Source organism: Zalophus californianus, chromosome 3, assembly GCF_009762305.2.
Source record: "Zalophus californianus isolate mZalCal1 chromosome 3, mZalCal1.pri.v2, whole genome shotgun sequence".
Classification (NCBI taxonomy): domain Eukaryota; kingdom Metazoa; phylum Chordata; class Mammalia; order Carnivora; family Otariidae; genus Zalophus; species Zalophus californianus.
In genome coordinates this window covers 74,414,515-74,681,355 of record NC_045597.1, presented here as the reverse complement: position 1 = coordinate 74,681,355, position 266,841 = coordinate 74,414,515, and the positions used below count along the sequence as shown (strand labels likewise).

General features: G+C 42.2%; 2 protein-coding genes and 1 non-coding gene across 4 annotated transcripts; 2 read left to right on the top strand and 1 right to left on the bottom strand.

The window, feature by feature from the left end:
- Positions 1-24,113: 24,113 nt before the first annotated feature.
- Positions 24,114-157,370, top strand: WASF3 (WASP family member 3). 2 transcript variants are annotated; one of them, XM_027590820.2, is made up of 10 exons: positions 24,114-24,251; positions 81,042-81,135; positions 108,524-108,666; positions 135,221-135,355; positions 137,469-137,622; positions 140,616-140,733; positions 148,363-148,529; positions 149,388-149,654; positions 151,245-151,612; positions 154,074-157,370. In XM_027590820.2, the coding sequence occupies exons 3-10, from the start codon at positions 108,534-108,536 to the stop codon at positions 154,229-154,231; spliced, it is 1,500 nt and encodes a 499-aa protein (XP_027446621.1). In that variant the 5' UTR covers positions 24,114-24,251; positions 81,042-81,135; positions 108,524-108,533; the 3' UTR covers positions 154,232-157,370. The 2 variants fall into 2 exon arrangements, with proteins under 2 accessions (XP_027446621.1, XP_027446620.1); XM_027590819.2 differs by lacking the exon at positions 148,363-148,529 and adding an exon at positions 145,080-145,255.
- A 23,197-nt stretch (positions 157,371-180,567) lies between these two features.
- LOC113921144 lies at positions 180,568-180,673 on the top strand. The gene has a single exon (XR_003519545.1). It is a non-coding gene; the product is annotated as a U6 spliceosomal RNA (small nuclear RNA).
- A 31,226-nt stretch (positions 180,674-211,899) lies between these two features.
- On the bottom strand, positions 211,900-215,955 carry GPR12 (G protein-coupled receptor 12). Its single transcript, XM_027588065.2, has 2 exons — positions 215,911-215,955; positions 211,900-215,196 (listed from the first exon to the last, which is right to left on the bottom strand). The coding sequence occupies exon 2, from the start codon at positions 215,179-215,181 to the stop codon at positions 214,177-214,179; it is 1,005 nt and encodes a 334-aa protein (XP_027443866.1). The 5' UTR covers positions 215,182-215,196; positions 215,911-215,955; the 3' UTR covers positions 211,900-214,176.
- Positions 215,956-266,841: the final 50,886 nt, after the last annotated feature.

The window sequence follows — 266,841 nt, the reverse complement described above, 5'->3', positions numbered from 1 at the left end:
GGAAATACTGAATCTGGTCTGGAAGGCAGATGCAGAATTTGGAACCGAACGGGGAAGCCTGGGTGACTCAGTCGATTAAGCATCTGCCTTCGGCTCAGGTCATGATCCCGGGGTCCTGGGATCGAGCCCCACATCTGCTGCTCCCCCTGCTTGTGCTCTCTCTCTCTCTCTCTCTGACAAATAAATAAATAAAATCTTAAAAAAAAAAAAGAATCGGAACTGTAGCCAAGGTTGATTTCTGAGCATTGCGGCGAGGAAGCGGGACTTAGGTGGGCAGGAGTGGTGGGCTGGTAAGTAGGGGCGGAGGTGGTGCGGGAGAGTGATGGGGGCAAGATTAGCAGACTCAAATTCTGGAACTGCGCAAAAGTGAGACAGCAGGAACCAGAGACCTAAGGAGGGTATGGAGAAATGAATTTAATCCTGGAAATAGCTTTTCACTAACAGCTTTTATTTTATTTTTTATTTTTTGTTAAGCAGGCTGGGCACCCAACATGAGGCTTGAGCTCATGACCCCAAGATCAACAGTCACATGCTCTACCTAGGGAGCCAGGCAGGCACTCCCTGATGACTGCATTTAAAAGATTAGGTATACCACCCAGCTATGTTTTGAGGGAATTTCCTTTCTTTAGGACTTGCGATTCCCAGTTAAAACTCTCATGGTATTTTAAAAATATCTTCCTGTCTGAGTTAAATCAGAGTCTCTGAAGCCAGGCCTTTAGGCATTCAATAATAAAAAAGAAAAAAACAGCAATTTCCTGGGTGATTTTAAAGAAGCCAGAAAGAACAACTGCTTTAGCCTCTCCCCATGTACACCTATCCCCCATACTACTTCCAGATAAATCTTTCAAAGTCTGATGCTTTGGAACCCTTCAGTGGCTCTCCATTTACTTCTGAATTTGATCAGTTCTTTGGCCTGTCTTTGGAGACACTTTGTGTCATGGGGCAGCCCATGTCAGGATTAGCACTGTGGCTCACCTGCATTCTTCTTACACCTCACTGCCTGGTTAACTCCTGTAGCACAGGGGCCCTGGGAGGGACAGGCCCGGGTACAGGTGTAGGAGGGAAATCCCATCTGGCAGGCAGAATGGGGTATCTGAGGGGCATGCACGCAAACATGAGGGAAGCCCACTGCAGGGACTGGAGGGGTCGCATGAGGCTGCGTAGTAATATTCCGAGGCTCAAGCAGACAGGAAGATCACAGACCAAAGCAGGCTCCCAGCCATGGATTTGTGGTCCTAGAGCCCTAGAAGGAATGCTTATCAAGCCTAGCTGGGCAATGAGAATAAGATAGAATGTCAATCCCAGGCCCAGTGCAGCTCTGTCCAACTGTTCACAATAAGGATCCAGAAATCTGTCGTCCCTGCCCCTTCTCCAAGGCAACGGCATCTGCCCAGGGAGTGTAGTACCAGCCTTGGCCCCCTAATCAGCAGGGTGGGCACAGTCCTTGGCTGGGGGACCCTGGCGGCCCAGAGCCCAGAAGACCAGCGGGAAGACCAACCCACCCATCTGGGCATGCTCTCCTGCCTCATTCTTGACAGCCACAATTCCTGGGCTCAGTCTGCCTCCTGCTTTCCCCACACCTCCATGGCCTGGACCCCTGGGCTCTGACCTGGCTCTGTATCTGCCCCTCCCACAGGCTCTGCTCTGCTCTTCTGAAGTCTCTGCTTAGTGGTAAGGCCTTGCAGAGCCCCTCGGGGCTCCTGTACCGGCTGGGAAACAGGTTGAATGTGTCATGCGCCCGCTGCCCCACCTGAGCTAGGTTTATCATTGTGATCCTGTTCCAAAGCTACCGCCTCTGCTCCTACCTCAGCCTGCATTCAGCCAGTTCCACCGCCTTCTTCCTTGGTTCAGACCCCAAATGGCCCCTCCCCCACCTGCATGCTTTGCATCCAACTCCCTATCAGAGGGTAATGCTTAGAGGGAACAATGTAAAATCATGCTACAAATAAATATTTATCGATGTTGGTGTTGGTGCTAAGTGAAAAAAAAAAAGCAGACTGCAAAGCAGTGTGTATTTTTTGTGTTCAGCCCAGGTATGGGGTGTAGACCATGTACAGAAATGGTCTACAAGGGTATTCAGCAATATGTTAAGAGTAGTTGGCTTTGGGAGGTGGAATTATGGAAGTCTTTCAGTTGTCTCCTTTTTGTTTATCTCTATCATCTAATTATTCTACAGGAAATAGGAATTGGTTTTTATTTTTATGTTAATCACCATACATTACATCATTAGTTTTTGATGCAGTGTTCCATGATTCATTGTTTGTGCATAACACCCAGTGCTCCATGCAGAATGTGCCCTCTTTAATACCCATCACCAGGCTAACACATCCCCCCACCCCCTTCCCCTCTAGAACCCTCAGTTTGTTTTTCAAAGTCCATCGTCTCTCATGGTTCGTCTCCCCCTCCGATTTCCCCCCCTTCATTCTTCCCCTCCTGCTATCTTCTTTTTTTTTCTTAACATATATTGCATTATTTGTTTCAGAGGTACAGATCTGTGATTCAACAGTCTTGCACAATTCACAGTGCTCACCATAGCACATACCCTCCCCAATGTCTATCACCCAGCCACCCCATCCCTCCCACCCCCCACCACTCCAGCAACCCTCAGTTTGTTTCCTGAGATTAAGAATTCCTCATATCAGTGAGGTCATCTGATACATGTCTTTCTCTGATTGACTTATTTCACTCAGCATAACACCCTCCAGTTCCAACCACGTCGTTGCAAATGGCAAGATCTCATTCCTTTTGATGGCTGCATAATATTCCATTGTGTATATATACCACATCTTCTTTATCCATTCATCTGTCGTTGGACATCTTGGCTCTTTCCAGTTTGGCTATTGTGGACATTGCTGCCGTAAACATCGGGGTGCACATACCCCTTCGGATCCCTACATTTGTATCTTTGGGGTAAATACCCAGTAGCGCAATTGCTAGATCGTATGGTAGCTCTATTTTCAACTGTTTGAGGAACCTCCATACTGTTTTCCAGAGTGGTTGCACCAGCTTGTATTCCCACCAATAGTGTAGGAGGGTTCCCCTTTCTCCGCATCCCCGCCAACATCTGTCAAACTCAATACCCAAAGAACAAATAATCCAATCAAGAAATGGGCAGAAGACATGAACAGACATTTTTCCAAAGAAGACATCCCAATGGCCAACAGACACATGAAAAGTGCTTAACATCGCTCGGCATCAGGGAAATCCAAATCAAAACCTCAATGAGATACCACCTCACACCAGTCAGAATGGCTAAAATTAACAAGTCAGGAATTGTTTTTTAATAAGGAGAACAATATTTTTTTTTTTTACAAATAAAAAACACAAGGTACTTCAGGGATCCTGGTTTTCAGAAACAAGACAGAGGTCCACTGGTGAGCACTGGCCCAAAAGCAGAGTTCAGTTAAGAACTAGAGGTTGCAGCCAAGTGCCAGAGTGTGGGGCCCAAGCTTCCGAGGGCAGATGCTTAAGACTGCAACTATTCAGGGCGCCTGGGTGGCTCAGTTGGTTAAGTGACTGCCTTCGGCTCAGGTCATGATCCTGGAGTCCCGGGATCGAGTCCCACATCGGGCTCCTTGCTCGGCAGGGAGTCTGCTTCTCCCTCTTACCCTCCTCCCTCTCATGCTCTCTGTCTCTCATTCTCTCTCTCTCAAATAAATAAATAAAATCTTTAAAAAATTTTTAAAAAAGACTGCAACTATTAGTAGATTGCTTGGGTTTGCATTCCAGTTTGCTACCTGATAACTGTGCAACTCTAGCTAGGCAAATTGCTTAACCTCTCTGTGCCTTGTTTTTCTGATAAGAAAAATGAGATAAGATTATTTCATGGACAAGCTTATAGGAATATTTTGGAGCTGAAATGGATCATATCATGTCAGAGGTACTTCAAAAGGTGCCTGCTACACAGTAAGTGCACAATCAAAGTTAGCTATTACAGGAAAGCAGGCAGGGAGGATGGGGGGGGGTGAAAACCCACCTGGCCTTCTAACACTCTCTGGGTTCCTCCTACTTATATCCCTGAAATCCCTCCTATTCTTTAAGCTCCATCTCAAATGCCACATCCTTCACTCAAGCCTTCCTTTTTTCAGCCTCTGACCAGGAGTGGCTTCACTTTCCTCTGCACCTGCGGGTCACTCTGTACTGCATCCCCAGCCCTGAACGCACCCTGCCTTCTCTGCTAGTTATGTGTGTACTTGCTTCATTCCCTTTTAGAATCAGACACCAAGAACTCGTGTCATGTCTTGCACACTGTAGCACACATTCACTATTTGAGTCGAACTGCACGTTTTGAAGACAATCCATTTGTCCTACCAAAATGCTAACTGAAATCTCCCCCCGGGCACCTGTGAAGTGCTGAGATTTACTGCTTCGGTGGAATACTTGTTGCTTAACACATAGAAGGAAGAGTAACTGCACACTTAAAATCATGAACTTTGGTGACACGGAAAGGTTGAACGTATCAAAGAGTAGAACCATTCCCATCTTTGTTATTTGCAAAGTAGGTTACAAATAAGATTGCAGGTTGTTGGAGTAAACCAATATCTGGCCACAAAGTTGCAAATGTCTGCGATGGCATCCAAATGCTGAACAGGGATGGCATCTTGTTCCTGGCCAATTTTAACGTGAGGGACTGTGCAAGGCTGTGCAGTTGGCCTGTAGTCAGCAACATTCTATTTGGAGAAGAAAAATGCTAAATTTGCAAGAGTTTTGTTTTATATTTACCTCCTACATGTCTTGGCAAATAAACTATACATGTTTGTTATTCTCCATCTAGACCATACTTTTTTTTCAAATGTTTTTGTATTACATTTGCGAGGGAGCCACAGAATCTTAATTCTAGTGCTGCATCAATATCTGTCAGTGGGAAGTGGTTAGAGGGTTGAGCACCTATTCCCACAAAGCTATATGTTAGCCACATACACTGTAGCGACATATCTGAAAATGAGAGTTCAATGTCATAACACATTTTATCTGGGTTAAACAGCACGCCGCACCCCCTCCCACTCAAAGCCCACTGAAAATTGATTAGCAAGTCCTGTTGTTGCCCTGGATATAGAATAGGCTCTCAATAAATGCTTATCAATGGATTGCCTCGCAACATTTATTTATTGCCAATTTTTGAAAGACAATGAGTCAAGCGTACAGGAATAGTGTCTGCACATAAGGAGCCTACCGTTTTCACGGAACAAAGAATTTCTGAATTGGGCAGGGGAGGTGGGAAAATACAAAGTACGTAAAGACAATTAAAAGGTGATGGTGTGTAGTGCAGGGCTTTGGGACATTGTGTCCGCCGATGTCCTGCCTTGAAAGGTTGAGACCTACCTCCTTAAGAGGTTTCTGAGCCGCAGGATGTTGGGGTGAGGGGGATGTGGTGGGAATGTAATCTGCCCCAGCTTTGACCCCAGGGTCTTTGTTTACCCAGAAGCATTCCTGCGTTTCTCCTTGGCTCTTGGGACTTCTTCTGCATGTGTGGGAGGGAGTTAAGCATAAATGGATAGATGGATGTCTACTGAGTTTGAAAATAAGCCTTTAGATCTGGGACATAATGTAGGCCAAAATGGGCCAAGTTATTGGGAGGGGGAAGTGTATTATTTATTGATTCAGAAAGACTTTAGCTTTCATTTATAATTTTCAAAATACAGCAGGGATCATTTTTAAAGAGACTATGACTTCATATAGAATCATTTGAAGAGAACTACTACTATTACTAGTAGGGGACAAGGTGGGGAGAGTAACAGATTAATGCTTTCTCATTTCAGACCTTAAGATCCAATGCTAAGAAAAGGAAGAGAGGAAGACACATGGGCACACAGAGGGGAGACGGACGATGCTAAAAAAGCATAACTGCCCAGGGCCCAGAGCCCGCACTGCCTTCACAGTGCATGGAGAACATATCTATTGTGCGTCTCCCTATCTGTAGCCCTAAGCTTCATGGCACCGCCCTGAAGGTTTTTTATCTTTCAAAAAACTGGAATTACAGAAAGATTGTGGGGCACTGTTAGTTTCCCTAGCCTCGCTGAGCTTGACCTCTTCTGGTTTCCACTGGCAATCGAGTGGGAAACCGCTTTTAGCAAGGCTTCACTGCAATAATCTATAAGTCATTAACTGTAGCTATATTTAAACCGACAAGAATCAATCTCTAAGATCCCAGCAATTGTTATTGGCGTAAAGACTGTTTCTCAAAAAATCCTTTAAAAACAATGATTTCAGATCTGGGGGCGGGGATTTGCACTACCCCATCTTCCAATCATCTTCGATTTGTTCCCCAGGGCAGGGAGGCACTCTTCCATCACATTCTTAAGAGTACCTGTCACTAGGGGAAGGGGGGGGTGTCTCACAAGCAAGACTGTGATGTATCATTTTACATGTATTGGGGCAGAGGCAAAGTTTGAAACCACTGTATAAATTTAAGTCGAAGCCAGTGTTTTCCAGGTAGACTTTATTAATGATGCTGTTATGTGTTGAATTGTGCTCCTCCATTCATATGTTGAAGTACCAAACCCCAGAACCTCAAAATGTATCTATGTGGGGAGATGAGGTCTTTAAAGAGACGATTAAGTCAAAATGAGGCTATTCGGGTGGGCCCTAATCCAGTATGACTGGTGTCCTGAAAAGAAGAGGATGAGACACCAGCGGGTGCATGTCCAGAAGGAACACCAGTGAAGACACAGCCAGAGGGTGGTCATCTATGAGCCAAGGAAAGAGCCCTCAGGAGAGACCAACCCTGCTGTCACCTTGACCTTGGACCTGCAGCCTCCTGAACTGTGAGAAATGAATTTAAGCCCACCAGCCCATGGCACTTTGTTACGGCAGCTCTAGCAAACTCATACAAAGGCTAAATCACTTCTGGGCATGTTTATAGCTAAGTATTAAACAGACATCACTTCATGATATTTCTTTTGGTGGGGGAACAGATCAGGAAGTGTTTCAGATATGGTCCTGTTAGACACTCCAAGGGTGTCCCTGAAGAGTTTAAGGAAGGGATGATTTCCCGAGGTGTGGGCACGGCGGAGGGGACTGAGAGGGATGGGGCAAACCAGGGACTGGCAGAAGTGGGGCACCATTAGCTCACCTGACATGAGGGACAAGGGGAGGGAAGTGTCGCTGGAGCCCCTGGGTGAGCTGGAGCCATGGAAGAGAGGCAGCTGGACAGAAACAGTGGCCATAGAGTGGCAGGGGTTGGTGGGTGTGGGGGGAAGATAAATAAGCTGCCCTCTCTCTCCCTCTGCTCTCTTAACCTCTGCCAATGCCTCCCATTGCCTGAACTGTGCAGTGATGCAACTCTTCAAGGTCAGGCAAAGAAGGGCAGAGAACAGACAAGAGTGGGCACAGAGAATGGTTATTCATCTCTCGCAAGATCCCCTCCAGAGAACCTGCAGCATTTAGAAGGATGCCCCCTCACCCTGTGTTTCTTTGCTTTCTCCTTCTTCTCTCACTTTTGGCATTTTTCTTACTTGCAGTTTCTTCATTTTTTTAAAAGATTTTATTTATTTTTTGACACAGAGAGAGGCAGTGAGAGAGGGAACACAAGCAGGGGGAGTGGGAGAGGGAGAAGCAGGCTTCCCACCGAGCAGAGAACCCGATGTGGGGCTCGATCCCAGGATCCTGGGATCGTGACCTGAGCCAAAGACAGATGCTTAATGACTGAGCCACCCAGGTGCCCCCCAGTTTCCTCATTTTTAAAAGTGGGAGGCATAAATATCTTCTTCATGGAATTGTCATGAGTGAAACATCCTATCAACCTGTTGAAAGCCCCTGGCACGGAGGAGGTCTTCTATTAATCTCATTTGTTCTCGTTCACTCCTAACTAGCCCCCTTCCCCACCTGTATATTCTCCATGCTCTTCTTTAAGCCTTCGTTAGGTCCATTCTAGACTCCCCTGCGGTGGCTTTGTCAGCAGGTGAGTGTACTCTACAAAAATGGGACAGGAATAGGAAAGGAATAAGTAAGAAAACAGTTTTGTGTAGTGGCCAGAATAGAGATAAATAAATGTCCCTTAAAGAATGGAGGAAGAAGAAAAAAATGCAGAAGATCAATCACAGAAGAAACAGGTGCTCTCTGGCTCCTTTTCTTTCCAAGGTCTGAAATCTCACTCCTGTCGAGGGAGAGGGGGAAGGAGGGTTGGGTGGATGGCTGAGTGGATGGGTGTTTGGAAGGATAGATGGGTGGATGGATGGGTAGATAGATGGATGGTTGGATGGATGGTTGGAAGGATAGATGGGTGGATGGTTGGATGGATGGATGGTTGTTGGATAGATAGACAGATGCATGGGTGAATAGATGAATGGGTGGATGGATGGATGGATGGATGGAATGATAGATGGAGGCTTGGGTACCTGCGTACCTATACATAACTGCTCTATTCCAGTAACAACATTATGATTTGAGAGGCACAGAAAGAAGTGCTAAAGATCCTAAGCCAGGGTTAGGAAGGAAATTTTTACAGGGGCATCTGTGAACTGTTTTGCCAGGTAATCTAGTTGTCAAGAGTGGAAGGGAGGGTGAGAGAAAAGGGTGATAATATTAAAAATAGATACAAAAATACAAGGTGAATTTTATCTCTTGGTTTTATTTTTGAAATGAGAACCATGAATAGCCATAGCCTAAGGGAAACATCATGCTGGATCTTACCCATTCTTCATCTATCTTGGCTTTTCATAGGGAACTCTTACCTAAGCACCTAAGATGCATAGTCAGATCTAACCCTCAAATACATTTTATACCAAGAATTAGGAAAACTTTTTAAAGTATTATTGATGGACCTGCAAGAGTGCTTCTCATCCAGCATGATGTTTCCCTTAGGCTATGGGGGCAGTTCCTGTCCAGGAGAATGGAGCCCCAAGAGTGGGTGTTCCTTGGTATCACCAAGAGAGTTAAGTGAATCTCCGTTCTCAATAAAAACGCCAAAATGTGACTACTAATAAGAGACATTAAGCTAAGATCTCATTAGTTTTAGTATATCTAAGGTAATGTCATAACACAAGTTGTTTTTTCCTAAGAATCTGCCATTGTTAGTCTGTGTTATATTGCTCGGAGCAAACAAGTATAACTATGTCCATTTGGTAGAGTATGCTACCACGGGGACTGCCGGTCGCTTGGTGATGTGAGCCCACGCATGAGGTCTCCTGTCTGTCAAGAGGAATACCAGACTCTGGACCAGAGGCGTCTCAGCACACAGTGAGTGTCCAGTGAAGCTATGCTTCCTCTGCTTGTTCTTCTGCTCGTTTCCATTTCTTAAGGGCAACCCTCGCTATGCACAAATTCTACCCAGTTTGGACTAAGTAGTGTGTTCTCCACTGACAAGTGTAAATAACTGAAGGATGTTTTCTGAGATTGAGTTGGGCACCCCGTTGGTGCTTGAGTTAAAGAGGCAAACCACCCCTGATTTCAGATAGCACCCGAGCAGAGTCGTGACTGTCAGGGAGAGGAGATCTTGTTTGGGAAGTAACAAGCATGGCCTTGCTTCATCTTTTATACTTTCTACTGTTGCATTTTAATTTTTTGCTTTTCTAGATTTTTAAACCTAAATTACATTTACCCAATCTCTATTTCATTATTTACACCTTTTTGACTTTCAGTCTTGATGTGGCTTAATTAATTCTCTTACTTAAAATGTTTAATTGATGTTTTAAAGTACCATGAATTAATCTTAACTGATTAGATTTATTCTCCTCTCAAACGACTACCTTCCCTTGTATTCTTTCCTTTCTTTTCTCTGATATTTTAAATACTTTGTGATTTCATTTTAGGAATCATACATAGTTCAGAATTTGATTTGGGGGATCACAGGACCAGACAGGAAACAGGAATATGTGACTTAGGCCAGATAGAAGACAAGAGGCAGGCAGATGGCACGGGTCCCTGGAGAGAGCACTTCCTGCCTAGAAGATCCAAATGAAGAAAAGCAACATTGATTCAAGTATCTAGGATGAAAAGCAGCAGTTAATGGTGCTAATTCTTGAGCAGGATTATAGTTTGTTTGTTTTTCTTTTTGTTTGTCTATATTTTCAACATCTTACAAATGTCCATTACAATGCTTCTGTAATCATGGGAGGAGAGTGAAAACAAAAGCAAAAGACAACATAACAGAAACACTATTCCAGCCAGACAAATGCGTCTGCCGGCTGTATATGGCCTGCAGGATCCAGTGTGTGACCTTGATTTATTTTCTTAATGGCAGGACAGAAGCTCACATTGCAAAGAGGGGAGGCTGGAGGCCCTGCTTCTCACTGCAGCTACCCTCCTGCCCTTCTCCTCAGGCTCCATGCCTCTCAAGGAGAGTTCTCCCCAAATCTTTACTTGTCGGGTCTCCAAAGCTCCTATCAGTAAAATTTCTTACCAGTGAAACTTAAGGAGCACTTTGTACATTCCAAGTGCTCCTGTTTCTTCTGAGTAACTAAATTCTTTTTATTTAATAGCTACTGCGCATCATGTTTCTTTCTTTGGGTTGGCAGCTAGCTCAGAACCAAATAGAATAGTTGCTGTTCATGATTTTAGTATTATCTCACAAATGTCCAACCCTCATATGTTTGTTCTTTGATTTCCTCATTAATTTGTAATCCTGTTTTTGTTGAATATATACTGTCAGATACCGTAAATCTTCTTTGTAATAATATAGTGTGTACATAAAGTAATTAACTAAATGAATATGACCTGCCTCAGTTTACTTCCTCAGTCTCATGTCTGTAAAATTCTTTCCACACTGCTCTTCTATACACACACACACACACACACACACACACACACACACACACACACCATAAGCATCAGTTTCCCAGGGCTATCCAGAATTAACAGAGATACTTGCCTGAATGCACCCTATATCCTTTCTGCTTTGCATTTGGTATCACCTCTGCCCAGAGTTGGCCCTTTGTCTACCTTACTGATTCCTACTCATTCTTTCAGAGTTTGAATCTCCTGCTCAAGTAGCCTCCTTTGGTTTCCCTCTTCTGCCTTTCCACTTAAGATACTTCTCACAACACTCAAGAACCCTCTAGAATAGTGTGTATCCTAACTGTAATAGTCTGTTTGCTTCTCTTGATCTTCTCCACTAAACTGGGAATTCCTTGGTGGCTGGGACTTTTACTTTTTTGAACATTCCCATTAAGTGCAAGTAAAATGTTCTCCTGACACGTGCCAACATTGAAATGAGTGACAAAACATAAAATAGAAATCGGTGAGAACACTTCCAAAGGTATGGGCCTTTATTTGGGTGGATTCATCTATTCTACATAGATTTAATCTAGTCATTTCATCATGCATCAATGTCAATGGATGATGACATTACCTTAAATCACTTGGATCCCCCTGGAGAGCAAGGTTTCACTCACTCTATTAATATCTGTCATGATAGATCATTTGGTTTGCTACACACTGACCTTGCATTCAGTTGGGTAGAGAGATGGTTCAGGTTTTCAGATTCTAAATCTTCACACAAATAGTGTTTGTGCATTTCTATCTCTTCATTTATACAATACCCAGTACATTTCCTTAGCATTCACCATACAACTCCAGATGTTTTCTTTCAAACCTACTCTTTCTCCGGTCTCCCCGGTCTGTAAAATCATCCTTCTGCTCCTCCCCCAGAAGGCTGAAACCTTGAAATAGGCTCTGACATTTTAAACCTCTCCGCTGCCAGTGCATGGCCAAACCCCGCGGATCATGCTCTAGAACATGTCCCCGTGTGCTCTTGCTCTTCCTCTCAGTTGGCACCTTCATTGCCTGTCACGTACTATGAGGACTTTATCTCAACTCTCTTCTGTGATCCACTGCACCTGGGTGAGAAGACTCTTCAGAAGGCCCACTCGCTCTCCCTTGCACTTTGTCCACAGTGCTGGGCCCCACCTCCGGGCTCACACACCTTGTTGAACAAACTGTCCTCAGCGATGCCTCACCGTCCTTGTCTGAATTCCTTACAAGACATTAGTGACCCTACAGAGTTACATCCTAATCTCCTCTTCCACCTTCTTTGCAACTTTCTCGGCATTTCCCAGTTCTGCAGCTTCTCCCAGCTCTGCCATTTCATACCCCGGGAGGGGTCCTTGCCCAGACAACTCTGCTTCTTCAAGTGACATCTGCCTCTCAAGCTCAACTTGGTTGGTACCTCTTCTATGCTTCCACGTGGATGGATTCATTTTCCCTCTCCCTGATATTCCAGTGGGATTTAGTTTAAAATTTACTTCTCTCCTAGAACCTACTACATTTTTTTTTCTTGACTTACATTTGTTTGTTGGTTTTTGCATTTGAAAACATGCCTGAATTTCCCTTTCCATGCTGGAGGGATTCTCCTTGATGGCAGGAAAAACCATTATACTTGGCTTGGCACCCTCCAGAACATCTTGCAACCTATGTCTCCTTTTAGGAATGCTTACTGATATAATTAGTCCTTTGTATGTAGTAACTAAGAAAACCTGATTATCTCTTAAGGGTAGTGAAGGCTACAGGATGGGACATGTGGATCACAAAGAGGAATTAACCCCCCCACCCTCCCACCGAATGACTCCAGCTGGGAACTAAGGTAATCAGTAAATCTGGGATTTGTTAAAATAAAAATCCTCTGAGACCCCAGGCAAGTCATTTAACTTCCTTGTATCTTAGATAACTCATCTATCAAATATCGCATCTTCAAGGGCTTTTCTAAGGACAAACAAACTTTTAAAAAATGCCCCAAACCTGTTAAGACCTTTATATTTTATAGGAAAAGCCTTTGCATAAATAACCTCCATATAAATGGGTTTGGAATGGTTAACCAGCAAAACTCCCAGGCCCAGCTGGTCAAGGGGAACCACTGATAATGAAGGCAGGTTCTTCAGGTAGCATCAATCTGGGAGTTCTTTCCTTCCTGTCAAAGCCCTGGTGGCTTATAGAACTCTACCTTACCACAGCACAGAGATAAAAGCCATCCTGGGCAATTGCAGCAGGTAATTCTGCAGACTATGCGTTGCAAGAGAGTGTTGTATGTTTGTTTCAGGAGCAAATTAGGAACAGTAATAATCCAAGCAATAAAATGAAGACTCTGTATTCTAATAACTGAACTTGGAGAAATTGCTCTTCAATTTTTGTAATAATATGAAGGTAAGGTACATGTGGGTCTTAAAGTAGCAGAGGTCTCAGACAGGGAGGAGCCAATTGGAGGAGGGTCTCTATGGGACCAGCACAGGGTCGTTCCCCCGACAATATCAGGCTACAGGGTTTGTTTTAAAAATTTTCCTATTGCAGTAGATAGGTATATCCTATACCCTATTTACCATTTGTTTAAATGTGTAGAGTGAACTTCAGCTCACTTCATATACTTCGGTTTAGTTATTTCCAGGTAAACCTTCTGCATTGTTTGTAAAATACTGATTTAAAACAGATTTCCTTCAGGTGGTGAAGGAAATGGATCTAATCCATCAATAAGTGCAGTCTGGAGAGGGAGCGGGTTGAAAAAGAGGAATCATTAATGTTCTCTGAACACTGGCATTTGTACAACTACTTTTAGGCTCATTTTATATGAGGGAAACGGATGGGGGCTCAGAGACGTTAACTTCCCTTCCTAAGTAAATAGTGGATGTAGAGCGTGAAGCCTCAGTGGTTTCATTCAAGAGCTCATGCTCTTTGCATCCCATCCCTGTGCCTCCTAAGGTTCTGGGGTCCAGATTAAGCAATGAATGGCGTCTACTTATGGCCTGTGCACATCTTGCTGTAACACCCTCTGCAGCCAGGTAACTTCGGATCCCGGTGTTCTTCCTCCCCTCTCCCCCGAGCAAGGTCAGGACTGTGTGTCTATTGGATGAGGGGCAAGGAAAACGGACAAGTGTCACCTGGGGCTGGGGCGTGTGGAAACAGGCAGCATACACAGGCCATGGTGTTTTGACCTACGCCCGCTGCCAGGCCCACCATCACCGGGGCACCTTTGTTCGTCCTGATGCTGTTGTCATCAGCTTCATGACAAAAGGAAGCCTGTGGAAATTTCTGAGTCTGACGCCTTGGAGCCCTCTGTCTTTAAGTGCTTTTTGGATTGCTTGCATATTAGTTTTCCCTATGATATCATGAAAATCCATTCAACAAATATTAATTATGTGCCTAGCATGTGTTAGGAACTAGGGGTTCAAGATGAATAAGAGAGAGTCTCTGCCCTCTAGGAATTGCCTGCCTGGTGGGGGAAAATGAGACGTGGTAGGAGAGACAGGTGAAGGAGTGTAAGGAGAGTCCAGGTGCGGGTGTGAAGACCTACACGAAGGCTCTGGAAAAGGTGGCATATGAACTGCGTTGTGCAAAGCGAGCTTCCTGGGTGAAGAAAGGCAGGAAAGGTATTCAGACAGAAAATGTCCAGGCACACAGGAAGAGTGGTAGGGGTGCGGGAGGCTTTGGGAAAACTAGTTGGAGCTGGGAATTATTGAGGGTTTTATTTAACTTACCTTGTAGACCCATAGGAGCCTCTGAGAGTTTTGAACAGGGGAGAGATACAATTAGATCTGTGTTTTAAAAATCACCCATGAGATGGCAATCCTTATATCAGACAAACTAGATTTTAAAACAAAGACTGTAATAAGAGATGAGGAAGGACACTATATCCTACTTAAAGGGTCTATCCGACAAGAAGATCTAACAATTGTAAATATCTATGCCCCGAACATGGGAGCAGCCAATTATATAAGGCAATTAATAACAAAAGCAAAGAAACACATTGACAACAATACAATAATAGTGGGGGACTTTAACACCCCCCTGACTGAAATGGACAGGTCATCTAAGCAAAAGATCAACAAGGAAATAAAGACTTTAAGTGACACACTGGACCAAATGGACTTCACAGACATATTCAGAACATTCCATCCCAAAGCAACGGAATACACATTCTTCTCTAGTGCCCATGGAACATTCTCCAGAATTGATCACATCCTAGGTCACAAATCAGGTCTCAACCAGTACCAAAAGATTGGGATCATTCCCTGCATATATTCAGACCACAATGCTTGGAAAGTAGAACTCAATCACAAGAGGAAAGTCGGAAAGAACTCAAATACATGGAGGCTAAAGAGCATCCTACTGAAGAATGAATGGGTCAACCAGGAAATTAAAGAAGAATTAAAAAAATTTATGGAAACCAATGAAAATGGAAACACAACTGTTCAAAATCTTTGGGATACAGCAAAGGCAGTCCTGAGAGGAAAGTATATAGCAATACAAGCCTTTCTCAAGAAACAAGAAAGGTCTCAAATACACAACCTAACCCTACACCTAAAGGAGCTGGAGAAAGAACAGCAAATAAAGCCTAAACCCAGCAGGAGAAGAGAAATAATAAAGATCAGAGCAGAAATCAATGAACTAGAAACCAAAAGAACAGTAGAACAGATCAACGAAACTAGGAGCTGGTTCTTTGAAAGAATTAACAAGATTGATAAACCCCTGGCCAGACTGATCAAAAAGAAAAGAGAAATGACCCAAATCAACAAAATCATGAATGAAAGAGGAGAGATCACAAGCAACACCAAAGAAATACAAACAATTATAAGAACATATTATGAGCAACTCTATGCCAGCAAATTAGATAACCTGGAAGAAATGGGTGCATTCCTAGAGATGTATCAACTACCAAAACTGAACCAGGAAGAAACAGAAAACCTGAACAGACCTATAACCACTAAGGAAATTGAAGCAGTCATCAAAAATCTCCCAAGAAACAAAAGCCCAGGGCCAGATGGCTTCCCAGGGGAATTCTATCAGACATTTCAAGAAGAATTAATACCTATTCTCCTGAAACTGTTCCAAAAAACAGAAATGGAAGGAAAACTTCCGAACTCATTTTATGAGGCCAGCATTACCTTGATCCCAAAACCAGACAAAGACCCCATCAAAAAGGAGAATTACAGACCAATATCCTTGATGAACATGGATGAAAAATTCTCACCAAAATACTAGCCAATAGGATCCAACAGTACATTAAAAGGATTATTCACCACGACCAAGTGGGATTTATCCCTTGGCGGCAAGGCTGGTTCAACATCCGCAAATCAATCAACGTGATACAATACATTAACAAAAGAAAGAACAAGAATCATATGATCCTCTCAATAGATGCAGAAAAAGCATTTGACAAAGTACAGCATCCTTTCTTGATCAAAACTCTTCAGAGTATAGGGATAGAGGGTACATACCTCAATATCATAAAAGCCATCTATGAAAAACCTACAGCGAATATCATTCTCAATGGGGAAAGGCTGAGAGCTTTTCCCCTAAGGTCAGGAACGCAGCAGGGATGTCCACTCTCACCACTGCTATTCAACATAGTATTAGAAGTCCTAGCCACAGCAATCAGACAACAAAAAGAAATCAAAGGCATCCAAATCGGCAAAGAGGAAGTCAAACTCTCACTCTTTGCAGATGATATGATACTGTATGTGGAAAACCCAAAAGACTCCACCCCAAAACTGCTAGAACTCATACAGGAATTCAGTAAAGTAGCAGGATATAAAATCAATGCACAGAAATCAGTGGCATTCCTATACACCAACAACAAGACAGAAGAGAGACAAATCAAGGAGTCGATCCCATTTACAATTGCACCCAAAACCATAAGATACCTAGGAATAAATTTAACCAAAGAGGCAAAGGATCTGTACTCAGAAAACTATAAAATACTCATGAAAGAAATTGAAGAAGACACAAAGAAATGGAAAAACGTTCCATGCTCATGGATCGGGAGAACCAACATTATGAAGATGTCAATGCTACCTAGAGCAATCTACACATTCAATGCAATCCCCATCAAAATACCATCCACTTTTTTCAAAGAAATGGAACAAATAATCCTAAAATTTGTATGGAACCAAAGGAGACCCCGAATAGCCAGAGGGATATTGAAAAAGAAAAGCAAAGCTGGCGGCATCACAATTCCGGACTTCCAGCTCTATTACAAAGCTGTCATCATCAAGACAGTATGGTACTCGCACAAAAACAGACACATAGATCAATGGAACAGAATCGAGAGCCCAGAAATGGACCCTCAACTCTATGGTCAACTAATCTTTGACAAAGCAGGAAAGAATGTCCAATGGAAAAAAGACAGTCTCTTCAACAAATGGTGTTGGGAAAATTGGACAGCCACATGCAGAAGAATGAAACTGGACCATTTCCTTACACCACACACAAAAATAGACTCCAAATGGTTGAAAGACCTAAACGTGAGACAGGAGTCCATCAAAATCCTAAAGGAGAACACAGGTAGCAACCTCTCCGACCTCAGCCGCAGCAACTTCTTCCTAGAAACATCACCAAAGGCAAGGGAAACAAGGGTAAAAATGAACTATTGGGATTTAATCAAGATAAAAAGCTTTTGCACAGCAAAAGAAACAGTCCACAAAACCAAAAGACAACCGACAGAATGGGAGAAAATATTTGCAAATGACATATCAGATAAAGGGCTAGTATCCAAAATCTATAAAGAACTTATCAAACTCAACACCCAAAGAACAAATAATCCAATCAAGAAATGGGCAGAAGACATGAACAGACATTTTTCCAAAGAAGACATCCAAATGGCCAACAGGCACATGAAAAAGTGCTCAACATCGCTCGGCATCAGGGAAATCCAAATCAAAACCTCAATGAGATACCACCTCACACCCGTCAGAATGGCTAAAATTAACAAGTCAGGGAATGACAGATGTTGGCGGGGATGTGGAGAAAGGGGAACCCTCCTACACTGTTGGTGGGAATGCAAGCTGGTGCAACCACTCTGGAAAACAGTATGGAGGTTCCTCAAACAGTTGAAATTAGAGCTACCATTTGATCCAGCAATTGCACTACTGGGTATTTACCCCAAAGATACAAATGTAGGGACCCGAAGGGGTATGTGCACCCCAATGTTTATAGCAGCAATGTCCACAATAGCCAAACTATGGAAAGAGCCAAGATGTCCATCGACACATGAATGGATAAAGAAGAGGTGGTATATATACACAATGGAATATTATGCAGCCATCAAAAGGAATGAGATCTTGCCATTTGCAACGACGGGGATGGAACTGGAGGGTGTTATGCTTAGTGAAATAAGTCAATCAGAGAAAGACATGTATCATATGACCTCACTGATATGAGGAATTCTTAATCTCAGGAAACAAACTGAGTGTTACTGGAGTGGTTGGGGGTGGGAGGGATGGGGTGGCTGGGTGATAGACATTGGGGAGGGTATGTGCTATGGTGAGCGCTGTGAATTGTGCAAGACTGTTGAATCACAGATCTGTACTTTTGAAACAAATAACGCAACATATTTTAAGAAAAAAGGAAAAGAAGATAACAGGAGAGGAAGAAGGAAGGGGAGTAAGTCAGAGGGGGAGACGAACCATGAGAGATGATGGACTCTGAAAAACAAACTGAGGTTTCTAGAGGGGAGGAGGGTAGGGGGATGGGTTAGCCTGGTGATGGGTATTAAAGAGGGCACATTCTGCATGGAGCACTGGGTGTTATGCACAAACAATGAATCATGGAACACTACATCAAAAACTAATGATGTAATATATGGTGATTAACATAACAATAAAACAATTTTTAAAAAATCACCCATGAGAGAGGCCTGGGTGGCTCAGTGCGTTAAGTGTCTGCCTTCGGCTCAGGTCATTATCCCAATATCCTGAGATCAAGTCCCGCATCGGGCTCCTTGCTTGGCAGGAAGCCTACTTCTCCATCTCCCTCTGCCTGCTGCTCCCCTTGCTTGTGCTCTCTCTCTCTTTCTCTCTGACAAATAAATAAAGTTAAAAAAAAAATCACCCATGATATAATGCAAAGACAGACCAGAGGGGAATGAAGCCATGGGAAATGTGTTAGGAATACTTTTCCAGCACAGAAGGTGATGGCAGCACCCTCAACCTGAGTGGCGGCCACCGGAAAGGAGTGGGGGGACCGACTTGACGGAAGTCGCGGCTGTGAGGTCAGAATGGTATGGACCCATCGTTCCACTGTCTCAGTTAGCGATTTTCAGGGCTGTCCTGCCCACTGGAGAAACAGCTTTCCCGGGAAAGTACCACTTGAGTAACCCTGGTAAATAATAAACTTTCTCTGTGCCTTATCTATAAAATGGGCATAACACCATATATCCCACAGATATTATATTAATATAACAAGTATAACCATATGGCAAGTAGTGAATTCTCAGTTCATGTTCATTATATTCACCTTCCCATTTTTTTTCCTCGCTGAAAAATAAAGTTAATACCAATAGACTGCCCTGCTCTCATGAGATAATTGGGTTAATATTCCAAGTTAAGATAAAGTTCCTCATTTTTCCCAGGAAGATTTTATTCTTGGGAGATGTGGGTATGTAGATGTGTGTATTTATTTCACTCTAGTGTCAAGATAAAAATAGACACTCTCCTTCAAAAGGAAGCTAGACTAAGTGAAGCATGTTTATAAAGATTTATGTATGGAGCTAAATTAATTCTTGAAAACTGAGGTATTTGTAGTCAGCATTTCACTTCATTCTGAGAACAAGTACAAATGAACATGTCGAAAGTGATGACAGTTATTATGCTTTTAATTTGATTTCTTACATATTCTAATTAGCTTCCCCAAAGTGAGACTGAACTCAGTTCCTAATGCAAAACAGTTTGTAATTTTTATGTAATATGACACGCTATTAAGTAAAAAGAACAATTGTTTTTTCACAAAAGACTTAGTAATGACAAAGGAGAACTTAAGCTAATCACTGAGCAGGTATCTAATTTATAGAGCATCTTGAAAAAGACACTGCATCATCACTACCCGAGTCATCTGATTAAAGTAAAGATGACACTAGAACTACATTTTAACTTTGGGCATTTATCCAAGAGCTTGACCAGGCAAGGGTAAAGAGGAACAAAAATGACACATTTCAAGAGGTTTTAAAAATATTGTTGGGGAGATCTTCTTAGGAATATGCTTGAGAGCTTGTTCGGTTTTCATAATAACACTAGACTGCAGGCATTCAGCTCGCTGGTAGGTCCAGAACCATCTGCACCCTGTGCTTCATGCACATTGTTTCACAAAAACGTGAATGATGGCTCACTCACCTTGCATCACCAGAATTCTCCTTAGCATGCTGCCATACCACCAGCCTCCCTTGCCCCCAAGTTTGATTTCACTAGCTTGGCACGATACCAGTTCATGGGGATAAGGACATTCTATGTCAGACTGGACAGTTACTTATAGAAAACAGAAAGGGAAACAATGCATCTTGAGTAGTTAGACATACCTCGTCTCTGTGGTCCCATTTCATATGCTCTGCTTGTCTATTTTTATATACTAGAACAATCAAGACATTTTTGCTCTTGGAGATACATGCTGAAGTATTTAAAGTGTCCTGGTGTCTGCAATTTGCCTTCAGTCGTTGAATGATAAAAAAGTCATGTACACAGAGAGAGATTCTGATGAAGAATGAAGCAGCATATATGGCGGTGCATAGACATTTGGTGAATCAGGGTAAAAGGTAGATAGGAATTCATTGTACCATTCCTTCAGTGTTTCTTTACATTTGAAAATTGTTAAATATAAAAATTGAGGGAAACCCCTAAATTGAAAAAAAAGTATATGTGATAAACTTTTTAAGATTTGCAATAGTTGAAGGGCAATAGAATTTGTCTGTAAATGCATTAAAGGCCCATAAATAAAATGAAGGTGGCTTCTCAAAAAAAAACTTATTTCCTTTTTATTATGTTAACATCATTATGTTAACTATGGTTCCCTTTTCCTAATGATCAACAGACTTTATTTTTTAGTATAGCTTTAGATTTATAGCATAACTGAACAGATAGTACATAGTACATAGACCCCTCGCACAGTTTCTTCTATTATTAAGGTCTTGCATTAGTGTGGTTATAATTAATGAACCAATATTAACACATTTTTATTAACTAAAGTCCGTAGTTTACCTTAAGGTTCACTTTTGTGTTGTACATGCTATGAATTTGACAAATATATAATGCCATGTATTCACCATTATAGTATCATACAGAATAGTTCCCTTGCCCTAAAAATCCTCTGTGCTCTGACTGTCCATCACTCCCTCCCCTAACCCCTGGCAACCACTGGTCTTTTTAGTCTTCACAGCTTTGCCTCTTCCAGAATCTCATAATTGGAATCTAAAGAATGTAGCCTTTTCAGATTGGCTTCTTTCACTTAGTAATATACATTTAAGATTCCTCTGTGTCTTTTCATGGCCTGATAGCTCATTCTTTTTATCACTGAATGATGTTCTATCGTCTGGATGACCACAGTTTTGTTTATCCATTCACCTACTGAAGGATTGGTTGCTTCCAGTGTTTGGTGATTATGAGTACACATTTGTGTGCAAGCTTTTGTGTGGACATAAGTTTTCAACTCATGTGGGTAAATACCAAGGAGTGAGATTGCTAGACTGTATGGTAAAACTATGAAAAACTGCCTCATTGTGTTCCAAAGTGGCTATACCATTTTGCATTCCCATCAGCAGTGAATGAGCGTTCCTATTGCTCCACATCCTTGCCAGAATTGGATATTATTAGTTTTTTGAATTTTAGCTATTCTAGAAGATGTGTTGTGGTATTTCACTGTTGCTTTAATTTGTAATTCTTTGACATATGCCATTGAGCATATCCTTATTTGCCATCTGTATATTGCCATCTCTACCTCAGGGAGATGTTTGTTCAGATCTTTTGCTCATTTTTAAACTGGGTTGTTTGTTTTCTTATTGAAATTTGAATGCCCCTTTTTTTTTAAGCGGGTCATCTCATGAACAGAGTGAGGGTCCAATCACATATTCATTTATTCCACAACTATGGCAGAAACTGCATTCCCCTTCTCCTTTACGAACAGAAACCTGACATTGTTGCAGACAAGGTCCCTGGTCTTAAATACTTAGTATTTCAGACTCCTTTGCATTGAGTGGAGGTCGGGGGCAGGGGGTGGGGAAATGGTCAGTGTGACACAGTGTGGCCAATAAGTGCTGATTGGGGCTTCCCAGAAAAATTGTTAAAAAGGAAAACTCAGTGTTAAAAAGGAAAACTCATGCACCTCTTTGATCTTTTGCCCTTCACCCATACCCCTGACATTTTCCAGAATGTGATACAGTGCCCAGAAGGGGAGCAATCATCTTGTGAGGAGGCAAAGTCACTAGACAAGGACAGTAGAGCCAACGGATAGAAGGAATCTGAGGTACAATGACACCTTGGAGAAGTTGCAGAAGCCCAGGGCTGTCTCTAGACTTCCTGTTATGTGATGAGAAGCACCCTCTATTTGGTAAGAATTTAGTCAAGTTTCTGTAATTCACTCCCTGATATTTTTTAAGCAATGTTAAGTGTGAGACGCTCCCTAACAAGACTATTCTGAGCATTTTTTATTTAAAGGACTGGTTCACAGAAGTACTACATTTGAAAAAATTTCTGTATATTATAGACACAATGCTAAGGATGGAGTTATACTTAACATGTTCAGCACTGCATTAGACATTATGGGGAGAGGAAGCAAGAGTATAAAATAAGGACCTTACCCTCATGGAACTTACCATCTAATTAGAGATAAGACTGACCTATATGAATCAATCCTGAACACTTCAGGACAGTAAGATTAAGGACTAATAGTGGAAGTAAACTAAGTGTAGCTGCAGTTTACATAAGGTGGGCTCACTGAGGAGGAGAGGAGCAAAGGAAATGGGAATAGCAACTCTGAAAACACACTTTGTGTATCCTACAGTTTCATATTTTTGAGCTTTAAATCAATGGTCTAAATATAGACATGGAAGCTATTGCCTGGGTAAGTGAAGACAAAATGAAATGAAGGAAAGTCATTTTAATTTGTATACCAACTCAGCTTTGAATTCAGAGAAAATTTATCACTCTAGTATCAATATTTCAAATACAGAACACTAATAATTCACTGAAATTCTATTTACCTTATTAATTGCCAGTATATTTCATGTTGACACGAAATGGAAACTAAGTATATGTTACCTTAAAATAGAGCTTTTGAAATCCTTCCCTTTGGAAGTAAGGTGGGTTAATTGATTAACACAAGAGGGGCCGGGTGATTTTTCTTCTGCATCTCCGGTGTTGCAAACATTGCTGATATTGTTAGCAACTGCTATTCATTTTTCCTAGCTTGTAGTTGCTGTAACTAGATGTAACAGATGTGGACAGTTATCACACGTCTGTACAGACAAGAGCAAGACAACCTGTATTAGTTTTTCCTGGACTCTTCATTGGGATTTGAACTTTTTTTTCTTAAGTTTTTCAATATAGTGATCTTACTTGTAAATCAAAAAGAATAAAGGCACGCAAACCAAAATATAGATAATATTTCTAGCTAATGTTTTTAAACTCCTTTCCTTCAGGACCTAGGAGAACATACTTGGCTTTTCTTTCTTTTCTTCTCTCCCTTCCCCTTCCCCTTCCCTTCCCTCCCTTCCCTCCCTTCCCTTCCCTTACCTTCCCTCTTCCACTCTTAACGTTTACGCCTGAGTCATCAAGTACCACCTGGCTGTGTTCGATTGCCACGGGGCTTAGTTTCAGTGTTATGTCATGTTTATAGGCATTGTGAATTTTCTCACATGTGGGGTGGAGGGAGACTGGATATAGGGTGATTAAAAAGGAAAGAAGTGGAAGGATATGAGAATAGGCAGAATGCTAACGGATTTGAGAAGGGCATAAACCAACAGATGATGATGGGTATAATCTCTCAAGGTTGCCCGAACCCTTAACCTGGCAGGACCTCTGACTACCTACAGGTAGATGGACGTTTTTGCAGGGGCCCTCAAAACCCAGGTAAGGTTAGGGTACGGGTGGAAACTCAAAGGGACTGCAGTGGGTACATCGTCAGCAAAGGTGATGGAAGGGCCCCTTACGATAAACTCGGCCCAAAGTATCTCCACCTCTCCACTCTACAGGCACTTGGGCCGAAGCCTCATCCGGAGTCGGGGGCGGAGGACCGATCGTGAGAGCCACCTCCTCCGCAATCCCCCGCCCCTCGGCGCCGACGCTCCGCGCTTCTTCCGTTTCCCCATTGGCTGAGGCGCTCGCCAATCCTGGCGAAGCGGCTTGGTGAGAGGCCTCTGGTTGGTGGAGCCGGCGCTGAGCCCCCCTCTTGCTCCGGCCGGGCCCCCAGCCGGGAGGGGGCGTGGCCGCGGCCGTGGCCGGGCTGGAGGCGGCGTCGCTGGCGCCGCTGCGTGCGGTGTGGTGCTGGGTGGGGGCGCCAGGCGACCGCGGCTCGGCGGGACCATGGAGCTCGGAGCGCAGCCCAGGCGCCGGCGGCGGAATCGCGGACCGGTGAGTGCGGGCTGCGGAAGGCCGGACTCTTCGGTCCTGGCCCCCTTGCTGCTTGGCTACGGGCCGAGCGGCTGCCCCGGGGGAGGGGCGGGCGCGGGCCGGGCCCCCGCAGCCCCGTAGCCAAGTGAAGTTGCTGCATCGCGCCGGGCGCGCTCGGGCGGGCAGCGGGGCCCACTGCGGGCCGCGGCGCCGCCCCGCGCCCTGCCCTGCAGCCTAGCCGCATCCTCCGCGCCGGCTCCCGGGCCGGCTGGGGCTTCCCGCCGTCACGGCCCGACCCCGCGGCCGCTCTCGCCCGCGCAGTCCTCCGGCCCTCGGCCCCGGAGCTGCCCGGCGCGCGCTCCCCGGGCTGCGGGGCAGGCGCCCGCCATCCCGGCCGCAGGTGGCGCCCGGGCCTCCACTCGCGTCCCACGCACGGTGCCTAGGACTGCTCCGCGTCCGGGACTTTCACATCCCTCGGTTCCGCGCGCCCTGTCCTCATGTGGCCCAGTCCCCGCATGTCCGCCGCCCCGGGTCGGGCCCTCTCCACGGCTTTGCCCTCCCCGCGCCTCTGCGCCGGGTGCCCCCCTCCCCCGGGGCTGCGGGCCCGCGGGGCTCCCAGCCTCCGCAGCCAGGCTCGGCTCTCCGAGCTCAGGACAGGGGTAGTGTAGCCGGCGAGGAGCGCGCTGCAGGGCGAGGGGAGAAGGCTGCGCACCCGGGAGCCGCTTCGCCCGCATGGATCATACCCGGGAGACTTTCCCTGCGCGGCGGGCGGGGGCCGCGGCGCCTGGCCTCTAGCCCTCCTCCGCGCGGGAGCTCCAGCGAGTGGAAAACCTTCCCCTCTCCGTCTGTGGTACTTAAAGGCAATGGCGATTTCTTCTTGGTTTAGCCTCTCTGCAAGGGATAGTTCCGTGGCGGAGAGTAGAGTTCTTAATTATTAAGAAGCTAAGCGATGGGCTTATACGGATGAATGGGAGCATCTCATTTTCTTAACCGCTATTGGGCGTATTAGGAATTCTTTTCTCATTTGGGAATCAGTTTTATTCGCACTTCTACCAGCAATAATTTTTGAGTTTTTAAAACACCGAAATTTGAAAGGTCCGTTTTTGCTTTGTGACTGTCCAAATCAAATGCATGCTGGGGCATGAAATTTTTAAGATCCAGAGTCCACGTTTTATGAGGGGAGGGGCTAAGCATTTGAAATACTTCTCATTTTAAAAATTAGTTTTGTCTAAACCTTAAAATGTCTCCGTCTCTCTCAAAACTTAAGTTCAAAGTGTTATAATTGACTTATTTTTCTTTTGCCTCTAGGGCAAATTCTGTTGAACCTCGGTTGCTTCTTTTTTGCATATGCTTTACTCAACTTTCCTTTTCTAGCAGTGAAACAATGCAGTGATTCTTGAAAGCTGCTTCCTTTATCTACTTGAGAGATTAAACAAAGGAAAGCGGGGGTTGACCTTTCCCATAGGCAGTTCTTACTGTGTCTGGTCTCCTTTCTAATAGCGTCCGCATAGTGCTCATTTTTCTTCATTTTTGAAGATCTTAATTTGTATTCACTAAAGTTGTGTCCTTTTGGATGTTTAAAGCTCACTAGGTTAGGAAGTTTGACTTTATGTATTTACAGTCTGACCTGTATTCCCTGTTGTCTTCAAACAGTGAAAAGAAGCTTGTTCTGGAACTATCTACATAGAAAAAGCGTTCTTGTTACTTCCAGTTGCTGACATGAAGTTGCTTTATAGCATTGTTTTATCTGTTCTCTTAAAATTTATGACCTAATAGTCAATGATGTGCTACACTATTTTTAAAAATTCTGAAAATAAAGGTGGAATGCACTTTGCTAAGTGGTCATGCCAATGCTGTAGCCTCTTGTCAATTCTCAGCGTGTCTTTGTAGATCTGCTTTACACTTCCCAGAGTAACCTGCATGTGGCAAGTCACCTTTTGGTTTTTGGAATGTTTCCACCATTAAAACAGTTGCTTATTTTAAGTATTAAAAGAATTGTATGTACTAGCCGACCAGTACAAGTTGTCTCCGTTTAGAATTCCCAGAACTTTCTCTGAAGAATAATCACAGACTGTATTTTCCTCTTGTATGCTCTTGTCATTTCTTATATTTTCTTGGGATGGCCTCCACATTGCTGTACAGACTTAGATGCTCACCTTCTCAGTCCTTTTTTCTTAGAAGCCAGTTTTCCTCTTTAAGGTCAAGTTTTCTTAGGACCTGCGCTTGAGCATTTGGAGCCCAATGCTGCTTGCAGTCCATGTGTTCTTCAGGGCTGGTTCTTTACACAGGATACACTTTATGCTGGTACTGCAGGAATACTGTATACCAGTCATACCTAAACAAGGCATATTATAAAATAAACGGAGTATCACTATGGAGGTACATGGAGTAACAAGTCCCAGTTCTCTTTTTCTGCTCTTATTGGTGCCCTGCCCTGGTTCTTTCTCCAGAGGTAACACACCTAATACGGTGGGGTGTGGCCTTCCAGAATTTTTTCTTCAGAAGCCATTTAGTGGATGCTTGCTAAGTACCTGTACTATTTTGATACTGGGATTGCAGAAATAAGAGATAAAAGCTCTCAAGATGTTGAGAGTCTGCTGAGACAATTTCAGCACAGTGCAATCAGTGCTGTGATGGAGTTAGTAAGCAGAGAAGGATGTGAAGCATCACATGAATGACCTAGTCCGTTCATTCGCTTGCTTTATTCATTCGCTGTGCTTCAGAGTTTATCCTATGTGCTGGGGATGCAAAGATAAACAAGACAGATGCCTCTTTCAGCGCCTGTTCAGCTGGGTTCTTGGATAGTTTTAACCATCGGTTTACAGTGCAGTGTATGGTACGTGCTCTGAAAGGGGTCAGCTAGAGGAGCTCACAGGATGACTGCAAACCCAAGCTTAGGGACTATTCAGAGAGATGAGAAAAGCCTCCCAGAGAAATACGTGAGAAGGAATTGGTCAGAGTCGGGGTCGTGGAGAGGCTCGTTAAAGGCTGTCAGAGAGATGGTGCATTGGAGCAACTGAAAATGAATGGTGGTGCGGCCACATGCAGAAGGGCGGGGAAGCAGCAAGAAACGAGACAGGAGAAGTGACTAGGGGCCAGGCCATCGAGGGTCCTGTGATTCTTGTTGTAAGGAGTTAGGACTCCTCTACAGGCAAAAGGAGACCGTTGCAGAATTCTGAAGCAAAAGGGCATGATCAGATTTGCCCTTTGGAGAATGGATGGAAGGGAGCAAGTGTGGAAGGTGAGAAAGTCGAGGAGGTGGGGTTGCTGGGCCATGGTTGTTGGCTGGGGGTTGTATGTGCGTTGGGGGAGTTAGAGGGAGGAGTTCAGGGCAGTCCCGAGTCCTAGCTGGCGATGGTGCCTTTCTTAGGGAGCTGTAGCCATTTGGAGAATAAAAAGGCAGGTGCACTTGGCCTTGTTAAGTTTCTGGTGGCCGTGGGACATAGTGTTTAGTTGACTACACTAGGGATCTGGCTGTCGGGGGATGTGTGGACTGGAGACAGCCATCCAAGGGTCCTTAGCACTGTAGTTCCCAAACTGTGTGCTGACGTGATGTAGTGAACTCACAGGGAGACTGCAAGATATTGAATTGGAGAAGGAAGCTCAGCAGTACATAACATCTGTCCAACCCTGTGGGAAATACTAGCTCCAAGTAGTCAACAGTTTCTACTGTCCGTTGTGCTGCCTTCCTTTTGATGGTATGTTTGTAGGGCGAGGTGTTCAGTGGTTGCGTTCCATGTGAAAATCAGTGTGGAACAGGAAATGAGTGAGGTGATATCCAGTCCAACTCCAATGTTTCAGAAACTGTACCTGTGCTTTATTTAATGACATAAAGATACTCATTTTCTCTCATTTGAAGTGTGCTTTTAAAAAATGGGTAATAAGTTGTTAGGGCAAAAAAGTACTTAAGGTATTTGAACTTATCCAATGATTCAGTTACTCAGGCATTTCTTTTGGCCTGAGACACTAAGGGTGCAGTGAACAGAGAAGTTCTGGAACCTCTGCCTTTGCCTCTATTTGTTAATGGAGGCTGTTGGAGTGGACGAAGTTATTCAAGAAGCATGTACAGAGTGAGAAAAGGAGTGGTGTAGAATGTGATCTGAGGAACTTTTGTGTTCAAAAGATACGCAGGGGAGAACAGGCTCCCACAGTGAGACTGAGGAGGACAGTTGTGTGTGGCGGGGAGAGGGGCATGAATGGTGTCTTAGAAGCCATGGTCCAAGACAACATCAACAAAGAGGGATGCTAACAGCCAAGAAGTTACTAGTACTATAGGTGGTGGCAGTGGTGATGCAGTGAGGGGGACATGAGCGGGATGGCCAGAGGGTTTAATAGTGGGAGCCAGGAAGCGGTGCCTGTGTGTAGACAACTCTTAAGAAGGGTGGTGGTGGTGAAGGGTGGCTCCAGGAGGCTGGGTAAAAGCGGGGGGGGGGTACTTTTTTTTTTTTTTGAATGGAAGGATTTGAGCATGTTAAGGAACCAAGAGGGAGGGGTGCTAGCTAGCCAGAGATCCAGATAGTGGTTCCAAAGTTTCCATTGGATTTAGCCCTAGGATCTAATTACTGGTTTTCATAACAGGAGCCTTACTTCTGTGGACTAAGGACTGAATGGCACTCAGGTGAGGAAGCTAGTCAGGGTGTGCAGTGCTTTCTAAAACTTGGTTATCAGGAGGAAAGAAGGGCATTCACTAGAGAGGGACATCTGGTACAGGGTGAATTTTTTTTTTTTAACAGTGACTTTATTAACTTTTTTTTAAAAGAATGCTTTTTTTTTCTTCTCCTTAAGACATGCTTTCCCTAGGACTCATGGGTCCTTCTCAGGGAGGGTGCTCTGGGCAAAGCCGTGCCTTTTGCCAGGTCCTGGTCCCCCCTGAAGGTCATGTTGTCTGTGGTTGTGCTACCCTGTTTTCCTTTCCGAGTGCCCGCCTTCTACTGTCAGTGTTTGGTGCTTACCTCAAAGTCAGTTTTGTTTGTTTTGCGCAAGAGCTCATCCTCCTATCTTAGCAGATGTCCTTAGATTAGGATAATTTTTCCATACTCAGATTTCGCCCTTAATCTTTGGAGCCACCCTGCTTTGTTTCTTCTCCTTGGATCTGCGCCTCCCCTCTTCTCTTCTCTTCGAGGTTAGCTCCTTTCGTCTGTTGACTTTTTTTTTCTTTTAACTTAAACATCTTGAATATCCCAGGGTAATTTCTCCTCTTTCAGGTCTACTAGGAGCTTCTGGATCTCAGCTCTGAGCTCAGTATATGGGATCATTTCTCAGAGACTTTCTGCTTATAGAGTTTTCCCTTGGGCCTGTTCTTAAGGTGCCCTCTGACCTCTCGGAGCAATGGTCTTGAAATTGATCTAAAGATGTCTTCTGCTGTATTGTATATTCTTGCACTTTTTCAGAGTTTCATTTATTTTAATATTTTTCTTTTAGTTTTTGCCTTATGGTTCTTTGCTGTCGGTCCACGCATGTTTGAATGCCTACTACGGATCATTCTAGTTACTGGTGATAACAGTGTTGATAGGACCAAGCTCCTGTTCTCAAAACCTAGAGAGGGAAAGCAGAGGTAAATTGTCTTGCTAACTATAAACTCCTTGTGGGCAGGCACCAGACAGCATGGTGCCTTGTATACAGCCAGCACTTAGTAGATGTGTTCCAGCTTTGTTAAGTAACCTCTTAGACATGGTGGTCACGTGCACACTGTTATTTGGGTCATAACCGTAGGGGCCAGTGATAACACTCAGTGCCTCCTTCCCTCCAACTGGCCATTTTCCCATAGCCTTTGTGATCTCTGGTCCTTGAGTACTTCCTTTTATTAGTGATTGGAAGCCGTATTGGATTTTTAAAGTTGTGCTCCAGTGCATGCTGAAGATTTTATTACCATGCTGCTGCGGTTCCATTTTAGCTCATCTGGCTCCTTTCATTGAGTGCTGTTATTCATTTCGTGCACACGAGCAGTTCAGTGAAATTATATTGCAATATAAAAGTATGGATGTGATTGAATGAACTAAGAATCCATGTGGCCATATTTTATCAGCTAAATGGAAGAAATGGTGTATTCTTTGCACATAGTAGATACTCAACAAATATCTTTTCATTGCCTAATTGTCCCGTGTTTTGATTCAGGACCATAGAATAAGCAGAACGCTGTCACTACTATGTAATTTTAAAAACCTGGGCTGAGTCATTTTGCCCTACTAATGTCACACTTTTGTTTTCAGCCCCTCAAAATAGGTACATTTTGTAATGGAGTCCTGTGTTAGAATTATTACCTAGGCACAGTTCAGCTCTGAATTGACTTTGTAACTCTTGGCGGGGCCATATTCTATGCTGTTTAGAATGAACACTTATGGAGAGGTTCATAGATTTAAATTGCTCCCTGTGGTACATGGAAGGAACAGTGTCCAAACACTTAGGGGGTGAGGTATCTAGTCCAGGAGAGGGATGACTTTAACCTGAAGAGTGGCAAGAAAGAGAGGGAGCAGCTTATGTTATATGTGTATCATTCTGACATTCTGAGAGAGGCTTTTCACAGCTTAAAATGAGGAGGAACAAACAGAAGTGCCTTCCCTTTCTTCAAAAGTAAGGTATTAATTTTGGGGGGAAGGATGGTAGTTTTTCAGGGTAGGATACATGCTCATTTTCAATAGAAAGAGAAAAACAGATTTTGTTTATAAGCAAACCTATAGAATTTAAAACCTATCTTGGTTCTTGGTTTTCCATAGTATTTATCTCCTGTTCTGTACATCTTTTAGAGTTAATTATCCTGGTTTTTGATTTAAAAACCAGAAATGCCCAGAAACCCGTAAATTCCCCAGTCACCTGTTTTCAGATTTTAATTACACACTGCAAACAACATTGTTTCGAAAGGCTTTACTAAAATGTGAATTGTCCTTTGAGATATCCCAGGGAGGAAGATTATTAAAACATTACCCCCCCCACCTTTTTTTTTTTTTAAAGTAGGCTCTGTGCCCAGCATGGAGCCCAACACAGGGGCTTGAACTCACAACCCTGAGATCAAGATCTGAGTTGAGATAAAGAGAAGGACGTTTAACCGACTGAGCCACCCAGGTTCCCCAAAACATTACTCCTTTTTAAAAGCTGGCGTTATAATATTGAATGATTGCAAGGCTTGTCAATGATAATGAAATTCATACCTGAGTTATAGTTAAAATTTTCATAACTCATACACTGTTTGTCTTTTACATTACATAGACTAAAAAGTTCTTCCATTTCTGACATGTCTAGTTTTTTCCATAATATTCAAAAATGCAAAAAAAAACAAAGCCTCATAGCATCACTTGATAGAATTATGTAGGGATTAGGTATTTACAGGGGTTAGAACAATTTTTCTCTTAAGTTACATTTATGGTTACTTATTCTTCCTAGATAGGAGTTTAGAAATGTGTGGTTTCATTTCTTAGGCTATTTGGTTTCTAATGATTGTCAGATTCCATTTGAGACAAAATATATTGCCCTGCATTTTAGTATTTGCCGGGCATTCTTTCTTTCTGGACCCTGATACAGTTTATTCGACTGTGTAAGTTAAAGTTACAAATAGGGTTTTGTTTGAATGTTTATATTTATCCAAATACATGTTTATCCAAAATGTTTATTGAGATTTTTGTTGCTTGAGATGCTTACTGTTTTACTGAACACAAACAGTGGAGGCTTGTCCCTTGTCCCCTATTACATAAAGATTTGAATTAGCTAACAAGAAATATGCATAATAATGGAGCTGAATATAAGTAATGAGAATTAAAGCTATATGAAGATCATGAATGAAAACAATAAAACCTATTCTTTGAACAAGGTTCCAGCCTCCCAGGTCAGTGTTTTAGTTGTAGAGAGCTAAGTGCTTTACTCATGCAAGGTTTCAGTGACTGAGCACACAAAAACATCTGTTGCTTATCCATGTGAAGCTTAGTGTTGGGGTCCTCATGGGGTGGTCTTCCACAGGGCCATTGTGGTAGTCAAGCTTTTTCCACTTGTGACTCAGCCTCCAATAGAAAGTGGGAACTTCCTCCTGCTCAGTTCAGCAGGTGGGTAGGGAGAGAGCCAAGTCCTGTGGGAGGCTTTATTGGCCAGCACACATCACTTCTCATCCCACTGGCTGTACTCAAACGTAGGCTGGCTCTGAACCCCTGAGAAGAGAAGACGTAGATACTGGTGACGTAACCAGTCTGCAGACTAGAACTTGGTTGAGTGCCCTGATGGCCAAAAAAAGGGGAAACATCTTCAGCTCTATGCTGTAGTTTTGTCATCCATAGAAAACATACCAGTTTCCTTTCCTTAATATGGTCCCTGAACTCACACCCGGGGTTTTGTATTGGTTACATGGAAAGCTGTAGTGAGTGATGTGCAGCACATGGAACGTGGTTTTTATTTTTTGTTTTTTTGTTTTAAGTAGGCTCCATGCCTAGCATGGGGCCCATCGCAGGGCTTGAACTCACGACCCTGAGATCAAGACCTGAGCTGAGATCAAGAGTTGGACACTTGGTGCGCCTGGGTAGCTCATTTGGTTAAGCAACTGCTTTGGGCTCGGGTCATGATCCCAAGGTCCTAGGATCGAGTCCCATGTCGTGCTCCTTGTTCAGCGGGGAATCTGCTTCTCCTCCCTCTGCTCGTGCTCTCTCTCTCTCACTCACTCTCCCTTTCAAATAAATAAATAAAATCTTAAAAAAAAAAAGAGTTGGACACTTAACTGACTGAGACACCCAGGCACGCCTAGATCGTGGTTTTTATGAGGCTGATTCTTTTCTGATTTAACATGAAGTTAAAACACAACTTAATTAAAACATTTCTGCAGATGGTCAAACTAACATGGTTTATGTACTTTCTAGGGGTAAGAATGAACACATTGCATATCTGTCAAAGTAGCTATTCAGGAATATTATTAGCTTTAAATAGATTTTTTGATAAAAGGTTTATAGAAGTTGGTTTGGAGTTATCTTCTCTGATGAAGTTGGAATGCTGGTATTTTATGTTGTCAATTAAAGGTAGCCTTAGAGACCAAGAATGGAGAAATGATTGATTAATTCAAAGTCAATGTACTGCATGCGAAGTTTGTTCTAGAACAGGGGTTGGTAAACAGTAGCCTTTGGGCCAAACCTGGCCTTTTGCCTGATTTTGTAAAGAAAACTTTATTGGAGCACAGGCTTGCCGACTCATTTATGTATTGTCTGTGGCTGCTTTTGTGCTGAGTAGTTGCAACAGGGACTGTCTAAACTGCAAAGTACAAAATATTCACCATCTCTTCAGAGCAAAAAATCCCAACCCCTGTTCTAGAGGGTGAGGTTCTGCCTTTTCTGACAGAGATCACATTCTAGTGCAGGGGAAAAAGATAATAAGTAAACGACATAAATATATGTAGTGATACGGGCTGTAGAGAAAATAAAGAAGCAAGAGGAGAGAGTATCAGGGACTGCCATTTGTCATAGTGTGGTCAGGGAAGGTATCAGGTGACAGTTGACAGAGGTGTGATGAGGTGAAGGAGTGTGCCAGTCAGGCAAATATTTTGGCAAAGAGCCTTATGGAAGGAGGAACAGCAAGTGCAAAGGCCCTTGAGGTGGTAAGAGGGTAGTATGAGTAAGTGGTGTGTGTGTGTGTGTGGTTCAGAGATAATAAAGGGCCAGATCGTGTAGGGTCCAGGAGACTATGGTGGCACTTTGGATTTTATCCTGAGTGAGTTGGAAAACCATTGCAAGTTTTTGAGCAGGGACATGATACCATTTGACTTAGATTTTAAAAGGATCACTAGGAGTGCAGTGTAGAGAATAGATTGTAGGGGACAAAAAAGAGAGTATAAAGAGAGTATGTCTGCCTGCTAGGCGTTGCTAGATGCTGAGGATATCAAGATGAATCAAATGATTCCTTTCCTTGAGGGGCTGATAGTGTAACAGCTGACAAAAACATGTAGAAATATCACCGTGGCGTACAGCTATAGATGGGGAAGCAAAAGGTGCCCCAGGATTGCATAGGAGGGGTGCTTGATCCAAGTGGGAGATGACACCCCGACCTCCCAAGAAAATAGGAGGACACTGATGAAGACTGATTGGAATGGGTGCCCATTCTGTACCCCAGCTCTGAGATTCTTGGAAGGACTGCACAGACAGATCGCCAGAGATTCTGCCCTCAGGCAGAGGTGGCAGTGGGTTTCCGATTGGAACAATTGCTGTCTGGAGCACTGTGGGAGAGTGATCCTAAGATTGCCTTGGGCCTCGATGGGATACAATGCAGTGGGTGCTGAAGGGGCAGGGGTGATCTTTGCCATCTCTGTCAGAGAGCAGGTCCAAAATTGGTCCAGAAAAACTGTAGAAAAGTCATAGTAATTTATCTATGGAATGTACTGTGGAGCATTGCTAACCTTTCCCAGGAGCCCAGCAGCATGCATTAGTTGCAAAATATACCTCTGAGTAATTAAACAAATTGATCTGCTGTCTGGAGTTATTAGATCTGACCCAGTGAAACCTTGGAGGATGTCTATAACAATGATTTTTATTTTTCAGATAGGTGGTATGAACCCATTTTAAAAAATAATTGGCTGAAAAAGTTGCTGCCATTTTTACTGGTGCTGAGAAGGTTATTCACCTTTCTGTTCTCTTTCGTAGAGTGTCTAGATCATCTGAAGAGAATTTTAGTGATTATAATACAGGCTTTAAGAGAAATAGGGAGATGAAAGAGATACAGGCACAGTCATAGAGGGAGTTATTATCTTTTTACACTACCCTTGTATCAGAGTGAACAAACTTTAGTAAGGATGTAGAAGATTTGAACGGCACAATTAATAAACTTGCCTTGCATGGCTAGATATTGCCCCTAACAACTGCAGAATACACACTATTTATGGTGAATGTGTGTGGACATTCACCCAGGCTGTCAGCTTGTGGGATAAAAGCAAGTTTCAGGATATTTCAAAGGACTGGAGTCAAACAGAACAGTATTCTCTAAGTTAAAGTAAAATCAACAACAAAAAATTGTTTCTAAATAATCCATAGTCATAGAAGATACATTAATTACAATGGGAATTTTAAAATATTGACAGAATAAAATTATCAGAATTAATATAAAAATACTGCATATCGAAATTTGTGGGGTGCAGCTAAAGTTGTACTAGGGGGAAGTTTATAGCTGTAAATGTGTTTTAGGAAAGAGGAAAGACTGAAAAAAAGTCAGTGATCCGTGCATGCATCTCAAGAATTTAAGAAAAGAACAGCAGACTAAACCCAGAGGAAGTACAGTTGACCCTTAACATGGGGGTTAGGGGTGCTGACCCCTGGGCAGTCGAAAAATCACATATAACTTTTGGGCATGGATTTTAAGTCAAGGTCAGAAAACCTTTCCTTACACCAATGATTTGAGAACTTGGGTAGCTTTCATTTTTTACGTTTAGATTTCTGCTGTAGTTGGAGTTTATTCTGGTCTGTGATATTAGGAATGGCTTTAATTTTATCTTCTTCCAAATGGCTGTTCAGTTGTCCCAACATTTATGAAATCCATCTTTGCTCAAGTCATTTGAGGTGCCATCATTGTTATATATTAGATTTCTATATGTAGGTTGGGTCTATTTTTGGATTTTCTGTAACATTTCTTTGGTCTGTCTGCCTATTCAGGTGCTACTACCACAGTTTTAATCATGGAGCTTTATTCTTATATTTGGTGGGGCTAGTTCTCCTTCGCTAGCTCCTCCTATTCGATGTTAACTGAGTGTCAACTTGTGTAGCTCCATAAAGAAGCTTCTGAGTAATTTTTGTTAGAATTGCATTATATTTATAAATTAATTTAGGGAGAACTGACAACCTGATAAAGTTGTGATGTCTCAACCAAGAATGGTGGATCCTGAAGTCTCACGTTGTGTGCCTTTTAGGAATGTGTGAATCTGTAGATTTCTTCATGTAAGTTTTGAACATTTCTTGTTAAATTTGTATTCTTTTCTGTTGCTGTTTTAAATGGAGTTTTCTCTTCCATTACACATTCTAACCAGTTATTATTTGTGTATATGAAGGCTATTTTTTTTGGTTTGTTAATTTTATATACTGCTGCCTTCCTGAATTCTCTTTCTTGAGTTATTTTCACCATTAATTTTTTTGGTTTTCCAGGTTTACTGTCATGTCATCAGCTAGTAGAGAATTTTATTTCTCCTTTTCCATTGTTTGTGTCTTTTGTTTCCTCTGGTCTGACTATATTGGTGAATGCCTCCAGAACAGTGTTAAATTGTAGAAGAGGTGGTGGGCATCCTTTCTTGGTTGTTGGCCTTAGTGGACTGCCTCTGGTTTTGACCCAGTAGGATGTTGGTGCTCCTGCTCTCCCATACTCTCTCTCTCTCTCTCTCTCTCTCTCTCTCTCTCTCTCTCTCACTCTCAGTAAAGTCATGTTAAGGAGTATTCCTCCATTCCTATTTATTCAAGAGATGTTTTTTCAAAATTAGGAATGAATGTTGAATTTTGTCAAGGGCTTCTTCAGCCTTTTTGGAGGTAATTATGTATTTTCATCTCCCCATACCAAAATTCTGGACCAACTGAATACTCACCATCTTCCCTTCCCCCAGTTCCTGGCAGCCGCCATTCTCCTTTTTATCTATGAATTTGACTATTCTAGGTACTTTTTTAAAAAAGATTTTATTTTTTTATTTGAGAGAGAGAGAGAGCGCGTGCGCGCGCGCGCGCGCGCGCGCACACACACACACACACACACACACACACACACACACACACACACACGTGGGGGAGGGGCAGAGACAGAGGGAGAAGCAGACTCCCCGCTGAGCAGGGAGCCGGAAGTGGGGCTCAATCCCAGCACCCTGGGATCATGACCTGAGCCAAAGGCAGATGCTTAACCGACTGAGCCACCCAGGTGCCCCACGATCATTTACTTTTAGTCCTTACTTATTTTTCTTCCCTTGACCTGTTTTGTGTACTGAGTGGTGTCTGTCTCTTATTTATAGAGGGTTTCTATTTCTTTCTTCTTGGATTCATTATAGTTTCTGTTATTTCTTTTACAGATGTTAATTGCATTTTTTTCATTGTGAAATAATAGCTTTTAGCATTTATCCATTTGAATACTTTTTGTCTTAAATTTTATTTTGTCTGGTATGATTGCAACCTAATTGCTTCCATTTGCCTGATAAGTTTTTGTGCGTCCCTTTATTTTTAGCCTTTTTGAATCATTGCCTTTTAAATATGTCTTCTCATATGTACAGCATAGAGTTGGCCTTTGCTCTCTAAGCAAGTTTGAAGATTTTTTAAGTAGGCAAGTTAAGCTCATTCACATTTATTGTAATACCTGATATATTTGTTTTTAACTGTTATTATCTATGATATAATTATTGTCTGTATCATACTGTGTTCACTCATTATTAGGTGTATTTTCCTTGAGTTTAATAAAAAAAACTTATTTTCGTATCTAGAAAGGACTAAGTTTTGTTCTAGTGGTTATTTCTCAGGTATATACATTTGTAGTACCTTTAATCCCCTTCCCACTTTTTAATCTGTCCTTTTACTATCTTCTGTGTCACCTTTAAATGGCATCTTTTGATTCTCACCTGTTACCTATATAATAGTGATTTTTTCTGTTTTTTTTTTCTTTCTCTTTTATCTTCCCATTATTTCAGTTGCAATATTCTACTTTGTCATAATATAGGTTTATATACCATTCTTCTGCCCATGACCCCAGTCTTGTTTTTAGTTTTAGTTCTACAGTTGAATACATAAACTGTTCCCTTCTTCATCAGTCCTTTTGTGTAAATTTCTTCAGTCATTTTGTTACCCGTGGGAGAGTCTGCTTTGTGTGAATGGAGGTCTCAGTTCTTAGATTCCCCATGAGAGATTTACCGTGAGGATATGCACTCATACTTGAATAAAGACAGTCAGAAGGAAAGTAGCAAGCACAAAGCAGTTTATTAAGGATAATGTACTCTCAAGATGGGAGAGTGGGCAGGCTCAGAAGTGGCAACTGCAGTGGGGTTAGTGGTGTTTTTTTCATGTTTGCAAAGGTTATGGGTCATAGCAAGGGACTGAGGTTGTTTCCAATCATCTAAGGGACTCCTCCTACTGGTTAGGAGGGGGAGTTTTTGACCCTACAAGGTTTTTGCTGGAACTGTCATGGCCATCTTCCCCCATGGGGGTTGAAACCACAATGTAAATACATTATAATGAAGCTCTAGATTTACCCTCCTGCAGAGGTTGAAGAAGAGAGCACATGTTCTGCACCCGCAGCTCATGGTCCATCAGCCCCGGGTGTTGGAACCCATAAGGCCAGGGTCTCGAAAGCCCCAAAGTCGAGATGTTGTGTGTTCAAGTTTCTAATGTGTCACTTGTTTATCACCACCTTTGCCTCCAGCCCCAGTCTAACTAACTGCCTTTTTTATTAGATGGAGTTCAAGCCATAATGCATCTATTGAACGTAACAGAGTGACTTCTTTCCTGGCGTCTAGAAGTGTATTAGTTGTGTAACTTTGCAAAAACTGAGAAAATAGTCTCTCAAGTCGTTCCGGAGTGTCTGTGATGCAGGTGATGATCCTGAGTTGAGAAGGGTGATCAGGACGGGTGCACCTGTAAGTATTTTGTGAGTTCTTGCTTGTTCGAGTATTTTTCAAGGCCTTGATAGTTAAAGGACAGCTTGGTTGGACATAAAAACCTTGTTTTTGCTTTTTTCCCTTAAGTTTCTTAAAAATGATTTGCTACTTTTGTGTACGTCTGACTTCCTGATATTGTAAGTTATCTTTTTTGTATTTTTTGTATCTTAAAGTCTTCCAGTTTTATTAGGGTACATTTTAGAGTTTCTTGTTCTTGGTCAGTTTTCCCCAGTTGGCTCTTTCAGTGTATAGCTTCAAGTCTTTTTTTATTTCCAGAAAATTGTCTTGGATTATTGTTTTAAATATTCTCTTTCAATATGTTAAATATCTTTTCCCAGAGTCTAGAGTATATGTACATTGGAATATGTGTATCTTCAGTTACATGATGTTTGACTTTCTTTGCCTGTTTTTTGTTTCGTTCGCTTCCTTTCTGCCTACTCATTTCTTTATCTTTTTCTTTTGGTGGTTTTCTCATTTTTTCTCAATGCCTTTCATTAAATTTTCATTTGAATTTATTCTCCTTTTGGCACCTTTTAATTCAATCTCTTGTAGTATGATTTTTTTAAATTTCTAAATAAGTTCAGTTTGCTTTTGTTTCACTTCTTTTTCACACCATTTCTGTTCCCAGTTTCTGTATTAGATTCGTATGTGCTTGTTGGAGGATATTTAGTTCAGTTTTGAGTGTTGTGTTACAGATTTCTTTGGTTTCATGGCTGCTTTGGTGGGGGGAGAAGTTTTATTAGTGAAATGCTTTGATTTACATTTTGTTTTCCTATAGCGGTTTTGTGTGGGTATGGGCTTTATTTTTTTGAATCCCTGTTTATTTTGTGAGTAGGTTTTTTGGCTGGAGAGCATTCTTTCCAGTTGTTTCTTCCCCGAAGTTCCTTTTGAATGATGTTAGTTTTGTTGGGTGGATGACTTGTCTTACTTTGCTTTCATTTCTGCAGTTCCTTAGTTTTTCTTTTCTTTCTTTCTTTCCCTTTTCTGCCATGTCTCCAAGAAGTGCCACTCTCTCTAGATAATGACCCTCCCTCACAAGCATTGCTTCTCCAAGGCTGCAACTTCTGGTTCTGATCACTTTCAAGCCCCTTTCCTGTAGCCAGCCAGTTCTGTGAACTAAGTCTTGATCTGTGTTCAGTGACTCAACACTTTTTTTTTTTTCTTCAGAGGGTTGGGGGTCATTTAAATCTTCCACATATCTCTACTCTATTTTACAGAACATTTAATCTCCCCAGCCCTGTTCTCTCCACCCATAGGCTTGCCATGCTGTATGGTGGAAGCTCTGTTGGAATGCAGTTTATTTCTCTACTTCCAGGTTATTTGAAGGCTATTGTACTCTGCCTCCTATTAATGTGTGAAGGCATGGGTCATGTGTGGATTTTTTTGCTCTCCTTATAGATGTTTTGGAGGGAGGATGTATAGGTGAGATTTGAAATCAGGTGGCCAAAGTCTTCTAAGACTGGAAGTCTTGCTAGGCAAACATAATCTTAGTATCAAATGTTGTCAAGGATGTTACAAGAAAAAAACTTACAGGGTAGTGTCATTCATGAACATTAAAAAATCCCTAAAAATGACAATTAGATCTATCAGTATTAAAGGGTATAATATGAGCATTTTGCATTTATTCTAGAATAAATATTTAATATTCAAAATCAAATAGATCTCACCATATTAATGAAGGAGAAAAACTATACCATCATCATTAGATGCAGAAAACACTCATTTAACATCTGTTCATGATGAAAAACTCTTAAGCAAACTAGGAAAGAATAATCTTAGGAAGAGTATCTGCAAGGACAGCAAATATATTAATGGTGTTAAATGATGAAATGCTTATCTTCTGAAATTGGGAGTGAAATAAGGATGCTTCTTATTTATTCACCATTATGCTAGGTTCTAGGTTCTAGCCATTGCAGTAAGATAAGAGAAATAAAGGTTTAAGAATTAGAAGAAAAGAAAACAATTCAATATATGTAAGTAGTCCTATTGTGTATATAGAAACATCCAAAGTCATTGGACTTTAGAAGTGTGTTTAGCATGGTTGCTCAATTCTCTATAGCAATTGGAAAATGAAATTACAAAGATCCCAGTATGTAGGACTAGAACTAGCAAGAAATTTATAATACCTTTATGTAGGAAACTATAAAATATTTAAAGAATTTAAGGAAAAGGTGAATAAAGGGAGACTATATCATGTTCATGAAATGAAAGACAATATTATGGCAGTGTCGGTTCTCTCTAAATCAGTACATAGACTCTGTCCAATCCTAGACCATAGCCTGAAAATTTTGGTGGGAGGCAGTGGAAATGGACTGTTTCTAAAATTTATATGGAAAAATATAGGGCCAAGAGTATCCATAGCCTGAAAATTTTGGTGGGAAGCAGTGGAAATGGACTGTTTCTAAAATTTATATGGAAAAATATAGGGCCAAGAGTATCAAGACACTCTTGAAGAATGACAAATACCTGGCCTTATCCAATATGAAGAGTTATTATAAAGCTATAGTATTTAAGCAGTGTGGTATTAACATGTATAAGTGTAGGCAAACATGATTAATGAAACTGAGTAGAAAGCCCTGAAGGATGCCCACACACATATAGATGTTTGATTATGTTAAGTGCAAAACAGTCTGGAAAGGATGGTCTTTTTGATAATTGGTGTGTGATTGTTAAGATGGATATCCATAAATTACATGTGACCCCTACCTTATATCATACGCAAAAATCAATTCCAGATAGACTATAGGTCTAAAGGTGAAAGGTAAAAAATAATATAGAAAAGCCTCAGGGCCTAAGAGTAGGAGAACCTTTCTTAAACAGGACACAGACTATAAGTGAATAGATGCTAAGTTGAACTAAGTTAATATTAAGCATTTTTGTTTATTACAATATACCATTAAGATTATAAAAGTAATCCATGGGCTGGGAAAGAATGTTTGAATCACATGTGAACTGACATGTCTCCTACCTAGAAAATTTAAAGAACTGGCAGAAATCAATAAGAAAGCCAGATAATCTAATGGAAAAATGGGTAAGAGACTTGAACTTGCACTTTTGAAGAAGATGTACAAATAGCCAATGAAGGTACGAAAAGAAGCTTAAACTCAGTAATCAGGCAGTGCGGATTAAATAGTAATGAGATAGCACCGCAGTCTTCAGGTCGGCTAAAACTGAAAAGACCGGTGGCCCGTAGTGTGGAGAATGTGGAGCAGCTGAAACGCAGTCCTTACAGGGAGTGTACATCGGGACAGACGTGGCGAAGAACTGGTGGGGCTTGTGCTGAAGTTGAAGATACCTTATGAACCAGAATTGGTCTTCTGCGCATACACTCAACAGCTGTGCGTGCACCACTGTGCCAGGATGCGTGTGTGCTGGTGTGCACAGTAGCATTTGTAATAGCCCCAGCTAGATATAGCCCAAGTGTTCATCAGCAGTGGAATGATTATGGAAGTTGTGGTGTGTTCGTACGTTATTCAGTGGTAGAAATGAAAAAAACGGAAGCTGCATGCAACAGCAGTAATAATCTCACAGACTTCATGTTGAGTAGAAGATGCTAGACATAGCAGAATCCAGACCGTACAATTTTGCTTAAATAAAATTTTAAAGGGGCATCAGGAACAAGGAAAGTGATTATTTTGCGGGGAGAAGAAGGGATTCATAACTGAGAAGGGGCATGAAGGGCACTTCCTGGGGTGCTGGCAGTGCCCTATTTCATGACCTCGATGGTGGTTCTCTGGATTGGTCCGCTTTGTGATAATCCTTCAAGCTGGAATTTCTTTGAAAAGCTGGATTTATTTTATATATCCCATGTGTACTGTACTGGTGTTTGGATATAGTTTCCCTTTTCAGCTAGCATCTAGTTTTTATCCAGTTCACTTTTAAGTGTTAATCTTTTCTGTGAAAATCAACGTGGTCTTTGAGCCCGCTCTTCCCCTCTCCCCCCCGTCTGATTTTTCTAGTGGAAGTCCTGCCTTTCTGTAAAGTCTCTGACAGCGGCAGACCTCATTACTCCTCCTTTCTTTTATACTTTATACCCGCAGTTCTCTAAGTATAGTATGGTGACTCCTGGGGGTTTCCAGGACCTTTTAAGGGGTCGTCGAGGTCATGTTTATTTTCATAATCATATTAAAAGATTACCTGCCCTTTTTACTCTCATTATTTCAGAGCATACAATGGGTTTTTCAGAGGGTATGTGACAGAGCCACACTTACCTGAAAAGACTATTAAACACTCCTCTTTCCAAGTAGGTATCTGGGTAAGAATGAATTGTCTTCATACACAGCAGTCAAAACAGTGTATCACAGTGGAATGAATTCAGAAAGCAGATATGAAAATCCAGCTTCCTCCTTTTAAGCCAGACATTAAAGGAACTTATAAAAAATATAATGGTGCCAGTAGTTTTTTGTCTTGAGAAAAAGGGTTATTTCCTTGAAGATACGTTTGTTAGCACATAATGAATTTATTTTGTCCTTTTCAGTGATTTAATAAATATTTAAAACGTTTCTCTCAATTTCTAGTATTTGGTGAATATGGGATAAATAGAACTCATGAGCAATTGCAGTTTGGGGTTTTTTTTTTTTGTTAAGATTTATTTATTTATTTATTTGACAGAGAGATACAGCGAGAGAGGGAACACAAGCAGGGGGAGTGGGAGAGGGAGAATCAGGCTTCCTGCCAAGCAGGGAGCCCGATGCGGGGCTCGATCCCAGGACCCTGGGACCATGACCTGAGCTGGAGGCAGTTGCTTAACCAACTGAGCCACCCAGGTGCCCCGCAGTTTGGGGTTTTAGATGGTAAGTCGTCATGAACAAAAATTAGAGAATTATTGCTTCATACAGCAGTGGTTCACCCAGGGAGTTTTAAAGATACTAATGCCTAAGTCCTTGTCCCAGAAATTGTGATTTCATTAGGTCTGGGATGTTGCATAGGCTTTGAAATTTCTAAATGACCTCTAGATGATTCTGATGTGTACACAAGCTTGGGAATTTTACCAGTTTATAGTTTGGAATAGTTGTATATCATATGCTTATGTAACTTCTGTTCTTGAGATCTTGAAGAAAAAATATAAGATGGTGGGCCACAAATGTGTACAAAAGAATCATCTTGGGGATCTTAATTTCATCTTTGTTGCTCTTGTGTAGAAAAGGTTTATTTTTTAATAACTTTTTATTTTGAAACAGTTGTAGACTTGGGAATTTGTAGCACAGAAAGGTCCTGTGTGCTCTTCACCCGGATTTACCCCCATGGTGAGACATTTTGTGTAACTACAGTATACTATTAAAACCAGAACTTCTGTAGACCTTATTCAGATTTAACCACTTTTTACATGCACTCATTTGTGTGTTCTGTACAATCACATGTATAGATTCGTGTAACCACCACCTCAAGGCACATGACTGGTTCCTCACTATAATTATGCTTCTCTCTCTCTCTCTTTTTTTGTTTTTGTTTTTGTTTTCTAGGGAGAGAGCCTGTGCATGTGCACAAGCCAGGCATTGGGGGAGTGGGTGGCAAAGGAGAGAGAGAGAGAGTCTCAAGCAGGCTCCATGCCCAGTGTGGAGCCAGATGCAGGGCTGCATCTCATGACCCTGAGATCATGACCTGAGCTAAAATCAAGAGTCGCACACTTGACTGAGCCACCCAGGCGCACCCCCTCATGCTTCCTCTTTGTGGTCATGGTGGTTGATTTTGGTATATTGATTTATATCATGTGACCTTGCTGAGCTTGTGTTTTAGTTCTAGTTTTATTGTGGATTCCTTAGGATTTTCTGCATATAGGATCATGACATGTTCTAGTGATGAAATTGATTAGCCAGACAGTTTTACTTCCTTTCTGATCTGGATGGTCTCCCTTCCTCACTTTCTTTTTTGCTTTGTTGCCTTGGGTGGAACCTCCATTATAGTATTAAATAGAAGTGGTAAGAGTGGGCATTCTAGCCTTGTTCCTGATTTTAGGGGAAAAAGCATTCAATCCTTTACCATTAAGTATAATGATAGTTATTTTTTTGTTGATCACCTTTGTCAGGTTGAGGAAGTTTGTTCCGAGTTTTTAATCACAAATGAGTGTTGGATTTTATGAAATATTTTTTCTGCATCTATTGAGATGGTCATTTAGTTTTGTCCTTTATTAATATTTTATATTTTGCTAATTGAATTTTGGAGGTTAAACCAACTTTACATTCCCAGGGTAAGTCCCATTTGCTCATGGTATATAATCCTTTTTATAGGCTCCTAGATTTGGTGTGTTAATCTTTCGTTGCGGATTTTTGCATCTGTATTCATGAGTGAATCTGATCTGTAGGGTTTTTTTTGTAATGTTTTTATCTTGGTCAGTCTGAAGGTTTGCCAGTTTTGTTGATCTGCTTCCCTCTAGGTAGGATTTAACCTCAGAATTGTTTAAAAAATGGTAATTATCTGATGTCTGTGATGGTGTTGTAGACTATGGAATTTTAGGATGATTGGGACTGTCTTTTGAATGTGAAATGGATATTTAGTCCCTGAAAAAACAAGAGAGAAACTAGATTAAAATACAAAAGCAAATAAAATACCCAAGTTAGAGAAAGGGGAAGGATACTGATGATTCATTTTAAGTAAATTAATTATAATAATTTTTTTGCTTCCCTTTTATTGAGAAATTTCAGATGGCAGACAAATGAAATTCAAATATTTTAATGTTCCATGGATTATATAGGTGAGCAGTCTGGGTTTAGACAAATGTTGAAATGTCAAGGGTAGGAAATAAGGTTGAAAACAGTATTTCTCCTTTACTGAGGAGACCTCTATATTTTGTGTTTTGCACAAACAACAAAATCTCACATACATTGTCTCCTTGCCTATTTTACCATTGTTTCTTTTTGTGTATGTCTGAATTCCTGAAAGAAAAAAAAGAAAGAAAAAAACATGACTGTCTTGCACCTCACCCCTCTGTGATTTATAGACCTGATATATACCCTTGCAATGACCCTTTTCTACCAGGAGGTGACATTCCTCATGGTTAGTGTGAACACCGATTATGCACGGTCATCAGAAATGAATGAACTGACAATGAAAAGAAATGAATGAGTCCAGAAAAAAATGAAACCAAATCATGGTGAAAAACAGATAATTTCTAGATTGACTGCATTTCTGAAACCTTAGATGCTGAAAATTGTAGATGTCTGCATTTCCAGTAATTTCTTGCTGTGTATTTTTGGCTTTCCGGTATATAAGACTTTGTGTAAAAAAAAAAAAAGCCTCTTAAACTTTTTCTTTTAGAAGAGTATTGGGATAGATTCATTAATATGAATGTGTCTAGAAGTGGGCTCAGAGGTGCTGTAGCATAATGTGGGTTAAAAAATATGTTCAGTTTCCATTTCTGTCAGGAACATCTGAAGGAATCTCAGTGAATGGCATTATACACTCAAAGGGCTTTGTATAAAACTGGCCAAGCATTAGATTTCATATTCTTTTGTAGGTCTAATTAGCATTCAATTATTATTTCTAAAGTGTCGGATTTCATATACTTTAGTGCTTCTTGATATTATCCCCCCTAATTTTCTAGTGTTAGCCTCAAGTTATTTCTAGTAATTTTGGAATTATTTTTCTTAAGGATTGCATTTGTTTTTACAGGCATTGATTGTTAATGAAATGAGGAACCTTTCCTTATCTGGGAGGAATGGAATGTGATTTCTCTTCCTAAATTGAGTAGAATTTGATTTATTCTAGTCTTCTCACTGAAGTGCTAAAATAAATGATAAGATTTAGCAAATTAAATGTAAATTTAAGTTCCCAGAATTTTTGAAGTGATCCGGATATGGTCTGGATATGAACTTAGGTAAAGCAAATTTTTGAAAAGTTGAAGGAATAGAATTTTGCCTAGGGTGGCTTGAGTTGACCTGAGCATTTTGATCTGTTTCCTTTCCCTCACCCCCAGATGCAGAAATGATAATTACTACATCTTAAGGTTTTATTTTAAAGCTTTCTTTCTGGTTATAGAGTACTGAAGTTAATTTAGCGTAGTTCTGGTAACTTTTTTTGAGCCACTAGTATTTTCTTGCTGCTGTTTATAGGTTGCTTCAGTTAGCTTTGGTTTTCTTAATTTGCAGTTTTTCCTTTCTAGTGAGATTTCCTGTATGTATTTGTTTAAGAGCTTTATTATCCAGAGTTTTACTTTCACTGATAATTGTTCCTTTAGGAAGGAAAGTAAGGGGCAAACTTGACAAATTCATCTTACGGTAGAAGAAAGCAGTAGGAGATGGGTTAGCTCTGAATGTCAGAGAAGGACAGGGAATAGTGACGAGAGCCTTATCCAGTTTTGGACCATTTAGGTTAGAGAAATCAGTTGGAACCCTTCCACTCTCATTCCCTTTGTAGCTGCTTGGCATTCTCATGAAAAGTTACTGTTAGCCTAAAAGAATGAAAACAGCCAATTATTTTACCCCCAAAATGGGTTTATTCGGGGATAGCAGAGAATTGCCATTTGGGACATGCAGCCTGTGGCAAGCAAGTCCCACAAAGGAAGGAGAGAAATGTTAGTTTATGGAGGAGGAGGAGGAAGTTGGGAGGGGTTGTTTGGAACCAAAGTCCCTTGGAGTGAAGCAAGAGTTCAGGGTGATGATGGTTTCTCTTTGGCTGAGTTGCAGGGCTGGCTGATTCCTTGTAGGAGATGCAATGTCCATCTTTTCTTTTGGGGCCTGTAATAGGCAGTTCTTCCTGTAATTGATGTTGAGTGGGCCAGGCTCCCCTTTCTGGCCTCCCTGCTCCATTTTAGTGAGGTTTCCCCTTACTCATTTTCACATTACAGAACCACTGCTTTTGTGGGTAAAAGGGTCACAAGTTATGTTGTCAGTGGGAGAGAATCAGAACTTCCTGGCTTTTTGTTTTTAAGTGCCTCTTACTAGAGATTCTTTGACAACCATTTGCTACAAACCAGGCTTTGGTATCAGAAGAACAGAAAGGGCTGTTTGGGATATTGAGGAGGAAGGAATATGTAGTGGTGCTTTGGGATAGAATGTTAGCAGGTGTGGACCAAAATCTGCTTTTGGGACTTAGAATCCGAAGTAAAGGCATTTTCTTTGAGTATTTGGTAGGTTTGTGTCTGATAGACATGGAATTCTGTAGTACTTCAGATTCCCCTTTACAAGTTCTTCAACCAACTTTGTGTTTCACCTGTAGTGGATGTGTAGGATTTAAGGGATGCCTCTTGCACTTGTCTCATTTCTTGCTCACTTAGTGCTTCTAGACTTTTTTTTTTAACTGACTTCCAACAAATGAATGCTGTCTTTTTGGAACAGTGAGTGGGATGTACATAAATGCAGTCATATGTAGATGGTTCCTGACTAGACCTGCTTCTTTGTTGGCTTCAGGCTCAGGGCTAGATGATCGATTGCTTCTAAGACTGGATGAGACAGAATTGCAGCCCAGTCAAGAGCAGGGGCTCTGGGGCCAGACTGATTGGAGTTCAGGTCTTGGCTTTGCCATTTATTAGCAGTGTAGTTTGGGGGGCATTTGTCAACTTCGGTGAGCCTTGCTCTTCTCATCTATAAAACAGTACCGACCGCACAGAGTTGTAAGGAGTAAAGGAGAGCATGTAAACAATAAGTAAAGGGTTGAGAGTAATGTACCAAGAATTGAAAATTGCCCAGTAGCCAGCAGACAAAGGACAACAAGAGTAAGAATTCTTGAGAAAGTTTCAGATCTGTGTGTGTAACTTTGACCATACCTTTGAAGAGAGGGACAAAACAGCCTACGTGTCTTTTTTAGCCATTAGAAGTAATAGGGTAGAATTCTGAGGGCATAAATTGTCAACAAGAGGATGACAGGCACCTCTGTGGATGTTTAAAACAGGGCAGAAAGAAATTAATGCTGAGTTAGCATTTTGGGGTCTAAGGGTAAAGAGAGTGACAACTCTGTTGTTGTGGTTTGGGCAGAGTTAGTGTGGATAATTTGTATTAGTTTTCATAAGACTGCCTGCTTGCGTAATGATTTATGGTGTCAGGAGTTTTAGTGATATGATTGAATTTGATGTTTACAGCAGCTCAGAAGCCAGCTTATTATTCAGTTGATTCTGGTTTGCATAGGGGCAAGTTCCAGAGGCAATGGGGGGGAGGAAGCAAAGATGAGAAGTACAATTATTTTCCTGAAATGAGTGAGACACAGAAAGGTTCACATCGTCATGCAGTAAGTAAGTGCATCAGGCTGGTAGAGGATTGCTGATTGTAGTGCAGGGCTCTTTCTTCTAGAGCTTGTGTTGTTATTCTGCCGGTCCCCAGCATGGGAGTGCTGAAGGATGAGTAGTTCATGGAGTGGGCGAGGTTGAAGCAGGACCCCAGGGGTCCTTAAACCCAAGTGGGAATTCTTTTCTGCCAGGTCGTATTTTCATAGAAAATACCTTATTCTATTAAAAAATGTTTATTTTTTAAAATATGGATTTGGTTATATTCCTTGTTTTTGTGGTTTCTTTAGACAGCTTTTCAGAAAAGTGGCCCTGAACATGCTTGTTCTGTGGGGTTTGGACTATCTTTTTTTTTTTTTCCATTTATTCTATTTATTTTTTTAAATTCTTTAATTTTTGAGTGAGTCCCATGTTTTCATTTTTCTTTTTCTTTCATGTGTTTTTTTTTTTTTTAAAGATTTTATTTGTTTATTTGACAGAGAGAGAGAGATAGCGAGAGCAGGAACACAAGCAGGGGGAGTGGGAGAGGGAGAAGCAGACCTCCCGCCGAGCAGGGAGCCCGATGCGGGGCTCGATCCCGGACCCTGGGATCACGACCTGAACCGAAGGCAGACACTCAACGACTGAGCCACCCAGGCACCCCATGTGTTTGTTCTTATACTTTATTTCTTTTCCATAATGATAAGTGTACTCCTTAATCCTCATCCCTTATTTCCTCCATTCTCCCACTCCCTCCTCCCTTCTGGTAACTATCAGTTTGTTGTCTATAGTTAAGAATCTGTTTCTTGGTTTGTCTGTCTCTTTTTTTCCTTTGCTTGTTTTATTTTGTTTTTTAAATTCCACATATAAATGAGGTCATATGGTATTTGTCTTTCTCTGACTTATTTTGCTTAGCATTATACTCTCTAGATCCATCCCATTGTTGTTGCAAATGGCAAGATTTCCTTCTTTTTTTATGGCTGAGTAATATTCCTCTGTGTGTGTGTGTGTGTGTGTGTGTGTGTGTGTGTGTGTGTGTGTGTGTACACCACTTCTTTATCCATTCATCTATCGAAGGACACTTGGGCTGCTTCCATAGCTTGGCAATTGTAAATAATGCTGCATTAAACATGCAGGTGCATGTTTCCCTTAGAATTAGTGTTTTTATATTTTTGAGGTAAATACCCAGTAGTGCAATTACTGGATTGTAGGGTAGTTCTACTTTTTAACTTTTTGAGGAACCTCTATACTGTTTTCTCCAGTGGCTGCACCAGTTTGCATTCCCACCAACAGTGCAAGAGGATTCCCCTTTCTCGACATTCTCGCCAACACCTATTGTTTCTTGCATTTTTGATTTTAGCCATTCTGACAGGTGTGAGATGATATCTCATTGTAGTTTTGATTTGCATTCCTCTGCCGATAAGTGACGTGTCTGTTGGCCGTCTGTAAATCTTTGGAGAAAAGTCTGTTCATATCTTCTGTCCATTTTTAATTGGATTATTTGTTTTTTGAGGGTATTGAGTTGTATCAGTTCTTTATATATTTGGGGGGAATTAACCCTCTATTGGATATGTCATTTGCAAATATCTTTTCCCATTCAGTAGATTGCCTTTTAGTTTTGTTGATTGGTTCTTTCGCTGTGCAGGAGCTTTTTATTTTGATGTAGTCCCAGTAGTTTATTTTTGCTTTTATTTTCCTTGACCCAGGAGACATTGTGAGAAAATGTTGCTATGGCCAATGTCAGAGAAATTACTGTTTGTGCTCTCTTCAAGGGTTTTTATGGTTTCATGTCTCACATTTAGGTCTTTAATCCATTTTGAGTTTTTGTGTGTGGTGTAAGAAAGTGGTCCAGTTTCATTCTTTTCCATGTGACTGTCCAGTTTTCCTAACACCATTTGTTGTAGAGATTTTTTTTCCCATTGTATATTCATTCCTCTTTTGTAGAAGATTGACCATATAATTGTGGTTTTATTTCTAGGTTTTCTGTTTTATTTCATTGATCTATGTGTCTGTTTTTATGTCAGTACCATACTGTTTTAATTAAGACTGCTTTGTAATATAACTTGAAATCCAGAATTGTGATATCTCCAGTTTTGTTTTTCTTTTTCAGGATTGCTTTGGCTATTTGAGGTCTTTTGTGGTTCCATACAAATTTTAGGATTGTTTGTTCTGGTTCTGTGAAAAATGCTGTTGGTGTTTTGACAGGAATTGCATCAAATGTGTAGATTGCTTTGGGTAGTATAGACATTTTAACAAGAGTTGTTCTTCCAACAGTTTGGACTGTCTTTAAGTTACATTTCCGTATTACATTTATACACAAGTATCCCCTTTCCTCTTCTTAAAGCCTTGGCAGTCTTTTGAAGCCACTCTGGCTTTATTGTAATTTGCTTTTGGGATTAGGAGGGTGCATAAAAAGCAGTCCTGTCTGTTCAAATAGCCAGATAGTTTAATAGGAGTTACCACTTAGGTAATCTGGAAAGGTTTGGAGTGCAGAATCCAGAAGGCTTACAGAGATTTGATGTGCTCAAAAAGGTCCTTGAAAACTCAATTCAGTAAAGTACATTTTGGGCTCAGTGCATTGAATCTGTGACCACCTGTAAGATACTGCCATTTTTGCTTAATGTTTACTTAAACCTCTAACTTTTAAGAGGTACCCCTGGTGCTCTCCTGCCATCTCCATTTCCTCCCCAAAAGACACTTGGTTTGGCAGGATTATGGAGATCCAGCCAACAGTATAGCAAAGGCACTTCTAGGTGCCTCTTTCTCTGGCATAATAGATTAGTTACTTAGTTGTAAGGGACCAATAAATTAGAATGCTGGTGTTTTGTTTTGTTTTGTTTTCTATTAGTTTTTCTCGAGGGCTAATGGTTTCTGCTGGAATGCAAATGACACATCTCAGAATTTTACAGATGTATACTATGAAAAATCCCTGACTGGCAAATGAGAATGCTTTATGAATTCCTGGGAAATACTTGCTAAGAGTACTTCTCTAGAGTGCTTATTTGTAGAGTAAAAATGTGACTTTAATTTCCATTACTATGCAGTGAACATAATTTTTATGAAGCAGTAGTAGGTTCTGGAATTAACACTATATGGCCTCTGTTCACCGAATCTGTATTTGATACATTTAATGCAGTTTATTGAGAGTTCTGGTTGTTAACCAGTGGAATTATTCATTACAGCAATTTATTAAGGACACCTCATTGGAGTTGACTTATAATTTGGTTCGTTTTTTTCATAATTAACCAGGTAAAAGGATGACTTATTTGAGTTCAATAATTTTTTTTTAAAGATTTTATTTATTTATTAGAGAGAGAGACAAATTGAAAGCAAGCATGAGCAGGGGGAGCAGTAGACAAGGGGAGAAGCGGGCTCCCTGCCGAGCAGGGAACCCGATGTGTGACTCGATCCCAGGACCCCGGGATCATGACCTGAGCCAAAGGCATCCGCCTAACGACTGAGTCACCCAGGCGCCCAGTTCAATCTTTTTTTTTTTAATTAAAATAAGGAACTTGTAAAATTTTCTTCAGTTTTATGTTCAGTTATGCAGAGCACATTCACGGGCAGCAAAGAAATGGGATAATTAATTCAGGAATTTCAGTTGCTAGTATTTGTGCGTTGAAGGTACGTAGGGGAATAAGTTTTGTAATCTCTTTGTGAAGTCGGTATTGCCGGGTAGACTGACCTTACAGAAAGTCGTAACTGTTTCAGAGTCTTTTTTTTTCTTTTTTTCCCCAGAGTCTTTTAAGTGACAAAAATGCAGACTGTTAATACTCCTTTGGTAGTTGTGATAGCTCATGCTAAATGGCCAAGGGAATGGAGGAATGCCACCATTCCATACTCCCGGTAAGGATTGTAGTGTGGTGGCAAACTCCCTCCAAATTGGAGCCTCCATCGTAAATATAATTCTCCCAAGCAATAGTTTGGGAAGCAAAAAAGGAAGAAAAGCTTTCAAACAAATGGACTGAAGTGAGCTAGTGCATACTTATAATAAATACTATGTCTAGGTCAAAAAGGAAGAATGAATTGTTAAGAACTTGGAGAAATACAAGATATGGATAAAGGGGGGACAGTGAATGGAAATAAAAATAACATGGTTTCTGGATCAAGGTGATACGTTAACTAATCTGAATTTTTTAATTTTTTTTGAGAGTAAGCATGCGGGGGGGTTTGCGGAGGGAGAGAGAGAGAATCTTTTTTTTTTTTTTTTTTTTAAGATTCTGTGTATTTAGGGGCACCTGGGTGGCTCAGTGGGTTAAGTGTCTGCCTTTGGCTCAGGTCATGATCCCAGGGTCCTGGGATCAAGCCATGCATCAGGCTCCCTGCTCCTCGGGGAGCCTGCTTCTCCTTCTCCCACTCCCCCTGCTTGTGTTCCCTCTCTCGCTGTGTCTCTCTCTGTCAAATAAATAAAATCTTTAATAAATACATAAAATCTTTTTTTTTTTTTTTTTTTTTTAGAGAGAGAGAGGGAGAACAAGTAGGGGAAGTGGCAGGCAGAGGGAGAAGCAGGCTCCCATTGTGCAAGGAGTCCCACCTGGGGCTTGATCCCAGGACCTTGGGATCATGACCTGAGCCAAAGGCAGACACTTAACCGACTGAGCCACCCGGGCGTTCCGAGAAAGAGAGAATCTTAAGTAGGCTCCAGGCTCAGTGCGTAGCTGGACTTGGAGCTTGATCTCACGACCCTGAGATCATGACCTGAGCTGAAATCAAGAGCCAGACACTTAACTGACTGAGCCACCCAGGTGCCCTTAATGATCTGAATTTAAATAGCAGCTGTTTACACACCCCTGCAGGTGGACTACCTCACTTAGCTGATAGGCTTTACAGTAGTGTCAGGTTTTGAGCTGAGTCACTTAAGGTATACATATAACTAGTTTTAAAAAAATCACATGGTTAGTTATGACTTGCTTATAGTAATAAGTTAGATAAGTGTAATTTTGCTTCACTCAGGCAGTCATGTGGGGAGATTTGTGATTGAAGCATAACATATGTTATTGCTATTGGTAAGCAGATACCCTTTCCTCATCATTTGTTTGACGAATAAGCTAGTTTCTGGAAGGCAGAAGACTGGTTCTTTATCATCTTGGAGTTTGGCATAATACCTCACATACAGTAGGAGCTCAGTAATCTCTGTTGATGCAATAAATTTGGTAAGCATTCACTGCTGAACCTGCATGTTGCCAGTCTGGCCATATACCCCAGAGCAAGTTTATTCTGGGGAAACTATTAACCTCTTAATTGCTTTACTATGTGTATGTTTTGTTGAAATTAAACTGTGGTCCCAAAATGCATAATAAAAGACATCGCCTTCTTGCATGTCTGATAGTTTCTAACATGAGTGGAGATAATAGCTGTGGGTGGTGCTGTAGAAGCCTCATGTCATGCGCCTAGGCAACGTTTGAGTTGTTACCATGCATTCTGTAGGATTTGATTTTTTTGTTGTTTTAAAACTTCCTAGTGATTTGGGGTTGTATGAAATACGGAAATAGTGCTGTACTTGCATGGCATAGAGCCTGGGTTGTATGCTCGTTGGAATTGTAGTGCTTGGAGGGGACTTTGTTTAATGCCTCATCTTGACTTTGTTGATGGAATTTTCTGTAATGAAGTAATACTTTATGTTTTTAAGTAGTTTCATGTTTGGCTTCTATTTTTTTTTAGTTGTGCTTTGAAACACCTTGTCCACTACAAGCTTATTAGAAAAACATCCTTCTGTGTTTCTTCCAGTTCTTTAGTGGTTTCATTTTGTATATTTTTGCTCCATTTAGAACTTCACGTGGTATAAGGTGTGAGGTAAGGACTCAATCTGGGATTTTTTTTTCTCCCCTGACAGGGTACTCAGTTGTTGATACAATAGCATTTAATGAATTACTTCTTACCCCAGTGATTTGAAATGCTGCATCTCTTTTATACCGAGTTCCTCAATATGCTTTAGTTAGTTCTTGCACTTTCTAATCTGTTCAGTTTTATAGGTTTATTTCCTCAGAGGTCAGCACCACCCTGTTTTAACTATTGTAGCTTTATAATGTTTCAGTATTTGATAGGGATGCTCCCTACTCTTTAGTCTTCTTTTTCAGAATTGCCTTTTCTGTCTTTGCTTCGTTTTCCATAAGAACTTTAAAATCAATTTGTCTAGTCCTTAAAGGAATTATTGGGGTGCCTAAAAGTAAACCTTCCTCTGTGATGAATGACCCTGGATTCTTAGAGCCCCATCTGTTTTGTAAGTCTGGAGACTTGGTTTTAGACCTAGTTCTGACATTAACAGGCTCTGTAATAAAAAATTAGGTTTATGTTTTACAGTTCTGCAGATGTTTGCAGGTGCTTTTTAAAGAATTATGGTGTACTTGCAGTTTTTTTTCCCTTTACATTCTCAATCAGTAGATACAACTATTATAAGAATCCTCAAATTTTTTTCGCATTACAAAGGAGTCCCTTCTTTCAAAAGTTGGAAACAACTGATTGAGAGTTCTCTAAGCTCTTTTCTGTTCTAAAATTCAGTTCTAAATAATAAAAGGTGGTACATCATCAATCCAATCAAGGATTGAATTTTAATCTTTGTAGCCACTGAAAGGGCTACTCTACCAAGAGAAGCTGCAGAAATGTTTCTTGGCAAGATCATTTGTCTGTTTCTTTCTTTTCCTCTGTAAGCAGTTGGTGTTTTGAAAGGAAGCATATTGTCTAGATTTTCAAAGTTCTCTAAAAACAGGATGGAGGAGTGCGTTATTTTCAAAGCCTGTAACACAATTGCATTTTAAGCAGAATTAAGTGCTTTGAAATCTTGAATTTGTGTTGTCATAGTTGAGCATTACCATTGAAATAACTGTGTGTGTGTATCTCTTCTCTTTCTGAGTGTTCTTTGCTCTGTCCTGCAGGAGCCTCTGGTCAGAATGATTAGTTTATGGGAGAAGACAGTTCTTAAAAGTGATAATTCTTAAAAGTCAAACCTCACGTTTTGAAGGACAAGTCAGATCTATAATTTGTATAATTCTATAACAGATTGGAAAATAATGGAACAAATGATGAGAGAAAATTGACCTTCATCTGTTGGTGAATGGCAGTCACCACTAAAAGTGAGTTTTTAAAATGAAAGATGACCATTTTTTAAAAAGATTTATTATTTGAGAATGAGAGAGAGCGTGCATGTGCGTTTGGGGTAGAGGGTGGGGAAGAGGGGGAGGGGCAGAGAGAGCGGAAAGCTCAAGCAGACTCCCTGCTGAGCACGGGACCCTATATGTGGCCTGATTTCAAGACCTGAGATCATGACCTGAGCGGAAATCAAGAGTCGAATGCTTAACCAGCTGAGACACCTAGGCACCCCAAGAGATGACAATTTTTGGGGCTCTTTTTGGAAAATTACTTATAGGATTTGTTGACTTAAACTTGCTAGTTAAAAACAAAACAAAACCTAAAAAGATTTACCAGAAATCCTGTAATTCTATAAAGAATAATATTCTGAAGTAGAGGGTGAGGTTTGGGATATGTTGAGTCTAGTTATACTAGACTCTAGTTATACTAGACTCAGTCTATTTAAGAAATGGGTAAATAATGTCCCTAAGAAGGAATGAATATGATAATTAGATAAGCCGATATACATTGCCAGTATTGAAATTAGAAAGGTTGGTGGGGAGTTTAGGAAAACAAAAATATAAGCAGAAAATAATCTTAAGAGTGAAAGTCAGTTTATTGAATCCTCAAATGTTGTTTGTGTGCTAAATAGGAAGAGAGTATCCCAGGAATGTGAGACTTTTTCAGATAAAGATCTTGAGTTTACATTTCCTTTCTTGAAGGGTGCATGTGACTAGAATAAACCAGAACAGAGACCCAATTCCACATTTCCTGGGAGGGAAGTCGAGGGCTTCACAGAGTCATTAACCCCTCATGTTTCTACTAAAGCCAAACAGTACCTTAAAACTGACTTCCAATTCAGTTGTCATTGCAGATTGCATTTTGGGAAATACGTATTTTCTTCCTTGCAATCTAGTGTGATCTTTTGGATTCTTTGCAGTCCTAAAAAGCTTAATTTATAGTTTATACTTCCACCAGTAGAGTGTTAAGAGTGCTCCTCTCTCTCCATCCTGGCAAACACTGGGGTTTTTCCTATTAATCTTTGCTAATCTAATAAGTGACAATGGTGTACTCTGTGGCTTTAATTTGCACTTCTTCTGTATCATGTAAGGCTGGGCATTTTTTCATGTCTGCTTTTCCATCAACTATTGGGTGGACAGTTACTTAGTTCCCCAGTTTTTGTTCAACCAGATTGGTGGGCTGCGGGGAGGAGTCTTTACTTGTAGAGTATTACTTTGGAAGAAGTTTCAGCTTGTTCTGTCAGGCGTCAAATGAGCACTACAAATGGTTCATCTCAGGACTGGCTTAGGTGGAGTGGAGTGGGCAGGTGTCAGCAGAGCATTAAAGGGAAGTGATCACAGAGCGGGGTGTCATGGTGCGAACCGTCGCGTTTGGTAGACAGCAAACCGTTCCTGCAAATTGAGCTCAGCGGGGATCAAGGACCATATGGTTAGAAAGGTACTTATGTAAGCAAGCGGTGACATCCTATGAAGGCTTTGAGATTGGGCCTGGTGCGACATTCTCAATAGATGCATTTGTATGAGGGGTCTTGCTGTTTAACAGTAGTTGAATGTTTACAATAAAATTGGTACCATGATACTACTTTCAGAGTGATTTTGCATATACCTAGTATTTAAACCTTTCCTTGTGTTATTTCTTCAAAGTGCAACATAGCAGGGCAGATTGATAGGTGTAGTTCTCTTGAAATCAAATGAAAAACCATTGTATTAGTGTAGGTTGGTTGGGGTGTAGGGTGTCCTGTATTTCTGAGAGACTGTTCGATCTCATGCTTTGGATTGTCTTGAACACAGATGAATCTACTCCCTTTGGCTGGATGTTTCTTTAGATTTTAATATTCATGAGCACTGTCATCATGCTTCTTACATTGAATTAAAGCCAAGGTAGGATTGTTGAAGGCATTTTCGCATTTCTTGTGCATTACTTCCTTGACTGGCCCCTCTCCGTTCCTGGGTTTCTGCCAATGCAGATGATGGTTTGCTTCATTAACTCTCAGTGTACAGGAGTGAATGGAAAATGTAAACATGCTTCTGTTCTCATATGTCTAACTTTCCCCTTCCCCTTTGCAACCAATTCTTTTGGGAAAGCTGAAACTGAAGACCTGTGTCTGAATAGCATTTTAACAGTATTTCTCATTAATATGCTTTGTCAGTCCTCAATTTGCAAGAAAGGCACTGTCAGGATGTTCTTAATTTGAAGCCTGGATGCTTTGATTTCCATCATGTTAATTTCTTATCGGTGACCCTCTGCTGAGAAGTGCCCTCCCCTCCCCCCATGTAGTCACACCCAGAAGAAAAGGTAAAACTTCTGATACCTTTTTTGAATCGTTATGTATTAATAAGATTGCCACCTCATCCTCTCTGTATAAAGATGTAATATGGTATTTACTTTTGCTTCAGTAATTTTTTTGAATTTTGACCTTTTTTATTTGAGGAAAAAAAAACTAAAGGAAGGCATAAAGTGGAAAATTGTTGATTATTCTCTTTAAACGTTTTTACTCCTACAGATATCATCTTTAAGAGTAGGTTTTAAACCAGAAATATCTCCTAGAAATTTACTCAGGGAAAGCATTCTGCATGAGCTTTAAGTTCTCTGCAGATCTACATGAGATCACTGGGTGAGGTCACCAAGGATGATGCCTGTAGCTCTTGGTTACTCCATGCCATACTACTTCTCTACCTGGTTGATGCCTGTAGCTCTTGGTTACTCCATGCCATACTACTTCTCTACCTAGTTCACTGTTACATTTTAATCCCAGGGTACTCAGCTGTTACTTCAGAATGGACGTCTGGCTGGAGGACATATTAGGTAGTAGTTCTCAAGGACCTAGGAGGAGAGAGGGAGTTGTTTTACTGTTTTGCTTTCCACATCAGACTGATTCTAGATTGTTCTGGGTTTTGCCTGATCTTTCTACTGGTAAGCTTTGCTGTATTACGGTTTTAATGGAGTTTCTGATGTCACCAAACCTCTGCAAAGTGTTTTATTTAACCAGTCTCTAATGAGATAATATCTCATTCTGACAATTGACTTTTTGTAAAAGCAAGTAGTTAATATTAATTTAAATCACATTTACTTTTCAGAATACTAGGAATATTTTTGTGGGTTTTTCTTTTTTTTGGAGTGAATCTCAGCAGTTTCTTCATGGAATTACAGAATTTTTACTATACAATGCTTTCTCATTTTTCTGTCTCTAATACGAAGACATTCTTATCAGTTACCTGCTGAAGGGTAATTTGATGAGGATAAATGTTCAGCTGTGTGTGTGTGTGTGTGTTTTAGATACAGAGAAAATATTTTCACAGGCTGTTTCTGTAATATGTTGTACAACTGTGTCAGTATTTTCAGGGCTTTTCTTCAGTTTAGTCTTTTCACAGATTGATTACAACAGTCTGATGCTTGCATTACAGGAAGCGATCCTTAAGTTTCAATAGCATCTTCAGCCCTGTTTCTAGGGCCAGTGTGATTTAAGTGAGTCCCTACCATGCTGCCATGTAATACTGGTTCAGTGAGTGAATGAATTCTCTTAGGTGAACGTGTGTGTGTCTGTGGGGGTGGAGGGTTGTACTATAAAGAAGATGGAAAATGGAAAAAATACTGTCTTAGCTTATAGATGGAAGGTTCACATGTGAGATTTTTCTACCTTCCGCATTACAGAGGCGTTCATTTTGGCCCAGAGGAGCTCAGCAAAAGCACAGGCTCCCTTACGCATGTTGCTTTGCTGTATTTCCTGAGTTTCCTGGTTTCAAGAGTGGGAAAGTGAGAGTTTTTGTGGAAGTTCTGCCTCCTGATGATGATGAAGGAGAAACCATTGAGGGCCCAAGCACTTCCTGTTTATAATTACACCTTCATTTTTCTAGACCATTTACTAAGCCACCTGAAATTTGCTTTGTTTAAAATTTTTATTTTACATTATTTTTACTATTAATCTTGAGGCTTCTTTTAAGTCAGTTCCAGATATTTTTATATAATTGATCATATTCTCTTATATCAGCTGTTATGTTTGTCTTTTTAGCATTTACTTCATTTGAGATTCCCTTGCAAGTTTTTTTATTTACCCTTTCTGGGTCACCTTCCAGTAGAATCGAAGTTTCACAAACACAAGAAATTGTCTTTTACTATGTTTTATGCCTAGTACCTGAGTAGTAGTACATAATAGGTATTCAGGAAATAGTCTTGTATCAATAAATACTTTAGACACTACTTTGTATGCTTTTTTGTTGAATGTCATAAGAATTTTATCCCATAATTAAAAAGTCTTCTGAAATGCTACCCAGGTAGTTGCATAATAATTTATTTTATAGATCTAGCCTAATTTGCTTTAAATTAATTCTCTTGTTTGGCATACTTAATTTCTTCTCTGTTTTATTATTGGAAATAACATTGGAGGAAGAATATCTTTATAGATCTTTGCCCACATTTGTGTTTATTCCTTTAAGATATATTACTGACAGAATTATAGTTGAAGTAATCTAAGTCTGAACATGTACTGACAACAGAAGTATAACAGTGTACACCCCCACTCTTTTAAAAGAGCTTCTAGGATTTGATCTGTAATGCTGTTTCTTTCTCATTTTGTACTTATTCCCTTCGGCAGTCTTGTCTGTTGCTGCTTCTACAGCCAGAGCTGGTGAGTGTGGCCTCTTACCCCAGGCTCTAACTCTGTATGTACTAGATACTGGAGATGCCCCTGTACCTCAGCTTCACATTCCCCAACAGTGTAATGATTATCTTTCCATCAAAATCTGCTCTCTACTGCTCTGTTCCCTTTTGAGATCAATGAAAGTAACATCTTGTCTGCACCCAAGTTGGAAATGTGGGCATGATTCTCAGTCCTTCCCATTTCCTCTTTATCCTTAGCTAGTTGGTGCATGCCCCTTCATTTCCATGCTCTTTGCTCCTGTTTCAGTTTAAGCTTATTACCACCTCTTCCCTGGACTATTAGATTATTGTTCTAACCTCCTATGTCACTTTTCTCTAATGTATCATCCTTACTGCTCAAGCTGTCTTCTTGAAAGGCCCATCTTCTATTGCTGTCCTAAATAAATTCCTTCAAACTCTCCTGGTTGCTTACAGAGTGAAGTTTGAACTTCAGCAGAGATTGTGTGCTCTGCTTGCCCTCCTTGCAGTCTGCCCTTCATCATTTCCTGTAATGAGGGGTTTTCCTCTGCCTTATTCTCCAGGTGTGTTGAACCGTTGGAGTTCCACATTTGTGTCTTAACTCTTCTATCCTTCGGTGGCTGGATGGACTCGGCCTAGGATACTGTCCGTCACTTGTTCACTTAACATTCATTTGTAAATTCAGCTCCAAGAAGGCTTTCTTACTGTTTTGTCGTGACAACTTCCTCTTCAGAAGACTGTATGACTACAGGCAGCGTTTAAGCACTTCGATTGACAGAATCTTTAATGTCAGTGTTGGTAATACTCATTTATAGGTTTGTAAGCTAGGCTGTGTGATTGAGTATTATTTGTCCTTGATTTCATGGCACTGACCATAGAAACTATTGTAGAAAAGATATTTAACAAATACTAGTTGAATTAATGAAAATCTTTGCGCCGATGTCTTTTTGGTGTTGTTCCTTTCTGCTTCTGTCTGGTCCGGTTAGTATCATTTTCATTCAGTCTGGAGAACTGCTAAAGTTCTTTCGTAGTACGGATCTGTTTAGCTTTGGTTTATTGGAAGATGTCTTTAGTTTGCTTTCTTTTTATTTTTAAATAATTATAGTCTCACAGGAGATTTCACAAAATTTACAGTCCCATGTATCCTCTACCAAGCTTTCCCAAATGGGGACATCTGGTATACCTGCTACTACAGTATCAAACCAGGGAATTGTTATTAGTATATTACTATTAACTAGGCTACAAACCTTATTCACTGTTCACTATATTTTCAGTTACATTGTGTGTAGGTATAGTTCTGTACAATTTTATTATGTGTAGATTTGTGTCACCGTTGCCACAATCAAAAGATTGTGGTATTCTTTCATCACTGTACAAGATCTTCCTTGTGCTTTTTCTTTGTAATCTCATCTACCCTACCCCCGGTCCCTATTTCTTGTTCTCCCTCTCTGTAGTTGTGTTATTTTGAGAATATTACATACATTGAATTATACTGTATGTAACTTTTTGAGACTAATCTTTTTCGTTAAGCAAAATGCCCTTAGTAAAAAAATGGGCAGAGGACCTGAATACACATTTTCGCAAAGAAGACATACAGATGGCCAACAGACACATGAAAGGAAGCTCAGGGTCACTAACCATTAGGGAAATGCAAATCAGAACCACAGTGAAATATCACCTCATACCTGTCAGAATACTATAGTTAGAAGGACAAGAAATAACAAGTGTTAGTGAGGATATGGGGAAAAGGGAACTCTCATGTGCTATTGGTGGGAATGTGAATTGGTGCAGCCACTATGGAAAACAGTATGGGGGCCACTCAAAAAAAATTGAAAATAGAATTACCATATAATGCAGCAGTTTTGCTTCTGGGTATTTATCTGAAAAAAGCGAAAACACTAATTCAAAAAGATATATGCACCCCTATGTACATTGCAGCATTATTTACAATGGGAACAACCTAAGTGTCTATCAGTAGATTAATGGATAAAGAAGAGTGCTCCCTATATATAAGATTGTTACTCAGCCATTTGCAACAACATGGATGGACCTAGAAGGTATTATGCTAAGTGAAATAAGGCAAAGAATGACAAATACCTTGTGATTTCACTTGTCTGTGGGATCTAAAAAATAAAACAAACAAAACAAATAGACTCATAAATACAGAGAACAAATTGGTGGTTGCCAGAGAGGGAGGGGAATTAAGAGGTACAGATGTACATTTATAAAATAAGTAAGTCACAGAGATGAAAAGTACAGCATAGGGAATATAGCCAATGATATTGTGATAATTTTAGTGACAAGAGTATACTTTGCCTGGTGATCATTTCATAATGTATATAAATGTTGGATCACTATGTTGTACACCTGAAACTAATATAACAGTGTATGTCAGCTATACCTCAATTAAAAAAAAAAGGTTTCACCAAACCCAAGATAATAAGCTAATTAAAACTGACTATATGGGTATGGCACTTTTTCTTTAGAAGACTTGATAAACAATTCTGTCTTCACTGGAAATCATGTTCTGCAGCTGTGTTCGAAGATAGGAATAAGAGGTGGAGCAGATCATCATGTTCAGGGTGTCTGAGTAATATCATTTTGCAAGATGGGCTCCATTTTAATTTACAAAAACAATTTTGAGTAAAGTCAAGTGAATTAAAAATTTCAAAAAGTGAATTAAAAATAAACTGCAGGAGTGAACACATTCCCAGTTCAAGAAATACTAACAACTGAAAGTGACATCATTTTTCTTGATTCACTGTACAATCCATAAATATTTGGGGAAGTTAAAATAGTAGTGTTAATATTTGTTATATTCCTAAATATCCAAAATAGTACTTATGCCCACCTAATAAAAAAATGAGCCAGAAATATACTCAGAATGTGCTTCTGGGAGCATGTTTGTGAGCCATTTATTATACAGTGTATCTCATGTCCTGCATCATAGTAACACTTTATTATAAAAACAGTCCAAAATGCCCTTACGGCCCATTCAGATGGTTGTATGTATCAACAGTTCTTCCTTTTTATTGCTGAGTAGTAAACCATCCTATGGATGCAGGTTTGTTCAGCCATCCACCCAAATAACACTTGCGCTGTTTCTGGTATTTTTGTATCATGAATAAAGCTGCTATGTTTTAATTTCTCTGGAATAAATACCCATGAATGTGATTACAGGGTCCAATGACAAGAGCATGTTTAGTTTTGTAAGAACTTGTCTGAGTGTTTTCCAGAGTAGTTGTACCCATTTACCTCCCTACCAGCAGTGTATGAGTAATCTAGTTTCTCTGGATCCTCATCAGAACTTGGTATTATTACTATTTTTTTTTTTTATTTTAACTGTTCCAATATTTGTATAGTGATATCTCTTTGTGGTTTTAATTTGCCTTTGCCTAGTGGCTAATCATGTTGACTGTTGATGTTGGCTATTAATAAAGATTGTCATCAATGTCTCCTCTTTGATGTTTCTTTATGTCCTTTGCTCATTCTATACTTGGATTGTTCGTTTTATTTTTTTAACTGCTATCGTATTTCCTTATATATTCTAGATAGGAGGCCTCTGTTGCATATTCAGTTTCCAAATATTTTCTTCCTGTGTGTAGCTTGTTTTCATCCTCTTAACAGAGTCTTTGCAGCTCAGGAGTTTTAAGTTTTGATGCATTTGTTTTTGAAAGTATTTTTTCTGGATAAAAATTCTGTGTGACTGTTTTTTCCTCTTAGCATTCTAAAAATGTCACTTCATTGCATTCTGATTTTCATTATTTTTGATAGAAATACATGTCTTACTGCTGTTCCCAATATTCAGTGTGGCTTTTTTCCTCTGGTGGCTTTGGATATTTTCTCTATATCTTTGGTTTTCAGCAATTTGCCTAGGTGTGGTTTTCTTTGTATTTATCCTCCTTGAAATTAAGTAAGTTTCTTGGATCTGTAGGTTGATTTCCTTCATCACAATCTAGAAAGTTCTCAGATGTTTTTCCTCAGATATTTCTTTGTCCCATTCTCTCTTTTCTCACCTTCCAGGACTCCCAGTTACACCTGTAGTTGAGCCATTTGATATTGTGACACAGATCTTGGGAAGTTTTATTGTTTGTTTGTTTTTAAATTATTGGTTCCACCCCGCCTTCAGATTTGCAGAACCTTCTGCTGTTTCTAGTTTGCTGTTAAGCTCATTGTAGTAGTTATTTTGGAAGTTGTAATTTTCATTTCCAGCTTTTCTGTTTAGCTGTTTAGTTTCTGTTTTATTCTGCTGAAATCCTTCCCTGTTCATGTTCATCTGTTCATCTTTCCCACATGATTCTTTAGTACATTTAACATGGTTATGTCTGCTCATTGCAACATCAGGGTCATATATGGGTTTATGGAGATATAAACTATATGACTCTTTTTTCTCTTTTTTATGAATCATGTTCTCCTCCTCTTATTCCATAATTTTTTATTGTGTACTGGTCATTGTGTGTAACAAACAGTAAAGACTGGTGAATATCTACCCCCCAGGAAAGGGCTTGTCCCTTTTTTGGTTGTGCTGCTAATGTGGAGGATTGAGCTGGGCCTGGACTTTGCTGTAGCAAGAGTTAGATTGATTTCATCATTACCTTCAAATATTTTGAGAGTGGGATCAGGGCTTTGTTTTCAGCAGAGCTTCAGAATGATCCCAGTAAGACGTTGGAGATCTCTGTGTTTTAGACCTAGGCTGCCAACTTTCTGAACAATGAGGGACTCTCTTAGTTTTATAGCTTGGCTGCTAGTTTTGGGGACACTAATGAGTTTTCTTTGCTTTCCAGTCTTGTGGCTTTTTTCTCCTCAGGAGATCTCTCTTTGCCCTACTGTTTTTTTAACTTTTTTTTTTTAAATAGAGAGCGAGTGAGAGATAACAGAGGGACAGGGAGAGAGAGAATCCAAAGCAGGCTCCATGCCCAGTATGGAGCCTCATACGGGGTTTGATCTTACGACCCTGAGATCATGACCTGAGCTGAAACCAAGAGTCAGACACTTAACCAACTGAGCCACCCAGGCACCCCTGTCCTGTTTTTTAGAGGAACTTTTTCAGCTCTCTTTTCTTCCAGCTGCTCTGCATCCAGGGAGATAAGGAGTCTGTGATAGGGAGTCTCTCAACTCTTGTCTTCTATCTCTATGTGCACTGTCTATATGTATTTGGTAAAGACCCAAGTGAGAGAGTTGGCAGGTGAGTGTGGACTTGCCATGTGTTTTGGGCTCCTTGAGATTCTAACCCAACACTCTGGCTCACGGGTAGACATTAAAAGTTGGTTAACGAGCACCTGGGTGGCCCAGTCAGTTAAGCCTCTGCCTTTGGCTCCGGTCATGATCCCAGGGTGCTGAGATAGAGCCCTATGTAGGGCTCTCTGCTCAGTGGGGAATCTGCTTCTCCCTCTCCCTCTGTCCCTCCCCTCCACTCGTGCGCTTGTGCGCGCGCTCTCTCTCTCTCTCTCTCAAATATAAAAAAAAAAAATGTTGGTTAACAGTTCAGCTGGTGGGCGCCTGGGTGGCTCGGTTAAGTGACTGCCTTCGGCTCAGGTCATGATCCTCGAGTCCCGGGATCGAGTCCCGCATCGGGCTCCCTGCTCAGCGGGGAGTCTGCTTCTCCCTCCAACCCTCCCCCCTCTCATGTGCTCTCTCTCTCTCTCTCATTCTCACTTTCAAATAAATAAATAAAAATCTTTAAAAAAACAAAAACAGTTCAGCTGGTATTTTCTTACCCTTATTTATGGCAGATTCTTCTTGTAACTCTACTAGGGATGAAAACAGTTGTGGATCACCAGTCTCCTTGGAAGGCCTTGTGAATATCTGGTATTTACTTTGATTCATTTTCTTTCTGTTCAGAGCTTTTTTTTTTAATGGGTTTCTTTTTTTTTTCTTTTCTTTTGAAAATTGTGGTTTTATAGCTTTTTTCAGCTTATGCTCATTGTTATGGAAATTGTTTTACTAATTTTTTTCTTAGCTATAGGTATGTTTAACATTTTACTAATGAAGCATCAATAGCTTCTTTATTAATTTCTGATTCTTAGGCATTTTGTTTCCTTAAGCAGTGGTCTTAAAAACCTTTTGATTATATATTTCATAATAAGAAAATGAGCACAAAAGCCCAATATATGTACATCTTACAAATTACAGACATATACCACTTTATTGAACTTTTTTTCACATTTTAAGACCTTAAACATTATAAGATTCTTGAAATTTTTAAAATTTTGTATTCACCTGATACTGTTGATAGTGGATATACGTGTATTTCAGTTCATTGCTTTGATGACTGAAAAAAATTTAATTTCTTGTAGATCTGTTTAGATTATGATTGTATTTAACTCATCTAGCTGACAGGAGGACAAATATCAACTTTGCCATTTTCTTGTTAGTTTATTCTTGATTATCAAGATTTAATCCTTTTGTTGTTCCAGGAATCTCTTTTTTTTAACACTCCTCTTCCATTTTGTGAGAATTAGTTTCATTGAAACTGGTTAAAATGGTTTGTAATTCCACTTGCCTAGACCCCCGTAGACTGACACCCTGCAGAACATCAAGCCTGGGGCACCTGGGTGGCTCAGAGGGTTAAGCGTCTGCCTTCTGCTCCGATCGTGATCCCACGGTCCTGGGATCCAGTCCTGCATTGGGCTCCCTGTTCCTCTGGGAGCCTGCTTCTCCCTCTGCCTCTCTCTGTCTCTCTCTGTCTTTCTGTCTCTCTCTCTGTCTCTCATGAATAAATAAATAAGATCTAAAAAAAAATCAAATCCAATAGCATACAGAAGGGGAATCCACACAGACAAGAAATTGCAAAGACAGTGAGGCAATGTGAAGCTTATATGAGCTAAGGAGAGGGGTAGCGCCTGAGGATACAAAGGGGAGGAAGGCTATTAGCAGGAAGGTGAGAGGAGATGTTTGGAAAAACAAAGGTTTCCCTATTATGCAGGTCAATTTCTTAGGTAAAGGGGAGTCTCTGTTAGTAGCTCTCTTCCTGGTACAGGCTCTCCTTTCCAAAGTAAATTTAGGCAGTTGAGGGGGAGGCAGAGAGCTCCCCCCCCCATCTGCTAGGTTTTCATTAGTCAAAATAATGTTGATGCCAAAGTGGCCCATCCTGGGGCAGCCTTCCCTTGGCCCCTGTAATACCTGGTATGACACCTGACTGCTGACCTGTTGTCCACAGGAAGACCTGATGTCTTACATATGTTAACTATGAGTAAAGCTTCATTTCCTTTCTCTCTCCCTATTCAGTCATTTTGTGTCTCCATTCCCCCCCCCCCCCATCCATTGGTGCCCTGCACTTTGTGGATCATTGCCCTAGAGAACTAGAGCCAGTTATGTATTTGGGGGGCAGCTCCTTCCACATTCTCAGAGCTCCCATTGCCTTTGTTCAGACAACTCTCCTGTTGCTCCTGTTAGAGTAGCTGTTTCCCCCTGGGCCCCTGGCAGGCACCATCTAAAGCCCAGCAGGATCCTTCAGGAAGGATGCTTCCTTGGTAAGTCCTGGGGTGAGCCATCTCTGTAATTTTATGGAATGGAAGTTACAGTTATCCCACGGGATTCAATTCATTTAGACCAAAGAAGGCATCATCTACTATAAATGGCCTGGGAGTTCAACCTTGCCTTTGCCACTTAGAAGCTTGTGGTAATGTTCAGTTTTACCTACTCTCTGAAAGGTACTCATTTGTTAAGTGAGGTGTATAATACCTATCTCTGCCCTTCTCTTCAGACTTTAAGGATTAAGTGATGTACTGAATGTAGAAGTCCATAGTAGACTTCCCAGAGCTTGAATGGCTTACGTAGGATTGCTGGAGAGAGAGATTTTGAAATTTACCTTTAATAGTGGAATGCACAGTAAGGTGAGTGGGATAGAAATTTGATAGCTTTTCATTTCCTGAGTTTTCTTTACAGTGACATTCTTAATTTCAAATGAAAGGAGGTGGACAGTGGTTAAAAGGCATCATCTCTGGAAGCAGAGACTTTTTAGGTTGGAATCTCAACCGCACTATGTATTGTGTGACCGTGGGCCAATCTCTCTCTTGCCTAGTTTCCTCATCTGTAAAATGGGGATCATGCTAGCACCTTCCTCAGGGGGTTGTTACGAGGATCAAGTGAAAGACGTAAGCACGTAGAGCACTTGAGCAGCGTGCCTGGCTTGGCCTTGCAGGCTCAGTAAATGTCAGCTAGCATGCTTCTCATCTTTTCCTTTCTAAATGCCCTTGTGTGATACAGTCCTCGTTAACATTTCAGCCCAGCAGAGAATTCATAATACAAGTCCTGACTAAAAAAGGTATTTAAAATAAGAAATCACACAGTGTTTACTGGAGCTGGGATATTCTTTGTTTTGTTGGGGGTTAGTATTGGAGGCCAGATGTTTTCAGTGCTTTTTTGCATGAATTTAATCTCCTTGTGTTCAAGTCATCAGCAGAAAAGGAGTGGAGCACCCGCTCTGCATTACTTCCGACCTCTGAGGAAGAAGTGGGCCACCCAGCGAATCTTGTCAGTTTCTCCTCTGCAAGTCTCTTCCCACCTCCCCACTTCTGTCTTCCTTCCTTTCCTTAATTGTTGCAGGAAGGTGCTGTGTAGTGGTGGTGATGGCTTTTTTGGTGGCAGGATAGAGACTATCAATATGCAGTTCTTTTAGGTTGAAAATTCTTGAGGTTGTGTGTTATGTAGTAAGGGAGGGCCATGATATATTTGAAATGGCATGATTTTGTTAGTTTAGGTTTTTAGGTTTGGTAACTCATTACCTTGCCTTCAGTGGATTTTGGCCACTTTATTAGGAAGATTTAAGGGTCATTTATTTTAAGCATTGAGATTGATAAAAAATAGTATTTAATCTCATTGTATTTGTGACACAGGAAAATAGATCCATTATACATCTTTGGTATCTGAATTATGTAGTATTTATTTTAGTAAATTTCCATGGAATTTCATTTATCTCCGTGGTTGTGAAGGGAGAAGATAAAATTGGATATGAAACTTGCTGGAGTGCATTTTGATTTCAAGTCAGCTGACAATCCCTGAATAGGTTTTTGCCACTTGAATTCTCTCAGTTTACTGTATATGTGGAGTCAGTCACTTAATCAGGACCCCTGTGCTTGAAAGGCTCTTTAGACTTGAGGTCTGTCTTTGGGAGAGTGGGCTTTTCTCGATTTGGAGAGAAGGGTGATGTCAACTATTTGGGATTATAGTGGGTGGTGGAAAGAACAGAACAGAATCTGGATCTTGGCATCTTCATGACTTCAGGGTTGACAGATTCAGCTAGCATTTCAGGCAGAATTCAAACTTAACCCCAAACTACAAAAGTAAAGGAGCTTTTGTTAAGTGAAATAAACATCGGGATTTCAAATATCAAAATACCTCCTGTTTGGAATATCCACATTTCCATGCCCTTTCTTTCAGTAGGTAAATTGGCCCATTGTCTCTACCTGCCCCAAACAAGAGCTGGGTGGGGCACGTTCTCTATGTTGGCCACTTGCCACAAGCATCCGCTTTGTCCTTTGCAGACAGGTGGGTTAACTACAGTCACGTGAGGAGAATGAGAAAGGTCCTCTGCATTCACAAGTCCCGTGGTGTTTCCATTTCCCCTTTGCCATAGCAGCCTAAGTCACACTGCCCAGTTGTGACAGTAGTGCGTGACAGGTGCCCAACAAGTGTGAGTTTAGCTTTCTGTAGTAGCTGCCGTTAATTAAACATCTTTGCCTCCTTGCTGTGTTCTTTGACAACATGACTCATCCTGCCCTCATGTTTACACTCTAAAGGGGGGGGGGGGCGTTTCTGTTGGCCTTATTTTACAGATGGGGAAACTGAGGCCCAGACAGTAATAACCTCCCCAGAGTCCACGGCTTCTGGTGGTAGATCCAGGCATGGAGTCCCAGTCTCCAATGCTCACATCTCTCTTCTCTCCCCTTTATCATGCAGCCGTTGGTCCTCAGAAAACATTTTCTCCAAGATCATATTGGATGCCACTAATTAAATGATTACTACTTTAATTAAGAGCAGACAGAACTTAATGCTAGAAATATTTTCTTTGGCAATAAGTTACTTTCTAGGTGACTGAAGTTTTATATTCATTTCTGGGTGGTGATGGTTTTTTCCCCTTGTGTTTGTCTTCTGTCACAAGCTGTGTGGTATTCTTGTAGTCTGGTAGTGAGCCATTCAGCTCCCTGATTACTTTAGATATAGTGAACATTAGGGTTTGACTAGAGGCTCAAGGGGATTGAGTGTAGATGCGCCATAAAATGTTACTGCTGTGTTAGTCAGTCTTCTTTGAACACACAGGATCCCCTGGGGGTGGAAGTTTATGGACCCGTTTGTTATACTGGCTGGTACTATAATTTATCCTCAAGGGGGAAAACAAGTAACTGAAGGTACTTGTTGAAAGGCACATGAAATCTTTATGTCAGGTTTAGTATTACATAGCTAGCTTTGAAATAGATTTTGATTTTGGAATATGTAAAAATTGTCATGGTAATGAAAAAAAAAAGAGGCCTCTGCAATGCAGCACTTACATCTGCTGTTTCCATCTGATAACGCACAGATTTCCTAAGTACTTCTGTGCGTTTTTGTAACAATTCTCTTTGTCCAGATTTAAGGTTCAGCATATTTCATGAAACCGAACGGTAACCCTGATTTGGTTTTGATGTGTTTGGTTTCCAACAGGATGTTGATTGCTGACTGTAAGATATTAAGTTGTCCTAATGTCTCGTGTGCGTTTGAAGCGGAAGGATACAGAGTCATGGGGCGCCCAGAGCAGCTGACACTGGTACCTGCGGTACATTTGTCTTCCTCTTGAAATCGCTATGGAAATGCAGAACTCCAGGGAGAAGCTAAAGATTAAAAATAAGGCACTCTCCCTCTCTTGACCACTCACGGCAGGCCAGCGGGTCCCTGGGTAGGGGCCTGGGTGGGGTCTGTGGTAGCATTGGACTGTGGTTGATGTGAGGATGGGTGAGAAAGGCAGGGTCAGCAGAGCTGGAAGTTAACGGTGTGAGGCCTGGCACGGACAGAAAGCAGGTGAATATCGGAATGAAGGAAATAAAAACACAGGTGACGAGTGAGTCAGGTTCACAGGTGCTCACAAACCAACATGCAGTTAGAAACCAGGGACAGTTTATAGGTACAGGAGAACAGGAGAGACTCAGACCAAAGAGTAAAGCAACTTTAATCATTGTTAAGAAAACCTCTTTTTTAAAAAAATTTATTTATGATGGCCCAGGAATGGCTTCCAGGAATTTCTTAGTTGCAGCTGGGAAGGTGGAGCCAAAGGGAAGAGCAAGGCCATTGTTGAAAAGTTAGGAAAAGAGAGACATTTGTCTACTTGACGGTTCCTTGATAGGTGGCATCATAAAAAAGAATTCAGTGTGTCCCTGTTATGTACATGATTCTAGACATTAAGAAATAGGTGATTCAGGGGTGCCTGGGTGGCTCAGTTGTTAAGCGTCTGCCTTTGGCTCAGGTCATGATCCCTGGGTCCTGGGATCGAGCCCCGCATCGGGCTCCCCGCTCCGCGGGAAGCCTGCTTCTCCCTCCCCCACTCCCCCTGCTTGTGTTCCCTCTCTCACTGTGTCTCTCTCTGTCAAATAAATAAAATCTTAAAAAAAAAAAAAAGAAAGAAATAGGAGATTCAGTTTTTACCCTCACGGGGCTTCTAATTGAGTTGAGAAGACAGAGCATGGGCATCCCAAGGCAAACCACAATGGGAAGCAGATGTGAGCTCTGTTGGAGTTGGGGGGAAGGGGTGAATCTGGGCTTGGGGCGGTGGGGGGGGGAGCGTCCGGGAAACCCGGTGGAGGCCACAGAGCATGTCTTTGAAGGAGCTGAGTTTGGAATCCAAGGTGGGACTGAAGGTGAGGTGGATCCAAGGAGGATGGAGGTGAGTGTCTCCCCCACCTTCATGGGCTGGTTCAGTCTTTGCGCTAGCTTCCTAATTTGTAAGATAATTAAAACATTCCTGCCTTTCCTGTTTGTATCAGGATGGTTGCGGAGATTAAATGAGATGATTCATTTGAGAAAGCCCTTTGTAAATGGCACAGTGGGTTCAAATTGCCATGTGCTGTGGAGAGCCTGTGGGATAACAGGCTTTGTTTTACTTCATTTCTCACATGTAAATGAGATTGCACTCATCAGTCAGAGGTGTTTCATGAAGGTCATGATTATAGGGAAAGGGTCAAGGAACTGTTTTTTAAGCAAGGTTAGTATATGTCTGAGATTTCACTTATAAATTTATAAAGCATAATTAGTATTGAAAATTAATGTTTAATGTGTATCTGAAGTGTTTTACATTTTTGGTTAATAAAAAGAGGAAATCTATTTCAAGAGTAAGTTACTGAGCTATGAAAAAAATAGAAGTCCATTTAGTAGCAAAGTTACATGATGCTTCTCATTCTACATTCTGAAACAGACTATTTTTAGCATCTCTTTGAATCAGTGATGAATTCCAATTACAGGATTCAGTAATTAAAGCAGAGAAAAATATAACGTCGTTTAGGCAAAAAATCTTTCCCTTGAATTGGATCTCTTTCAACTTTTAAGCTATTATGTTCAGGGCCCTCCCCACAGTCATTGGTTTGTCATCTTTGTGGGGTCACAAGCAACAGGAAAAGTGCCAGAACATCAGCCAAGGACACAGTGTCCCACTTTTAAGAAAGGAAGTTTGAAAAATTCTGGGATTCTGGGATGTCTTAATGGGCGAGTGTTGCATCTCTTGTTGTCTGCAAAATTCTGGAACAGATCTTCAGGGACCCCTTGGCCTCCCCGTTTTCCCACCTTTCCTGTTGGTCAGCTCACTCCCCCACTGAGACCCCTTGTCCCCTCTGTCTCCTGCATCTGTCCTGCCTGCTCCTTTCTTTCCTGCACTCTCAGGCTGTCTCTGAGTGTCTTGAAAGAAACTGCCTGATGGTGCCAATTGGTACCACTCCACATTTGTATTTAATGGTTGTAGATTGTTCCATAATGTTGCTAAACAGCATTTAAAACACTTTGTCGTAGTCAGCAGTCTTTCCTCAAGCTGGAAGCCTTATTTTATCTTGAGCAAGTTATTTATCTCTTTATGCCCCTTGCACAGAAGCTCATTAACCATTTGGCTGAATTGAAACGAGTGCTCTGTTGACCCAAATTCTCCTGCTCTTTGCTTGGGTGAAGCCCAGCACTTAAAGTGGTGACCCATGGGGCCAATACAAGGTCACTGGACACAAGGCAAGTCCAACTTTCTGGGTTGAAGGAGGTCAGGAAGAGGCATTGTGATTTTTTTTTTTTTTTTAACCTAAGCATTCAAGAAAATTCACTTATTTGGCAGATGTTTTTTGAGTGTGGACTGTGTGCCAAGCACTGAGCTGGGTTCTAGGAATTTAAAAATGAAAATGAAAAAAATTTTCATAATGAAGAGTGGAGGTAGGGGTCAAAAGTGTTAGGGCTCACAGGTGGCTGGCTGCCCAGGGCCAGACCTCTCTGCCATGAACAGTAAAAACATCAAACAAAAAACCTCAAGACTTGCAGTAGGCAGAAGCACCATACAACTAGATAATCCATTTTTCCTCTGAAAATGGATTCTGTTTACTGTGAATTTCTGAACATCTCAACCTCTAAATTATTTGATCTCTTAGCAGCTCAGTGCATTGTTGTGATAATGAATAACTAGGCAAATTTAAGAATAGAACTAAATCTGAACGTCTTCGATCATCTTGGTTTTAGGTTCTTGTGTGCTCATGTATCCGCTCACTCTTTGTTTTCTTCTGGACCAAACATTGCTCAAGAGGATGTTGTGAACCTGATTCTCTGCGAAGTCCTGGGGGTATAAAGATGCACGTCCTGGTGGACGTGACCATGTGGAGGAGAACAGGTTGTAATTAATGGTGGTGGGGGGGAAGTAGTAAGTAGTAACAGCAGTGATTGGTCCTCTTTGTTGCTTATCACGTGCAAGGCCTGGAGTGTCTCACGTAACTCCCACAGTCTTATTTTTTGTAGTTTAGGAAATGTAGGCTTAACTAACCTGCCTGGAATGTTGGAGTGTGTAAGTAAGTGGGGGGATGTTGTCGGTGGGAGCTCAATTCGGGCTTGAGAGCCTACTGCACTGTGGCATTCAGTACTGCCCCTTTGGTTGGTGGGCACGGAGAAGGGGAAAGTGGATGCTACGAGGAAGCTGAACAAATGCTTTGTAGTGGAAGTGACCTGAGTCTGCTCACTGGGAGGGCCAATGAGCAGGGAGAGGCAGGTGCAGAGAAACTCAGGAGTGGAGGGCTCAGGGCATGATTGCAGCTTGGGAGAAACGGTGGAGGCTGCCCTGCAGAAGGGCAGCCTGGGGATCCTATTCCAGAGTGGCGGGGCAGAGAGGAGTTTTCCTAAGGAGGAGTGTGCCCAGCGTGGCGGCAGCGTCCAGAAGAGAGAACCAGTAAAACAAACTGGCAGGCTGGTGGCGTCGATGGGCAGGGCGTGCTGCTTCCCTCAGGCCACATCTGGTATGTGTCGTTCTGAGCACTGCACCTCCTGAAGGACAGGCCAGAGAGCACCTGGGAAAGACTGGAGAGACAGGAACATTGAACTCTGCCTTCAGATACTTGGATGTTTGCAGAGCTGAGGGTGTGGTAGATTCTGCTTGGTTTCAGTGGGCAGAACAGAGCGTTGGTTTGCAGTTATAAAGATGTAGGCTTTAGGGGCGCCTGGGTGGCTCGGTCGTTAAGCGTCTGCCTTCAGCTCGGGTCATGATCCCAGTGCAGGATCGACACTGGCACTGGGCTCTCTGCTCAGCAGGAAGCCTGCTTCTCCCTCTCCCACTCCCCCTGCTTGTGTTCCCTCTCTCACTGTGTCTCTCTGTCAAATAAATAAATAAATAAATAATCCTTTAAAAAAAAAAGATGTAGGCTTTAACTGAATATAAAGAAAGCCTTATTTCAAATAGTGTTTCTTAACGAGTGGGGTTCCAAACTCAAGGCTTCCCTCTCTCTGAACAGTGTTCAGGCAGGTGGGTACAGGGAGGGGGAGGGTGGAGGAGAGCTCTGTGCTGCCTGGGGGCGATGGATCTCGACCCCTTCTAACGCTTGCCCATGAGTTTCCCGTAGCTTCCCTGGAGACAGGTAGGCAGATACATGCGTTTCATTTTATGAGCAAGTTCTGGATCTACTGCTCCTGATCCTGACTCCCCCATGATGTCCTAATATTTAAGTGATGATACAGCATTTATCTTTATATTAACTTTGTATACTCTGTGCATCTCAGAAGATAGGAATCAGTCTCTTGGTGTCACTTTGAGCCCCATGCAGATTTGAAGTCTTTTCCTGTTTATTGCAGGTGCTACTAACCTTTTCTCTCACCGCATGTTGCCCGTATCTCTAGCCACTTAGCACTTTTGAACTTGCGGTGAGGTGTCTTTCCATATATAGGCTCACCTTTGTCTGACTCATGGTTGTATTTCTTATGCGTAGTGAGATAGTAAGTGTTTGAATGGATTGATGAGTGGTTGACAGGACCCAGATCTTTATCTGGGCTATTCGATTCTTTGACCATTATTAGCCCAGAGGTGTGGACCAGCTGTGGATCTCTGCAAAAGTCATATCAGGAATTGATCGTTCATTCCTTGTATTTTACTAGGTAGTTACACTGTTCGTTAAGTTAAGGGGAAGAAAATACTGTTTTATGACCCTTGTATTAAGGTCTGGAATAAGTACTTTTTAATGAACAGATTACTCAAAACGGGGAGAATTTTTCATTTGTACTCATAATTAATGTGGTTTTAGTAATTACTAAATACATGAAAATGAACCTGGCTGAGACTGTGATACACCTAGGTGACCAGTGAATGTCAGCTGGCTGCAATTATTTCTCTTACTCATAGCAATATCCCTTCTCAGACTTGTTTCATATTTTTTGTGTTTATTTACTCTTTCCCACCAGATAAAGCTTGCTGGAGGCCAAGACCTTGTCTTAGTACTTACTGTTTTTGTTTTTACCTTCTACAAAAGAACTCACTCATACATTGAATTGAATTGTGGGGCCAACTGAGTGTGTCCCTACCGGCTCTGATTTCAAAGACGTAGGACTGTTCCAGCATTGGGAATTGGAGCACAGGTATCCAACCTGAGAGGCCAACGAGGGGAGACACAGGACTGCTGTTTTACCGTGTTGTCAGACGATTCTAGCTAAAGACATTCATATTAGACATTCTGATGAGATCTGTTCCTCTGAAGCTAATGGCGGCTACAGGTTCTAAAATGCCTAACAATCTTGTAAATAGAACTTTATATGTGAATAGTTAAGAACTCTTACTGATGACATGATCTCCTGGGGAGGGAGGAATTTAGAATTTGAGTCTGGTTAACGGGGTAGCCCTGGAAAGCGCGGCAGGGCAACAGCTCTCTGGAACAGCTTCTCCTTTCTGGAAAACTAGAATTGGGAAGCTGTAGGGGGATGGCAAGGACCAAAATAGTAAAGCCTAGTACAATCAGATTAGGATAACATTGGCAGATTAACAGTGAGTCATTTGGACACAACCTGTTCTCAGGTTAAACGTTTTCATGTCGCGGAGTTATTTATCTCATATTGACTTGGATTGTTGTGGATAATTAAGATAGAAGGGCATATTACTGGGGACAGCTTTATTATCATTGACCTTTTAAAATGCTCTGTAGAACAAAATTAGGTGTTTCGTGAGATTAAATTCAGTCATTTCTCTCAGCACAGTATAGAGGAATGTAAATTGAACATCAGCTGAACTGCTTAGGAGGTGAATGGTCTGTAATATATTTGTAATGACCAGAGCTCATCATAAAGCTGTTGGATCCTCATCCATAAATGTGTTTGGACACATTTTACTAGGTAGTTACTTACCCTGGCTTGATTATCCTTGGTCTGTGATCATTCCTTGCAAAAATTCCATTTTTTTTCTTTTCTTGTTTTTTACACTGAATAGCATAAGGAGTTTTAACTTAGCAGTATTTTAAGAATTAGACTGAGGTCTGATGCCATCATATTGAAAGCAGTATTCAAAACCCGAAGGAGCAGGGGTAAGTACCTCTTTGAATGGAATTTTATTTTATTTTTTTAAGATTTTATTTATTTGAGAGGGAGAGCGCGAGAGCATGAGCAGGGCAGAGGGAGAGGGAGAAGCAGACTCCCCACTGAGCAGGGAGCCCAGTGCTGGGCTAAATCCCAGGACCCTGGATCATGACCTGAGCCAAGGGCACATGCTTAACTGACTGAGCCACTCAGGCATCCCCTGAATGAAATTTTAAAGGGAGGAGTCCTTAAGGATCATCCAGTTTGTTTCTCTGTTCATTGGCTTGTTCATTCATCTAATCAACAAATATTTGAGTGTTCATATACCCTTCTCTTGGTTATTCCTTTCCCCTACTGGTAATAACCCCTCAATTTAGTATCTCAAACCTGAACTGTTAAGAGCTGCACGGTTCAGTACAGTAGCTGCTAGCCCTGTGTTGCTATTTAAATTAACATTCATTAAAATGAAATAAAATTAAAAATTCAGTTCCTCAGCCACACTAGCCACATTTCAAGTGCTCAGTCAAGTGCTCTGTGCGTCTGGAGGCTGCCATTTTGGATGGTGTTCATCCACAAAACACATCCATCATTCCTGGACAGAGCTGCCTTAGTGGTTCTGGCTCTGTCTTCCGAGAGACATCCTAGCATCCCTTCCACTTCATCACCCAACATCTATGTCTGTCAGGTTTGTTCCCTTTAAAAAATTCTCCTGTCTTATTTTAGGTCATCATCATCTGTAATATATTTGTAATATATACAAATATATGTTGTTACCGGGGCTATGATGTCCTTCCTGCCACCCCCTTCCCTCGGTGGCTCCACTCCCTCCCTTGTGCTCTCTTAATACCATGTATACACCTTTATCACACTGAATACTAGTTCCTTGTTTGTACAGTTTTCTTCTGGTGGACCAAGAGGTTGTTGGGGTTGAAGGACTGGGCCTTGATCTTCCAGGGTGAGGACACACGCAGTGCCTGACACATTACTACAATAAATGTTTGTTCAGCAGCTAGAGAGCTGAATGGATGGGGGGAGGGGGCTGTACTAGGTTGCATTCTGAAAGCTAGGTACAGTTGGGATGCGCGGAAGCGAGAAGAAGGCGTTCATGCTGGGGGAGCATCATGGATGCAGGCCTGTGGTAGGAAATGACAGGGCAATTGTGCTCTTAGACCACGGCCACGGAGAAGCATTTTCAGCACCACCCAGAGCTTAACCATGGGACATAAATAGAATTTCCGTTCTGGTGTTGCATTTAAATGTGTTTCCCTGACACCTCTAAGTAGAAGTGCTGGGTTTCACACTTAATAGCCTTAAACTGTAGCTTCCAAGGAGTTAAAGATATGCTCTACCTTGTAAAATTAAGCAACACATTCACAAAGTCTAGTTGATTCTTCAAGACTTTGATGGTTCCTGACTTAAGTAAGACATGGTAGCGGCAGAGCAGGAAAGAAAAATGCGTGTGTACGTGTCCACAAGGAGGCTGTCTAATACCGCTGTTCAGAAGAGTGACTGCAGCCAGACCCACCGGTCCTGACCCTGCTTCTTACAAGCTGTGTCATCCTGGACATGTCACCTTCTGGGCCTCGGTTTCCTCATTTTTTGATGGAGACAGATATTACCTGCATTGTGCGGATTAAGTTAAATGTATGTGACATGTGAGCACTGTGCTTAATCCTGAGTAAAGCATTCACCAAGTGATAGCTATTAACAGATTAACAGTACGTAGCATTTCAGGCAAATGGGAAAACTCATAGTTGTATTTCCCAAAGGAAGAATTAACACATGATTGCTAAACACAAACGGTCATCCAGAAAACACACGTCAGACCCTTTCCTTCACAGTTAGCTAGACAGAACCATCTCTAACGTGAAATGTAGAGTGCTAGGTACTTTCAGAATCATGCAAATAAGGTGATCTGATAGAGGTAAAATTTGACCTGGATAATCAAAAACCTAGGGCTAATTCTCTGTGTTTGGAAATAAGGTGATCACTAATGCAAATTACTTAGGAAAAACTCATTTTGCTTTTACTCTGCATAATCAAGAGCTTGCTGTACAGCTACTCCTAAGGAAGGGGAAGAAAATTATGTGCTGCTTTTAATTTTAAATAAGCAAACTAGTGGGATGTGTATAAATTAGAGGATCATTGAATGATCTGTTTTTTTCCCTGCTTTCCAAATGGTAGTGACAGTCTTAACTGTGTAGGTTCTCATCTACCGGCCTACATATAATTCATGCATATGCAGAGAATCCTCTTTAATAGACTCAAAGTTGCTTTCCCATTTGGAAATTGCACAGTCCTCCTTTCCCGTGCCTGCACGGCCTTTGCCTGGCCTCACTCCTCCCTACTCCTTGTCCTCTGAGACTGTTGGATATATCCCATTCCACCGCCTCGCTCTTGCTCTCATACAGCTACCTTATTGTATTGTAATTATTGGCAGGCATTGGTCACCATCACAGGACTGTGAGTTCTCTGATGAGCAGGCATTTTCTTATTCATTTTTGTGTCTGCATTGTTGCCTTACAGTGGGGAGACTTATTCATACAAGATGCTTGGTAAACTTTTGCTGAATTAGTGAATGATATTCACCAAATTTTTCTTCTGCGTATTCTTCCTAAATAAACCATAACTCTGTTTGGGTAGGAAATTCTATACTTTCTGGTACTGCTTAGCTCCAGAGCATTGATAAACAATATCAGATTGCTCTACAGTCTTGCCGTTCTGAATATCAGTTATTCTGGAAACGCTTTCTAGGGTAGATTCAGCAAGTATTAAATCTTTGTTACTGTTTTATCCACATATGTTCTATTAAAGTATTTATAAAGGGATCACCAAGATTTTTATTGAATTTAAATAGATTTTTAAAAAGATTTATTTGTTTATTGGGGGGGTGTAGGATAGGAGGAGAGGGAAAGAGTCTTAAGCAGACTCTGAGTGGAGCTCAAGACCCTGAGATCATGACCTGAGCTGAAACCAAGAGTCCACGCTCAACTGACTGCACCACCTGTATTTAAATTCAGGTGCCGCTGAATTTATTATTTTTGTGTGAAAAATTGATACAGAAGCTCTTGTCTGATAGCGTTCTTGTGTGAATCATCAATGTTCAGTTCATTGTGGGCAGTAATAAAACCTTAAATGTATGTGTGTTGAATCTATGAACTGAGCAGTTCAGTTGAATATACCTGTAATATACTTGGCTTTTTGTTTTTCTGCCCTTTAGCTATTTACTGTGATTTCTTGATGTTAATTTCAGAGCTTATTCCAGGATAGGGAGTTGGAATTATACAGGAATTCACATACCTTATTAGCTTTCTTGCTTAAACTAATTAAGAAAACTAGTTCTGGGATTGGAACTCCCTCAATGAAATTGTTGAAATGTGAAATTTGAATTTAAGACTTTCTTGAAGACTTGAATGCACTTTACTTACTGTTATTGAAATTTTTTTTTCAGTTTTAATTTTGACTGCTGTACTATTGATATCTGAGCCAAAGTGGTGATGCTACCTGAGGGGAATTTCTGCAGCCCGTAAGTCAACAGTTATACGGTAAGAATGTGTGCCTCTTACCTTTAAAGCCATTTAATTTCTGTAACATTATAGTTCAGAATTCTAATTTGAAATAGAATACTATAAAATATTCTAATATTTCAAAATATTACATATTAATATATTTTAATATGTAAATATTAACAGCAGATAATATTTTAGAGCTTTAGATCCTAATCAACAGTTCAAGAATTTGAAAGAGAAAAAATATAACTTGATATATTCATTTCATATTAATTTTTGTGTGAAAAACAAATATGGCTATATAGTTTATGACTTATTAAACTGGGGTCTAATTTTTCCTTCCTACATATTTTGCCCATTTACTTTTTATTTCTTGGGGTTTAACTGGTTCTTTATTATCTGATTTTTGTTAATAATGAATGGATATGAACAGTCAAGATGATAAAACTTAAGCCTAGGTGGATTTTACTACAGCTTACTCTGAACTGAGGTGATGTTGATTCCAACAGTGGCTGAAATGAGGTTTTGAATTATTTAGAGATTTAAATTATGTATATTGCTTTATCTTCAAGGAATTAATTCAAGAGTAATGAGACATGGCCAAACCAGTAAGGCAGGTTACTCCTTTGAGCTTCATTTTCCTTGTACAAAATGTCTATCATTTGTTTTATAGAGTTGTAAAAATCAAATGAGATGCTCTTTGTGAAATTGTCTTTTTCTTCCTTTTATTTATTTTTTTGGAAGAGTAGAAGGGAAAATGACAAGTCTCTTGATTTTGAGGTGGGTTTTAGAGAGAACATAATGCTCTTAATATCCTTTAGAGGAAAGGATGCTGGATGACTTAATCTTTAGTTCTGTCTCTCCTTGGCTGTGGGCAAATCATTTCATTAATTTACTATCAGAAAATTGAATTTGATTTTCATACTTGCACTTTACAGGTAATTTTTCAGGAATATGTCTGTATTTTTTGACTATAATGAAACTAAGCTAGAAATCATTATCAGATTATCTGTGAAATCTCCAGATATTTTGAAATTAAATACCACATTCTAAAAGTCCCATGGGTCAAAGAGGAAGTCACAAGGGAAATTAGAAAATATTTTGAATTGAATGAAAATGAAAATACAACATATCCAAATTTAAGAGATGCACCTAAAGCTGTACTTCCGGGGGAAATTTATAATGTTAAATGATTATAATAGGAAATAGAAGTTTTGAAACAATAATCTAAACCTTCACCTTAAGAAATTAGAGGGCAAAGAGCAAATTAAGCCCAGAACAAGCAGAGAAGCAGTTACCAAAGATAGGAGCAGAAATCATTGAAATAGAAAACAGAAAAACTGTAGGAAAAAAAATCAGTGAAACCAAAAGCTGAGTTTCTTTAATGAGATCAATAAAATTGATCTACCTGTAGTTGCCCTAATCAGGAAAAAAAGGAGAAGGCAACAATTTCTAGTATCAGAAAAGAGAGACCATCAGTATAGATTCTACAAAAGGAAGTTAAAGGGAATATTATGATAACTTAGATAAATGGACAGATTTCATCAAATTCACAAGGCATTTAATTTGATTTCCATGCTTTCACTTTACAGGTATTTTTTCAGGAATATGTCTGTTTTTTGACTATAACGAAAATAAGCTAGAAATCAGTATCAGATTATATGTGAAATCTACAAATATTTTGAAATTAAACATCACATTCTAAAAATCCTTTTAGAAGGAGTGGATAACATGCATAGCTCTTTATTCAAGAAATTGAATTTGTAGTTAAACACCCCCTCCCCCCAGAAACCTCTAAGCCCAAATGGACTCACTGGTGAATTCTACCAACTTACTAAGAAAGAAATAAAACCAATTATATACAAAAATCTTCAGAAAATAGAAGGAAGAGAACACTGATTTATTTTAGGAGGCCATTATTACTCTGATATAAAAAAACAAAGGTATTTCTCAACAGAATACTAGCAACTTGAATAAAGTTTATATAAAAAGTATAATACATCATGCTAAAGTGCCATTTATTCCAGAAATGCAGGATTGTTTCTTCATTTGAAGATGAGTTGTATAATTCACAATATCAACAAACTACACAGAATTCTTCAAACCTGTATGATCATCTCAGTAGGCTTATTAGAAAGAGCATTTAACAATATTCATCATTTATTCACGATAAAAACTCAGAAAAGTAGGAGCTTTCTCAACTTGATAAGAGGTATCTATGAAAGACCTCCAGCTAGTAATTATAATAATTGGTGGAAGACTTAATGTTTTTGCCTAGCATTGGGAATAAGGAAGGATGGTCACTCACTGTTCTTACTCAGAATTATCCTAGTCAGCACAGTAAAGCAAAAAAGGAAACACAAGGCATATAGATACAGAAGGAAGAAAAATTAAAGTCCCATGGCAAGGGACCTGAGAAATGAGCTTTTTAGCCTTCTAGTCTCTGATATAGGGAAGGAGACAGTGGAGGTGGGAATAAATGTTGAATGCCTGTAGACAGTATCTACTACATTTGGATTTCTGTGGTTATGATCTGAAAATCATGAGAGCAAGGCCACGTGTATATGACTTGTGGGTTTCAGTTACTGTTTTCTCTAAAGTTAAAAGTTAGCAAAATCTCTTGGGAGAGTCTTAGTTCAGCATTTCTTCTTTGTGCTAACATAACCAGAAAGCTTTGTGTAGTACTTAAAAGTTATGCATTGGTTTAAACTTCACTAAATAGCTCTTGTTTTTTGATTTAAAGAAAAAGGCTATTTGAAACAATGCTAAGATGTCCTTTTAAATTCTAAGAGGGCATACAAAATTACTTGTTAAATCTGTTAAAACTATCATATATCTTTGGATGAGATAACATTTTTTCATATGCTTGTTGTCTATATCTTGGAATGCATTGACATGTTTTGTATAATAATGTAAGCCACATATTATGCCTGTTGATTTCTGCTAAATAATTTCCATACACATATTTTTATGATGTCTGGTGGGTAAGAATTGAGGAAACCCTGAGTCCTTGTCCCAGTTGCCTGGGACAGTTGTATGGCAAGCTAGTGTTTCTCCGGATGGTGTGACTGGAATCATACCTAAGTCTCTTGCAATCAAATAGTTTCTCAGCCTCAGTGGAATGCTTACAAATGTAAACAGATACATAGTTTAATAGTTGTGTGCATTTCCGTATTAATTGTATTTGACCCGTGAACAGTGCAGCGGTTAGGAGCTCTGACCCCCACACAGTCAAAGCCACTTACAACATTTGACTCCCCCAAACTTAACTACTGATAGCCTTGACTAGAAGCCTTACCAATAACACAAACAGTCGATTAACACATAGTTTGTATATTATATGTAATGTATACTGTATTCTTATAGTAAATTAGAGAAACGAAGATGTTACTAAGAAAATCATAAGGAAGAGAAAATACCTTTACAATACTGTACTGTACTAATGGAAAAAAATCCACTTATAAGTGGACCTGTGCGGTTTGAACCCATGTTGTTCCAGGGTTAGCTGTACATGTTACTGACCATATCAGTTGATGCTAGATACTAGGTATGGCAGAGTAGTGGTATAGTAGAGGGAATGTAAGTTTAGTAGTTAACAGAAAATCTTGAGTTCAAATGCTAAAAACATACAGGCTTAAGCTTTTGAGCAAAATCACTTAAATCCTTGATCCTCATTTCCCTCATCTCCAAAAGGAGGATAATCTTGACGAACTGCTGAAAACATTAAAAATAATACTCAGAGCTTCTAGCAGACAGTGGTGATGCTAGCAGCCCAAATGGTGATGCTAATAGAGGATCTTAGTTGCAGAAATGTTATAACACTCTGGTATCTGACAGAGCTGGTTTTGAATTGGGTTGGAAGAATTAATATTTTTAAAATATCTATACTACACAAAGCAATCTACAGATTCAGGGCAAACCCTGTCAAGATTCCAATGGTATTTTTTACAGAAATAGAACCTAATTTTAAAATTTGTATGGAACCACAAAAGATCCTGTCTGGATAGCCAAAGCAGTCTTGAGAAAGAACAAAGCCAGAGGCATCATGCCCTCTGATTTCAAACTATATTACAAAGCAATAGTAACTAAAACATCATGGTCTTAGTGTAAAAGCAGACACATAGATCAGTGGAATAGAATAGAGAGCCCAGAAATAAATCCATGCATATACAGTTTATGACAGAGCAGCTAAGAATATACAATGAGACAGTCTCTTCAATAAATGGTGTTGGGAAAACTGGACAGCTACATACAAAAGAATGAAACTGGACCACTACCTCTACAGCATACACGAAAATTAACTCAAAATGGATTAAAGACTTGAATATAAGACCTGAATCCATAAAAGTTCTACAAGAAAGTATAGGTGGTCTGGGCGATGATGTTTTGGATCTGAATTCCAAAAGCAAGGGCAACAAAAGCAAAAATAAGTGGGACTACATCAGAGTTTTAAAAAGCTTCTGCACAGCAAAGGAAATCATCAGCAAAATGAAAAGGCAAACTACCGAAGGGGAGAAAATATTTGCAACTCATATCTCTGATAAGGGGTTAATATCCAAGATATATAAAAAACTCATACAACTCAGTAGCAAGAAAAATCTGATTAAAAAGGGGCAGAAAATCTGAATAGATGTTTTTTCAAAGAAGACATTGGAAGGGCAGCAGGTACATAAAAAGATGCTCAATATCACTGATTATCAGGGAAATTTAAATCAAAACCACAATGAGATATCCCTTCACACCTATTAGAATGGCTATTATCGAAAAGACAGTAAGTGTTGGTGACAATATAGAAAAGGTGCACTGTTGGTGGGAGTGTAAATTGGGGCAACCACTGTGGAAAACAGTATGGAGTTCCTCAAAAAGTTACAAGTAGAACTGCCATATGATTCAGCAGTTCCACTTCTGGGTATTTATCCAAGGAAAACAAAAACACTAAATTGAAAAATTATCTGTACCTCCATGTTCATTGCAGCATTATTTTCAATAGACAAGATATACAAACAGCTTAAGTGTCCATCAGTGGATAAATGGATAAAGAAGATATATGGTATATGGAAACCATAATGGAATACTATTCAACCATAAAAAAGAATAAAATCTTGCCATTTGAGGGAACATGGATGGACTTTGAGGACATTATGCTAAGTGAAATAAATCAAAGAAAGACAAATGCTGTGATTTCACTTATATGAAGAATTAAAACAAACAAACCAAGGTTATAGATACATAGAACCGATTGATGGGTGCCAGAGGTGGAGAGTGGAAGGTGGGAGAAATGGGTGAAGGGTTTAGAAGATACAGACTTTCAAATACAAAATAAAGAAGTCCTGGGGATGTAATGTACAACATGGTGACTCTAGTTAATAATATTGTATTGCATATTTGGAAATTGTTAAAACAGAGTATATCTTAAAAGTCCTCGTTACAAGAAAAAAAATTGTTGTAACTATATATGGCAATGAATGTTACCTTGTGATGCTCATTTTTATATACAAATTTCAAATCGCTATGATGTACACCTGCAACTAATACAGTTGACCCTTGAATAACACAGGTGCGAAAATCTGCATATAACTTTTGACTGTTTAAAAACTTCACTAATAGCCTTTTGTTGACTGGAAGCCTTACTGATAACATAAGCAGTTGAGTAACACAACTTTGTATGTTGTCTGTATCAGAAACTGTATTCTTACAATAAGGTGAGTGAGAGAAAAGTCAGTATTACTAGGAAAATCATAAGGAGAGAATACATTTACAGTATTGTACCATATTTATAAACAAAAACAAAAACAAAAACCCATGTATAAATGGACCTGTTCAAACCCATGTTGTCCGAGGGTCAACTATATAATGTTAGACCTCAATTAAAAAAAAAAAAAAAGATTGGCATCTGACAGAATCAGTTTTGAATTTAAATTCTTATACTTTACTAGTGTTTTTACCTTGGATAAGATACTTTTTGAGCCCTGATCTCTTTAGCTGTTAAGTGGGCACCATACCAGCCTGTTAAGTTGTATGTAGGACATAAATGACATAATGTATATAAATACTTACATGCGCAAGTGTTCCCATTTGTCATCTTTAACTGGTTCACTACCATTAGCTTTATGATTTGGTTTCTTTGGTCGATTTTTTATAAAGTTCCCTAGAAACCCAGCCTGATCCTTTTGATGATGCTCATGATTTACTTGCTGGAATACGTTCAGAAGAATGGAGTTGATAGGACGCCAGACTTGATGTTTTGAGACCAAGGACATAGTTGCAAATTTGAGAAATTTTACTCTCTCATATTTCTCTTCATGCTTTCATGGCTCAGACAGTTGGGAATAGTTAACGAAAACAGCCATTTAATTGATCTTAACTTTCTTTCATGAGCACAGTTTCTAGTTGCCAAAAATATTGCCATCAGGATGCTTTTTGTTTCTAAAAACACGGAAACTCATGTTTAGTAGCATGTATGCTAGAGAACAGTTGCTAGATTCCACAGCTTTATTGTTATTTTAATTTTATTTCATTTTAATTACGTGCATTCATGTGAAATGGCCAACATTTGGCTGTTTTTACCCATAAAAATGGTAATTTCATATGGTTCAACTTGATATTCTGGGGTCTGGTGACAATGTTTTCCTCACACACTTGGCAAATCATCTAATTTTGTGTCTTATAATTTGTTGTTTCCTCTAAGAACTTAAGAAGTTTTAATGCATTTCGGATTTTGTAAATTTATTTGGTGAATGTCATTCTCAAAGATGCAAAAGTAAGTTAGAGAAAAATATGTAATACTTTTTTCTTAACAAAAAGAGGAGATGCTGACTAATTTTTGAGAAGACTTTTAATTTATGGTTAACTGGATAATTGGAAACAAAAACTAGAGCTTGTTGAGACTTAAACCTTGAGGTCATAGGTGCTATCAGATAAATTCTGAGTACCTAAAAATTCTTTTTGAATTTTTAAAGTTCTTTGAGATCAGCGTTCTTCTGAAAGTCATGTCTCTAGCAAGTGTTAAAATGCTGTTGATGTTTTTAGCTTCTGAGTGTTTACTGACGTATTTTATATTATAAAAACAATGCCTTTTAGCTTAATTTAACATTCTGTTTGTAAAATGTATCTAGTTCACATGTTTGTTACACTTTGGAGCTGACGATTTGAGTTTTGTTTAAAAGGGCATTAATTTAACAAATACTTCGTGTGGATTAGAAGTAGTAATATGGTGGTAAACAGTGTAGGAGCTTTTCATGTTCATCACAGTGTGGTACTGATTAATGGCTTCTTCGTCTCGCTGTCCCGTTAAAGTGAAAAGGGAGGTGGTTCAATTTTTTTTTTTTTAATTTGTCAAGGAAGCATTTATTTGTTTAATAGGAGTAACATGTAGCATCTGTGTTCCACTTTGTGGCGTTCTGTGGGTCTGTAGGTGGGCCTTCTCTTCGCAGCCCTTTGAGGTAAGCGGGCGGGTGTGATGGCTGCCATAAGGACGTGGGTTTAGTGGGACTTACATGGCGGCACCAGGCCTCAGCTCTTGAGCATTGAGGGTTTCCACCTGCTGCTCCGTCTGCTTCCCTGCTCTGAAAGACTGTTTCCAGTGGCACACTCCCTGCTGAGGTTGGCAGGTTCAGAGCCCCTTAGGGTGAGGGAATTGTGTAGGAGGAAAACTTGCCTTAGGGAACCGAGCTCATTGCTGTTTATGATGCCATTAACTGGCCCTTTGTAAATACTGTTGGAGCAGTGGCCTGTCTCCGTGCTAAATTTATCCTGTATGTCTGTCTCTTCCGCGGTGATACCTAGTCCTGTGTCTGTGGCTCGCAATAGAGTCATCTAGGCTAGGCCATCATGTTAGAATCTAAGTAGTCAAGAAATGTTCAGTGATCTCCCAGTTAATTTTCTATCCTCATTTCTTGTCCATCTCCGCTGATCCATTTTTTGAAGTTTTATGGAGGCATAATTGACATACAGTAAACTACGACTATAAGTTCTGGCATGTGCACACACTCATGAAGCCATCACCATCATCAAGAAAGTGAACATGCCATTACCCACAGAAGTTTCCTCATGGCCCTTTGTCATCCCTCCCTCGTGTCGGTTCCCCATCTCCAGGGCCACCACTGATCTGCTTCTGTCTCTGTAGATGAGTTTGCATTTCCTAGAATGCAAAGGAATTGTAAAGGAAGAACACTCTGTGATGTGTCTCCTGTACTATAAATTCTTCACACAACACTACTTCATTTCTGACACCAGACGTGTGGATTTTCCACATATCAGGCAATTTGACACCAGCTGGGTGTCCTGCAGTTTAACTCAGTTCTGACCTTTATCTCCCTGGGAGACAGCATGAGATCCCATAGGTTAAGGGTTCTGTCCCATAAGACTGCCCCCCACCCCCAACCGGCCCAACTTCATTCTCAAGCCCGGACTGTTCCCTGCGCTTCCAACTGGCTCTAAATTGGGAGTTTCCATACCCCCTTCTTGGGTTTTATTAACTAGCTTGAGTGGCTTACAGAACACTGGTTTGCTTACTAGATTACTAGCTTATTACAAAATATTTTAAAGGATATGGTTGAACAGCCAAAGGTCTGGCAGAACACGTGAGTTTTTGTCCCCGGGGAGTTTGGGATACACCACTCTCCCAACATATGAATGCATTCTGGTTCACCAACCTGGAAGCTCTGTCCTTTTGGGTTTTTATGGAGGCTTTATTACATAGGTATGATTAATTAAATCATTGACCCGTGGTGATGGAACTCAATCAAGTCCTTCCCTCTTCCCCAAAGTTGGGAGTGGGTGGGACTGAAAGTTCCAACCCTCTGATCACATGGTGGGTTCCCCTGGCGACCAGCCCCCATCCTTAGTGGCTTTCCTAAAGTCACCTCAGTAACATACTCAGGTGAGGTTGAGAGGGATTTGTTACAAATATCAAAATCATAGCTCTTATCACTTAGGAAATTTCAAGGATTTTAGGAGCTCTGTGCCAGAAATAGGGATGAAAACCAAATATATATTTCTTATTATAAATCACAGTATCACAGTTATGTAAAAGGAATATCCTCTTTATACAGTATATATGCTTTTTTGGTCTGGTTTTTATTCAGCATAATTCCCTTGAGATTCATTAATAATGTTACACGATCAGTAATTCATCCCACGTTATTGCTGATTAGTTGAGTTTATCTGTTCACCTTTGGTGGATTTGGGGATTGTTTCTAATTTTGGCTCATTTTGGCTACTATAAATAAAGCTGTATGAACATTCATGTGCAAATCTGCATGTGGGCATATGCTTTTATTCCTTTTGCATAAATACCTAGGAGTGAAATGGCTGGATCGTATGATAAGTGTGTTTAACTTTTTAAGAAACTGCCAAACTGTTTTCAAAAGCGATTGTGTTATTTTCCATTTTCTTCAGCAGGGTGTGAGAGTTCCATTTGCCCCACATCCTTACCAACAATTGGTATGGTCAGTCTTTTTAAGGTTGGCTATTCTCAAAGGTATGTGGTGGTATCTCATTGTGGTTTTAATTTGTACCTCCTTCACAATGAATGGTGTTGAGCATCTTTCAGGCACTCATTTACTTACCATCAGTCTGTCCTCTGTGAAGCGTCTATTCAAAACTTTTGTGCATATATTTAATTGAACAGTTTGCTTTATTATTGAGTTTTGAGAGTTCCTTATGTATTCTGCATATAAGACCTTTAGTAGGTATGTGATTTGTACTTCTGTCCATTTTATTAGAAATTTTTAACCTTTTATTCCAGAATGTAACTTTGGGGAGTGATGTGGGATTCATTTATATTCTTATGTTTGGCACTTTCCCCAGTCTGCCCTCCCAAGAGGCACGACCTCCTTGACATCCTCGTCACTTTTTTTCTGTCTTTTCTTCCCCTTTATGTCAACATACTCGGTCTGTATTGTCTTTCCTTCAGACCAGCTTCTGAGCCAGCTGTACACGAGTTAATCCCTTCCAGGGTGTAGCCCTCTCTTCAGGGCAGAAATGATTTTTAGTTATTATTGAATGTGTTTGTCGACTCTGGGATGGTCAGTGCATTGTTTCTTGAGTCTGGAGATGTGCCATTCTAGTGTTGCTCAGCATCGGGTTGGCCTGGCCTCAAGTACTTTGTCAGAAGTCTGGTCAGAAGCCAGAGTAAGGGTTCAGAATCAAAGATAGAGACAGACTTACCAACCTCCCCTAGTTACTAAATGTTGTTTATTTTTAATTTAATTCACTCTGCTTACTGTATGGTTTCAATTTTTTGAAATTCATTCACTTTTTTTGGTGTAAATTCATGGCCAACGTTTTCATATGTTTGAAAAGAATACATTCTTGCATTGTTATGTACAGATTTTTGAAGTACTATCAGTTAAAATTTGCTAATTGTATAGTTCAAAATACGAGTTTTTTTTGGTTTCTGAAAGAAGTATGTTGGCATTGTGTACAAAAAAAGGATAATAAAAGTTCTCAATATGAAACGTGCATTTGCCTTCATTTATTTTATTGCTTTTCACTTGAGTTTCTCTCGGGTCTTACAGTAATATTGCTGTACCTGCCCCCTTTTTGTTGTCTCTTCATTTTCAGCCTTCCTGCTTATTTCATTTTGGATGTGCTCTTGAATATTCAGCTTTTTTTAAAAAACTGAGTTGGTGTGTTGCTTTTTTTTTTTTTTAACAGATTCATGTACAGTTGATCTTTGAACCACATAGGTTTGAACTGCGTGGGTCCACTTCTATGTGAATTTTTTTTAATATCATAGAGTACTTTAACTATTTTCTCTTCCGTATGTCTTTCTTAATATTTTCTTTTCTCTAGCTTTATTGTAAGAATACAGTTTATAATACATAAAAAATAACATACGAAGTATGTTAATTGACTTTATGTTATTGGTAAGGCTTCTGGTCAACAGTAGGCTATTAGTCGTTAAGTTTTTGGGGAGTCCAAAGTTGTATGCAGATTTCTGACAGCACGGGGGGTGGTGGGGCCCCTAACCCTCATGTTGCTCCAGGGTCAACTGTAGTGGATAAAAACAGTGACCCTGGGTCCATACTGCCTGCCTTTGAATTTAGGCTTTGCCATTAACTGTTACGAGGTGGTAGTCAAGTCTACCTAACTGTGGGTGCTTCAGTTTCTTCTCTGCAAAAGGGAAGTATTAATAAATAGTTTCTACCTCAGTTTGTAAGAATTAAATGAGTTAGTATATTTAAAACACATAATAATGCCTGGCACATTATGTAAGTCTTAGCCATTATACTAATAGATGAGTTCATGCATGAACATTCATTAAAATTATGCAGAAGGTCACTATTAGTGCTTTTTATTTCATTAAAATTTTTTTAAAATCCATTTCCTGCCCAGTGCTGAGTTTATTACAGTTTTTTTCTGTAATAGTTTTGTTATTGATACATCAAGTATTTTTTAGTTGTTTGCACTAAATTAAAATAATTACACATATAATACATGAATATATATATATTTTTTGAAAACTTGGAACACATTTGAGATTAACGTGCTCTTTGACTCTCATGTCCATCCATCCCCGTAGAGGTAATCACTGTTATGAACTTGGGATGTTTTCTTCCAAACCTTTGGTAGGCATACCTGTATATACACACATACAGGGAATATGTAGTCACTTTTGCACAAATGCTTTTTTCATTCATCACTGTATTTTAGAGATCACTCCATATTTATTTACCTTGTTGCTTTTGATAGCTGTCTTTCCCTCTAGTAGTCATTTCCAGTTTTTTACTACAGCGGTGATGCAGTGAACATTATTGTACATGAACCCTTGTGCACAAGTGAGAGTATTTCTCTCAGAAGAATAGAGACAGAAATGGTAGGTCAAGGATATGATATTCTTAGTTTTATTAGATATAATCCTTTGGAAAGACAATTTACCATTATTTACCCGTCCATCAACTAACTCTACTATTTACCTTTCTAATACTTGATAGACACACTTAAATTTTCCCAATATGGTAAGGGAGAAATAGTAATTCTTGTGGTTCCACTATCCTGATTGCTAGAGAGATGGGGCATCTTATTATCTCTGGGTTGGTTGCTCTTTGTATTTTTCTGTTGTGAATTGTCTAGATCTTCCCATTATGGTTCTCCAGCCACACACACTGATGGCCACATCCTCTCTGTCCTGTGTTTGGTTTATTATGTCCTTTCATCTGATCCTTCTGCATTTTAACTTTTGGAGAGTATCTATCATTTATAGTTCTCTCATGTTATTGCATATATTTTAAGTGTAGGTCTTTTTTCTCATTTCTGGGGATTTGAAACCTAAGGAGAAGCCTAGACAGGATGTTCTGCTTATACTCCTCCCCTAGACTTGTTTCTCTTTCTTCAGTCTTTCTGTTCAAATTATATAGCTTTTGAAATGATTTCCTATAAAGAGTTAATCATGTACACGCGTGTGCGCACACGCGTGTGCACGCACGCACACACCCTAGTTCTTATAAATGTTTCATTTTGATTGAGAGATTTATTTAGTATTGCTAGGGCCTAAAGAAGAACAGTAAGTTACATGTAACCCAAGTCGAGGGAAAGAAGATGGTCCCTTTCTCTTGTCCCAAAGATTATGTTAAACTGCAGTTTTCTTTACCGTACCCACACACAACAGCATTTCTCTGATTCTCCTTAGAGACTGGGTATATACTCATAGTCTTATACACACAACTTTCTGGCCAGTGTCAAATGGGATTTGAGTTACCAAGTGTCATGCTGAATCATGCTCAGTAGAAATGTAGGTGGAATGCTTCTCTGGCCTGGGAAGTAGGATGGGACACAAATACCTGGCTTTCTAGAATGCTTAACCAAAAGCCAGCCACTTATAAAAACTCATGTATATCAAAAATATGAAACAGAATAAGATGAGAAGATCTAACACTTATGCATATAGCAACAAGGCAGCATCAGGAGTTGGGGGACCAGACAAAACCACCTATTTAGTACAATAGTAAGGTATCTTCTATAAACGGAACTTTGGAAATGTAGATCAACTTCTTCCTTTCATGATTGGAGTCGACCACTCACAGTAGATGGTCAGGTGCTTGGTTCAGTGTTGGGAGGGTAGCAGGAAGGAGAGGGAATAGAAACATCGTATGAGAAGTCAAGGCTTACTTGGGTACCAGGGCAGAGAATTTTTGCTGCCTTGGCTGCCTTTATATACTGATAAAACACAGAAATGAAGTAGCCTTGGCTTGTTGGCATATTTACAAATGTGGCTTATGGGGGAACATTTACAAATGGGAATGTGGTGGGCAGAGCACCAGCCGAGTCAGAGATTGAGCTTCTAATGTCTCCTCAGTCCTTGGCAAATCTCCATAATGCAGGTGATTTAGGATCTCTTTGTCTTGATCTCTGATGACAAAATGAAGAAGTTAGTCAAATCTCCCAGGTTCCATTTATCTAAAAAAGTTTATTAAATAGCTGGTTTTGTGTGGCTGGTCAAAACAGGGAAGGAAAATAGTTCCTGGCAAAAGCATCTTCAAGGTTCCTAGAGTAGTAACATGAATCAGGATGAATTTGCACAACAAAGAAACAGAAAACAGATGTATGCTCAAATATAAAATATATTCTGTAATTTCAAATGTACCAAGTATCTGGTTATATGGACAGCAGGGCCTTATAAAGAGACTTGGAAACGGAAGACAAATATATTTTTAAAACATTTCACATCTAATAAGAATTTAGTAATTTATTTAAATTAAAAAATCCAGACTATAGAAGCATAAGAATCAATTTAGGTAAGTGTAGTTAAATAGAAATAAATGGTGGAAGGTGCTAGAACAGAGGCTTTTTTTTTTTTTTTGAGCACTCATCACCCTCCCCTATGATACCCAGGAGAGAAGAGCAGAGGAAAGAGACCCCAGGATTGTTCTTAGTGACTGTTCTTTGCCAGGATCCCCACTCTGCTTCTCTATATTCTCACTTAGGACAGATTGCTTTTCGTCACTTATACTGGCTTTGAGGTTTCTCCCGTCAGCAGAGAAACTGCAAGACAGGAGCCAATGGGGAAAACCTTGGTGGGGAGAAATCTCAACCTAGACATCGAATCTCTGCCTTTTCAGTTAGACCCACATATCACCTTCCACTTGAAGTGTCTTTCAGAGTGCCTGTTTGTAGCCCACAAAAGGCAAATGATCACTTCTTATCTCAGAATGCCCTCCAGAAATAGGTACTTGACAGGTTTCAGGTATATCACATTATTCTGCAGACATGAATCTGCTGCTTTTCCCTGGGATACTTGCTTAGTTATTGAGGCTGCTTAGCAATTTTTAAAAGTGATGGAATGCTTCCCGTAAACCTTGAGTAAGGACCTCCATTTTCCCATCCGCTATGCTTAATGAGTGCAGCTCCCATGTGCCAGGCATGGTGCTGCAGGGTCTGTGATGCTGTGTCCCCCTCCCCCACCCACCACTGAGTCTTTCTAATTAATTTAATTTAATTTGATTTAATTTAATTTAATTTCCTAGGTATGAGAAATACCTACAATGTAGTGCTTGTCACACTGGGTTGTAACTTAATTTATATGTCTATGTCTCTCACTAAACCATTAATTCCTTGAGTAAAGGGATTGTGTCTTTTTTTTTTAAGATTTTATATCTTTGTGAGAGAGAATGAGCGGGGGGAGAGGGAGAAGCAGACTCCCCACTGAGCAGGGAGCCCGATGCAGACTCGATCCCAGGACTCTGGGATCGTGACCTGAGCTGAAGGCAGATGCTTAACCGAATGAGCCACCCAGGTGCCCCTAAAGGAATTGTGTCTTATTTTTGTCTACTCTTCCTGTTGACACTGGCTAAAGAATAGTAAAAATGCACTGTTTGGAGAGCAGATGACTCCAGTATGATAGTTTTCTGAAAGGCAGTGGAATATCCAACTGAAAGGACAAAACAAAGCTTATCGGAGCTGGAGGGAACGGAGGGAGCAAATCTGTTTTTCTTAAGAGGAAACTGAGGCCCACCTTGACTGTGACACTTGCACAAGGTCATGCGGTGTTAGTGACAGAACTGGGACCACAAGCCAGGTCCACCTGTTCCTACTCCAGTGTTGTTTCACTGTACCTTCCTGTGTCTCATCATGTGGAAACATACAGACCGTGTTCTGAAGAGCAAAATGTAGTCATTCATCCCAGTGAAACGCTAGTGATTAAACCTCACCCAGTTTCCCCCCCTTCACCCCACCCTTCCCAGCTTTGATCTAAAGCTTAGCTAAAAGAGGAGGTAAGGCAGTATAGCTCTAGAAGATAATGTAACAGCTTGGGAGTTGAGGAATCCTAGGCTCTTCCATTGGCTGTGGGAATGTAATATTAGTGGCGAATATCTCTTGGGAAATGTCAGTAGGCAAGCAGCGTGCCATGAGACTGGGGTGCACAGACATGGCCCTTGCCCCACGGGAAGTATGGTGGGAAGTCGGAGCAAGGGCTTGGCAGCACCATGTCACTCGGTTCTGTATGAGCGTGGGGCCAGGACCACCTCTGCCTGGGTCCCTCTTGAGTACAAAACTCGCACATAGAAGTCAACATGATTAAAAAGCCGGACATCTGCAGTGCGCACGTGTGTAGTTTGGTGTGTGTAGTCTAGTCCGTACCGCGTGATTTAGTCTTGCCTCACACCGCACTTTGATTCCTGGCATGCGGCAGTCAGAGCAAAGGTTACAGCGCACCAAGAATAGAAAAGACAGAATCATTAACACTGTCAGGTTCTGCAGGTGGTGCATGCTCTCAGAACTCACAGGATGGTCTTTATGGCTGCAGAGTGAAGAAGGGAACCCATCCCCAAATCTGTTCGTTCAATTTTGTACACTCAACTTTCTCTATCAGTAATATCGTTTTAAAATATCTCATAAAGACTTAATGCAGTTAATAGAAGTTACTCTGCATCCAGTCAGCCCTTCCTACAATTGCAGTATAAGCTGGGGAATGATCACAGTGGTGAGTTTCAATTTAATTTATACTGCCCATTGCAGTATATCCCATGCATGAATGTGATCTCTTATCCATACTAAGTGTTATTCCTTTCTTTCCAAAAGAGTTTGCTCACTTTGGGGTCTGTGCATGCATATACTTAGAGTACACTCAAATGTTCAATCCTCAAGAATATCACTTTGCTTTCTTTTCCCTTTGTGAATGTAGCTAGCTGTTTAAAGTCTTAACAAAAGAGGAAGCGGATATGTTCATCTTGTTCTTACCATGATGGCAGAGAGTTTGTCTTCCAGTTAGGATGTAAGAAGTTGCAAATGAGCATTGCTTCCATCGGTAAGAAAGAGAAGAAGCCATTGGTCTGTAAAGTAATAACTTTTCTTGAATTGCAGAGAGTAACAAGCCCTCCTGAGGAGAGCAGGACATTTAAGCTATTTTGTGTTTTGCAGAGCGTGGGAGGAACAGGTAACTGCCATAGAAGTGGCGTTTAAAATGAGTTCTTAAAGGTTGAATGTGAGTTAACACATCCCTTTAGAATAACCAGGAGCCCAGATACAAGCGGGGGTTCACACTCACAAGCTCTTTTCTGCAGGTCTCTACCAAGTGCTCCTAAGAAAGATGAGTGGCAAGCCTGGAGACTAGACAGGACCCCATTGGTGGTACAGCCGTGTGGGAGATGACCATACTAGGGGACTGGCAGGATGTAAGGTCTGTTATCCCACCCCTTCTCTCCTTTGACACAGAAGTTGTGGGGAGGGCAGCAGATCCTCTAGCACCCAGGACCCAGGCAAATATTACTGCTTCTGGAGGAAGGCTAGGAAACCCTTTTGTCCACCCTTTGTAACCAGCGAAGATCTGCTTCTGGGACCAAGCATAGTAGCAAAAGCAGAACAACCTCTTAGCCCCCCGATCTTTCACTAATAGAAAACAGAGTTCTGCTTATGTTGCATGAGGAGCAGAAAACTCTTATGCCCAAGACAGGGACAAATACAAGGTGGAGTCTAGCTGCCATGGGAAAGAAAGGCACAGATGCTGAGGAGGCCTGCTCTGAGGTCCAGGTCCATAGGCCCTTCCTGAGATATAGGCTGGACCAGAAGAGCCAAGAACTTTCCCTTCCCCAACCATGAACCTCACATCTAGAAACAAAATAACAGTACCCCTCTCCTGGAAGGTGAGAATGTGGAGAGGGACTCCTCTATGACACAGGTGTGAAGGGACTGCTGGGTGGAGCAGGAACACTAAGAAAAATCTGACATTTGAAACCCCACACCAGGTACAAGGTAGCAGCCCATTGCTGGGGGATTTTGATGCTCTGCTACATTAGGTAACAGTAGGTTGATTCAAATCCTCTGTAGTAAAGGCATGCTGGAAGACCACGCAAGCTCATTTCCAGGCAGAAATACTGTTTGCCTAAGTTGCTAGTGTTCTACAAATGATATCCAGCATTGAGCAAAAAAAAAATTATGCCACAAAAGGCAAGAAAAACAACTTATTGTCAGGAGATAACACTATCAACAGGAACAGGCTCAGAGATAATCCAGAAGTGGGAACTATCAGAGACTTTAAAATAACTGTGATTAATGTATTAAAGGATGTAGTAGAAAAGGTGGACAATATGCGTGGACTTGTAGAGAATATCAACAGAGAGAGGAAGACTATTTTTTATTTTAATTTTTTTTAAGATTTTTTATTTGACACAGAAGGGGAGAGAGAGAGAGAGAGAGAGAGAGCGAGCACAAGCAGGGGGAGTGGCAGGCAGGGGAGAGGCAAGCTCCCTGCTGAGCAAGGAGCCCAATGTGGGACTCAGTCCCAGGACCCTGGGATCATGACCTGAGCCGAAAGCAGACACTTAACCGACTGAGCCACCCAGGCGCCCCAACTATTTTTTAAAAAGAGAGTTAAATGGAAACTACTGGAAACAAAAACACATGAGTTGGGTTTGTTAGCAAACTGGGCATAGCTGAGGAAAGAATCAGCTAATTGAAGCTTAAGTCAACAATATAAAATGAAATTATTGGATCATGTGGTATTTCTGTTTTTTAATTTTTTGAGGAACCTCCATACTGTTTTCCGTAGCGGCTGCACCAGTTTGCATTGCCACCAGTGGTGCGCAGGGTTCCTTTTTCTCCACATCCTCACCAACACTTGTCATTTCCATATAATGGGAAAAAATATATATATATATATAATGGAATGCTGCTCAGCCATATATTTGGATGAGATCTTGCCATTTGCAATGACATGGACGGACCTAGAGGGTATTATGCTAAGTGAAGTAAGTCAGACAGAGAAAGACAAATACCATATGATTTCACTTACATGTGGAGTCTAAAAAACAAACAAAAAGCAAAAACATACCCATAGATACAGAGAACAAACTGATGGTTGCCAGAGGGGAGGAGGGTTGGGTAACATGGATGAAGGGGAGTGAGAGGTAGAGGCTTCTAGCTGTGGAATGAATAAGTTACTGGAATAAAAGGTGCAGCATAGGGAATATAGTCAATGGTATTGTAATAGTGTTGTATGGTGACAGATGGGAGCTCCACTTGTGATGAACACCACATCATGTACAGAGTTGTAGAATCACTATGTTGTACACCTGAAATGTGTGTCAACTATACTCGAGAAAAAATAAACATAAAATGAAACCTAGAAAGAGGGAGGGAAAGAGAAAAGGAGAGTATATAAGACTGCCCTCCCGTGTTTTTCTTCTACTCTCAGTCCTCTACTACACATACAACACTTCGCTTCTCATACCAGATGTATGGCTTTCCCACACATCAGGCAATTCTCTGTTATGTCAGCCTGGTCTCCGATAATTCTATTCAGTTCTAACACTAACTAGAGTTGGTGCGGATCCCACAGTTTAAGGGCTCAGTCCCACAAGACGGCTCTCACTTCAGATGACAGTTGCACGTCCTAGGTTATCACCTGAACTCCTGACCAACTGGCTATAAATCAGGGTTCCCACAACCCCTTCTTTTGGTTTGATCATTTGCTAACACAGCTCACAGAAATCAAGAGAAATAGTTACATTTACCAGTTTATTATATCATAAAGAATATCCTAAAGGATATAGATAAATAGCCTAATGAAGAAGTATATAGGATGAAGTCTGGAAGGGTCCCAAATGCAGGAGCTTCTGTGCCCACGGAGTTGGGGTTTGCCACCCTCCTAATACATGGATGTGTTCATGGAAGATCTCCAAACCCATACTTTGGGGATTCTTATGGAGGCTTCATCACATTGATTGATTATTCCATTTCCCGTTCTTCTGCCCTCTCTGAAAAATAGGGGAATAGGGCATGGGGCTGAAAGTTCCAAGCTTCTATAAAATTGGGGGAAAATATTACGTATCTTATTTTAGGAATGAATGTTATACTTATATTAAAATTAAAGTAATAATACCATTAGTATGTTACTTTTTTTTTTTTTTTTTTTTGCCCCACACACATTTTCATGTGAGCCTCTGAACAAGCTGTAAGGCAGGCAGGGAAGGTGTAATTAGCACACACAGGGACTTGGGGTTAATTTGTTAAGGTAATACATAAATCAGAGTAGAGTGTACCTTTATGCTCTATATTCAACATTGCCTTCCCCATTTTTACCCACTTGATCCATTTTTTCACGAAACCTCGTCACCAGTTGATGTGTGTTACTGCTTACTGTTCAGAGTTTGAGGACCACATCGGGGAGGGTTAGAGGAACAGGGAAGCGTGACCTGTTGCAATGATGGAGGGAGAGGCAGAGCTCAGGCTGGGGGTTTGTAAGGGCGTCCTCACAAGTGATACATATGAAGTGAAATGAGCTATTCGAGTTGCTGCAAACTCATACAAATGCTGGCTAAAGCCTGAGTGTGTGTGCATGTGTGTGTGGTTTTTGTGTTTTTTTGTTTGTTTTTTAGATTTTATTTATTTATTTGAGAGAGAGGGCATGAGAGTAAGAGCCCAAGCAGCGGGGGAGGGGCTGAGCAGGGAGCCCAGTGCGGGACTCGATCCCAGGACTCCAGGATCATGACCTGAGCCTAAGGCAGACACCTAAGGGACTGAATCACCCAGGCGCCCCCCATGTATGTGTTTTTAATAATGCCATACTGAAAAGAACACATTGGCAGCCCATCCATGGGTGTTAGAAGCTGAGGGTGTCGAGAGGGGGAAGGACACCGGAACAGGGGCTGGAGGCTAGGTTCTAATGATACCCAGGATGTGGAAATGTGTCTTGGGCAGGCTGAAGTAGCGAGCTGGAACTGAATCCTCTCAATGAATGCTGGGATGTTCAGAGGGTTGTCAGATCCCTTAAAAATTGAATAGAAAAACTGCTCACCAACCTAGAGAAATGGCTTGCCATCAGCCTGGGGCTCCAGAAGTAAGAAAAAACCTTGAACTCTCGGTGAGAACTTAGAACCCCAGTTCTGTGCCGGGGTCTCAGTAGAAGCAAACACAAAATTGCCCTGTAAGACAACTTTCCTGAAATGAGGTACAGAGAACAAACCCCCACTGTGAGAAGTAAGTTAGCAGTAATGAGTTAGATACTCCAGGAAATCAGCGGGTGCAGCGTATATGGGCAGCATGCATGCACAGGAATTAGCGCACTAAGGTAGGTAGATGATTGAGTTATCCAGATCCCCGAAGCAGACAAGATGGGTGTCAGCTGGCCTCCACACATGCTCCTCCCTGCCCCTTGTGTAAACACAGCCCTTTCTCCTGCTCACAGTCAGCTTCCTCTGCCTTTATGGGGGCCTCCTCTTCACTTTTGGTCCCTGGCCCAATGAGTCCACAGTACTGTCCAGAGCCAGAACGTGGAGTTCAGTGGGACCCTGACCATACCCCTGCCAAGAATGAGCCGTTTGCTGACTCGGACCTCTAGCCCTGCAGAGTCCAGTGGTGCAGGGATGGAAGCACAGAACCCCTCAGTGGGCTTTTTGCAGTGATGGTAAGTAGGGTCATTCCTGCTTCTACCCCTTGGCTCCTAAACCTTTGTGTAATTCTTTGCTTTGATGGCATGGCCTGACTTCAGAATCCCAGAGGCATGCATTTGATTTTCCCTGGGAGCTTGCCAGGGGCTCTGTATGTGCCTTTTCCCATTACGAACACGGTCTGCACCATCCGGGGTTGCTGGGTCATACGGCCCAAACATCTAGGTTGCTTGTGCCGAGCCTGGCCCTGCGACAGACTCTTTTCTTGCTCTGGGCCACACTCAAAGCTGGCAGCTGCTGTGTCACCCAGTCTCTGGCCCTGTTGCCCCCAGGACCCAACCTAACAGGCACTGTGCTTCCTTCTCTGTGGATTTGTCTTTTACTTAGGAGGGGCTATCCCAGCATGCCCTTACCGCCACACCCCTAGAAGCTTCACCAGAGTTGCCAGACCCAGAACCTTCGTCGAGTTTATCTCCCACACTCCAGAAGCGTGTGTCTTACGAGGGCCTCCAGAGCATAGCCACGCACCACTTCCCCAGTCAGCATGCTGTCAGTCTCCCTCCCCAGGCCTGGCACTGGGCACCCACTTGACATCTGTAAAGGGACGTGTGCCATTAGTAGTACACCTGCCGACTGGTGGGGCCGAGGCCTCTGCATGGTGTGCTGAGGTGTTTGGACTCAGCATCATTGTGAGCATCCATCAGAAGTCCCCGTTCCAGTTGTTAGGATCCCTGAAAGTCACAGCTTGGGCCTGCATAATAATAGAGTGCTTTGACTGAGCATTCAAAAAGTCTGAGCTCCAGAGCTGTCACGGTTAGGTCCGCAGTTCCATTACAGGTCATGACGAGGACCTGTTTATACCCACCAGGAAGGCTCGAATGTTCCCGCACTTAGCTATTAACTGCTTGTTAATAACTTTCAGGACCTCATTGCCCTTATGCAGGCCACCAGCGCACGCTAACAGTAACTAGCCAACTCTGCTGTTTTTGTACGTGTTTTTCCTTCTTTGTCTTCCAGGGGTCTGCATTATTATGCCCGTCATGGCATTTCTCTGTACCAGGTCAGTTTCTGGGTCACTTACAACAGAAATCTGTCACAAGTGCACCACAGTCTTGTGGCAGGGCTCTCCATGCCCATCCTTCCAGACCGTCTCCTCGTCGCCTGCAGGGCGGTCTGTGCACAAGTTCCAAATCCCTGTCTTACCACTTGTTTTCCCAGACCACTCTTGCAGCCACTTGTATTCGTCTGGGTCCTCGGGAGACAGCCCTCAGGATGGGATCACACCTGTGAGGATTTGGTTAGGGGGAACTGCCTGTGTGGCAGGAAACAGAGGAAGCGAGAAAAGGCTAAAAGAGCCATTAAACTGTGAGGCAAGTCTGACCCCCATTGAAGAGGGGGGGGTTGAGTGGAAGCATCCTCTCCTTGTTGGCCATGCCATCTGAGGGAGATTGGGCAAAGCCCTGGGATGCCCTTGTCTGTCTCTTGTCTTTGCCAGTTTGTTACTTCATTCTAATCTCTTGCTGCTGACTAACCTTGCCGATCTCCATTTCCTGTGGTGGAAGAGTTACCCATTCCTGCCGTTCAAGAGAGCAGCTGCTGAGCGGGCTGTGGGGGTTCCACTTCCGAATTCCCAGGGAAAGGCTCTGGCCTGGTTTCAGCCGCAGCTGGAATCTAGTTCACGGTTATGTGAACCAGGTTGTCTCTCTCTAAACTGAAACATTTCCCAGAAAAGTTGGACAGACTGCAGGTTTAATAGTGATACCTTATGTAACCTCTAATAATCCTCACAAATTTGATTAGTTATCTTTGATTTTTTTTTTTTTTAGCATACAGAATAACTTTAAAGAATGATCTGGATGGGTCATAGTTCTTCCAGTGAAGGAATTGAGAGGCATACTTGTCTTATTTGTTGGTGACTAACTGGGTTCGTTCATTACATGTCTCTTTTTGTCATTGCAAAGCATTTTCACGAGTAATGACTGACCCAACATTTTCTCCTTTACCTCTACCCTGCTGTTCAATTTATTCAAAACTGGATTAGTGTCAGAAAAAATAAAGGCCATCTGGGGAAAAATACACGTGTTAGAGTATTTCGCACTGAATTGGAAAGCCATAAAAGCCATTGGTAGGTAATTAGGACTTTAAAAAGGAGCTACAAAACAATTTTTCTAAAATTCGGAAGAGAGTAGCATGGCCTCCCTCTGTTGTCATTTGTATTTAGACAAGTGTGGGAGTGCCAAATAGATGCATAATGATCGTGAGAAATGAAGGCTCAGGTTAATTAGAGCTGAAATGCTGCAACAACGCAGACGAATACCCAAGGAGAAGGCCAGATCGAGACGTGTCTGTGTATGCATGTGGGTGTGTGTGCAACTGGCAGACGGTTTTTCAGTGCTCAGGCCGTGTTGGGGAACCGTGAAAGTCAGTGTGGAAAACACAGAACTTGTAGACTCAGTCCCAGAGTTCAGAAAGCTTAGAGGCCACCCTGGGAGAAAGTCCTAGCCTGGTACCAGGCACATAGACTCCCGCAGGTTGCCTGGAATGGTCAGCGGGGACACTGATGAACAGCTGCCGTGGTGCCTCCTGGGAATCCTTCTCAGACTTCCTGTTGTTTTAATGTAATATAGTACAGTAACAGAAGAGGTGACATACGGTGAGGCCAACAGATTGGGCGGTGGCTGCCAATGAAAAGATAAGTGTTGCAGGTCCCAAGACTGAGGGGTATGCCACATCATGAGGGGGCCACATGGGGAAGCACCAGGTTCGAGGAGTATCTGGAAACAGAGGGAGCGCCAGAGGGAAATGGGGGCAAGAGCCTTTATTGTGGTTTCTGTGGGAAGGGATGGGTGAGGCGGGCCAAGCAGGTTTAGGATTTGCTGAGTAATTACAGCAGGCTTTGGGGCATAATATTGTCCCTAGATGTCTGGTCCCTGGCACTGGGACGCTTAGGGCAGGCGGACAATGGCCTGGGGTGTGAGAGCAGAGATGTGGGCTCTGGGTTGGTGGGTTTGCATATGAAAGGTGAGCGCCTGGGTGAGTTTTGCTAGCTCTAGGAATTGGCTTAATTCTGGGAGGAGCAGTCTGTCCAGTCCAGGGACCTCCGTCTGCCTCCAAGATGTCAAAGTATCAGAAATACAGGTACAAAAGACAGGGTTAATACACCTCTACAGAGTGAAGCTTTTCTCTCTTGTGTCCTAATAACATCTTCAGCAAGCCTCTGGGTCAGCACCTTCAGTGGGGCTGCCAGGGACCCCCGGGGCCTCCCGGTACCCACAGCGTTAAGTCAGCAGTTCACTGTGTGACACGAGAGGGGGATGTCTTAAATATGAAATGGAAGGACTTGGCCGGGGTGGGTGGGCTTTCAGAGCAGGGTATGAGCCCTTCCAACTGAGAACGTCAGGAAAGTCTTGTGTGCATTTTCGAGCCTCCCTGTGTGGCAAGGAGCCTGTGCTAGCTCCTACCTGTGCCCTAATGAATGATGGGCATATCTGATATTGGGGAACTACCCAGTCCAGGGAAAGAGGGGAGGAAGGTATCAACTAGCTGTGGCCAGGTTTGGGACATGCCGGTGGGACCTCTGTGTGATACGTGTATCATTAAATTTGTATGTGTTTGAATAATTGTAGGTCCCAAGAAATGTGGGTGGTAAGCTGGGGAGGTGCTGTACTGGCAAGTTTTCTGGGCATGTCCGCGGCCTAAAAATATGGGAAAAGAGTGACATTTATCCTGAATAAATACAAAATGAATGTGGAATGGGGGAATATTATATGCATAGCCTTCAGCTCCTGAATCTTATATTTACCCCGAACTCTTACAAATCCCTCTTTTGAGAAATGATTTAAAAGCTAATTCATGCTTGGGCCAGTTTCACAAACCAGCATTACAGGCAGACCACCCATGAATTCAGATTCTTGTAGAACATCCAGTTCAGTAGCTTACCTGCGCAGTCTCTAGAAGTGTTTGCCATTGTACCCCTCCCCCCATGTCGCTCTGTGCTGCTTTGTAGACATCATGGGCTTTGTTGCTTAATTTTCTTCTCCATTTCATGGCGCGAGTCCCTGTTGATCAGTTTTCAGTATTTTTCTTTCCACACTCTATGCTTTTATTAAGTTTATCAATGATATTTTTTTCCTTATGACGAATTCTAGTTTTCTAGTTCATGCTATTGTGATTAGTTACCATCCTGTTGTTCTAAAGGATTCTCCCAGAAAGTCATGACAACTCACAGTAAATCTTACATTTTTGCCTTGAGACTTGGAGATCTAGAATTTGCGTATTTTAGCACTCCTTCCTTAAGTGTGTCCTTTTTCTTTCACATAATTTTTATACAACTGTTGTTATCTATTTTCTTTGGTCTAGCCTTATCATCTGCTAAGTAAACTGTTGCTTTTTTATTATAATAGGAATAATAACATTATAGCAACATGTAAGATATCATAAAACTAATATAGTCAGTCACATTTTTTGAATACCAAAAGCCAGGCTATTCTAAATGATTTATATAGTAATAACTCATTAGATTCTCACTCTCTAAGGTAGGTACTGCTATTATCCCCGTTTTACAACGGGGAAACAGAGGCACAGGGAGGTGAAGTGATGTGCTATAGGCAATATACCTAAGTCAATGGATGAAGTAGGATTTGAATCTGAAAATATGGTTAGTATATTGAACTATCACCTTCATGGACATTAGACAGAAATAGTCAAAAACATTGGATAATTGAACAGAAATTTTCCCACTTTTGCCTTCCTTTGTTTCATTCTCCACATTACCACAGGACCCTTATTCACCCTTCAGATTTCAAGTCAGCAGTCATGTCCTGCATCCACCAGAGGCTGCCCATGACTCTGCAGACAACTCAGCACCCTACCCCCCAAAATGGTTCTCTAACCCTGAGTTCATTAGTCTGTGTGTTTGGATCAGTGTCTTGCTTCCTCATAGAATAGAGCTCCACTGGGGAAGGGACCTTGTCTGCTTTTATTCCCCATTGGGTCCTTGTTACTCCCCATCCTGCTGGTAGGTTGTAGGTGCTCGGTAAGGATTTATTAGGTGCTTGAGCAAAGATTTTAAAGAAAGGGGAAAGAAAGGCAAAGATTTATTACATGCTTACACATTCCAGGTTCTTTAGATACAGGGTACCGTTCAGTTATCCTACCCATTGGGAAAAAGTTTTACCTCAAGTAACAGAAAACCCAACTACAGTGGTTTAAGCAAATAGGATATTATTTGTCTCGCATAACAATAATTCCAGATTGGCATTTCAATTTCAAAGTTCGACTGCTAACCAATGTCCTAGGCTTTTCTGTTTCTGTTCCTTCAAGTTGGGCAATATGATAATCTTGACAGTAAAAATGACAGTAGATCCCAGTCGTTGGATTTTCTACTGTTGTATGAGCAGTAGATTGGTTGCATAAGCAGTAGGTTTGAAACTCTATATGCCTCCTTAAACAAAAAGTTGAGATTTTATGTTAATTTATAATGTACTTCTTGAGGAGAGAAGTGAAAAGAATTGCCAGGACATTGGGGAAGGCTCTCCTGAAAGGTCTGGTGATCCTTCACCTTCCATTCTTATTTACGCCTAAGGCATCAAAAGCTAATGGGCAATTGTGTGGGGAGAGATTATTGGCAGGTGTATAACGGTAGCGTGACCTGGTTGCATTTTCCATAGGGAGAAGCCCTGGCTCAGTGTCCATGTTCCTAGATCTTTTCTTTTCCAACAATCTGGGGAGAATGTCCTGATCTCTTTGGGTGGAGAGTGAAAAGCAGCCAAGTGGAGAAGCGAGCTAGGGAGTGAGGGTATGGGGAGCAGCTCTGTCTTATATTCAGTGTAGACTTTGAGTTACTACTCTTGGCCTCAGTGCATTTCCTACCCTAACCTTTAGCTATGTTTTGTTTCTCAAGTAAAAATTCTGGAATTCACCAGAAAGTAAAACAGCTGGGTGCAGTGGAGGAAGAGCAGCCTGGGGAAGGAGAAGGAATTTGTGAATGGATTTTTAAAAGCCAGCAACCCTCTTTTCATATTCCTCCTTGTAGAGCCTTGTAGTACATCTCGTTCATCATACATCTATGGATCCATCCTCCCCCCACCCCTGTTTCATGGATACATGGCACCGCCTGCTCCTGAGCCTTTGCTGGGCAGGGTGGGCAAGGTTCTGTGGTTTGGGCGGGCTCACTTCCTGTCTCCCTTCATTTCAACCCGGCTATGCCTTTTCTGTGTCTTAATCTGGTTGGGCTCGTCCAGGTTTGGGCTGCCGTGTCCTTTCCTGCCCTTAGCATTTTTGGGCTTATGCCTTTTTTATTCTCTTTTCATTTTACTAGAGAAGAAAGGAAGGTAAAAATGCATATATTCAGTCGTTCATACTTTACTGGAAATCTTGCTTACATTATCTTTCTATAGAAGTAGGATTGTACTCTCTATCTTTGAAATCGATAAAGTTTATGTAAGTCATTCAACATCTGTTGTATATTTAGTGGATTTATGTAGAAAGGGTAATGAAAATTCTTGGGAAGGAATCAACTTTCAAGGGAATTAAGACTCTAAATTTGTTAAAATGTGAATATGAGCTTTTTTAAAAAATGTCTTTTTAATTTTCAGATTGTGAGCCATGCCTTTAGTGAAGAGGAACATCGAACCCCGGCACCTGTGCCGGGGAGCCCTGCCTGAAGGGATTACCAGTGAACTTGAATGTGTAACCAATAGTACTCTTGCTGCTATCATACGCCAGCTAAGCAGTCTAAGTAAGTCATCTCGTTTCTAGAACACCTGTTTTCTGATGACCAATGGCATGTTGTTAACTTTACCATTAGCAAATTGATTTCAATTCAGTAATTAATTTTGTCTGAAGAAGAGACCGCAACTTTGAAGGACCAACAACTTTGAAATCCCACTTGCCCAGTTTTCCCAGTGTGAAATAAATCACTGGTCTCATGATACCAACTTTATGTGCTGAAGATGTAAAGTTAGAATTGACCAATTTACAAATTATTAGATAAGACCAAACGTGTAGATTTGAAGTAGTGTCAATTTTTAAAACCTTAGTAAATGAGGATAAAATGTTGATACTTTTTTTTTAAATGTGAATTATTTTAAGCTTGGACAGGACTAATTGTTTTTTTTTAATGTGATAAATTGTTAACACTTGTAACATGTCTGGCCTAGAGTAGATGCCCAAATATTTGTTGATCAAATAATATTCCAAGTAAATTGAAGATTAAAGCCAAAAATAGTGAGATTTGCTGATTTGAACCTAAATGTAGGGACTAACTTCCAAATTGAGGTCAACAGATAAGCTGCTGATTATTTTATATATATATACATACACACACACACACACACACACACACAATACTATGTATATATTACATATTTAGATTTTATAAATCCAAGCAAATATAAGGAAGAAAGGACTTTCTATTATTTTTTTAAAAGATTTTATTTATTTGAGAGAGAGAGAGAGAGAGAAAGCGCATGAGCAGGAGCGGGGCGAGGGGCAGAGGGAGAGAGGGAATCATTGGCTCCTTGCTGAGCAAGGAGCCTGATGCGGGGCTTGATCCCAGGATCCTGAGATCATGACCTGAGTCGAAGGCAGACAGTTAACTGACTGAACCTCCCAGGTGCCCCAGGACTTTGTATTATTTTAATTTTGAACATTAATGTGAAATACTCAAGAAATAGTTTTTTTTGGGGGGGAGGGGCAGAGGGAGAGGGAGAGAGAGGATCTTAGGCAGGCTCCATGCCCAGTGTGGAACCCAGCAGGGGCTCAGTCTCACAACCGTGAGATCATGACCTGAGCCAAAATCAAGAGTCGGATGCTTAAGTGACTGAGCCACCCAGGCGCCCAGAAATAGTTCATTTCTGAAGACTCAGATATACATGAAAATGCATTTTCCTTCAAAGCTTTTTGCAGTTGGAATGTTTTCCCCCAAACTTTTACATTTATATCATGATCTTGTTTTCTCACTTTGTCCCACTCCTTTTTGGTTTAGATGCATTTTGGGTGACAGGTTTTCACAGTTAAGTTTTTCAGAAACTGCTAATAACTTAGAAAAACCTCCATGATTTCACATACCAGTAGCCTCAAGCACAGGAAAATGTTTGCTAAAAATGTTCAAGTGCTTTTATTTAAATTCTGAAGAAGAAACACTTTGGGTAAGTATTTCTCTTTAAAGGAATTGTACTGTGTTGTTATATTTTTAATATATAATCATTGGCTGAGGCAAAAGCAATTTGGAATTTACTTACAATGTGTTTTAAAATAGATTTCTTTTGGAATCTAAACTAATTACAATTGATTTTGGGTAGTGGTTGTTGATAAAATGTATAAATTGGTGTAATTATAGGAAAATAGCTTGTAAATTATTGAAGTGTAAAAATGTTTCTGTTTGAATTCATATATTTATAAGAATGCTTGGTCTCTTGTTTTTATGGCTGAAATGCCTATTGATGTGGAGTATAAGAGATGAAAACTAACATAAATGGTTAAAGTTTTAATAGTCAAGCTGTATCTCATCCTGTAATAACACTCAGCCGAGTGTTATGTTGGTCGTGTTTCTGTGAGTAAAACCCGACACACAGTATTTTCTGCCTATTATTATGGAATAATAGGCAGAATAATAATGTCTCCTCCAAAGATGTCCCTCTCTTAATCCTTGGAACCTGTGTGACATGATGGGGAAGTGAACGTTACTAAGCAGCTAATCTCAAGAGAATGAGGTTAGCCTGGATGATCCAGTGTAATCCCAGGGTTCCTTTAAATGTGGGAGGAGGAGGGACCCGTGTCAGAATGATGTGATGTGAGACTCAGTCATCTGTTGCTGGCTTTGAAGATGGATGAAGAGACTACAGGCCAAGGAATGCAGGCCATCTCTGGAAAGTGGAAAAGGAGAAGGAAATGGATTCTCCCCTAGAGCCTCCAGGAGGAACGCAGCTCTGCCCAAACTTTGATTTAGCTTAGTGGAATCCATTTCAGACTTTTTTTTTTCAATTTTATTTATTTATTTGACAGAGAGTGGGAGAGAGAGTGAGAGAGAGCACAAGCAGGGGGAGTGGCAGGCAGAGGGAGAAGCAGGCTCCCTGCTGAGCCGGGAACCTGATGTGGGGCTCGAACCCAGGACCCTGGGATCATGACCTGAGCTGAAGGCAGACGCTTAACTGACTGAGCCACCCTGTCATCCCTCCATTTCAGACGTCTAACCTCTTGAATGTGAGATAATTAATGTGTGTTGTGTTAAGCCACTAAATTTGTGGTCATTTGACACAACAAGGAAAAGCAGCAATAGGAAAGTAATGTACCACCCAGGCTTGGTTTCCTGGCGTCCACCTAATCCACTTTTGCCTCATGAGTGGACCAGCGATGGGCACTGGCCTCAAGGACAGTTGGCCTTAGTTAGGCTACCCCGGTGGGTCTCAACCCTGTCTCTGTTAGAGTCACTGGGGGAGCTTTGAAACAAGATGCTAGGAATCCCCCGAGAGAATGATTGGAGTGTGCCCTAGAGATGTGATCTGCAGAATGAGATACCATGTATCTGGATTGAAAAGATGAGCTGGGTCAGTCCTGTGCTTGCAGCAAGTTTGAACTAAGAAACACAGCTTGCTAGTCTGTTACGGGATCTGCTGCTGAAATGTCACCCAGGACTGAAGAAGTGATGGCCACCTGCATGCCGAAGCTGGAGTTGTGGGCAGAGTGTAAGAGAAGGCAGAGGAAGCGAGCTGGTAGACGAAGGCAAAGGAATGTGCAGATAGAGACAGGAGCTGATGGTGAGAAAGAGCACGAGGTGCAGGAGGGTGGAGAGAGACCTGGTCTCTGGACCTGCACAGGAGGGTTTTCCCTCCCGTTCAAAGAGCAGCTCCGGGATCCGCAGAGCAAATCTCCTTTCTTCCTCTTCCTTGTGCGATCCGTGCCTGCAGCCCAAAGGAACTTACAGAAAGAAGAGCAGACTGATACGGATGCCAAGGTTGTAATTGTAGGAAACTAATATGCTTAGTTACTTATTGGTGATAGAATAGCACATTTTTGGTTACCAGTGATTTATTCATGAGTGATGATACACTCAGTACCCTTCTAGGTACAGCGTACAACAAATCAATTTGGTGCCTACTTAGAGTTTTAAAAAGCATATATAATTGACATCAATATGGCTACAGAACAGGAAGCATACTATGACATGCTACAGCACTCACACATGTAATAAATGCTCCAATTTGGGTGAATCTTTGGGTTTTGTGGGGGCTTTCCACTGAGCCGAAATATATTACCGGAGATATTTTTTGATCTGATATTTTTATGATCTGTAATTGTTAGGAAGAATAAGAATTTAAAAAATGTTTTTACGTTATTTTCTCATTTTGTAGTCATTCATCAGGTATTCTTAAAAAGTGAAATTTTAAGGGGCGCCTGGGTGGCTCAGTCGTTAAGCGTCTGCCTTCGGCTCAGGTCATGATCCCAGGGTCCTGGGATCGAGCCCCACATCGGGTTCCCTGCTCCGCGGGAAGCCTGCTTCTCCCTCTCCCACTCCCCCTGCTTGTGTTCCCTCTCTCACTGTGTCTCTCTCTGTCAAATAAATAAAATCTTTAAAAAAAAAAGTGAAATTTTAAGAATGCATGTATCTGTCATATTAAAAATCTTCTAAAAAGAAGTCTTCTTTTACTGAGTATTAATTCCCAAGATAAAGTCAAAACAGAATCTTTTTTTATTCCTTTGAGTATCTAACCATTATGCATTAGGTCCAGATGCCATCTTAATCTTCTCCATTTCCCTCCCACATGCCATTAGCATCCCCCCAGTATCTCCACCCCTCAGATTTGTAATGGGTGCTGCACACCATCTGAACTTCTCATGAGCAGTACAGAAAGAGGCTGGACTTCATCTACAAATGCCATGTGGGCAGAGTATCATGGGAAGTTAAAGGATTTGCCTTGACCATAGACTCATCATATCTGCCTGAGCAGCAGAGAACTTGCCCTGAGAAACCTACTGTGATGGTCCAGGGTAACTAATTCTCTGTAGGTCCAAGGGAGGAAGAACAGACCAGGAGTCCACAGGAATTTCTTTGCTCTTTTCCAAAAAGGAAGACTTAGCAATCAAGGCCCTGATTCACCAGATCATTCGGATTCTCGTCACATCTCTAGAGGCGGTTCAGCGTCATGCAGATGCAAATGACTTTCTATAATGATGAAAAGAATATGGTCCCAGATACCAAATAGACCTCTGTAACCCCTATAACTCTACATAACTTTTGGGGAATTTTAGGTTTTTAGCCAGGTACCATGTTCCCATTACATCCAAATTAGACACTTGACTTTAAAGGGTGAGAAATTTTGTCAGCATTAGATACTTACCAGGCTTTTCAGGGAATTGAAATCTTTTCAATGAGAAAATATTAATTATTGTAATGAGTTTAAGAACAGTCATAGAAATGAAAGAGGAAACATGTAACTTGAACTGCCTTATAGTTAATCAAGGCTTTCTCCAATAAAATAAAATATTAGTCTAGTAATTTTCAGATTTTTTTTCTTTGCATGTTCCTAACTTTTTTTTTTAAAGATTTTATTTACTTATTTGAGAGAAAGAGGGAGAAAGAGAGAGCACAGAGGGAGAGGGAGGAGCAGATTCCCCGCTGAGTAGGGAGCCTGACGTGAGGCTCGATCCCAGGACCCCGGGATCCATGACCTAAGCCGAAGGCAGGCACTTAACCCACTGAGCCACCCAGACGCCCGCATGTTCCTAACTTCTAATAGGATTGATCTGGGGGGAGTGGGTGGGGGACAGGGAAGCCAGTTTTGTTTTTTTTTTTTAAGATTTTTACTCATTTATTTGACAGAGAAAGAGACAGCGAGAGAGAGGGAACACAAGCAGGGGGAGTGGGAGAGGGAGAAGCAGGCTTCCTGCCGAGCAGGGAGCCCAATGCAGGGCTTGATCCTAGGACCACGGGATCATGACCTGAGCCGAAGGCAGATGCTTAACCCACTGAGCCACCCAGCCACCCTGGGAAGCCATTTTTTTAAGAAGTTTTGGTTAATAATGTATTACTTTGTTTTCTAGCTATGGAATATTGATTTCTTTTTTCTTCAAATGACAGTTGAGTGTAGCAATTACTCTTACATCAGGGGTGCTTTTTCATCCTTTTCCTTAATAATCTGAGTACTCTTGTTCCTATCAGCTAGTTGCTCAATTAAAATTATGGTATCTTGCAATCAAATTCCTACTGATATTATAATGTAATTTTAATATAATTTGTTTAAGAAAAGGACATGGGGAGGCACCTGGGTGGCTCAGTGGGTTAAGCACTAACTCTTGGTTTCAGCTCAGGTCTGATCTCAGTGGCTCCATGCTCAGCAGGGAGTCTGCTCTTGGATTCTCTCTCTCCTTCTGCCTCTCTCCCTGTGCCCCTCTCCCCGCTCTCATACTCTCTCTCTCTCTCTAAAATAAATAAATAAACCTTAAAAAAAAACCCAACATGGGAACATAAGGCATTTGTGCCAAGGATGCCATAAGTCCTCTTTAATACCTCTAGGGTGTTTTTTACTACTTTTCTCTTTGTTCTTGTGATAATAGTGGTCTTCCTCTTCCCCCCCTTGTGAAGACTCCTAGGATGTCACAAAGAAAGGGGTCACCCCTCCCACCCCCAAGGTTTTTGCTCAAATTAGATGGTAATGAGATAATATAGAGAACTTACAAAGCATAGGAAAACACAGATTAAAAAAATTACAAAATTTTCATTAATAAGAGAAGATAATCTGTAATGCTTTGTATATACCATTATAAAAATGGTATCATATACACATGGTTTTGTAGCCTATACTCAGTATATAGTAAGTATCTTTGTTGATTCTTCTAAGATACAATTTTTAATAGCTAGAGATTGTTATATTGATATACCATAATTATTTTACCATTTCCCTACTGTTAGACATATAAATTGTTTCCTTGTTTGGGGGGTGGGGAACACTATCATAAATTCTTGTATAAACCAGTACATACACCTCTGGTTCTTTTTGATATTTAAAAAAAAAAATTCTGAGACTCCATTAATTTTAAATATGTCTTTCCTTTAAAAAATTATTACAGGGGCGTCTGGGTGGCTCATTGGGTTAAGCCTCAGACTCTTGATTTCGGCTCAGGTCATGATCTCAGGGTCATGAGATTGAGCCCTGTGTCGGGCTACAAGCTGGGCATGGAGCCTGTAAGATTCTTTCCTTCTCCCTCTCTCCCCACTCGCATGTGGGCATGCTCTCTCTCTCAAATATTATCTTTTAAAAAAATAAAAAATTGTTACAAAGTCTATTTTTCTGTTAATTTTCAAAACTCACTTCTGTGAGTTTTACCATCCTACCAGGTTCTCACAGTGAATATCAGAGAAAAATCCCCTTGTGCTTACCCCAGAGGGAGGGGAAGAGTAACCATTTTGAAATACAACCAGAGCATTCTGTGTTTTCTTAGTGCCTGTTCTCAAAGGGAAACAGTTTCATTGGAGCCTAAGGGAGTTGAGTTTTACCAGAGTCTAACCAGCCCCGGGAGAAGGGAAGTACCTACTCCAGCCCCTTCTTGCCTTCCTTTCTCATCTAAGGGGGAGGGGCATGAGTCCCAGCAGCCTAGGCTCACCAAAAGACTGAGACCAGATCATAGGACTACCATAGATAGATGAAGGGCCAAGGAAGATATGGAATATATGTGTCTACAGTGGGGTATTATTCAGCATTGAGAAAGGAAATCCTGCCATTTGCAACATGCATGTACTTAAGGGACTTTATGATAAGTGAAATAAGCCATACAGAGAATACTGTATGATCTCATTTATGTGTGGAGTCTTTAAAAAAATAATTTGAACACATAGAAATAAGAAGTAGAATGGTTATTACCAGGTGAGGGCTATGAGGGAGGGAAAACAGGAAGATGCTGGTTAGAAGGTACAAGCCTTTAGTTATAGATGAGTAAGTTCTGGGAATCTAATGCACAGCATGGTGACCATAATTAAAAATACTGTATTGTACATTTGGAATTTGCTAAAAGTAGATCTTAAGGGTTCACACAGACATACATACACACACATACACAAAGTATGTGAGGTGATGGCATATGAATTCACCAATTATGGTAATCATTTCACAACCTATATATATATCACAACCTATATATATGTCAAATCATCACACTGTATAAATATACACGGTTTTGTCAGTTATACCTCAATACAGCTAGAGAAAAGGTCATAGGACTCTAGAACACTTTCCTTCCTGCCACACCTTCCCAGCACATCGCTAAAGGCCTACATACCCCAGTTCCTTTTACCCAGTACAACATGTCTGGCTTTCAACAAAAAAATTAAAAGGTGAAAAACACAGTTTGAAGAGACAGAGAAAGCATCAGAACCAAAGTCAGATGTAGTAGGGATGTTGGAATTATCAGACCAGGAATTTAAAATAGCTATGATGAATATGTCAAGGATGCTGATGGAAAAAGTAGACAACATTCAGAAATAGATGCGTTCATGTCAGCAGAGATACAGAAATTCTAAGAAAGCGGTTGGCCTGGTGATGGGTGTTGAGGAGGGCACGTATTGCATGGAGCGCTGGGTGTTGTACGCAGATGATGAATCATGGAACACTACATTAAGAACTAATGATGCACTGTATGGTGATTAACATAACATAACAAAAAATAATTCTAAGAAAGTGTTAAAACACATTGAAGGACAGAGTAAAAAAAGGTGAATCGCATGCATGAAGAAATAGGGAATTTCAACAGAGAAATGGAAACTAAAGAGAAAAAAAAAGAAACAGAACTGAAAATCCCAGTATCAGAAGTAAAGGAATTCACTTAGTGAGCCCAACTGAAGACTGTTGAAGCAGAAGTAGCTTGGAGATGAGCCAATAGAAATTACTCAAACTAATTTGCAAGAGAAAATGAGATAGAAAAGAACAGAGAATCCAAAATGTGGGACAATATCAGAGGGGCTAATACATAGGTAAGTGGAGTCCCAGGAGAAGAAGATAGAGCAAGAATAAGGCAGAAGAAATAATGAATGAGAGTTTTTGAGTATTGATGATAGTTACCAGCCAACAGGTTCAAGAAACTTAGCAAATTTCAAGAAGTGTAAATTAAACAAAATCCCATTGAGTCACCTCATAGTAATATTACTAAAAGAACAAGGTAAAGAGAAAATGATAAGCAAGAGGGGAAAAGTGCATATAGGGAGGGTGCAGTGTTCAGAATGACCGCTGATTCTCATCAGAAACAAGACCCGAAATGAAATATGAATGAACTGAAGTGAAATGGAAATGAAAGCCATATTTTATTTTATTTAGATAAAATCTGAGAGAATTAAGTCTTCAGTAGATCTGCATTACCAAAAAATGCTAGAAAAATTCTTGAGGCTGAAGGAAAACGATACCAGATAGTAGCCTGGATCTGCAAGAAGGAATAAAGATCAATAGAAAAAGTAAATATGGGAGTAAATATAAATGCTCATTAAAAATTATGTATTTATATCTATTTGTTTAGAAGCCTTCTGACTGTTCAAAATGTATTGTAGCATTCATACCCTGTGTGAAATTAAAATATATGGCAGTGAGAACTGTAAGGGTAGAAGGGGGTAAATGGAATGATATAGTTGTGTTTTACCTTGTTTTACAAAATATTATATTATTTGAAAGTACATAATGATGAATTAAGAATGCATATTTTAATTTCCAGTAACCTCTAGGATAATGCATAGAGGAGATAAAATGGAATCCTAAGAGAATCATTTGATTTTCCCAGAAGAAGGCAGGAAAGGAAGAAGGAAGGAACAAAGAACAGAAAGGACAAATGGAAAAGCAATACCCAGGTGATAGAATTAAACCCAGCCCTGTCAAGAATTACATTAAATGGAAACCTTTTGAACACCCACTTAAAATTTAAGGCAGAGCTTATCAGGTTAGGTAAAAAAGCAAGACTAAAATACTTGCATTTTTAAGGATGAAGACACAGATTTAAATAAAATAATGTAAAATAAATACCATGTAAACTAAACATAAAGCATAAGCAAGCTGATGTGACTATTAATGTCAAGTAAACTATAAAGCAGAGGTAAAGAAGGAGGTTCCATAGTGATGAGAGTCTATTTGTCAAGAACTCACAATTTAAAAATTTTAATTTTAAAGAATGTGGAATAAAAATAGAACCAAAAAAAGAGAAACAGCAATAGACATCGCAGAATCACAATTGCAGATTTTAACAAAAACCTCTCCGCGAATGATAAAAATAGACAAAAGTCTATAAGAATATAGATGGTTTGAACAACACTACTAACCAGTCTGATTTAATTGACCTTTATAGAACACTGAACTCCCACATTTTAGAATATACATTCTTTTAATGTTCACATGGAATGTTCACCAAGATGAACATAAGCTCAGCCGTAAAATAGTATGTTTGAAAGATTGATATCATAAAGAGTATGATGGTAATGAGACCGTAATTATGATAATCTTTTTAGATAATCCTGACATATTAGAAAATGAAGCAATATCTTTTAAAATAATCCTTGGGTCAAAGAAGAAATGAAAGAAATTAGAAACTATTTCTAACATGTGTGATAATGAACCATGTATTTGTGGGACTTATTTAAAGAAGTGCTTAGAGGGAAATTTGTACTTTTAAATGCTCATGTGAGAAGAAGAGAGAGTTAAAATCATGAGCACATTCCTCAGGTGAGCTCTCAATGTTGCTCAGCAATCCTGCTGTAATTCCTTTGTTAATTAGTTTTCCTGCCCTTAGAGTGCCTATTTCATATCTTTCTTTCCACCTCAAACTTCCCCCTCTGAGCTGATGACTTGCTTCTTATTTTGTTGGGAAAATAAAAGCAGTCAGAGGAGAAACAGACAGTCCCCTTTTGCCAGATCAGTCTGCTGATATATTCTGTACCAATGTGTCCTGCTCACCCTCCTTCAAAATGGTGAGCAATAATGTTTCTGTCAAAAACAGTGGACCCCACATCCTCATGCTCACTCCGGGACTGTGTTCACCCTCTCTTTTCTGCATCACCCCTCCCCACACTCGATCTACATCATGCCTACCAAATATTAATATATGGAGAAATCTCCTGACCTAAACCTCAGACCATCCTCTACCTGTTTCCCCATTTCTTGCTCCCCTTCACAGCAAGATACCCTGAAAGAACATTCATATCCTCATTGCCTTTACCTTCTTCATTTTCTCTTGTCCCCATTAAAATTTTGTCCCATCCACTCCTAAAATTGTGCTTGTCAGCATTACCGGTGACTTCCCCATTGCCACGTCCAGTGTTTAGTCGCAAGTCTGGGGAACATTTCTTTCCCCGGCTTCTGGGCCAGCACCCTCTGGTGTTTCTCCTCCCTCACAAGCTATTCTTTATTAGTCTCCTTTGATGATCTTTCCAACCTCTGCATGTGGGAGTGCTCCAAGGCTCGGTCATTGACACCCTTCTCTGCCCACTCCCGTTCACTCGGTGACCTCATCCAGTCCCATGGCTTGAAACGCCATCTTTACGCTGATGTACGTCTTCCATTTCACCTCTCCCCGAGATTTCAGGCTTGTGTATACAACTGCGTACAAGAGATCTGCACTTGGATTTCTAATAGGCGCCTCACACTCTACGTGTCTAAAACGGAATTACTTCTTTCCCCTCTCTTCCCTTCTTTGTTAGCAAATGAGAACTCTAGTCTTCCAGTTCTTATTTGTGTCTTCTCTCTCTCTTACCAGATATCTTCAAACTGTGTACCAAATCTGTACAGCGGTTGGCCCCTCTGCGGCCACTGTTCTAGTCTGAGCCACCGCTGCGTCTCTGCTCAACAGCATCCTCCTGTCTGGTCTCCCTGCTCTACTCATCACTCTGCTCCACGGGGAAGGGATTTATTCGTTTGCTTTCTTCTAACCACTTTTCCCTCCATTTCACTGGATTCCAGCCATATTGACCTATGGAGGCTGCCTTCCCACACCAACCGGCTTTCTGCCTTCTGCCTGGCAGGTTCCTCCCTGAGATATCTGCATGGTTCCCTGGTCTTTTGTGACCACCTACGTACCAGCCACGTCCTACACTCCCTGCTCCCTCACTGTCTTATTTTCTTCATAGCACTTAGCATCACGTGATACCTGTTCGTCTGTTGTCTGTGTATAAAATAAACTTTGTGGCTGTGTTAACGGCTATGTTTCTTTAAGCAGCTACAATGGTGCCTGGTACACAGTGGGTGCTTATTAGATATTTGCTAAGTAAACTGAATATGCTTAATAAGCAACCTGTATTTTCTCAGTTCTTACGAAATGCCAGAAAGAATATTGTTAAAGAAGTATACACAAGGGGCGGAGCAAGATGGCGGAGGAGTAGGAGACCTAGATTTTGTCTGGTCTCAGGAATTCAGCTGAATAGGGATCAAACCATTCTGAACACCTACGAACTCAACAGGAGATCGAACAGGAGAGTAGCAACAACTCTCTGAACAGAGAAGCGACCACTTACTGGAAGGTAGGACGTGCGGAGAAGTGAATCCGAGGCGATATTCGGGAGGATAGACGGCGGGGGAGGGGCCTCCGCCGGCCGCTTCTGGCAAGTGCTAGAGCCGCGGAGCACAAAATCGGACCTTTTAAAAGTTGGCTCGGCGGAGGGACGTCGCTGCAGTGGCTAAGTGGGGGGTGGAATCCTCCCGGGACAGTGTGGTCTCAGGACCCTTGGGGTCACAGAGAGACCGGGGGTGCCTGAGTGCGGCAGAGCTCCCAGGTGTCGGGGCGGGGAAGCCGGCTGCAGATACGGAGCAGAGTCGCGGGCTCTCAGCTTGGGGTTGCCATAAACTGTGATCTGCGGCCCAGTCGGGGCACGGCTCCCCCAGCAAGGACCCAACAAGCAGCAGATCCGGGGAGACTCCCCTTCCTTCCCAGGGAGGAGCGGTGCGGGAACGCACTGCAGGGATCTGCTGGGTTTGGAGACTCCGAGCGGGGTCGGGTGCCAGAGATAGCAACGCTCGATCACAGGCCGGTGTGAGCACGGAGTGCGGCCAGAGACCGGGGACTCGGGAGTGACTGCTTTTCTCTGCGGGTGCACTGAGGAGTGGGGCCCCGAGTTCTCGGCTCCTCCGGGCGGAGACTGGGAGGCCGCCATTTTCGCCCTGGTCCTCCAAAGCTGTACCGAGAGCTTGCAGGGAACAAAAGCTCCTGAGAGCAAACTGGAGCAGCTTCCTTAGCCCGGACCGACAAGGGCGGGGCAATTCCGCCTCCGGCAAAGACATTTGGAAACCACAGCAACAGGCCCCTCCCCCAGAAGATCAACACAAACAGCCAGCAAGCCAAGACCAAGTTGATCGATCAAGGAGAATAGGAGAACTCCAGCGCTAGGGGAATACTGCACATAGATTCATGGCTTCTTTTTTTTTTTTTTTTTTTTTTTTTACCATGATTCATTATTTCATCAAAGTTAATTTTTGTTGACTTTTTTTTATTTTTCTTTTTCCCTTTTTCAACCAACATCTTATAAATCCCTTTTTTTAAAAAAAAAAACATTTTTTATTTTTTTTTCATTTTTAGAGTCATATTTTATCCCTTCATAGTAGTTATCCTTGTTTTTGGCATATATATATATAAGTTGTTCTCTCTTTAAAATTTTGAGGTACAGTTTCTTCTAACAGATCAAAATATACCCTAAAACACTAGTGTATGGCTTTGTTCTAGTCTCCTGCCTGATCACATTCTCTCCCTTTTTCCTTTTTTTTTTTTTCCTTAAATCTCCTTTCCTTTTTCAAACAACTTATCTTACCAAGTCCTTTTATAAAATCTTTTATAATTTTCATCTTTACAGTCATCTTCCATCCCTTCATTGTATCAACCCTTATTTTGTACATATATGTCTTTCTTCCTTTAAAATTTTAGGAGGCCCTTTTTTCTAACAGACCAAAATACGCCCAAAATCTAGTGTGTGGCACTGATCTATGCACTAGCCTGATCATATTTGATCATATTCTGCCTTTTTTGAATTGTTTTGTTTTTGTTTTTATCTTTTTTTTCTTTTTTTTTTTTTCTTTTTCTCTTTCTTTTTTCTTTCTTTCTCTTTCTTTTCCCCTGGTTTCAGGTCTTTTCTGATTTGTATACAGTATATTTGCTGGGGACGTTGTAAACCTGTTAGCCTTTTGTTCTCTCATTCATCTATTCTCCTCTGGACAAAATGACAAGACGAAAGAAATCACCTCAGCAAAAAGAACAAGAGGTAGTACCGTCAGCCAGGGACCTACTCAATACGGACATTAGTACGATGTCGGACCTAGAGTTCAGAATCATGACTTTAAAGATACTAGCTGGGCTTGAAAAAAGCGTGGAAGTTATTAGAGAAACCCTTTCTGGAGAAATAAAAGAACTAAAATCTAACCAAATCGAAATCAAAAAGGCTATTGATGAGGTGCAATCAAAAATGGGGGCACTAAATGCTAGGATAAATGAGGCAGAAGAGAGAATCAGCGATATAGAAGACCAAATGATAGAAAATAAAGAGGCTGAGAAAAAGAGAGAGAAACAACTACAGGATCACGAGGGCAGAATTCGAGAGATAAGTGATACGATAAGACGAAACAACATTAGAATAATTGGGATCCCAGAAGAAGAAGAGAGAGAGAGAGGGGCAGAAGGTATATTGGAGCAAATTATAGCAGAGAACTTCCCTAATGTGAGGAAGGAAACAGGCATTAAAATCCAGGAGGCACAGAGAACCCCTCTCAAAATCAATAAAAATAGGTCAACACCCCGACATCTAATAGTAAAACTTATGAGTCTCAGAGACAAAGAGAAAATCCTGAAAGCAGCTCGGGAGAAGAGATATGTAACCTACAATGGTAGAAACATTAGATTGGCAACAGACCTATCCACAGAGACCTGGCAGGACAGAAAGGACTGGCAAGATATCTTCAGAGCACTAAACGAGAAAAATATGCAGCCAAGAATACTATATCCAGCTAGGCTATCATTGAAAATAGAAGGAGAGATCAAAAGCTTCCAGAACAAACAAAAACTAAAGGAATTTGCAAACACGAAACCAGCCCTCCAAGAAATATTGAGAGGAGTCCTCTAAGCAAAGAGAGAACCTAAAAGCAGCAAAGAGCAGAAACGAACACAGACAACAGACAGTTAACAGTCACCTTACAGGTAATACAATGGCACTAAATTCATACCTTTCAATAGTTACCCTGAATGTAAATGGGCTAAATGCCCCAATCAAAAGACACAGGCTATCAGATTGGATTAAAAAACAAGACCCATCAATATGCTGTCTGCAGGAGACTCATTTTACACCCAAAGACACCCCCAGATTGAAAGTGAGGGGGTGGAAAACCACTTACCATGCTAATGGACACCAAAAGAAAGCTGGGGTGGCAATCCTTATATCAGACAAACTAGATTTTAAAACAAAGACTGTAATAAGAGATGAGGAAGGACACTATATCCTACTTAAAGGGTCTATCCAACAAGAAGATCTAACAATTGTAAATATCTATGCCCCGAACATGGGAGCAGCCAATTATATAAGGCAATTAATAACAAAAGCAAAGAAACACATTGACAACAATACAATAATAGTGGGGGACTTTAACACCCCCCTGACTGAAATGGACAGATCATCTAAGCAAAAGATCAACAAGGAAATAAAGACTTTAAATGACACACTGGACCAAATGGACTTCACAGACATATTCAGAACATTCCATCCCAAAGCAACGGAATACACATTCTTCTCTAGTGCCCATGGAACATTCTCCAGAATTGATCACATCCTAGGTCACAAATCAGGTCTCAATCGGTACCAAAAGATTGGGATCATTCCCTGCATATTTTCAGACCACAATGCTTTGAAACTAGAACTCAACCACAAGAGGAAAGTTGGAAAGAACTCAAATACATGGAGGCTAAAGAGCATCCTACTAAAGAATGAATGGGTCAACCAAGAAATTAAAGAAGAATTAAAAAAATTCATGGAAACCAATGAAAATGAAAACACAACTGTTCAAAATCTTTGGGATACAGCAAAGGCAGTCCTGAGAGGAAAGTATATAGCAATACAAGCCTTTCTCAAGAAACAAGAAAGGTCTCAAATACACAACCTAACCCTACACCTAAAGGAGCTGGAGAAAGAACAGCAAAGAAAGCCTAAACCCAGCAGGAGAAGAGAAATCATAAAGATCAGAGCAGAAATCAATGAACTAGAAACCAAAAGAACAGTAGAACAGATCAATGAAACTAGGAGCTGGTTCTTTGAAAGAATTAACAAGATTGATAAACCCCTGGCCAGACTGATCAAAAAGAAAAGAGAAATGACCCAAATCAACAAAATCATGAATGAAAGAGGAGAGATCACAAGCAACACCAAAGAAATACAAACAATTATAAGAACATATTATGAGCAACTCTATGCCAGCAAATTAGATAACCTGGAAGAAATGGGTGCATTCCTAGAGATGTATCAACTACCAAAATTGAACCAGGAAGAAATAGAAAACCTGAACAGACCTATAACCACTAAGGAAATTGAAACAGTCATCAAAAATCTCCCAAGAAACAAAAGCCCAGGGCCAGATGGCTTCCCAGGGGAATTCTATCAGACATTTCAAGAAGAATTAATACCTATTCTCCTGAAACTCTTCCAAAAAATAGAAATGGAAGGGAAACTTCCAAACTCATTTTATGAGGCCAGCATTACCTTGATCCCAAAACCAGACAAAGACCCCATCAAAAAAGAGAATTACAGACCAATATCCTTGATGAACATGGATGCAAAAATTCTCACCAAAATACTAGCCAATAGGATCCAACAGTACATTAAAAGGATTATTCACCACGACCAAGTGGGATTTATCCCTGGGCTGCAAGGCTGGTTCAACATCCGCAAATCAATCAACGTGATACAATACATTAACAAAAGAAAGAACAAGAATCATATGATCCTCTCAATAGATGCAGAAAAAGCATTTGACAAAGTACAACATCCTTTCTTGATCAAAACTCTTCAGAGTATAGGGATAGAGGGTACATACCTCAATATCATAAAAGCCATCTACGAAAAACCTACAGCGAATATCATTCTCAATGGGGAAAGGCTGAGAGCTTTTCCCCTAAGGTCAGGAACGCGGCAGGGACGTCCACTCTCACCACTGCTATTCAACATAGTATTAGAAGTCCTAGCCACAGCAATCAGACAACAAAAAGAAATCAAAGGCATCCAAATCGGCAAAGAGGAAGTCAAACTCTCACTCTTTGCAGATGATATGATACTGTATGTGGAAAACCCAAAAGACTCCACCCCAAAACTGCTAGAACTCATACAGGAATTCAGTAAAGTAGCAGGATATAAAATCAATGCACAGAAATCAGTGGCATTCCTATACACCAACAACAAGACAGAAGAGAGACAAATCAAGGAGTCTATCCCATTTACAATTGTACCCAAAACCATTAGATACCTAGGAATAAATCTAACCAAAGAGGCAAAGGATCTGTACTCAGAAAACTATAAAATACTCAGGAAAGAAATTGAAGAAGACACAAAGAAATGGAAAAACGTTCCATGCTCATGGATTGGGAGAATCAACATTGTGAAGATGTCAATGCTACCTAGAGCAATCTACACATTCAATGCAATCCCCATCAAAATACCATCCACTTTTTTCAAAGAAATGGAACAAATAATCCTAAAATTTGTATGGAACCAGAAGAGACCCCGAATAGCCAGAGGAATACTGAAAAAGAAAAGCAAAGCTGGCGGCATCACAATTCCGGACTTCCAGCTCTATTACAAAGCTGTCATCATCAAGACAGTATGGTACTGGCACAAAAACAGACACATAGATCAATGGAACAGAATTGAGAGCCCAGAAATGGACCCTCAACTCTATGGTCAACTTATTTTTGACAAAGCAGGAAAGAATGTCCAATGGCAAAAAGTCTCTTCAAATGGTGTTGGGAAAATTGGACAGCCACCTGCAGAAGAATGGAACTGGACCATTTCCTTACACCACACACAAAAATAGACTCCAAATGGTTGAAAGACCTAAACGTGAGACAGGAGTCCATCCAAATCCTAAAGGAGAACACAGGTAGCAACCTTTTCGACCTTAGCCGCAGCAACCTCTTCCTAGAAACATCGCCAAAGGCACGGGAAGCCAGGGCAAAAATGAACTATTGGGATTTCATCAAGATAAAAAGCTTCTGCACAGCAAAAGAAACAGTCCACAAAACCAAAAGACAACCGACAGAATGGGAGAAAATATTTGCAAATGACATATCAGATAAAGGGCTAGTATCCAAAATCTATAAAGAACTTATCAAACTCAACACCCAAAGAACAAATAATCCAATCAAGAAATGGGCAGAAGACATGAACAGACATTTCTCCAAAGAAGACATCCAAATGGCCAACAGGCACATGAAAAAGTGCTCAACATCGCTTGGCATCAGGGAAATCCAAATCAAAACCTCAATGAGATACCACCTCACACCCGTCAGAATGGCTAAAATTACCAAGTCAGGGAACGACAGATGTTGGCGGGGATGTGGAGAAAGGGGAACCCTCCTACACTGTTGGTGGGAATGCAAGCTGGTGCAACCCCTCTGGAAAACAGTATGGAGGTTCCTCAAACAGTTGAAATTAGAGCTACCGTTCGATCCAGCAATTGCACTACTGGGTATTTACCACAAAGATACAAATGTAGGGACCCGAAGGGGTACGTGTACCCCAATGTTTATAGCAGCAATGTCCACCATAGCCAAACTGTGGAAAGAGCCAAGATGCCCATCGACAGATGAATGGATAAAGAAGAGGTGGTATATATACACAATGGAATATTATGCAGCCATCAAAAGGAATGAGATCTTGCCATTTGCAACGACGTGGATGGAACTGGAGGGTGTTATGCTGAGTGAAATAAGTCAATCAGAGAAAGACATGTATCACATGACCTCACTGATATGAGGAATTCTTAATCTCAGGAAAGAAACTGAGTGTTACTGGAGTGGTTGGGGGTGGGAGGGATGGGGTGGTTGGGTGATAGATATTGGGGAGGGTATGTGCTACGGTGAGCGCTGTGAATTGTGCAAGACTATTGAATCACAGATCTGTACTTCTGAAACAAATAATGCAACATATTTTAAGAAAAAAGAAAAAGAAGAAGATAACAGGAGAGGAAGAAAAGGGGAGTATGTCAGAGCGGGAGACGAACCATGAGAGATGATGGACTCTGAAAAACAAACTGAGGGTTCTAGAGGGGAGGGGGGTAGGGGGATGGGTTAGCCTGGTGATGGGCAATGAGGAGGGCACGTTCTGCATGGAGCACTGGGTGTTATGAACAAACAATGAATCATGGAACACTGCACCAAAAACTAATAATGTAATATATGGTGATTAACATAACAATAAAAAAATTAAAAAAAAAAAAAAGAAGTATACACAAAAGTTCACTGTGGTTAACTATGGGTGACATTTCTTACTTTTTATTTTTCTGAGTTTTCCAGATTTTCTGCCATGAGCACATACTGCTTTTATACTCACAAACAGATTTCAGTAAGAATCAGGGTATATATTATATTTTTTTGTCTTACACGGACTTATAAACGCAACAAAGACAAAGAAATCAGAATGTTAGCAGTGGATGCCTTGGATTGGACTTTGGCCCATTTTCCCCATTGTTTACCTTTCTGTGTTTCCTATATTTCTTCTGATAAGTGTGGATTGCTTTCATGGTAGAAAAAATAAAACTCTAAAAAGGGTGGAAAAAACCTTAGGGCCCAATAATTATAACTTACTATTTTATGGATTTCAGTGGTAATTGGACTTTACTACAAACACTATAATGAAGTTTCTTTTTTAACTTTTTTATTTTGAAATAATTTCAGACTTATAAAAGGTCAAAACCAGGAGAGAATTCTCAGACTTTCACCCGTATATTATTTTACCACATTTTCTCTTTCTCAGAGACTCTTCCTCCTGCTTTCCTTTCTCCTATACACACATACATGTATATATTTAATATTTTGTATTTTTAATATTATGTATTTTATGTTTAGTAAATATATATCCTTAACTCTCTTCTTTAATCTGGAACAGTTTCTCAATCTTTCCTTGACTTTATGACTTGACATTTTAAAAGGGAACTGACCATTTTCTGGAATGTCTGAGTCTGGGTCTTCTGATGTTTCCTGATGATTAGATTTAGGATATTGGCAGGGCTGTGACAGAGTGATGACACATCCTTCTCAGTGCATATCTTCTCAAAGCACATATTCTCTGCCTGCCCCATAACTGCCCATGAGGACTTCACTCACGTTTTGTTTTCAGTCACGGTAATGTCGGTAATTTTTTTTTTGGTATCAGCATTGATTTGTTTATTGTAACAAAGGAATCATACTGATGTAAGACATTAGTAATAGGGGAAATGGTGTATAAATTGTATGGGAACTCTCTGTACAATCTTAATTTTTCGATAAATCTAATACTATTCTATTTCTCTTTTTTTATTATGTTAATCACCATACATCATTAGTTTTTGATGTAGCGTTCCATGATTCATTGTTTGCATATAACACCCAGTGCTCCATGCAGAACGTGCCCTCTTTAATACCCATCACCAGGCTAACCCATCCCCCCACCCCCCTCCCCGCTAAAACCCTCAGTTTGTTTTTCAGGGTCCATCATCTCTCATGGTTCATCTCCCCCTCCGATTTCCCCCCCTTCATTCTTCCCCTCCTGTTTTGTCCAAAGATTTCCATAATTAAAGTTTTGTCTACCTCTGTAATTAATTAATAAGTGTCTTATGGGGAAACATCTTGAGACTTTGGAATAGCCTGCTTTCATCCACTTCTCTCCACTAATCCTAGGATCCACTGATGATTCTTGCCCCAGACACTTAACTATTGTGATGGTTACAAAATGGTGATTTTTGTTGTTCCCTAATTTCTTCTACATGTATTAGTTGGAATTCTGCTGTAAGTGCTTTCACTTCTTTCCTTGTCATTCATTCATTCATTCATTCATTCATTTATATCCATACATATGAATTCATGGATTGCTGTTTTATTCTGTGGGTTGTAATCCGTTGTCTTTATTATTTATTTTGATGCTTACATTTTCCTTTATTTGGCCAGTCCTGTCCTGTGTCCTTTGTGACATGTATCTGCCACTCTCTGAGCACTTCTGGACTTTTTTAGAAAAGCACAGCAAGGTATGCTAAGCTCATCTTGTACTTTTCCACCGTAGCCCTAGAATCAGTCATTTTTCCAAGGAGCCTTGTTACTTTCAGAGGAGAATGAAAAGCCAAAATCTCACCAATCAAGATCTAGGTGCTAGATGTATGTATTAAAATTTCTGAAGGACTTTGTTATGACTGGTTTCTTGTTCTACAGAAAGGACTCCTATCAGACACAGTAGTTGTTTCCAGTAAATTTTTGCTTTTAAATAAAATGGAAAATCCATGTATAATTTTGAATGCTTTGGCAGTTTAGAGGCATACTTCTCAACCTGACATACTTGGACGTGAGTTGATAACGGTACTAGTAAACCAGTAAGTGGATCCTTTGTCAGTAAAGAATGAGTAAATTGCACTTACCTCAGCATGGTCTTTAATTCAATTCAGAATTATTTTAGTTTAGCTATTAATGGACTTGCCATTGAAAGAGTGAGTAAAATTAAGCTTTTCAAATAAGTTGCTATTTGCAAAACTGAGTACTGTAATTTGCAACATTTTATTTTTGTTCATCAGGAAATAGTTTCTCCCATTTTCTTTAGTCACTTGTTAGCTTCTAGCAGCTGGTAAAAGATTAAGTACGAGTCCTTAATTTCTGCTTCTTTTTTATAAATTGAGAACTTTTATAGAAATACAGTGTCAATTGCATGTTGTTGTTTTTTCCAAATAGAGTTAATTTTAAGCATTGAAGGTAAAGGACACATGTTACTTATCCTTTTCAACTTGTATGGCATCTAGCAGAGTGTGGTTCTCAACAATAGCTGCTGTGCTTTAGGAATGCTGGTGTGACTTTTGCAAGAGGTGCTGGTGTATACTCCTGTATTCTTGGTGATATATGCTGTCCCTGTTAATTAGATGTCTGCATAACTGAAGGGAAAGGGAAAGGATTTTTTTCTGGGAGCAGGGGAATGGACTGGAATATGCCTTTTAAACTGTGAATGGGCAAATAGAGAAAAATTAGTTGGCTACATTTTGACCATGACTGATAATCCAAATAAACAACTGATAGTCTTGGATATAAACTGTTTGGAACATGGTACTCTGTCTACAGATCATCCAACTGAAGGGACAGTCATTTTCCTAAATGGGTGTCATAAAACAGTAGTTCCAAAGGATGTTATTAGGTGTTTCCAGGCCCCGTTAGTTTGAAAACATGGTGTGCTAGATGCATCTCTTGCAGATTCCTATTGCACATTAGCGTATTAAAGATTTGAGATACCCCCAGGCATAGAAGCATGTTTAATCTTTTTAGCCCAGCATTTCCCAAACTTACTTGGGCAGGGAGGGTTTGTTGGTTGTCTACTTGTTAACAAGAAAACACTGGAAGAGATCATATGTTTTTTATTTAGGAGGTACTCACTGAGCACTAACTCAGCACAGGCAATGCAGAGATAAAAGGCATCGCTCATACCCTCAAATAACTTACACAAAGACAATGTTCAGGTTATGTGAAGAGTCCTGTGACTGAGGTATACTTAAGGTATTGTGGGAACACAGAGAGAGGCATCTGATCTTACAGACCCCTATCTGCATCCTCAAGGATTGGTTTTAAGTTAATGCATTTTTATTCATTTATTCCAAAATCTTTTTGAGCACCTGTTATAAGCCAGGCATGTCCTAGACCTTGGGGATTGATAAAGCAGTGCGCAGAACCAAGGAGAGTCCTTGTCTTCTTGGATCGTACATTCTCGTGGAAGGAGACAGGCAGGAAACAAGATGAATAAGTACAGGTGTACAATTATAGCATGGTGATAAGTGCTAAGGAGAAAAATACAGCAGGGAGGGGACAAGGGTGTGTGTGATGGCACTTTTTAAAAAATTTTTTTATTAACATATAATGTACTATTTGTTTCAGAGGTACAGGTCTGTGATTCATCAGTCTTACACAATTCACAGCGCTCACCATAGCACATACCCTCCCCAATGTCTGTCACCCAGCCACGCCATCCCTCCCACCCCCCTCCACTCCAGCAACCCTCAGTTTGTTTCCCAAGATTAAGAGTCTCTTATGGTTTGTCTCCCTCTCTGGTTTCGTCTTGTTTCATTTTTCCCTCCCTTCCCCTATGATCCTCTGTCTTGTTTCTCAAAATCCTCATATGAGGTGATGGCACTTTTAGCTCAGGTTGCTAGAGGTGTCTCACTTAGAAGGTCACATTTGGGTATAGATCTGGATGAAGTGAGGGACCAGACCCTGTGAGTCTCTGGGACAAAATGGTCCAGGGAGAAGGAACAGGAAATGCAAACACCTGACCGGAAGCGAGAACGATTGTCCTGTCTGAGAAAGAACAAGGAGACAGTGTAGGTGGAGTGGAATATGTAAGGGAGAGGATGACAGTTGATGAGGCCAGCAGGGTAGATGGAGTTAAATCACTTTATAAGCCTCCCATGGCCTTTGGCTTTTATTCTGAGTGAGGTGACAAAGCAAGGGAGGGATTTAAAAGTGCAGACCAATAGCGGGATCTGTGGGAAAGGGGAACGGGTTTAGGCATTGCAAACAGTTCATTTTGACCAGAGCACAAAGGAAGGGCAGAAGAGAGGTGCACAGGGCCTTCTGCGCCCTGCTGAGAGGCCTAGATTTTATCTTGAGAATGATAGGGAGCAATGAAGAATTTGAATAGGAGGGACAGTCAGATCTCTCTTTAAGAAAGATCATTTGGCAGCGGTGTGATGAATAGATTTGAGGGTGGGAAGTGAACCTGAAAGCAAAACAGCCCAAAGCTGTTGATCTGTGTAGGGCAGGAGGGAAGCAGGGAAGGTATTAGCTCAGGGGTGCTGGGGAGAGACGAGTGCTGAGGTTTGGTGTTCGGTGAGTTGTAGTGGGAGGCAGCAATCCCAGATGACTCCGTTTCTGCCTGGGTTTCATTTTGGGTTGGTTGATGCCTTTCCACACGGGGATGCAGGTTTGAGTTAATGTGAAAATGAATTCCTATTGGAATTTGTACAGCATTTGGGATTCTTTATAGGATGTCAACATGGAGATGTTCATGAGCTAATTAGATACACAAGTCCGGCACTCAGGAAAGGGTTTATAAGCCAGTGAACAAACATTAATTCTGGATACCACATCTAGTTACTGAGTTGAAAAACATATAATTTGTGAGAAGACTTTATTTTATTCCTTTGCCTTTTTGGGAACCACTTTATATATGGTGGGAGTGGAAACTGCTGGCAGAATTTTAAGTGACTCCAGAGGACCATACAATAGATACCAGGCTTTAAGAGAAACAATTTACTGCTCTGCTGAAATCAGTAGTCTTGGGGATCCCTCTTCCGTTTTTGGCAGGAGGGATGATTTTTTAGATACAAGATGTTTTTATTGATTTCTTTACTGCTTTCATTGTTTAAGAGGAAGTTCCTCTTGTTAAGACAGTGACACCATGAGAGTTTATGAAATTATATTGCTTTTAGATTCACAAGAAATGTTCATCCATTGTCTGGGAGTGACCATTTATGCAGCAAATATTTCAGTCCATTTCATTAAGTAAACAGGAAATTAGCAAATGGCTTATGGCCTGAAATAATTCATGGAATTTGCTAATTCTAGGCAAGGAAGTTCAGGGAAGTATATGATAAAAGCAAGGGATTAGAAGTTAGAAGACCACAGTTTTGTTTCATCTCTTACTGCCACTTACTAGCCACAGATCATCTTTCGATGGTCAGGTTAGTCATCTGGAAAATGAAAGCAGTAACTCACTGTTGACCTGATGAGCTGGTGCATTCATCGAACAGGCGTTTGTCAGGAGGCACTGTTCTAGGGCTGGGCTGCAACACTAAGTAGACAAGCATGGTTCTTACTCTCACAATTTGCCATGTTGTGAATTACAGCAGTCTGGAAAGTGGATATCAGAGCACCGTATAAATTGTAAAGCACTATGAAAACATCATGGTGATTCTGGCTTTAAGTATTCTTTCCAGAAGATTTAGGTTCTCTTCTCATTTGAGTGATAAATTGGTAGAAATGGAGATAAATGGTAGGTTTACACACAGACCTTAAACCCTTGCCAAAAATTAACTCAAGATGCAACATCGTCCTAAACATAAAACTATAAAACTCCTGGTAGGTAACATGGGAGAAAAGTCCAGATGACCTTGGGAATGGTGATGACATTTTAGATATAACACCAAAGAAAGGCACCACAGTGAAAGAAATACTTGATAAGCTGGACTTCATTAAAATTGAAAACTTGGACTCTGTGAAAGATTCTGTCAAGAGAATAAGACAGGCCACAGACTGGGAGAAGATATTTGCAGAAGACATAATCTGATAAAAGGCTGTTATCCATAATATACCAAGACCTCTTAAAATTCATTACCAAGAAAACTAACAACCTGATTTAAAAATGGGCAAAAGACCTGAACAGACATCTCACCAAAGAAGATGTACAGATGACAGGCATAGAGCATATGAAAAGATATTTAACATCATCTGTCATCAGGGAAATGCAAATTAAAATGAGATAACCACTTCACACCTTTTAGAAGGGCTAAAATCCAGAAAGCCGACAACACCAAATGCTGATGAGCATGTGGAGCAACAGGAACTCTCATTTGTTGCTGGTGGGAATGCAAAATGGTGCAGCCACTTTGGAAGACAGTTTGTTTCTTATAAAAATGAACATGCTCTTACCATGCAATGTGGCAGTCTTGCCTCTTGGTATCTACCGAGGTGAGTTGAAAACTCATGTCCACATAAAAACCTGCACACGGATGTTTATTCATCACCACCAAACACTGGAAGCAACTAAGATGTCCTTCAGTAGGTGAATGGATAATCAAACTGTGGTACATCCAGACAGTGGGACATTATTCAATGCTAAAAAGAAATAAGCTGTCTTGCCATGAAGAAATGTGGAGGAACCTGAAATGCTTATTACTAAGTGAATATGATTAATTATAATTAATTATGATTTCTACTATATGACATTCTAGGAAAGGCAAAACTGTGGAGACAGTAAAAAAAATCAGTGGTTGCCAGGGGTTGAATGGGGGGGTGGGGGGTGATAAATAGGTGGAGCATAAAGGATTTTTATTAGTGAAACTATTTTATATGATACTATAATGGTGGATACATGTCTTTATACATATGTCCAAATCCATAGAATGTATAACATAGAAAGTGAACCCTAATGTAAACTGAACTTTGGCTGTAATGACGTGTCGGTGTGGGTTTATCAGTTAGAACAAATGCATCACTCTGGTGTGTGATGTTGATAGTGGGGGGGCAGGGATTATATGGGAATTTTCTGTGCTTTCTGCTCAGTTTTGCTGTGAACTGGAAACTGTTCTTAAAATTAGTCTATTTTTTAAAAAGTGGTTCTCTCTGGCAGAGGAGATACAATGCAGGTGTGCCTTGCACACACAGGGTAGACAGTTATTAAATGTTTGTTGAATGAATAAAGGAATGATGTTAGGATTTGGAAATTCAAGCAGGTACTTCTATCTTTTCAGAAAATTTTTTTTTTTTTTTTTACATTTTAAGAAAAGTGGGAGTAGTTGTGTCTGGCACTCACAAGAATCCATACAGAAAATTTAACTCCAAATACAAAATATTGATTTTTAGAGAGTGCCAGAGTCAGCACTATATCCTTAGATTTCAAAATATGAATTAGAACAGTTTTGTGCCATTGGAGAGTGTTAGACACAACGTTTCTAATGGTGAATGAAGCAAAATCTCAAATTTAGAAACCAAAATGATTTATTTATCTTGGGAAGTAAAAAGAAGATTAAGGTCCCAAGATTTTATTTTTTCATAAAGCATGCAAAATGAAAGTCCTTTTTTCCCAAAGAAGTTTAATGGGAAACAACTTGCATGATAGCTCATGTAGCAATTAAATGAAAGTGCTGTACTCCCTGGGGTATTTTAAAACTATACAACTTTGGGTCAATTTCAGATAAATGTTAATATCCACAATACATTTTCAGAAGTTCTAAAGGCCCTTGACTGTGACACTATTTTTATAATCATTTGCACAAAATCCTACATGTTGACAGTAATCAGCATTGGCGAGAACGTGTGAAGGCTGCTTCAGCACTTCTTAACAGATGGCCTTCTCCATTCATTTTCTTCTCTAGGCAAACATGCTGAAGACATATTTGGTGAGCTGTTTAATGAGGCTAACAACTTCTACATCAGAGCAAATTCTCTTCAAGACAGAATTGATCGCCTTGCTGTCAAAGTTACCCAGCTGGATTCAACAGTGGAAGAAGGTAGGTAATTGCATGAAAGCAATGAGCTAGAAGTGATGGTGACAAGACGGTAGTAATTAATTGCAGTGTAATCACTGCTTTTTCCTTGGGGTAGTGTACTGATACTTCATCTTGTCCTTTCTAGAAGAATATTGGGGGGGGGGCACAATATTGGGTAAGGTAGTTAGAGTCTTGTTTGCCTCATAGATGCCATCCATACTCTCTTTTTAAAAAATGTACACGTATAGTATTTGTTTTATAGAATTCTTTGAATATTTTTGGTATTAGAAACCCTAGTTTAGGTCATTGGTGATTCTTTTAAAGATACTTTCTTACCTAAAAATCACAGAATCACTCCAAAGACGTGGTCCAACTAAGAGGGAGGGTGATACAGACACCAGCGTGACTGAGTGAAGGTGTCCACCTGCTACCCTTGTTGGGGTTGATGCCTGTAAATAATCGTGGTGATCCTGCTGATTTAACATCTCAAGAAATAGCATTTACTGATGGCCTTTAGGTGTCATGGTTGTAAAGTAAAGTTAAAAGTGGTAAGCACTGTGTAGGTAACTGATAATCATTTTGAGGATATACCCTGAAATTGTGACAGTTTCAATAAAATGAAAATTCAGCAACTCCTTTTTAAAGATTTCACTTTCTGTATCTTTTGGATGAGAGACTGAGATTACACTGGAAAAAAAAAATCTGCAAAAGTAGAAGATACAGCATTTCATATTTATTTGAGAAAAATGTTCAGGTTAATTATTTTTACCTTTATATAGTGGTAGTTATGATTTCTTTTGTTGCATTAAAATGGTCTTAGTATATGATTTTTCTACTAGACTTAATAGTAGTAGTAATAAAAAATGGAAGTTTTATTTTTTTTTAAATGTGTTTTAGGGAATTCATCCCTCATCATTTAAAAAAATGTGTTTACTCCCATTCAGGTCTTTTTCAAAGATCAATATTAGTGAATTAGAAATTTAACAAAAATGTAGAGCATTGAAATTTTAATATCCATTATGATACATTCTTTAATCTGATTTTTAAGATTTATCTTATTTGAAAAAAGTAAAACCTTGGATAGCTATTTGGTCTATTCAGATAAGAAATTTTAGCATCTTAAGCCAGTCACTCATTTTCACATTGGTATCACAAATGATTTTTAGTGTTTATTCATCTTCCTTCAGTTCTTTGTGGGATCTTGCAATTGGAAAACCAGTGATAAACCTTGTGCTGGAAAAGGTTAATCTGTACACTAGAGTCCTTAAGATTTTACAGTATATCTCATATCCTTAAAATCCCTTCCACTCAAGATTTACCTGATTTCTGTCTTTTGCATGGATTTTATAGTAGAAAAAACATTTGACCAAGTTAGGAAATCTGTGTTCTATTTTGGGTCTGCCTTTTCTCCCTGGGTGATCTTGGAAGAGTCGCTTAACACCCAGCTTTCAGCTTCATTGGTCAAGTGGGTTAATGGACCAGGTTGCCCAATTCAAAAGCTTCTGTCAAAGTTAGATGAGTTAATACGTGAGATGTGAAGTGTTGCACACACACAAGAAGTAGGTATAATCAGCCCTGATTTTCTTACCCTTGAGTGTAGTTTTATATGCTGCTACTTAATTTCTAGGACTATACGTATTTTGAAAAGCCTTGCCATCTTTCCTTAATGTTAGTGTCAGGAAAACTTCATGTATTTTTTACATTTGTATATTTTTTACAGACGTATTGCCTACATGTATTACATTCAGCTGGTATTAACTGAATATTTTTTTCCTTCAGGATACCCAAACCTTTGTGTTTACATGCCTGTTATACTGAACTATAGTCCTGCGTGGTTTCTGAAAAATGCTATTATAAAGAATGATGTTCTAATGTTAAGTTCAAAGAAATAATTAGTTCACTACAGAAGAAGAAAAGACGTGATTTGTCTTCATTTTATAGAGACAGCTGTTATTTATAAGAAGGAAGGAATGTACATGCTATGTAAGCATGGTTTTAAATGAACAATAAAAACATGATTTTGTTATTCTAGAATCATAAATTCTATTTGTGATTGTGTCTCAAATGAGACTTATTGCTAAACAGTTAAAAATATTTCAATATAACTCAACCTGGGGGGCTTTTTTCTAAATAGTGTCACTACAGGATATCAACATGAAAAAAGCTTTCAAAAGTTCCACAGTCCAAGACCAGCAGGTGGTTTCAAAGAACAGCATTCCTAATCCCGTTGCTGACATTTACAACCAGAGTGATAAGCCACCTCCTCTGAATATCCTTACACCATACAGGTATGGCTTCATGTATTCCCAGTGCCTTTTTAGTCTAGATAAGCTGAGGAAGGAGGACAGTGCTGTGGACATAGTTTTTCAAACTGAATATAATCGCAGGTATTATATGCCACAAAATTAGTTTACCAGTACAGAATTGTTAAAGGTTTAATATTTCAAAATAGAGATAAACTCACCAAGAGAAGTATGAGCTCTAATGTTAGCTTTGGTGGATATCTGTAGTAGGTAGCTACTTTTGTAGATACCTGAGTGTAGACATTTGAAGTAGAAGTGGACACATTGCATAGTATTATGTGTGCTTATGTTGTTCCTCATATTCAAAGTCCATTTGAAAGGAACTGCATAATTCATTTATAATGCAGCGAAATACCTTTCTCAGCATTTCAGCACTGCAGGGACGTTTGTTATTTAATTCAGAAAAAGGTATGCTGCAGCAATAGGGGTTTTTACGAGTGAATAATACAGTCAACAAATTAACCTGTTACTCTAAAATGGTGGGACACGGTATCAGGACCAAACTTTCCAGAATAAGAATGGAAAATCAGTAGTGCAAAAAATTAATTAAGAAACTAAAAATGCTTGTTAAAAACACCTCTCCTACCTCTTACCACATTAGGGTTTTCTTTCCATATTTTGTCACCTTCATCCCCGTCTCCCTTTTCCACATACCTTCTCACTGCCCTTCATCGTACAGCTTGTTCTTCTCCGCCTTTGCCCTCCAGGTAAGCTCATGCCCTCAGCCTCTGATGAGCACAGGCTGTGGTGGCGGGTGTCCTCACAGCCCGCAGGACTAGCTCCGCTGGCTGACAGACTCCCTTTACCATCGAGTGGGTTCTCTGTTTCTGGTGCCACCATCTTGGGCCTTTGGTCCTTCTCAGGGAGTGCCCTGAGGTTTTTTTGTCTGAATTCCTGTTCCTTCTCAGGGTCTAAAGGGAGGTGTTTGGACCCACCCTCTGTTGCAGCTCTGCTCATAAAGCAGCAGTTCCAGCAGCGTCCCTTTCTTTCAGCACGGAGAGAAAACGTAATAGAAATCCCATGGAAACTATGATGGGAGGGGGCCAGTGGGCCACAGCTTTCTAGGAGTGTGCTTTTCTGGAAGTTTTATTTAGCACACTCATCTAAAAATTAATGATCTACATGAGTGGCAGTATTGTAAGCCTGATGTTTTATCTTGTACTTTTGCTTTCATTCAATAGGCATTTGGGGGGGGGGGGGGCAATTTCAGTTTTATTTAGCACTAGAAGCCCCAAGGGCAAGCCTGTTAAAACTTTCCTAAGAAAGTTTCCTCAGTAAATATTCTGTTCTAAAGGAAAAAGCCTAGAAAACTCAGTGGACCACTTATATTTGATGAATTGAGATCATGATTAGATACTTGTGGTGATAGACAAATTTTAATTGTATAAAAAATGAATTGACTTTCATATATATTATATGTCTATATTCAGTTTAATGGAAAATAAAAATGTCTGACTTTTTAATAGTGTGTTTAAGAATAGCTGTGCTAACTCAAATGTACTTTTTGATAATAAAGTAGTATTTGAGGTATATAAAACACTGAAGACCGTGTTAATATATGAGCATTACAACATGACTGGAAAGTGAAGTATTTGGTTGCTATCAACATAGGACATTGCTGCTTATATTCTTATGTTGAGATTAATATTTGTTTATTGACATGAGCTTCTGCCTTCGTTAAAGTATTAACTCCCCCTTTTTAAGAAAACTGCATTTTATATGTCTTAAATTTTGTAGCAAGTAACTGTGCATTTTGTGTCTTAAATTTTGTAGCAAGTTACTGTTCAGCTTTTCTGTATCTTCAATCCATTCAGAAGGCTTGGTATCTTTGGGAGGCTATATTTTTCACAGTAATGTTACTAATAAAATCTCTATAATGCAGGTCTCCTATCAGTTAGGAAACTTGGAAAGGAAAAGAAGGGTTTCAAGTAATAAAGATTGAAGTGTAAAGTGAATTGCCATGGCTAGTGATTTTCAGATGGTTGAGGGGCCAGAGTAACACCTATAGGAACCTGGGCCTTCGTTTGTGATGAACGTGGCATAGCAGGAACATCAGGGACCAGCAGGCAGGATTTTCCCCTGGACTCATTCAGTTAGTTTTCTTTGACTGTTTGGGCATAAACTCTTTCTTATGCTCACCTCACTGTGCCTCATTTCATTTTGCTTTTCTCTGTGCCGTAAATGACTTATTGAAACACTGATTTGAAATGTAAATGCTCTGCTTCCTCTTGAAGGTAATCTACAGGCCAGATACTTTTTTAAAGCATTAGTCGTATAGAGTGTTTAGTTCGTGTTAGGATTATTTTGAGCTTTCCTATTGATTTATATTACAGCTTGGGATTTGTATTGGTTTTATGATAGATGAATAACTTATATAAATCCTTGAAATAGTCCTTAGACCACAGTGGTTGTAGCAGGACTTGAAAGTGAAATGCCACGAGTGAATTCTCTTTGTGGGTTACTTCACCTTCCATCACACCTAATACACTGGGAACATTTTGCTTCTTTCCGAATTGAATTTATAGATGTTGGGCCAACCTGATAAAAGGGACAGCGTCCTTACTAATTTTTATCCTGATAATATTGAAGCTCCAGAGTAGAGGTGAATATATACACACCAAGAATCCATTCATCTCTATGTATGACTCCTGTTGGAATAAACAAACCATTTCCTGAAATAATTGAGGTATCAGATATCATTGTTTATGAGCCATATTGTGATTTTGATGCACTTTTCAGTACTTAAATCTGAATTGTCAAGAGTGCTTTTTATGTAATTATTCTAGAAAAGTTGCTGTTCTTGCATGTTCACCCTTTTTTTTTTTTTTCCAAACAAGGAGATCCAGAGAGACTTAATGTGTAGGACAAAGTGCCCCATGTAGATGTTACCATCTCATGAGTTAAATTAAGTGAATATTCACCCCACATGAAAATGTCTAACAGCCTTTTCCCCCAACTTGTGCTACATTGATTTACAGAGATGATAAAAAGGATGGGCTGAAGTTCTACACTGATCCTTCCTATTTCTTTGATCTCTGGAAAGAAAAAATGCTGCAGGACACAGAAGACAAAAGGAAGGAGAAGAGGCGTCAAAAGGTAAATAATTCTAGTACGGGAACTTGTGAATCGACGTTTAAATGGGATCCCTGTTTAGAAATAAGTCAGTAAGTCCTTTATGTAAATGGTTGAGATGTTGGATTTAGTGAAGTACAGGTTTCATTTTTTACATGAGGATACTGGCAGTTCAGTCTAACACAGTAATACTATTTTTCAGTAAATACTGCCTGATTTGTTCCCTACTACTTGTTTTGCTTGAATAGAAGTAGTGACTGGAAGTTTTGTTTGTAACCATGTTTTATAACTTTTCTCCTGCTCTTTAAATTTAACAAAGCAGTCAACATTTCATATCAGATATAATGACCTGCTCTCATCTCTTTAAAGCATTCTTAATTGGTGCTTTGCCATCTCACTATAATTAACACCTTAAGGAGATGTTCATATTGGATTGAAAGCGTGTGTGATCTGTACATTTAGGGCATAGTATTTACCAAAAAATGAAATTCCTTTTGGTGGGGTGTAGTAGGCAAGTGACTTGCAAGTCTGAAGGTTGAGAAACATCCACATTATGAGCACTCTTGGAAGAATAATCACACTCTGCCCAGGTTTAGGGACTTCTATCTTAAGAACTTCCCCTCTTTAGCACCCAGAAATTAGACTTAACCTCTTGAGAGTTAATTCTCCAAAGGCAAATATTTGCTAAGACTTTTATATGTAAACTATGTTTTTAAAAATGAGCACCTGGTTTGCTTGGCAAATCTTAGAGTGCTTTCGTTAAGACAAATTCTTAGCATGTTGTGGGTTAGTGACCTTAGTGTTTGGAGGTATCTCGATGTACTGGCCCCATAGAAGCAACAGTTTGGGATGGAAGAGAATTTGAGATTTGAAAACAGGATTTAAGAAAGGGAACATAGAAACAGTTTGGATTCTACAAGTGTAAGATGTTCCCTCCGAAATCCAGGAAAGAATTGTAAAGGTTGGTTATTCATGCTCTCTTTTTGTACTGTGGGTGGGGAGATGAATGGGAAAATCTTGGAAGAGCTGCTGAGTGTTGAGGGGAAAAGTATTCAAGTGAAGAAAGTATAAAGTATTTAAGTGAAGAAAAGAAAGATCCTAATCTCTTGACTGGAAAAGAAACATATCTAGAGGCTGGTTGGTCCCTATACCTTTTTATACTAACAGGGATTTAAGAATATATTCCTTTAAAACCTGCCTGTCCTTTTAAATGGTCTTCTAGGTTTCCCTTCTCAGTGATACTTTAAGCAAAAGTATCTAATTTTTTCAGCAGTGTTCTTCAGGGGAAAACAGTCTTAGTCTATGGATGATTATCATGTCTTCAAAATTATGCCATTTCCTTGGCTGTTTTGTCTCATTACACATTCCTCCAATGCATAAAATTCTGATAAGAATTTCTTACTCACTTATATAACCCTCACGGAGATTACAGTGTAGTGGGGGAAACAAACATTAAGTAATCATGCGGCCCACTGGAACTCATAAAGAGGGAAAGAATTTTGAAAATTCTAATATAAATATGCTTTTATTATGTAGGAATAGAAACTGGGACTAGCTGTCCTTCATTTCCTAGGATTTCAGAAATGCAGGTTACTTTCGGTTTGGAGCTGAAAAGTCTCTCTGAAGGAAAAGTTAGTTTAGAAAATTTGGGGATGAGAAATCCATTGTTTTTGAACTTGGTTTCCTTAGTTTGCTGGTTTAAAAAACATTTTTTAAATGATGCAAATAAATATGTAGTTGTAAGTGTGTAGTTACAGTGCCTAGTAAATGTTGTGAAGGAAAAGTATGGCGTACGGTGGGTGAGGTGACAAGGTCGGGGGGGTAGGTAACCGTGTAGGCGAAGTGGTGTCATTCACTGAGTTCCAACAGTGGGGAGTTAGAAGTCAGCTAAGCAGAGTCAGTGTGTGTGTGTGTGTGCGCGCGCGTGCATGCACATGCATGCATGAGGGGATGCTGGAGGAGTTGGGGGCAGAGGAGGTGTGGGGTGCTTCAGAATCGAGGAGCGTTTGAGGTAGAAGCAGCTAGGATCATCCCGGGCTAGGAGACAGTTGGGCACATTCATACAAAGCCAGTGTAGTTGGAGTACAAATGCATCACTGTGAACCCTTTTCACAGTCGGTTTGTGCGCACGTGTGTGTGTGTCATGTGCATGATGATGGGTAGATTTGGAGGCTGAATCCCTGTAAAGAAAGTTGCAGATAATCATAACACTTTATCTAAATACGTCAGCATACGTCTTTTATTCAAAGCAAGGGTGACAGTTACTGATTAATACAGTGGTTCTTAATCAGGACGTGTATTGAAATCCATTGAAATCTCTCTCCTTTTGGTTTCTACAAGTATACAGACAATGCATGCTGGTTGTAAAATGCTCACATTACACTGAAGTAAATACATTAGTTTAGAAAATTTGGAGATAGGTTTCTCCCTTCCCTAGGTATCACCAATCACTAGTAACGATTGAGTGTGCACATTTTTAGACCTTTTAAGCATTCATAAATATATGCATACATTTCACAAAGTACTTTTACATGCATAGAATTGTACTACACATGACTTATACACACGCACATGCAGACATATACATATATTGACATAATTAAAGATGTTCTTTGTTCTTTTTAATAGTTGTATAGTATTCCAAGGTATGCATGCTACATAAACTATTTACCCCTCACTGTATTAGGACATATTTCAGTTGTTCGTGAACAGTTGCTTAACAGTACTGTGGTACTACGTGACTCACACGCAGATATGTCTTCTGGGTAAACCTTTAGAAAACAAATCTGAGCTTTAAATTTTGAAAGATACCATCATATTGCCCCTGACCATTAAAAAGACTGAACCAGGTTATGCTCTTAACAGACTTCTTCCAGACCTGCATATCATTATTACTTTTTTTGATGCACTCATCCCCCCGCCCCCCAAAAATCTCATTTGCATTACATACCTTTTCATATCTTTATTAAGCATTTATATATGTTCTGTGAATTCCGTGTTCACATCCTCTGCCAGTACCTCACCCATGCCTCCCGCACCAACAGGATCTTCTCAAATGCCTCCACAGCACGTCAGCCCTCCCTTCTCACCTTCAGTGGTTTCCCATTGCTCTGGGGATAAAGAACAACACTTTTGCCCCAGCCTGTGAGGTCTGGCCTACCTTTTATATCGCAGGAGCCATTCCCCCTAGCTCCCCATGACCTTCTTTCATTCCTCCCGATGTGCCTTCTCCTCAGAGCCAGTGCACATTCTCTCCCCTCTGGCCATGCACCCAACCCCTTTGCCGAATGGGTGCCTGCCCACACGACAGAGCTTGTCCCAGTGCCCCCAGGACACTCCCTGACTTCCATGCAAGGCAGCATTCAGTAAACAATGCATTGGCGTTTTACCGTATGCTATACCTGTACATTTGTTTGTGTGATTTTGTGGGCCTCCCCCACTGGATTGCAAGCTCCATGAAGGCCGATTCCTTGTCTTTTGTGTTTGTCTGCTGTTTGCATCGTCAGCGCCTGATACGGTGCCTGAGACGTTGTCGTGAGCACCGTAAGCTCACCCAGATCTGATCGCTTAGTCAGCATTTGTGAGTGTGTACTCTGTGTGAAGTGAAGCTGTGTGCGGAGGTACTTTAATGGGAGTGTAGGAGTTAAAAGCACGTAGTTCTCATCTTTAAACACCATAACCTCTTATTTGGGAAGTATGAAAAACACATACACGTGTAGGAATAACTGTCCTCACCTTTAAAGAAACACCCATGTAGGACCCAAGTTTTTATTGGACACATTTTTGCTGGCAAAGTAGGGCTGGAGCAAGACTGATTCTCTGTATGGGAAGGTAAGTTCTTATCATGTTTTTGTTCTATGTTAAGCTAGTTGCAGGATTAGCTTAAATATTCTGTAACAATCTTTTAGAACCTGGCAGTGGAGTATTTTGAGTGATTTTGTGAAAAGATGATTGCATATTAACATTTCAGTCGAAATTGTGTACTGGTAGGACATGATTAGTCTATATCTCAGACACTCATCTGTATAATGCAGATCTAAAAGATCTAGTACATTTAAAACAAGCTAAAAACCTAGTAAGATGCGAATTCTTTACCAGAAATGATGGTAAGCGATTCCTGGAGGTAGCTGCCACAGTGTAGCTTCTGTTTATTTAGGTTAAATGGTTAAGTATCAGTTACCGCTGCTGGGTCTGTGTCAGGTAAGAGAATATATACTGTGTTAGAATTTCTTAACGTTAGTGTGATCTGAAATGGGAATGTCTCTTGTCTGCATGCCGGGCTTGTATCCCGTGCATTACAACTGCATTTAACCTGCTCTTTTCCTTTCCCTTCTGTCTCGGCATGCTTGCTTTCTCTTCCTGGACATCAGGAGCAAAAGCGTATAGATGGCACAACCCGGGAGGTGAAAAAGGTTAGGAAGGCCAGAAACAGGCGCCAGGAGTGGAGTATGATGGCATATGACAAAGAGCTTAGACCCGACAACAGGCTGTCTCAGAGTGTGTACCACGGAGCGTCTTCCGAGGGATCCCTGTCCCCAGACACTAGGTGTGTGTGCGTGTGTTGTAGCAAAGCCTCCGCGTAGTACTTGGTTTTATTATATGTTGGAAACACACCAGTGGCTTTGGTGTTTATATGGCCCACGATATGTTTCAAAAACTTTCCTTAAAAATTGATGATACATATTTTTTGATTCTGAAATAATACTTGAAAGCGGTTTCATTTTACATTGGGTTACTTTGTATGATTTTCCATCGCTCTGACTCAAGTTTTTTGTTCCACTAACCTAGATGTAGTGTTTTTAACATTGATGCTAAATTTGGGCTCAGTAACTACCAGTGGCTTACATTTTTATCTTAATAATCATTTAATCCTTTCTCTCCCTCTTTAGCTTAGAGTGTTGAATTTGCTTTGCCACTTGATAAACTAAAAATAATTAGCAGGTGGTAATTGATGTGCCTAAGATGGAACTTTATTATTCTTTTTGGAAACCTTTTCTAAGAGTGATGAGCAAAAGAGATAGTTATTTCTTCCATTTACTAATCTTATGTGTTCTAATTTCAGGAGAAGAATTCTGTTGGAGTTACTTTAAGAATTTGTAAGCATTTAAGTAAAAATATTTCTTGCAGGTGTGAATGATGTGGTCACTAAGTCACATGTGTTGCAAAAGGGACTCATGGAACGACATAGACTCACTAGTCAGTTTGTACTTCTAGACTAGACAGTTTAATTTCCTGTCTCTGCTTGTGTAAGGTCGTGGTCTTCTACTGGCCAGAAGCTTCAGAGTCTTCCGTCAGCATTTCAGAATTTGAATAGAGAATTCTTACGTGACTCAAGAATGTTTCAAAAACAGCAACAACCTGGACCTTATGTTATATCTGTGTCCTTTTTTCTTAATTTTTATCTCTATAACCTCAGTGTCTAACACAGACTCTGCACACAGAAGATATTTCATATTTGGTAGTTACCGTGCCCAAAACAATCCCTACCCCAGAAGGGCTGTCAGTCATTGGTTGGCTATGCTAAGAGGCAAGTTCTAGGCAGTTCTTCTGTATAAGCTGTTATCTGTTCAGTACTAGGGAATTATTGGAGCTGCATCAGAGTGTTCACCTCAAGTGTGAATCTCTATGTCCTTTCATTTCCATAGAAAATAATAATGATGATTCAGGTTTGCTCACAGGTCTTGGGGTGAGGAGGGGTACTTGAATATGATAGATAGCCCCCAGGGTGTTTTTTGGTTTTTTTTTTCCCCCAACTAATTTGATTGTGATTATTTACTCATGTAAAACTTATACTTTATTTTATAATACTCCATATATATTCTTATTTAAGTAGGTACAGATGGAAAAATGATTTTTTTTTTAATCCCACAGTTGAATGATTGCTATTCATTCTAGCATCTGAGATTCAGTTTTTCCGTGTTGGGTATAAAATTGATGATTACTGAGATTATTTGGTATTCTGCCTTTGTATTTATGTTGTTTAGATAAATATTCATTTCTCTTATTTTTCAGAATGTAAATCCTATTTCCTGCGGCCTCTTACTATCTGCGTGTACCAGATAATAGATTGTACTTGGATCCTATCCCTTAATTTAGAATCTTTTATTTTTTATTTTACTGAAGTATATCACTTTTTTCTTATTATAAAACAAGTTGAACTTCTTATATTTGGAAATGACAGAGAAAAATTATCCATAATCCTATCATCCAGAGAAACCACTGGTTTGCATTTTAGCGTATTTCTTTCTTTGGTCGTTTTTCTATACATATATGTGGTTTTCTTTTACAAAATTGACATCATGCTCTGTTTTCTATCTTTTGACTTTTGTTATTTCATATTTATGTTTTAAGTGTTGTTTAGAAACATGGTTTTTAATGGATGTATAGGGGACAACAGTTAAATTTAAACATCAGATTTCATGGCATGTGTATGATCTGTTCATGTAAGTAATCTGTTTTAACCCAATCCACGTAAACTAACCATAGAATTTTGCTTTCTCTGTAGATCAGGAATGGTTTGATTGTAAGCGTAAATTTAGGATGAGAATGGACATGCTTCCCTCCTGCCCTCTCTCACCATTATCAGGCGGTGTGAGACCTCCAGCCCAATGTCCTTGTACTCATGTCCTCCTTTCCTGCGCCCCGTGCTACAGCTGTCCGACTGCCCACCTGTCCACCCACAAGAAGACCCCAGGGGAGTCTTTGGGTTCTCCCACTGAGTCTCCTCCTTTTTCCACGCGGTCTTCACTCTTACCAGTTCTCTTTTCTGTGACAGATAATTAGTGCCGATCATGACGCTTCAGCATCATCCCACTCATCTCCATGTTGGTACAGCATCTTCTGTGGCTGATTGCTAACTTCCTGTGGGGGTCTCTGTCCCCCAGCAGGCCCCCTACTCTCCACCTCTCCTCCAGCCCGCTGGTGCCCCCCTCACCGAGCAGCCCCTCTCGAGCCCACCCTTCCCCAGAGCCCTGCCCTCTAGAACTCTCCCGCTGCAGTTCTGGTCCTCAGCTGCTCACTGCCTGCTCCTTACTCCCTCCTCCATCTGGTCTTCCCCTTTCTCTGGCTCCGTTGGGGCTCTGTCACAAAGCCACTTTATGAAGGTAGCACTCTGAATCATGCCACAGTGTTTACAATTTCTGGCTCCTCTTCTCATCAGAAGCACTCTGTGTTTTCCTAGATAACTTTATTTCCTTGAGAAAGTTGTACACACAATCTGTGACATAGGCACGCACACAGAGTCAAGCACACGTCACCAGTGACTCCAGAGTTTTAGGTATTTATGTTTTTAAAATGTGCTAAATCTAAAGCCAGGTCAGGTTCTTCTCCCATTAACATTTTTTAAATGTTAAATATTTTTAACCCCCTTGCATAGTTTGCATAGTTCAGAAGACATGCTCCTATGCATGCTGTAATCTAGAATTTATACTGCGGTTAAGGAAGGAAAAGTGGGTTGCCAATTATTATTACACTGCAATCAGGGAAGAAACAAAGCAAAACAAAGCAGCCTTTTGTCGTTTAGGATGGTTTTCTCTGCTGTGTGATGCTCCAGTTAGGGAAGCTGCTGTCTGAGTTTCAAAGATAGAAACTCGGTTAGTGTCTTCCCCGCCCCACCCTCTACATCCCCAATGTGTGTTTGCCTGTTTCCTCCAGAGAGAGAGACACAAGCTGACCCCTCACAGAAGCCAGCAAATACATGTGAGAAGAGTAAGGACAAGAAGAGAGGAATGGGAGAGAAGGAAAATGGGCATTGAGTTCATGAGTGACGCCAAGGAGCTGGTGCAGGCAGGGGGCGCCACCGAGGACACGGTGCCCAGAGGGTTCGTCATGTTGCTCTCCCGGACCCCGGCCTCAGCTTGCCTGCCCTGCTTTGGCTGCCCTGACAGGTCGCACAGCCCCTTTTCTGATCCCATGCGTCCCGGAGCTGGCCTGTAGCCCGGGCCGGGGACACGCCGCTGTCCTTACTAATGCCTGTGGCCTGTGTGGCCGCCACCCTCACGAGGCCGCGCTCCCTCCAGGGGGGGCCCCCCCGGCATCCCGGCACCCGCAACTTTCCAGGCTCTGCTCATCTAATACCACATCTCCATTCCTTCCAGAGTTTCACGCTCCGCCGTCAAAGAAAAGAAGTCCTTTCCATACTGCACCGCATTCTTTCTCTTTTGGCTAAATACAGTCCTTCTGTTTAAGAAAACTACAACCCACTGAATTGCATTCTTGATTTCTTTTGCTCTTCTTACTGTTCATATTTATCCAGTTCACCTGCCATTTTATAATTTCTAATTATATGCTGTCAGTTCCGTTGCCACTGAAATCCTGTCTCAGGTGCTGTTTTTTAATTAAATGGAATTTGTCTTGTAGCCTTCTCTCTTAGAAAAAAAGCACGCTGAAATATTGCGGAAACGGGGCTCTGCTGTTTCCTGCTTGCTGATCTGTCTGACTTAGTCACTTCAACGCTGTGACTCTGAAGCCATGTAACACTGGGGCTTGCTGCTAAAGTAGTCATTATGTTGTTGCTTGGAAGCTCTCATGGGGCTGGACCTAGTCTATAGTAAAGAAAATCAGTGTGTGATTTCTGTACATGGGCAAAGTTATCATTCAAATAATATGCTTATGCCTGCTGGAGGGGAATCTTTTTAACTGAATTTTGGTTTCTCCCACCCCTCTTTCCTGCACGTCAGGTCACACGCATCGGATGTTACAGATTACTCTTACCCGGCAACTCCCAACCACTCTCTGCACCCGCAGCCCGTGACCCCTTCTTACGCAGCCGGGGATGCGCCACCGCACGGGCCAGCAGCCCAGGCCCCCGAGCATGAGTACCGACCCCCCTCCGCCTCGGCAAGGCACATGGCCCTAAACAGACCCCAGCAGCCGCCGCCGCCACCCCCACCGCAGGCCGCAGAGGGGTCCCAGGCCTCCGCCCCCATGGCGCCAGCAGACTACGGGTAACTCAGGACTCCTGTCTTCTACCTCTGCTTGCTATCATGTTGGGGTTTGCTATGTGTGGTCTAAAAATGTTAACTGAATAATCATACCTTAGGGGACAGATGCGGCCAAGGATGACTGGATGTAGATACTACCAGTATGACCAATTCTGTGTTAAAATATTCAGTGTCACACTGCTCCCCTTTTTATTACAGACAGATCTCAGGTTTGTATCTGTATTCATGTATACAAACTCCCTTCATACGTACTTTTAGGTGTGTTTGAATGCATTGCTAAGCCAAGGCATTGAGAAAGGATGAAACGCTGATTTTGTGAACCTGTCCCAAACTCTCAAGCCTCTGTCTATGTTCCGGGTGAACCACTGAGAGGTCCTATCACAAGTGAGGGAACTATCCAGGGCAGCCACCCCTTGACCCCCTGCTTGTACTTGACCATATAGTTCCCTTTCTTGATCTCTTGGTGCCCAGATGTCCTTCTACCCCCAGGTCCGGTCCTTTTGTTTTCTGTCACTTGGGTAAAATCTAAACACCTCCTAAAGAAAGACTCTCATGCTCAAGTGTTTAGTAATGTAAGCACCCACCTTTATTTTGTTAGGCTGTCTTTTGTCCTCTCTTTTCTGGCTTAACCGTAATCTTTAAAGAGTTAGCCTCTTGGAGACAGTGCCCGGGAAAGTTGAATGTGTGTGTTTACATTAGCATGTGTGTTCTTCAGTCCACAGCAGCGTATATCACCTTCTAAATGTACGTCCCTCCACTTTCAGAGATTCTCTTCCATTGCTTCTCTTTAAGGGTCCCCAGAGTGTGTTTGAGGCTCTAACTAAAGGTCTGGCAAAGAGAGGGTCTGTGGTCCACTTGTCCAGTTGTTTTGGAAAACCCTTTTCTAAGTAGGATTCAGTGGACTTCTTAGGTGTAGGACTTTTCAAAGATTTTGATATTTTAATGGCCACTGTGGGCTTGAGGAATTTCCATGGGGATGAGATACAAAATACAGAATTTTCCAAATCTGACTGACCACAGAACCCTTTTAAGACAAGTTTGTGAGCCACCCACCTTTGAGATGCCCAGTATGAAGGATAGATTTGAATTGCTCTTCATAACCTTTGTAGTCAACTGTTTTATTCTAACCTTCCACAGAAAGTTACTTTTTAAAAAAGATTTATTTATTTGAGAGAGCGCAAGCGGGAGGTGGGGGATGGGCAGAGGGAGGAGAGAGAGAATCCTAAGCGGACTCCACACTGAGCACGGAGCCCCACGTGGGGGCTTGATCTCAGGACCTTTGAGATCATGACCTGAGCCAAAATCAAGAGTGGGACGCTTAACCAACTGAGCCACCCAGGTGCCCCAAAAGTTACTTTTAGAGTGGTTTTCTTTCTGGTTCATTTGAGTAGATGAATTTCATCATAGTGAATAATGTAGACCTGTAAGAACGACTGACCCGAAGTGTGGATATTTGCATCCTGCAGTGTTCTGAGTTCAGAGGACAATATATATTGTGTTTGGGGGAGGCCCCTGAATAAGCCATGCTCGACTCACAGAGGATGGGACTCTGTTGCTGCTTTAGTGACTCTGTGTATTTCATCTCTTTATTAGGATGCTGCCAGCACAGATAATTGAGTATTACAACCCCTCAGGACCTCCTCCTCCTCCACCAGCCCCCATGATTCCTTCAGCACAAACTGCTTTCGTCAGCCCCCTGCAGATCCCCATGCAGCCCCCGTTCCCTGCCTCCGCGGGCTCCTCCTATCCGGCTCCTCCTCACCCTCCCACCGCTGGGCTCGTGGTCACAGCGCCGCCACCTCCGGGCCCACCGCCTCCTCCACCGGGCCCCCCTGGCGCAGGCTCTTCTCGCTCGTCCTCCCCAATGCATGGCCCCCCTGCAGCTGAGGCAAAGCGCCTAGAGACGGCACAGCCACCCATAAGTGATGCTCGAAGCGATCTTCTTGCTGCCATTCGAATGGGTAAGTGAGCGTCTCAAACACAGTGTTCCTTTTAGAAAGAGACTTCTTTATGGCTCTAACCAGCTACAGCCTAGTCTTCTTCAAATGACTGCTCTTTCCGCTCTTTCCACTGAACTGTTTTTTAGAATAGGGTTAAAGGACACTTGTTTGATTTTGTTTTTTTAACAGGAGACCTGTTTTTGCCAGTGCAAGATAAATACACAATAATAGAGTATCGAGGGGATTCAGGAAAGCTGTACTTGACTAGAAATAGATAATAAAAATGATCATTGATTAATTGGATCTTTTCTCTGCATCTACTCTAAGGGTAAATGTATAAATGAAAGAAAGTGAACTCGTATCAGTGATTGAGTTATTTTTAAAAAGCTGAGCTATGTCCTAGACTTTCCATATTTTTAGCTTGATGTGCTAAGCCAGTAAGTTTTTCAACATTTATTTAGCAGCAAGATTCTTTTGTCGGATAAAAGTCCTACACTGAACCCCAGAACATGAGACATACAGAAATAGAGCCTCTCTGGTCAAATCAGGATGGAGGAGCCCAGACGCTCACCCGTTTTGGCATCCCCTCAGCACCACACACTAACCATCTGTTCCACCCCATTTATTCTCAGCCCCAAGCCCACAGCCCAGGCCGGTTGAGGGTCACTGACAGGGTGTGCGGATGTCCTAGGAGCTCCTTATTCAGTGGGGAGTTGCACCATCTCTTGGTCACAGGCTCGTTGTTTCCATCTAGAAGGGATAGAGAAAGGCATCACTGACGTCCTTCCCAGGACGGCTGGGACATTACTGCCTCTGCTTTTTGCTTGAGTGCCCACAAATCAGACCCGAGTGTGGCACACAAGCCCAGCCTTCTCGTAGGTCTTCAGCGTCATTGACACACTTGGATTTTGTCAAGAAAAGAAGTCCCAGAACTATGCGACCTCATTGATAAATTTAGGGTCATAGTAGGACAGTGTTTTTGTTTTTGGATACCTGTGAGCCCCTTCCAATAAGAGTGATCATGTAATCAGGATCTAATCATGAGGAAACAGGAAGCCCGCATCAAGGGACAGTCTACAAAGGAGCTACCTCTGTTCTTCAAAAATGTCAAGGTCAGAAAACACAAAGACTGAAGAACTGCCCAGGTTAAGGGACATTAATGAAAGATGACAACCAATGTAATGGGTGTTCCCATGTTGGATCCTAGGCCTGGTGGAAAACTTTCTGCTGCTAAGTCTACTGGCAAAATTTAAATAAAATTTGTAGAATAGATGATAGTATTGTATCTGTGCTAATAGTCTGATATTTTTTTAAAGGTTTATTTATTTATTTGAGAGAGTGAGAAAGAGAGAGTACATGAGAGGGGGGAAGGTTAGAGGGAGAAGCAGACTCCCCACTGAGCAGAGAGCCCGATGTGGGACTCGATCCCTGGACTCCAGGATCATGACCCGAGCCGAAGGCAGTTGCTTAACCATTTTGATCATTGTTTTTTAGGAATTACACAGGAAGTATTTTAGGGGCAAAGGAACATTATATGCTACTTATTCTCAGGTGGTCCAGAAAAAAGTGTGTGTGTATTAGCAAGAATGATAGAGAAAGGTTGCTAAAACGAAGTGGTCAAATGTTACCAGTTGGGGAATCTGGGTTTAGGTTTTATGGGGATGTTTTTCTACTAGTCTTTCTTTTGTGGGGGGAGGGTCGGAGGGAGAGGGAGAAAAGGAATCTTAAGCAGGCTCTGCGCCCAGCATAGAGCCTGAATCATGGAACCCTGAGATCATGACTTGAGCCAAAATCAAGTTGGATGCTTAACCGACTGCACCACCCAGGCGCCCCATTTTTCTACTAGTCTTACAGGGACTCCATAAAATCTGAAATTGTTTCAAAGGAAAAAATTAAAGAATTAACTTTAAATCATCTTTGTTACCTACTGTTACTTAATAAGAAAGTAGACCATTCTATTTTATATTAATTTTTAGCAATAGTTGATGAAACAAAGATCTCCGTTTCCTCCCTGAACTGGCCAAAAGCTATTAGCGTAAAATGCTGCTTTCCAAGCCTTTGGATTACAGCAGTGTCCAGGATATGTTCATGATAGAAGTGTTCCATGTTTGTATGGTCCAATAAGGTAGCCACTAGGCACAATAAATTTACCTTACTAGCCACATGTGGCTACCATAATGGAAGGTGCAGCTCCAGAATTTTCTTTCATGATGTTCATGTGCACTGGAATTCTAAGTTTTTTTTTTTATTTCAACACATTACTACAAACAGTGTTACAACTTTGAGTACGTTTTTGTTTTTGTTTTTGTTTTTTTTGGTCACAAAACTTCCATTTCCCAAGCTTTTCTCATCTCAGGTTTCCAAAACTTTTTACCTTTGGTGTCAGCGGGGTGGGAGAAGGTAAATAGACTTATTAGTTTGTTTTCCCTAATTTGGAGCAAGTAGAGGGATTCTAATTCTCCTCTTTGGGTTGTGTCCCCAGGGATTCAGTTGAAAAAGGTGCAAGAACAGCGTGAGCAAGAGGCCAAGCGCGAGCCAGTCGGGAATGACGTGGCCACGATCCTGTCCAGACGCATCGCCGTGGAGTACAGCGATTCTGACGACGACTCGGAGTTTGATGAGAACGACTGGTCCGACTGAGGCGGCGCGCATGCGCAGCAAGGCGGCACGCTGCTGAGCCCGGCGGCCACCGCGAGACCGTGTGTCGGAAATGTCTTGAAAATTTTAAGTGGTCTCAGCACCCACATAGTGGTATTATAATCCTGTAGCTTAGCACCTTTTGTATTAATAATGTGATATTGCTTTTGCACATCCAAAAATTCTGGGTTTTTTCAGTATTTACTGTGTAATACTTAAGTGCCACTAAACATAGCAAATTGTGCTGCACATGAGGAAATATGCTGTAACTATCGCATTGTCCTGAAAACAGCCTCTTGCTTACTTTTTCTTGGCCATGAAAGTACTTAGTGCGGTTTGGGTTTCCTCTTCTTGATCACTATAATTCTGCAGACTTGCTGTGTGTTTGTGAAGCTGCCTGGTGTTAGGTCTTTGCAAGATTTATGACCGTGTGTCAGAGTGATGTCTTCCAATCAGTAAGTGGACCGTTTCACCCTTTTTTGTTTGTTTCAAATGTGTTTCCGAAGAAGTTGGTTCCAGAGGGAAAGATTTAACAGAGTCAAGCGTTGCTGCTTTCCGTTTCTTGGCTCGGTCGCCTCTGTGTGAATCGGAACGCTCTGTGAGATGATTTGGTTTCCTTTGCACGCTCTTGTGAAATGTGAAATTGGAAGGATCCTTTCCAGGCAGGATTCCCTGCGGGCACTCACTTGGTCGATGCTTGTTGATGATTTCTGTTGAGAAGTTCCAGCCGCTGCGCAGTCATGAAAATGAACAGGGTTCTTTTTCCTTGGCGGTGGGGGGAGGGATCGGGGCGGACACTGGGAACACCTGGCAGCCCCTAGAGCCCCCGGGGCCAGCCGCCACACGGACACGGCAGGCGAGGGTCCGCCCGGTGCAGAGGAACGCGCCCCCCCCCCCCCCCCCCCCCGCCTTTCCCCGGAGCCGCGTCCTAAGTGAGGCCGGTGGAGTTCCTGGCTCCCCGATGGAGTTCCTGGCTCCCCGGTGTGCTTCAGAGAGTGCTTCCCCATGGCACCTCGCTCCACTTGGTCTGGATTTTAAAGCTTAGATTTTAGGTGAAAGTAGATGCTGACAGCTATTCGCTTTTCCTGGTGCTGTGGCCAGATTAGGGATCCATCACCCAAGTAGGGCCTTGGCCCTACTCCTAGAAGCACACGGTTCTCTTTTCTCATGTTGTCCTCAGCACATTAAATTTTAAAAAAAGTACCTCAGATTAGATTAGACGTGTAGCTGTTCCAGATCACTTTCCTTTCACCTTAGCCCTAACTGCCGTTCTTTCCACATGGCCATTCGAGAGACCCCCCGGGGTTTATTATCTTGGTGAGAGCAGAGCCCTGGAAAATAGGATGGCAGCTTTGCTCTTGTAATCTTGGGTGAAGGGTAACTGCTTGTTCAGAATCAAGAAACGCCCCCAGGCTTCGATTATAGATACGACTTCACAAATATACTAAAATACTTCAATTACTAGGGATTCTTACCTACGTACAGCCTTTCAAACGGATGGCGGTTATTTGTGACTGTCTGTCATGATGAAGGAGTCTTTAGCTCAAGACAGACTTGTCTGGTTCATGGTAGTCATCTAAACAGGACCATGACCAATGGATTTTTGTTAATGAGTCCTCCTGAGGACTTCAGCGGCGCCCCCAAACCACGTCTGTGTGTCCCCAAGTGGACATTGATTCAGCTTGTGGGCGGTCATCATTGGGCTTTAGTCATGTAGATTTTGAAACTCTGAAAAGCCTAGTGTCTGCATCCCCTTCCGGAGACCATGCTTCTTCTATCCAGGTTACCTGAGGCTTTTCAGCTGTACTAGCCATTTGGGCACATGCTTCTCGAGTTTCTGTTTCTTGGAGCTAGTCACTATAATTTTATTGAATATAAGTGGTAGTTATTAATGGACTTTTACATTTCTTTCTTTGATTTCTCCCCCCCTTTTTTTCCAGCATAAAGGCCTACTGTTTTGGCATTATTCTTGGGACTTCTACCATTTGTAGTCTGATTTTATCTTTATTACAGTATTTTGTTTTTTTGGTTCCTTTTCTGTTAGGAATTACTTGTATAATTCTAGAACTTCTATTTGGTAACGCTTCTTTGTTTTTTATGTCCCTTCTGTTCTCAGGATGAAGAGAACACATAAAGCTACTATCCATGTCAGGATTTCTTCTCTTTATATCTTATTACAATAAAATTACTGGCACTTTATCCATAAATATTCATAAGCCTATTATTAGTTGTCTTCCTGTGGTTTAATCAACAAGTTATTTTCGACTTGATTTTCCGACTAGTGAAAACCTTTTGCCCTAATGTGTTGCATAGCCTTTAAAAGAATGGAAAATGACTAAAATTCAATTTAGATTATTTTTGCAGTATATTTCTCAGCAACTCTGATTTATTCTAAAATTAAATCCAGACTTTTTCTAATGTGCTATTACATGAAAAGGAAAAAGTGAATATTTTGAATTTTCAGTTTTCATTTTCAAGAACTATTTACCAAAATGAATGGAGAAAAACGTTTAAAAGCATATTTCATATCTATGGATTTTACATTTTTCAAGTAGTAGTTACAATATTGTAAGGTTATTTTAAATTGTCCTCAGCTTTTCCCCCCATGTGTATTTTAGATTAATTTCTTACAAGTTTTTTTCTCATATCATAGATTAGGCAAGGGGATGAGAAGGTTACTCGGTACCACACATTAGCTTACACAAACATACGTGGTTGGTTTTCCATTGTTAACCCCAAACCATGAGATTTGGTACACTTACGTTTTTCTTTAGTGAAAGTATATGGTTAGAAAATTAACATTTTCACTTCAGTAAATTTTAGAATATCAAAATCTTTTCTGAACACCAAGTGGCTAGGTTGTGAAAGTTTTGTAATAATTTGCAACTGGGATACATGATACATTTTAATCCATTAAAGACTAGTGGGAATGTATCAGCCAGAGTAGCAAGTAATTTTTGTTTATAAATCAGAGTATCTGTCACCTTGCAGTATTACCAATGCTGTTGTAAATTGAATTTAAAGTGGTATTAAAAAACAAAAAACACACCTCCTGTTAAACAATTTTTATCTGTTTGTATATCTTACTATAGATTATGTACAAGTAACATCTAAATAAAATTACACTTTTAACCCTAAAAGGTTTTGCTCATTGATAATGGTGTTGTGTGTTTAACCTTTTTTGGAGGGGAGAAGTTGGGGGTTGGGTGGAGTTTTTAATTAGCATTTTCATTATGAGATAGCAAAAGATACCACTCTGATTTCCATTTAAATTTCTGCGTAAGTTTTGCATATCCAAGAGTTCAGATTGGATTCTGGGAGTGACTCGGGAAGCACTGGCATAATTAGAAAAAGCCTTTCTGGGAGCAGGAAGCCACATGCTCAGATGAGGTGTCTTGGCCACATCTAGTCTCAGTGATGAATACTCTGTACCATTTATTGCTTATGGGATGCTTTCATTCAGTCCTTACAATAACCCTTTAAAATGGGCATTCTCTCCATTTTATATATGAGCCAACTAGCATGAAGTTAAGTTGCTGGTCAAGGGCCTTGGTTGACATCGAACTCACTCTGGGGCGAGCATGCACCTGGGGGACAATGGGAACTGAGTCGGGAAGGTAAGCGTGGCCACGTTTGGGAAAGCTGGCTGGAATGAGCTTCCGGAACAGCTGCCTCTGAGTTGCCCGTGCCCGCTGTGTCCACCTCCCACAACACGCGTTTCCCAGAGTTCTAGCTGGGTCTCCCCGCAGCCTCCCCTCCGGACAGCGTGTTTCGTGAATACCGTCTGCATCTTTGTATCTGGAGAGCACATGGCCAAACTGGTAGACGGTGAGCAGCCCCTTGTTGAATGACTAGGTGAATGGATGGATGTCAGAGTTACTTTTTTACCAAAAAATGAATTGTGTGCAACTTAAAAAAAAAATGAAATATTTTACCCTGTAACCTGTATTCCCCCTTATTATATACTTGTCATTTGATGAATAGGTCCCACTTTCTTTTGGTGTATTTCCTACAAGACTGAACTTAGTGAGGCAGGCATGGGGCCTCTTATTTACTCTTACATGCTGTTTACCAAGCACAGTGCCTGACACTTGATAGGTGTCGGTAAATATTTATTGACTGGTTGTTGTTTGTAAGGCAGAGGGGGAGGCTTCTTCCATCAATAAATATGTGAAGGCCTAAGAAGAGCTTGGATGCAGTAATAGGTATAGAGCACCTAGAATAGTGCCTGACACTTAACAGTGTCTGCAACTCACTTGGGGAAGATGGAGGCCAGTCTCCGTCCTCATGGAGCTTCTTGTCTAAAGAGAAAGACAAACATTAAATATCGTCAAATAATTTTAGATCATTTTACATGTACTTTAAGGGGTGGTGTAAGGAGTGCCCAATCTAGTCTGTGGGCCAAGGGAAGCTGAGGTCTAAGAATGAACAGGAGCTTAGGGGTTGAGGGAAGGGAAAAGAGTTTCTCAAGAGTGGGACAGCATTTGCCACCCCTACGGTGGGAAAGACAGTATGGCATAATAAGGGGAACAAAGTATTTGAAATGGAAGAAGCGGGAGGAAGAGGGACGTCATGAGACCATATACAAAAATGGTAGACACCTTCCCATGCCCAGCACTCAGAATTGAGGGAGCTTTTTGAGCCAACAAACACCACCACAGCTGCAGCTACAAATGTACAGAAAATGTCTTCCTATTTGCAGCCTGATGGTTATTCACTGATCTTGACAGCCTTGGGCCTTAGACTAATGGTATATTTAGAAGGCACCTCAGTGTCCAGCTAGTCCAGCTCCCTAGTGTTAGAAATGGGGTAACAGACCATCACTTGCATTGCTTGGGACTCCAAGCTTGGTCTCTTAGTTCTTGAGTTTCCAAACTAAGGTCCTTCTGTTCCACACTAGACCTCAAGAGTTAGGTAAACATCCCTCCCCTCAACATTTTATTGTGAAAAAAACTGAAATCTACAAGAACATTGTTTAGTAAACGCCCATAGAACCATATCAATCCACCTTATTTTATGCATGTCAAAGTAAGTTGCAGTACACTTACCTCTGAGCACTCGGTATACATATCATAGAGTTTAATATTTATAGATAATATTTAATACTTTTAAGGTAAAAAGTAAAATGCAACATCCTACATATACCGATGAGTTGTAACAATGTGTACACTTCTGTAGTGCAAATCCCATCAAGACAGCATCCCTGTGACCTCAGAATGTTGCTTCGTTCCCTTTCAGGGTCTGCTCTCCTCTGTCCCAGTCTCTGCGGCAAACACCATTGTGGGTTTTTTTTTTTTTTAACTATAAATTGAAAAAAAAAAAAAATAAACTATAGGTTGATTTAGCCTGTTGAAGAACTTTACATATATGGACTAAAGCAGTCAGTACCATTTTACACCTTTTATTTTTTTAAGATTTTATTTATTTGAGAGAGAGCATAAGAGAGAGATCATGAGCAGGGGGGAGGGGTAGAGAGAGAAGTAGACTCCTCACTAAGCAGGGAGCCCGATGTAGGACTCGATTCCAGGACCCTGAGATCATGACCTGAGCCTAAGGCACACGCTTAACCAACTGAGCCACACCGGGCTTCTTTTAGCATAATGTTTTTGAAATCCATTCATGTCATTGCATATATCAATATTTTATTCCTTTTTGTCACATAGTAGTTATGTGAATCCATTGTATGAATATACCACAGTGGTTTTATCCATTTTCTTGGTAAGACTTAATACAATTCCTTTCTGGACATACCTGTTCATCTATCTTCGATAAATAACCAGGAATGAAATTGCTGAGTCATAGGTCGGTGTATGTTTAGTTTGAAAAGAAATTGACAGACTTGGGCAAAGTGGCTGTATTAGTTTAAACTCATCAACAATGTTGCTCCACATGCTGAGGTATGATTTTCTTTGCATTCATCGTGCTTTTGGGGTTCAGAGCTCAAATCTGTAAATTTATGTCTTAAATGAAATTTGGGAAATATTTGGACATTACTTTTTCCAATATATTTTCCGTCCCTTTCTTTCTTCCTCTCCTTCCTATTACACATATATTAGACCTTTTGAGGTTGGCCCACAATTTCTTGAGGCTCTTTTGATTTAAAAATTACTTTTCTCTCTGTTCTGCAGATTGGATAATTTTTATTCATTTATCTTCAGATTCACTGACTCTTTCTTCCATCACCTACAATTTACTCTAGAGCCCATCTAATAAATCTTGTATTCTGACCTTTTGTTTCCATTGTAGAATTGCCTATTTTTTAATATAGCTTTATTTCTCTGCTGAGATTCCCTACCTGTTCGTTTATTACAAGCTTATTTTCCTTTACATCTTCGAGCGTGGTTACACTAGCTCTTTAAAAACCCTTGAGTGCTAATTCCAACATGTAGATCTTTTCAGGATCAATGTCTAATGATTGTCTTTTCTCTTGAGTACATGCCCAGTAGTTTGGGATTATATCCTAAACTTTATAAATACTTCAGAAACTCTGGATTTTGTTATGTTCCTCTGAAAAGTAGTGATTTTTTAAGGGAGTTGCCATGACTAGAATTAAGCTCCCAACTCTCTCCACCCTGCCCTGCGATGGATAACAACAAAACTCTCAGAAGTTTGTTTAACTTAGCCAGGTTGCTTTGAGTTTGCCTTTGCGTTACACCTGGTTACAGGATCAACCAGAGATTTGGGCAGTTTTACACAGAGTTTTCAGATCCTCCTCTCTGGCTCTCCATTCTAGTATTCTCTGTCACTTTCTACCTGTTCTGGTTACTCTGACCTTGGTCCTTTTATTTTTTAAGCCAGTAAGAGTGTGGGGTAAGCCAGCAAATCTATGGGTTTTCTACTGAAGTGTAGCTGCCCTGCTTGGCAGGATGGAGACTGTCCTCAGGCAAAAAGCCACTAAAAAATAGGAAATGCACCTGAAGATTTTCCTTCTGAGTCTCAACCCTCTGGTGTCCTTCTGATTTTTATTTCTCTCCAGTGTCTTCAATAGTTGCCAAGTGTATTTTTGTCCACTGATTGTTATCTGTAAAGAATTGGTCTGGAATGGGCTAGTCCTGCATTCTCAGGGAGCCTCATTCTATAAATATTTGATGTGATATTTATTTTTTAAAATATTTTAAAATGCAATTTAAAAATGCAGACTGTTGTTGAAAACCAAATTATAAACAGAGGACCACTTCAATTTTTCTGCCAGGTGAACTCGTTTTTTTGCAGGGGCCCTGCATTAAAACTTAAGACATCTTTATTTAAGTGGTGTCCAAGGATTGCGTGGCGTGGTATGAAACACTTGCCACCTTCATCTCCTTTGTTTAAACTATACAAGTAGGGGCGCCTGGGTGGCTCAGTCGTTAAGCATCTGCCTTCGGCTAGGGTCATGATCCCAGGGTCCTGGGATCGAGTCCTGCATTGGGTTCCCCGCTCCGCGGGCAGCCTGCTTCTCCCTCTCCCACTTCCCCTGCTTGTGTTCCCTCTCTCACTGTGTCTCTCTCCATCAAATAAATAAATAAAATTTTTTAAAAAAATAAACTATACAAGTAGAACACAGTATCTAAATAATGTGGAGACTGAGACTCTAACAATTGCTGGCCTTAACCCCAGGCTCAAATTTTTGGAACTTGGATGTTTTCACTGAGTGTTAAAAATTTAAATTTAGGAATAAATCTATGCTGACAAAATAATTATTTTTTGCTCTTGGTTCATTTGAAAAAAGGGGTTCCACTACCTAAAAGTTTGCAAACCACTACTTGACATCATCACCACCTGATTTTCTTATCGTTAGACCAAGAACTGTTCACACTGTGAGAGCACATTGTACTGGGGTCTAATTCTGCATTCTCTGACGACAGTACCAATACGGAGGCATGTCAGGAGCTAGAGAAGGCTTACATATTTAATTTGGAGGTGTGAGTAACAAGTACCTTGACAGGAACTTAGATGATAAAGAGATTTGCTTTCAAAATACACTTTCTTTACGGAGCTGACACGTGGACATTTATTTGCCAAAACACAATAGCTCTCTGTTGTGAATATTTGCATATGTCATCTTTCTAAATCCCCCACTGCATGCATCCTGTGCACTTGTGATTTGAGTAATTGGCTTCAAATATAGCACCATGATTAGTTAGAGGTGGTGAACTGGTAGATGATTTACCATGAAGAAAAATTAAGAAAATATGCCCTTTGAGAGCAATTTAAAACCTACCAAGTGGTACTTACCATGAAGTGACATTTAAAAGCGTTTAATATTCTAGGATGTGCTTCAGCTGTTCTGGCCTAAAACCAGTTTAAATAGAAGTCAAGCAATTTGAGAGTATGTAAGCCTACACATCCTGGAAGCGTGAATATAACTTAGCCCTTACATGGATAAGAGGTTACCTTCTGTGGCGTAGGTGATGGTGGCTCGAAATGTCCCTTGTACCCTTTAGAAATCAGGACTTTACCATCTCAATAATTAAGTTAGGGTGTCATCTTTCAGCTCCTTTGAAATGTCTTTTAGTATTTCAAGGACCTAGGCATTCATTTGATTTGCAACCTAGAGTCTCAACAACCTACGCACTAAGGGTTGGAGCAAAGAGATGCACAGTAAGTCACTACCAGCACAGCGGTTCGCTGTTGGGAGTCCCCCTGATCACCACCCCCCTGCCCCCCGCCCGTGAGCACCCACACTCATCGGCAGCTTTGTTTCCGGTCGACCTTCGATGTTTGGCCCGGTTTCCCACTGCACCCAGCCGTGGCATTGCCGGGGCTCAAGCCAGCCCTGTGCCCCCCCTTTCCCATTTCTGAATGGCTCTAGGTCACTTGCTTTTGTACATTGTCTCTCACCCGCACCCCTCTCCCGTGGGCCAGGCTCCTTCCCCGAGGCGGCTGTCGGACCCTCACATCCTGTCACTGTCACATCCTTCCGTTGCCCCTGAGCTGCCAGCTTGCAGCCCGTTCCTCTCCTTTTCCCCAGTGCTTCCATTTCCTGCCTGGCCAGATCCCACCACGCGGGGTTTTGAGGCAACACTGCAGATGCAGAAGCCCAAGGAAGCTAATAGAGGAATGAGCCCTGTCAGAAATGGTTATACAGTTGTCTGACTGCCATGGAGAGAGCCAGACCAGAGTCCCCTTACCGCTTATCAGCTGAGTCTGAGTTCTCCAAGGATGAGAACTACACCACCCACATCAGAGTTACCTGGGATGCATGTTAAAATTGAGATTGCTGGGGGCCATCCCAAACCTACTGCGTCAAACCTGGAGCTGGGACGCTGGAATCCAATTTGTTCAGGAACCGGGAGTGATTCTTAGGAACGCCAAAGTTTCAGGAACATCATCTTAGCCCCTGACCTTTCATGGCTGCTAGGAGCTCAAAGATCACCCGCAGGGATGCAGGACTGGTCAGCTGACTGATGTCACCACAGGGACTCCACACTGGGCACTGGACCCCATGGCTGTCTGGCGCCATCCATCTCTCTGGTGCCTGCTTGGTGGCAGATGAGCACCCCTGGGGCCCACAGGGGTGAGCTGAGTAGTGACCTGGTCACCTTGGGACCGCAACCATGTTGGTTCAGCATCTGGTGGCCCAATTCCATGTTCCTTTTAGAGCAGCTGTCCCTTCAGGGCCAAACCTACCCAATGGTTATCTGTCCTCTGCTAAGACAAATGGCCAGGGACTGGTTTACACCCTGGTGGGCCCCCAACCTTGTTATGAAGGACCTTCGTCCGTGTTCACCCTGGTGACCCAGGACAGCATGGGAAGCTGTGGGGCCATATCTGCCCCTCCCCTGCATGCCCACTGGCCTCGCTCGCAGCCTCCCATTGAAGAGGGAGAGACACTCTGTTCTGAGGCCATTGCAAGATAGAGATTTTGAAAGTAGGTTAACACAAATGTCTCCCTTCAGGACTGTTGAGGGCGGTAGGTGGGGCTTCCTGTGTTGAAACTCTTTCACGGGTGTTAACTAGGGAGCAGTAAGAGGTCAGCCAGTCCCTCTGCTGACGGGCCACCAACACAGGGCCAGGGTGAAGCCCGAGTCCCATTTAATCAAGCGTAGAGTGACACAGCGATTAGCCCTCGCGGGAGATGGCACTCAGTGCCGGGCGCTCAGACTGGCCCGCTGAGGGACAGGCGATACCCAGTAAGCAGCCGCTGTGTCCGCCAGGGCCCGGGGACGTCAGCCAAAGAAACAAAGAAGGCGCAGGGTTGCTGGAGGGGACGCCCAAGCCTGGCTCTCATTGTGCGTGGTGCCGAGGGTCAGCCAGGCCCTTCTCTGCTGGGGGTGTAGCCGGAATGGCCGTCTGTCCCATGTGGATGACGGCGTTTGGGCCACAGCCGCAGGCGGAAGGCCCAGAGGAGGGACGTGCCTCCTGGTTGCCCCTCAGAGCCAGGCCTGTGCTAAGACCGCCATATTCGCTGCCTGATTTAACACAGCGCTTCTGTGAAGCAGGAACCCGGATCCATTTCACAGGGGAGAAAACGGAGGCCAAATCATCTGCCCGAGGCTCCTAGAAGTGCGGCTCAAAGCCAGGCCTCCCTGAAGCGACTCTGCACTCCTCCTGCTTCGGCTTGCCCTTCCGGGGCCACTGCAGGAGGACGGTGGTCAGCCTTCACTCCTGCTGGGCCACAAAGCTGAGGGCGGGAGGGGACCACGACGGGGAAAGGGTTGGGTCGGACCCAAGGAGACAAGCACAAGTGGGCGAGCTTGACACACATGGCAGCAGGGCCTCCTAAGGGTAGGCTGCAGGGTGGCCCAAGAGGCCTGCTGGCTCCCTGATTTGGGCTAAAAGCAAATTGTTGAACTTCAGAGGCCGTGTTCCTTCCCCTGTCCCCACCACCCCATCCCCCAGCCTTGCCCTGGATCTCAGTAGGGGGTCATCTGCCCACCTCACTCTGTGTTACAAGGTTCATGTGTGGGGTGGGGTGGGGGGCCAAAGTCTTGCCTGATGCCCCCGGGATGTCTCACCCAGGGCCCAAGGGCCCTCCCTGGGCATGAGAGGTAGGGCGGGCAAGGCGCGGGTCTCGGCAGCTCAGAGCCATCCCTGGAAGTGACCAAAGTTCCCACCGGAAGGATGGCGTGGGGAAGGGGCCAGGGCCCCTGGAATCACCCTGGGGAGAGGCCAGCCCTCCAGGGCCTCTGCAGAGGTCCGCTCCAGCTCTCCCGGGACTGTGCAAAGCCCTGCACTTGCCGGCTTAAAACTACCTACCACCATTGGAAAAGTGCCTTTTAAGGAAAAGCCTCAAACCCCTAAGGCCCCTACAGAGGACAAATCTGTTCTGAGCTCTGGCTGTGGCTCTGGGGGGACTTCACCCAGGCGTCAGAGGCCTCCTGGACGGCAAGGGGCAAAAGGAACGGTGAGCTGGGACTCCTGTCTTCCCTCTTCCGGGCTGTCGAGGACAGCCAAGTGCGCTCTAATGCCACACACTCGCACCTGAATGTAGGGAGGCTCGAGCCTCCCCTGCCCAAAGCAAAGGGCACTGAAGTACTCACAGACCTCCTTTTCCCGGGCGCCTCCCTGCGCTTCCGTGGGGAAACACCGCCCCCTAGTGGCCAGATGAGTAAGTGTTTCTCTCAAGACCAACTGCACATTCGTTCATTGCGCTCACTCCTTCACTCCCTCGTTCGTCCTTTGCGTCACTCTTCCACTCCTTTGGGAAACAAGTATGCGCTTCTCATGCATTGCTGCTGGGAGTGAGTTGGCACAAAATCTCTGAAGGGCAATTAGTAAACATCTGTCGAAATTAGAACCGTACATATCTGTCATGGAACAATTCCATATTTAGAATGTATCCATGACTGATTGGATTCTCCAAAAATGTGACAACAGTATTTGTGAACCCCTATTCTCTTCCAGAACTTTGCCACTCCCTGTCAAGAGGTGGATTCTGTTCCCCTCTCCTTGAATCTGCGTTGGATTTAGGGGCTGCCTCCTGCACGCCTGACTTCCAAGGCCAGCAATGAAGGGCAAAGACGCCTGGCTCTCTCAGAATGTCCTCCTGGAGCTCAGCCACCATGTTGTGAGGAAGCCCAGGCTGCCTGCAGGGGCCCCAGGCAAAGGGCCGTTCCCAGCCAAGGTCTCAGCCAACAGCCAGGATGGCTTGCAGGCCCTGTGGGTGGACGGGACTTGTCAGAGGACTCTGCCTACCATGAGCGGGCGCAGCTGATGACCACACCTCCGTCCTCACTGAGTCCTGCCAGCCGAAACTGCAGATCTGTGAGCAAAAATGGATGCCATTGTTTTAGGTTTCTCAGATTTGGGATAACTTGTTATTCAGCTCTAGAAATGGAGGCAGATATCCTATAGTAAGTGAGACCGGTATCTATTTCATGTGATTTATTTGCCCATGTGCTAAATGATACATTTACCACGGAATTATTTGAAATCACCAAAGGTTAGAAATATCCTCCTGTCCTACCAACAGATTATTTGTTAAATTATAATAGATGCACAATGGCGTACCCTGCAACTTACTAAGAATGAGGATGTTTTACATGAATTGATATGACCTTCCATATATAGCAGTGAAGTGAAAAAACAAGGAGCAGAGAAATGTGCATATGTGCTATTCACTAGATAAAAAGAGGACTAGAGAACACATGTCTTTATTTGTATGAGCATAAAATGCTTTCAAAAGGATCCACAAGAAGGTTAGAGCATTATCTCAGTCAGGTTCTCAGAGGGTGGGGGAGGGAAGGAGAGGTCTACTGTTTACCCTTTAAGGACCTGTAAGTTTTGTAACCAAGTGAATGTTCATGTCTAAAAAATGGACTATTTTTAAATGTATAAAGCTTTTTTGATATGCTACAGGTGGTGATATAGAGACGAAGGACATAGTTCCTGCTCACCGTCATCACATTCATACTACTGCCCTGCTAGCGGAGCAAAAGAGTACAGCACGAGGATAAAGACTGAAGCTTCTAGAATCAGGCTGCTGGAGTTCAAATCCTGGCTCTGCTCTGTGACCTTGCAAGTTACTCAAATGATCTTTAGATTCCTTCTCTGAACAGTGAGGGGCCTGAAGAGTGCTTACATCAAAAGGTTGTTGAGGTTTTGGCAATTGGCTATTGACCTATTCAAATTTGCTACTTCTTGTGGCAATTGAAACATTCAAAATTGTTACAGAAATGTTTCTGTTTCCCCTTCTATTTGTCTTTCATATTTTTATTTGAATCTCCTCTTGATTCATTTTCCTGCTGGCTTTTAGGAGACTTTTCAAAGAACCAGTTATTTGGTTTTATTCATTTTCCACTTTTCTATTATTCCCTATTTCACCTATTCCAACTCTTCTCTTTGGGTGCTGTGTTTGTTTGTTCACTTGCTTGGATTTGCTCTTATACTTTTTGGAGCTTATTTTTAATTTTTTTTTTTTTTTTTTTTTTAGAGAGAGAAGGGGGCTGCGAGGGCCAGGGGGAGAAGGAGAGAGAGAGAATCTCAAGCAGACTCCCACTGAGCATGGAGCCCATTGCAGGGCTCACAACCCCAAGATCATGACCTGAGATGAAATCAAGAGTTGGACGCTTAACTGACTGAGCCACCCAGGCGCCCCACTTTTTGGAGCTTATTAAATGAGAACTTAACTCATTTGTTGTTTAAAACTATAATTTTACCTCTATTTTTTTAAAGATTTATTTATTTATTTATTTATTTATTTATTTGAGAGAGAAAGAGGGAGAGTGAGAGAGAGCTGCAGAGAGAGAGGGAAAAGCAGACTCCCTACTGAGCAGGGAGCCTGATATAATTTTACCTCTAAATGTTACTTTAGCTTTGTCCTATACATTTGGACACGGGCTATTTTTCATTTCAATTAAAAATATTTAATAATTTCCTTTACTATTTCTTCTTTATTCCAAAGATTATATAGTCATATTACATTTTGTTTTCAGTTTTCATTCATAAGGGATTTTATAAATTGATCCTTTTGATACTGATTTATTTTATGTAAGGTCAGAAAACATAGTCTGACCTTGCTGTGGATTCTCTGGAATGTACTGTGGTTTCCTCTGTGGCCTTCTATGTAGTCCACATTTGTGAATGTTCTGGGTGCACTTACTTGAAAGCAGTGTGTATCCTTTCTCTAATATTTAACTGATCAAGCTTTGTTGGACACATTAATCAAATCTTCTGTCCCTTTGGTTATTGTTTGTGTGCTGGATCTGTTTCAAAGAGAGTATTTTAAAATCTCTAACTCAATTGTCTATTATCTTTTTATTTATAGTATTCTTTCCTTTTCTTTCTGATTTTTAAAATTTTGGCCTTAAAACAGCTCTGATACCAAGCTTGCTACACTAGCTTTCTTTTGCTTTATATTTGCCTTGTATTTGTTCAAACACTTAAAAAAAATATTTCTTTATCCTTTTGTCTTAAATGTGTTTCACAATATACATATCACATACATGTAGATATTCATATCATTTGTTATTTCTTCTTCTTTTTTAATCTTTATAACTTTTGCATCATTTTCTTGCCTTGCTATACTAATGGGTTACTATTATATGTGATATTTACTGTAGGTATGTTTTTTAAAAAACTTCACTGGATTAATAAAATTCCCTTCAGTTTCCTTTCTCAATTTTGAAAAAATCATAAATAGATGTTGAATTTTACAAATGACTTTCTGTATTGATTTCAACAGTCCTGTAATTTTTCACCTTTAATCTGTTAACTAACTACAGATTACATTATTTTGTTAATGTTTTGTTTAGAAGTTTTATGTTTATGGTCATGAATAGATTATAATTTTTCTTTAACTATCATCAGATTTTGGCATCAAGGTTATGTTTGCCTCATAAAATAAGCAAGAAGGTATTTTTTGCTTTTTTTCTATTCTGTAGAAGAGCTTGTTTAAGATTGGAGTTTTGGTCCTTGATTTAAGGTTTCGTAGAAATCAAAGGTGAAGCCATGGGAGTCTGAGCATTGCACTGAGGAAAGACTATGGATTGCTGATTCAATTTCTTAAATTTCAATAGGGCAATTTAAGTTCTTTATTTCTTCCTGAGTCATTTCTGATAAATTATCTTGTTCTAGAAATATGGCTATTCCTACTAAATTTGGAGAAAAAGTTATTCATTACATTCTTTTATTATCTTCCTTTTTTCCGCACTTAACTTTTTATATGTTTATTTAGTAATGTGTATCTTTAAAAATACACAGTATGAAAATATATATATATATACACAATATTCGGAAACTTGTATCATTTGCATTATGCTATACATCTCATTCTGTTTTTCTGTTTCTGTGTCTTTGAGATAAAAAATCATAAGTAAATATAGTTCTTATTATCTTAGTGCAAGCAGCAACTATAGTGATTTCCCTTTCTTCCATTACTGAAATAGGTTTGTGCTTTCTCTCTCTTTTTCTTGTCTAGGTCCATTGCAGTCTTGCCAATTTTATTTGTGTTTTCAAAAAAAACCAACTGTTAGCCTTGTTAATCTTCTCTATTGTGTGTTTGTTTTCATTTTCTTTTATTTCCACTCTGAATCTTAGTGATTCCTTCTTTCTCCCCTTCTTTGGGTTGATTTTGCTGTTCTTTTTCTAGCTTCATGAGATGGGGTCTTAACTCATTACTTTTCAGCCTTTCTTTTCTTCCCACATACATATTTTAGTGCTATGGTTTTCCTCTAAATTCTGCTTAATTAAATTCCATTAGTCGTGACATGACATTTCCCAATTTGCATATGCAAATTATCTAGAAGCGTGTAGAAGCATGTTTCTTAATTTCCAAATGTACGAGGATTTTATAAGCTTTTTGATTTCTAGCTTTATTGCACGTAGTCCTAGAACATGTTTTGCATGATTTCATGCATGCGTGCTTGGATAAATTTGATAAGACTTACTTTTTGACCCAGTAGATGGCAAGTTTAGAAAATAATATATATGAGGTTGTTGGATGCAATGTTTTATACCTGCCAGTTGATTTAAGTTTTGTGTTGTTAACTCTTCTATATCATTACTGTTTTTTTTAAATCACTGGTAAGGTGTGTTTAAAATAGCCCACTAAGAGAGCCCCTGGGTGGCTCAGTCGGTTAAGTGTCTGAATCTTGGTTTCAGCTCAGGTGAAGATCTCAGGGTCACGAGAGGGAGCCCTGTGGTGGCTCTGCACTCAGCTCAGAGTTTGCTCTCTCCCTCTCCTTCTGCCCCTCCCCCTGCTTTTTGTGCACTCTCTCTCTAAATAAATAAATGAAATCTTTTTTAAAAAATAACCCACTAAGAATTTGGACTGTTATGTATCCATCAACCTTTCCCACACATATTTTGATGCATGTTATTAGGGTTTGGAATTTCATGCCTTATTTATGTGATGCTTCCTATGTACATACATGTCTGGCATTGTTCTAATTGCCTTAAATGTATACTGACTCAGTTATCCTCACAGGGCAGGTACTATTAATATTCCTCCTTACATGTGAGGAAACTGAAAACCGCAGGGACTAAGTACTTTGCTGGGATTTGAACAGGCTGACTCTGGAAACTATTCTTTTAATCAAACTTGTACAAACTTTCTAATGAATGGGCTTCTGTCATTACGACATGGGCTTCTTTCTGATACCTGTCTTTGCCTTAAATCTGTTTTGCCTGATACATCCTGCTCCACGAGCTTTCTTTTGATTAACATCTTCTTGGTACATCTTTTTCTGTCCATTTTGCTTTCAGCATTCCGTGTCCTTATGTTTTAGATCTGTCTCTCGTTAACAAATATTTAGATATTATCCTAATTCTGAGAATTTTTGTGTTTCAAAAGTTAAAGTAAAAAAGTTAAGTAAAAAAGTTAAAATGTAATACAACTTCCTATATATGTTGTTTAGAACTAACAGATGAGGTCGTGCTTTCTTTCATCTCCTTTCTCTTTTTCCGTCCTTCCTTGTGTTCTTTGGGGTTGATTTTTTTGAATCATTCTAATTTTTTCTTCAATAAGTCAGAAACATGTACTGTTTTAATTTTTTGAGTCATTACTCTGAGAATTACACCATGGAAACTTAATTTATCAAAATCTAAGGTTGATCTGTACTATTTCTCAGAGGTAATTAAAAAATATCTTTTTTAACAGCCAGTGTGATGTGCACGTGGTCCAGTCAGCACACATGGTGACCGATTCATTCTGAACGATGTTCAGGTACATACTGCCTGGAGGTGAGCTCCATCTATCCACTCCTTTGGGACAATGCAAGAGCCTGCATTCCATGGAGCTCTGTCTCAGTCTGCTTGGGCTGCCATAGCCTGGGGAGCTCAAACAGCAGAAATTAAGTTTCTTGTGGTTCTGAAGGGTGCCGGTGAGCCCAGGTTCTGGCAAGAGGCCTCTCTCGGCTTGCCTCTTCTTATAAGGGCACTAATCCATCATGAGGGCCCCACCCTCACAGCCTCATCTCAACTTCATCACCCCTTCTTAATGGTGCCGTCTCCAAATACTTTTGCAGTGGGGGGTTGGGACTTCAACAGGCGAGTTTCAGGGGAACCCAGTTCAGTCTAGCAACCCCTGTCTGACTCCTATGTTTTTATTCTTTTTTTTAACCTCATAAGATACTATTGTTTCACACAATTAATGTTCTTTTAGATTTATCCCAGTATTTATCATTATTATCTTGGCTCATCATTTCTTTTTATATTCAGATCTTCCATTTGGGATCATTTTATTTTTTTCCCAAAGGATGTTGTTTTAGACTTCTCTTTCGTGAGGATCTGTTAATGGAAAAGTGTTATGTTCATCTGAAAATATCTTTATTTCACCCTCTGTTCCAGCTACTGAGGGACTGTATGTCAACTCCAAACGCCACCCCCTCCCTCTCCCCCACACATCCTGCTGGAGCTGTGACTCCACCAGCGACGTCCCTGCTTTTGCCACTGACTCCTTGCTTGGCTCTGTCAAGGGCTCTATTAGTCAGGGTCCAACAGGAACAGAGACAGAAATTTCACCGGTTATTTGAACAGGGATATTTTAATATAAAGTATAACAAGACAAGTGGGTTCATTACTAACAGGAGTTCAGAGGGAGCCTGGAGGTAGAAGGTGCAGAAGAACAGCTCCTATTTCTAGGGTGAGGAAGAGGGGACCCTGGAGCAACTGAGGATGGGACGGGGACCCCCCCCAAGGATGAGGCCTCTTCACAGAGGGAATGATGACCACAGAAACATGCAGGTTTTCTGTGGCAAACAAAACAAAACTGAGAAAGCAAAAACTTGCAAGAGTGTGAGCTGGCGCTGGTCGGTAGAGGCAGCCCGCCATTCCTGGAGGGTGTGGGCAGGCGGGAGCTTGTCTGTAGCTGTGGCCTGACCTGGCTAGAGGATGCAGAACAGGTGGGGCTGTTCTAGAAGCAGCCCACTTTGGTAGAGGGTGTGAATGGGATAGTACAGGTCTGCAGGGGTGGAGAGGCAAAAGACCCGAACAGCCAGCACAAGGTGGAAGAAAAAGAACAAGTTCGGACTGATGTCACCCAACTTCAAGACTTACCACACAGGCAGAGTAAGCAAGACAGCGTGGTGTTGGGGAAAGAACAAGCACACAGATCAACGGAACAAAAAAGAGAGTGCCAAAATAGATCCAATCAAGTTCTCAGAGTTCTGGAAGCTGGGAAGCCCAAGGTCAAGGGCAGGTGTGTGGTCTGGTGAGACCCCTCTTCTTTGTTCACAGATGGCAGTGTTCTTACTGTGTCCTCAAACGGTAGAAGGGGCAAGAGAGTTCTCGGGGGTTTCTTTAATAAGGGCACGAATTCCACGCAAAAGGGCTCTACCCTCATGATCTAATCACACACATGACCCAGAGTCCTCACCCCCTAAATTACCATCCTGAAGATCAGGGTTCACCTAATTTGGGGGGACACAAACATTCAGTCAATGGCACATATATAGTCAGTTGATCTTTGGCAAAGGAACAAAGGCAATACGCTGGAGCAAAGACAGTCTTTTCAACAAAAGCAAAAAGCTGCTGGAACAACTGGACAATCATGTGCAAGAAAAAGAGAAAAAAATGAATCTAGACCCAGACACAAAAATTGGCACAAAATGGATCATAGACCTAACTGTCAAATGCAAAACTATTAAACTCCTAGAAGATAACACTGAGGAAATCAAGGTGACCTTGGGTTGGGTGATGACTTTTCAGATTCAACACCAAAAGCATGATCCATGAAAGAACATTTGGTGAGTTGGTCTTCGTTAAAATAAAAAAACTTTTGCTCTGCAAACTGCACTGGTAAGAGAATGAAAAGACAAGACACAGACTGGGAGAAAATGTTTGCAAAACACATACCTGATGAAGGACTTGGAAGATGGTGGATAGTCATATTTACAATGTGTTAATCAACTACTTGAAAATTTGTTTTCCATTGTGGTTGTGGGTCTGGGAGCAAAGCTAGAGGAGCCCCGACTCTCTGAAGGAGTGCGCGTCTTCTGTGACGTGCAGAAGTTTAGTTGTTATTCTTCCCACACTTGGGTCTTTGGGTTGTTCATTCAGACTTCCTGCTGGCCTTGCTTCCGCAAGTATCTGCGCATTGCCTATGTGTTGCCAGCATTATGCTAGGCATGAGGAGACCCCTGGGAGCAAGTCCCCACACAGAGCTATGAATGTTCCTGCACAGAGAGGAGGAAGATGAGGAACACCTCACCCTGGGCTGGCGGGGTTGGGGGGCTGGGAAGCACTGGTAACTCTGCACAGGGGAGAGAAGGGTGGCTGTCACAAAGCCTCGGAGGGCTGAGAAGGGTCAAGCTGGCCCCTTCTCTTAAAGGTGAGGGCGCTGTACTAACAGTGTCATCAGGCGTTTGCATTTCAACAGCTGCTCATAGGTGGTCTGCATTACAGCTCTCTTGCTCTGAGCCACATCTGGAAGGAAGTCAGGTTTTCTTGGCACAGGAAAGCCAAGAGAGTCTTGGCTGAGAGTCTGGCCCAAGGCCACCCAGAGAGGAGGGTTCAAGCGAGGCCCCAAGTCCAGCAAAGGTGCAAGCCCTGAGTGGGTATGTACACACGTCCCTTAGCACAGAGGCCCTTCAGGGTGGCGCCAGGGAAAGTGGGGGGAGCAAGATGCAGAGAGAAGGGTCCTGACCTTGGGCAGAGCTCCATCGGACCTTCACTGACGACACGACCCTGGGCCCGTCCCTGAGGCTGTGTTTCCTCACCTGTGAGGTGTCAAGAATGACAGCTACCGCGCAGTGTGCTTGTGCACATCAGTGAGCCTGAATCTGGTGACAGGAGAGGGCCCTACTAATGCTAGACATCGTGTTAGCCCTGTTGCTATGCTTGTTACTATGAGCTTAGGTCACCAGCAGGCCTTTCGAGAAGCTAATTTACAGAGAAGTTCACAGGCTTTCCACAGGGTGGCAGTGGTGCCTCGGAGGACCTCGGAAGCTTTCCCGTGTCTGGCTGTTTGAAAGGACAAGAAGGGTGGCGCCTGGGTGGCTCAGTCGGTTAAGCATCTGACTTTAGCTCAGGTCCATGATCTCGGGGTCCTGGGATCGAGCCCCAGGTCCGGCTCTGCACTCAGCGGGGAGTCTGCTTGTCCCTCTGCCCCCTCACCCCTGCTCATGCTCTCTCTGTCTCTCAAATAAATAAAACTTAAGAAAAAAAAAAAAAGGACAAAAATGAGGTATCACCAGGGCCCAGGGGCCCTCAGCACCCCTGTGGGTCCCAGCTGTGTGCCTGGAGCCCTCCTCCCTGCCCTCAAGTTTCCCAGCAGCCCTGGCCCCACCAGGTGGGCGCCAGCACAGGGCCCACCCTCACAGGGCCTGCAGCCTGCCTGGGGTCCCAGCTCCCATCAGCTGAGCCTTCTAAGTGAAGAGCGTGCAGTTAGGGTGAGCCAACCTAAAACTTCTGTTTCCCAAGGCTTTCTCTGAAAATAGGCTCTTCTTACCACTTGGGATGTCTACTTGATAGACTGTGGCAAAGGGGGGTTGGGATGTCTACTTGATAGACTGTGGCAAAGGGGGGTTCGGTTGCCTATCCTACCTGGGTCCTCATTCCTCTTGAGAGGAGCAGGTACTTAACAAGTTGCCCCCCTACACATGAAAGACCTTTAGTTCTGGATTCAGATGTGCATCTCAGTGGGCTCAGATGCTGTTGACTTCCTCCATGAAGGAGTCAGACGCTCCTTGCTTACTGGGTGACCAGGCAAGCTGGCCCCCGAGGTGCACTGGGATATGGTTAATGACCGAGTCTTAGAGGATTGCAAAAGCCCTGATTTTGTAGCACTTGCCAAATTCTGTGGTATAGAGTCCCAGCACAGCAACCTCACGCCATCAACACGACATCACCCAGGGCAGAGAGGAGACGTGCCCACGAGGGGCAGGCTGGAGCCCAAGCTGCGTCAGGCTCCTCCTAACTGAAATGGGACTGAGCATCCTACCTTGTCGTCGGGGTGCACGTGAGTGCCATGCAACGCCCCCAGCACAATGTCTGGCATTAGGTGCGAAAGAAATGGGCACTATCACGCTAATACTGCCATGATGACTTCTACAGGTTTCTCCTCCACTCCAGCCCCTCCTGGCTCGAGTCCCCTTCAGCGCTCTGCTTTCTCTTTTCCCCCTGCAGGCACCCTCTTCTGTTGTATGGTCTTCCATTTGTTTGTAGGATCATCTGCCCCTCCAGAGTCAGATGCCTCTGGAGCCAGGACTACCCGGGGTTGAATCCCACTCGGCCACTCATTCGCTGTGTACACGTGGGCAAGAAACTTCACCCCCATGCCTTCATCTCTGCACGATGGGCACGATCGTTGGTTCACGTTTAATAGGGTCGGAGTAGGAATTGGCAAGAGTTAGCATGTCCCGTGCTTACATTCATGCTGATGCATGGGAGGGTTAGGAGTCCTTACTATGGGATCAGGTGAATCCTCAGAAGCGGGATGCTGTGTCTCCGGATGCATCCTGTGGCACCTGCATCTCCGGGGTGCTCTCTGAAGGTTGGTCGATAAGGCATGAAGGGTATATTGCAAGACCCGTGGCATGCAGGACTGCATGGACGGGAAATGGGACATGGCTGGCACCGTGGACGAGCCGGCCGGGTTGTGGAGCCGCCTCTCCACCCTTGCAAGCCTTCTCACAGTATCTGTGCCTGAAGCTGAGGGATTGCTGTGGATGCAGGAGAAGAAATCACAAAAAGCATAGTAAGTCAGTCCAGTGTTTGAGCTCCTGGCTTATTGTAGAGACAGAAACTGAGGCAAGAGTAAGCCGAGCAGCAGTGGGGGCTGCCATGGCCACAGACTGGGGCAGAGGGGTGTCAAGTGAAAGTGAAAAGTCACAGACATTTTTTTAAAAAGATTTTTATTTATTTATTTGAGAGAGAGAGAGAAAATGAGTGCGGGGGAGGGGCAGAGGGAGAGGGAGAAGCAGACTCCCCGCTGAGCAGGGGGCCCGCCATGGGACTCGATCCCAGGATCCCAGGGATCATAACCTGAGCCAAAAGCAGATGCTTAACTGACTGAGCCACCCAGGCGCCCCCAAAAGTCACAGACTTATCTGCATTATGTGCTTTGGGACCGCAAAGGCCCTCTTGGGCGGAGGGCTGGGAGAGGAGAGAGGGAGGAAGGCACGGATGGCTCCATTTCCCCTGCTGAGGTCCTGGGCATCCCTGCCCCCTTTCCTTCACCTCCCCCAAACCTTGCACCCCGTATGCATTCCTGAGTAGACTGACAGCGCGGGAGACCATTCTGTCAAAGAGAGGAGATGGTACATTCTGGTACATCCGAGATCCCTCCTAGGCTCCCACTAGTTAAATGGCCAAAGGCAGTTCAAGTAGAAGAGCAGCGTGGCTCCCACCTTCATGGGCCCCTCCTATTTGGGTCTAAGAAACCCCTTTTTATACAATGGATCGTCTAGTATTGTGCTTCGATTTGGTGAAGACTTTGGAGTACTTTTCTCCCAGAAAGGGAGGTGAGCACATGAATGCTAACAGGCAGCGGATACTGGAGGCAGGCTGTATTTATGTGAATGAACGCAGCCAGCGGGGTAACTGGTGGTTTGGGAGGATTTTTTTTCTGCATCAATGGTTTTGATTCTCAACAGGTTACAGTGCGGAAATCTCAAGTGAGTTGGTTCAGTAACAACGCAGCTCTGTCAAGAGCAAAGTGGACTGAGATTCACTTTACGGTTTGCAAGATCTAGCCCCCTTTTTCGAAGCTAAAATCCACCACTGGAAGTCAACACTCATCAACAGGAAGTTGCCCTGAGCCAGGGTTTGAGTTCTGCGGGTTTCTCTGGGCTGGCTTCTGGGGCGCGGACGTTCCTTTCTGCCCCTGGACGTGGTCTCTTCTACTCAGCGCACCAACCCTCCCAGCGGCCCGGCCTTCTCCCTGACTGAGCACCCTCCTGATGGCCCGTGCCAGCTCTCTGCGTCCCGGGAGCCTGGGCGCGTTCTTTCTGAGCAGTCAAGTACGCCAGCAGGAGCGAAGCGCACCGCTCCGGACGGAACCCTCTGGGGCATTCTGCACGTGTGAGAAGGCTTACTTACTCCTTCCGTCTGTGCTCAGTAAGAAAGCTGGGGCAGCTGAACGCTGCGGGGGCATGTCCTTCCCTCCGGCGGTGGAGCACCAGCTGACCCCACAGAGCTGACCGTGATCTTCTAGCCGGGCAGGTCAGCATTTGAGTATGAGTAGCAACCTTGGGGACGGAAAGTCCCCAGCCAGCTCTCTGCACCTGATCTCTCAAGTCCCAAGGCTCTGGCGGCTACCATGTGACTTGAGCAATCCTCTTCCCACCACCCAGAGAAATAGGTGTGTGACACCAGAGGAGCCTGCCCCATGCAGGATCGTTGCTAGTCTCTCCATGTCCCTTGTATTAGTCAGGATTCTCCAGAGAAACAGAATTAATGTAGCCTTGGAGAAATGGTGTACCTTAATGCCTGTAATTTATATTATTTTGTAAATGGAAGTTTATACGTCCTGAGCCCCTTCACCCATTTCACCCACCCCCCAACTCCCCACCCTTGTGGCAACCACCAATCTCTTCTCTGTATCTGTGAGTTTTGTTTTATTTGTCTGCTTTGTTTTCATGGAAGTGAAATCATATGGTATTTGTGTTTCTCTGTCTGACGAATTTCACTTAGCATAATATCCTGGCGCTCCCTCCATGTTGTTGCAAATGGCAAGGTCTCATTCTTGCTTTGGCTGAGTCTTCTTTATCCCTGCATCTATGGATGGACACTTGAGGTGCATCCTATCTTGGCTATTGCAAATAATGCTGCAATGAATATTAGGGTGTATATATCTTTTCGAATTAGTGTTTTCATTTTGTTTGGGTAAATACCCAATAGTGCAATTACTGGATCATATGGTAGTTCTTTTAACTTTTTGAGGAAAACTCCATACTGTTTCCACAGTGGGTGCACCAGTTTGCATTCCCACCAACAGTGCAGGAGGGCTCCCTTTTCTCCACATCCTCCCAACACTTATTTGTTTGTTTGTTTGCTTTTTTGGTTTTGTTTTGTTTTTTGTTCTAGCCATTCTGACAGGTGTAAGATGATATCTCGCTGTGGTTTTGACTTGCATTTCCCTGATGATGAGTGATGTTGAGCATTTATCTTTTCATGTGTTTACCATCTCTATGTCTTCTTTGGAAATACATCTACTCAGGTCTCTCGCCCATTTTAAATTGGATTATTTGTATTTTTAGTGTTGAGTTGTATATGTTCTTTTCATATATTTTGGTTATTTTGGTTATTAACACTTTATTGGATATGTCATTTGTGAATATCTTCTCCCATTCAGTAGGTTGCCTTTTCATTTTGTTGATGGTTTCTTTCACTGTACAAAAGCTTTTTATTTTGGTGTAGTCCCAAATAGTTTATTCTTACTCTTATTTTCCTTACTTTTCCATTTTCTTAAGGGTAATTTTTGAGGTTTACTTTTTCTTTTGGGGGGGTGAGGAGCAGAGGGAGAGGGAGGCAGAGAATCTCAAGCAGGCTCCACGCCCAGTGTGGAGCCCAACGTGGGACTCGATCTCAAGACCATGAGATCATAACCTGAGCCGAAATCAAGAGTTGGACACTTAACCAACTGCGCCACCCAGGTGCCCCAAGGTGCAAATTCTTTTAAGTGTAAAATCTGCCAAAATTTTCCTTTGTGGTTTTTGCCTCTACAAACTTATAAAGATCTTCCCAAATCTGAGAGATCTAGTTTTTTCTTTTCTTTCAGAGAGAGAGTACGTAATGGTATGTATGGTGAGAACTCTGCATTAACTGTCAGGAGACCTCCGTTCCAGTCACTGGTATGTTGCACAATAATGCATAGCCAAACTATTATGTCAGTTATTTATTTATTTATTTATTTATTTATTTATTTATTTATTTATTTTAAAGATTTTATTTATTTGCCAGAGAGAGACACAGTGAGAGAGGGAACACAAGCAGGGGGAGTGGGAGAGGGAGAAGCAGGCTCCCCGCTGAGCAGAGAGCCTGAGGCGGGGCTCGATCCCAGGACCCTGGGATCATGACCTGAGCCGAAGGCAGACGCTTAACGACTGAGCCACCCAGGCACCCCTCCCCCCATCAGTTATTTTTAAAAAGAGTGTTAATATCTTTAACTCTAATTTTGTATTTATTTATTTTTCCCTTTGTACTTCTAACTTTTGCTTCATGTGTTTTGCAGTTCTTTGGTAGATGTATACACATTTAGGAACATTATGTGTTCTTGTCAAAGTGACCCTTTTATCATTATAAAATGTTCTTATTTAAATAATCCTTGTTTTGAAGTCACTTTGTCTACTATGAAGATAGTCATTCCAGTTCTTTTATGACTAGACTTTCATCAATATCTTTCCCCATCCTTTTACTTTTTGCCTGTATGTGTTTTTATACTTAAAAGTACACCTTTTTCCTAGACAACACAGTTGGGTCCAATCTGATAATTTCTGCCTGCTAATTGGAGCACTTAGTCTATTTATACTTAATGTTTACTTGGAGTGTTATTCCATCTTTTAATGTAATTGTCGCTATGGTTGGCTTTATGTCCACTGTCTAGCTATTCATTTTTATTTATCCCATCTATCTTTATTTTTCTCTTTCCCTGCCTTTAAATTAGTCAAATATTTTTAGGTATTCCACTTTATATCCTCTGTTGGCTTTCTAACTATGCCTCTTTGTTTTGTTTATTTTTGTTCTTGGCCCCAGAACCTAGGGATACCATATACGTTCTTAGCCTATGAATGTATTTTGAATTAATGCACTTCTTCACGTCTGAGAACCTCACAGCAGTGCACCCTCCCATTTACCCCTCCCCTCACTTTTGTGCTATTCCCTTTGGAAGAACTTCTTTTAACCTTTCTTGTATTGCAGGACTTTGTATTCTATTTCTGTTTTCTTGTTGTTGTTGTCTTTGTTTTTCTAGAAGTACATTTATTTCACCTTCATTTTTAAAAGGAAAAAAAAATTGCTAGGTAAAGAATTCTAGGTTGTTTGCTCACTTCAGCAGCAGAATATACTAAAATTGGAACAACACAGAGATTAGCACAGCCCCTGAAGAAGGATGACATGCAAATTTGTGGAGCGTTCCATATTAAAAAAAAAAGAGAGAATTCTGGGTTGACTTTTTTTCTTTTCTTTTCTGTCAGCACAGGTTGGCTTTGTTTCTCATGAGAAACCAGCAGATTTTGTTATCACTATTTTGCTGTATGTACCATGTCTTCTTTCTTTAGATACAGTTAAGAATTTCTCTTTCATTTGTAGCAGCTTGGTGATGGTATGTGTAAGTATAGTTGTAGTTTTCTATGTGCTTATCTTCTTTGGGATTTGTTGAGCTTTTTGTGTTTGTGGGTCGATAGTTTTCCTTAAATTTGGGGAAAAAATAGCCATTATTTCTTTGATTGTATTTTTTTTTACTCCAGGGTCTTTCTTTTCTCCTTGTTGCACTCCAATTACATATTTGAGAGACTGCTTAATATTGTTTCACTGAGGAGTGCCTGGGTGGCTCAGTCGGTTAAGCGGCTGCCTTTGGCTCAGGTCATGATCCCAGGGTCCTGCGATTGAGTCCCACATTGGTCTCCTTGCTCAGTGGGGAGCCTGCTTCTCCTTCTCCCTCTGCCTGCCACTCCCCCTGCTTGTGCTCACTCTCTGTCAAATAAATAAATAAAGTCTTTAAAAAAATATTGTTTCACTGAGATTCTGTTTATGTTTTTAATGTTTTTTCCTCTATGTTCTTCACTTTTGACAGTGACATGTCTTCATGTTCACTGATTTTCCTCCTGCAGTGTTATAGCTACTATTAGCCCATTCGGTGACTTTCATTTCAAATATTATATTTTTCAGTTCTAGAATCTTCATTTTTTTTAAAGTAAGCTCCACGCCCAGCATGGAGCCCAACACAGGGCTTGAACTCACAACCCTGAGACTGAGACCTTAGCTGAGATCAAGAGTCAGATGCTTAACTGACTGAGCCACCCAGGCAACCTTCTTCATTTGTTTTTTAAAAAATTGTTTCCATTTTTCCTACTGACTCCTCATCTGTTCACTCATTGTGTGCCTCCTTTTCTTTACTTATAATAGCTGTTTTAAAGTTCCCATTTGCTAATTCCAACATCTGTGTCATTTCTGAGTCTGTTTATATTGACTAATTCTTCTGATTACATGTCATATTTCCTACTTCTTTGCATAGTTATTTTTGAGGTTGTGCTGGGCATTGTGGATGTAACATTGTTGAAAGTCTGCATTTGTTTTCTTTCTTTAGAGTGCTTCATTTTGTCCTGGCAGGCAATTTATTCATTAGCAGATCATCTCGATCTTTTCAAGACTTGGTTTGGGCTTTATACAGTAGCTCTTACTCTTGACCTCATATAGTTCATTTCCTCTTTTAGTTATAGCTGAATGCTTTCAGTGTTTAATGAGGTCTCTCCATTTTGAATGTTAAATCTGTAATGTCTCTCAGCACTGTGTGACCTCCAGAATCTTTATTCATCTCACACCTCTTTATATGTTTTCTCTAAATAACACTGGTGGGACTTTAAAAACAAAAGAAATGTAAAATTAGTTGGGAAAGAACATATAAACTTAAACCCAGAGACTTAGTAAAATTCACACGTTGCATGTATCCCTGAGTGTCTAGAGCCAGGGTTTCATGCCAGTTTTGATCCTCGAGGGCTTTTCATCACTTTCTCTTTTCTTTTTCCTTAGTTGTCTCCTTGGGGTCACACTGAGGAAACTAGCTTTAACTAATAAAAGTCCAACTCTGATCTGCCAAGATTAATAACAGAGGGAGAGTCTCCATGGGAGGGGTGGCTTGGCCTCGTATATTTCTATTCCCCTTAGGGTCCTTTTGCTTGTTTACACTGCTGGAGTCTGTTGATTTTATGGGAAGTTACTGCTCCTCATTCTGCCAAACAGGTACTTTTGCCTATTATCTTCATATCTTCATATCCCCAGAGTGGGGCTGAGAGTGGGCTAGATTTTAAAGATGACTTTATCTAAGCCTAGAGAAGATTAAGAAAAAAAATGTAAACAGAGAGAGTAACATGAAAATGAATTTTCTGGATTACAAAATATGACCTATTCTTTTTATTTTTTAAGTATTTATTTATTTGAGAGAGAGAGCATGAGAGAGTGCAAGCGGGGAGGGGCAGAGGGAGAGGGAGAGAAGCAGACTCCCCACTGAGCATGGAGCCTGATGCAGGGCTCGTTCTCACAAACCTGAGATCATGACCTGAGTCAAAATCAAGAGCTACACGCTTAACTAATTCTTAGGTCAGCAGGTCAGACATCCTACACTGTGCCCAGCGTTGCACAATAACAGTGAGGGAAAACAACCAAGATGACTACTCTTCTATTATTATTCAATGAAACTAGGCAGACATTTCTCTCTCCAGAAAAGGGTCAGAAGAAGAGTTGTGGCTGGGGTGGAGGCTAGCCTAGAATTAAGCAAGTTAGCAAGTGGCCTGGGAATCCCTCATTCCCATTTGGACACCCACTCTACAGCCAGTGAGTCAAGATTCGGGGGGTGGAACGTCTTTTTTTCTTTTTTTTAGGGTTGGAACTTCTAAAGCTCTGCTGGTGACAGGCGGGGATACTCACCACTATACTAACGAGGAAGACCTTCTGCTGGTGATTCTAATATGCAGCCAAGGGTTGAGAATTCTGCCTTTTTTTTTTCCCTCCTTTGGGCAAAAAGTTCTGTGAATACAAAGGTGATTGTATTTTCTTTATGGGGAGTGATACATGCAGATAGTCCTCAAACTTCAACAAGCATCAGAATCACCTGGAGGGCATGTCAAAACACAGATTGCTAGGGCCCACTCCCTGAATTTCTGACTCCATTGGCCTGGGGTGGGGCCATTACCAACAAGTTCCTAGGTGCTGCAGAGGCAGCTGGGTTGGGCCCTCACAGGATGAACCACTGCTTTATGCAATGAACCATTTCTGTCCTCGTCACTGTATTTGTCCTCACCCAAGGAAGAGATGAGTCCCTCCCTCTGAGGTGAGAGGAGCAAGCCTGAAACAGAGCCCTCATTTTTTTTTTAAAGAGTAAATGTATTTTTTATTTGAAAAAAAATGCCTTTATATTTTACAAAAGCACATTTCCACCATGAATAACTTTAATCCCCATCTCTTGTCCAATGCATTCATTGATTTATTTGTGTGATAAATATTTATAAGGCTCCTGCCTTTGCCTGGCAGCCTTCTAGGATCTGGGATATTGCGGTGAACTTCACAAAATCCTTCTACAACAAGCTTCATTTTAGTGGAGGAGGGACAGTCAAAATCAAATAAATATACGCAAATATGGAAGGACTCAATAAATGCAATGATGAAAATGAAATAGAGCAATATGATAGAAGTTAGGGATTGAAACAGGGGGGAAGGGGCTACAGTAGTTTGGGTGGTCAAGAAGGATCTTCTGAAGAGATGACACTCAGAGCCCCCATTTTAAACCATCTCATGGTAATTAAGGCAATTGGCTTTCTTGTGGGGTTTGGAGAAACTCTTGAGGAGTGGTCACAGATCACCTGGTTCATGACATCAGGAGCTCTGGGTTTTCCCTCCTCCCAACTCCATGGAGGACGAATCCCTGGTCTCAGTCTTTGGTGGGAGGAGAGAGCTGAAGTGTTGGTAGTCATAGGCTTAGGAATTCCATTGCTTTTCATGATATAAAGTGGGTCACAGTCCCTTTATTTGCTCATTTCTCTGGACACGACTTTAAATTTTTAAAATATATTTTTATTGTGGTAAAATATACATAAGATTTGCAATCTTAATCATTTTTAAGCTTACAGTTCAGTGGCATGAAACACATTCACACTGTTGTGCAACCATCACCACCATCCATCTCTAGAAATTTTTCATCTTCTGAAATGGAAGCACTGTATCCATTAAAAACCAACTCCCCCGGGCACCTGGGTGGCTCAATCGTTAAGCATCTGCCTTTGGCTCAGGTCATGATCCCAGGGTCCTGGAATCGACCCCTGCATCAGGCTCCCTGCTCGGCAGGAAGCCTGCTTCTCCCTCTCCCACTCCCCTTGCTTGTGTTCCTGCTCTCGCTGTGTCTCTCTCTATGTCATATAAATAAATAAAATCTAAAAAAAAAAAAAAAAAACAACTCCCCAGTACCCTCTCCCCTGGAAATCACCATTCTACTTTCTGTCTCTATTATGAATTTGACTACTCCAGGTACCTCATATAAGTGGAATCACATATATTTGTCCTTTTGTGCCTGGCTTATTTCACCTGGCATGATGTCATCAAGTCTAAACTGGTTTTTTGATCTCAGCCAGAATTGTTATACCAGGGTGGTGCAGACAGAAAAACCGGACTCAGAGGGACTCTCTGGAAAAAGTCAGAAAAAAGAGTCAGAAAAAACTGGACTCTCTGCCTTTTCTGGTTGTGTGATTTTGGATGATTTACTTAATATGCTGGGGCCTCAGTTTCCCCAAGACTAAAGCAAGACTAGTAATATTTATCTCATAAGTAGCTGGGAGGACTGTGGGACAGCAAATATAAGACCCCGGGCCAATGCCTGACGCATACTGGTAGTGAGAGCTAATTAGGTTCCTTCTCTTTCCCAATGCAGGGAAACAGAGGCTCCACAGGGTGAGGTGACCTAGGCAGGGGAGTGGCTTTAGATCGGCAGGGTCACATCCTGAGTCACGCTTCTTCCTGGGTTTGTGTTTTCTGTTTCCTGCAAGGAAACAGGCCGAAGTCTTGTTTCTACAAAGTGCGCTTGGACAACATTCATGTCTGCAATGCTGGCATGTGTGTAGAACTGCTTTTGCCTTTTAGAGTATTTTAAAATGAGCTATCTGCTCTGTTCTTCCCCCCGCCCCTCTTGTGTTTAAAATGCAGTGCTAACAAAATATTTTTGGCATAGTAAGCATAATATATTGAAAGATTTTTATAAAGGATTAACGTAACTTGGAATCCTATTAAGACTAAGAAAGCAGTTCTCATTAAGATTCCAAATTATGCCATGCAGTACAATTTTTATGATGATTAGGATAGGCAAAATAGCAAGATAGCAGAATTTTTTTAGCATAGTGCAAACTTGATATTATGATCATTTAAAGCCATCTGTGGTTGTTGCTCTGTTCATAAGGCCTCGGTTAATGGTAAAAGAGTGTCCTGGGTGTCCTGAGGTCATGGTTCCCAATGTTGGCTACACATGAGAATCACGTAAGGGGATTTTGAAAATCTCAAATGCCCAAATAGTGCAATTACATCAGAATTCCAGGGCGGGGAGAGGTTGGATCCAGGAATCTGTATTGTTTTAAAGTCCCCAGATCATTCCAATGTGCAGCCACTGTTTAGAACCCTGCTCCAGCCCTGGTAGTAACACACTCGCCTTTCCTCCAAATGTCCTTTAAGAGTCCTCCTCATACAGATCTTGTACCTATTTTGTTAGATTTATACCTAAGTATTTAATTTGGAGGGAGGGTTAATGTAAATGGTATTGTGCTTTTAATTTCAAATTCCACTTGTTCGTTGCTGATATATAGGAAAGTGATTAACTTTTGCATATTAACTTCGTATCCTGCAACCTTGCTATAATTATTAGTTCCAGTAGTTTTTTGACAATTCTTTCAGATATTCTACATGGGCAATCATGTCATCTGTGAATAAGGACAATTTTATTTTTTCCTTCCCAATCTCTATGCTCTGCCTCCCTTTTCTTGTCCTACTGCATTAGTTAGGACAGCCTGTACAATGTTGAAAAGCAGTGGTCAGTGGAGACATCCTTGCCTTGTTCCTGACTTTAGCATGAGATCGTGGGTTTCTCACTAGTAAGTATGATGTTAGCTGTAGGGTGTTTGTAGATGTTCTGTATCAGGATGAGGAAGTTCACTTTTATCCCTAGTTTGCTGAGGCCAGATGTACTTTTGCAGCCACTCACGTACTGTCTCCCATAGACTGAACCAAAGCCATCACCCACTCAGTTTGCATGCATGTTTGTGTGTGTATGTGTGTGACTTAGTTTGTAGATAGGCTTTATCCATTAGTAATCATACTTTCTTTCATGCTACACTCATTCACTGAGTGTCTAGGTAGATGCAACATTAAACAAGATAGAACACACAGAACCTACACTGTTTTGTTTCTTTTCATTTGTATGAAATTTATTATTATTATTTTTATTTTAAAGATGCTACCAGCAATACAGAAGACAGTAAAGAATAAAAATAAAACTATCTCTTATATACCACCCAGAGGCAGTCAGTCAACAACTTTTTATTTATTTTTTATTTTTTAAAGACTTCATTTATTTATTTGACAGAGAGCAGGAGAGCACAAGCAGGGGGAGCGGCAGAGGGAGAGGGAGAAGCAGGCCCCCCCGCTGAGCAGGGAGCCCGATGTAGGGCTCGATCCCAGGACCCTGGGATCACGACCTGAGCCGAAGGCAGACGCTTAACCGACTGAGTCACGCAGGCACCTCTAAGAGTTTTCAATAGCAAAAAGAAAAATTAAATAAAGGGAACAATAAAGGGGTCCAATTAAATTTTTCAATTGATTTTTTTATGGTGATAAAATATGCATAACATAAAATTTGTTATTTTAAAGTGTACTATTTAATGGCATTAAGTACATTCACAGTGTTGTGCAGCCATCACCACTATTCATAGCCAGAATTATTTTGTCATCCCAAATAAAAACCCCATACTCGTTAATCACCAACTTCTCACTGTCCCCATCTTCCCAGGTCTTGTAACTTCTATTCTACTTCTGTCTCTCTGAATTCACCTATTCTAGGTACCTCATATAAAATATACAATATTTGTCTGTTAACATTCTTTTTCTTAAAGATTTTATTTATTTATTTGACAGAGAGAGACACAGCGAGAGAGGGAACACAAGCAGGGGGAGTGGGAGAGGGAGAAGCAGGCTTCCCGCGGAGCAGGGAGCCCGATGCGGGGCTCGATCCCAGGACCCTGGGATCACGACCTGAGCCGAAGGCAGACGCTTAACGACCGAGCCACCCAGGCGCCCCTGTCTGTTAACATTCTGACAAATAGCCACACGGGTATCTCTTTTATATATGTTTGCACATGCACACACACAATTTTATATTTATTAAATTTTTCAATTCATTGTATAATGTACCTTATCACACAATAATTTTCTAGAATCTTCATGTAAACAGACATAGATCTTTAAAGTAGTTACATAGCATTCCATCAACGTCCTTTTGACATACATTTAAGACTCCTTCACCTCATTTTATTAAACAATGCTTACAATTATTATCCTTGGATTTATATCAATTTGCACTTGACTGATTATCATTTTGGGAAAATTCCAGAAGTGGAATTATTGGTGCAAGGCTATGAACTAAATTTTCTTACACATTGTCTTAAAAGCAGTACATTTTCTCTGGGGCCAGTGACTCTAGAATGGTAGGAAGCATTTATATGTGTTGGCTTATCTTTAAATTTTTGCATAATGGCCAATTCAGGCAAAAAGTGTCTACATGTAGCCAGGACCCAAGGGCGCAAGAGCACCTGGCTTAGGGGGTCCCCAGTGGACCAGGTTGAGCCACTCACGGCTGACAAAATCCAGAGGCAGAGAGTCTAGTGGTGGTGACACAACAAAGGAATTTATCTCAGTGAGGCCAACACAGGGAAGCAGTGAACTAGTGTCTCAAAGACTGTCTCCAAAGTGCTGACCATGCTTCCAGGTTTATCTGGGCAAAGGTCAGTGGGTGCGTGCAGGTGGGCAGTGAAGGTCAAGTCATCATTGTCTTGGGGTCAATCATGGGCAGGATCTTGCTGGCTCAGGGCAGTCTTAATTGCTTGAGGGAGTCGTTTCTGTTCCCACCATGGGACGCTTTACCCGCTGGGTCTTTTGCCTGAGTTAAGAGATAAACTGGAAAGAAGAACCTAATCAATTAGAAAGTACAGACAGAGGCCAAAATGGAGATACTTGAGGTCCTCTTTCTTATAGGCACATTTTTCTTGATTCAAAGTCAAAATACTATAGTTTTGTTCGTGGAAAGAGTATACGTTCTTACAAGCAGAATGTATGTTTATTGAATAGAAGGATGTTGATAAAAATGGATTAGCATTGTTTTTTTTTAGCAATAAATGTATTAATATCTAACAACATGAAAAAAGTTGGGGAATCTTCTCTATGAAATTGAAGTAAGGGCCACAGAAAGGTCATAGTGTCTGGATTTGACTACGTTTGCAGTAACAGTGTGAGGGCCTTGATGTTACAGTGGAAGAGCACCAGGAAAAGTCAGACCAACAAATTCAGGTGCCATCAGGTGTCCCTTTAAGGAGTTACATCCTACTTCCCCACTCTGAACCTCAGTGTCTTCATCTGTCAAATAAGGGATTGAACTAGAAGGGACTGTATTAGTCCCCGTAACAAAATACCCGAGATTACAGGGCTTAAACAATAGGAATTTATTTTTTCACTGTTTTGGAGCCTGGAAGTCCGAGATCAAAGTGCCAGCAGGGTAGTGCCTGGTAAGAGCTCTCCCCTCATGTTGCAGATGGCCATGTCCTTGCTGTGCCCTCATGTGGCCTTGCAGGTGTGTGCATGCAGAGACAGAGAGTGAGAGGAGAGAGAACAAGTTCTCTGGTGTCTCTTCTTAGAAGAACACCACTCTTATAAAATCCAGGCCCCACTCTTAGGATCTCATTTAACCTTGATTACTTCCTCAGAGGCCCCATCTCCAAACACAATCACACTGGGGGTTAGGGCTTCAACATAGGAATTTTGAGGGGACACAAATACTTGGTCCATAATATTTCCCCCATGCCTCCTCACAAATTCATGTTTTTCTTGCATGCAAAATACATTCATTCCACCCCAACAACCCCCCAAATCTTAACCCATTCCATCATCAACTCTAGAATCTAAAGTGCAAATCAAGTATGGATGAGACTTAAGGTAAGATTCTCTCTAGCTGTGAACCTGTGAAACCAGACAGTTGTGTACTATGTGCTTGCGGGCAGCTCAAATGACCTCTGAACTGCCTTTGGGTTATTCTTCTCCTCTCTCTATGGACAGTACACATTCACATCTGTACAGCTCAGATCCCACCACATAGAATCCAGGAGCCCAACCTACAGCCTCCCTTCATCAGTCCCATCTCCTTCCACATCAGCTCAAACCGTTAGCAGTGTTTCTTCTCGAATAATCTCATCATCCCTTCATCCAGGCGAAATCCAGCCACGCCCTTCTCCTCAGAACAAGCGTCCTTATTTTTTGCAAGATGCGCAGGGTGAGGATTTTCCAAATTTTGAAATTCTGGTTCCTTTTTGCTTAACATTTCCTTCTTCAATTCATCTTTCTCCTCCTGCGTTTTATGGTGAGCACTCAGGAGGACCCAGGCAACACCTTCCACATTTTGCTCAAAAAGTCTCCTCAACTAAATTTCCAATTTCATCACTTACAAGCTCTATCTTCCAGAAAACATTAGAACACAGCTCAGCCAAATTTTTGCCACTTTATAACAGGGACTGCCTCTCCTCCACTGCTCAGGAACCTGTTGTCAGTAACCTGTTCTTCACTTCCAGATGAGGCCTCCCAGAATGTTCTTAAACATCCACGTTCCCAGCAATGTTCTGTTCATGACTATTCGTTCTCTGAGAAGATGGGAACTTTCTCTCCAGCTCTCTCTTTTTTTTTCTTTCTGAGCCGTCAACAAAATTGCCTTTACCATCCATATGTACCAATAGTCCCAACATGTCAATCTAGGCTTTTTCTAGCATGTGCCTCAAAACTCCTTCAGCCGGGACATGTTACCCAGTCCTAAAGCCACTTCCATGCTTTTAGGTACTTTTTTTATAACAGTGCCCTACTTCTTGGTACCAAAATCTGTACTAGTCAGGATTCTCCAAAGAAATACATCCAGTATTTATTTATTAACTTATTATTTATTAGTTTTTAAATGTATTTATTGTAAGGAATTGGCTCATGTGATTATAGAGGCTGACAAGTCTCAAGTTCTTTGGGGCAAATCAATAAGCTGGAAACCTAGGAGAGAGGGCAATGTAGTTCCCACCTGATGGCCAGCAAGCTTGAGCCCCGGGAAGAGCCTGTCTTTCAGTTTGAGTCCAAAGGCAGGAAAAAAACAGATGTGTCAGCTGAGAGGCCATCAGGTAGGAGGAGCTCCTTACTCTGCCTTTTCGTTCCATTAAGCTCTTCAACTGAATAGATAAGACCCACCCACATTGGGAGATCAATCTGATTTATACAGTCTACCAATTCAAATGTTAATATCATCCATAATTAGTCTCACACACACACCCAGAATAATATTTGACCAAATATCTGGGCACCCCATGGCCTAGTCAAGTTGACACCTAAAGTTTATCATAATAGGTACCAAACCGGGTCCCCTTGGGTGGGGAGTTGGGAGTGGTGGTGTTGAAAGGTGATCCCATCGCTTGCACTTTGAACTGAGCAATCCCTCTTATTTTGGAAGTCCGTGGCCCTTCTGCCTGCCCTAAATCCTTGTGTTCTTTTAATCACTTGTTTGACCCACAGCTTTCTTGTCTCTCCTCATTACAAAGAGTAATTATATTGAGATCTTTTTCTCCTAAAAGCTGATTTTTTTGTCATTTTACAAAACACTGTAGATGCGTTTGTGCCAATTAAATGCAATTTTACAAAGAAAAGAATGTAATTTCAGTAGGAGAGAATCTATCATTGTTTTGCAATGACAGGCTTCATGGGCTCTCTGGGCTTCATTAACTCCATGGCAAGAGAGGGCAGGTTTTTTTTGTTTTTTTGTTTTTTTTTTGAGAAGTAGAACTTTTCTTGCCGATGAAATTGTAATAAATATTGATCATGCACAATGAACTAAGCTCTTGAAGGAATGACAAAAAAATATTAGATGTTAGATCTCTGGCTCTCTGGCTTAAACTATAAATGTTCCCATTATTAATGTGTTGAAATGAGGGATTTGCCCACATCTTAGAAGTATTGGTATATAGTCATAGGAATGGTATACGGATGGCATATATATACCAAAATAAGCTGAGAGACATAGGCAGTAATGCTGCTAAGGGACACAGGGCAATTCTTAGGTGCTGCACCCATAAGACTACATAATAAAAATAAAGAAGAAAGATCAAGGAGATGGGTACAGACTCCTCCCCAGATGCACAGGATTATGTGGATCAGCACTGGGTCATGTGAACACACCCTCTGAAACATGTCTGGACTTCATCGCCTTCTGTCCATCTTCATGGCTACCCGCCTATCCACGTCAGTGTTCTCCCTCCCTCTCTCTGTCTCTCTCTCTCTCTCTCTCTCTCTCTCTCCGGTGAGGCATTTCCTTCCCACTGGTCTCATTCCTTCCACTGTGCTCCCAGCAATCTGCATTTCACAGAGAGGCTGAGCGATTATATAACCTCCCTGAATGAACCATTACAAGTAACAATGCTGTTCAGGGGAATTACAATGCAAACCACAAATGTGAGTCACTTATGTAACTTTATATTTTCTAGGAGCCACACTGAAAGTTACCAAGAAGTGAAATTAATTTTAGTGGTATGTTTTATTTAACCCAACACAGTATATCTAAAATAATATCATTTTCATATATAATCAATATAAAAACTTGCTGAGATGCTTAACATTATTTTTTCCCTACCAAGTCTTTATAAGCCTGTGTGTATGGACACATGTAACACATCTCTGTGCAGAGGGGCCACATGGCAAGTGCTCCGAAGTCATCTGTGACAGCAGGTCCCTTACTAGATAGGGCGGCTCCGGAGCCTCTGGCTGTCACCCACCTGCCAGGCTCACTGGGCTCTGCACTTCATCCTTAAATTCATCAAGTTCTTTCCCACCCTATGGCCTTCATACACAGGGATCCCTTTTCCTGGGGAGTTGCTGTCATTCACCACACCATCTAAATAGTTCCCTTCTGCTCTTTGCTCTCAGAGCACTGAATACAATTCATAATTACAGATATATTCGTTTTTTTAATGCCCATCTTCATGCTAAAATATGTACTTCATGAGGCCGGGGATTATTTCCCTTTAGTCCAGTACTACATATTAGGTGTCTTATCTGCAAGGCACATCAGAGGTACTCGACATTATTTGTTGAAAGAATGGATGGATTCCTAAGGTGTGATTCTCTAGTATTTTTCACGATGTGAGTTGCAACCTATTGGAAAGTGTGAAATCAATTTGGTGGGTTATAAGTACCGTTAGGTAAAAGAAATAGAATAACCCAATATATGTGTGTCTAGGGTTATGATATGTCATATATTTCTTACTGTGAATTGTGTTCAGAAATATCTGGATGTGCTTGCCTTAATCTGTGCTGGGGATAAGCAAACTCCCAGTTCTTGGACCTGTGGGATCAGAGCTGGGTTTTTTTCTGAGCTGTTCCCTTAAGCCATGGCCAACCTGTAGGAGAGAAGCTGCCAGATAGGATGGTGGTCAGCTTCCTCAGGGGGCCATTCAGCAAGGGAAAGTGTTGGCCTCCTTCCTCTGAATGTGCTGGAGACCCCTGAGCAGAGCTGTGGAGTCATAAGCAGGCCTGAGTGCCTGCCCATCAGACCTCTTTAGGGACCAGGATAGGTGCCCCCCTCATGTCTGTCCAAGGGATGGCTGCCCTGTGGAGCACAAGAGTGACCTGGTTGCTCAAATTCTCAAAGGATTAAAATCATACAGAGGCTAACTTTTTTCAATTTGATGCAATTAGGCTAAAAATCTACAACAAAAAGATAATTGTTACTGGTTTGGAAATTAAGCAATACTTTTTCTAAAAAACCTATGGGACAAAGAAGACATCAGGATTGCCAAATCCTAAAACACCTTAAATTAACTTATGATTAAATACTATATATCAAAACTTTTAGGATGCGGCCAAAGCCATGCCTGAAGGAAGATTTATAGCTTTAAAGCTGGTATTTGACAAGAATAAATGCTGCAAATCAATGAGCTAAGAGTCTATCTCAAGAAGTTTGAAAAAGAACAGGAAAATAAAGCCACAGAAAGTAGAAGTAAGGATATAATAAGGATAAAAGCCAAAAATAATGACTCAGAAAAATAAATGTACAAAAGAGGATCAAGAAAGACAAAGATTGGTTCTTTGAGAGGACTAATAAAACTCAAAGCCCCTAGCAAGTCTGTTAATGAAAAAAAGAAAGTAAAAACATTGATGTCAGGGATTATAAAGGGGATTTTTTTTCCCTGAAGATCCCACCATCCTTAAAAAGATAATAAGGACTATGACAATACATTTGAAAATGTAGGTGGAAATGTAGGTGTGTTCTGGAATCACAGCTTGGGTTCAGCAATTTTTTATGAAGACTGAGAACATAACTCGGTATCCACGTTGCTCACTTCCTGCTGTGCTCTGGAACTTGGTCTTGGCAATGCCAGACTGATGTGCTTTAGAGATTCAATCTCGGTACAAAATTCACCCCTCAGGAAGGATGTGGTCATCTCTGACAGAATCCTCCAGAGCCCGAGATGCAGCAGGAGGACCCGCTCTGCCCCATGAGGCCCCCATAGGGACATCCAACCACTCCCTGGATGGAAAGAGGGCCTTCCCGAGGAACATAATCCCTCTTTATACAGCGCTCACATCAATATCAAAATCAGTTTAGTAAACCAGACAAACGGGGTAGAATGAGCCAGCTCCAACCTCAGAGGCCTTTCCATGAGGCACATATGCCCGGGACAAGGGCTTTAAGTGCCTTCACGCTATTTAAGGGCACGTGCCCCGTTTGCCTCAGATTGCGTTAGGACACCACGAAACCCGTGCACCGCCTCCTCACGGTGGCTTCAGGCATTTCCAGGAATTGGCTCATAAGGGCGGGGCCCCACCCAAAGCCTGCTTGCAAGGAGTGCGAACTGAATGCCACTGCAGCAAGTTTCCTGCCGGGCCAGAGACCGCTCCCTATTTTGCAAAACAAACAAACAAACAAACAAACAAACAAAAAACCCCGAACGTTGAAAGCAATCTCGGCCGGTTCCCCGTGACAACAGTAAGTGTCACTTTGTGCCAGGGCCGCTTGCATTGATTCCTTCTTGCGGAGGAAGCCCAGGGCGCAGAGGTGGAGGTGGGAGGCGGTCCTTTGCAGAGCCGCGGGCCCCAGCGCCCACGTTTAGCTTCAAATTGCTCTCTCCAGATTGCATGTGTTCAGAAACACAGCAGACCGTGTTCTCGCAGCGGTAATGAGCCTTTTAGCCGTGTGTGCCCAAGGAACAGCTCGATAGGAGAGATCAGTGTTTAACAATGGGACCTCACCCTGGGGGCTATTGTGGGCTGGCAGTCAGGGAGGGATGGGTGGCCTGCACCACCAGCGACTTGCTGATGGAGGGGACTATTTTCGACTATGCTTTCTTTCCCCCTAAACACGGTATTTAGATCACCTTGGTGGCCGTTAGTCGGCCTTCACAGCCCTGTACTTTTATTTTCATTTCTATAAGAGGCAGAGATATGGACGCTCCAAATGCTTTATTCTAGGGAAATTTCCTTTTTCCCCAACTGATGTAAACCAGTAATATATTGAGCACCTACTGTGTGCAAGTCCTATCAGAGTATCTGGCTCTGTGTATCTGGCTGGTCATGGGCACCTCTCCCATCTGTGGAGGCAGGTGAGTTCAGAGAGTGGTGCATGGTAGAAAGATCTTTATGGTAAGAAGAGCTGGATTCAAGTGTTGACTCTGCCGCCTACCATCAGTGGGGCCCTAGGCAAGTTAGGAAAGGCTCCAAGCTCAGCGTTCCTCACTCGCAAGGGCTGGATGTCACTGTTCTCGGGAGGAACATACCTTGGTTTCCTTGTTTGAACCTCCCCTGCCCCACTTGTCCCGAAATGACAACATGGGTCAGATTCCATATCTTTTCACCTACTTTTGGTTAAAAAAATTTTAATAACCTTCTTCTTTAGAGCATTTTTAGGTTTACAGAAAAAGGGCACGGGAAGTACAGAGAATTCCCATATACCCCACTCTGCACCCACAGTTTCTGCCTTGCATTAGAGTAGTTACATTTGTAACGATTGATGAACCAATGCTGATACATTCTTATTAACTAACCTTCGGGGTTTACATTAGGGTTCACTCTTGGTATCCTACATTCTATGAGTTTTGATAAATATATAAACACATATATCCACCATGATAGGATCATACAGAATGGTTTCCCTGCCCTCAAGATCTCTGCTCTACCTGTTCATCCCTCCCTCCACCCTAACTCCTAGCAACCACCCATCTTTTCATTGTCTCTAGTTTTGCCTTTTTGTGAAAGTCTATTAGTTGGAATCACATAGTATGTAGCCTTTTAAATTAACTAATTAATTAACTAATTAATTAATTTGAGAAAGAATGTTTGTGTGAGTGGCAGTGAGGAGGGGCAGTGGGAGAGGGGGAGAGAGAATCCCAAGCAGGCTCCACGCCCAGCACAGGGCTCGATCTCATGACCCTGAGATCATGACCTGAGCAGAAATCAAGAGTAGGACGCTCAACAGACCGAGCCACCCAGGTGCCCCAGTATGTAGCCTTTTTAGATTGACTTCTTTCACTTAGCAATATGCATTTAATTTTCCTCCCATTTTTTGTGGCTTGAGACCATCACATTTCATTGTACAGATGTATCACAGTTTGTTCATCATTCACCTATTAAGGGACATCTCGATTGTTTTCAATTTGGGATAATTAATATAGTTGCTATTATATTCATGTGCAGGTTTTTGTATAAACATGATTTTTCAACTCCATTGGGGAAACACCTTGAAGCATGATTGTCAGATCATACAGTAAGACTATGTTTGGCTTTGGAAGAAATTGCTGAACTGTCTTCCAAAGTGGCTGTACCATTTTGCATTCCCACCAGCAATGAATGAGAGTTCCTGTTGCTCTACATTCTTGCTAGCGTTTGGTGTTGTCAGCATTATGGATTTTGGTTATCCTAGTAGGTGTGTAGTGGTATCTCATTGCTGTTTTCACTTGTATTTCCCTCATGACATATGACGTTAAACATCTTTTCATATGGATTATTTGCCACCTGCATGACTTCTTTGGTGAGATGTCTATTCATGTCTCTTGCCAATTTTTAAATTGAGTTGTTTGTTTTCTTATTAAGTTTTAATAGTTCTTTGTATATTTGAGATACAGGTGGTTTGTCATATCATTCTCCAACAGTATCTTTTGCAGAGCAAAAGTTTTTCATTTTAATGAAGTCCAACTTACCAATTTTTTTTCCTTCATGGATTGTGCTTCTGGTGTTGCATTGAAAAGGTCATCACCCAACCCAACATCATCTAGATTTTCTCCTGTGATATCCTACAGAAATTTTATAGTTTTGCATTTTGCATTTAGGTCTGTGATCCACTTTGAGTTGATTTTTGTGAAGGGTGTAATTTCTGTGTCTAGAATAAGTTTTTTGTACGTGGATATCATCTACTACATCTCTCTTCCCCCTCCTCTCTCACTCACTTGATGCTATAGAATCCAGTTACTTCTTTGTCCTGAATTCTAACCTCCCTGTCTGGAGCTGTATTTTAGTGTTGGACCTCACCTAAGTTTGAGAATGCAAGTCCAAGTTCAAGTTTGACTGAGATCCTGATTCAAACAAACTAGAATCAAAATTGGGGTGGGTTTGGCTTGACTCAGCAGGGCTGAGACATTTCCTGCCGCTGAAGATCGCCCAGCCTGGGTGGACAGGCAGGGAGGCCTGGCTCTCAGAGGGTTAGTCCCTGATTTCTCACTTGCTTTCTCTGCCCATCGCTAGCAACTTAACAGCACTTCATGGCTGTCCACTCTGTAAAATGTTGTTGCATGTGCCTCCTGCTCAAGGAGTACTGGATTTGTTGAATTTGTTCCTCCTGGCCACCTCCCAGATTTCTAGAGAAAAAAAAAGGCACAGAGATCAGACATAGAATAAGAGTTCAGCAGAGGCAGGAAATCAGAACAATGATGACTTGAAGAAACATAATTCCTGTGAGCGTCTCTAGAGCCATGGAGGGTGGGTTGAAGGAAGAGCAGAGATTTTCTCTCAGACATTGTGTGGGGCTAGTCTTGACTAAAATAAGGTGATACATGAGGGATAGGTAACAAAATAACAATAGTTTAAATAAATAGAGGGCAAAAACCCTTCCATTATTTATTTAAAGACTACTCAGAATCAAGTCATTTAAGGGCAATGCCTACATGGCTGGTAGGACCGTAATTTGGGATCTGAAGGACAATTTGTCCTTCTGAAGGACAATCAGAGGAATCAACTCAGTTGGTATAATCAGTACAGACTGGTATAATATACTACATTATCAGAGACCCAGATCTTTCTACCACAATTCTCAGCATGTGGATTTCAAGTCATGGCTAAGATAACCGCTGTAGCTCCAACCACCAAATATGTATTTCAGCCAGCTGGAAGAAAGAAGGTGGAAAAGGGTGTGTTTCTTCCTTTTAAGGAAATTTCTAGATAGTTGTAGACACCAATCCCACTTATATTTCATTGGCTACTTTAAGGTGCAGGGAAGTTTTATTTTGGGTAGTCATGTACCTAGCTAAAATTTGGGTATAATGCTAACAGAAGGAGGGGAGAAGTCCCGTGAGACAGTAACACCTTGCCAGAGCGTCCTAAATCATTTTTATTTTAATACTAAAACAAAAGTATAGAGAATGTCAGGAGATTCAGTTCATCTATTCTCAAAAAAAGGCTGACCCGAAGTACCAGTAAAGCCAAACGAAGTCACATCTTAATAACCGCCTCCCCCCCCCCCCATGGATTGTGACCTTTTTGGTTTATTCATCAGTTTTGGTATTTTGTGCTACTGCTCACTCTAAAAGGCTTAAGTTTAAGTACTCTTTGGAAGAAATGGTCACTGAATCATGGAACAGTGACCAGTTACCCTGAATGGAGGCAAGGTGGCCAGGCCTCTGTCCCCACTCTCCTCCAGAGCAGAGTTCAGTTCTCTTTAGTGGGGACCAGATGTGGAATGTTGCGGACAACCTTGTCACTTACATGTGCACAAGGTTTCACAGTGGTGTGAGTCCCAAGCATTCATTTCCACCTTCTTGGATGTGGGGTTTGAGACAGCGCATGGGTAGCTCTTGACCAAGAAGAGCCCACACCTTTTCTAAAATGCCATTCAGCTTTTCCTGCCTCTGGGGTTCAATCCCATGAGTGCCCACTCCTCTCTCAGCAGTCACAGACCCTTTTTGCCTCAGCATATTGCTCTGCCTGCCGAATTTTTGTCCTATGGAAATGGGCTTGTTTTCACCAAAGAGTGAATTCTGTTCCTCCAGATCCATGAGAGCCCTATCTTCTGTTTCAGAAGTTCTCGATAACAGTGAGACATCCCAGCTGGGTGTCTTGAGCAAATTGTTACTGACAAGAAAGTGCTAGAGCTTGAAATAGTTACTCTTTCAAACGCATTAAAACAGATTCCAGGTTATCTCCAGAGTGACTGTCATCCCAGTATGTTTTCTTGGGTGAAATTGAAATGGGAGGAATGATAAGCCCTGTGTGAGTGACAGGGGCTCTGGGGGGCGTCTCATCCAGGAATGTCAGCCACTGTGGTTGCTGAGGGGGTGCTTGATTTCTTTCTGACCACAAGACTCAATCTTATCTGGTGTTCTCTACATAGAAAATCGTACTCCTTCAACAACCACCACAAGCCAGCTGTGGTTCTCTGGCAAAACCAAGAAACTAAAAATAGCCACGAGTGTGGACTGCAAACGACCTGAGACCCCATGTGTCCTGTTTCTTATGTGAGACGGTGGCAGAGTCTACCTGGAATGCATGCTCTCGAAAGTGCAATCTCAACCAGTGGCATACACTGAAAATTGTAGGCAGCCCACACTACTTGCAAAGTTACACATGCACACTTCGGCCTGCGTTAATTCGAACCCCACAGTTTTAGTTGAGTTTAGTCAAAGAGGATGCTTTAGAAAATACAACTGCTTAACCTCTCTGATGAAGAAACTAATTTGGATAGGCCATTCTGCCCTCCCGCCCATCCTTCTTTTCCTCCTGAAACAGTATGCTTTTCATTGGCCATTTCTAACCAAGGAGGGAGTCCTGAGCTTCGCTTCCAAGTTCAAGCAAACAGCCTCCTATTCTTCTTAGCTGAACTCACTGACCTTCAGCATCTTGGGGACTGGAGGCCCAGGGGACCCACCCAGTGGCAGTTCCAGAGGCCTACTGGACTAGTGCTGGGGCTGGTGGCTCCAGGTGGGTGAGCCAGGGAGCAAGGCTTCTGGGCAGCTCTAGCATATGGAAGCTTTGCCACGAGGTCTGTGTGGGCTCATGCTGAGGGCAATGTCTTATGCCTTCATGCCAGGTAATACATGTTATTGAATAAGATTATTGGATGGGACACCTGGGTGGCTCAGTCGGTTAAGTGTCTGCCTTTGGTTCAGGTCTTCATCCCAGGGCCCTGAGATCGAATCCTGCATCAGTCTCCCTGCTCAGTGGGGAGCCTGCTTCTCCCTCTCCCTCTGCCTCTCCCCCTGCTTGTGCTCACGTGCACACTTTATCTCTCAAATAAATAAATAAAATCTTCAAAAAAAATTATTGGGAGTAGATGTCATTCTCAGCAGCTGCTGTGAGAGTCTCCCCTTGATGAGACCCGCTTTGGGAGGAGAAAGCTGCCATAAAATCCACAGAACTCTGGGTGGGGGCTGGGCTCCAGGCTGTTGGCACCAGCTGCTGCCTGCAACAGGGACAAGCTGGCAGAGCTGGGATGAGCAAAGAAAAGAGGTCACTTCTGAAGGTGGTGCAGGAGGGGCCCAACTCGGTTGACTGCCACCCGGGGAAGGGGACGTGGGGTCCAGGAAACCTCCTTTGTTGGGACGGAGAGGGCAGAGATTGGGTTTGGAGAAGAGGCATACCCAAGGGGCATTTGGGGAAGAGACAACACACGATCCCATGGATGCTTCCCTTGACTCTACAGGTGCTGGCTGAACCAAAGTGTATCACAACATGCTTGGAGTGAGGGCTGATGACGGGACCAAGATTTATGTCACATCTGCAAAGGAACATCTTATATCTGGGTTACACTGATGCTTTAACATGCATCAAGCTTTGACTGTACACTGGGGACAGTGTACCCCAGGGGTTAAGAACCTGGGCTTTAGAGTCCAGCAGATCTGGGGTTCAAGTCCTAGTTCTACCACCTGTTGTCAACAGTCAATAAATACATGTTTAGTGACAGATTCTTCTCCAGGCACAGTGCTAGGGGTCTGGGCAAACCACAGTCATTGCAATATTAACTGTGGGGTCTTTATCAAGTTGTCATTCCCTTAGAGCTCTGTCTACAAACTGGAGATGAGCCCTACAGACATGATATCTTTATCGAAATGTTGTCATCAGGGTTAAATGAGAGAATGTATTTAAAGCATTTGTATTGTATCCAACTGGAAAAGCCCTGTTTTAATATGATCTAGCCTTCTTGGTCAATACTCCATCAATACTGGGAAAAAAATACTCTCAAGTTCTTTATACCTTTAAGATAGTAATTAGGTCACCAACTGGCCTCCTTTTCTCAGGATAAATAACCCCAGTTCCTTCTATCCTTCTTCATTGACTCCATTTCCTGACCCTTTAATCACCTTCTAAACAGGATTTATTCCAATTTGTCTGCAACCATTTTCAAATACAGTATCCCTGAGTGGGCACAATGGACAAATAGAAACATTACCTGTATGGAGGTAAGTGAAAGGGGAGTTTCCCCCCTCCTTCCAATTTCACTTGAAGCCTTTCTCCCCATTAGACCCTCCTCTTCCTATGTTCTAGCTTGAGACCCCAATAGCTTCCACTGGGTTGTGACCTGCAAGGTGAGCCACTCACTCAACAGAAGCATCAAATCTTAACTGTGTAATGCATCTAAAATAGAATCAAAAGTCTATGGAGAACATTTGCATGCATTTCTGGGAGGGTTATAAATTGTTATCTGGAGGGCAGTTTGGAAATATGATATAATAATTCTTCTTCTAGGATTTTTAAAGAAAAATCAAGTGTGGGCAAACATGTATGTGGGGATATTCTTTGAAGTGTGTTCCAAATAATAAAAATGGAAATGGTCTGGATAGTCAATAAAAAGAAGATTGGCTAAATAAACAACAGTATTTCCATCTGATATAATTCCATAGAGTCAGTAGAGTATGTAGTTAAAGACTATGCTACACCTAAATATGTTCACTGCACATCCAGGGACAAAAGAGCATGTTTAAAAAATTATGTTATAAAACGGAATGCAGGTAAAGCACTTAGTGCTTTGCGTGGCTCTGTAAGTGTGAGCTATCATCATTTGTAACAATGTGATCTGAGGTTTTAGAGAAGCATTCATAAATAATGAAGAAAATACATTACAACTTCAAGTGGTTATCAATGGGTAGAAGAATTACAGATTTATGTGTCTTCCTTTGTGCCTTTCTGAATTTTCTGAAGTGTCTGTAATGAACTAGTACTTTCACTTTCATGTTACAAAAAAGTCTTGCTGAAATCTGCAAAATGGCCCATCTCTATCACTTTAGAACGGTCTCCGACAAAGAGCCCTGCGCTGGGAAGTGGGAGGAGGGCCAACCCTGCTCCGCATCCTCCAGCTACGATGTGAGGTACTTCCCTTTGCGTCTCTGGGCTTTGTTTACCCATGGAATAATGTCTGACTTTTTGGGTCAGGGGATCCGTGCTTGTGCTGCCACTAGGGAGAAGTTTCATTCATAATAATAAAAATAGCTCCACTTCTTGAGCCCATCCGGAGATGCTGGTTATACCCATGCTCTCACCTGTGGCATCTTACGCACAAGGACATTTAGGCTTAGAGTAACAAAATGACTTACCTGAGGCCGCACAATCAGAAAGTGGGAGCTCCGGGCTTTGGATGGGTCTCTCCAACTGCAGGCACAACCACCTATCTTAGTGCTAAACCAGCAAAAATCTATAAAAGCAAAACCAGAATTCATTTTTGGGGACACATGTATCTTTTATTTATTTGCCACTTAATTCTGTGGCTCAATCTGCACAGTCTCTGTCTGTTTCACATCTTGTACATTCTGAAAGTATTTAGTGTGCAAAAATCCGTCTACTCAGGATTCTGTAGAAATGTAATGAAATGAAATTTTGTCACCTTTTCAAGGTTTGGCTTTTCTGAAGTCTAAACTTCTATATTCAGCCTCTGCTTTCTAGAGATAGGCGATCTCCTATCTCTGAAGGGCCCTTGTAGGTAAATCGCAAACAAACAGCGCACGCATCTATTCAACATGAAGAAATACACAACTTTTCATGAAGCCAAATTTATGTATCATTCATACCTCATAGACAACCATTCTGTTTTTAACTAAGCTATTACAACATGAGCCAGAAAACAGCACGTTTTCAATTCAGCATGGTGCAATTGTGATACTTGACAAAGAGTTACTTGTGCCATTTAAAGAATTAAAATAAGGCACATTCATTATCATGGGAGTCCCATGAAACTGGTTTTTTTTTTTTTAAGATTTTTTATTTATTTGAGAGACAGAATGAGATAGAGAGAGAGCATGAGAGGGGAGAGGGTCAGAGGGAGAAGCAGACTCCCCGCTGAGCGGGGAGCCCGATGCGGGACTCGATCCCAGGACTCCAGGATCATGACCCGAGCCGAAGGCAGTCGCTCAACCAACTGAGCCACCCAGGCACCCCCATGAAACTGGTTTTAAGACACAGTTGAAACCTTGAGGACATTGAAGGAAGAATTTCACGTATTTTCAGTATTCAACATTTCAAAGATTAGGTTTCAGAGTGTCACCATAATTTTTAAGAGGCAGTATGAAAGTTAATTACAGCATCTCCATACAATCAGCCTGTCTTCAGCATGACTGTGAAAAAGAGCCCCGTTGGAGCTCAGGCACAGTCACACCTCAGAGGTTAGGCTGTTTGCTTTCATTAGAAGGGGCTGCTGGTACTGAGAAGCTCCCGCTGACATCATCTGCTGGGAGTAAAGTGAATTAAATGCCCTAGCGAAAGCAATATCTGAAGAATCATACAGAAAGAAAACTACTGTAAATTATCTTGCATTTTCCTCCTTCTATTACTCAAACATCAATGGTTCTGGGGGAGGGAAATGCACAACTTCAAAGATAAAAGTATTCTATTAGAATCGAGAAAATGCATTCTTCATTGCCAGTGATATGGTGAGCGAAACTGAAGATGACTGTATTCGTGATGACAGGGTCACTCTTTCACCTGCTGAATGTCCAGTGCCACCCCCCAACCCCCCGCCCGGGGCAAGCGGGAAACTGACTACCCTGCTCTTATGTAGGGCTTCGATGACCGGTCCCAGCTCCCCCACCAGTCCTCGAACACAGGGATTTCATGACTGATGGCACTATTTCTAATTTTAACCTAGTCACCTGCAAACTGACCAGTTTGTTCTTTCTGAAGCCACAGTTAACAACACTAAAATGTATCCTCACTGTCTCCCATTCCTCCTGCCCTGCCCATCCTGCAGGGCAGGGCAGGGAGGGAGAAATAATTCATATATAATGAACTATATACGTTTTTTTGTATTCTTGAAACTTTACTAGAATAATAAATCTTATTCATTCATTCATTTTAAAACTACTTTTTTGAGGTGTGATTGACATACAGAAAGCTGTACATACTTAATGCGTACAACTCGATGTGTTTGGAGATAAATATAGACCTGTGAAACCATCATCACAATCTGTGCCATAAATCTATCCATTACCTCCCAGAGTTTTCCTCCCACATTCTGGCAAGACAGAAACAGGTTCTGGATCTCTGCATGTCCCTTTATAAAACTTGCCGCCTTCGTGTGAGGAAGAATCACCATGATTAACGTAGTTGTCGAATTGTGTGCCAATAGGTGGGGTATGCAAATATCGTACAATCGGTATTGAAAATGCAATGACTTCTGAAATGCAACACAGCTTATTAAGCCAATAAATTGGAGAATGTTGGCCCAGAAGGGGGTGAAACTCCAGGATGTGTAGAGCACAAGATTAGGGGACCCAGAAGAAGGGTCACAAGACTTGCTTCCAGTTGGCATTTGTGAACAACCCTCTCTTTAAGGCTGGAATCTGTGCTTTCAAATATTACCTTGAGGATGTGAAGAACAAGTAAGTTAATGTATGTAAAGCCCTTAAAATGGTGCCTGGAACGAAGTGCTCAGAAAGTGTTAGCCTTTATAGCAAAAATTATTCTTCAAATTATCATGATAATTTCTAATAGTAGTAACAGCAAATTATTCAGTCATGAGAGGGAACACTAGACAAGGCTTTTCACATTTCAAACTTTTCCTTGTCAATGAACATCTGCCCCAGAATGAAGTTCTGGGTGAGGAATCATGATGCTGGTTTCTTGTTCTGGACCTGCTGCTTCCAAGCCAATAACCTTGGGATGTCATCCTGGCCTGAGCTTCCCCATCAGTGAAGTGAGGTGCTTGCAAAGTCTTCTCCAGCTTGAGAACATGGACTCTATGACTCCTAAGACATCTAAAGCCTTAAAACAAAACAACAAAAAACCTGTGCTATGTTTTATGTTTGAAAAGTCCGCACGTAAATTAGCTGATTTTTAAAAAAATAAATGTCTCTAAAGAACTTTTTATTCATACAAATGAATGTTTACAAATGCAAACTTCTGGTTGCTCAGCTCTTTTCCTGCACACTTTATGGATGTCAATAAACATAAATTTTTAAAAATCTTATATTTACAAGGTTTGCAAAGCACCTAAATGTGAGCTTCGAGTGATGATGCTGAAGTTCATTTCAGTGCAGTTCTCAGAAAATTTTTAAAGAATTGGTCCCTAAATTAAATGTCATTAAAAGAAATCCCGTGTGGTTAGCTCCAAATTATTTCCACTTTGCTCCTTTGAATCCAACATGGTTACTCCTCTTAGAGAACTCTTTTCTTCTTTACACTTAACGAGGTACAGCCTGCCCTTTGGGACCCATTGGCATCCAACTCTCTCCATGAAGCCTGTCTATACTCCAGAGCATGCCCTTCAGGCCTCTGCGTGCCACTCCTCTCACACTGAGCCCAGCCTACCTTCAGAGTCATCCGACCTGCTCATGCACAGGCCACTCTTGGCTCATCTGCCTGGGCATTTCATAGCAGGCGCTGCCTATTTCTAAGTACCCTTGTTCCTAGCACAGTGACCCACACAAAAGCACTGTGGGTCCCTATGTGGGGGCCCACAGTGACCCACAGTGATTTTAGCCATGTCCCTTAGCCTCTCTGTGCATCAGTTTCTTTACTTATCATGGAGGATATCGATACTAAAAATACTAATGAAAAGTAGCATCCAAGCAGGTTTGTGCCAAGCCCCATATTGAACCCTTCATATGTTGTTTCTCACCCCAGCACTGTGAGGTAGGTTCTTGTATCATGCTCATTTTATTTTTTTTTTTAAAGATATTGTTTATTTGTCAGAGAAAGAGAGAGAGAGAGAGCACGAGCGGATGGAGTGGGAGGCAGAGGGAGAAGCAGACTCCCCACTGAGCAAGGAGCCTGATGTGAGGACTGGATCCCAGGACCCTGAGATCATGACCTGAGCCGAAGGCAGATGCTTAACAGACTGAGCTCCCCAGGCGTTCCTATCACGCTCATTTTATAGAACTGGGACACGGAGGTTCGGAGAGGTTAAGTAGCGTGCCCAAAGCCCTGCAATAGGAAGTGACGGAGAGGCGACATGAATCCAGGGGTCTATGTCCAGAGCCTGTGTTCCTAGTCACCTTATTGACGAAGGCTATGTAACTATTGGTTTACATTTTCTCTGTGTACAGGTAACAGTTACATCTATTTCACTCCAGGAGATAAGACGTCTATTGTCAACATCACCTATTCAAGCCGTGGCACTCTGTCAGCTCTGCAGGTGGGCGTGGGTACCCCAAAGTCGATAAGTTTTCTTTTCCAAACCTCTTCAACCCAGTGGGGCCTCCTGAAATAAGTCCACGAGAACCAGCTACTAATTGGATGGAAAAGTCTGGAAAGTGGAAACTATCTTCACATTAAGAGCAAGACTGGGTAGGGTGAATTAAGCTTTGAAATACTCTGTTGTAGAAAGAACTCTCAGGATATGTCAGCTGTTCCAGGACTCAAACACTGACCTTCTGCAGGGTGAAGACTTTTGAATGATCAGCAGCTCCGCTTTCCACTGTGTGCATGTCTTGTTTGCATTAAGTTCCCCGGGGCTGGGAGCGCATCCCTTGTCCCCGGGACACCCTCGCTGTGGAATGACAACATTCAGAGGGTGCAGGGGCCGCTGGGGACGTCTTGCTGCTTTTAACAGCAGCTCCTGGGTCAGCGCTTGGAGCAGCAAGACCAGTCTTCCCCGTTACTTTAGTCATAACCTCTGGATTCAGATGTTTCAGAAATATCCAGATTTTCACTCGAAGACATCCCAAATTCTTGGCGAAAATGCATCCGTCTCTGAGAACAGTCAGTGCAATGCCGCACAGCACACTCTGGAATCATCTGTCAGAGGACAGCATGAGAATGCCTGGCACGGACAGAAAAGGCTGAGAGGTCCCAGTTATGCTGACATATTCATGCCATTCATATGTCATGTTAAAGACGAATAAACAAACAAAAAGCAGAATCAGACTCATAAATACAGAGAACGGATGGTTGCCAGAGGAGAGGGGGTTGGGGGGCTGGACAAAATGGGTGAGGGAGGGTGGGAGACACAGGCTTCCAGCTGTGGCATGAATAAATCACGGGGATGAAAGACACCGCACCAGGGATACGGTAAATGGTGTCGTAATAGCGCTGTATGGTGACAGATGGGAGAGCTCTGCTTGGAGACTTGTCCAGTCACTATGTTGTGCACCTGAAACTAATGCAACATTGTGTGTCAACTATACTCAAATAAATCTTTTTAAAAATGTTATGTTAGTATGTCAGGATTCAGTCAGCTACACCGCGCACTTCTCAAACTCAAGAGTGCATCAGAATTATCTGGATTGCTTGTTAAAAGATTGTGGGACCTCGCACCCCGAGTTTCTGAGTCGGTGGGCTGGGGGTGAAGCCTGACACTCTGCATTTTTAACACCTTTCTGGGAGATGCTGCTCCTGCTGGTTGGAGCCCACACTGGCAGGCCCACTGCCGCGCAGCAGACTCTCAATCCTTGCGCTCTAGGAAGCTCTACGCATCCCAGCTTAGATTCCTAGACTTAAAGAGGTGTGTAGAGAAATGGTAGATGATATGGAAAAAAGGATCAGTGAGATAATCTAAAGGATCTAAAATAAAATAAATCAGAAAAAAAATTGAAGTAATTGGGATAATTGTATTTGAAAAGAAGAGCTATATTGTTTAATCAGTATTTGCAGTAGATAAATGTTGACGGGGACTAGGGTGCTCTCTGGATCTCCAGGACCTGGCCCAAAATAACTAGGATTTGCATGCAGTAAGAAAGACAGATTTGGAATGTTCAGACACTGCCAAGCGCTGAGGGAAAGTGAAGAATTTTAGTTTCCAAAGAGACTTGTACTTAGATGGTTTGGATTCAATATACGAAATTGCACTCCATACATTTTCTTCCTATAAGGTTAAATTCTATGCTATCCAAGGAGATAGTTTCAAAGCTCATAGTTTCAAAGCATCCTGGAAGGAGTAAGGATATATAGTTGCACCAGAACCAGGTTCCCTTAGCTTGTAGCCCAGTGAACACAACGTCTATAAAAGACAAGCCATTATCCCTCACGTGAATGGCTTATGGTAGCTTCACCAACCAAAGCAAGAATCCCCTAGATTCAATGCATGGTGCCTGGTGAGAAACACAAATCCAAGCCTTTCAGAGAATGCCCTTAAGATGTTCTTTTACCTTTTAAAGTCCTTTGCTTCTACTTGTCCATTCAAATGGTCAGCTGCAGGGAAGTCTGTGACATAGTAAATGTTTTCATTTCTCCTCCACACTTATTTCAAATTGAAAGTTTGTTCGCTTGAGGCTACCATTTGAATTTCAGTGATTAAAACATTCAGTGATTAAAACATTAAAACCTTTCTTCTGTAAATATTTTATACTATAAACATATTTAAGTTATATATTAAAATCCACTTCAGGGGTGCCTGGGTGGCTCAGTCGTTAATAAGCATCTGCCTTCGGCTCAGGTCATGATTCCGGTGTCCTGGGATCGAGGCCCGCATCAGGCTCCCTGCTCAGCGGGAAGCCTGCTTCTCCCTTTGCCTGCCATTTCCCCTGCTTGTGCTCTCCCTCTCTCTGTCAAATAAATAAATAAAATCTTTAAAAAAATAAAATAAAATTCACTTCAACTGTGGACTTTGAGGGGGCGCCTGGGTGGCTCAGTTGGTTAAGCATCTGTCTTCGGCTCAGGTCATGATCCTGGGGTCCTGGGATCGAGCCCCACATCGGGCTCCCTGCTCATGCTCTCTCTCTCTCTCTCTCCCTCTCAAATAAATAAATACAATCTTAAAGAAAATAACTATGGTCTTTGACATGCTTTTATTGGATAAAAAAGTTCCCACCTTCTTGGACAGAAAGGAAGCACAGTGGATATAATTACCACTGGTAATGATAAACACTAATAGTACTTTTGATGTCGAAAATTAACAAAAGATTACAGATAAATATCAAAATGAAAATGAGATATTTTAAAAATTCTCTGATGTACTTGGCTAGGGAAAGGTTGCTTTGGGATGAGTTCAGCTGAATTGTACAACACAGAGAACAAAAGTTTCCATCTCAATTATCTCAAGATGAATTTGTGTATGTATACAAGTCACATATGTCATAGAGAAAAATGTCCTTGAAAAAATGGTGGCAAAAACAAATCTTTGTTGCTACTGTTGAGTGTGTGAGTACGCAAATCTTTGTGTGTACTCACACACACATACAGAAACACATTGCACAGATCTATAACGCTCTGAAAGAATTACCTTAAAATAATGGTAATTGGGATTTTAAAAAGTGAGAACACTAACATGGAAAAATATATTTATAGATCTTTACTAGATACTAGAGAAATTCTAGGGAAAGTTCAAAGTTCATGTCCATTGAATACGGACTAGTTATCTCTTAATTTCTGGCAAGAATAAACACTTTTAATTTATATATGTAAAACATATATAACATACATATATATAATACATATGCGTTTAAAAGTTTATTCTTATCAGAGGTTAATATATATTATATATCACAATTATATTATTATATATGTATACTACATATATGACTATGCATATATTATTATAAATATAGAGTTCATTTTTAAGAATGGGGAGGGTGTGACAGTTACCCTTGTGACTCCAAGTATTGTCTATAGACCATCAGCACCAGCATCAGCATCACCTGGGAGTTTGGTAGAAGTTCAGCAGTGTCTCAGACCCACTGAAGCAGAATCTGCATTTTAACAAGATTCTCAGGTGGTTTGTATGCTATTTTTTTAAATAAGATTTTATTTATTTGTTTGAGAGAGAGAGAGAGAACACGAGCAGGGGCAGTGGCAGGCAGAGGGAGAAGCGGACTCCCTGCAGAGCAGAGAGCCCGATGCGGGGCTTGATCCCAGGACCCTGGGATCATGACCTGATCCGAAGGCAGATGCTTTAACGGACTGAGCCACCCAGGTGCCCTGATTTGTATGCTTTTTAAATAATGAAAATTCAAGGATTCCTGGTCAAAATTACCAATTTTTTTTCTGTATTGTTTGCCAGGGGACAGTAGACCTGTCGATTCAAACCATGTTTTTACTTCCTTGATGTATAGAAACTACTTCTGATTGTTCTAAAATTTCTAATCACATTTCAAGGTTCCAATCAGATATCAAAACTATTCAATAGTCACTAAAATTTTTAAGGGGACAAGAAGGAAGTTTGTCCCTTTATTACATCAGACATATACTCAAGAGAAAAACATAAACATTGTTCAATGTAAGACCATAGTAGTCACTTATTTTTATATATTTTAAATCTGAAATGGTAAGTCACCCTAATTTCGTATGATATATATATGAAAATTATATATATGTATATATATATATAAAACTGTGAAAGTCAATTATTATTTTAATAATGGATTAAACATTTCTTTTAAAAAAAGTTGGAAAAATCTCCCAGATACTTTATTGGCAATAACATCTTCATTTCTCATCTGCTCTTTTAAACTTCTTGTTTAAATCCTGCTTTAAATTCCAGAGGGATCCAAGACTGCTCCTCCTTGCCAAGTCAAGGGAGTGATTCCCCCTTCCTGAACTTAGCTCTTCAATTTAGTCTTCCAGAGAAAGTGGTGCTCTGCCTCCCTACTCCAACTCTTTCCTCCCCCAGGTGGCAGGAAGGAAGATAGCCCTTTTTACCAGCAAGAAACAAAGTTATTGCTATAAAGAAGTAAAAAGTTAAAGGGACAAAGGAAACAAAATCCTGGTTAATCACAACCTGGATAATTAGCCTTGACTAAGGATTCTGCTAAGGTAACTGAACTGTCTTAGTTACAAGGGTAACTTACCATAAACTCTTTGGTAGCTAAACATTTTCATCATACGGAGTAAAAGATTATCTGGTACCTCAGGACTGTTGGAGATATGAATGTTTTCCATAATGCATTTAGTGTTGTTGCAAAGTTAATGTTATTGAACATATATATGCATTCATATATGTATACATTCATACACAGACATAAGCATATACATGTATATTGAGAGAGGCACACATTTCCTAATAATTAACTTCGCAGAAACAAAGAAGCTTTGTAGGAAACCACCTAAACATCCCCAACTCTTCACCATTTAAAGTAAACAGTAAGGACATGTTATAGTTGACTTGAAAAATATCTTAACTGAAATCAGATTTTTTAAAAACAGGGTCAAAAGCAACCCTTTAGTATTTATAAGACCATTACAAACTGGGCGCCTGGGTGGCTCAGTTGTTAAGCATTTGCCTTTGGCTCAGGTCATGATCCCAGGGTCCTGGGATCGAGTCCCACATCAGGCTCCCTGCTCCGCAGGAAGCCTGCTTCTCCCTCTCCCACTCCCCCTGCTTGTGTTCCTGCTCTCGCTATATCTCTCTCTGTCAAATAAATAAATAAAATCTTTTTTAAAAAAAAGACCATTACAAACTGATATAAGTATATAATGTGAAGTTTAAAACAATAAATGAAGGAAAAGTCTGTATAATGAGTGCCCTCATCTTATTGCACTAAGATACTGCAATGTGCCCCCTGGGGACCGGCCTTGGCTCCAAAGCAGGGAAATGTTCAGCGAAGAAGAACATGTTAAAAACAAACTTCTTTTACCTAGAACCATGCCAATAATCACGCCACATGTAATTTTAAACAGGAAGCTTTGTCTTAATTGTAGAACTAAAACTTGATGACAGTGATATGTTCTAAGTCATTTCCCTCAGTCCCCCTCTCCGGGGGAGGGCGCGATCACAGGCAGCCTGGTGCACGGAAGGGGACAGCATAGGCTTGGGAAAACCCAGGGTCAGATCCTGCCTCTATCCTGGAGCTCTGTGGCCTCAGACAAATTCCTTAGCCTCTCTTCGCCTTAATTTTCTTACTTGTAAAAGTGTATTCTTGTGAATCCAGCAACAAAGCAGATAAAGGGGCCTGGCACACAACATATGGTGAACAACAGTACACGTCATTATGACTGTAGTTCCTACTATTACAGATATGCAAATGGACCACCATTTCTACAAAGATAGTATTTATTGCTTTATAAGCTCCGTATGGATACTTCCCAGCTCATGTCAAAACCAACTTACCTTAGTCATTGCTCACAAGGAGATGCTATTAAGTTTTATGTCATTAAAAACAAACAGACCATCATTTCCAATCTACCAACTCCATCAAATGTTCAAAAGACATTTTTTAAAGGCATCGAGTTGATTAGATTGGTCGTATGGTGGTATATACCTTTCCACTTCTGGAATATTTCAGTCCCTCTCCTGCTTCCATAAGTAACCTAGGGGAGGAGAAGCAGATTCAAGTATAGGATTTATTCACACTTGTGCTACATATGAAGGGGCTTTGGGGAGATGGCATCAGCATGCAAGCTGCCAGGATGGCCCTGAGACCACCACGGGCATAACATTTGGGACAAACTGATAAGGTTAATTTATTACAAACGATTCCCCCACGGACCCTGAAGTACTGGTTTCACCACCATCTGAATGGGCTTAGTTGATGTCCCGTCCAGAAATTCTTCCACTGGTTGTATAGACGCCACTATAAATCCATGGCAAATGGAGGGAAGGTATCTGCATCCAAAACATCTGTCTGTACTAAGAGAAATGATGCTCAGACACAATGACTTTGCAATATACTTAAAATTCATTCTTCGGTGTCATTTCTTGACTAAATCTTTGCTCTCTGAGAACAGGCAATACAATTTTTATTGCATTTAAGTTGTTTTTTGGTGAAAAGAAGGAAAAGGAATTCAAAGTTAGCTTTTCATGAACAGCCACATGGTCATTCTGCTTGCGAACTTACATAATATAGCTAACATATATTACAGTCAGATACACATTTATGCACTCACAAACTTAATCATTAAAAGAGGAGACCACCTGTTTCAAATGCACTTTGCACCACAGATGATATGAACCAGAAATATTTGGTCTACAATATTTAATTCTATTTGTCTCAATCAAGAAAAACTATTAATACATTCTTAGATATAGAGAGATAGGAAAGGTGATGTTTTTCCTATTTTGTGATAGCTTTACATCAATTTATTTTTCAGAATACACTAAAATAAATGTAACCTACTTTTAATAGCTGTTATTAAATTTTTTCTCTTGCTTCGTGAAAACAATCACTGTGGAGTGGAGACTACAGTGGTGGATCTAATCAATCCTACTTCATATGCAAATCAAACAAATTTCATAATTCATTTTAGAGACACATTGAAAACCTATATTGAAAACTGACTCATTTGATTCTGGATTTACATGGCAACATTTGAAACTAGTGGTCTAGCTAACACAGGCAACCATGCAGAAAGTTACAACATTCATAGAAATACCCAATTAATTCTTGTGAACAGTAATTGCTCAAAGTAAAGAAAGAATGAATAAGAATGGGTACATGGTTTCTGTGTTGGTAACTTATTACTGAGTTCATGTTAATAAAATCAGGTCTCTTCCAAACAGAATCATGTAAACTATTGGTGTAGGCTCGAAAGAGATTATATTCAGTTAGGTACATGCAGCGTTGGAAATCTACCTTGACATTAAAAAAAAAAAAAAGTCTGGAAAAAGTCATTTCTCTTCCATTTTTCTCAATAGCTCAATTTTATTTTAAAGTCCAAGTAAAAACTCTGGGACCAGTTTACTTTTTCTAACATCATGGCCATATCACATACTTTCTTTCCCACCCACTACCAATCTTCCCAGTAAAATATAACACAAAAACCCTGCCTCCAAACAAAACAGAAAACAAAACCCCTAGCCCCCAAACAAAACAATAATCTTGAGCAAAGAACTCAATCATTTTTTTAAAGGTTGAAAACACTGGCAACATTATTTTCACTTCAGTCACTTTACTCATGTAAATGAATGCTTCACGAATGCTAAGTGCTCCTGAGGCTCAAGAGAGAATCCAATATAAAGAATTAAAGGACAGCATCTCAGCCATTTGGCTGGGCAGTGGAAGTGCTTGGTAAATGCAGAATTGAGTGTGCAGGGTGTCCTCCTAAGGGGAACACTGCTACACATCGCTGGGTGACCGTGCTCTCTGGGAGAGACTGGAGGGGATGCAGCCGCAGCAAATGAGACAGAGGGCTTTCTGGATCTCTTGGTTTCTGAAAGCATATATGACGGGGTTGATGATGGAGTTGTAGGTGGCGGGCAGGAGGGTGGCGTAGGTGTAGATGGAGGGGTAGGTGTAATCAGCTATCAAGGAATAGAGTGTGAAAGGCATCCAGCAAGCAGCAAAGGTCCCCAGAATGATGGCCAGGGTGGAGACCCCCTTCCGGGTGGTCACATAGTGGGAGGTGGCCAGGAAGTGATGCTGCAGGGCTATCTGATGGGCGTGCCTCATCACAATCTTGCAGATCTGGATGTAGAGCTGAAGCATGAGCGCAAACATGAAGAGGAAGGAGACCGAGAGGATGGCCGCATTGTTCTTGGTGAGAGGTCTGACCACACTGCAGGTGGACTCGTCTCTGAGGCAGTTCCAGCCCATGATGGGCAGCAGTCCCAGGCAGATGGAGGTCCCCCAGAGCATGATGAGCATGACATAGGTGAACGTGACTGTCCTCTCCGAGTGGTATGTCAGAGCGTAATACAGGGAGAGGTAGCGGTCAACAGTGATAGCCAGCAAGCTGCAGACAGAGGCAGAGAAAGAGGCGACAATGAGTCCGATTGTGACCAGCTTGGTGGCTTCTGATTGAAGCAGGTAGGCAAAAACAAAATTGATGATGAGTCCGATGCCGGCCAGCAAGTCTGCAAGAGCCAGGCTGCCTATTAGCAGGAACATGGGTGCTCGCAGGCTGGGGTTATGGAAGATGATAAGGACCACAATGGCATTTTCACAGGAGATGAGGGTTCCTGAGGTACACAAGACAATGTCCCAAGGGTTGACAACGAGCTCAGGCTCCGGCTCTACAACAGGAACCTGGGAGGAGACGGCCGCCGAGACGTTCTCTGCAGCGCCAGCATCTAAATAATCCCGAGGCAGCCCGCTTAAATTGACCTTCAGGTCTTCATTCATTTTAACCCTCGTCCTCTTCAACGAAAAGACAGGCTTTTTAATGTTTAGACACAGCAGGGTGACAATCCAAGATCATGCAAAAAACACACAAACAGAAAGCCAGCCCCTACTCAGACACTACCATCAAACGCCACAAGCTTCATGAATTATAAAGTGTTGTGGAATAAAACAAAAGGCGAAGTCTCCGTGGTTTCAAACCCACGACCACAAATGCGTTTGGCGCTGGGGACAACACAGGATAGGACTTGAAAACACGAGCGTGAGTGAGGCAGGCACACACGCAACCGCGGCGGTCTGTTTGCTAAAGTGCTGGGAACGCACATCTGAAAATCACATCTTGCATGCTGGAAACGAACCACTGTTTGACATCTGGGCTGCCGCCGACAAAGCCACGCCGCAGCGACAAGTCGCGAGCCGGGGCGCCATCCTCGATGGAATATTTAAATCGCCTATTTCCATCGAACTCCGCCCCCCCCAACAATCCCTCGCGCGCGTGCACACACACACACCCCCCAGCCAGAACAAAGAGGGGTCCCAGACGTCCCCCGTGTGCACAGGGCAGTCGGGCCAGGGTCACAAAAGGCAGGTGTGTGCCATGGGGGTGTGGAGACAGACAGACAGACACACGCCCATGCACTGCCGCCGCTCCCTCCGGGCGGAGGACGCGAGGGGACAGACAGGGCGCCGGGACAGGCGGCCCGCGGGGGCGGGGGTCATCAAGGGGGTCACCTTGGCGCGCCCAGGCCGAGGGGGCTCCTCCGGTGCTTCCGAAGCGCGCGGGCTACTCGTGTCGCCTGTCTGCGCCGGGGCCCGCGGCGGCGAGGGGCGGCGGCCGCGCCCGGGAGTGGGCGGGAGGGCGCGGGGCGCGCGCTCGGCGCCAGGTGAGCTGCGGGCGGCAGGTGAGCGGCGGGCTCGGCTCGCGTGCCCGGCTCTCCCCGCCGCGCGCCCGCCAGCCCGCCCGCCCGGCCCACACGCTCCCCGCGCGCGCGCCCCCGCCCCCGCGCCCGCCCGCCAGCCCGCCCGCCCGTGCGCGCCCGGCTGCCCGCCCGCCAGAGCCCCGGGAGGCCGGCGCGCGCCCCCACGGGTCGGAACGCACCGGCGGGCGAGGGCGGACCGCGCGCAGCGAGAGCCCCCCGCACCCCTCCTGGGAGGGAGAGAACCTGGAGGCGGAGATCTGCACCCTGGGCCTCCCAGTCTGCGGCCCCGCGTCCCACCCCAGCTGGGGGGTCTGGTGCTTGCACTGGGGTGGGGGCAGAGGAGCACCGCCTGGGAGCTCGGTGACCTATTTCGTTCCTGAGGTCTCCCTGCGGAGTCCCAGTCTCTAGCGACCTGCTTCTCCACGCCTTTCCCTAAACTGCCACATTCCTGGCCCAAAGAATTGCTTAGGGTGGCGTTCGGGATTAGCAGTAAGGATACAGGGTGAGCAAGTTAGGGAGGCTGATCTTTAAAGCAGCAAAATGATTGGCCAGCTATTTTAGAATTGCCTCTGACCACACTGCTTCCTGATCCCAAAGGGGTTCCTTTCCTTAGGTGTGTCTTAGATCGGGTTCATTATTACTGTTCCCCGGGAACATTTGCTTAACTGCATATAAGGTGCGGTTATGTGAATCAACATTATCGTCATATTGCACTTATTAAGTGGTCCTTGAGCTGTGTTTTCAAATGGAAATCATTTACTGAGTTCCTGCAGAAGCTTCCTGCAGAGGCTGGCCAAAACCCATTCATTTAGGTACTGAAGTGGCAGTGTTAATTTATTTTTTCATTTTAACACATCGGTAGGTTCTAAGATTAAGAACCTGATAGCCGTCTGCTTTTATGAGCTCATGTCTCCTTTGGATACAAAACCTAGAGCACCTAGGAGATCTTAAGTTTAAAAATGATCTCCCAGCTTAGAGGTGGGAGAAAACAAGGCATGATATTGTGGTTTTTCTTTTCAGCAGTGAAGGTTTCCTGACTGCCTTTCTCCACACTCACAGAAAGGGTCCTGTATAAATAGAGATGTTCTGCAGAACGGGGGACCCTTCCTACCCCATCATCATCCTCTGGTCATCCTGCCTCCCCCTGGTGATCACTGTCATTTCTCACCCCAGACCTGCAGATTCACCTACCCTTGACTTCCTCTTGTCCCTTTTCCTCCCTTTCTCCCATCCATGAGCTCCTGCCTCTGCAAGATCATCCTGCCTCTCCCTGCAGGCCAGTTCACAACTACAGATCAGTAGTTCTGGGGTGGGGCCCAGACTCTGCATTTGCAAGCCTCTGTCCTAGAGATCCTGCTGCTCCTGGTCCATGGACTACACTTTGAAAAGCAAGCTTCAATGGAGTTTCAAGAACCGCTTGTACCCGGTGGGGAGGCATCAGACACCTGTACCTGCCAAGAACCATGCTAATTGCTGGGAGCGCATATTCAGTAAGATGTGACTTTTCTACTCACAGGCATGTATGTGTGGTGGTCACAGTCGCATGAAAAGGAACAATAATAGTAGGCAGCAAAGGCTGTAATGAAGCGACATATATGTTCCTGTCAATTTCTCTGTGATGAATCAAAGCATTTTTAGAATGAAGTGTTGAAAAATAGTTGTTTGAGCATATACATAGCAGTTTTGGCATGGTACAGTTCAAACTACCTGCCAAAATTTAGGGGGCTCACATGAGCACTGCAGCTCAGGGCAGGCGAATGTGCGGTGCCAGCCAGACACTTTTCTAGTCAATGACACTGAGACAGGCCCTGCCCTCTGGAGCCGACACTAGTGGAACGTACTCCCTCTTTAACGTGCTTGGGAAAGAAGGGGGAAAAAAGAGAAGCAAGCGTTGGGAAGAGAAAAGGTAATGAAGTGGATGTGTTTTCTTGCAGTGAAATCTTGAGTTAAAGGAAGAAACTGAAGGAAATTCCACCTGGGGCTGGATACGGCCAAATGGCAGCGCCGAGGGGTTGCGGCAGGTGGGCACCAGCTCCCCCAGTTTGCCAAGGTCAACTGTGTGTTCACAGTTCTGCTCCGTTATGCCTTCCCCTCGAGTGATTACTTGTAACAACAACAACAAAGACTTTGGACTTTACTCCAAATTCTATGTTTTTTGTACATTTGTTAGGACTTTTGTTGCCAAGGGGGCAGAAATCCAATTCAAACGAACTTAATTCAAAATGGGTATTGTTCCTGGCGTGGCTGGGAAAGAGCCTGGAGTGGTGTCTGCAAGGCCACCTTCTCAGTTCCTCCACCGCTCATCACAGGACAGTGGAGCAGATGCAGGTGACGTTTATTGTCTTTTCATCATTTACCTTTTTGTTGCTTTATATATATATATATATATATATATATATATATATATATATAGCTTTGGCAAGAAATTGTAAACCTTAAGCACAGCCTGGCATTTTCACAACCTATACTAGCAATGATTGTTTTGTCTGAGAAAGGTTCTGTGCCCATCTTAAATGTACACAGTGTCTTTGCTAACTTCGACCCTGTACCCACATTTCCTGGCCCTTCCTTGTGATTGAATTTATAGATTGTGGGGATATCCCAGATTACTGGCTGGAGCAAGTCATAAACAGAGCCAGTCCCATATGGAGTACATGGTGTCTATGTTGAAATGTTACTGATCAGCTTCTTTGCTGCCTGTGTTAATGACTGTGAGTCAATTTCTATATATTTGATTAACTGGTGCGCTAATTGGAACCAGATGAGCCATGCCTCATTCTGCCTAGCCAAGGGTTATATCGCACCTGCGAATAAAACAGGACTCCAAATTAAAGTTTAATTTTTATTTATTTCTCTAACTTATAGTAAATTCTTTTGCAGTGTAATCTACATGTAGGAACTGCTTATTTCACAAATGTACAGTTTGATGCAGGGATGCCAGATGAATATACCAATGTCATCTCTAACCATCCTGAGAAGTAGAACATTACCAGTGCCCCAAAGCTGTCCGTTTGTCCTCACCTCAGTTCTTATCTCCCCTAGGAAAAGGAAACCACTCTTCTCAATTCTAACACCATAGACTGGATTTGCCTGTTTATGAACTCTCCAAAATGGAATCATACAGTATGTATACCGTTGTGTCTGACTTCCACACTCAACATTATTTCTGTGAGATTTATTGTTTTGTTGCGTGGATTAGGAGTTGATTCTTTTTTCCTTGCTGTGTAGTATTTATCATATGATGTGCCACAGTTTTTTAATCCATTCTCCTACTGGTCACATTGTGTTGCTGTCTGGCTTTGGCTATTGTGAAGAAAACCATGATGAACATCCTTGTACATGTCCTTTAATGCACATATGTATGCATTTCTACTAGGTATGTTTCTAAGGCTGGGTCAAAGTATATTTTAATTATTAATTCTCTATTTAATCAAACCCTGACTGCTATTTAAGGACAGTGAGGGGTCTATGAAAAATCATAACACACCGCTCCTTTCCCCTTTATAAAACCCTCTAAACTTCCCGTGTTAATAGCAGAGGGACACAGTTCATGGGAATATCAAGGAGATAAAGAAAGGAGGGCACAACACATAAAAACAATATTCAGTCTGAGATTCTGTGTGAAAAAGAAGAGTTTTGTTGTCAGTGTTAACATCACCTCATTTCTACACATATTTTTGTGTTTTTATTTTTTTATTTTTTATTTTATTTATTTATTTATTTTAAAGATTTTATTTATTCATTTTGAGAGAGAGACAGAGAGAGAGCACAAGCAGAGGGAGAGGGAGAAGCAGACTCTCCGCCGAGCAGGGAGCCCAACGTGGGGCTCGATCCCAGGACGCTGAGATCACGATCTGAGCTGAAGACAGACGCTTAACCATCTGACCCGTCCAGGCGCCCTATTTTTGTGTTTTTAAAATTGCATGAATTAAAAAAAATAGAAGTCTTTTTCTGATTATAAAATAATACATATTCATTATAGAAATTTTGCTGCCTGCAATTAAAATTAAAAAGTAAAATTACCTGTACTTTCAATTCCAGGGAGAGTCACTGTGAGCTTTTTTTTTGTTAATATACATTTTTAATGAATTTATTGGAGATTTTTTTCCCCCAGAGTAACTTGAGGAATTACTTTCAGAAATATTTTATCCTCGTTGTATGGAGAAATAGTTTTAAATGTTCTTTGGATTTTGAGCCACTGGTTAGTCTTGTCTCTGTGTCTTATTGATGTAAGTGGCCAGGGAGGGACAGTTGCTATTCACCCTCAGATACCCATCGGCCCTCCACCTCTTGCACCGGCCTTCCCTGCAATGCCCCCTGCTGCCTCTCTGTCCCCCTGGAGCTGAATGGCATGTTCTGATCCCTGGAACCTGTGAGTATTACCTTATATGGCAAAAGGGATTTTGTAATGTGGAAGTGATTAAGCATCTCCAGATGGGCAGATTACTCTGGATTATCCAGGTGAGCCCTAAATATAATCACAAAGGTCCTTTTTTTTTTTTTTTTTTTTTTTTAAATAGGTGCTGTCTGGAGTCCAACACAGGGCTTGAACTCACGACCCTGAGGTCAAGATCTGAGCTGAGATCAAGTGTCCGATGCTTAACCTGCTGAGCCACCCAGGCACCCCACAGAGTTCCTTTTGAAGGATCTTTTTTGAAGACAGAGGAAGGGGCCCAGGAGCCAAAGGGTACAGACAACCTCTGGGAGCTGGAAGGACCAATGGAATGGATCCTCTCTGGAGCCTCTAGAAGGAACATAGTTTTGACTTCTTACCTCTGGAATAAATTTAGGGTGTTTTTTTATTGATAAACACTATAACTAACTAAAGTCTGTTGTTTCCATTAGTGTTGTACATTCTGTGGGTTTTAACAAATTCATAATGGCATGTCTCCACCATCATAGTATCACACAGAGCAGTTTCACTGCCCTGAAAATGCCTTTTGCTGCACCCGTTCCTCCCTCCCACTTCCGCCAACCCCTGTCCACCACTGATCTTTTTACACTCTGTGGTTTGCCTTTTCCAGAATGTCATGTGGCTGGAACCATACCATACGGAGCCTTTCTGAACTAGCTTCTTTCACTTAGTAATATGGGCACAGGTGTTGGCCACGGGATGGGGAGGAGCCGAGTCTGCACCTCTTGGTAGACTCCTGAGGCCTTCTCTCAGCCGGGACATCAGAAGCATGGAGGGCCAGGAGCTGGGGACTGTGTCCGTGCCAGGGCCACCCCCTGATGGGCAGAGCCAGCATTTCCTCCTGAGGTAGATGGGCCTGTGATGAGAGGGAGGCTGAGCTTGAGACACGTCTGTGGGGACTCGTCACATTATTAGAGCATACTTTAAGGGCGTCTAAATTTTAACAGTCAAGCCAGTAGAGGTTTAGGCCACTACTGTTTGGGTACAAAGAGGAAATGTTCACGTGGCACTCCATTCAGGTTGTAAACAGGAGAGAGATTGTTCTCCTCCAGCCTTGTAACAAGGCCCACCAAATTGGGCATCATAGTGGGGAAGAGTCACAAGCCGCTGGCTCAATGGGACCATGCTCCACTGGGCAGAGGTCCTGGAAAGTTATCTTCTTGGGCCTTGACACTCTGGCCGTGTTTGCACAAGAACTCAAGGAGAGAAATGGAGTGATCAGGCCTGGTATTGATTTTTTTGAATCACTAAGGAGAGAGCACTGTTCACACAACCTAAATGCTTTGTATTTGAGATGGAGAGTTAAATGTCTTTGCAGGCCCACTTGACAACACGCATTTTCTTTGCAAAGAAGCATTCCTAGGGGACCTATCACTCGATGCATCATGAATCATGTGTTCTCAGTCTCTCTCTTTTCTTGTGACCTACATTTCATTGTATCTGATGGACTTCCCTGTGAGGTTTGGAGGAAATGTTTACTGTGAGCAAAGATACAGCCCCTTCTTCTAATGTGGTTTTAAAATTCTGGCACGCTCCTACTAGATGCACCTTCTTTCTTTAAAAGAGGAAATGGAAGGATACTCCGCGGGTAGCTAGAAGTAGGAAAATAGTGTATTTTGCTGATGTGCTACTTTGCTTCCAATTTTTCTTTTACTATGTCAGGAGGCCCAGGCAACCAGTTATAATCACTACGTTTTAGCCAAAACATGATTCTTTGGCATGTCCCCCATCCTGTGGCTCTTGAAATGCTGGCTTAAAATACTTGTGAATGAAATGGGAGAAGGGACAGGGAGACAAGAGGGAATAACCAGGTCTCAGGGTGCTGACTCAATGCCCCGCCTTCGGCTTGTGTAGAACGTACTGTATCTTCCCCTCCATTTGATTCTTTCAGCAAAGCAAACAGGTTGTGGATGCTAAATTTACAGCCAAACTTCTGCAATGTGTGTACACAGGTGTGACACTGTGTGAGTAGAGGAGTTTTGGCAGTGGTCTCGGTAACAGTGAAGGAGAATTATTAGTTCCGAGTTGGTGTCTCTGCATGATGCCTACCTAGCTCAGGGTAATGTGTGGTGGGTAATTAGTGCGTGCTTTGCCTGGCAACGAAATTGACTTGTCCTAACTCTTGATTGTTCTACGTTGGGGCTCATGTCTCTGACTGCTTTGCAGTCAGCTGAGTTTATATCGATTATGTAAGATCAGTAGTACCCAGAAGTTTGGATTCCTTGGGTTGGTAAATTTCCCCAGCGGCAGCAACAACAACAGAATGGAGAGACTGACATGTGGTTTCCAAACTTTTATTTTGCCAAAGAAGTTCATTTCAGCAAGCAAACTTCTAATTGCCTTTATTATTATTTTATATTAAAAGGACATTTTTAGCACACATACACACACACACACACACACACATATACAAAGATGTGTCTCAAACAATAGGAGAGTGCTTTAAATAAAATACATCTGGTTTAATGAAAACTCCCTGCATTGTTCTGACTTTTCTTCGTAGAACACCCATTTTCCAGATGGGTGGAAACGTCACAGCCCAGATTGGTCAGAGGATGGCTCTTGAGAACCACTGATGGATGTGATGATTTTGTATCAACTCAAAGGAATCCTAGAAGAGATTTAATACTTTCTGTCATATCAATGGGGAAAATGTACGGGTAAAGGTTCCAATTATATACAGTTTTCTCTTAGGCCCTCAGGAACATTCTTCACCTCTCCAAACTCATAGCCCATGTTTATGGAATACCCACCCTGTGTCATGAGCTCTTCACTTTATGGGAATTATAAGACTCAATCCCTGGCAGGATGTTCTATGTTGTCATCAGGGAAATGGTCAGCTGACTGCCTCCCATGAAGGCTTCCATAATGACATTAATTAGTCTGTGAATTTACCCTGGTTTGGGGAAATTTACATTAACTAGACTGATGCACTCCCATTAAAGTGCCAGCTATCATATAATAAATATTTACTGTCTCAGGAGCCAAGTATGCGCAGACCTGCCTGACCTTGAACAAATAAACCACTCAGCTATTTGTAAAATGAGAATGTTAATAGCATCTACCTCCTAGGGCTGGTGTGTGACATGGGAGAAAGCACACAGTATGCTTATCCCAGCCTGACACAAAGCTAAGTGTCTGTACACAAGAGTTGTGATAACTGCTGTGGCCATTGGCTGTGTGTCATCTCCCTGTCCCCTGCGTGAGTGGGGATCCAGATGATTCCTGTTCTTTCAGCTGCACTGGCCAAACACCTGCGCTGCCTCCTTGGAGTCTTTGCCCACAAACCCCCCAGTCTGTCAGGAAATCCTGTTGATCCCCCCTTCAGAGTACATCCAGAATCCATAAGTGTCAAAACTCCGAGGCAAGCAAGATGTCCTTTAGTAGGTAAAGGGATAAGTAAACTGCATATGCCCAGACACTGGAATATTATTCAGCTCTAAAAAGAAAGCTCCCAAGCCACAATAAGACATGGGGGAAATTTAAATGCACATCACTAAGTGAAAGAAACCAGTGTGAAAAGGCTACATGCAACCATATGACATTCGGGAAAAGGCAAAATGATGGAGACAATAGAAAGATCAGCAGTTGTCGGGGGCTCGGGGGAGGGAGGGATGGATGAATTAGGTGGAGCCCAGAGGATTTTTAGGGCAGTGAAACTACTCTGCATGACACTGCAATGGGGGACACCTGCCATTATTCATTTGTTCAAGCCCATAGAATGTACAACACCAAGAGTGAACTCTAACGCATATTATGGACCTTAGGTGATAATGACATGTCAATGCAGGTTCATGGATGGTAACAAAAGCACCGCTGTGGTGAGGGATGTTGATAATGAGGAGGCTGTGTGCATGTGGGGGGAGGGGGTAGATGGGAACTTTCTGCTCAATTTTGCTGTGAACCTAAAACTGCTCTAAAAATGGTCTATTTTTAAAAAGACAAATAGAGAAACGTTGCAAGAGATGAATTCAAACAATGAATCAACGATTTAAATGGTCAAATAAAAATTGTAAAAAAGGGAGAAAAAATACCACTTCTCACCTCCTCCTCCTTCCACTGCTGTCACCCACATGACTGTCATCCTTCACCTGGATTATGCCAAGGGCTTCCCAGCTGGTTTCTTACCCGTGTTCTCACTTTCATTCAGCCTGTTCTTAATGCACCTCTGTGAGGTCATATTTCTCCTCACCAAAGCCCTCGATGGGGCCCTTGCTCACCCAGAGTGAAGCCACGTCTTCAGGCTGTCCCTAACCATCCAGCCCTCCTGGCAGCCATCATTCCTGCCAGCACCAGGCTCTTCCCTGATGCCACATGACCGGCCCCTGCCTCCCTTAGGTCTTCCCTCAGATGTCACATTTCAGGGAGGCCTCTGCCACCTGTCCACACTGTGCACCCCCAGCACATACACAGTGGCCCTCCTCCTGCTTTATTTCTCTCCTTTGAGCTGATCGCTGCTGATAGCTAGGTCTTGTCTTTCTTTCCTTCTTGTTTATCTGTGTCCTCCCCACAATACTACCTCCTCCATTTGGTTCCTTGTTGTTTCTCCCATGCCTAGAACGTGGCCTGGTGCATGGGACGGGCTTATTTCCCATGAATGGACCATGGAATTGGGAGGGAAAGTTAGGAGAATTGGATGTTGCAAGATTGGACTGAGATCCTGTATCTCACTGCGGGGCAGGTCTTCCCAATGTATTTGGGACACTAAGTGTCTAATGACCAAATGAGCCTTTCCCTGGCCATGTTGGGTGGGCCTCAGCTGACTGAAGAACTCCCCGTCAGAGTGATGTGTTCTTTCAGACATGCCCATCTATGGGATCAGGTTTGAGGCAAGCCCTGCTGTCTTCAGAGCCCTTTTGTCTTTTTCAAGTGACTTTCCTTGATGCCAGAGGGGGAAAGATGGTGCTATCGGCCGGATTGTGTCCCTCCAAAATTCGTATGTTGCCTGTACTTCAGAACATGACTGTATTTGGAGACTGAGTCTTTAAAGAGATGATTAAGTTAAAGTGAGGTCATGAGGGTGGGCCTCACAATCTGACTGGGCTCCTTATAAGGAAGATTAGCACACAGATACACACAGAAAGAGGGAAGACCAAGTGAAGATGGCCATCTACTAGCCAAGGAGAGAGGTCTCAGAAGGAACCAGCCCCGCTGACACCTTGATCTCAGACTTCGAGCCTCCAGAACGATGAGAAAATAAACTTCTGTTGTTTCAGCCACCAGCCTGGGGTTCTTTGTTATGACAGCTCATGCAGACTAATACTGATGAGTATGAGTGGATGGACAGATTCTGACCAGAAGTCAAGTGTTTCCAGAGGGTTTGAAACTGGTCTAGAGCAGAGCTTTCCAAAAGTTATCAAGGAACCTAACTATTCCACAAGACGCTAGTACATGCTTGGAAAGTATACCACGTGCTGTTGATGCCCGGACATGTCCCCTTGCCCCTCAGGGCACACTAGCCAACTCCCAGCAAGCAGCACCTACATCTCTTACCTGAGAACTTTCTCTGGTCTAGAGCCCAACTTGCCACCTGCACTGCAGACGGGAAGTGCCAGGAAGTGTAATGCCTTTGGAGCAGCCATCTGCAGATGACTGATGGGAACTGGGATATACGTACCCCAGCTTCCTCCTCCCTGGGTCTCAGGTAACTGAGTTGCCATAATCTCCTCAGACTGAAGAAGCCACCACAGCTGGGATGATGGGTAAATGGCCGTGGTTGCGTTGCTCAGTCAGTTTCAGGTATGCCAGGCACTCCAGCACAGAGAGCTTGCTCTGGGTCGCATTCTTGTTTGGAGATTTCAAAGTCAAACTCTGCGGCTTGTTTCCTTGTGGTTTAACCACATCTGTGGTGCATGTTTTACTCTGACTCTTGGAAGGCCTATGCTCCAGTCACTCACAGTGGGAATGCCTTAGTCCGCTGGGGCTTCCATAGCAAAATGCGACAGCCTGGGTGGCTGAAACAGAAGTTTATTTTCTCACAGTTCTGGAGGCTGGAAATCCAAGTTTAAGTTTCCTACGGTGTTCAGGTTCTGATGAGAATCCTCTTTCTGGCTTGCAGATGGCTGCCTTCTCACTAAGTCCTCACATGGCCTTTCTCTGGGGCATATTATGCAAATGGAAAGAGCGAGCAAGCTCTCTGTGTCTCTTCTTACAAGGACACTAATCCTATTGGACCAGGACCCCACCCTTATGAACTCATTTAGCCTTAATTACACTACGAAGTCTCTGTCTCCAGATTCAGACACTCTGGGAGGCTGGGGCCTCAAATTATGAATTTTGAGGGGGTACAAACGTTCAGTCCATGACAGTAATGTGCTTTAAAAAACCTGCTTACTGCCTGTTTTCTCTTTCCTGTCTCACTTGTCCACCCCTACGTGTTTCCTGGGAATATATCCAAAATAAACTATTTATACTAAATCTTTGTCTCGGGGTCTGCTTCTGGAGAAACCCAAACTAAGACAGAAAAGCTGAATGCTGCATGTCCTTCTAGGAATATCATAGCACTTGGTGGCATATTAAAGGCTGTAAGAAATCCTCCATAAAGAAACATTTCTTTGAGTTTAACCCAGAGCTTTACAAACTTCTTCGCAGGGAAATCTTTTCTTATCCCCCTTAGAATGTTCTTGAACATTCTCAGAATTTATTTGGAAATGCTGCTATAGGATTGAAAGAAGTTGGAAATGCAGGTAGTGGGTTTATTTTATGATTGTTGCTGGGTGAGCAGGGTGGAGGTCTGGGTGGACCCATAGGCCACTGAAGTCTTTTTAGATGGAGGAATGTATCTGAGGGAAGAGGTCAGTGTCTGCACTGGTCAGCCCTGGCCATCGGCATTTATAATTCATTCCGGGGCTCTTTGGGTGGTTCAGTTGGTTGAGCGTCCAACTCTTGGTCTTGGCTCACGTCATGGTCTCACAGCTGGGGGGATCAAACCCCACATTGGGCTCCACACTCAGCACAGAGTCTGCTTCAGATTCTCTCTCCCTCTGCCCATCCCCCTCCTCACTCTAAAATAAATAAATAAATAAAGGTTTCTAAAAAATAATTAATTCAAAGGCATTGGGCTAGAGGCTACGGACAGAGGACCCCCGAGGACATGACTCCCCTCACAGGGCTCACAGCAGTGAGGGAGAAAGAAGAGTGGGCAGCAATTACAGCAGAGTAACCTGCTATGATCAGCATCATACACGCTCCTCCTGATTCCTGGGAACATTAAGCATGGCAAAGAGAAGGGGTCACATATCTGTCTTGGGCTGAGCCCCCAGATGCTTCAGAGGTGTTTAAGCTCTGGTCTTCAGTCATGGGACAATGCTTTATTCATCCATTCTCAGATTTATTAGAATTTCAGTCAACTACCTCTGTGGCCACTAAAAATGTCTCCTTCATTTCCCCTGAGACGAATCTGATTAAATGATGTTGAAATAATGTCTTCAGTCCAACACTGAATTGTACGTAGTCACATTCCAACTATTTAAAAGTGTTATTTATGGGCTAATATTCTTCCTATTAAAATTAAATGGCATGAAATTTGAATTAGCTCAATTGAATTCATTTCCTTCTCTAACGTATTTATCCATGACTCAGAGGAGTCCAGGCAAAGGCCATCTTGGTTTTGTTCAATAATACACAGTTAGCTCCATGCTCCCTAATTTGGACTTCGAAAGTACCCCTGGGCCTGGAGGAAGTGAAAACACCCCATCTACCACCCTGAGTCAGGGATAAAAATGGTACTGGTTTCTTAGGGTTTGTATTTTGAGATTAAATTAATTAATGCATGTGAAGCTCTTGAAGTAGGGCCTGGCACATCATAAGTGCTCATGAAGTGCTCGATGGTAAGATACCGTTTTCATTCCTGAGAGTTTCCTTCCATTCAGGCACAAGGAGTAACTACCCGAGGATTGGACTGGGAGCCAAGGGACCTGATTCTTGTCCCTAACTCAAGGATAAGCTATTCCTCATCCTTTTGTGTGAGTCTTAATTTTCCAATCCATAAGGGTAGCCATGCCTTTCTGGGTTCTGGGAGGTGCTGGGCACAGTTGACATTCTGTGGTGTGAACTGGGATGGGGATCTTGGTTTTCAATCCCAGCACACTGAAGCTTGTTTAGGCCCCCAAGATACAAGGAAAATGAGCTAGCAGATTTTCATATCATACACTTGCTTGAAGGTCTCAAAGGCAAGGTCTCTGCTGTCTTTTTGTGGTTCAGCCCAGTCCTTGGGGCACCCACATTTCTGGTAACCCTGCACTGACACACCAACCTGTCCAGGGTGGGTGTAAAGAGGTCAGGAGTTCTCACCTCCTGCTCCTGGATGAGCAGAACATTCTCACCTTCCTCCACTGACACCCATGAGGTTCCAGACCCTTTTACAATTCCAGGTGTCAGGGATTTCAGACCTAAGGGTTATAGGCACAACAATTTACTCATAGAAATTTTCAACTGGAAGGAACCATGGCTACCACCACTTCAACTCCTTTAAGTGACAGAATAAGTGACCCAGAGCTGAGGAAAGGATTCATTCTTCATTCCCTTCTGCATTTTCTTCATTGCCCATGCCTTTGGCTTGATTATGTACTACTGAGACCCCATTCCTCATTGCTCTTGATGTAAATCTTATGGTACCTAAAGGTAGGGGGAATTTTAAATTAACCTCAATCAGCCAGAATGACCACCACTCTAGAATTCTCTCTTAATGAGAAAGTGGGGGTTTTCACTGAGCTTTTTAAAGAATGAGTCAAATGACAAAGCTAATATGACATTTAGTTTTCAAAACAAATAAATCCCTGTGCATTTTAAAGGTTTATCCATACTCAGCCAGTTCTTTGTTGAGAAGCACAAATCTGGGGCAAGGGTGGGGGTTTTCAAACTGCCCTTACAATCCATTAGTGGATCATGAAATCAGTGAGCAAAATTTCTTAGAAAATAATATCTGGATTAAGCCAATATGTACCAGAGCTCAAGAATGCTTCCCCAAGGGACGCCTGACTGGCTCAGCCAGTAGAACATGTGACTCTTGATCTTAAGGTTGTGCGTTCGAGCCCCACATTGGGTGTAGAGATTACTTAAATTAAATCCATTATCATCATTTTTCAGATGAAGACACACAGGTCCACATGGATTAATCTCCCTGCTCCTGCTCACCAGCTGAGCCTTAGGAAAAGAAGAACTTGTCCTGAGCTCACTGGCCCAGGGTGTTCTCTGCTGTGTACCTGACTTTCTCCAACTCCACTAGATCATCAGAGCTGTCACCTTGGGTCCCTATGAGATTCTGTCATTACTAAAACTTAGATTTTATTTAGCAAATAGTATTTATTTTTGCGGGAAAATGGACTAACCCATTTTATTTTATTTTTTTAAGGTTTCATTTATTTATTTGAGAGAGGGAGAGATAGCGAGAGAGAGAGAGAGAGCATAAGCACGGGGAGGGGCAGAGGGAGAAACAGACTCCCTGCTGAACATGGAGTTCATGACCTGAGAGCCAAAGGCAGATGCTTAACCGACTAAGCCACCGAGGCACCCCATGGACTAACCTATTTTAAAAAGATTTATGGTGACAGTTGAAATAAAAGAGGTTTTCCAGTGACTATTTTGCCAATTAGGAATGATTTTCTCTATTAAAACAATCCCATCTCAGTTTCCGAGGATTCTAGTCGAAAATTCATTTTCATAGATTCCTGTCCCCCTGCCCCAACCCATCCCAACCCCATTGTTTAGCATCATGTTGAGCACACAAGTCAACTTGAGTCCGTTTTAGAATTGCCTGGGTGGAGGGAGTATTACTATTTCCCTGCTGTTCTGGGAGAGGTCCCAATGAAGCCTGGGTGTTACAGGGAGTATTACTATTTCCCTGCTGTTCTGGGAGAGGTCCCAATGAAGCCTGGGTGTTACAGGAACTCATGTTTTAATCTAGTTTTGGGGAAGCATTCTTATATAGATCCACCACATTTTGTTTATTGCTTCTAATTTTTTTTTTTAATTTAGGTAATCTCTACACCCAGTGTGGGGCTCGAATGCATGACCTTGAAATCAAGAGTCACATGTTCTACTGGCTGAGCCAGCCAGGCGCCCCTTGGGGAAGCATTCCTGAGCTCTGGTACATATTGGCTTAATCCAGATATTACTGACCAGTTAGATGGGTCAGCCTACCCAACTTAGGTCAGCAAATTATGATGTGTTTTGACCTTTGGAGTCAAACATACCTGAGTTCACATCTCAGCTCTACCACAAACTGACTAACAACCTTGGGAAATTCTGTAATCTCATCAAGCATCAATATTTCCATCATTCATCCAACAAATATTTCTTGAAAGCTATTATGGACCAGGCATTGTGCTAGGAGCAAGAGCAGAGCAAGGCAAGGGCCTGCTTTCATGGATTTTAAAATATATGGGGAAAGAGATTCATTGCACAAATAGTAATTTAATTATAACTGTAGTGAATCCTCAAAGAAATGTTCCGGGGTTAATAAAATAGAAATATTCAATATCATAGGCTCATTCAATAAAGGAATACTATAGAGTTAATCAATAAAAAATATTTTAGGATTCTTTGAGTCCAGGAGAACCCAACTGATTAACATTGGGAGGACAAGAGAGAAGCCACTTTGAAGAAGTGATTTTAGAGGCCATCCCTGCAGGAGGTGACAGCCAGTGGGGTGGAGGTGGGGGTTGGAGGAGAGCGTTCCATGTGGAAGACAGCACATACAAAGGGCCTGAAGTCACTCTGGTCACAGGGTGTAAGGTACATGCCAAGAAGGGGAGAAAGTCAGTGCAGCCTATTGATTGGAGTTAGAGGAAGCAAATGGTGAGATATGGAATCTGAGGGCTTTTAGGAACAGGCAAACAATACCTACCCAGTAGGGCTGCTGTGAAAATTAATGAGTTAAGGTATCCAATGTACCTAAACTGCTTAGAACATGAAAAACAAATAGCTATTATTAGGGGAGCATTTACTAATTTACAAAGGGTAGTTGGAAGCCCTTACTTTGGAACATGCGCAAATTTCTGTGGCCAGTGTTTCTTCCCCAGAGAATCAGAAAATAGCATTAGCATCACCTGCTTGGGTCCCGACCCCAGGAAGCACCCCTGATTCCTCTTTTCCTTACAGCTCACATTTAATCCATAGCTCTCCCTGCAACAGACATCTTCAACCACTCCACCTCACCCACCTCCAGTACTGCCACCCTAATACCCATCCCAGACTTGGGGCGAGTTCCCTGGGAAACTAAGATGGGGGTTTGCATGCTGGACATTTATTGGACTCAGCATATGCAAGAGTGGGGACAACGAAAGGAGGCCTGGGCGGAGGGGGCCCTGAGGTTCAGTGGTGCCAGAAGCTTCTGCCTGGGAGCTCTGGATGGCTCTGGGTTGCCCCAAATCGAGGCAAGAAAACCAGGCCTTTGCACTCTACTCCTCAGGGACCAATCACTGGCTGCAGGCTGGCCCTTGGGGAGGCAGCTCCCCAAGAGGGGCTCAACTATGAGCCGTGGGCAGCCAGCCCTCCTTCCAGCTGGAAGGATGAATGTTCCGGCCAAAAGGGGTACGTCTGCCTCCTCTAGAAGGTGAGATCCCAGGAGAAATGGCAAGTTGCCTTTTTTCACCAATATGTCCCCAGGGTCTAAAAGAGTAGGTGCTTAATAAATGTATGTTTACTGGAAGCCAATTTTTAGTTTATAATTCAACCAATTATTTTGAGAAGTGGGAGTGGGATATGAGCTTCTCAAAGGATTATTGGTGGGATTTTTAAAGGAAAGAGCACAAGAGAAGACAAAAAACAGAGGATATATTTTTAAGGAGAAAACTTATGTAGTTTTTTTTAAATAAATTTTTTATTGTTATGTTAATCACCATACATTACATCCTTAGTTTTTGATGTAGTGTTCCATGATGCATTGTTTGTGTATAACACCCAGTGCTCCACGCAGAACGTGCCCTCTTTAATACCCATTACCAGGCTAACCCATCCCCCCACCCCCTCCCCTCTAGAACCCTCAGTTTGTTTTTCAGAGTCCATCATCTCTCATGGTTCGTCTCCCCACCGACTTACTCCCCTTCATTCTTCCCCTCCTGCTATCTTCTTCTTCTTTTTTTTCCTTAACATATATTGCATTATTTGTTTCAGAAGTACAGATCTGTGATTCATCAGTCTTGCACAATTCACAGCGCTCACCATAGCACATACCCTCCCCAATGTCTATCACCCAGCCACCCAATCCCTCCCACCCCCCACCATTCCAGCAACCCTCAGTTTGTTTCCTGAGATTAAGAATTCCTCATATCAGTGAGGTCATATGATATATGTCTTTCTCTGATTGACTTATTTCACTCAGCATAACACCCTCCAGTTCCATCCACGTCATTGCAAATGGCAAGATCTCATTCCTTTTTATGGCTGCATAATATTCCATTGTGTATATATATCACATCTTCTTTATCCATTCCTCTGGCGATGGACATCTTGGCTCTTTCCACAGTTTGGCTATTGTGCACATTGCTGCTATAAACATTGGGGTGCACGTACCCCTTCGGATCCCTACATTTGAATCTTTGGGGTAAATACCCAGTAGTGCAATTGCTGGATCGTATGGTAGCTCTATTTTCAACTGTTTGAGGAACCTCCATACTGTTTTCCAGAGTGGTTGCACCAGCCTGCATTCCCACCAACAGTGTAGGAGGGTTCCCCTTTCTCCACATCCCCGCCAAAAGCTGTCATTTCCTGACTTGTTAATTTTAGCCATTCTGACTGGTGTGAGGTGGTATCTCATTGAGGTTTTGATTTGGATTTCCCTGATGCCCAGTGATGTTGAGCACTTTTTCATGTGTCTGTTGGCCATTTGGATGTCTTCTTTGGAAAAATGTCTGTTCGTGTCTTCTGCCCATTTCTTGATTGGATTCTTTGTTCTTTGGGTGTTGAGTTTGGTAAGTTCTTTATAGATTTTGGATACTAGCCCATTATCTGACATGTCATTTGCAAATATTTTCTCCCATTCTGTTGGTTGTCTTTTGGTTTTGTGGACTGTTTCTTTTGCTGTGCAAAAGCTTTTTATCTTGATGAAAGCCCAATAGTTCACTTTTGCCCTTGCTTCCCTTGCCTTTGGTGATGTTTCTAGGAAGAAGTTGCTGTGGCTGGGGTCGAAGAGGTTGCTACCTGTGTTCTACTTTAGGATTTGATGAACTCCTGTCTCACGTTTAGGTCTTTCACCCATTTGGAGTCCATTTTTGTGTGTGGTGTAAGGAAATGGTCCAGTTTCATTCTTCTGCATGTGGCTGTCCAATTTTCCCAACACCATTTGTTGAAGAGACTGTCTTTTTTCCATTGGACATTCTTTCCTGCTTTGTCAAAGATTAGTTGGCCATAGAGTTGAGAGTCCATTTCTGGGCTCTCTATTCTGTTCCATTGATCTATGTGTCTGTTTTTGTGCCAGTACCATACTGTCTTGATGATGACAGCTTTGTAAAAGAGCTGGAAGTCTGGAATTGTGATGCCACCAGCTTTGCTTTTCTTTTTCAATATCCCTCTGGCTATTCGGGGTCTCCTTTGGTTCCATACAAATTTTAGGATTATTTGTTCCATTTCTTTGAAAAAAGTGGATGGTATTTTGATGGGAATTGCATTGAATGTGTAGATTGCTCTAGGGAGCATTGATATTTTCACAATGTTTGTTCTTCCAATCCATGAGCATGGAATGTTTTTCCATTTCTTTGTGTCTTCTTCAATTTCTTTCATGAGTATTTTATAGTTTTCTGAGTACAGATCCTTTGCCTCTTTGGTTAAATTTATTCCTAGGTATCTTATGGTTTTGGGTGCAATTGTAAATGGGATCGACTCCTTGATTTGTCTCTCTTCTGTCTTGTTGGTGTATAGGAATGCCACTGATTTCTGTACATTGATTTTTTATCCTGTTACTTGACTGAATTCCTGTATGAGTTCTAGCAGTTTTGGGGTGGAGTCTTTTGGGTTTTCCACATACAGTATCATATCATCTGCAAAGAGTGAGAGTTTGACTTCCTCTTTTGCCGATTTGGATGCCTTTGATTTCTTTTTGTTGTCTGATTGCTATGGCTAGGACTTCTAATACTATGTTGAATAGCAGTGGTGATAGTGGACATCCCTGCCGCGTTCCTGACCTTAGGGGAAAAGCTCACAGCTTTTCCCCATTGAGAATGATATTCGCTGTAGGTTTTTCATAGATGGCTTTTATGATATTGAGGTATGTATCCTCTATCCCTATACTCTGAAGAGCTTTGATCAAGAAAGGATGCTGTACTTTGTCAAATGCTTTTTCTGCATCTATTGAGAGGATCATATGACTCTTGTTCTTTCTTTTGTTAATGTATTGTATCACGTTGATTGATTTGCGGATGTTGAACCAACCTTGCAGCCAAGGGATAAATCCCACTTGGTCGTGGTGACTAATCCTTTTAATGTACTGTTGGATCCTATTGGCTAGTATTTTGGTGAGAATTTTTGCATCCATGTTCATCAAGGATATTGGTCTGTAAATCTCCTTTTTGATGGGGTCTTTGTCTGGTTTTGGGATCAAGGTAATGCTGGCCGCATAAAATGAGTTTGGAAGTTTTCCTTCCATTTCTATTTTTTGGAACAGTTTCAGGAGAATAGGTATTAATTCTTCTTTGAATGTCTGATAGAATTCCCCTGGGAAGCCATCTGGCCCTGGGCTTTCGTTTGTTGGGAGATTTTTGATGACTGTTTCAATTTCCTTAGTGGTTATAGGTCTGTTCATGTTTTCTATTTTTTCCTGGTTCAGTTTTGGTAGTTGATACATCTCTAAGAATGCACCCATTTCTTCCAGGTTATCTAATTTGCTGGCATAGAGTTGCTCATCATGCGTTCTTATAATTGTTTGTATTTCTTTGGTGTTGGTTGTGATCTCTCCTCTTTCATTCATGATTTTGTTGATTTGGGTCATTTCTCCTTTCTTTTTGATCAGTCTGGCCAGCAGTTTATCAATCTTGTTAATTCTTTCAAAGAACCAGCTCCTAGTTTCATTGATCTCTTCTACTGTTCTTTTGGTTTCTAGTTCATTGATTTCTGCTCTGATCTTTATTATTTCTCTTCTCCTGCTGGGTTTAGGCTTTATTTGCTGTTCTTTTCTAGCTCCTTTAAGTGTAGGGTTAGGTTGTGTATTTAAGACCTTTATTGTTTCTTGAGAAAGGCTTGTATTGCTATATACTTTCCTCTCAGGACTGCCTTTGTTGTAACCCAAAGATTTTGAACAGTTGTGTTTTCATTTTCATTGGTTTCCATGAATATTTTTAATTCTTCTTTAATTTCCTGGTTGACCCATTCATTCTTCAGGAGGATGCTCTTTAGCCTCCATGTATTTGAGTTCTTTCCGACTTTCCTCTTGTGATTGAGTTCTACTTTCAAAGTATTGTGGTCTGATAATATGCAAGGAATAATCCCAATCTTTTGGTATCGGTTGAGACCTGATTTGTGACCTAGGATGTGATCAATTCTGGAGAATGTTCCATGGGCACTAGAGAAGAATGTGTATTCTGTTGCTTTGGGATGGAATGTTCTGAATATATCTGTGAAGTCCATTTGGTCCAGTGTGTCATTTAAAGTCTTTATTTCCTTGTTGATCTTTTGCTTAGATGATCTGTCCATTTCAGTCAGGGCGCTGTTAAAGTCCCCCACTATTATTGTATTGTTGTCAATGTGTTTCTTTGCTTTTGTTATTAATTGCCTTATATAATTGGCTGCTCCCATGTTAGGGGCATAGATACTTAAAATTGTTAGATCTTCTTGTTGGATAGACCCTTTAAGTAGGATATAGTGTCCTTCTTCATCTCTTATTACACTCTTTGTTTTAAAATCTAATTTGTCTGATAGAAGGATTGCCACCCCAGCTTTCTTTCGGTGTCCATTAGCATGGTAAATGGTTTTCCACCGCCTCACTTTCAATCTGGGGGTGTCTTTGGGTCTAAAATGAGTCTCTTGCAGACAGCATATTGACGGGTCTTGTTTTTTAATCCAATCTGATAGCCTGTGTCTTTTGATTGGGGTATTTAGCCCATTTACATTCAGGGTAACTATTGAAAGGTATGAATTTAGTGCCATTGTATTGCCTGTAAGGTGACTGTTACTGTATATTGTCTGTGTTCCTTTCTGATCTATGCTGTTTTTAGGCTCTCTTTTTGCTTAGAGGACCCCTTTCAATATTTCTTGTAGGGCTGGTTTCATTTTTGCAAATTCCTTTAGTTTTTGTTTGTCCTGGAAGCTTTTTACCTCTCCTTCTATTTTCAATGACAGCCTAGCTGGATATAGTATTCTTGGCTGCATATTTTTCTCGTTTAGTGCTCTGAAGATATCATGCCAGTCCTTTCTGGCCTGCCAGGTCTCTGTGGATAGGTCTGTTGCCAATCTAATGTTTTTACCATTGTAGGTTACATATCTCTTCTCCTGAGCTGCTTTCAGGTTTTTCTCTTTGTCTCTGAGACTCGTAAGTTTTACTATTAGATGTCGGGGTGTTGACCTCTTTTTATTGATATTGAGAGGGGTTCTCTGTGCCTCCTGGATTTTGATGCCTGTTTCCTTCCCCACATTAGGGAAGTTCTCTGCTATAATTTGCTCCAACATACCTTCTGCCCCTCTCTCTCTTTCTTCTTCTTCTGGGATCCCAATTATTCTAATGTTGTTTCGTCTTATCGTATCACTTATCTCTCGAATTCTGCCCTCGTGATCTTGTAGTTGTTTATCTCTCTTTTTCTCAGCCTCTTTATTTTCCATCATTTGGTCTTCTATATCGCTGATTCTCCTCACCTCATTAATAGCCTTTTTGATTTCGACTTGGTTAGATTTTAGTTCTTTTATTTCTCCAGAAAGGGTTTCTCTAATAATTTCCACACTTTTTTCAAGCCCAGCTAGTATCTTTAAAGTCATGATTTTGAACTCTAGGTCCGACATCGTGCTAATGTCAGTATTGAGTAGGTCCCTGGCAGACGGTACTACCTCTTGTTCTTTTTCCTGAGGTGATTTTTTCCGTCTTGTCATTTTGTCCAGAGGAGAATAGATGAATGAGAGAACAGAATGCTAACAGGTTAACAATGTCTCCAGCAAATATACTCTATACAAATCAGAAAAGACCATCTAACCAGGGGACAAGAAAGGGAAAGAAAGAAAAAAGAAAGTGAAAAAAAGGAAAAAGAAAAAGATAAAAACAAACAAAAACAGAACATAACAAAAAAAAACAGAATATGTCAAATTTGATCAGGCTAGTGCATATATCAGTGCCACACACTAGATTTTGGGTGTATTTTGGTCTGTTAGGAGAAAGTGCCTGCTAAAATTTTAAAGGAAGAAAGACTTATATATGTACAAAATAAGGGTTGATACAATGAAGGGATGGAAGATGACTGTAAAGATGAAAATTATAAAAGATTTTATAAAAGGAATGATAAGAAGTTGTTTTTAAAAAGAAAGAAGATTTAAAAAAAAAAGAAAAAGGAAAAAAAAGAAAAAAAAGGGCGAGAATGTGATCAGGCAGGAGACCAGAACAAAGCCATACACTGGTGACTTAGGGTATATTTTGATCTGTTAGAAGAAACTGTATCTCAAAATTTTAAAGAGAGGACAACTTATATATATATATATATGCCAAAAATAAGGGTAACTACTATGAAGGGATAAAAATATGACTCTAAAAATGAAAAATAAAAAATGTTTTTTTAAAAAAGGGATTGATAAGATGTTGGTTGAAAAAGGGAAAAAGAAAAATTCAAAAAAAAATCAGTTAAAAAATTAACTTTGAAAAACTAATGAATTATGGTAAAAAAGCCATGAATTCTATGTGCAGTATTCCCCTAGCGCTGGAGTTCTCCCATTCTCCTTGATCGGTAAACTTGGTCTTGGCTTGCTGGCTGTTTGTGCTGATCTTCTGAGGGAGGGGCCTGTTGCCATGGTTCCCAAATGTCTTTGCCGGAGGCGGAATTGCCCTGCCCTTGTCAGTCCGGGCTAAGCAAGCTGCTCGGGTTTGCTCTCAGGAGCTTTTGTTCCCTGCAAGCTCTCAGTATAGCTTTGGAGGACCAGGGTGAAAATGGTGGCCTCCCAATCTCCACCGGGAGGAGCTGAGAACTCGGGGCCCCGCTCCTCAGTGCGCCCCCAGAGAAAAGCAGTCAGTCACTCCCTTCTCCCCAGTCTCCGGCCACACTCCGTGCTCACCTGGCCTGTGACCGAGCGTTTCTATCCGTGGCACCTGACCCCGTGTGGAGTCTCCAAACTCAGCAGATCCCTGCGGTGCGCTCCCGCGCCGCTCCTCCCAGGGGAGGAAGGGGAGTCTCCCCGGCTCTGCCGCTTGTTGGGTCCCTGCTGGAGGAGCACTGGCCCGACTGGGCCGCAGATCACACTTTATGGCCACCCCGAGCTGAGAGCCCGCGCCTCGGCTCCGTCTCTGCAGCCGGCTTCCCCGCTCCGATACCTGGGAGCTCTGCTGCACTCAGGCACCCCCGGTCTTTCTGCGACCCCGCGGGTCCCGAGACCACACTGTCCCGCGAGGGTTCCACCCCCCGCTTAGCCACTGGAGCGACGTCCCTCAGCGGAGCCGACTTCTAAAAGGTCCGATTTTGTGCTCCGCGGCTCTAGCACTTGCCAGAAGCGGCCGACGGAGGCCCCTCCCCCGCCATCTATCCTCCCGAATATCGCCTCGGATTCACTTCTCTGCACGTCCTACCTTCCAGTAAGTGGTCGCTTTTCTGTTCAGAGTGTTGTTACTATTCTTATCTTCGATCTCCTGTTGAGTTCGTAGGTGTTCAGAATGGTTTGATCCCTATTCAGCTGAATTCCTGAGACCAGACGAAATCCAGGTCTCCTACTCCTCCGCCATCTTGCTCCGCCACCAAAACTTACGTAGTTTTATTACTCTCACAGATACCATATAAAGGATTATAGAGTTACTTTAAAACAGTGATCTCCACTGTGGGTCTCAGCCCCAGAGATTCTGATTTTGTTCGACTGAAGGGCAGGCCTGGGCATTAGGGTTTTAAAAATCTCCCAGGTGATTCTGTGTGGCCAAGGTTGAGAACCAGGGCTGGAAAAGGTGAGAAGAGCTTGACAATTGCATTGACTCAGCTGAGATCCAACTGAGGAATAATCGTGCGTGTTGTGAAGCCTCACTCCTCCGTGTGACCGCGGAGTGGATGCAGACGCTGGAGCTAACGGTATCAATAGGGCCAAGAAGTCAGGGTGCACAGACATTTGAGGGAAACTTGATCTTCATGGAATTTAGCAATTTGACAACAGCTGTGTCCAAAGATTCCTGGCTCATTTGACATGGTGTCTGCTTTTATGTATCATAAAGAGAGTTGAGAGAAAAAAAAAAATCCTAAAGGAAAAAAAAACCAAAGAAAACCAGTTGCACCTGTTTCTATAAATGATAACTGTGTCCTAGTTTTCTTAAAGCTGAGATTCACTTGGTGTCCCTTTTTCAAAGTCATTCCTGCTGTAAATTCAAAATGTTTACACACAAAAGCAAACTGGACAAGCCCGTTTTGAAGATTTTCTTTGTAGAGGGGATTGATCCCATTTTTTTTTTCCTTTTGCTTTTTAATTTTAGGTATATCTGAATGCCTGGTTCTGTCCTTTGGGGCTAACTTGGTACTTGAAGCAGAAAGCATTTCTGCCACACAGGAGTAATCTCCGTTCGCATTAGCAATTCTTTCCTTATTGTGGGAGAGATATAGGATCTAATATGTACCGTTTTATCAATTTGTAAGTGTGTGGTTCAGGGGCATCGTGTGTATTCACTTTTTTGTTAGGCTGTCACCGCCTGCCCACCCCCAGAACCCCTTCATCTTCCCAAACAGAAGCCCCACACGCATGAAACAACAGCTCCCTATTATCCCCTCCCCCCGGACCCTGGCAGCCACCTTTCTACTCTGTGTCTCTGGGAATGTGACGGCTCCGGGTTCCTCTCGTGAGCGGAACCGCACAGTATTAGTCCTTTCGGGTCTGGCTTACTTAGCGCAATGTCCCCGAGGCTCGTGCATGTTGTAACATGTGTCAGATTTCCTCCCCACCCCCTTTTCTTTGTTTCAGGAGCTCGTTCTCAGTTTTTATTTTTAATTATGGTAAGATACATGTAAGTTTTACCATCTTAACCCTTTTTGAGTGTGCAGTTCACTAGTGTGAAGTATATTCACGTTGTTGTGCAACACATCTCCAGAACTTTCTCATCTTGCAAAGCTGAAACTCTCGGTCCCCGTTAAACCACAGCCCCTCCTTCCCCCTCTCCCCAGCCACATTCGACTTGCTGTCTTGGGGAATTTGATGACTTTGGATACCTCGATTAAGAGGAATCATACGCGGGCGCCTGGGTGGCTCAGTTGGTTAAGCGACTGCCTTCGGCTCAGGTCATGATCCTGGAGTCCCGGAATCGAGTCCCGCATCGGGCTCCCTGCTCGGCGGGGAGTCTGCTTCTCCCTCTGACCCTCCCCCCTCTCATGCTCTCTCTCTCTCTCATTCTCTCTCTCAAATAAATAAATAAAATCTTTAAAAAGAAAAGAGGAATCATATGCAATTTGTCTTTCTATGACTAGTGTATTTCACTTAGCATCATGTCCCCAAGGTTCATTCATGTTGTAGCAGGTGTCAGAACTTCCTTCCTGTTTCGGGTTGAGTAATGTTCTATTGTGTGCATATGCCATTTTTTGTTTATCTGCTCACATATCAGTGGACACCTGGGTTGCTTCCCCCTTTTGGCTCTTGTGAATAATGCTGCTTATTTGGTTGCACAAAGAGATTAGTAATTCCTGAGTGAATTGCATGAGACCTGGAGCTACGGCCCACCGCTGAGGCTACCGGAGAGGTGTAAGATCGGCATTTGCTGTTGGAAACATCCGATGACATCCTGCTGGATGGTGTTCTGAAGATTTTCTATCCTGGCATAAGCAGTGGACTGTACGTAACTCCAGGCTTCTTCAGAAAGTCATCTGCAACCAGAACGCAGCTCTTATGCAGCTTTATGAGATCAGTTGCTTAGGAACTGTTGGATAATCCCTCATTGACTTAACCAATAAATGAGGGCTGAGGGAGCTGTAGCACCTGAGATATCCTTTTTAGTGTTAGCTCATCAAACACCGGAGGCCTTATATTTTTTTGGTAAATCACTCAGGTTGTGGCTGCAAAGCTGTGTTAAGACAGAAATCCGTCTTATAAGAAGCCTCCAAGCCAAGTCCAAGCCACTTGTCTCTGTGCCAGAATGTTCTCTGTGCACAAAAAGGGTTGCAGCTACAGGATTCTCAAGTGAAAACTAGTTTGGTGGTTAGACCTGAGGTACTTAAGAATGATAAGATTGGGGAAGGACAAGGGAAAAATTCCAACATCAGACCAAAGCATGAACAAAGGAAGACGTAAGCAGAAGGGAAAAAGATGTAACAATTGATTTTTACGGGGCAAGTCAAAACAATTGGGAGTAGAAGCTCATGATGCATTCTCTATAATCCCAAAGTCCAAAAACTGTTTGTTTTTTTCTTTCTTTCTTTCTCTCATTTGGTGGCAAAACCTGACCTAAAACGGTGTGAGGCGAATTAGGATCTTTCTTCCTTATGCGTAGGGTGACTGTTCATAGTCTTTGCCACAGAAATGTTAATGAGTTTAATTATGAGGTACTGTCCTAGCCCCTAGGGCTGTGACATAAAATATGATATTTGCACGATATTACCTTCCCCCAATCTGAAACTTTCTGAAGTCTGAAACACGTTTGGCCTTAAAGGTTTTGAATGAGAGGCTGTTGTTCTGTTCAGCACACCCAAGAGAAAAACACAGCTACCCAAAATGACCGAAAAAGAGGATCTCGGATTGCTTTGGGCATGCTGTTCTATCTGCATTGTTCTCTCTTTGGGAAATGAAACAACCTAGTGATAATTAGACACACTCCCTGGAGTGTTTGCTGGATGAAAAGGCTTCAGATGTGTGTTATTTTCCTATGGCATGGAGTACTGAGCAAAAGTATGGAACGAAGGGGATGATAAAGGAAATGGAGCTGAGCCAAGGGTCCTTTGGTGTGTGGCCTGCAGTGACAAACTGGGGTCCCCCAGCCCTACTGCACGGGTGCAGGCGCCCGTGTGGGAGTGCACATCTGTGTGTGAGTGTGCACACAGGCGTGCATCAGGAGCTGACAGCTCAAGGCCATGTGAGTCCTTTCCTTTTGGAATGAGAATAAGGTAGGGGCTTGGAGGTGGAGGGTGGGAGAGAGAAGGGAAGACCAATGATTGTCAGTCTTCTGGTGAGACAAAAAATGATGAAGGCCAACATAGCAAAAGGTAAATGCAGAGTGCGCACGCCTGTTGGTTGCTGTTTATGCCCTGCTTGCAAGCATCTTAAGTCAAATTAGAGCACTGCCCAATATAGGCTCCATACACAGAGTAATCGGGCTTCAGAGCAGTTCTTTCACTGTCTACATCAATTTCAAACAACAAACCACAGCATTGCTTGTCTCAGGACCCATGCTAAAGTTTCAAAGCTGAGGAAAATGAATAACGAGAGCTCTTGATTCTAAAGGAAAGTTCTAGACTCGTCCATGCAGTTAAAATAAGACTAGGTCAATCCAAAAACCACAAACCTCAGGCTTGATTAGGAGGCTGGAGTTTCCCTGAGAAGAAGTCTTTGAAAGGAACTCATGGACAGAGAGCAGAGTGGAGAGAGGGCGTCCCCTGCTCCCCCTGCCTCCACTACCTCAAGCCAAGTGAGGGAGCCCCACAGAAGGCTTCCTAGAGACTGAGGTTACCTATAAGCAGCTCACTTTGCTGCCAAATGCTCACTGAGTGGGGGAAACAATTCTTAGGCCTGGCCCATGCTGCTAACCACAGCAGACGGTTCTTGAGAGAGCAACGCGGGTGTCCCTGGAAGTGTGGGGTGCACCTGAGGAGGGAGACTGTAACCAGCTAGGAGAGGGGTGAGAACACACCAATGGGAGCTGGCTGCCCCAGACAGCTGGTAGGGCAAGGAATGTCCCGTGGAGGGAAATCGGGCCCACGTCGTCCTGAAGGATCCTGCCCAAGAGGGGTTTGGCCAAGAGGCCGTAGGGGTATCAGAAGTGCAGGAACTAGAAGATTGGTCAAAACCGACCAGCCCAGGAGTACAACTCATGAAAGGGAAAGCAAGGATTTGAAAGTCTTTTAAAACAGAAGGCCTGGGGCACCTGGGTGGCTCAGTCGTTGGGCGTCTGCCTTCGGCTCAGGTCATAATCCCAGGGTCCTGGGATCCAGCCCCGCATCGGGCTCCCTGCTCCGCGGGAAGCCTGCTTCTCCCTCTCCCACTCCCCCTGCTTGTGTTCCCTCTCTCGCTGTGTCTCTCTCTGTCAAATAAATAAATAAAACAGAAGGCCTTTGCCAGACAAACGGGAACAAAAACAGCACCAACTAAGCTTACAGGGCCCTTTCTCTCTGTCCCTGTGCCCCTGCCCCATCCCATCCCAAACATGGAGGAGTCGGTGCGGGGGGGCGGGGGGGGCCAAACAGGAGGGAGCAGGGGTTGCTGGTTGTCCCCGCTGAGGGCTATCCATCTAACGGTCTGTCCTGGTTGGGGCACAGTGTGCTCCCTAGATCTGTAGATTCATGTTTTGTCATCAATCCTAGAAAATCATCTCTTTCTTCTCTCTGTTCTTTCCTTCCAGAATTCTGATGAGGTGTCTCATCCATATCTCTTAGCATCCCTTTAATATCTTCCACATCCTCATGTTCCAGGTAATTGGGTATAAACCTTCATTTAGGATTCTTTCTCTGACTGTCTATAATCTATTTGACACTTTAGTTAAGTTTTTATTTGAACTGTTATGGCATTTTTCTCGTTTCTAGAATTTTGATTTTTAAAATTTCATCTTACTGTTCCTAATCATTTCTTGCTGATAATCTTCGTGGTTGAATTTTTTATTTCTTTTATCACCTGTATGTAGTTAGTCTGTCTTCTCTGACAACTCCAATGGCTACAGTTCCTGGCCATCTGGATCTGCTGTCCCTTGTTTCTGCTAATTCTCTGACTCACAGTGCCTTGCTCCCTTGCGTTTAGTTATCTCGGACTGTGAGCCCACTGCTTGATCTTAATCTGCATGGATATTGTGGGCCTACTCCGGGGCATGTGGACACTCTCCTGCAGAGAACATTTGCCTTGTCTTTAGCCAGGGTGCATCACTAACTGGGGATGTTTTCAGCTCTTGTGGGGAGTACAGGCTCATTTCGGGAGCCTCTCCTTCCTGACCTTTGTCTGGCTCCATTTCCCCATAGCATTGCTGCTACAATTCCCTGCAGATGAGCCCAACCGCCCCCCCCAGCCACCTGCCCCCCATCGCATAATCCCCTGTCTAGCTAGTTGTTGCTCTGGTTCAACCCACACTGAGAGCTTTGGAAAGCTCTCTGATGTTCTGTGAGCCCAGCAGTGTGTCCACTGCTGTGTCTTTTCCAGGCTTTAGCTGTTTGGCAGGGGGATGGTTCCTTGGAGCTCCTAGGCTCTTGTCCCTATGTTTATAGTCATAGAGAAGTATTTTAAACATACGGATACATCTTAGCGCAAATCCCTCCCAACACAACCATGTTATTCTCGCCTTTGCTATTGTTTGTTGCTGCTACTTCCTGCGATCTGGGCAAGCGACTCAACTTTTGGAAGCCAGAGGTTCCTCATGTGTAAGTGGGAACGTCAATACCCGCTTTGTAGAATAATAAAATGGCTAGAGTAAAGCGGCTGGCTCGATGCCTGGTACCTATTTCCTTACAGATGGAAGCCCATTTCTGGTAATACATTTGCTACTGTTGGCAAAGATAAAAGGTTTAAAAATCTGTGAAGACTTTTAAAAGATATCCAAATTGCAGTTGATCTCGTAAAACAGATTTGTGCAGCCATCAACTGTATTTCTTAAGAAAAGTATTCACACTGCCCAGTGGAAAATGAACCATGGGCATGGAAGCATGACTTGCTTAAAAACTATGCAAGTCTAAAACAACAACAACAACAAAACCCAAAAAACAAAACTATGCAAAGTCTAGTGTGATGGAGCAGGAAGCAGGCTGCAGGGAGATAGGGCATGATTCTCAACACAGGGCTGGACTTGAACATCACCGAAGAGGCTCTGGGAGTGTTACTCCTGGCTGCACACTCTGCAGTCTCTGTCACGTGGGCTGAGCTGCTCCCCACCCCTGGCCAGGCCCCACCACCTCAGTGTTGCCAGGGCATGGGTGCTAGCAGGGTTGGGTCAGGAGCCAGGACCCAAAACAGAGCCCCCCCCCCCCCGCCCCAGGGAGGCTCCTGGGATACAGATGGTCCTGGGTAGTCTTGAAGAACCAGGGATGTCAATTGTCCAGATGGCAGAAGACCCCAGCCCAGCCTTCCCAAGCTCGGCAGTATGCGGAAGAGATCCCAGAGCATCTGGTTTTCGGGCCCGTGTTCTCTGCACTGCTTGTGTGTCCCGTGGTGGTGAGGTCAACTCTGTGACCGCCAAGGTACAGAGGTCTGCGGGCACAGCTCCCGCAGGGGCACAGCCATAGGAAGGTGTGCGCAGGTTCACTGCCTCTCTGCGCCCAGCCCCGCACCACCGGCCTTGCTCTGGCCAGCCCTGCGACCTTGGCCGCACGGTGTGGGGGGGTCCTGGGAAATGGTGCTGTGGCCTGGAAGGGGCTTGCTGTGCCTTGTAACTTGTGTTCCTTGTCACTCAGTAAATGCTGGTGCTGGGAAAATCTCAGATCGCCCCAGAGGATGTCAAGGCCTTCAGTGCAATGGCAAGGCATTTTATTCTGACCCGAAGCCCATTTAATTAATTCCTTGGGGAAGCTAAGGACCCCCTTGAGTGTTGGGAGCGCGTGGAAAACCTGGGCTGAACTGGCCAGCCTGAAAGGAGGACGGAGCTGTGGGTCGGTCAGGAGGCTCTTGGGTTCACGGTGATTCAGCCCCACGGTGCAATTTATATGTTCCCACAACTGGGCCCAAGTCACTGTCAGAGAGTTACGCACATTACTTGGGGGGCGGTGACAAGCCTTGGAGACTCCAGAACTGGCGAATTCTCTCTGTCATCCAAGCATGTCGACACCAAGTATGAATAACCTTGGCTCCAGGATGAAGGTCTGAGTATTGACAACAAACATGAGACCAAAACCATAATATGAATTTTAAGTATCACCAGTGGGGTTTTTTTTTTATCAGAAAGAAAATGTGTGAGCATATTTGGAAATACAGTTTTCTTGCATTATGGCAGATGCGTGGGAACCTTCAGCTCTTACAACAGGGGGTCAGCGCTCTGGCTTTCACAAACTCACGTATGCAGAGGCCAGAAAAGTAGAAATCTTGAGGATTAAAAATGCAAGAGTCAGCCATTTAAAAGCACTTCTCTGAACAGCTGGATCTTCGCAGATTTTGTGTATATTAGTATGGTTCTGTTTTTCATTCACTGTTGGTTGCATAAAACATAAAGTCTTCTTTTTCTTATGAAGCCTCTAAACTAATTTTCTGAGGATAATTCTAAAAGCCTAGTTCCCAAATGTTTAGGGAAAACTGCCTACCAAGGTGGTTATTTTGTAGAAAACAAGGTTCCTTAGGTACATACTGTGGCATGTTCAATTCGAGATTCAGTAAGTAGATATTAAAGCACATTGGACACGAGGGATACCATGAAGAGGCTCCCTGTCCTCTGAAAGCTCTTTACTTGGTGGAGGAGCTGGTCATAAAGCAAATAAACAAACAGTGATTGCAACTGAGACAAGCGCTATGAAGGAAGGACTTTTTTTTTTGGCAGGGAAATTCTGTTAGAATAGAAGCTTGAGGGGCACCTGCATGGCTCAGTTGGTTAAGCATCTGCCTTTGGCTCAGGTCATGGTCTCAGGGTCCTGGGATCGAGCCCCACATTGGGCTCCCTGCTCAGCGGGGAGCCTGATTCTCTGTCTGCCTTCCTCTGCCCTTGCTTGTGTGCTCTCTCTCTCTCTCAAATAAATAAAATCCTTAAAAAAAAAAAAAAAGAATAGAAGCTTGATAACTCCATAGCCCTACTTTTTGTTACCCAGTCTCCCAGTGCAGCATGATGATCCTGGTGGTAGGATGGGCTAGTGAGTGGAGGTGAGACAGAAAGTTATCGTTGAGAAGCTCTGCATGGGAGTTCAGGACCCAGGACGGGATGACGAAGTCAACTCCACATGAAGCAGGTGTGGCCTGGTCTCTGATCCGTGTTACAGGCGGGTGTTTCCTGCAGTCCTCGGGCTTCTGCATTGTCCGTTCGCTCCCACACTTTGTGCTGGCTACTGTGCTCCTTTAGGTTGCCAGGACCAAGAAAACCCTCAGGTTGCCCCAAGTGGTATGTTCCATCATTAAGGTACAAGGGAGGTGAAAGGAAATGTCAAGGCCATGCAGTGGCCTGGAGCTGGCAGGAGCTGCTCAGCACCCAGCAGGAGCCTGGTGGCCACTCTCAGGTCTAGGGTGCATGGGCATCCCAGTCGTTGGCCTCAGGGGACAGGCAGCCCCCTGCTCCCCACCTAGGCCTCATCTCCAGCGTAACCCGGCCATGTTGACGCTGCCACTAACCAGCTCCACTCCACCTTGGGGCTCCCACGTACTCCCACGTCTCTATGCTCTGTCCCTGCATTGCCCTCTCAATCGTTCTGCATCTTTTAAGATCCTACCTTATAAGAGTCTAACTCTCTGGGATCCTCTGCCCAGCTGGGGTGGCCCTCATCCTGTTTACAGAATCGGTCTGGGGCAGAGCTTTTGGGCATCAGGCTCATCTCTGAGCAGTTGTCCAGGTCTCTGGGTCAAGTGCCCAGGACCCCTGCTACTGCCTGCAGTGTCTTTCTGTCAAATGGAAAAAGACCTCCCTTCAGGGAAAATGCTCATAGAAAAGACTGTCTGAGTGGACAGATTCAAAAAGGGGGCTCTTGTATCCCCAGCCAGGGTATGGCTTTTTGCCGCTGAGTGTGACCTGGATTTCAGTGCCACCGCCCTCTGGCCAGGTGTCCTGACCAAGGCACACCTGCACGGTCACATGCAATGGCCCTCGGGTATGCATCCTTGGTCCAGTCAGCCTGACTCACCTGAGGAGTGGTCAGGTGGTGCAAACCCCTCTGGGTAAGCAGCCATTCAGAAGAGAGCTGTGGGCACAGCAGGCACCTGAGTCTTCCCAACCTGGGCTGTGGACTCTGTGACCATGGGAGGGTATCCTCCTCAAGGGAATGGAGACGGCCATGGATGGAGCCAGGCAGTACCGGACACAGTGTGACTCACTGATAAATTAATTAGCACCTCGTCTTCTTTTTTGCTGCAGTGGGAATGCAGTTTCTATTCACCAGTAATGGAAAAGGGAATCTTTCCTCTTCCCCTAGCTTTTGGGTTTCAGAGTTGTGGGCTCCCCTGCCCTAGGGGAAGGTGACAGCTTTTTTGTGATCCAGGCAAAGTGGGGGTAGGTGGCCCCCCAAGTCATCCCCTGCCCCAAATGGCACAACTCTTTATTTGAAATATCTAGGCTAATAAGGATTACATAACCCAGAAGAACAGGAGGTGTGAGGGGAAAGGGTGAAGGTGTTTAGGAGAGCAGACCGGTTTGTACGGTCCAGGGGAAGCGAGCCCTGCCCAGTGCTTTGAGCAGCGCCTGGGGTGCAGACCTGGGATGCTGGAGGCTGCAGAGATGCCCGGGAACACAGACTTGGCATCTTCATCCTGGGAGCCATAGTGAAGGTTCTTCTGCATGGCCAAGCTGGGGTGGGGGGAGATGATCCCACCAGCAGAGCGTTCCTCTTCCACACAAAGCATAGGGTGCAATGAACTGCTGACCCGCGGCTCTGCTATAGAAAAGAGACTGCATGCAGATTTGCAGGTAGTTTGGGTTTATTTTAAACACATAGAGAATGCCTTCCTCTGGCAGCAATTACAAACTTTTATAGCAACTGAAAAGCTAGAATCCAAAAGAGCTGTAATTTACAAGCAATCTATTTTGTGTGTGTGTGTGTGTGTGTGTGTGTGTGTGTGTGTGTGTGTGGTCAAATGCTTTAGAACAAATGTTTCCAAGTGTCAGTGCCTCTTACGGTTTTGACTTTTAGACAAGGTCAGATGGCTGGCATTTTGGGTCATGCAGATCCAAATTCATTTTAGAATCAAGTGATAGACACAGCTAAGCCTTCTCTAGATGGAAACAGACGGCAAGCCATGAAAAAATTCTGACGCCTCTGCTCAATTCTTTTATGTATGAGCACTAGAGTGACCCCAGGGATGGAGAGGGGTACCATGACATCACATGGGGACCCATGACAATCAAATAAAATCTGGCTCCACATTGTCACTCACTCTCAATTGGTGAGTGGTCACTTGGAGCCAACTACGGTTTGATTTTTAAAAAAAGAGATGGAGCATTTCCTGCCCCCTTGGGAGTCATGGGGCAATTCATACCTGCTATACCTGCTTCTCCACCACCAGCTCCTGGGTCCACACAGCATCGTGTCTTGCCCGCATCACTTCCAGTAGCTCCCTTGCCAAGCCTGACGTTCATATGCAGGGCCCTCCAGTACATGCTCCACACTGTGGCCAGAGGGAACTTTTCACGTTCACATGGGATCATCTCCAACCTATTATCCTTTTCCACGGCTTCCCGTGGCTCTGGGCACGAAGACCCTAATGCATAATGGGGCTTACAGGGCCCTGCATACCTGCTTCATTTTGCTCCACAACCCACCTCATTCTGGGAACTCCATCCATGACTCTCTTCCTTTCTCTTGAAAACACCACAATCCCTCCCACCTTGAGGCGTTTGTACATATCATCCCTCTCCGTGAATGCCTTCCCCACCCATCTAATGCACACTTCTCCTTCAGGCCTTTGGTCCCACCCCACTTCCCTGAGCAGCCTTTTCCAAACCTCCTGGACTGGGTCAGATCCTGGATGTACCCAACAGTCATGTGAGATGTACCCTTGCTTCATGCACGTGTCATAGCCGTAAGTATACATTGGTGATATGGTGTCATTAATGTCCTTCCCCACAGACTCTAAATGCCACATGGGCAGGGACCTCCATCAACATTCAGACCTCTATTTTTTTGCTCACTGCCATATCTTCAATGCCTTGTGCTGTGGCTAGAATAAGTAGGTCTGCTATCCTTTGTCACATGAGTGAATGAATGAGCATAGAACCATCAGGCATTTATCAACAGGTGACCCATGAGGCACTGCCAAGAAGCCTTTGGATCCTAAGGTCTGGAAACAAAGAAAGCTATATGATCTCTATCGATCTCTTTCTTTAGGCCATAAAATTCTATGACAATGAGGGAGGATTTCTAGACAAATGACCAAAGAAAGGGAACACAAAAGAAAGAAACTCCCAGCAAGGAAGCCAACAGAAAACATGGTAAAAGGGTACTCTTTCCTCCCCCAGCTGTTTGTAGGGATTTCTGCCCAACCCACCGAGGTCGAAGAGTATATCTTATTTATCTTTATATTCCTGGTGTGCAGCATCTCACATACTGCAAGTAATAGGTACTCAATAAATGTTTGTTGAATGGAAAGATTAATTCATCACTTAGAAAGATATGAACACAGTGACATTATTCTCCATTATTAAATCAGATTTTATGTTAATAATTGATTGTGGTCATTGAATTCTTGTATTGTGATTTCATTAACTGTTCAGCAATGTTCATGGCTTGTATTAACCTCCCGGCCTCTTTCATGTAATTGAATGTAATGGCTTGAAAGGGTTTGTGATAACAAGGTTAGGAAGGTTCCATGCCCTCAATTTGATTGTCTGCTGTTCTGGTGCGCCGCGTGAGTGGGTTTGCACATCCCCGGGCAGTAGACTCTTGATTCCCCTTCACTGCCTGGCTGCTCAGCTACTTCCTGCTCCGTTTGTTTCCCTCAGTTCAGCTCCTATCCTGGTGGAAGTCACAGATTGCAGCAACCACTAGAAACACAGAGAAGCTTTGGAAGCTACCCGTTCTGCTTTGGTGAAAATATATTGATTTACAACCCGAGAGCTTTCCGCAACTCAGTTTGATCCATTCTTTTCAGAAATGTTTGTCACTACTTTCTGGATGGTTCTTTCAAAGAGTTTCAGTAGGGTTTATTTAATGGATTTGTTACCCGGAGATCCAGAGCAAGGGGTCTGAATTTACAAATATTTGGATGTTAACTTCTGGTTCCCTAAGTGAGATCTCTCTCTCCAGGCCTTGGCTCATGCTGTCCTTCCTCCCAGGACACTGTCTCTCTCGCTCTTCCTGCCTGGATAAGCTCAGCTCATTCTTGCGTTCTCAGCTTAGACTGTCGTTCCTTCCGGAAGCCTTCTTGGACCCTCTAAGCCTGAGTGAGATGCTGCTCCTCTGAGTTCCCAGCAGCTGCTTGTTCCCCCCAAACAGTTTTCAAAACACCATGTTTCCTTATTTCTGTCCGCCATTCCACCTAAAGCTGAGTGAAGGCAGGGACTGTATCTTAGCTACTGCCAAGTTCCCAGGACCTGAAATAATGCCTGGCACACAGTAGGGACTTAATAGAGATTTGTTGACTACCAGATGAACAGGTTCACTGACCCTGGGAATAAGCTCCCTGAAATACAGAGAATGGATAGAGCCTGGCTTTTTCCCTGGGGCCAGAGGTCTGGGACTAACCTGGAGTCAGAGTTAGCCCAGAGTTCTCCCTAGATATATAAACAAGCGGCTCGGTAAAAAGTGGCCTTTTTGATTATTGTTTCATTAGAAATGTCCTTTATAACAATTTAAAAAATATTGCCATATACCTTTTTTTTTAAGATTTATTTATTTATTTGAGAGACAGCAGGAGTGGGAGGGGCAGAGGGACGGGGAGAGAGAATCTCCAGTGGACTCCGTGCTGAGCATGGAGCACAATGTGGGGCTCAATCTCATGACCCTGAGATCACGACCTGAACCAAAACCAAGAGTTGGCCACCCAACTGATGGCACCACTCAGGCACCCCAAATTTTGCCACATACTTAATGACAAAGTAACTGCTTATTCCTATTCATCATAATAAAAAAAAACACATAAAGTCAATGATGAAAACACAGAAACCATTCAGCTATAAAATGTCGTATCAATTTTGATTAATGTAACCATATATTATGATAGCTTTTCTTACTAGTCATAACCAGATTTTCCCAAGAAGAGTCATTTGTGTGGTTGCTGTTTAATTTAAATCTATTTCTGGAGATAATTTATGTAAAACTTCCTGTGTTTTCAAAAAACATACACCATCCATATTCAGTGTTTAAGGAAGACTTAGCAGCAGTAGTAAATCTCGTGGTGGTAGTACTCTGAGTACTCTAGTACTACTAGATCCGCTACGGGGTCTACGACAACTTTTTGGCTCATCACAGGCTGCTAATACTTTACAATTCAACTAACTTGCTTGGAGGGTAGACAAGATCATTTTCATAATTTTAAAAAGAAAGACATTTCTGTTCTTCTTCACGTAGTCTGATTGGGTCCTCACCTTCCAAGAAGATGCCTCTCCTCCTGAATTCTGCCAACAGCACCGGTGTGCGAACAAGTGGAGGAAAAAGTAGCTCCCGGAGAAAGCCTCGCTCGGGACCCTGGTCCTGCGCCAACATCCTTCTGCTTGTCAGGACACAGGATGCAGAGTGTTTCTAACAGTGTCCTCGCCCTTTTAACGTCAAGAGATGGTGACAGTATGCATTTGATTTTTCCACATAAACTCTGTATTTTGGGTCATTTGTAAAAACTTTTGCAAATCAGGATGTGCTTTGTTCACAAGCACACGAACAAGAGGTAAGCACCCTGGTAAGCAAACACACTGCCTGCTGGGGTCCAGAGGACTGTCTTATACCAAGGATTTCTTCCAGCAATTCTGTCCATTTTAACTCTGAGGAGGGTTGGGAGGTTTTCACTATTACAAGTAGAGCTTCCAGGGAAACAAATTCAAAGCTCGCTCTTCTGGTCTAGAGAATGTTGTTATGGCCCCATTGCCCTTAAGAAAAACTGACCTGTGAAAATCCAAATAAAAGAATGGGTTTGGACTACCAGAAATGAGACTTTGCTTCTTCTGAAGTTCTTCTGAATTTCAGGTGTATTTTTGTGTCGAGGCTGCAGGTAATAAGCCTCGTCATTCCCCGGGGGACAGGCACTGAGCACAGGCCTCTGTGCAAGGACAGGGCCAGGCACCAGGTTATCAAGATCTGGAAACCCCATCTCTGCTCTCCAGGGCAGGACATGTTCATACATACTGCAGAGAGCCACAGAGGGATTGGAAAATGTGAAGCTCAAATAGGGGAAGGAAGCTCCCATCACAGGAAGCCAGGGTGAGGGGGCGGGGGGGGCTGGCCCTCAGTACCTCAGCTCCATCCCTGCACCAGGTTGTCCCCTGGGTGCCCTTCTTGATGCCAAACTCCTGCCTACCCTCAGATGTTAGCAAAAATGCCATTCCTCAGACATCCTTCCTGATGACAGCCCCAGACCTAAATTAGGTCCCCTTACTGGTTCCCTTAGGGTCCCCCTATCCCAGAGTTGTGCCAGATTGAGGGAACCCTGGGCAGTGTGACTGATCTTGGAATCGACCTTTCTGGAATGTGTCTTCCCTCTTTTCATTCATTCTACTATTGTTCGCGATGCTCTTATTTTCTCCGAAGGAATTCACTGCCCTGGGGTGCTTTTCACCACCCTCCCCAACCCTGGCTAACACTGCCTCGTCCTTTGAGGCAGAGCTTTAGGCAGCCTCATCTGTCTGTGTCCCTGCCCTATGTCACCCCACTTAGCAAAATGAAGCACAATTACAGTCGTCTGTGCATGTGTCTCCACCCCCCTCCTCCTGTGAACTCCAGTATGGTAACCCAAGATCAACCACAGAGTAGGTGTTCTGCTATTATTCTTGGATGAATGACATCACTTAGTCTAAGCCCTTTGGGATCAAATAAGAGCATGAAATGTAAGGATGGGTAGTTTCTTGACCATGGTCATGGCTAGTTTGTTGCAAAATTGAGACTAGAGGGTTATTCCCATGCCCTTTCCCCTGTGTCTTTTTTTTTTAAAAAGCTTTTTTTTTAAAAGATTTTATTTATTTATTCATGAGAGACAGAGGGAGAGAGAGAGAGGGAGAGAGAGAGAGAGAGAGAAGCAGAGGGAGAAGCAGGCTCCCAAGGAGCAGGGAGCCCGATGCAGGACTCGATCCCAGGAACCTGGGATCATGACCTGAGCCGAAGGCAGACGCTTAACCATCTGAGCCACCCAGGCACCCATCCACTGTGTCTTTTGGTAGTTAATTTCAGCATGTTTCAGTATAACAATGTTTAAAGAGAGAGGCTTTAAACATTATAGAAATATAATATAAATATAAAGCCGACTTTAATAAGGATCCAAACAAAGATTCATAATATGGATATTTTCTGAGCCCTAAAACTAGCCCTACAGATTTGAGAACAGAATGTTATTCAGGATTAGTAACTTAAGCGTGAATAAAAGAATGCAGAATGACCTCTTGGTCAAATTGTGAAGTTAGGTTGTGAGAAGGGGAGTGTTCATTCAATTCTTTATTTCTTCACTAGCTGCTAGTTTTAGAGTCATTGAATGTCTTGTTATATGTCAAGCATGTGTTAGGCACACACAGTCCAAGGACAGATAATTTAAGTATGGGTGTAAGTGCTGTGAGCAATATGAGGTGCCCTGGGCACACAGAAGGGGCAGTCACTACTTTTGAATAAATAAAATCAATTGGAGAATCAACTGGAGACCAGGATGCTCTTAGGGGCAAGTGGGTGGTTATGAGGCTGGGCAGGTAAGTGGAGACTAGAGCAGGAAAGGCCTTAACGTCACTGATGACCCTTTGTAGCTCAGGCTGAACTCTGGTGACTTGGGGAATCTCTGTCACTCCATTCTGCTCCTCTTAAAAGCTCTAATGCTCCTCTTAAAAGCTCTAATAATCAGGGCGCCTGGGTGGCTCAGTCATTAAGGGTCTGCCTTCGGCTCAGGTCATGATCCCAGGGTCCTGGGATCGAGCCCCGCATCTGGCTCCCTGCCCCACAGGAAGTCTGCTTCTCGCTCTCCCACCCCCCCCCCCCCGCTTGTGTTCCCTCTCTCACTGTCTCTCTGTCAAAAAATAAATAAAATCTTTAAAAAAATAAATAAATAAAAAATAAAAGCTCTACTAATCGCTCATTCCATGTGTGGGCATGTGCGCGCACATGCAGGGAAGGTGTGGGATGGTGGTCGAGAACGCCAATTCTGTCCTAGTACTGTTTTCTATTCCTGGTAATTAAATGTTCTTAAGGAAAGGCTCACAAAATCATGTCACATTGCAGAAGAACAATTAAATGGCCAAATGGTTCTAGATGCACATCCTTCATTAGCCAGCACCTGTCATGTTTGAATATAATTCAAAGGGATTGAAACGGGCCTTGCCTAAGATAGTCGTTGCATAATGTTCATACTTTTAAAATATGTCTGTGGACTTCCCAAACATTTGCCCCTTGCTTTACATAACGTCGTTTCTTAAAAAATGTGTACATGCTTAGAAACTATTGTTAACTGGAAGCTCATGACAGAAGTCACTGTAGACCCTGGACTCACTAAGGCAGACAAGGCCGTGCCATTCCCGAATTCTGCTCTTTCCAACTGTTCTGCTTCAGGGAGAAAGTGTGTGCTTTGGGCTGGTCTTGAGTTTTATACTGTGCCTTTCATGCCTACTGTATTTTGGTTTGCCTTTATTTTCCTAGATCCAGGATGTGTGATGTAATTTCTTTTAAAATCCTCAAAAGGTTAATTTTTAAGTTAGAACAAAATGTTCAGACATTGATTTCATAGCTTTCCGACAAAGGTTACCTATATTCTCATGTCCCTGTGATTATATCTTCGGATAGTTTTTTTTTCTTAAGCTCTGAATGTGAATGTTCTGGGTTTACCTTTCCCTTTCATAGCCGAACAAAATAACTTGCTGCCCTCCCCCCCTCAACTGCAGAGAGCTCCATTACTGCCCCCATGTTCTGAGGCTTTCCTGTGCAAGAGGCATCTACATTTCAGGTGTCATCTTGCCTTTGATGCCCCTGCTGAGCTGGTTTGCCCCATTTTCTCCTTCATTTTGCCCTAAAGTATAGATGTTGCTTGGACTCCTGCATTTAACAAAGTCCCATTAACATATGTGGTCAGTTGGTATGGTAGACTTTTATTACAGGTTTGGAGATAATGGAGAATTATAATAAATAAACGAGTTAAACAATCAAACAAATGAAACAAGAAGAAAATAACCCCAACCAGGAAACATTTTAAAGCTCAGCCACCCTGTTTGCTGGGCGCTGGCTACTCCATCCACAAGAGCCTTCTTTCACACCACCTAATCTGACACGTTTGCTCTTTTACTTTGGATAACTTTCCCCCTTGTCCTCCAAAAGGATTGGATGGAGCCCTTACTCTCTTCCATGTCAGGGGACAACTGAATACCCGTGCTAAGGAGTCTATACCCAATTCCAATGCATGTGGGGCATTGAGGCAATTCTCTGGCACTAGCCAGGTGTTCTAGAATCAACTCAATCCAGACACTATCTATCTGGAGATAGCATCAGAGTGCAGAGGTTAAGGGCTCAGTCCTATGAGCCTGTCATCCACTGCAGACGTCAGTTGCACAGGTTGTTACCTAAATCAGAGACTCTTGCCACCCCTTCTTGGGCTCACAGGACTCAGGAAACAAGTTTACTCACTAGATTATTGGTTTATTACAAAGGACATTAAAGGATACGAATTAACAGCATGCTGAAGAGATCCATAGGGCAAGGTATGTGGGAAGGGGCTTGGCATTTCCATGCCCTTCTTGCCTAAACAACTCCCCAAATCTTCATGTGTTCACCAACCCCAAAGCTCTCCAAACCCTGTCCTTTTAGGGTTTTATGGAAGCTTCATTACATAGGCATGATTGATGAAATCATGGGCCATTGGCCATTAATTCGACCTCCAGCCCCTTTCCCTCCCCCAGAGATCAGGGGTGGGACTGAAATTTCCAACCCTCTAAACAGATGGTTGATTTTCCTGGCAACCACTCCCCATCCTCAGGGGCTGTCCCAATATCCCATTAACATAACAAAGACATCGTTGTCACTCTCATCACTTAAGAAATTCCTAGGGTTTTAGGAGCTCTATGCCAGAAATGGACTGGGAGAAAGACAAAACATATATTTCCTATTATAAATAACAATATTGTACCTGCTGATAGCAGCAGGGGTCCTAGCAGAGAGCAGATGGAGCATGAAAGTGTTTGACCCAAGACAGTTTAGTGAAGGGGTTACTGACATGGGCAAAGGGAAGTAACAAGAGATGGTGAAATCCCCGGGGATTAGCAATGGTGGAAGGATGTGATAACATCCTGGGCCTGACCAATCTTGTGAGAACCCAGTGAAGGTTGGAGCCACAACCTTAGGGATCCCCATGAGGAGCTGGGGCAGCAGAGAAAGGCAGCCAACACTGGACCCTTGGGTAAGTAGGGGTTGGGAGTGGGGTGGGGTGGGATATGATAAATACATCTCTCTCTCCTCTCCTCTTTTCTCCTGTAGGTGCCTCCCATTGACTGAACCCACCTGAAAGCCATGGGGCAGGGGAACCTGGGTGGTGCACTCCCGGGGGTCAGCCTCCCTGGGCACAGAACAATGCAGCAAGAGGAGTACTAATAATAACCAGCCCGTTCTTTATATGGAGAAGTTTTAGCTTCCTCTTTGTTTGAGCTTCTTCTACTTAGACTAGTCCTATATTTGTGGTCTTTGAGCAACCAAAATCTTACAAGTATTTTTTCCCCTCAAACTAAAGAGCAGTTCTCTCCCTAAGAGGAATTCTGCCATTCCTCTAGAATAAGTGTCTCAAAACTCTACCAACATTAACAATAGTTGCTCCTTCATGCTTCTTAAGGTTTAGAGCATCACCTCTCTAGAGAATCTTTTCTTTGTGTATTTTTAAATGGTCTTATTGAATGCCCCTCCCACCCACCCCCAACCACCACCACACACACCCTGAGCAGCCCATGGCCAGGCTGTCTTAGCTATTAACACACAACTGGTGGTGTTCCTTAGCTCACTAGTTTGTTTTATTAATATAGAGGGGGAGAATGGGGAAGATGTGATACTGGTAATCATGTTTAACAAATTATTAAATGTTAGATTGTGGGGGCACCTGGGTGTTTCAGTTGGTTAAAGTCTGCCTTTGGCTCAGGTCATGATCCCAGGGTCCTGGGATCGAGTCCTGCATCAGGATCCTTGCTTAGCGGGGGGTCTGCTTCTCCCTCTGCCTGCTGTTCCCCCAGCTTGTGCTCGCTTTCTCTCTCCCTGACACATAAATAAATGAAATCTTAAAGAAATAAATAAAAATAAATATTAAGTTGTGAATATTTGCTGTTTGCTTCCTGAGGAGACTTTTCTTTCCCTACCTCCATCTCTCTGGGACAGGAAAACAAGGGACTGCTTTTTTACCCCTTTTCCTGCTTCCATTCTTGCTAGGACCTACGCCCTGCCTTACACATGCTTTATAGAACAGATCATGTATGTTCTCCTTGTAAAGGTCAAAGAGTTAATGATTTCTTTGGAGTCTTCCAGTACAATAGATGAGATCTAAGGAGTGACGGGGCAGGGTCAACAAGAGTGTTTTCCAAGACCACTGATTCACCAGGACGCCTGGATCCAGGGCATAAGTGACTTATAGAGGATGCCCAAACACTCCTCTTTGTTCCCGGATGCCTGGGAAGACACATGCACCAGACCACAATCCTCAATCAAAATCCCAGACCCCAAGCAAAGACCAGACTCTCCTTTCCTTTCTTAGTCTCCGAGATGCTCTGTCAGTATCTACTCTGTCTCTCTGTCTTCAATAAACTCTACTCTCACTTCTTGGTTCATGTTTGATTTCTATTTTGTGTGAAGCTAAGGACACTCTTGACTGGTCCTGCAGGACCCCCCTCTGGGTCCTTGGACCTGGCCAACCTGCATCACCTCGGGGTCTGAACAGTTCCTGCTGCAAGCCCACCAGTGACCCGTCCCCCTTGCTCTAAGAAAGATTGGTGGATATTCAAAGAGATGTGAAGGGTGGCCAACCCCTAATTATGAACCTCATTAACCCCGGCAAAATTACAGTAAGACTTCAAACAAAACACTGTTGACAAAGGCAATTGCCTCTCTTTTTCTGTAAGGAATAAGTACTTGCTGGTTAATCTCTTCTAATGATATTTTGGGTCTAAAGGATATACTGTAGTTGTTGGCAGCTCTGGTAATGATATGGTTTGAAGGTTTTTAAGTGTCATTATTCAGTTCCTGTGAAGAAAATAGTTAAGGTCAACTATTCAAAATAAAATAAATAGAAAAAAACATCATTATCAGAGTAGAGGTGTGGCTAATGAAAATGGCTCCTATCATAGAAGAATTTCCTCTTTCCTCCCTTCTCCTCTTAGAGTCATAGAGTTTGGCCAAGGGAGATGGACGAGGGGGTGGTTCAGGGCCTTGCTAGAGAGGAGGAGAGCACCCTCTTCTGGAGGGAAGCCAGGACGGCCCTTCTTCCACGGGCTGACAGGATGCCTGCCCCAAGCTGTTTAATCTACCTTTGCCCCTTTTATTGGAGTGGGAGTGGGTGTGTGTTGGTGGTGAGGTGGGGGGCTGGTTCTCAAGGAAAATAATGTTGCAACTGAGAGACAGTTGTCCCAGGATCAATGAATTCCAAAGAAGAAAACCCGCATCAGGGACTTAACCCTGGTCACCACTCTGCTGAGAGCTTCTAGTTCCTATCATTGTGACAAGCAACGTTCTAGGTTAGTTTCCTTATTGTATCAAGACAGGTGTGTTATATGTTCTAGGCAGAAGGAGCAGATATGACATCTGTGGGCTTAGTGCCTACATTCTAAGACAGAAGATGACAGAGAAAAGGCAGTAAGAATATGCCATATATAACCACCTTTCCTCTCAACATCAGCAGCTTCATCTCTGGGTAAAGATACTGCCTGATCTTCCCACAGGGATGGTGAGATAAAGGCTATTAAGTGCTTTCTGAAAGGGACAGGTCCTCTCTAGTGATGCTGTGGATTTTGTATGACCTGCTGTATTCATTTGACACTTTGCAAGTTATTTATCCTGTCTGGATCTAGTTTCCTCATCCATTAAAATAGGGATGTTAACAGTACCTACTTCACAGGTTTATTGTGAAGTTTGAATGACTTAATGTATGCAAAGCACTTACAACAGTACTATCACTCTTTGAATTGGTCAGAATGCTTGGGCTACTTATCCCTTTTACTTAACACATAAGAATTTATTTCTCACTCACCCAGAGTCTGCTGGGGGGGTCCAAGGACTCCCCAAGGCAGTCCCCTTCCATGGGGTGACTCAGGGTTCCAGGCAGGTTCCATCTTGTGGCTCCTTCACCTCATGATAGAGAAAGGTGAGTGAATGTCTTCAAAGAAGGGAGACATCCCAGGCGGCATTTATCCCTGGGATCCCACTCCCTTTTCCATGCATCTGTGAGAAATGGAAGTGTAGCTTACATGGCTGTGGGCTTGACATGATTAGACACTAAGACCTAGCAGGCAGATGTCCAGGGCTCTTGCACAGAAAAGATCCTGATGTATAGATTCTGGACAGTGGGAACCTTGTTTTCAGTTCTAGGTCCAAGCAGGGGAAGAATGAGTTTCATCCCCTTCCCCAACCCCACCCCCCAACCCCTCTGTCACCATAACAGAAAGCACCAGTCTGGAACAGCAGCAGGCAGCCCTCAGAGGAGAAACTGCTGGGCATGGCCAAAGGATCACAGGCCCAGACACAGGGTACTTGCATGAGAGGGACCCAGCCACAAAAGCTCCAGCCGTTGGAAGCTCGCATCCAGGCAAAGCACAACCTTCCTTAAAAATCAGTTAGGAAAGGGGCACCTGGGTGGCACAGTCAGTTAAGCATCCAACTCCTGGTCTCTGCTCAGGTTGTGATCTCAGGGTCCTGATCTCAGGGTCGTGAGATTGAGCGAGCCCTGCATCCGGCTCCACATTCAGCACAGAGTCTGCTTGGGACTCTCTATCCCTCTCCCTCTGCCCCTCCCCCACCAATGTGTGCTCGCTCTCTCTCTAAAATAAATAAATAAATCTTTTAAAAAGATCAGTTAGGAAAATCTCAATACTTCCAAATTTTACGGTAAGCAGGCATACAAGCAACTACTAAGGTTTAGTAATTAGGCTGCAGAATCTGGAAGCAGGTATCTTGGCCTTAGAGCACCTACAGACACAAAATCAGGAGTCCAGACTAGCCCACAACTATTTCTGTAGCCTTAAAGATGACTGAGTATCAGAGAAGTAGAACCGGAAACAGCATTTACAATTGTCTGTGTGTTACCTGTAAAATCTCCCTTAATGTCCACAACATATGAGGTATGTATCCTTTTATTCTTAACTGAGGCAGACACTGGTCACCCATCTGCCCTAAGTCTGAAGCAAGTTTGGATATGACGCAAAATTTCTACAGACTGTGGCTCAGCCAGTGTCAATGAGTCCGCTCCCTCTCTTGGTCAGGGAAGTGAGGGACCAGGCTTTCTAGACATAGCTACAACATGGGCCATGGATGGAGAGGCCCTGCAGGAGTATTTGAGTCAAGTATTGGAGTATTTGAGTTCTGGCCTGGTGGGTTTCAGTAGTAGCTTTTCCTATCTGATGCACCAAATAACGCACAAATTATTAAACATCATTTCACAGGATGGAATTTAGTACAAATTGTAGTTGCTTCCTCTGCCCCTGAAGAGAAGCTTATGACTAATACAGCCTGGAGCAGTTTCCATTCAATTGGACCCTGAGTCCCTCGCTTACTGTTCTGCACGTGATCTTTCCCAGGGGTGCCTGAAAGCTCTGGGTCGGTCCCATTGACACAGGATAAATGAATGGATTCCTACCACAGTGTACATGGCAAAGTCTGCTGGGGCCTAGAAGGTATTGCCTCTCCCTAAAACTCTCTTTTTCTAACTGAGAACAATTTAGAGAGCAGTTTAGGTCTGGGGAGAAGGCCATTCAATGCCTTCCCTCCCGGGCTGGAGTGGAGGGGTCTGGCCCCACAGCAGCCGGTGTTTATTGGGAGTTTCAGGCAAGTCTGGGCTTGTGTGGCCATTTATAGTGCAGGCTAGCAGATGCCTATTTATGTGACAGAACAAGGGGTCCACTGGGACAGAGCAAACCCAAGGGAAGGAGTTCCATGTGCAAGAATGATGATAGCTACTGAGCTGCTGGGGGCCCAGCAGGGCCCCTAACCCATGTGGTTGTCCTGCCTGGCCCTATGAACCTGTTCTACTTTGAGCCTGGGAAGGGAGGGTGGGCAACACAGGAAGAACAGCCTTCCCCCAAATCATGGTGAATTGGGGTATCAACACAGGAAGAAGAAGTCTCCATGAACTGGTAAAGATCCCAGTCTGATTTAGTGCACTGAGGACTCCAGAACATTCTATACAGCAGCACTGGCAATCACAGAAGGTTTGTGCTCAGGGTGAAGACTCAGCGGGCAGCCCAGTACTGACCTTGTGGACATAGCAGCTTTGGCTGTGATGGGAGGTGGTTCTCCAGGTGACTTTGCAGGGGCTCTGGTTCAGCAGGAACCACTATAGACACTCCCCGATGAGAGGAAAAAATGGTATGGGGTGTGGGGTACAGGGAGAAGCCAGGGCATGCTATTTGTATCATTTTTGTGATCGTGATTTCCACCCCCAGCCCTGGGGAAACCCGCATGCTGTAGTAGTCTACATCCACAGGTTGAAGAAACATTCTATTCTCCCCTGGCTCCAAGTAAGAGTAGACACCCCACAACACCAAGCTACAAGGGACTATTACACCTCCCTAGGTCACCCTTTCTGGGATAATTAGGGCAAGACCAAGACATGAGCATGCCCTGGGCAAGGCTACAATTTAGCATGCAAGGGCAGGAAAATTGTTCATCCCTTCCAGCCAATATTCTTTATATACATGTTCAACGTTTACTTGAGAGAGAGACTGAGCTCTGCATGAAGGATGAGCAGAGATCCCTGCTGGCAGGAGTCCGCATCCCCTCCTTTGGGTGGGACAATTCTCCATGTTTCCAAAGGCCTCTAGGGAGGCAGTTTCACCCTGCTGAGAACCAGCAGCAGAAATTGCTGAGCAGCACAGAAACTCTGCAGGTAACAGGTCTCCCCCTCTTACAGAGCAGCCTCTTACATTTTTGAGGATGTCAAGGATATACCTTTTGGAGGTCTTGTCCCCCTCAAAAGTGACTTAGGAGAACACTCCTTTTGTTTGTACCTAGTGTGTACTTAAGAGCAGTTCTGGAAAGTCAAATTTTCTCTATTTCATTACATTTAGTGCAGCCTCATTGAGGCTGGCTGCCTGGCAAATCCCCCTTTAATTTGGCTCTGGGGGTATTGCTACCCTATCAGCCAGAAAGTGCTTTCTGGCTAATTTTCTGCTCACTTTAATTCTACTTACTGATTTGTGAATCCATAGCCTCACACTGAGGTTTGGGTTGAGGATACACATTTTTTATATCCCCTTACCCTTGGTTCTCCTTTTCTCCCTTCATGTGGTCAGACTTCAAACACATTTATCAAATACATATAAAATAGTTTCCTTGAAGTTCAGATTAATAATACTAGAGTATTTGATTTTGTAGAACTGCATATTAATTTGATACCTATTTTTGCTGTACTTACTGCACCAACAGATTTGGAAAACAAGTTTTTTTGTTTTTTTTTTTTTAAGAAACAGAAAGAGAGAGAGTATGAGCGCGAGCATGAGCGGGGAGGGGCAGAGAGAGAGAGAGAGAGAGAGAGAGAGAGAGGGAATCCCAAGCAGGCCCCATGCCCAGCATGGAGCCCAACAAGGGGCTCGATCTCACAACCCTGATATCATGACCTGAGCTGAAATCAAGAGTCGTGTGCTTAACTGACTGAGCCACCCAGGCATCCCTGAAAACAAGTTTCTAAAATGAACACCAGTTCACATAACTCTCAATGTTTGTCCTCCTTTGGTAGCTCCCCAATATCTGTGTGATAAAAGTCAATATTCTCTGGCTTGATATTTAGGCCTTTCATGATCAAACCTCACCTCTTTTTCCATTGTGCTCTCCAAGATTCCCTCCCGTGCGCTTTGCCTTGTACCCACACTGAAAATGATAAGCATTCTAGGATTACAACAAAAAGCTCTTAGAGACAGACACCCAATTATCCAGCAGGTTCCCAGGACACTGTATGAACTTCCTGATGCATCTGGGAAAACAACAATGTGACGTCCCCAGCCCAACTCGTAGCACTAAATACTTACAAATTCAGCATGCATCAGACCCAATGCACAGCTCAAATCACCCACAATCTTCCCATTGCTCAGCTCCCTTCTGTCACCATGGCAGCCCACACCCAGCAGTAAACAGTGAGGACCCCTGACAAGAGAAGGAAGACATTAAACTTCAGTGTTCGTACTCTCGAATCTCATGTAGCTGTCCAGTTTTTCTCTCCTTGTTACACAAGGATTGATACACAATCCTTGAAAGCCCCATCTGAGTTGGGGCAGAGAAACCTCCGTGTCTTCCAAGCTGCCCATGATGGGGTCACAGAATCTCCCCAGCCTTATAAAATAGCCAAGTAAGTGACATGAGAGTTTCTCTTCATTGGACAATAGGCAGCAAGGGTAGTAACCTCTGAGAGAAGGGATATAAATGAGATGAGACCTACAATGGCCTCAGTTTTTTGCCTGTTGAGTTTCCAGGCTGATGTTCAGAGAGGCAGAGTCCAAACAGAGCTTGACAGTTTGGCTGAGTTGAGCTTGACAGAGTTCAAAGTTTAGAGAGGCCAAATTGGCTAGAATTTCCAGGGCAAAATACCAGAGAGGAGGGAGTTTCACAGAGAGCTCCAAAATTCTGCAGAGGGATCCTGTGGAGTGTGTGGGATGAGGGCTGATCTGAGTATGCAAGGACACTACCTGAGGCCAAGAAAAGAATCATCAGAAAGGAGTGGACAGGAGCCCCGGGGTGGCTCAGTCGGTTAAGTGTCTGCCTTGGGCTCAGGTCATGATCCCAGGGTCCTGGGATGGAGCCTCAGGTTGGGCTCCCTGCTCAGTGGGGAGCCTGTTTCTCCCTCCCCCTCTGCCTGCCCCTCCCCCTGCTTGTACTCTCACCCTCTGTGTCAAATAAATAAATAAAACCTTAAAAAAAAAAAAAAAAGGAGTGGGCAAAATAAATAAATAAATAAATGGAGATCACACAAGGCTAGAAATAATTTATGTTCCCATCAGCCAGGGTGGGAAGACCTTATAATACAGTGAGTATTGAGTACAGATTTCAGAAGATACTGCCTTGGCGGTGAGACTAAATTAGCCCTAGATCTGCCCTAACAAAATATGAAAGCCAGCCTTGAAATAATTGCTTCCTAGAACAAACAATGTACAAAGGTAAACAACACAATCCATAAAATTTGTACTGTTTAGCATACAGTGAAAAATTATCAGGTGTGCAAAGAACCAGGAAAATGTGACCTAAACTACAAGAAAAAAGTAATAATATAAATAAGTTTTCAAAAGACACAGATATTAAAATTAGCACACAAGGATGTTGATACAGTGATTATAAATATACCCCTTATCTTCAAGAAGTTAAAGGAAAACCTAAACATGATGAGAGACATGGGAGATAAAGAAAAGCCCTGAATCAAATTTTTAGAGATGAAGAATACTATATATTAAGTGAAAAATACACTAGATGAAAGTACCAGCTGATTAAACATTGCAAAAGAAAGATCAATGAATTTGAAGACATAGTAGTCGAAATATTTAAAATGAAAGTGAGTAAAAAGATTATAAAAAATACAAAAAAGCCTCAGTGAGCTGTGAGATTATATCAAGCAATTGAGCACATGTATAATTGGAGTTCTTTTTTTTTTTAGTTAACATGTAGTGCAATATTTGTGGAGTAGAATTCAGTGATTTATCACTTATATACAACACCCAGTTCTCATCACAAGTGCCGTCCTTAATACCTATCACCATCTAGCCCATCCCCCACCCACCTACCTCCATCAACTGTCAGTTTGTTCTCTGTTGTTAAGAGTCACTTATGGTTTGTTTCCCTCTTTCCTTTTTTTCTTTTCCCTTTCCCATATGTTCATCTGTTTTCTTTCTTAAATTCCACATGAGTGAGATCATATGGTATTTGTCTTTCTCTGACTTATTTCACTTAATATACTCTAGCTCCAGCCACATTGTTGCAAATAACAAGATTTCATTCTTTTTGATGGCTGAACATTTAATGTAATTCCTATAAAAATGTCACCAGCATTCTTCACAGAGCTAGAACAATCTTAAAATTTATATGGAACCACAAAAGACCCCAAATAGCCAATTCTTTTTTTTAAAGATTTTTATTTATTTATGAGAGACAGAGGGAGAGAGAGAGAGAGAGAGAGAAG

What these genes read in the sequence shown, in the direction of transcription:
- WASF3 (XM_027590819.2), top strand. Translation starts at nt 108,534, where the DNA reads ATGCCTTTAGTGAAGAGGAACATCGAACCCCGGCACCTGTGCCGGGGA. An exon ending in GGATTCAACAGTGGAAGAAG is followed by an intron (nt 135,356 to 137,468) that starts GTAGGTAATTGC and finishes TTTTCTAAATAG; the next exon opens with TGTCACTACAGGATATCAAC. An exon ending in ATGGCGCCAGCAGACTACGG is followed by an intron (nt 149,655 to 151,244) that starts GTAACTCAGGAC and finishes TCTCTTTATTAG; the next exon opens with GATGCTGCCAGCACAGATAA.
- GPR12 (XM_027588065.2), bottom strand. Translation starts at nt 215,181, where the DNA reads ATGAATGAAGACCTGAAGGTCAATTTAAGCGGGCTGCCTCGGGATTAT.